General features: G+C 40.8%; 2 protein-coding genes across 2 annotated transcripts; both read right to left on the bottom strand.

Moving 5' to 3' along the window:
- Positions 1-17,506: 17,506 nt before the first annotated feature.
- Positions 17,507-152,278, bottom strand: grin2aa (glutamate receptor, ionotropic, N-methyl D-aspartate 2A, a). Its single transcript, XM_078270447.1, has 14 exons — positions 151,782-152,278; positions 70,957-71,123; positions 65,651-66,038; positions 54,994-55,152; positions 47,550-47,752; positions 44,351-44,522; positions 41,885-42,038; positions 40,726-40,851; positions 40,379-40,608; positions 32,186-32,346; positions 26,780-26,869; positions 25,002-25,099; positions 21,281-21,519; positions 17,507-19,474 (listed from the first exon to the last, which is right to left on the bottom strand). The coding sequence occupies exons 1-14, from the start codon at positions 152,262-152,264 to the stop codon at positions 17,507-17,509; spliced, it is 4,638 nt and encodes a 1,545-aa protein (XP_078126573.1). The 5' UTR covers positions 152,265-152,278.
- Positions 152,279-174,550: 22,272 nt separating this feature from the next.
- Positions 174,551-237,655, bottom strand: cacna1ha (calcium channel, voltage-dependent, T type, alpha 1H subunit a). Its single transcript, XM_078268870.1, has 36 exons — positions 237,525-237,655; positions 236,521-236,654; positions 234,388-234,485; positions 229,315-229,480; positions 224,768-225,080; positions 221,230-221,322; positions 219,434-219,672; positions 217,841-218,364; positions 214,752-214,918; positions 214,272-214,466; positions 207,797-207,948; positions 206,206-206,391; positions 205,998-206,115; positions 204,439-204,594; positions 203,429-203,516; positions 203,028-203,311; positions 201,391-201,750; positions 199,571-199,674; positions 199,242-199,365; positions 198,607-198,675; positions 198,298-198,482; positions 197,967-198,093; positions 197,327-197,452; positions 196,778-196,867; positions 195,636-195,828; positions 191,968-192,119; positions 191,083-191,192; positions 189,995-190,128; positions 189,527-189,597; positions 187,930-188,008; positions 185,105-185,226; positions 184,080-184,238; positions 183,449-183,592; positions 183,051-183,219; positions 180,218-180,375; positions 174,551-180,096 (listed from the first exon to the last, which is right to left on the bottom strand). The coding sequence occupies exons 1-36, from the start codon at positions 237,615-237,617 to the stop codon at positions 179,500-179,502; spliced, it is 6,279 nt and encodes a 2,092-aa protein (XP_078124996.1). The 5' UTR covers positions 237,618-237,655; the 3' UTR covers positions 174,551-179,499.
- Between the last annotated feature and the right edge of the window lie 22,225 nt (positions 237,656-259,880).

The following is a 259,880-nucleotide window of genomic DNA, read 5'->3' as shown; positions in this document are numbered from 1 at the left end:
TGTGTTAGTGATGAGCCTGATGCACAATTACCCTTTAGCGCTATAGCATGCTCGTTTATCACCATTTGCGGGGGCAATGTGATGGGAACACTAAGGTTGTAAGCATAGTTATGAGGCAATTCACATGATGCCACCTTTTTTTTGTTGTAGCTTCCTGCTGATTCAATAACATACAAAGCTGAAAGATGTGTTTGACTACCAAATGACCAGTAACACCTTGTGAATGCTCAATACAGATCCTGACGTCATGTCCTGGCCAGCCTCTGTTCCAGTAGCTTCTGTAACTCAATTCAATCTCTGATTCAACGTTTCTGTCATCGGCCTTTCTGAAAAAATGAAGCGCGTTCCTGGTATTTACTGCCCATAGTTTTAATATGGAGTGAATCACATGCCATAATGTTGAGTAAGCTTATGCTCCAAGACTAGATTTTTTGTTATTGGCGTTATTAAAAATGTCAAAGGGATTTTGAATGAGGTTTTCTAACTTCTGGAACAGAACCCATACGTTTCACTTCAGCCCTCTATTGGACTTCTGTTTTGAGCTTAAACACTGTAACAAGTTGCATTTAAATGGAAGCTTTCAATAATAAATTGAAAACTCAACCCACATATCCGTCAGTTCTGCTCATGGCTGGTAACCTGCAGCAAATGTTTCTTTTAGTTGCCCTAAATCAAGCCATTAAGTGGGAAATGGTCAGAGTGTAGAGAGCTGCCAGACTGTGTCGGTGACAGCAGCCATTCACCCTGCTGAAATGTCACTGAACAAGGCACTGCTTCCCTTTCTGCTCAGAAAACTAAAGCGGTGTGTAATAGTGAGCGAGCCGGAAAGGAATTCCATCATTGGTATTGTGTCTATACAAGAAGACATTACAAAATGAAATTAAATATAAGAAATGGTAATATTGACAGAAAATCAAGGATGGCGGCATAGAAAGACAGAACAAAAAACCATGTATTTTACTCCTGTCTTATCCCTGTGCACTCAGCTCAGCTTGACTCAAAGACCACAGCAATTAATTACCTGCAGGCACATTACAGACACCTGCAATGATTTATGGGGCCCTTTATGAAGATTCACAACACTGATAGGTCAAGTTCGGGATACGAAAGAAGTGTCAAGCTAAATCGTGCTCCAACACAAAAGACAGATGAGTTGAAAGAACAAAATCCCCCCCCAAACCCCAGAAAACTTTCAATTAGTTTAATGTGCATTAGGCACAGCTGTAGTTTGCCTCTCTCAAAATCTGTCTTGAAAGTGTACACACACACACACACACACACACACACACACACACAGATGCTAGCCTACATTGGGCTGTTGTTGCGTGTTTTGTTGCTTGTGCCCAAGGGCTCTTTTTCTCCCTCTGTCCTCTTCATCCCCAGCAGAGAGAATGAAAAATAAACTCATCTTCATTATTTTCATGTTGAGCAGAACTTCACTTTATCCATTATGCCTGCGTGAGAGATTTTGTCTGCCAGAAAATGTATGTAGAAAAATGCACCCAAAAAAAAAGCACACACTCACTTTGGTTTTTAAATTGTAGTGATTTAGAGGCTCTCTCCAGAAAGTGGAGCGGGTAGAACTGCTTCAGCATGTTGCTCAAGGACACATAAAGCAGGACACATGGCTGTTGGTGAAAACAGTGGCTGCTGTGGGGAACAAGCCTGTTCCTGTCAGCCAGGACTCGCTTCCCCAGGCTAATATCACCCTGCCAGAAGGATGATATTCAGGGGAGTTTTTAATGGACTACATGGGGAAAAACAAGATGTGTGTGGTCCATATCCCAATTCATACCAGGGAAAAATCTTTCGCAATGCAACTTTTTGAGTTAGATATGCACTTTGTTAAACAAACAGTTGGATTCCCAGCCATCGGCTATCTGTTCTAGGCTTATGTAAGTGATAGACTTATATAACCGGAGAATCCTGAATTCAATGTTTTGTAGCTCTGGATTCCATTTTATTCCTAATAAGGAGGAATACCCTAATAAAGAAGGAAAGACGCACGCACACACGCACGCACGCACACACACACACACACACACACACACACACACACACACACACACACACACACACACACATTCCTCATAAAAACACAAATCACAAGCTGAGCTTTTTGTTTTATTTCTCCATCAAGATTTCCCTTGTGGTGAATTAGAGTCTCAGCATTATTTGAGACCAGGCAAAGCAGCCAGCCCCCCCTTACACACTCACACAACCACCAACAAAATGTTTTGTGCCATGGGGACCAAATACCTAATTAACTTTATTACTGACATTACAGCTGGAGACAGTGAGGAAGACAGATTATATAACACGTGTGCACACACACACACACACACACACACACACACACATACACATATACACATACAAGCGAACACACGCACATACAGTCTGAAGTTATCATGGAGCTAGACAGCAATGCAACAGCATTTTACATTTTACGGCTCACCTGCTCCATACACACACACACACACACACACACACACACACACACACACACAAATATAAAACATATTGCAGGTGTGTCCACACAAAAGAACACAGAGATTAGTTAATTCATATTTACTGACAGTTAAAGTAACCCCACCACACACACAGACAGACACACACACACACACACACACACACACACACACACACACACACACACACACACACACCTTCCTAAAAAGAGATATTAGCAACTTATTGACTTTGGTTTTTAATCAAACAAATTGTAAATAATTGTATACAGCTATATAAATGAGATCCAAACTCTATTAGTTCATGACTGCCATTAGCCCTGACATCAGACCCAAAATGCAAAACAAATAAACAAACATGCCCCTGAACCTAACATCTTAATATTAAGGTCTGGACCCTATGGGGCAACATGAGACTTGTAACACTGCTAAATTGATATTTATTTGACATAGTTTGTAATCAATCCTTTTTCACCACAAACAGAAGAAGCCCCATTTGTTTGGGTAAAAGTATTAGCCTTGGTTTGTGTTTTTTTGTGTCAGCATATCCTGGTCATTGGCAGAAATGCATCTTTAGAGTTGTAGAGTTTTGTTTCTTCTTCCCTCTAATTGATATTGACCCTTTGAATTGTCTCCTTCAGAGCCTATGTTTTACTTCTTGCCATCCCACCCTCCCTTCCCATCTGTCTTACCATACCCCTCCTCTCCAGTTGTTGCATAGTAAGTTTGACCAAGTTTCTAAATGACATTATCGATGCCCTGTTTACACCTTTCGTTTTACTTGCTCCCTCCCATCTTCCCCCTGCCCCTCCTTTCTGCCTTCCCACCTCCATTAGCAGACATCAACAAGCTGTCATCAATCCTCAGTGAGTGGCATCACAAAACAATTAACCTTAACAACGCAAAACATTTCATCCCTGCATCCGTTTCTCTTCTCCATCTGTCTTTCATCTCCTGTTATCATCACTCTTCACTGAGTCATAGATCAGAATCCATTACCACAGACACAGAGTGCCAGCAAAGTATAATAAAGTGAAATGATTACTCTTTTATGGGTTTGGCCTCTCACTGAGTTGTTCGGGGATGGGTATTCTTAAACTTTATATAGTCATGCATACAACGCATAACACTTCTGCAAGCCTTTCACAACCTTAAAATAAAGTTGAGCTGGAATTAATAGTGATAAGTTACACAAACTGCTATCACTGTGGCTATAAAAAAGCTGCAGTAGAGTGGCTGTGAGCCCAGGTCAATATTAACAAGGCCTACAAGCCAAGACCCCTACCAGCTTATTAAATTCCCGCAAAATTAAAATGACCAGTCAAGAAATGCCTCTGACACTTAAGAAGAGAGCTTTTTTAAGTTGTCTTTTCAATTATATTTTATAAAATCAGTTTGAATGTTGCCTGTAGGCTGCCATATGTTGTAGTAGTTAACAAGTGTGTGTAGCTTTAAGCTACAGAAATTATTAGCAGTAGATGGAAATGCCAACCCTACAACCAGTGTGTTAAAGCTAAAGTTAAAAAACGTTTCTATAGCTTTTAGAGGGAGATTCCTTCAGAATAAAGTGTGTGGCATGTGGAATATTATTTCAATGTCATTTTTTTTTTTTTTTTTAAGATTATTTTTTGGGCATTTTTAGGCCTTTAGGACAGCTGAAGAAATGAAAGAGGGACAGAGGGAGGACGACATGCAGCAAAGGGCCGCAGGTTGACCTCCTTTATATATGGGGACCCGCTCTACCAACTGAGCTATTCATGCGCCCTCAATGTAATTTTAAAAGGGGACATACCATGCTCATTTTCAGGTTCATACTTTTATTTTATTTTATTTTATTTTGGGTTTCTACTAGAACATGTTTACATGCTTTAATGTTCAAAAAGACATTGTTTAATATACCTTCACATCATTGATGTCAAGCCCCGCCTTCCCGCGGGCTGCAGCGAGACGTACTTGTGCACAGAAGCCGTGTGAGAAGGGAAAAGGGGAGAGAGGCACGGGGGAGAGTTCACCTCTGGGTTTCCCAAATGGAACGGTCAGGGCAAGGGGGGGAATGGGGGACCATGAGCCTCCTTGAGCTTATCACTTTTATGCATGAGAAAGGCCGTTTCACATTGTACGCGGCATGCGCTGCGCTCGCCGCAAGGTTACAAGTACATGCGACATTGTGGATACACAGTAATGATTTGGTGGAGACGATGTTTCTGTCTTTGAAACAAAAGAAAGCCTTGGCACTTGCCCTGGCTGTGAGGAGAAGATGAAGGAAGGCAGCAGGAAGAAGGGTGTGGGTGCACGAGACCCTCAGGTCCAGAGAGCAGTTGGGGGAATTCCGGCTGGTGAAGGAGCTCCGTATTCACTGTGACCGGTTCCAGGGGTACTTTCGGCTCAACAGGGAGCAATTTCACAGTTTGCTGACAAGAGTCGGGCCTACGATTTCCCGGATGCGAACAACATTCCGAAAGCCCATTTCTACAACGGAGCGTCTGGCGACGTGTGGCTCCAGACAAGACAGTATGGAAAAGTACTTCCGAGTCTGCCCCTGCACCACTTTTTTGTCTCCTCTCCTTTATGTACCTGTCCCTTAGGTTCTTCCACCTTTTCTTACACTCTTCCTCTAAATAGATGAAGACGTGTGGATTATTTTCATTTCTAAATAAAATGTTGCATTTCAACACTATGTGTCATTGCATGTTTATATACTTAGGTAAGAGGTCTACAGTCATTGCAGTTGGGTATAATAAAGCTAAGATATGAGCCTACATTCATACATGCATCATTCATTCTCTGGAAAACACTTTGTTTAATGCATATGTGCAAATAATTCCTCCAAAACTGGAGCTTACACATTTGGAAATGGGTAGTTATTCTGTGTAAAGGCCATATACCAACCAAGTCTAAATTGTAATTTCCCCATTGGGGATCAATAAAGAGTATAAATTATAATTTTTTTTTATAAAAAATACAAATATATCCTACAAATACCTGTATGGAGCTGTATGATCAACTTGGTATTTGGTTTTCGCAGCTCACAACAGTAGGCTACAGTTCTTCTCAGTTGCTTTGGCGCATTTCTTAGATCAGAGATGACAATAATGTGTAACTTTGTCACATAGGGAATAGTGCTCCCTTTCATGTGCATTGTTCATTAGACTATACTTACAGAGTGAACTGTTAAATATGGACAGCAACACAAAGCAGTTTCACTATCTTGGTATAAACAATGGCACAAGGACTTGTCAGTTTGATTCATTGATAAATACTTGCTTTGGACACAAACAAAAGATTTCCAGCAAGATACACGATTTTTCAGGTCAGTCACTATGCGGTGCAGTTTACACCAATTGTTTTAAAAAAATGCACTCACTGTTGTGCAAACGCAATTATGATTTGACAAATGCACCAAAGTAACTGAGAAAAAATGTAACATAGGATAGTATTTCAGTGCAGACATATATGTTGATTTCACATAGCTAAAACAAACCTGAATGATTTAAATTAAGAGGCTACAATAATCTACACAGCTGGCATGCCTATTATGGTGAAATATGCTTCCACAGCATAGTTTTGTGTCCGAGGTCTCTGTACGACCTCGAACTTGTGTCGTAGCCTATACAGCTCTGGGAGATCGCTGACGGCCAAAATCAACCTCTCGTCCATGTTCCGTTTGTGGATCCACGTGTATTCTGTGTTTTTGTTGTTGTTTTTTTCAGACACTTGAATGCACGTCACTGCGCTTTGCTCAGCGCAGCGGCAGACCAGTTATTGCGCGCGCAAGCCATTGACAATAATGGATTTCATAGCGCAGCGCTGCCGTTTGCACGTACAATGTGAAACGGCCCTAAGGATCTATTGGAGATCTACCCCAACTTTTGGACTGCTCTCAGGATTGTACTTACTCTGCCAGTCACTGTGGCTCAAGCAGAGAGGAGCTTTTCAAAACTAAAGTTGATCAAGTCATACCTGAGGTCAACCATGTCCAAGGAACGGATCACTGGCGTTGCCGTCATCAATATCAATCACTCAATAGGGGAGCAGATTTCATACGATGACATCATTGATGATTTAGCATCAAGGAAGGCCAGAAAGGTCTTTTTCAAAAAGAAAAGGTTTTTAGTTTTAGTTTGTGTTTTCTGTTTAGTGCAGTAGTGTAATAATTAGATTCTCTTTAGTGTGTTTTCACATTTGTGTGATGAAGGATTTGTGCTATTTAGAATATTTATTCTATATTTTATTTGTATATTATTTTTAATATTTTATATTATTGTTGCTCTCTGCTCTTGTTACATTTTTTATATATCTGATTGTATATATTCTTGGCACATTTATATATATATATTTATATTATTATAACAACATAAGTGAAAGAGAAAATTACATTTCTCAATTGCACAAATCCTTCATTAGAACATTTGAAAAACACAGTTATTTAACTATTGCAATGAAAACAGGAAACACTTTTTAAGATGCACAATCTCCACCTCCAACATTGCTCGAAGGGGGTCTCGCCCAGGGTGTAATTCAATGTAGAACCGCCACTGACTGTAACGGCACTGTAGCTGCACTTTTTACCTATATATATATATTTGTGACATCATAACCGTACAAAAGTCCTTACGAATCGTTTAAAGGCACAGTTTCTGAATTCTGGCTGTGTGTATTTCTCTGTGGATTGAGCATTTCAATACTTGTAAATAGTACATAGCACCCTAACCTGCTTTATAATCAGAAAATACATGGAATTCTCACTTTTTGCAATATGGGACCTTTAAATTGACAAATGAAGCATACTTTATGCAGTGCCAAAGTTTTATAGTTGAAGTTATACTATGGTATGCAGCGATTGTCGGTTGGTGTTTGTAAACCGACACAGCATTCAAAGTTACAGTCCCTAACATTCAGATCAGATTAGCAGGAGGAGATGCCTTCTGAAAAACATTTTAACCTTGCTGCATACAGACCAAACGGCAACTAAAGATTGCAACAGTGCTTTAGGAACTGCAGGAGCTTAGTCAATTTATAACAGCAGTACTTATTATCTACTGGTACTGTATACTGGTTTGGGATTATTTTGCTCCAATTTCTCATTAAAATCATTCATGGTCAATAGTCGCTCCCAGCTGAGAAAACAGAACTGCAATTACTTTTCAGTTACTGATTTAATTGTCTTCATTTCCTTCTTGGTTTGAGCCTCTGGGAACCATTGATCTTAATGTGTAATGTAGATGGTATTATTGGTATTATTGTGTGTGACAACAGTAAATCATTGGAATGCTCAACCCACACACAAAACAGTGTGCGGGTTTAGGTTGCTCTAAAAGTCACAGTTGACAGTTACTATATAAACATTAATAAGCATTTAACAGTAATTAAAGGGTTAAAACATAAGATTGTATCAGTTTATCAGATAAAGCGGTATGTACAATACTAAGTATACTAATAAGAGTGATTTAGGTTTATCTGTGTTGTGTTTTGTTTCTATTGTTATATCTCAATTCAATAATCACTGTTTCATATGTAGTGTGCATTCTGAGAATTGTGATAATTCATTCTGTTCATACTGGCTGTAAAGAGATGGGGGACAAAATCCTTCTAAAGTTTATCGGAAGCTTCGTCAGTCTGATTTAGTCAAATCAAGTGGGTATCTGTCAAAGTTAAAGTGTTTTTAGTGTAAAAATCTCTCTGTTGGCCCAGACCGACCGAGTAGAGGCACAGCGACATAAAGCGTGACTTCATACTAAACAGACTGCAACTTCAGAAGATATCCACTTGATTGACTTGACTTGAATTTTATCTTCAACTTTGAAATGTCTTTTTGCAAAGGACGGCTGTGGATTTTGACCCCCATCACTTCCATTGAAATCCCATTAGGAACAGGCCCTTTCATGGCCAGTACTGATAGGAGAAATTACACCAACAACACATTTGATATGGACATGTAAGTGCTGTATTAGAGTTACAAAAAAAACTAAACATTAACCTATAAGATGCACATGTAATTACAACTAAAATCCCCCTCACAACAATTCGAGTCTTGCTACTTTAAAAAAGATGCATTTCCGTTAATTTAGCTTGCATGTTTTAGAATCTAACGCCCATCTTGAACAAATCTTGTGCTTTTATAGCAAACGTGGAGAACTAACCAGTAATATCCCATTTTTAAAAGAATTGTGATGACATTCACCCTTCAAAGGCGCTTCTTAACGCGGTGGACTTTTGTGTGAGCAGACCTTTGATATGGATGTATAGTGAATTAAACCACAGTACTTTGATCCTTTTTCCTCTTAATAATCAGACCCATTTCTTCCTCCCTGGGCTCCTTGAGTAGTAAGTTGAGTAGTTGAGAATAATTATGACTTTAGTTGGCAGGGGTGAGAACACCTTTTGATAGAAAAATGTATGGGCAACCACACACACACACACACACAAGCAGGGAGGGCTGGGGTGGGTGTGTGTGTGTGTGGGGGGGGGGCGAGAGGTGGTGGAGGTTTTCTGATGACTAAAGGGAAGAATGGAAAATGACAAAATAAACAAGTGCTCTTTTTTCCCTCTTCTTTCTTTCATTTGCCCCTCCGTAGAAGAAGAATGATCTGCCACAGTCTTTTTGTCGAGCTGGCTGACACAACCGCTCTCGCAAACATGCTCTCTCTCTCTCACACACACACACACAGAATCATCTGTACCACTCTGTTTGAACCACACTGTTGGTGACTCTCCTCTGTGCCTCTGGCTATCTCTCAGGCGGTCTCTCACACAAAGACACACCTTCCAACCATCAGCGAACACCACATATAGCGAGGTTTCCACACTCACATGCTAGCTCCGTATTTGAACTGGAACATCAGCAAGAAATGATGATGAGTAAGCCCTAGCTGTCCCTCTTCTCTGTCTCACAAGGACATTAAGGCTGAAATGAAGGCTAGGACTGAGGTGAGATTGATTAGGTAGAATTGATTAGATGGGATAAAGACCAAGCTTTAAGATCTCTGAAATGTGGCCATTCTGGCTCTTCACCAATCAGATAATGTAACACAAAATGCATTCTGAAACCCGCCTCTGAGCATGGTGTTGAATTCTCTCTAAGGCCAAGAATTGTGTGTTGAGAATCTTTGTATGTCTACTTGTTTTATTGTTAAATAAATGTCTCTTGATACATTTTCATCTCAGTACATTTTAACACAATGTGAATAGCAGAATGCTCTTTATTCGACAAGAGCATTGTGTGTCATGTTGTTTCGTCATTGTAGTTTGCTGGGAGCTCTTCTGCCCTGAGTTTACTTGAGTGCATTTGTGATATCTCAACCAAAAAAAAATAACCTTATGTCTTGCGGAGTGGACCTTTACAAAAATCAATACATTTTATGAAACAATAGCACTGAAGAAATAAAGTCTCCTCACACTTCACCAGTGCAGTCAATTCATATTTCACGTTTACTTTTCCTAGTGGTCTACAGACTGAGCTAAGAGGCTTTCTCTTTTAGGTCTGATATTCTGCAGCGTTTTGGTCATGAGTGTGCTGATCTTCAAGAGACAGTAATAAAATATAGACAGTAAATGCATATTAGTCTGGAACCTCTCAGTTCATTTTCGATTTCAAAAGGGACACAGACCAAAACGCCTCTGGAAGCAATTGGATAGACCTACATCAGAGCAACGAAACATGTGACATAGTGCTGTGCGACACATGCAAGTCGGGGCAGTGCTTGGTCCGTTTTCAAGAAGGAAAAAGATGGCAGCCTGCTCACAAACTTTCTCCAGTCGCAGCTAAACAGTACACTAAATTGTGTTCAGTATATATTGTGTTCAGCTGTGCTGTATTTGATCAGCACAGCCTAGTTTGACAGTTTGATCTGAGTTTTGTGAGCCTGGTGCGTTGCACTGGACGGACCTACAGGACGGTGGCGCTCCTCTGTCAGTCTTTGTCTCAAACCCGCCCCATATGAGATAAACAGTTGCGATTGGTCCACTCAGGGCCTAGTCAGCTTGAAATCTGTCTGAAGGGAGGGAGACCAGACGCATTTGCCACAGCAAATGAAACATTAGCTTGCAGATTTGTCTGGATCCCAGGCTAGGCTTTTTGCTCATTTCACAAAGTTTGAACTGTTTAAAAAGGTTAAATCACATGGGAGAACTTTAACACCAGAAAGTGAACTAGTTCTTTTTTCCCCCATTGTCTTCATTTGTGTCACAAGCCAAGCTGCCACAGACTAAAGTCACAGAGCTAAACCTTATGCACAAATACTTATTCCGGTTAGTGTTAAAGCTAGAATGTTTTACATGGTTAGATGACGTGTTGTCTTTATTGTGTGTATGTTAATGTATGACGTTTTGTTTTCCGAAGTGTCCAACAAGATAGCTTTACACATATTCAAGGAAGCGATGAAACGGCAACAACAGTGCTCAGTGGCATGACTGTCCTATCATCACACTTGTTGTACAGTATTAGGACAGGCAGGATGTTGCAGTCCAGCAAATGCATTTTTCCCCCCAAGTTAATCCATATAGTAAAGATAATTTACTGTAAATGTTTACTGACACTGGTAGCAGCAGAATAGTTCAGTCTTGGTAAACACATTAAGAAGTCTTATTGGTTCCACACATTTTGCCAAAGTACCAGTGGTGTTCAAAAATGGCACTTCAGCAACTAACCTTAAACTATTAATGGAAAACTCACAGAGAAGGAGAGAAGTTTTTCTTCGTATTTATTTTAGAGAAAGTTGAAGAGCAATGGGCAAACGAGAAAGAACAGTAATAAGGACAACAGAGTGGCAATAAGGATGATTACGGAGGAAGAGAAAGGTGTTTGTTAGAAAGCATGGATATATAGAAGGAGGGATAGAGGTGTAAGGCATGAGGAAAGGGTAGAAGGAATGCGGCAGATGGCAAATGTAGCTGTAGCCAAAATGGCCTCTTGATGCCCTGTTACACACACACACACACACACACACACACGCAACTTACTACTACAAACACAGGAGAAAGAAACTTTGTCCATTTTGCATTTTCCACAGAAACATTGAAATGCACTATAAGTTCATGTTTCCACTGTTATTGATCAATACATATGAGAAATAACTGCAGGAGATGAACATCATGTAGGTTTATGATTAGATTTTGTACTGATTCAGCAGAGCCAAACAAGCTACCTGAATACAAAACCCATTACGTTTATCTATGGTAAAATCATCAGCTCTGCTCAAAATCTGATATCTCAGCTGTGGTTAATAAAACTGAGGAGTTAAAGACGCTTTGCTTTGGTTTAGATCTTGTAAAGGAAGTATACTTCTGATGATGCTAAATGAATAGGAGTGATTGAATGACCAAACACTCAAATTCATTTTTAAACCTAGGGCTGGTGGATTAACATTACTGACTAAAAAAGTACCATCCATGAAGATGAAGTGTCTGTTAACGTGTCAGTACCATGAAAATGTACAGTATTTTAATTGGATTATTCCGTAGCACACTAATTACATCCAATGCCATTTTTCAGTGCCAATGCAGGAAGTAGTATGCCCTGTGGAGGTCCAGGTGGCGGGTGGGCATGTAACATGGCCAACTGAGTCCTGTCACAGATCATTAGCTTTAAAAAAAAAAAATAAAAAAAAATAAAATACAGAATCTTACCATAATCTTTAATCAATCTTATCTAACCTTGCCATAACCCAATCATAGTTCCCATCCAAAAAACAAACACAAATAAACAACATTGGCATTGAGCATTCAAAAATGTTGTCAAAGAATTCTGGGTTTTGCAGAATTGATTTATATCTGGTCATAGGGTTGCAGTAAATGGACATTTTAATGTATATTAATCTGTATAGTGGGAATTTAATACATTTAAAATTTCTTCTCCGGCTTTGTAGTAATTGTGGGAATTGATATCTCACCTGAAAGGAAGATAAGGCACAACGGACCTTTTTCACAGCAGACATTTTGACCTGTCATAGTAGGAAAAGCACTGCTGAAATTGATAACTTAAACGATGGCTCAATTCCATCAAGTGTCCCAGTAAGCTATTTCAGTGAGTCAACATGCACAACACCAGGGCCTCTCCTAAGTGGAATGCAGCCATCATTGATGGTTTTGAATACACCTGTGCTTTCTCTACTATGACATGTCAACATATCTGAAAAAGGTCTATCCTAGGTTCAAGGATGCCATATTTAAAATGCATTTACAAGTAATCAGAATAGACTGTTTATAGGTGAAAACACTTAGATCTGCGAAAAGAGGACTTAATGACGCTTAGGCAGTAGAAGGCCTTCTGATCTTCATGGTTAAAAAACTCCTACTGACTGTACTCAGGGTGAAAGCAGAGGTGGAAAGAGTACAACCCCAAGTAAAATCACCGGTATAAAAATCTACTCAAGTAAAAGTTAAAAGTTCATTTAAAATGTAAGTAAAAGTTACCTAATTGCGTTTTAGCAGCGAGAGGAGATATAGTTTTATTATATTTATACTTATTTAAATATCTTATTTATACTTATTTAATTAAATCACAGTCTTTTGCAATTTGTTAAGGGCCCAGAGCCAAAACAGTAAAAAACAAACAAACTTAAAACCATTTTGATTTGAGTTCGTTGCCAGATATTTTGCCAAAACAAAGTTAGAGAACTTATATATTTCTTTTGTTTAACTTAGTAACTGATTTGGTTTCAAATGTAGCAAATTACAGTGCTTCAAATAAAATGTACTTGAGTAAAAGTAAAATTACAGATTTTAAAAACTACTCTTGATGGTACACAAAAAAAAACCCCCGACTCAATTACAGTAACGCGAGAAATTGTAATTTGTTACTTCCCACCTCTGGGTAAAAGCAATATCTTTATCAATATCCTTATCTCAGCTGTAAAAAGGAAAGAGTCATAGGAAAATCAGCCAGCATTTTTTCTTTACATTACCTGTCATCAGCATCAGCTGACAAAAGTGATTACCGTCTTATAAGTGAGGCAGACACGGAGCCTGGTGTGTATACTGTGAATTTTGACAGGACAGCAAACGTTGTGAATGGTGAAGTTTTATTCTAATCGCTCTACAGAGAGAAGGAGAGAGAAAGAGATAGAGAGAGAGAGAGAGAGAGAGAGAGAGAGAGAGAGAGAGAGAGAGAGAGAGAGAAACAGTGCCACTGTACAGAAGAGCTCCTGTGAAATTCACACAAAAAATATTGTTTTTACTCTTTATCATTTATAATTCTCCATGATGATGTATTCCAGTATGAATTTACAAGCGATGTATACAGGTGTCATTTCTAAATATATTCAAAATAGTTCCTTAAAAGTCTTTGAGGAAATATTAGTTTTAAAAAAAAGAAGCTCTATTCTTACAGCAAACCATAAAGAAAAAGGTATTGTATCTTTGGAGGGATAGCAGACTCAAAGTAGAGGGTTGCTTTTTTTCTTTTATCTTCTTTACAGTTGAAGTCCTGACTACACATGAAGGAGAGGGAAGAGAGACGCAGAGCTGGTGATACAGTAATTCTCACCTGCCATTGGAGGAAGAGCAAGGATGTCCTGCCATACCAAACCAAGCCCTGACCCCTGACCCACCACCCCATTGAGCAAAAACGTGGCCTGATAAAGATCAGTTATCCAATGAGGAAGTTGCACTAGGGTCAGGTCCTCGTCTTCTCCCCCAAAACAGCAGCAGCATCTTCATTGTGTTAAACATAGATCATTTTTTTCTCTCAAATATGTATATACTCACACCTGGTTACAACGCATTAGTGATCATAACATCATAACAAAAAAAGAAACAAAAAAAAAAAAGAAACATAAAACATTAAAATTGTTACATCTGGGGTTGCATGCCATCACCTCATTATTTATCATTAAATGTAATTAAAATACATTTTTGTCATTAAAAAGAGCAGGGTTGTCATCACAAGGGTGTGTCTGAGAGTGTGTGTGTGTGTGTGTGTGTGTGTGTGTGTGTGTGTGTGTGTTTGAACATAAAACAGCATCCGTTTACATGACAGTTCTGTAAAAGTAGAACAAATCGAACAAATCATCATGAGTTCATAAAACTCGAGGGTGCCGTTTGACATTTTTTACATGTGCATATTGTTCACTGGTCAGCTCACGCAAGCAGCATGTGGAGATAAATATGATCATAATAATAAATATGCAGATAAGATGCAAAGAAAAACAAATGTTGCTCGTCAGTCAACATTGGGTAAGCTGATTGAGAAGGAAAGGAGAGGTTCACTGCAGTATTCCAAGAATACAAAAGGGCGATATGACCGCGGCTATTAAACATGGAGCTTCAATTGAAACACAGTGGCAAATGCAGTTGACTGCCATTAAAAACCAGAGATTCCTGCTTGACTATTCCATATAAGGGTAGCTTTTCAGGATTTGGACGTTCAAGTAACATCCCCCATTCTGTTGAGGGTGCTCAGGAGTGAAGCTGCACACAACACACCCCTCACTGAGCAAAAACCATCTAAGCCCCCTATTGCCATCCCTTCTTCACTTCCTCTTCTTCTCACTTTACTTGGGTTGGATGAGCCGGGCAAAGAGCCGAACTGGAAGACCTAGGACTGGTAAACATGAAAAAGAGAAAATTTGATTCTGCTTTGCGGCCGTTACAAATCTGTTGTTTTTCTTTTTCTTCTTTTTTTTTTTGTTTTTTTAATAATTTCTTTTTCTACAAAAAAATCTGCGTCGCATCCTGTTCTGTTACTACGGTTGAAGCTCCCCCCAAAATGCACAGAATCATCCTGAGGTATTTTATTTGATACAATTTGGCTTTGTGAATCCAATCAATCAAGCAAATCAATCAGTTAAGATGGTTACATGGTTTTCTTTTGACTGTACAATTTGTACAGCATAATGCTATAAAAAAAAGCATTTTTTTTTGTGGGCACACGTGTACATGGAAGAATGTGCATGTGCAAGTCTTTACTGCTAAGTGTTATCAAAAAGAACAAACGAACAAACAAACAAACAAATGCATAAACAATCAGTTTAGGAACCAAATGTTCTGGTTAAGACTTCAAGCTTACCCAAGTTCTGCCATGCAGAGACACAACTTACTCCACATGAAGATGGATACATGATTGATGAGCACATAACAGTGGAGCCCTCTCGGCTCCATCCCTCTCCATCTTGCCCAGTCCACCCACCCAAACAACGCTATGAAGGTAAACAAGGGATCTATCTCAAGTAATCTTCAGATCCTCAAGAGCTTGGTTGACTCTGGATCAACGGTAATTGATTATCAATAATTGTTAACCCAATCCCGTTGACTGTAGTGGTTAGATACCGTATAGCTCTGCTATCCAACCAAAAGTAACCAACCAAACAAACCCAACCAAAGTTCAATTTTACAAAAGCCAAAAGAAATAAAGTGAAGTAGTTCTATAGTCATTCAACACTCTAGTGATGTGTCATGTTGTTTAAGGAAGGGAAGAAGGAAGTAGGAAAGAAGGAAGGAATCGTCAATGTATTTTTTTTTTTTTTATAGGTAATACCCTGTTTCTCTGGAAGGTCAAAAGACAAAAACACATCGGCGCCCACTCCCTCCCCAACTCAGACAAGGTTTTATAGGACACAGTTGTCATTTCATCCTTTTGTCCCTTGTTTATATCCTCTTTGCTCTCTTCCCTTCCACCATTGTCTTGCTCTTTTGCAGCAGGAGCCACAGCATGACACTGATTTACTAAGCACAAAGGTCAGGATAAAGGTTTTGATTGTAGTATCCATCCACCATCCCTGGCAAGACAGTCCCTTTTCAAAAACATGTAAAATATGTGTCTAAGAGTGTATTTGTGTGTATTTTGTCATCTCCGACACAGAAAGAAATCAACACATGCAAAATAAACTACTACTCTTGATGGTATTTTTCAGAAAGCTATGCTTTTTCAAAAGCAAATGTGGGAGAGAGGTTTTAAAACTAATGGCTATTGTGCTACCAAATAAGCAAACACTAAAATCCTACATAGGGGGATCCGGATGCCAGAATCCCTAATAAATCTTATAGTTTAATAGAATAAAAAAGCAATACTTTGCAATTATTTTTCTATGTGCAGAGCCATAAATGAAATGCCCACCAATTGCCTCAGGTTTCCCTGCTTGTGTGTCGTTTTCTATCAGACATTTTGTCAGTTTGTCTTTTTTACCTGTCAGTCTGTAAACATTATTCATTGATAGCACCTACATTACTCTCAGCTTCTCATCACTATCATGTCCCTTAGCATGGGCTTAACACATTAAACCAAACTCTGACCAAGCACACCTATACCTTACTGCCACAAGCAACTGGAGGCTGCCATTTAGCCGCTCATCTCCTTTCTCCCTCTCTCTCCTCTTGCACTGCCAGGTGCCTCAGTGGCCATATTTGTCAGAGTAACAAGCAGCAGACCGTTGGACGAGCTCACTGTGATGCCCCTGCCCTCCTGGGACGCCTCCATGTCTGGCCATGACATCAAACGTGCCCATCTGGTCTCTCTGTCAGGCCTCTTCTCCTCAACTAGCAAGCTGCAAGCTTGACAGTGGAGGTGAAAAGGAAAAAGGGGGTAAGGAGGAGGGGTTAACCCCTCTCTCTCTCTCCCTCTAATTCCCCTCTCATATACTTTCTCCCATCCTCCTCACCACTTTCTCACACATTTTAATCACAAATCAAATGCCTCTTTCCAAACAACCTCTGTAGGAGTCCTCCTTTACTGTAAATTAGGCCTTCTCTGTCCCAATTATGGGACTATGCCATTTCCTAAACCTTTTTAAAACCTATGGGGTTAATGATTCCCCTCCCCTTTACACCAGGATACCTTATGGCAGCGTGCCAGCCATGCATCCAACTTATTGGTACATGGCAGAGAATGGACAAAAATGATGATATCATCTGCAAAGAGAGTAGTAGTAGTAGTAGTACCGTCGTACCCAAGTGGGCACGAGTTCTTTTGGATTACAATGTCGAAGAGAAGAAGAAAAACGTAGTGTGGCTATGGCATCCCTTGGTGGATAACATAGTTGATAAATTATAATACAAACCCAGAGAGCAGTAAGGAGGAGAGAACACATCATTTCTTATGTCAACTAAACATCTGACTCCAGACTGGGGATTTTTTTATACACTCGTCTATTGCTAAACTGGGCTGAGTTTAGGACGCCACGTGGGGCCGGGTATGCACTAGTCTTATTGGCTGAGTAAGGCATCACATGCTCTTTATTGTACATGTCATTGGCTATTCGCCCATCCCGTGAGCAGTATGAAGTGGTGGATTTAACGGAAGAGCGGAGATTGTTCGCATCGTTGCGTGTTTTGATGGGGGGCGCTCCGACGGCCGCTGCAGGTGAGGCCACCGCCAGCTGATTGTAAATATCAGAGGAGCTACGCCCATGGACCAGTCTGCTGCTGGTGTCATCCCTCAGCGAGTGGCTGAGGAAAGGGTTTTCCGAGCCATGGGCCGGGTACAGGGACTTGCTCCTCTTGCTCTCCTCCAGGTTGTGGTTAAACAGCATTGATTTGGACCCGGTGCCAAACAGTCTGCCGGAGTAGGGACGCATGCCGAAGAGGTTCGCATAGTGCGAGTCAGATGTGGAGTCCAAGAAGCGATCCTTCTCCTTGAGGCTGACGCTGCGTGCCGGTCTGCCCAGGTCTACATCCTTGGGTTTTTCAAGCATGATGTTGTCAAAGGAGTGCTGACGACTCAGCCTCAAGCGGTTTCTCTTTTGAACATGTGGCCCATCTGTCTGTGGCCAATACAGACCAAACATTTCATCTGGTTGCTGCTGCTGTTGGTGGTGCCTGGTGGGACTGACCAAGGGGTCTGCAAGGAGCTGGTCCTCACTAATGTCATACAGGTTGGCTGTGTGGAGGCATGCTTCACACCGATTATAGGGTGAGCGTGTGGCAGAAGCTGCAGCAGGTACAGCAGGAGTGTATGGCGCTCCCGGTGGGTAGCTAGCACTCACTTTTGACAAGCAGGAACGACAGTGTGTCTGTTTATAGCGGTCGATGGATTCATGTGGGGACAGGACAATGTTTTTCTCTTTCATGCTGTAGTGTTTAGAGTAAGTTGGGTCTGGTAGAAGATCTGAATCGGTGTGATGCAAAGGTGAGGAGTTCAGATGAATGATGGGCTGCTCACACTTCCTATAGTTGTCACTGTGGTCGGAGTAGATCTCGGGATAATCCAAATCGTCTGCAGCGAGGCCGCGACTCTCACGATAGTGAATGGGGTCTGAGTGCAGGCTCAGCTCTCGTTCTGAGTCAATAGTGTAAATTTTCTCTCCTCCTCCTCCTCCTCTCCCAGTTTGGTTGGTTCCACCGGTGACCTGCTTAGTCTTTAAGTAGGACAGCTCTACCTCACTGCAGTCCCTTGGGTATTTAGACGTCATCGGTCTTTTTTTTAAGTTGTCCTTGGGCTTCAGGTGCTTGTTGTTTTCTGGGTCCTTGTAGGAGGCTGCTCTACTGGAACAGTCGGAGATGTCAGAGTGGGCTGCGTCCTCAGGGAGGTAGCGCTGTGTCTTCATTGACATTCGTGAGTCTGGCATCAACATGTCAGGCATCGGAGGGGGCCCAGGAGGCCCTGAACGAAGCGTGTCCACTGACTTCTTCCACAGGGTCCGGGGCAGCTTGGCATTGGTCTGGACTGAGTCAGCACTCACTGCCACCTCTACTGTGTTGGGATTGGCATCATTTAGGGTCAGAGGATGCTGGCCACCCTGGAAGATGTAGTTGTTAAGGTGGTCTTTGTGGCGGTTTGCAAGATAAGACTGCAGGTCACCAGTGTCCCCATAGATCATATCTTTGGGAGCATAGCTTCGGTTGTCAGCATAGATAAAGTTCCCCTTCTCTGCCATCATATCCATGATCATGGGACCAGCTGAGTGCATGAACTCACGTTTGGGTGAGTTCATGCGGGAGCCACTCAGGTTAGACATGTTGGTCATCTGTTTTGCTGATTTAATGAGCTTAAGCATTTTGTCCTGGGGGCTAAAGTCCAGATCTGACTTTTTCTTCATGTCAATGTGGACTCCATGGATGCAACTCCAGATTCCCTGCATGGAGACATATGGATGATAAAGTGGAATGGAGGACAAAAAATATCACAGGACAAAAAATGAGAGAGGAGTAGAGATCAAATGGAAGAGAGGGAGAATCAAAAATAAAGAAAGATTGAGAGAGAAATGGAGAAAGACAAAAAAAAAAAAAAATTATTAGTTATCTACTCTGTCCAAACATATTTGTGGTCTGTATGTTTCATTGAATTTAGTAAATTGGTGGCGATTTAGCAAATGACAGTACATTGAACCAACGCAGTATTTTAGCACCATTAACACAAACTTGAAATAGTATTAAAGTAGGCTTTCTTTCATTTTCTCTGAAACAGAATCGAAGAAACAGAAAATCAAACTGCGCTCCTCAGTAAAGATAGAAATTTGTTTTGGTAAAGATATAAATCTTCTAAACAATATAAGGGCATGATCATAATTTGGGACATTCTGAAGTAGAAAGGATTCAGACTTAATCATAAACACACCAAGACAACAAAACACACACAGAATGTTGCTCAAAAATAATCCAACCAGGCTAAATGCAGCCCCACCAGTGTATATTTTCTAAAGGGGACATATAGGCAAAATATGATGCAATGCAATGAGAGTCTTTCTGCAGCTCCATCAATTCAACAGTACAATTGTTTGCAAATATATACCAGTCTTACAGTTAGTAGAATCCATCTAATAACCTGAATCAACAATGACTAGAAAATATGACAAACTGGTTACAATATCTCTCAAAGGTCTATGCCCCAAGCCTCCCTTACAGTCACTCCAGAGGTGACAGAGAAAACATTAAACTGTAAACAGTAGAAATTACCATCACTACAACTGACTAACAGTGATGTAATAGAGCTCTCATTTTATGGTTCAAAGAACAAAGACAATTTTTTTCCTAACTGAGACCATTACCTGCCTCACGTATACATCCTTAAAATGCATTAATCACTTTAACAAATTCAAAGTGGTTTTTTGGTTCAGCACACATTCGTTGAGCTAATCAACACAAAAAAGGCCATTAAGGATGTCTCTTGCCCTAAATCACTCTTAAGAATAGCTTTGAAACAACGTCTTTTTCAAGAACCTCACTTTATCTTTTCTAAAAGTTTTGGTCTCCTCACTACCCCCCCTCTGTTAACTTTGAGTCACACTCTGCCTCAAAAATAGTGCAGAGACACTGCAGTGCTTTTAGGGATGCACGTCTATGTCGTCTGTTCTCACACACAACAAGGGAGAATGCTAACCTTTCAACAGACTGAGGGAGAATAGATTGATTTAGCATGGGTTGCCGTGATTTCACCCAAAAACATACTGCAATAAGGATCTATTTTTGTCGATATTCAGGGCTGCCTCGTGATCCCCCGCTCCCGTCTCCCCCCCCTTCTCCTTTGTGCAGCACTTGCTCCTCCACCCTTGTTTCACTTGGTTTCTTAGTTTAGCAGTAGCTCTCTTTCTCTGCATGTGTGTGTGCATGTGCTCTGCTCTCCTATTCCTCTGAGAGAAAATAGAACTAAAATAAAGCTGTCTGACCCCAATAATGCAGCATTAACCCCCTGTATAGTTGCAGTGGTTTGTTTCGCCTTATAGCCTTGAACTGTTAAGCCAGTTAGACCACCCCAGGCCCAGATATTCACACAGCCACATACTCACATATACACAACCTCAATGTACCCAAAAATATATCTTGATTTAATTAAAATTTTAAATCTGTGTAAAGCTGTAGCAGGTTTTCAGGTTGTTCTCCCAAACCCAAACAAAGGTCTGCACACGCAAACATACACCTCCTATGAATAAACTGGTCCTTACCCGACTGATGGAGAAGAGAAGACCTGGTGTGCCGGTGCAAACCCCAGTGAAGCAATATCTAAGCCTCCAATAGAAGAGATGCTCAGACACAAAGGTGATGAGGGAGAGACCCATGGCCGTGGCCAGCATGTAGAAGACCCCAGCCATGTTGTCCACATCAAGCTGACTGGACATCACCTCATTCTTCTCGTTGTGGCAAATTCCTGTCAGCCACTGGGCTTCTAGTTCCTCCATTTCACCTGAAAAGCAAAAGAGCAGAGAGAGGCTCAAATCCTTACCGAACGGCTCATTGGGGTTTGAAAACGCCTCAACGGATGAATTTTAAAGCTTTAGTGCGTAGCGTTTTTATATCAATGAACCTCCGTTTTATTCAAGCCATTCCTAAATGAGTTGATACAAAGCTAATTAGAACTATCAGCTCCACACAACTCTTTCTGTATTTGTCAGTATGGCTATGTTCAGAAAATTATGTCTTCCGGCAACTTTCACGTGCAGAAAATCGAGCGAAGATAATTACCTCTTCTGAAGAGTCCATGTTTTTTGAATCCTCCGTGTCCCCCTTGGCTACTAGTAACTGCGTGGAGAAGGGGTGGGGGGTGGTGCACGATCACGGAAGGTTTGTATCATGTGGATGTGCCGACAGTTTTGTTGTCATTACTAGGAATTCCTCATGGGGGAGACAGAAACTACGCACTATAGCTTTAGGGGTAGACATATGTTTATACCCTGAACTACATTATATAAGACGTGGATTTACATTTAGAATTACTACTGAAGTCACCGTGCATGTATATAAAATCATCCTATAAAAGCTGCTGTTGAATCTTATCTACGTACATTTTAGAAATGTTATTTATTATTACATGATATTATTTACTATAAATTGATGGTAATTGGTGATATCATCTTAATGAGATTCTTAATTTGTATTATTTTAAAAGCAGATGTGAAGTATCATACGGTATAAATTGTATTTCAGTAGTTTTTGAACCCCAAATCGAATGGCTTTTGACATTTTTCATGTATTTGCATTAAAAGGATTAAAGTATTACTAGAGATACTTGATTGTGGCAAACAATATCTGCGTTTGAGTGAATTTAGTTTAGAAATATCTGTGTCAACCTATAAAGGTTGAATGCTAATATATTTCTTTAACTGTTTGGTTTTTCAGGGGTTGTTGTTCAAAATAAATTTCTTTGGGCCTCACCAGCCCCTCCATGCTGCCTGATAGGGCAACAATATTGTTTCTTTAGTGTTAATGAAAGAAAGGTAGAAAGCAACAAAGACCTTATCTTTTCTCATCCCTCACTCTGTGATTCCTTCCCTCAGCCCACCCTCCCTCTCCGGCTTCCTCTGTGACATTTGGCGTGTGGCTAATCCAATCTGTGTCATTCAGGGCTGGATAACTAAGGCTGCTAGTGGAGAAAGACAAATATCATGGTGGTGTTCAGCTCGATGTCTTCAGGGTGCAGACTCTCTAAAACATCATTAAACCTTTCAGACAATTGAGAAGAATTTGTCTCCTGTTAGATTCACAAATACACAAATAGATGTAGCCACAGTATATCTTTTTTTAATATGACATTATGACATGCTTGGAATTGGCAGCAAAAGAGAAATGAGATATTTAGGTATCAACTGGTCACTTCTTTTCAGGGCTCTTTTCTTTTTTTTTTTAAATCGTGTGCATTCAAAGGGAAAAGCTTTGGGGAGCTGCAACTGTCTGCACTGTTGCTCTGACTCTGGAGGCAAAGTATTGTTGAAATTCAAATTTTGTTCTTTTTTCAGCAGTCAGACGGCTCAAGCAATAGTCTGGTGACCAGTCAGTTGGAACACAGGAACAAACGTATCTACAAGTTTCATCCACACTTCCACGGCTTTTAAAAATGTTTAAGCTTAAAGCATAGGACTGGGGGGGAAAAAACACATTTATTATAAGACGTGTGAGAGCAGTAACACAACTTTTTTCTTTTCTGTGTTCTCCATTACATTGTTACGAACCACAAACACAAAATCCATTCCAGTTCAGAACATTCGCCTAATGTGAGTTTCTTCAGAGTGCTTATCTGCACACTGAAATAACCTCATAAATGGTCAAGCTAAGCACAAATAGTTCCAGACCCTGACTGGATGATATTTAGATCTGACAGATTACAATATTGCTACACTGTCAAAATGTATAAATTTTGACTATTGCTGCTGTTCCAAGACAGGTACATTTGATCAGGATGGCGCTGTCTGAAACTGGGATTGAACAACTAGTGAGAGCACAAATTAGTTACATTTCCATACTATTGCCAAACAGGTACTGCATAAAACAACAGTATTCCCATTACAGTATATCATGCCAAAATGTAAAAAATGTTTAACCCTCAAAGAAAAGGTGTGACCTGCAGTTTGGTTAGCCATATCTGCGCCAGACCATGTTGTTGTTGTTGTTGTCTCTGTCTGTCTGTCTTTCACCTTCTTCCACTCTTCCCTGAACACATCTTCTCTATGTCCGTGAAAAGCCATATGCTCTCCACCCACATTGTGTCTATCTGATCAAGTAGCATCTGCTAAGACACAGAGTCTCTGTCATCTATCAAGGACCTGCCCTCTTCTCACTCCCCAAATTTCTCTCTCTATCTACCTGACACACAGTCTTTCCTCATCTTCCTCTCGTACCGTGCTCCCTGCCTCGTCCCCTCTTTGACCTCTCACTGTCCATCACACACACACACACACACACACACACACACACACACACACACACACACACAGTCTAGTCTTTCTGTCTCTCACATCTCCATCACCATCAATCTGTGTCCTTTCTCTCACTCTTCTTCTATCACACACTTTCTTTGCAGTTTTTGTATCTCTTTTCCCCATTTGCTATATCTCTATTTTCTTCTCACCTTTCCTTTTTCCCTTATGACTTTTATCTTGTTTTCCTTACAACGCTGAAGCTATTAGTATGGAGCATAGAGAATGCAGATTTTAAAAAACATTAGTAAGTTGTATATCGAATGACTCTAAAAAAAAAGAAAGTGTAAAAAGATTGGATGGGATTATTAGGAAAGGAAGCTAAGCAAAACAAAAACACTGAACCAGATGTTTTTCAAAAAATTATCCAGCCATGAAATATGATGAAGTGTGGCCTGTATGCTCTGCAGCCCTGATAAGATTTGGTTGGAGGATTATTGTGACACCAATGTTCATTTAATCAACTTCAGTGCACTTAATGTGAGTGGCTGTGAACACTTGCATCAGCAAAATGCTTCCGATGTAAAATGTAAATGAACCTGTCACTAAAAGCTTGAGCTGTCTCGCTTTCTCTCTGTTATGCAGTTGGAAATTGTTTATGTAAGAACTTCTGAAGCTACTGTAATAAAGGAATGTGGTGATTCTGATAGAGTAATGCTTACACACACACACACACACACACACACACACACACAAGCAGATCTGGTGCTGCAGAGAGGAATATATTAGAATAACTAACACACTGTGCCCTCTGTTTAGAGCAGCCTTTTGTGTCCAGAATAACATCAAAGGACTATTTATACTTCATTGCTTTCCCTTTGTGCTGTCAGCAGACAAGGCAGTAGAGATGAGCATGTGTGTGTACGTGCGCATGAATTACAATGGTGGCAAGGAACAATGTAACCTTTTGCCTTCGTGGATAGCGTCATGCACTTTAAATTTTTGTATGAGAACGCCGTGCGAGTGTGCTTCTCACCGTCTCCGATGATGGCCAGGATAGCCAGATCCACCTGTCGTTTCCAATAGGAGCCTTTCTGTAGAGCAATGCCGTAACCGGTGGTAGCGAAGATGTACCTGAACACAAGCATATCCAAACGCACACACACGCATACACAAACACACAAAAAACATACTTTAACCTTTAAACAAACATCATTACCTTTATTCCTCTAAAGCGGGGGTCTTCAACGTTTTTTTAGCCAAGGACCCCTTAACTGAAAGAGAGATGGAGCAGGGACCCCCTACTACATATTTTGTATAAAATGAAGTTGCATATTAAACTGGTCCTACAATAACATGTAGGGCAGCCTAAAGCCATTATACATACCGTTTTAGTGCATAGAATACTAAGCTATTAAAATAATATTTGTTGGCATGATTTTATGAATAATGTTTTAATATTAAGCATGCATGTGGCACAGTGAATCCTTGGCATTAACTGTATCTGTGGATGAGCTTAGTGACTACCTTACCTGTAGGCCAGTAAGCCTATGATCAATGTTTTTTTTTTTTTTTTTTTTTTAACAAATAGGCTGATTTATATTTGCTATTATGTTGAAATCATGTTAAGACATTTTAAATTTAGAAAAAAACAAACCCCCCCTTGTTGAATATCTCAGCTCTATATGGTGTCACTGGGATTAAACCTGGAATTTAGGTCACAGATATGCAATCAAAATGACTAAAATGAAATGTTTTGGTTGGGCCCAAAGAAAAGCAGTCTTAGCGTCTGCCTTCAGGTCTATCTTATAACAATACTGCCCCATATGTACATCGAAACGTGGTTGGCCGCTTTAATCATCCCTCCGCTCCATACTGGCCTTGAAGAGGTCCCTTCTTAAAGCAATTTTAGTGTTCAGCTGATTTAAAATTGGATCTCTTTGCTGCCAGTGTAGAGAAGAGGAAGCATGGACAATGACCAATAATACATACAATGTACATACGGGCAGGTGAGTGTTGTTTTAAAACTTAAAACGTATATGTACCTGCCCATTAAATAATCGACATACTATAATTAAAATCATTATAAACATCATATATATTATGAAAGTGTTATGTATGTATGCTGCCTATTCTTTCTCAAAATTTTATAAAAATGAAATGTTGTGGTCATTAAATATGCTAATATGAATTCAATATTTAACATGTTCAATGAATTTGAATTGCAGTCAACCTGCACTCTGGCAATACCCTCCGTAAAATGCAGATTTGTTGTTTTTTCTTTAGTTATTTTGTACAGATTAACGTCAATGTCAATTTTATTTGTATGGCACCTTACACTACACGTAAACCCAAAGTGGATTAAACAAGCGAGATACAACGGATGAATTAGTGCCCTTTAGATGAGCTGGTAAACACATTTTGTTACCTTTGGACAGAGGCAGGCTAGCTGTTTCCCCCTTTTTTCAGTCTTTGTGCTAAGCTAAGTTAGCCGGCTGCTGGTGGTAGCTTCATACTTACTGTATTAAAACGAGGGTGGTCAATCTTCTCATCTAACTCTCAGCAAGAAAGCGATTAACCATATTTCCCAAAATGTCGAACTTTTACTTTATATGTGTGAAGGCACAGAACTTAAAAAAATAAGCAATTTCAGAATCACTGTGGCTTTTATTTACATGTATCTGTGCATTGCAACCACAAACAAACCCTTTCCACAACTTTCCACAATGGTTTGGACCAAAGAATGGCAGGATCAGACCATGAAGTGAAGACAATCCACACTTAAAGTGTCTTTAGAATTAAAGCTGTGGTTACCCGCTGCCAATGGTCACCAGCTTACATCCCTCATCTCTGCCGGCCATGTAGTTCAACACTGCAGCATCATAGATGAAGGCATCCAGTTTCCTGCAAAAGAGGAGAAAAAAGAACAGAGGAAAGAGACAGAAGAAAACAGACAGAGGGAGGGGATGAAGATGCATGAGGGGTTTGAATTGTTTTTTTGTTTTTTTAAAGAGAGTGAGTAAGAAGTGCACAGAAGGGGACCGCAAGCAGAAGAGGGGCTTATTTTTCAGAATGTGTTGTTTGCTGATCAATTCTAAAGTGTTAAATCATCTCCAATAGGACTGCTATCCAAGCGTAACCAAACACATAGAGGGCACAGTTGGGAGTGGCTGCGGTTCAATACAGCATGCTTCACTGATGATAGGACCTGGGAGGCAAATGGACGACCTAAACAAACTTTAGACAGACACAAACATTTACACTCTCTCTCTCTCTCTCTCTCTCTCTCTATATATATATATATATATATATATATATTTTAGGGCTGTCAGCATTAACGCGTTAATCGCGATGCAATTAAGGGTCGAGCATAACGCGTTCATTTTTTTTAATCGTATTAATCGCATGCCGCCATTTATTAATTTATTTCCACTTCACTCGGCTTTGCGTCGTGCCTGTCCTACTATTTTGCCGTACTTCCTCGTAACACATCCTGCTGCTGCAGGAATAGCAACGCAGATTTCGGTGCCTCATTCTGGTGCCACTGATATGCCTGCACTTCTCTCTGATGCTCTGAAACAGACGTTACAGGCAACAGAAACATCGCTGCACGTGACGCTAGTTAACACTATACTCAACAGCGGCTAACGTTAGCCTACCGCTAGCTAGTAGCTGGATTAAACACGGTTACAATGCTGACAGCTAACGCTAAACGGTGTAAAGTTTGTCTGTATTTCACTGTAGATGATTCCAATACCGGGATGTAACAATCTGCAGCTGCTGTTGTCGGAAAAACACAGATCAGTTCAATGAAACTAGTAATTTACAGCCTCGTGGTGCATTCAAAGTTGTTGTTAAATGCCCTTTTCCCATCTGGTCGTTGTTTTTGTCATTCAACAGCTATTTACTAGTGAAATAAGTTATTGTTATAGTGATTACATTATTATTAAATCATTTCATTTTGATGATATGGCCTTAGCAATAAACAAGCCGTTCTTTAATGTCGCCAACTGTTTAGTACCCTTCTTTTTTTTTACTTTCTTAAAAAGTATCGGTTCAGGCACCGGTACCGTTTTAAAAGTACCGCTTTAGCACCGGTATCCAAACCAACCAATACCCAACCCTAATATTGACTCTAGATTCAAATGTGTGACTAGATTAAATATATAATAAACAAATACAAATCTTAAAATCAAGTTCATAAAGTCATTTTCTTTGCATTCATTTGATTCCCAATCAATATACACTGGTAAGAATTGCTTTCTGTTGTTAATATGTACTTAAAAACAGTTCTGAACTGCTAAATAATAGAATTTTAATCGTGATAAAACATGCGATTAATTGTGATTAATTATAGAAATTCAACGATTAATCGCGATTAAGAAAATGTAATCGTTTGACAGCCCTAATATATATATATATATATATATATATATATATATATATATATATATATATCTGTCCACACAGACAAATACACATAAATAAGCAGGTTGCGTGAAATGTATAAACAAAGAGATGCCAGACTCAGACTGACATTTTCAATGTAACTGATGCCATTACTAACCGCTGCTCTCTCACTCTCTCTGTGCCGGTTCACACCCACACACACCCACACACACACACCCACACACCCACACACACACCCACACACACACACACACACCCACACACACACACACACACACACACACACACACACACACACACACACACACACACACACACAGAGCCCTGCTAATAGTGCAGTGACTGGCTGGCATTTCCTGAATGTCAGATCCAGCCCTCTAACGGAGGCTCACAGCCGATAGTTCAGCTGTGTAATTAGCTTAACCCAGCACTGGCTCCTCATGCAGGCTGTGTGTTCAAACATGTAGGAAACTGTGTGTGTATGTGTACACTTCAGAATGGCTGCACACTGGTAAGCATGGATGTGTGAGTGCATGTTTTTAGACGCCAGCCAGACATATTGTGGCTCTAATGGCTTGGAGAGGGATTCAACCATCACAATATGTCACACCTTCATTTGGGAGGAATAAAATGTAGCAGCAGAGATTTTCTTGCCACTTTCTATCTATACCTTTAAACATAATTTTGAAATTACCATTTAGTGTGATTCTGAATCGTATTTTACACAACTACAGGGAAACTCTGCAGCGCAGTACTGTACATAGGCTTGTCAGTTGAGCTCCTGTACAAATAGCATCTGGACCCCAAAGAAAACATTTTAACAGAACTACATTCGAAAGCCTAATTAAAAATGACTGCACAAATTGTCAAATGTTTTCTTGGTATACCTGTTTACACACATAAACTTTTTGATGGAATCACAATTTCAAACCCTAAACACCCCAAGTTTCAAAACATGCAAGGCTGTCTTCAGATTGACAACAGCACTACATCATAAAAGCTCAAGGGGCCGCAATCGTGTGGCTACCAGAGAGAAAATGAAATACAAACAGTTCAGGTTGAAGGCTCAAGAGAAGCCAAGAATCTTCACGTTGAATCTCTGGAAACACTGGAAAGTTACCACAATAGTAATAACTCCTTTGCTCCTCTGTATCTGTATTTGCATGTTAGAGTCAAGATCATCCTACATCATGATATTCTACCTGCCGTGTGCTTTTGCATGTATGTGACTTGTCAATGGAGTGTGAAGCTTTTTTTGCCAAACAACCCTGCACTTTTGCCAGTGCCCTTTGAATGAAGCTACATGTCTCTATCAGCTTTCGTGTGAGAGCTGATAGAGACAAACAAATATAAATGCAGTAAGAACAAATCAATAGTCATTCATTTAGTATATTTGTATTTGTAAAATTAGCTGGTACTGTGAGTAATTAAAAAAAAAAAAAAAAATGTAATCAAATCAATTCAACTCCCTGGTGCATAGTTTTGGTTCTTGTGGCTGAAACAGATTTTGCGTGTAAAGCCTGTCAGCATTATGTGTGATCAGAGCTAATCCAGCCATCGAGCCTTAAACAGCTGAGCGCTGCAGTGTTGCTCATCTGCTAATACCACAGAATAGAATTATCAATGAGGGTATTACTGGCTGCACACACCTGCAGCTAGCTCTGTCTACATCTGATACAGATGAGCGTGTCTTTATTTTTTATTAAGCATTGTGCTTGTGCTTGTTTTCATGTCGTATTAGTTTACCAAAGTATGCATATTTGTGTGTGTGTATTTCTGAAGTAGAAATTTATATTAACTTAATTAATTCTGCAAGGGAAATTACATTTTTTTTCACTCAGAGCATACATGGCACACAGGCATGAAATACACACATGCACACATGCTCAGGACCTATACATGCACAAAAGGAGAGATGTCAGAGGGAGGGGGCTGCGGCTGACAATGGACAGGCTCCCCGGGCAGTTGTTGGTTTGGTGTCTTGCTCAAGGAGGTGAACTGGCACCTCTCCGGCTACCAGGCCACAGTCTGACTTTTGGCACGTACAGGGACTGGAACCGGTTCCCAACCCAACTCCCCTACAGACTGAGCTACTGCCGCCCCTAGTGCGTGTGTGTGTGTGTGTGTGTGTGTGTGTGTGCGTGTGCGCGTGTGCTTACCTCTGTGCTGTATGTTAATACAACAACACAGGCGAGGGTATTATAAATGCGGCAGTGGTTTAACCTGTCTTTACGTGTTTTCATCCAGTTTACTTATGACTTATGAATGAGCTGAAAGACATATCTGCATGGAAATCATGGATCAAGAACAACATCCTCATATATATAATCCTCTCTCTCCTTGTGAGGCAGCCCATCCTTCGAGCTGAGAACTCTAATTGGACACTACCCGATAGCCATTAACCAATCAGAAATAACTTCTTGTCATATCACCTCATCAACCTTTTGTCCTTTACCGGGTCCTTTCCACCATTTCTTTCTCTTTCTCCCTGCCATCTCTCCATTCCTTAATGTCCCTTTCCCCCATCCTTTCCATTCCCCTTCCTCGGTCTCACTTCCCATTCCCCTCTTTATTCTTACCCTCAATTTCCCCTTTTTTCCATTTCCCTCCATTTTTCATTCCATTACTGCTTTCTTCTTCTCTAGTCACTTGGCCCTTTCCCCCCTGCCCTCGACACTTCCTTCATTTCCTCCAATCAAGCATTTTGCCCTTGGCCTCCTACCCCACCCCCTATCCTCTTATTCCCATGTGATGGTGTGATGAGAGTCACCCCTCTGCCTTTGCTCCTCCCTTTCCTTTTCACAGCTTTTACCTTCACTTTTCTATCCATCCAAAGCCAAATGTCTCCACTCTTATAATCCATCCTTGGTTAGCTTTGTCAGCCCCACTCCCTCTTTTATTTATACACACACAATATGGACATATATTGACGACAAAAGATCTAAGAGCACAAAACAAATTGTTTGCGCTACTCAGTCTGCAAGTCAACATTTGAGAGAGCACAGGCACAGATTTGTAAGAGTAGAATTAGATTTGAGAGTGCAATCCCAATCATGCACAGTCTCATTTCTTTCCAACTGTTTTAGCAACTTCTGAGCTGCAACAGGACACACACTGAAAATAAGGGCCGATTGGAAACTACTTAAAGGGACAACATGTGATTTACATATTTTATGTTTGAAAGTTAGATCATTTGCCAACAAATTGAAGTGATTTTAGCTCAAATGTAGTACACAATTCCTCTCTAGTTATTCACACGTTCAAATGATCTGTTTCTGTGTCTGTTCACGTTTCTGTGCTCCGTGGTGCACAAATCTAATTCTGCTCTTAAAAATCTGTCCCTGTGCGCTCTCAAAGCTTGACTTGCAGACTGAGTAGCGCTTGAATTTGTTTTGTGCTCTCTCAAATTTTTTTGTCATCAATATACTTCCATAGCACACCCCCACCAGTCCCATTGTAGAGACCAGTACTAAAAATAGCTCCCGCTGTTCCCAATGAGGAAGCCCATTCATCCCCAGTCTCAGAGGAGCTGTCACAGACAGACACAAACACACACACACACACGCACACACACACACACACAAATGTGAAAGCAAGCACACTCACAGACATGCAATTAAACACACATCGATGTTTAGGACACACACACACACACACACACACACACACACACACACACACACACACACAGAGTGTTGTTTTTTTAGGTTGACAAGTGAATATTTTCACAGAAAGTGAAAATAGTATTTGATCGCGGATTAGTAAAGGAATGCGCTTACTCACAATCATGCATACACAGTGTTCCCTTACCCCGTTTTGAGGCTGACAAGTGCGTCCACGACTCCGGTTTGATGATATTTTACCATGTACTGGTGCATAGCGGGGTAGTTCTTCCTGATGTTCCTCTCTGTGGATCCGTTTGGAACCGTCCCGAAACGGAATGGAGGCGAGTATGCGTACGGGTTCTGAAACTGTGGTGGAGGAAAGATGGAGAGGAAATAAGGAGAGAGGAACAAGTAAAAGATAAACATAGAGAGAATCAGTGTGTGAATACGGTGTAAGTGTGTGTGTCTAACTGTGTATATGTGGGGGTGGGTGCAAGCAGTATATGTATAGGTCATACCAATTGATACCTATAGAAAATATATCAGTCACAGTGAAGCGATGGACTTTCCTGTGATTGTCTAAACTCTTGATTAGTTGCATTAACTTGATTTGAAAAGGACCCCATTTTGGTTAAAAAGGGCTTAGTCTGAGAAGTAGAAATTCCACGTATAGTATGAATGTCCACCCTGTGACCCACACCAATGTTGCTGCTGTAAATAAACAGTACTATGCAAACTGTTGCCAACTATAAACTAGTTTTAAAATGTGCAGAGGTTTACTTACAAGCTATGAAGTGGCCACAAATTGGATTTGAATCAAACACACTGTGTCACAATGGTGCTGATGCATACCGTATATTGTGTACAATATTGATATATATATATAAAGTGATATAAACACAGATTTGAAAGGCAGCAGCTACACTGACGTTGCTGACTGACGTCAGCACAGAGTTAAAGAAAATCACCATTCAACAGTTCTAATGTCGAAATAAGTGTGGTGATATTTGTGCCCCATATGTGTGTGAACAGATGCTGCATAACTGTGCACAACAACACTTGCTTATTAGCATCTTTACATTTATGACCACCTAAACTACAGTGCCTGTAGTTTGTCTCTGTCTGATGAGTCCTGTAAACACAACTGATGCCGTTGAACTTTCTAATATATTTATATATCTAATATATTTGATCAAACTTCACAGACGGAGCTAGGTTATGCAGTTTCTCTATATTGCCCCAGTTAAATACTGGGAATCCAAATACGTCATTCTTGAGATTACAGTGTAAAAAAATCAGTAACTAAAATATGTTTGTCTTATTCATTTCAGTTGACAATGTACAACATAAATGTTGCCTTTACTAGATCTTCAGTTGAGAGGCCACTTTTTTCCTCTCTCTCTTTTCTTCTACAGAATTTATTTTCCTTTTTTTTTTAAACCCTAGTCCGTGTACAGGTCAAGGGTTTTGTAGTAGTGTGCTTGTCGCTCCTGTAACAACCTACCCTCAAGCAGTGCAGTAACAAGCTGCCCTCAGTGGCAGAAACAGACAAACCCTATCAATTAAAAGTGGGTATTATGAGCTTTACTCCACACAGTTTGAGTTTGTTTGTGTGTCGTAGTACTGAGCAGTGGTTTTATAACATATTATTAAAAGAGTTCTGTAAAGTAATATTCTATGGCATTCCTACATGTCTGTTTTGCTTTAATTTTACATACAGTATTCACCCAACACATAGTGACTCAACCTATAGGCGGAGCATGACATATTTTATTTGCATATTATAAGCACTGGTGTTCTATTCAACATCTAAACATGTATGTCCAATTGTTGAATTGTTCATGTGAACTAGTTACATCATACATGTATCTGCATTATATATATATATATATATATATATGTAAATATTTACGCATACTGTATCTGTCTGCACACATGTTCATCTCTATTGTATAATCAGGTCAGGGTGAGGGCGTGTTCATAAGTCTGCTGTGCATGAACTAGTGGTGACGTCACGCAGTGTGTGTGTGTGTGTTTGTGTGTGTGTGTATGTGTCAGCATCATAAGCAATAGCCCTGAGGAAACGCTCTCTCCTCACGCAGTCCTCTCTCTCTTTCCTCATCCTTCTCCCCTTTGCGGCTTTTTTAAGGTGGAGCAGAAGCTTTCCTGTCAGAAGAGGGCACATATGACACGGGGGACTGGGGAAATTCATATTGGGACAGAGCTCTTCTCTTGCTGGATAATATAAGATAATATAAAATCTTTTGTTCACAGCAGACATTTTGACTTGTCATAGCAGGAAAAGCAAAGGTGAAATTGATAACGTTAACGATGGCTTAGTTCCATTAAGTGTCCCTGTCAGCTATTCCAGTGAGCCAGCATGCACAATACCAGGGCCTCAGTGGAATGCAGCCATCATCATTATCTCTATTAAACACACCTGATTTCCCTACTATAACATATCAAAACGTATGCTGTAATAAAAAAAAAGGGCTTTTGAGAATTGCACCAGCTGCTGCTAATGAAAGCTTGATGAGAAAATGAAAGAGCAGGGGATCTGTGTTTCAGACAGTGGAGATAAGAGTACGCAATGCCCTGCTACAGGGCCATGACTGACAGCAATGCCCTCTAGATAGTGAGATTTTGTTAACAGGTGATTGAAATCAGCTCCTAACCTTTGCTACCTCGAGATCCTGTTTTTTACGTGATTTTGTTGTACTTTTAGGTTCAATTTTTAAGAGCATAGAGGGGATGTTTTGATGTATTAAATACAAAGATCCATTATAGTATATACTTTTAATACATTTTTTATATATTTAAAAAGGGATTTCTCTCACAATCTCATGTGGTGGTCAAGTGACCCTACATGGGATCCTAATGCTATTCTGTATATTACCTCAGCTCGCCCAGACTGTGTATTCATCTGTCCTCTGTCCCATATGTCTTTTATTGCTCCTCTTCGTTCTTCGTTCTGCTCCTCTGCTGTTACCCTCTCTTTTTTATTAGGGAAGTTCTGCTGTTATATAGCAAAGGACTGCCTTTTTTTGTATGTGTGTCTATATTATGTGTGCAAGTGTGTGTAAGTGTGTGTGTGTGTGTGTGTATTGTGGTCTCTCGACTCTAGATTTCAATGCTCCTGTTTGCCTGTCCATCTCCGTCACATGCCACTGTGTTTTTCTACATGTGCGCTGTATCTCTCTTTTTACCACAACTTTCTGTTGCTTAAGTTTGATTTTTCTTCTCAAACTTTGAAGCTGCTCTGCGAATCTCAAAGCAGTTTAAGAGCGGGTCTTTCAAAATCAGTCCTGATATTGGTCCATGTGGTGGGCAACAATGGGTTTTTTCAACACGTTTGTATGTGTTCAGAGAGGCGTCTCTGCTCTCAAGGGCAGCTGTATCCAAAAGCGATTGTCATTGATTCCATGTCATTTTGGCGCATCGATCACACTACAGATAGAAGATGCATTTACCACTTTAGGCTCACCTCTATGTCACACTACAGGGAAAGTGTATAACTTAAAGAAACTGTACTGTAAATAGATGGCTAAACTAGTATAACAACATGATACTGGTGCCTAAACGAGCAGTTAAAAGCATTTCATTAGTGGTTAAAAAGTGGTCTAAATGTTTTTTTCAGATTCATATTCATATATTATATTATACCTATATATTATATCATATACAATCATATATATCATATTCATATATTATACTAAATATTATTTTCAGGAATCTTTGCACACGTTCGGAATAAAATTTTAGAAAACGTAATGATGTTATATCTAAACCAGCCCTCAAAAGTTCATAAAATATCAGTAAATATCCATATCATTAGATATAAGAGATTGTTTTTCTTTTAGATCTCTTCTAAACTGATGCATGTGGCCAGTTCCAAAACCTGGTTACTGCTGCCCCAACCCAGCACTTGCTGAAATTTGAATTTTTAAATTGTGTGGGCTAAAAACCTGCTCTACTATCAGCTGTTGAGAAACGAGAACAGGATGTCCTCTTTAGCAAGACGGGACAAATAGGCCAGTGCTGTAAAGACAAATCGCTGGTGGTTATAGAGCCTAAAATGCTACAGACCTGTTAACTGACTGCCCTCCACTTGCACATAAGATGACCTGCTTGGGAGACATGTTGCCAACAGCTCACTATACATTATTTACTCCCTCTTCATAAAAGATTTACAAAAAAAAACAGCTCTTCCTGCCATCACAAGCTTAAAAAATATTGCAGCTTCGTCAATGTTATTAGCACACTAACACAAAGATGCCATACATTTTTTAAATGAATGATGGTGCTGTATGGTCACAAGGTATTTTTTGTCATTTATTTTTTCTTCCAGCTGGCCTGGACCCCCCCTATGTATGAGTGCTGTGGTCCATGTTGTCTGTATATATGTCTGAAATTGTGTTCATTGTCATTTTCCTGTCGTTTGTTGCTAAACATGCCATGTGAGTTTGTGTGTGAACCTCTTATTTTAGATAACAGTGGGTGAATGTGCTCTGTGTCTTCTGACATTTTTAGACTCAAGAATCACAGCTAAAACCACTGCGACATATAGTATTTTTGTTTGCAAGTGCTGACAAATTACGATAAAAGGACCTTTGACATATTTACTGGCATTTTGTTTCATTGTACATCTCCACATGTGGCAAACAAAGTTGTTGTATTTCCCCTTGCAAGTCCTAGTTTGCACAGGCAAGTACCAACAACGGGCCTACATTAAGCAAACTCTCTATGTCACAGAATAAACGTTAGCATTAAGTGATATGAAAAGGTTGCTCAGCCTGATTCAAGACCTCTGAATCGCCACCCACATCACAGATTTTCTCGGCAATTCCAACATTGTGTGGTGATGGGGTGTCTGTGGCTTAGTTTCTACATCTGGTTAGTCATTAATCGCAAAGGTTGGAGGTTCCACAAGCTCTCCCAAAGTGTCCTTAAGCAAGATGCTTAACCCCACTTGTATGCGCTGGGAAAAATGAAAGCTTTGCTTTGGACAAAAGTGTCCATGGAATGTAAGCAGAAATATTCAAATACACCATTTTACTTAAGGAGAAAATAATACATTTATATTGCATGAGAAAAACTGCATGGTTTTGCCGCAAACTACATGTGATTAGCATAAAATGGGCATGTCTGTAAAAGGGTAGTCTCACTTTGTCTCAATTTACCCTGTAGAGATCTGAGGAGCAGTTAACCATAGTCCTCTTGAATCCACAGGAGTTTAGAATTCCAACACAAAGAAAATGGACAGAAATTTCCTGCGGCACTGGAGCAATCCCAGAAGTGGAACGTCAAGGATAAAGACTAGTAAAAGAAAGACTCGTGGGTACCCATAAAACCCAAATTTTTTTATAGATATCGTGGGGTGAGAGGTCAAGGGACCCCTTCGAAAATGGCCATGCCAGTGTTTCCCTCACCAAAATAGCGTAACTTTGAGAGTGTTATTTGCCCTTTCTGGCAAGCTAGACATGTCATGGTTGACAACATGGATGCCTTAGGTTATCTACTTTCATACAGTATAATAGCAATATCTCCACTCTAGCTGTAGAACCCAGCCCACCACAGCCTCTTAGGCCTCCTGCACACTGGCTGCGTGGCGTGAGCGTGGCGTTTCTGTTGCGTGTCCGTTGCGTGGTGGCTGCGTGGCGTTTTCTATCTGTACGGATCCATTTTTGCGACACAACTGAAACATGGTGTTGCCACGTCATACATCCATGGTTGATGCTCCACGCCCCTGACCAGCAACTAATTGGACAAACGTGTCACATGGGTCTGGTTGCTCGAGAATTTCAAGCCACTGTCATGGCTCAGAAGGAATACAATTTCATATATTACGAAAATAGTTCATCGAAACGTGTTTCTGAAAACATTTTAAGTGAGAAATAGGCCATACAGTTGCTGAATCTGTCTTCATTTCAGATCGACAAAGGTTAGTTTGAAAGATTGTCGTCTACGTCTACTGGATAGTCGCGTCGCGTTCAACGGATTCATTTGCATAAAGATTGGCATCGGCCAGCTTTTTGACGAGCAGCATTTTTTCAAATGCAGCGCCGCCTTCCCGGAATGCTTTGCGTGCACGTTGAAGTCGCATGACGTCACCCATAGGAATAGAGTGGAGCGCGGCGCGAAAGAAGCGTCGCACGGACAAATGGAAGACCACTGTATGTCTTTGCACACCAGAAACGTGTCTGACGCGGCGCTGCTGCTGCTAGCCTTGTCTGTACACATGTATGTTTCCCATTGATAAAATGAAATGTTAAACATAAATATATACTTATTTGATTACAGCAAAGACAACGTCGGCAGTATAGACGGCAAAATAGGCTACAGAATATTTCGTTCTGTATTGACAGGTGCAATATCCAATCAATATCAATGAAAATTGATAATTATTTATTATAATTTTTTTTTATTACATTTATATCTGCATTTATGTCAAAACCTAGAGACTTTCAAACATCAAAATGTCATTTATTAAATGTATTTGTGTCAAAATGACATAAACGTCTTTTCGTACACGCATTTTCGACGCGGCTCGAGCCGCGTCTGAGACGTGCGTGTCACACAGGCAGTGTGCAAGCTCTAACCTGTTAACATGGAAGCCGAAATAAAAACGGACACGCCACGCAGCTGACACGCTCACGCCACGCAGCCAGTCTGCAGGAGGCCTTAAACACAGTAATGTCGGCCGGTAGCGTTGCGGGTCTCATAGGGCAGTTTTAAGTATAATTCACTGACAGGCATCCCGATGGGGGGCTTCCTCCATCATTTTGCTGGTCACACATAGCATTGTCCAGCCTCGCTCAGCATATCTTTCTGAATAGCCATTTGCCCTTTTTGTCTGCTTCCTTTCTTCCCTAACCCTCTCTGTCTTCCCGAATCCCCTTGACTTCCTCCCCCCTCGCGCCATTCCTTTCTCCCTTCCTCAGCCGTCAACTTGGCCCATATCTGTCCGCCTGTTGTCTTGTACCATCTTGTGTGTATTGGCCTCTCGCTATTCCTCAGTCACCCTCCTGCCAGTTTCTGTACCCCTTCTTCCATCCCTCCCCCCCTCTCTCCTTCTGTTTGTTGTCAAAGCCCTCTACATCAGTCTCAAATGCTCTCTCCTTGGAAGCATCTCCCCCATACCTCTCTCTCCTCAGGAACTCTCTACCCTTTTGTCTTGCTTTTCTGTTCGATATCTCTACATTTAGTCTGACCTTTTCCTTTCATTTTTCAGCCTGTCACCCTCCTCCTGCATGGCCACCTTTTCTACTTTCTTATATACTTATATTTCAGTGTGTATTATTATTATTTGAACCACACAGTGACAACAGTGGTATGACAACCAATGCCTATATTCAAGGAAGAGATTTGGATTTTAAATCTAAACCTTTATCTACAAAAGTCCATGCTGAAGAAGTAGAAGAACACTCTTTCTATACATGGTATGAAATTAGGCTAATTTTAGTATAGGAGAACCACATTTTGGAAGAATTTAACACCAGAAATGTGAACATGTGAACATTTCTCCTTGTCCGATACATACAACAGAGGGTATTGTACAGATTGTAAAGCCCTCTGAGGCAAATATGGTGATTTGTGACATTGGGCTATATAAATAAAGTTGACTTGGCTTGACTTGGATACAAATGTGTAAGTAATTCCTTTTTGTTTATGGACTTTAATGGATTTTCTGCACTTCCTATACAATGCCAGATGTTACCAGCAAATATTGTAATTACATGTAGAGGGCACTTGAACTGCTATATGAAATGTCATGCATACACTGCAGCATTTGTTACATGACACATTTACTCTTCTTACTACTGTTGCAGCAAATACATCTCTGTACCGCTTGGTTTCTAAACACTAAAAAGCGTGTCCAATTTTACTGACAAGTTTGCAACTTCTGAAAAAGTATGCACAACAAGTAGTATTTATTACTGTTACTGTTGTAGTGTTTAGGGAGTGCAGAAAGGTTGGAATAAATTTGTAACAAAATTGTGTATTAAGCAATATGACTTTGTTATCTTATTATCATTTTTTACCCTCTGGATTTTGAAAAAAGCGGGACTACAAAAAAAGCATGCCAACATATAACATACCCAATGTAAGTGTGGGTGGGCTATAACTTACAAAACTAACTTCATTACTGACAAACAACCCCCCATTAAAGCAACACTAGGTAACTTTTCCCGCTTTGGTCCCCCTACAGGTTGGAAGCGGAATTGTCCATTACATTACATTGTCCAGTTCATTCGAACTGCAGATCCACTACCCGATCTGGCAAACTTGCATAACGTAATGTAATGGACAATTCCGCTTCCAACCTGTAGGGGGACCAAAGCGGGAAAAGTTACCTAGTGTTGCTTTAACAAACTACTTCCCATTTTTTGTCCATTACCTTGTTGTCGGAAAGCCCGGTGACTTGATCAACAAACTCCTCCTGGATCATGAAGGCAGCCAGGTTGGCAGTGTAGGAGGCCAGGAAGATGACAGCGAAGAAGGCCCACACAGACACTATGAACTTACTGGTAGTTCCTTTAGGGTTCTGCACTGGCACAGAATTGTTGAAGACCAGACCCCACAGCAGCCACACAGCCTTGCCCATGGTGAAGGAAGGGCCATGAGGGTCTGAATGAAGGGGAAAGATTAGGAAAAAGAGAGAAAAATGGTTTAGAGGAAGATGAGAACATACCAATTTTATAGATAAGAATACTGCCTTGTGTGTGTGATAATGTGCATGCGCACCTCTTCCCTGCGCCAGGTTTCTGTTAAAGCCAAGAGGACTGATGTATTCAAACATGAAGACAGCCATTGCAGTCACCAGTAGGAGCATCACAAACATCATCACCCACACTGATGCACTGAATGGCTCTGAGAGAAAGGAAGAAAGGAATAAGAGGACAGGGATTAACTAATAGCACATGTTAGAATACATTTATACATGAGAGTAGAGGAAAGAACTGCACGGACAACAAGCTGACTACTGCATGTTCACAGAGCTCCAGCATACCCTCACACACACACACACACACACACTTGCATATACACAGGCACACCTCCTATTTGACAGTGTGGAGGCGCACAGTATAGGAAGGCCTGGTGTCAGCACTCCTGTCCTCCCTCTGAGCTCACAACACTACTGCAGAGATTAAACTCTAATGTATGGGAGAGCACTGCTGGCACTATATGTGTGTGTGTGTGTGTGTGTGTGTGTGTGTGTGTGTGTGTGTGTGTGTGTGTGTGTGTGTGCGCGTGCGCGTGTTTGGCAAGCAGCCATTATAGGGTATTCCTGCTAAGCCCTTATAATTGCCACTTTCACAGCAGTAACTGCATGCTGCATACATGTCAGTGTGCGTGCCTGAGTGCGTGCGTGCGTGCGTGCGTGCGTGCGTGCGTGTTTCTCTCTGCTTTTATGAAATTGTGCTGGCTAGTTTTTGTCTGTGCTTGTGTCTGTCTTTGAGTGTGTGGCTTCATGTATGTATGTAAGTGTGTGTGTGTGTGTGTGTGTGTGTGTGTGTGTGTGTGTGTGTGTGTACGTGCGTGTGTGCATTAAGCACTAAGCACTATACATAAAATGAACGTGACTGAGCAGCCATAACAGGGATATCCATGGTCACTCAAGTTAAAATCCTGCAGTTAAGTCCCTCTCAGGTAAGTGAGAGTCATTGTAGCAGGAAGCAGGAGCCGAGCCAAATCCCTCCGATGAAAGAGCAAGTATTGACAGCGGTGTAACCGAGTTGAATTGTGTTGTCAGCTCTGTATCTCAACACACACACACACACACACCAAAACAAAACACATACCATTCTACACTCACACAAACCGAAAAAGCAAACAAGACAGATATTCCTCTCCCTCTCTCCTGAGTCCAACAACACAGCAACAGTTATTCTCTGACAGTCACCTAGAAAGGCTGACGGGGAGACCGTTCCGTTGCTACGGGAGACCATGACGCTGATCCCGGTTTCCACGAACGGGACGGAGAAATCGATGACCTCAGAACGCTCCTCATTGATCGTCAGAGATCCGACGGCCATGACGGCTTTCTTATAGACCACCTTTGGAGGGCGGAGGAGAGGGAGGGCCGCAGAGTTAAAGGGAGGGAGGGAGGAAGGAAGGAAGGGAGGGAGGGAGGTATGGATGGATGGATGGATGGATGGATGGATGGATGAGGATAGGGAGTGATTAGTGATGAAGAAAGAAAGACGAGTGAGGAAAGGGAGAGAGGAAGAGATAGATGTTGAGGAGGAGAAAGATATGGACGTTAAAAAAGAGAGAAGGTAAGATTTAAATTTTGAGGAAAGGAAGATAGGTAGATGAGAGGGAGGTCAAAAAAGAGGAAGGTGAAAACAGAAGATGTAAAAAGAGCGGGTGAAATGGGAGAAAGTAGGAGAAAGGGGTATGAATAAATCATAAGTAAAAGGGAAAATAGTCAGAAGAGGGGCACAGGAAAAGAAGAAGAAGAATGTTTAATCATTGTGGAATTCATTGGTTTTCCACATGTGAAAGGCAGTCGAATGAAATAAGCAATCAATACAATCAACACAACAGCCTCCTGAATCACACTGCATGTTCAGATCCCAGTTCAGTCTTGATACTGACTGGCACTGATCCTTAGAGGTGAGCATTACATCCTAAAAACTGTGATAATAATGGAGAAAAACTAAACTAAATATAAACTCCTGTTATTGTCTTGAGTAGTCTACTAATTACATGCAATCTCTGCAAATTAACAATATCTTTCATGATAATACTTTAAAGGTCCCATGGCATGAAAAATTCACTTCATGTGGTTTTTTTAACATTAATATGAGTTCCCCCAGTCTGCCTATGGTCCCCCAGTGGCTAGAAATGGCGATAGGTGTAAACCGAGCCCTGGGTATCCTGATCTGCCTTTGAGAAAATGAAAGCTCAGATGGGCTGATCTGGAATCTGCTCGTTATGAGGTCATAAGGAGGAAGGTTACCTCCCCTTTCTCTGCTTTTCCTGCCCAGAGAATTTGGCCCTACAGACACAGAAATGGCACATCCTAAGTAAAGCTCATTGTGGGACTGGCTCTAGTGGCTGTAATTCTGCACCAAGGCTGAATTTCGGGAAAGAGACTTCAGATACAGTATTAGGGGACCACTAAAGTCTATATAAAAGAGACTTCAGATACAGTATTAGGGGACCACTAAGGTCTATATAAAAGAGACTTCAGATACAGTATTAGGGGACCACTAAGGTCTATATAAAAGAGACTTCAGATACAGTATTAGGGGACCACTAAGGCCTATATAAAAAGAGACTTCAGATACAGTATTAGGGGACCACTAAGGTCTATATAAAAGAGACTTCAGATACAGTATTAGGGGACCACTAAGGCCTATATAAAAGAGACTTCAGATACAGTATTAGGGGGACCACTAAGGTCTATATAAAAGAGACTTCAGATACAGTATTAGGGGACCACTAAGGTCTATATAAAAGAGACTTCAGATACAGTATTAGGGGACCACTAAGGCCTATATAAAAGCATCCAAAAAGCAGCATGTCATAGGACCTTTAAAAACTTTAAACTAAAATAGGTCCGAACAGCTGCCAAATCAACACAAGAGGGTGGACTTTATTGACTGCGCACAAATAAAGTTTTTAATCCCAGGCTGATGAATGCCAGATGAACTTCAACTAATGAATAAAATAATATAGACAGCAATAAAGTCTTAAAATGAACTCTGGGACTTTACCTTCAAGTTGAAGCTGGTAATTGAAGATATGCAGAATACTTGTCTGCAGGAGTAGCTAAGATTTGTTTTTTTGCCAGTTGGTGCCAAAGCCTTATAGCTGAACTCCTTTCCCCACACTGTTAAAGTTTTGCAAAGTCAACAACTAAAGCTCTTTTTTGGAACATAAGGAAAGGAATATCCCGCCATACAGACATCTGTAATTTCTTCTCAGACTTGGCTTGGATTTCAGATGTACTACAATCTAAAAGTGAAGAATGATCGTCAATACTCTTATAATGACACGCTCCTGCACTTTCTTATGGTGCCACACACAGATAACTGTGCACCGCTACTTCCTGTATATTTAAGTCATAAAAATAAACAGAGCTTAAAACTGGATACATATTATTCCCATGTGAATTACATCTGATTTTCATGATGAGCTCCATAATATAATATTATGTATATATTCTGATGTCTGCTTGCACACACATTTGGGGGCCATCTGATATTGACCTTTATTGAGCGAACAATGTTTCACAATTAGCTGAATAACAATCTCTCTCTCGCTCTCTCTCTCTCTCTCTCTCTCTCTCTCTCTCTCTCTCTGTCTCTCTCTCTCTGTCTCTCTCTCTCGTACATATACACATGAAGGTTTCTCTTACCTCTCCCACCATCCCATTCCAGACATTGTTGATCTTCTTGCCATGCTTGCCATTGGTTACCAGGTACAGGTCATAGGTGAACTTTACATACTTGGCAATCTTTTTCAGAATATCGATGCAGAAGCCCTTGCAGCACTTCTTGATGTATGTCCCACCAGCCTCTGTTGTGTTGCTGAAGAAACACAAACAAAATGCACATATCGTCAGCTGATGATTTCGCACAGCAGCTGCTTCGACCAATTATCAACTGCGGTTTAGTGTCTGTGACAGAAAACCAGAGAAATGGCACAGCATAGAAGATTTCGTGGCTGTGTTAATCCAGGTCAATGTTTTTCTTCCTGCGTCATTTCCACCTTTATAAACCATGTATGACTGAAGAACAAGCCACGGTTTGCTTCTCTTTCCATTCTACTTGGTAAACTTATATGAATGCACCAATAACTAAATATCCGCCTGGGACTTTTTCACCTTCAAGTTCAGGTCATTTTGACATCAGAAGACTTGAAAAGTATGGTCCCTCCCTCCTTCTACCTCTCAGTCTCTCTAGAGAAGGAGGTGTATGACGGCACTGCATCTGAAAGCCTTGTACCATCTGTGTCTATGAATTTGAGAGCAGGGAAGTTCAGACAATGTTCACACGCACACACACACACACACACACACACACACACACACACACACACACACACACACACAGTGTACATCAACTTTCAGCCACCTGGGACTCTCATTTAACTTTTAGATGTGTGCTAATTAGGAGAAGATAACCTCGTCCTTTAGTTTAACAGTGACATGTACACAAACTTGATGGAAAGAGAGAAAAAACAAATCCGGTCGTGACTCTGCAGTTCCCTTCAGAGCTGAAACTAAGTCACTTTGGAGGAATTCTGTAGTGTGTCGAAAAAACATAAGCCAATTCTTGCCCCAAGTGCAAACCCCTGCGTTACCCTCCCTAGTCGCCATCGATCTGTCAAACAAATGTCACCCCGAGTAGAGTGGCATCCTTTCCTGTCCTCAAACCGGAAAGGAATTCACTTTTTGTGGTCTAATAGTTTCACACAAGAGAGAGCATGTTAATTTGAAAAAGCCAGGCGCTGATCTGTCGGCAGTTGTGAATGACTTTTTGTGAACTGTTGCGAAACCACCCATGGTGATTTTCTACAGATATAACAAGATATTATCTATAGCAACTGTTTCTGTTATAGCCGAAAAAAAGCAGGAAATGGGATCTGTGTTAATAAAATCAGAAACAAGAACAACTGAGTCCAGTTTCTGGCAGGTTCAGCTGGTGGGGGCAGTGACAGAGCATATAGGCCAGAAACTGTAATAGCCGCATTCATGAACACAGTGTACCCATTTAGGCAGGCCATGATACAGTTCCGGCAGTGAGAGCATGTGATGTTATGGAGGCTGCTTGTGAAGTTGCCAGGCCAACTTGATATAGAAATGCTACAGGGCCCGAGGGGCCTCCAGAGAGGGTGGTTTGGGTATCTGTGTGACTGTGTTGTGTTGAGTGTGAGTGTGGCTTGTTCTTAGGCCTAGCCTGGATGAGTGAATTTGTGGTTCTGCATGCATGGATAGTCCTCCATCCCCCAATCCAACCCCCGTCACGACTCCTCTCACTCTGCCTCTTTACTTCCCTCCATCTATCCCTCTTTCTCCAAATGGACACTACGGATGCTTGAGAGGGAATTGCGCTGTGGGAGAGAGGAACGCGCCCAGACGCATTGGCCTGTGAGTGAGTGGACATGTGGCAAAAGAAAGTGTATATGAACTTGTGTGTTTGTATGTGTGTGTGTATATGTGTTCCTCCTTGGAGATACTTTATCCTCCGCCCTACTTCACAGTCATTCTGGATGAAAATCTCTGTTAGCCTCTTCCCTAGGACCCTATTACAGCTTAATCATCTCTGTTTGTCTGTGTATGTGTGTGTGTGTGTGTGTGTGTGTGCGTGCGTGTGTGTGTGTGTGTGTGTGTGTGTGTGTGTGTGTGTGTGTGCGTGTGCGTGTGCGTGTGCGTGCGTGTGTGTGTGCGTGTGTGCGTGTGTGTGTGTTGGTGCGGCCATATGCATATGCTTGTGTAGGAGTTATAGTCAGTAACTTTGTATGCCTGCATGTATGCAGTGGTAAGGCCGACACAAAAAATGGAGTATACATGCCAATATCACTGTGTGTCCGTAAGCGTGTGTGATTGTGTGCGTGTTACAGTGGAGAGAAATAATATTAAATTATCTACAAACCAATTACATGCTTTGATTTAGCAGCACTCAAGCTACTAAGTGACACACACACACTAAGCCACGCTCACTGTGTGTATGTATATACTTTAGAAACATAGTATAGCAAGGGGCTAGCACTATTTGGGCGTTAGACAGAAAATTGGTAAGGAAGGAAGTAAATTCCTGAGTTCAGCAGTCGCCTCCATTTTCCGGGGGAGGAAAGAAGCTGCTGCATAGATTGCACATCACACCTCTTCCCATGCTCATGAGAGAAGCGAGAGAGAGAGAAAGCAACACAGAGCAGCACAGCGACTGTGCTGAAGGAAACAGAGAATGGATGATGTCATTTTGACCACCTTCTGATTACCCAATACAATGATATAAAATGGAACTTAATTTTCTGTAATGCTTACTGTAGTCCCATTCTTACCTGTCAATCAGTGAATTAGTAGACACGTCAGTGTCATTGTGTTGGACATTAAATGAATACTTTCCCTCCAAAACAATCATTTCTATGTCAATTACAGAAACTGTGGGATCTAGAATTCTTATAGAAATCTTTTTTTTTTCTTTTTTTCTCGAATGTCCCCACGGTGAACCAAGAATACAAAAAACTGATAAAGAACTGATAAATAGGTTATCATTTCAAAAGTGATGAAACATCGCTGTGACTTTTACTGTTGAGCCACATTTTCCAAGTTGTTGCTGTTTTTCACTCTTAAAAGCAACACATGCTCCAGTCCATTGACCTGAGAATCCTCCAGTGGTCAAACCATTGGACATTGAAATGCATGCTCTTGGGGGAATTACTGGAATTGTTGGGTCTTTGTAAATTATAGAGTGTGGTCTAGACTTCTATCTATAAAGTGTCTTGAGATAACTCTTGTCATGATTTGATACTATAAATAAAACTGAATTGAATTGAAATATCAGGCGATTTGCAATGAGAGCCACAGACAGATAGCTAGATGTCAGACTTACTCTTTGATATGCTTCCTGCAGGGCACGGAGTTCCTCATGCAGGTACCAGTGAGCCTTTCTACGTCCTCCACGATAACAAAAGGTTTCTCCTCTAACGTGACGATGGACAGGTGGTTGTCATCGAGCTCGGCATCACCGAAGGAGTTGAAGCGCGGCCACACTGGGTACTTAAGTGTCAGGCTGCGGTTGTCCAGTTTCCCCATCTGAAAGCAAGGAGAAGAGGATAACACAGACAAGGTGATACATGAGTTAAGCTCAACAAGATTGTTAAATCACAAAAAAACTAGAATAGTTCAACTAATATTTTAGGCATTTACAGAGAGTGTGGATCTCATCCAATACATTATAATTATAGAGCAGGTTGGGAAACCCCCCCCCCCCGCCACCCCCAACACACTTAAAAAGACAGTGTCTGTAACTACTCAGCAAGTCTGTAGCCCTCAGATCTAATGGTTACAAGCAAACAGGAAGTGGAAGTGGTGGGAAAATGATGTCCACCGGTCAGTGATCATAACATGGCAGGTAAAATGCAATGTGTTACCTTTCTTTACCTGGTAGTTTCCTAACTGCTGTAATCTGTTGCCCAATAACTCAAAGCAGACAGGGAGTGGAGAGGATTACAAATGTACAGTAGACACACGTTAACATTTCCTTGTAATGTTACATATGTTGCTTTTTTGGCACAAAAACATTAAAATCAGTACACATGTTCACAGACCATAATTAATGTGATTACCGCTATTGACAGTGGGTACAACATAACAGACTGAAAAGAACATGGTGTGTGTGTAGGGAGGCATGACAATATACAATACATACATACATACAATACAGTATGGCTATGATTGCAAACACATATGAGAAAGAGAAAAGGAGTGATACTCTATGACTCTATTAATAATTCAGAAGGTTTTCAGAGCTATGATGTCACAGATTCCCCTATGGATGCACTTAACACACCTACACTTGTTTGTGTGTGTGTGCATACAATATATACTGTAGGAATATTTGTGTCAGTCAGGGGAGGCAGAGAGAAAGAGAAAGAGACAGCAGCAGGCAGCAGGCTTTGCTCGGCTCTCAATTATTAATGTTACAGGAGCCAGAATATGGCCAAACTTCGCTCTCACTCTTTCCCTCCATTTCAAAAGTCTTTCTTCCGTCTTCTCTGTCTCCCATTGGCTCATCCAGCAACACCGCTGTAATGTGGAGTGGAAGATCTGACTTTACAGCCAAAGTTTTTTTGTGTATCGCACACTCATCAACACACACAGGCGTACGTGTGTGGATTAGTACCGATTTAGTAACAAATGGAGGCTAAGATACTGAAAATGTATCTCACACACACACACACACACACACACACACACACACACACACACACACACACACACACACGCTGTTGCTTAGCTTACATGCCTGGCTAAGTCATTAACAGGCAAGCAGAGAGGAGGAAGTGGAATTAGCATTTTAATTGTTTTGCTTTGAGTGGTTTTCTATCTTCTGACAGGGATTAGAGTCTTTTTTTCCGCTCTTAGTCAGCACCGCTGTCAACAGCTCACTCTGCTGTCAGCTACATCTCTAGAAGTGTGTCTGTTTGTGTCTGTAGGCGTAGGTGTTTGTGCAGGGCAGGGCGGTATGCTGAGGTGGCGTGCGTGCAGTTTCTTGTGTGGCACCTTCACTCTCCAGGTAACAGCTGCATTTGTCTATCTGTCTTACCCCAGCTGCTTTGCATTTCACAAGTGAGTGAGTGCGTGCCTGTGTGTGTGTGTGTGTGTGTGTGTGTGTGTGTGTGTGTGTGTGTGTGTGTGTGTGTGTGTGTGTATTAAAGGGGAGGCGAGGTATAGTAGGAAATGGGATTGGTAATGTAAAAGTGAGGGGGGATTTATGCATAATCAGTGAGATAGGACTTGTGTCACACAAATTAAAGGATTCTGGAAAAAAACAAACAAAGATGAGTCAGAGAGGAAATTCAATACAAGTGTGGATTCAAAACGATTGTACAAGCAGTTTGAAGTTATTTCCTGGTCTTAGTAAGAATCCAAAGCAGCAGTTATCTGCTGTGTGTGCTATGTTGATATACATACTCTACGGGTGTTTAAACTATGTAACATTATGCCGAATGTTTAGAAGTTAATGTTAGAAGTTGAAAAAAACAGAAGAACAGAACCTTATCTTCCTTTTTATAAATGTCATGATTTAATATGACGCAAAGTTTACATTCTGTACTGCTTGCTGATCCTTGGTTTTACAAGTTTTTTTTTACACCTTTAAGAATCATCTCTCAAATCAGTGTATACAATTAACCTGAAAACAGACATCCTACTTAAGTGACCCATTCAATCTTCAATATAACATTTTGTGGATTGGCCTTGATTTGGTTGGATGAATCAATAAACTTGAAGGAGAGATAAATGTTCCGTTCAGAAGATGGTTGAAAAAACCAGAGGAAAAGAGAAGGATGAGAAAGGGGGAGGAGGGGAAGAATGAGCTGACTTCAGCAGCTCTTCTGATATCATGTCCTCCTGCTCTCCTCTTCCCTCTTCTTCTCTGTCTCTCTAATTAAAGAAAGAGGGGTTATAAATTAATGCCTAGAGAGGAGAGAGGATTCTCTCTATCGACCGGCCAGGCAGCAGAATGCTGAATCTCCTTGTATGAAATACCATATATTGCGCGCGCACACACACACACACACACACACACACACACACACACACACACACACACACACATAACACGTAGAAGGGTGTGTGTGTTTGCGTGTAATGTGACAGCGAGGCCAGTGGTAGGTCATGCTGATAGGGCCTGTGGGATTACCGCATTATACCATCATATGTTGGCAATCCTATCGGACCATCACCCTGCAACAAATTCAGAGCCACTTGGTGACTAGATGACACTCACACCCCAGAAGAACTGTGTTTCTCACAATCTTTTATTTTTTATGTTCTCTCTCTTTTTTGCCTCTTCATCTTATTTATCTTTATTTTTGAAAGGCCTTGCTCTTTGTACCTGCATGCTTTGCTCTCTATTTCATCTATGTCACCCTGTCTTCTCTTTTTTTCTCTCTTTCTCTCATTTCTCTCACTGTGACCTATACACACACACACACACACACACACACACACACACACACACTCATACACACTCAAGGGCTACAATCAACCAGAACCCGGCCGAACAAGTGTGAGAGCGAATGATAAAAGAATATAGAAAAACAAGGGTCAGTGCTCTTACAACTGAGCACCTTCTCTGTCTCACAGTCTCACTGGAAGAGTTATCGCTATGGCAAGTTGCATTATGGGAGAATGAGTTCCTAATAGCGTGGAGAAAACCATTGAGTCATAAAACAGTATCTGTCACTCCTGTCAGACAAAATTATGTCGGGAAAATGGATTCTTCTCTCTCTCTCTCTCCTACGCTTCCTCTGTTTATATGTGTGTGTGTGTGTGTGTGTGTGTGTGTGTGTGTGTGTGCATGCGTGTGTGTGTGTGTGTGTTCTTGTTTAACTATATTCGTGGGGTCCAAAAACCGGGAGTCCAGTATACTTGTGGGGTCTGGACAGCTTTGTGGGGCCAAAATGCTGGACCCCACAACTTTAAAGGGCTGTTTGAGGGTTAAGACTTGGTTTTAGGATTAGGGTTAGAATTAGGTTATGGTTAGAGTGAGGGTAAGGGTTAAGGTTAGGCATTTAGTTTTGATGGTTAAGGTTAGGGTAAGGGCCTAGGGAATGCATTATGTCAATGACGGGTCCCCACAAAAATATTAAAAATGTGTGTGTGTGTGTGTGTGTGTGTGTGTGTGTGTGTGTGTGTGTGCATGCGTGTGTGTGTGTGTGTGTGTTCTTGTTTAACTATATTCGTGGGGTCCAAAAACCGGGAGTCCAGTATACTTGTGGGGTCTGGACAGCTTTGTGGGGCCAAAATGCTGGACCCCACAACTTTAAAGGGCTGTTTGAGGGTTAAGACTTGGTTTTAGGATTAGGGTTAGAATTAGGTTATGGTTAGAGTGAGGGTAAGGGTTAAGGTTAGGCATTTAGTTTTGATGGTTAAGGTTAGGGTAAGGGCCTAGGGAATGCATTATGTCAATGACGGGTCCCCACAAAAATATTAAAAATGTGTGTGTGTGTGTGTGTGTGTGTGTGTGTGTTTACCTCAAAGTAAAGCAAGCTCCTTTAAACTTTTCAATATTTGACCAAAATTGAATTAATGTATGGCTTCCCTTGGATGCATCATTACATATATTAGAGTTTTGTGATATAGAGATACACTAAAAAAAAAAAGCATAGCATGCAACATCTTTGTTTCTTCACATTAATGCATGGTGGATGCTTAAATATGAAACTCCCAGCAGGACCGCATCTGTCTGAACTGTCATTCCTTCTTGCTACATCTGTTCAGTTGTTACTCCACATTTTCTCTAGATAAAAGCCTAATTTTGCATAAATCCCCCATAACGCCACACTGAATCCAGCTTTCTAATCCAGTCAAACATACCCACATGGTTTGCTGCAGTCTGCGCTTCTTTTGAATTCAACAGTAATTCACTGGCGATTACGTAATCCTCAAAAGAAAGAAAACATTCCAAACAACATGCACATCCAACCAAAACAGGTGCAGCTCTTTTAAAAGCAGATCTTCCTAAAAACTCAAAAATATATCATCTATCCAACTTTGTGTGTTGCATTCATGTGTGTGTGTGTGTGTGTGTGTGTGTGTGTGTGCAGAGAACAGCAGGTGTGGATGCTTTGAAAACCTGAGTGCTAACACACCTGTGGTGGGTGAGAAGGACAGGAAACGTATACACATGCCGGTGGCTCAGTTTCACCTCTCTCTTCCTCTCTCTATCTCTTTGTGTCTTCTTTCTCGTGCTCATTTGCTCTCGCTATCTTGGCCCATCTGTCTCCATCGCTCGCTCGTCTTGGTATCTCTCCATATTTCTCTCCTCTCACTGTCTCTTCCTCCTGAGCCTCAAGGGGACTTATAGCTTTATATTTTTAGTGCATATCCATATTTTAGTGCAGTTACAGATTTGTTATCTCTTGATCATCATGGAGGTCTCTCTCTCTCTTTCCGTGTGTGTGTGTGTGTGTGTGTGTGTGTGTGCCGCTCATTTCTGGCGCATGGGTGGGACGGTTGCACCAGAGGGAGGGAGAGAGGGAGGGAGGGAGAGAGAGAGAGAGAGAGAGAGAGAGAGAGAGCTTAGCTCCCAATTATGTTTCCACTTTTGGTCTGCGTGTCTCTCTTGCTTTCAGTCTCTTTCTCTGCACCACAGTCAAGTGGTACTGATCAATTTCACAGACTCTCTGTTTACAACAACACACTCTACCTCCCCTCAGCACACCAACAAAGGATATTTTGTGTGTGTATGTGTATGTCAGTATGAAATATGGAAAAACTTGTCTGAAAGATTGGGTAGAGACTGTGCGAATTGCGGCAAACTAAACCGAATACTGTAACACGCACACACACGGATGTGACCTGAATAAAAACCAGATTGGTCGAAGCACAAGTCTCTCGAAAAGTCTTTCTGTCAATAACCCCTGTGGAGGGGTAAACATACACACACATACACACACATGCAAGAGCAGTGACCTCTTGCCACCTCAATAACGGAGGTCTCAGGTTTTGATTAACTGTGGCTTGAGGTGCTATCAGAGACCACAACAGCAATCACAGCTAAAGAGAGACAGAGTGCACAGATTATCTGGCCTGGGAAAGAAGGGAAGGGAGGTAGGGAAAAAAGAAGGGAAATATGGAAGCAGAAATGAGAAGTAAAAAGGAAGGGGAAGAAGGCTGAAGGTCGGGAAGAGAGGGAAAGAGGAAGAAGAGAGATGCGAGGAAAGATACAGGATGTTATGAGAGGAGGAGGCAGTAGGAAAGAGACAGAAAGTGGTGGCGATGACAGAGAGGGACAGGAATGAAAAGACAAAAAATAAGTAACCATCTATCTCCCTTTCTTACATATCTAAATCCTTCCTTTAGTCACTCCTCTCTCTCTTTTTCCATCCTTCTCTAAAACTTTTTTCTCTCAGCCTCACCAACTCTGAATTTAAGCCTGTATGAGGCAGCCAGATGTAGGTATAAAGACACATGGCTGTCATTTAAAGTCCATTTCAACGGCGAGAATACTCAGCCATTTTCTTTATAGAAGCTTCCTCACATTAACTAGCTAATGCATTCCATGTGCTTGTTGATAAATGAGCTCATTGATCAACTAAGTGTTGCACGATGAGGCAGAGGTAGCATTTTCAACACTGGTGTTCAACGCTTACTGCTGGTTTTGTTTTTGCAGTTCACTGCCGACTACCTAGATCTTATGTAGGTTTGTAATGCATGAACTAGCTATTGGTTAAGCAAATAATGTGTGGTAATCAAGAAAGACAAATGGACACATATTTGTGATAGAGCTTAAACAAATTCATTGAGTAGGTCGATATTATTGGCCAAAATGGGTTGTCACAGATGTAATGGTATTGGCGCTTATATTGCAAGATATATAAGAATACATTTTAGGATAATATATATATATATATATATATATATATATATATATATATATATATATATATATATATATATGCCGTAGCCAGGATTTTTGAAATATTGAGTCCAAATTCCCTGATAATTCTTTTGAAATGTTTTATTTGAGATGAGATGAGATAAGCCTGGATTGATCCCGAGAGATGCAGCAGCACGAGGAGAGAAATAAGTACACATAAATAGAGAAAGCAAAAAATTAAGTAGAAATATATAAAATAAAAATAAGAATAGAAATAAAAAAAGAAACCATACAAAAGAAATTCAAGTCATAATTACAAGGAAAAAAGTGACAGTGGTGTGATTAGTAGCAGCAGCAAAATCAGCAAGGTAGTATATAACAGCATAGACCAGAATAATATATAATATGATTAAGTAATGATACTTAGTGTTGGTCTGTATTAATATGGAAATAGAATATAGTATAAAATGTAATAAAACAATATAAAATATCAACATATTATAGTACTGTATAATATAAAATACAATATAGTATAGTATGAGTATACCATATATATACCATATAGTATATATTATAAACAATACATATAGTATAATACATAACAAAATACATAGATCAGCCCAACTGTGAGACAATGGAGAGGGAGAGTTACTGAACTATTCAATTGTACTATTTAGCTATCTAAGACTAAACTAAATCCCTTTTCATTTCAATTGTTAGTTTTTTTTAACCCTAAAAACTGCCAAAATTGAAAAAATTTTTATCTAAAAATAAAAGAATAAGGTTTAAAAATAACAACAATATCTGTGTTGTTGTAGAATAAACCCCACCTACGTGTCCTCAGGGAGAACTATACGGCCCAGAAGAACTCACAGGAATATGTGCACATTGTTGCACGCACATACACACACAAACAAACCCAGATACACACAGATGCAGGTCCTACCTTCTCCCACTCTCTTTCCTTGTTGAGAACAATGACCACCAGCTTTGGGTATTCCTGGTAGCCGTCTTCTGTGAATGACAAGTCTCTGCCATCCCATGTCACATTCATCATGTACCTGAGAGCGAGAGGAGTAGAGGAGGAGGACGAGGAGGAGGAGGAGTGGGGCAGAGGGTAAAGAAGTAAGAGAGATGAGGACAAAGAAGGGGGGTGGAGGAAGAAAATCAGAGAATGAAAAAAGGAAACAGAATTGAGGCGAGGAGAAACAGAGGAAAAGAAAAATTAAACTGCATTAGCATGAGAAAAAGTCCATTTACAATCTGCTAGTATTACTGTCCTAAAATATTCACACAGGCTTTTTGTATTGAAAGTCAAAGTGTAATGCTGAGGGATACATTTAAAAAAAAAAAAAAAAACTTTTCAAATGCTACAAAAATGTCTGTGTGTGCCTGGTAGAACCTGTAAAGCAGTGACAATTCCTTGAAATGTGAGAACAGAATTACAGTAGTGTCTGTATGGTAGTATGTGTATTTTAGAAATTAGAAAGGATAAGTTGCTTATTGCTCCAGACAGAAAAGAATCACAGAAAGAGAAAAAAGAAAGTGACAATGGATAGTACATAAAGCCATAGTCTATCCATAAGAACACCACCCACATGTGCACACACACACACACACACACACACACACACACACACACACACACACTGTAATGGGTGACCCAAATGGCAGGTCACATTAGCTAAGATGGAGGGCAGTGGGAAGATATTCCTGGGTCCACATAGCCTCCACATTAATCATGGCTGTCCTTCCCCACTCTGTCTCCCTCGCTCCTTCTGTCAGCGGTCATGTACAACAGGGGAAAGACAGCTCCTCTTTTCTTTCTCTTCCACTCCATTCTGGGGCCCAGACGACAGGGAAAACTTTAAATGGAACATGGACCCACGTGATGGGTCTTTGAAAAGCCACAGTGGAGTGCTGCAGGTGAGGTGTTTCATGCTGTGTGGAGCACTGTGCAGGCACGCGCTGCAGTGTATGAAGGTGGTGCTATTGTATATACTGACGGGGCACAATTTATGCTTTTAAATTTGACATATTGACTGCTAATGTATAACAAAGACATTTATTTGAGTGACAATATCGCATAAATCCTTTTTACTCGGTTAAATTAAAATAAATTATACATATATATATATATATACACACACATCAAATACAACACCTACATGTCACTTGAAATTGCTGCTGGGAACACACACACACACACACACACACACAAACACACACAGCACTAAACCCAATTATGTGCGACTACAGCAGTGGTGCTGGAATCAATTCCTGCGCCCAGGCTGCTCTTTCAGACAACAGCCGATTCTGCGCTTTGCAACCATCTATTTGGAAGACACGCACGCACGCACGCACACGCACACACACACACACACACACACACACACACACACACACACACACACACACACACGCAACGTGTTTACTCTTCTTTCCATCTGTTTATTGTACATTTTGTTTTCCTTTGTTGCTCATTTGGATTATTGTCACTCTCTGTCATGCTCTTCTTTTTTCTTTACACAAACCAGCAAATAAAAGTACTTCTCAGCATTATTACAGAGGATCTGATGTAACTGTGATGTAACAACATCAAAACTTGTGCTGGATGTTAGAAAGAAACGCCTATGTGAGTAGCACATCATGTATGGTGAATCAGTAAACACAATGGTAGAGTGTTTGAATCTGCGGCTCGGAGCAATATCTTAGTTAAAAAACATTGTTTATGATTTAGGTTCATAAAAGCAGAGAGGCTTTTCCTGAGAGCTGTGTATAGTGCAGCTTTGAAAAAAGAAGAAGAAAAAAAATAGAAAAATTGAGATTCAATTCAATTGAACCCTCAGATTTTCCAAACAGGCTTAATGAAAAATAGGCACCACTGAGAAAATATCCTATATCACATCATATAATTATTATTATTATTATTATTATTATTATTATTATTATTATGACTATTGTAAAAATATGTGTCATGTGAAAATTAAAGTGGAGCAACAATAAAAACAACAGGATGCAAAAAAAGGATGGGCAGATTGTGTGGATATGCATGTGTGTGGCTGCAAGCAGGTTTGGGCCGACGTCCATCAAACAGGTGGACCTGATAGGGCGTTGCTAGGATACGGACACAGAGGCTGGAGGCTATACGCTGTAAGATGACCCTAAACAAAGCTGAATGAACATCCCTGCATGCTCAGACACATACAGAAACACAGACAATTACTTTGCCTACCTCAGCAATTCTCCACCTAATGTTTCCTCTCCCCTGTAGTACTGAGATCATAGTAAAGCGATCCAATTTCTCTCACTTTCCAGCCTCTAGTATATCAGTAATCGCTCTATTCATTAGGGGGACGAGGAGACGGTGCAGAGGTGGAGAGACAGCGGAGAAGGAGCACACGCACAAAAAATAGTGAGAGTATAAAAATAAGAGAGATTGAGGGAGAAAGATGGAAAGGAGGAGAGGAGGAGAAATGTGATGGGAGAGGAAGAGGACTAAGCCTCGACAGAGTTAGGATAAAAATATCTTTGGTGTTATTTTTTTCCTCCCTTCCTCCTATTTTGGAGTAAAAGGGGTTGGGATGGGAAGGGGGGGGCACTGCAACCAGCACTACATTTACACTGCAGCAGGCAAATAAGAGCACACACATACACTGCATTACAGCAGCCATGGCCAAACTCAAACACTCAGTTTTTGCTGTTTTCTTAGTCCTGCACTCAGTGAGCAATGGAGATAGAGAGTCAAGATACTAATGTTAATACTAAGAAACAACAACATCTTTTCTGGTTTTTGAAGAGGCTTTCCTGGGGGGAAAAAAGAGTCTCCACAAAGATGTTAAGATGTACTGTATAATGCAGTGTGTGTGTGTGTGTGTGTGTGTGTGTGTGTGTGTGTGTGTGTGTGTGTGTGTGTGTGTATGTGTGTGTGTGTGTGTGTGTGTGTGTGTGTGTTAAAGATAGAGACATGTATCCCTTGTAAAGTCAAGGACCAGTCAAAGCAATGATGTATACTGTCAGCACTCACGATCTATGAACTGCAACAGATGAACACAGACTGTGCTTCGAGGGGAAAGTCTCCAAAAAAAGATGGGAGCTGCTATCAATGCTGATTTAGGTCTTTTAAGATGACTCAAGGGTCAGTAGTCGCTTGAAAATACACGCATGCCTCAGGTGGCACGTGTTAAGTGCGGCATGAATGATGACTGTACAAGGTGAAGTAGAGGCTAGCTTAGCAGAGTCTCTGCCCCTCCTGTTGTCCCAGGTGTCGGTGCGTGTACATTCTGTTTGTGCAGTTATTTTTCTGTGTGAGCTCGGGCAGCACAAGATTAATGCTAACAATTACATTTTCTCTTTTCTGAGCTTGCAGTCTCACCGTGAAATGCAACACATGTCCAGAAAGCTACTTCAGCAGGATTTCTGTTATTGCACAAAATAGGATTTATGCGTGAATTGGCTTGGGGATGCTTTATACTGTAGCTGAGTTTGAATATCATGGGGATTGCTCCAAAATGCAAATCAAGTTTTAGTTTAGGAATCCCTGCACAGCTCAGGAAACACTGCAGCACCTTTCTTAGATACCCTTACCTCTGATGAAAAATTAATAAACTTCTTGTGCAATGGGATTTGTTCACGCTGCGACTGACTAAACTCCATTCATATCATCTGCTCTGCAGTCCCACATCTCCCTGTCTCTTCACTCTCTGAGCAGTCAAACCAAAAGCAATGTGATGGTTCATTTATCTCTGATATTTAACCCACTAGCTGTCAATCATATGCTACTCCTCCTGGGTAATAGAGGAAAAGCGTTAAGGGGGACGTTAAGCAGTGTGCAGCTGCCGTTGTTGGAAAAACAACACAGTCGGTGCGTTCACTTGAAACTGGTAGGCTTGCGGTGCATTCAAAGTTATTGTAAAATACCCTTTTCCCATCTGGTGGTTGTTTTTGACATTCAACAGCAATTTACTAGTGAAATACGTTGTTAGAAGTTATAGTTATTACTATATTATTAAATCATTTAATTTAGACCATATGGCTTTAGCAATAAACAAGCCGTTCTTAAATGTTGACTGTTGTTTAGTACCCTTCTTTTTTTTCTTCATTTTTTAACTTTCTTAAAAAGTATCAGTTCAGGCACCATTTTGGCACTGGCACTGTTTTAAAAGTATCGCTTTAGCACCGGTATCAGAAAAAAAAAAAAACGATACCCAACCCTAGTTAAGACTAAGTGCATGGCAGTCACAGCTACACACAGGGGACAAATTAAAGGAAAAACCAACAAGACTTAGTAAGGTGTTGGGCCACCAGAATAGCTCAATGCACCTTGGCATTGGATCTATAAGTCTCTGGAACTCTACTGAAGGGTTAGAACTTCATTCTTTCAAACAAGGTATTCCCTAATTTGGTGTTTTGATGATGATTGTGGAGAGCACTGTCGGCCAAAAATCTCCCAAAGGTGTTTCATTGGGTTGAGATCTTCTGACGGTGTGGGCCATAGCGCATCATTTACATACTCATCAAACCATTCAGTGACCCCTGGTGCCCTATGTCATCCTGGAAGAGAGCACTTGCATCAGGATAGACATTTTTCATTATAGGATAAAGGTGATCACTCAGAACAACTTTGTATTGATTTGCAACCCTAACCCTTGCTGTAGGTGTCAAGCATTCAGGCCTGTACCGTTCTCTTGGTGTACGACACACGTGCACTCGCCCACCTTTTGTCAAGAATACGGTGAAGGATGACTCATCTAACCATATTAATGGCTTTTTTTCCACATCTCTGTAGACCAGTGCATATTGTTCATGCACTGCAACCCTGCTATAATATCCATGTCTATGTAATTGTTGATGAACTCTTGACAGACTTCTTGATCATTACATGTGCGCTGCCTGTCGACCATCACTATTTAAATGTCTTTCCCCTTGGATCTAAATGCAGATGTCACTATAGTCAGTGTTCCTTTTGAAACACTAGTCATTTGAGCAGTCTTTGTGACTGAAGCTCCTGCCATTCCTGCTCCAGCAATTAACCCTCTTTCAAAGTCACTTAAGATAATTTCCTCTTGCCATCTTGATCCAAAATAAGAACCTACTGGGCCAGCTCAGTTTTTTTTATACATGCCACAAAGCAAGCGTGGGTGTTAATACAGTAATTGTACCATGCAGTGAACCTGTGTGGAAGCATCTGCATTTGTTATGTTTCTCTCCACTGATTTTTTTAGGTGTTTCGCTTCAATTTGTCACCCGTCCGTAGCTTTAGCTAAAGCTAATTTACTGACTTTTGGGTGTCACTGGAACAGTCTTGTATAAAATGCACACCCAACACTGCCTAAAGGGACACTTCAGGCTAAGCAGTGGAAAATTGGACTGCAATAAGCTCATTGTTTTAGATTAAAAAAAGGAGGTGTCTGCTTTTGCTTTGCAATCACCTTTTTGTGTCAACAATATTAAAATGAGAGCTTTTGCATACTCACACACAGACGCACATCTCCTGCTTATCTATAATGATATATTAGATTGAAAAATGATTCAGTTCCTTTCTCTTACCTCCAACGCAATACTTAAGCTGACAAGAGAGATGTGAGGGGTAAAATGACAGATATTCTTACCCACACCAACGTCCACAATGTCAAATATTAGCAACTCTGCCGATCCAACTCAATCCTTTAGAACTGTCCTTTAGAACTTTCTGTCCTTACTCTCACTTTCTGTCTTTATTTGGGACGATAACATTGTGTCTCCATGATTTCAGCTTTTGAGCAGCTAAGGAAAACTTAGTTTCTTTTTCAATAATGATGTGGTTTTGCTTGCTCATTTATTACGTGACATACAGTAACATACACACTACACACAGCAATTAAATTCATGTGAACACTCTTCCATAGGTGACAGAGTATAAGAATTTGCCCCATCTACTCAAATACTGTATACTACTCTTCACAGATCACAAGTCACGGGAGAACTGCAAACAGATATGTATGGCAATTCAATAAAACTTTAAAATAAAAACACATATCTACACAGACATAGTTAGCCAGCAATTATAATGTAATATTCATGAGTGTGGAGTGACTGGGTGACTGGCATGTTGAATCATTGTTTCAATCCTGTAAAAAAAAGGTTATTCACAGGTTATTTCTCTGACTCTCAGTGAAAATGACAAATGCCGTAAGCAGTTTTGTACAATATATACACACAACTTGAGTACGTAAAGCAAATTGCATGATTGCATCTTATTAACGAATATTAAATTTGTCAGCACGACATCTTTTAAATTCTCGATTGCTGTGTGTTGCACGTAAGTACAAATCTCTGCATAACTCACATGACAACTGCCCCAGGACTCTGTATGCATGTAATGTCTAATCTCTATGTGCGTACATGTATTTCCTAAGCTCTGACCCTCATATACAAGGGCTAGAGACTGAAATTACCTGTCAGAACTCTACTACCACTTTGCCTTTTCCACACACACACACACACACACACACACACACACACACACACACACACACACACACACACACACACACACACATACACGTACGCACGCTTGCACGCACGCACACACAATCAATCAACAACAGAGCATTTCAAATTTGGCAGTACACATACACTCTCTCTCGCACACACGCACGCGCACACACACACACACACACACACACACACACACAGATAAATAAGTGCTAAAGTATTTTAGAGCACACTGTTCACCACAGCAAGGTGAGCGGTGCACTGTAAATCTGCCATGACAGAACATTCTCTTTAGGGGGGGATATTTCTCTTGTTTCTAACACGCACGAGCACAGACACACACACACACACACACACACACACACACACACACACGGCATATTTCAAATGGAGCACAGGTTGTCACTTGGTTTGATTGCTGCACTGGCCAGCGCTCTTAGTTGGTCATTTGTCTCCTGTTTTGATTTAATTTTATTTTTTAGATTACTCTGCAAAACATATTCATCTCGGATGTGTCACGGTGGATTTATCATTATAGCTGTCACAGGCGAAGTGAGTCAGGTAAAACTTCACTAAAAAGCTCACACTGTACTTAGTCGCCAGAACTACAGACTGTTCTGTGATTTCAGCGCCATCTATTAATTTTATTCTCTTCAATACATTTTTTGTTCTATTGCGACTGCCTTTGTCCTCACTCAAGGACAAAGGCAGCATCCACTGTAAATCAAACTGTTGTCACAAATCACAGTTTAGTTTAAGAGGCGTTCAAGCACAAAAAACATGACCTGAATGCCAGCCTTGAATGCTAATGAGATACACTGAAGAGCTAATGAGAAGGACTAAATACTGTGACCCGCTGTAAATAATGCAATATGTCACAATGGGGCTGTACATTTCTGCATACAGCCCATCTGCCCGCCTCTGTGTGTGTGTATGCACATTGGACATGTCCTCCTATATCCCCTGACAGCTGTTGATGGTCTAACAACCCACACTGGCCCGTCGCCCCGACCTAGCCTTGACCAATCATGTTTCTTGTGTCCTGGCCCTAAAGGCCTATTGGGCTCTCTCACCTACAACAGAGCCATCTGTGGCCACTCATCACCTGGGTAACAACCTGAGGCAGCAGAGCATGCTGGGAACAAAGTCAGCCGTTTCATAGATATGTTGTAATTCTCTTTAGTGCATCTGTGTTTCCTGACAAAAGGGGAACTATATCAGCGCGGAATTGGTATTTAAAGTCCTTTTGAGGATTTACAGCTAAAGCTATACTTTATAGTCTAATACCTACTATCTCACAATAAATGGCCTATTGCTAAATGCTCTTATTTATTTTTATTTTTTTTTGATTAAAGCTGTAATCAGTCATACTTTACTGTCTCTTTACACTAAATGACCATCATTTATAAGCGGGGGAGCTGATCAATGCCAGCAACGCCTCTGTTACCTCAGTGATAACTCAAATTTCAATCTCTTTAAACAGGCAGAGTTGCAGAGTTAGCCCTGTATTTACAGTGAGTGGTCTAATCTCCCAGCCCCCCTTTAACTACCCATGGTGCACAATCCACTTGGCTTGGTCTCCGCAGATCCCAAATGAGAATTGATCCAAAGTATAGTGAATATTGATGCACATTTGGCAGGATATTAGTTGGACAAATAAGCAACCTATGATGTAACTTTAGTCACGCAAGCCAAATAAGTTCCTGGTTGATTTATGACCAATTACATGAAATTGTTTCAGGCCGGAAAAAGATTATATAATGACAGTCTCTGTACGCCGACCTCAGAGGAAAATGCTACAGTTCGATCTCGATTTCCTAAACTCATAGTTGTTTATCAGAGGGAATGTACCTTCCTCATCTCTTATTGTATAATTTTTCTTTCTCTGTTTTTCATCCTTTTATGAGAAACTGCCATCTAACTCCGAAGTGAATATCGTACAAACTTTTTTGTTTGTATCGTACAAACTGAGATGATGATGGGTAAAAAAACCAATGACTAGTCATCAGAACAGCATATCATAAAATATTTCTATCAAAACTGATTCACATAGGACACACTGTTGTTCTTTAATGTTACTCAGATTCTCCACTGGGCATGTCTGTGCTGCGTTCCCGTTGCGTTCCGGTTCTGAGAGTCTTGCCTGCCCGACTTGCAGATTTTATTGTGTCTTGTTACGGCCACAACAAACAACATAACTTAAATGTGACCATCAACAATGTTAACTATTAGTGATTTAACCAAAACTATGGGAGTCTGGAAGTCTGGCCAAAAAGAACAAAAGAAGGGAAAAAGCCTGAGCCAAGCCATCAAGGGCCGTCGGACCCAGAACTCCCCCCCCCCCCAAATTAAAGAGTAGTGACTAACTAACAAACAAAACCGTGAAAACTAGACTACCAGACCTTCATCTTCAAAAGAAATAAACACAGAAGAAAACAACTGAAGACAAGGGGGATCACAGCTGCTTCAGTCTCACAGCCTTCCTTATATACAGGGGCGGGGCCAGACTGAGAATCAGGAACACCTGAGATGAACAAAGAGGAAGAAGAGAGCAGGGCGGGGAGCGCGTAACAGTCTACTTTGTACTTTACAGAACAAGTACGTGTTTATTAAGCTAGTATCTACCTTCCACTCCAAGCACTCCTACAGTTAAACTCCATGCCTTCTCTTTTCTGGCGTTGTCTTTCTAAAAAAGATCTGTGATGTCTTATTATGTTTTTCAACCTCCAAGATGAATCTCTCATCGTCCGTAGTGTTGTATAGGAGACATACCGTACCATATTGTCTTTTGGTAAATTGACTGGATACTCTGGCTATTTTACTTCATGCCCGACTGTCCGAACGGCCCACAACTTGCATGAAAATAGACCTGGCGCGTATCTTTAGCGGAGCGGAGCAGAGAGCCGCTTATGGGACGCGCCGTGGCGCGGCTGGTGGAATACCAAGCATTGACTTGAATGGCAGCGATTGCTCGTGGGGGCCGCCCACAGACGCGCCCGGTGGAAAATAGGGGTTAGTTATTAGCTGTATTTCAAGCCTTCATCTGAGACAAAAGCGAACTCATGAATTGTGACACTTACACACTGGATCAATTCTCAATAGAATATTGATGCACAGTTTTTGCCAAAATGATGACTATTAAATATCAAACACATCCTTATGCTTTTGAGTGTAGCTCAATTTGTTCTTCTTCTCAATCATTTCATCATTTAAGCATCTTGTTGTTGTACGGTAGAGACAGACAGCATTCCTAATTCTTTTGTTTTTGTAAATGCATTTTGGAATACAATTTTGTCATTTAGACGTACGATTTCTGATTTCACACTTCATTATTTAAAAAAACAAAAGAAACAACATCGGGATGTAAACACAGGTTGTGTGTGTCTCCCCCCCCCCCTCTGCCAGATGGAAAGCCAGACTAAGCTGGCAAGACCTGCAACATCTCCCACTGGCTGCTGGGAAGCGAGCACATGATGAGAAGGAGAGCAGAAGAGAGTGAATGAGAGATGGAGGAATAAATGAGAAGGGTAACAGAAGGACTCATCAAGGAGCACTTCAATTTTGGAGAGCACTCATTTGTAGCTGCTTCCCGCTGTTACCCCAGTCTCAGTTTCCTCCCTTCCCTCTTTCTTCACTGCCTAAATAACAAACTCCCTCCTCAACTCCCATTCACCTCTTTCATTCCCCTCTCATTCCAACTCCTACACGTCCTCTTAGCACTAACTCTCAATCCTAATCCAGTAATTGCATCTTTCTTCAATCTCAATCCTTAACGCAGAGTTGGTGGAAACTTGTGTGGAAGTGTCTAATTACCAGGGGTGAAGACAAACAGACTGTAGCAGGAAGCCACACATTCAAACAAACATACACACACACAGACTCACACAGATCCCCCCCCAACACACACACACGTATATGTGCATTAACACAGCCACTCTCTTTATGTTATAAAAATACACAAAGCCTAATAAAAACCTTTATAATTCTGATGTTTATATTTATCTTCCCTCTTAAAGGACACACAGCTCATTGTATTTCTAATTGTAGGCCAAAACAAACACATCCACACACTCCGTCTTTACTTACTTGTGTAATGCACTGGGTGGCAGCTTGGTCGTCTTCTCCATCTGGCCGTAACATGATGTCTTCGCTTCAGGGATGTCGCCATACTCCTCCAACATGGCTGCCGCTGCTGACGTTATGATCCCCAGACCATCCCGAACCCGCGCCTCCAGCGGGTAGTCCCAGTCGTCGTATGACACTGAAATCATTCCCGGCGGAAACTCTTCGGGTGTTATTTCCGGATTCCCAGTGGTGAGCGACGGCACAATCCAGATGTATCCAAATCCGGTGAGGCCCAGGGAGCGAGCCTCCTCCAGGACGTACACCGCCTCATCCTTGGAGCAGTAGAGCAGGACCACTGGGGACTGGACCTTCTTGAGCATGATCTGAGACCGGCTGTCTTCCTCCACCGCATCCAGAATAATGATATTCTGTAGGTCCCAGCCCACAAAACTAAAGCAAGGATAACGAGGACAGGAGTGAAATGTTAATATTTAACTAATAGACTATTGACTTTGCTCAGGTGCTGGCAAGGGCAGTTATAATTATCCATTGTAATTAATATCATTGCTGAGTGCAATGTGAATGCTAATAGGTGTAAAGTGCTTATTGTCAGGGGGGAAACATTAAGATTAAATGGAGAATGCAAATTCTAAAGCTGGTCCTGTATAATGATGCTCAGCAGGTTCCAGCCCACACAACTAAAGGACAAGGAGAACAAACACTGGCCTCTTAATGTGGAAGGGCCTGTGGTCAATGTGCTAATTGGGGACAACAGTTATCAGAAAATAATGCTGTTATCAACATGGAATGCAGCTGACATCACAACTCTTGGACAAAAAAATAGGTTAATTAATATTTTATTCCTCCTGCACAAGCATGTGGCTGAATATAGATGTTTTGAGTGTTTAAACTGTAATGCTCAAAGCAACCGTGAAGGAAAACAGATCTGTATAATTCCAAAGCAAATTATTATCTAGTTCTGCCAGAGTTAGAAGTAGCAAGCACTTATTAAAATGATAATGCATTTCTGGAGTATTTCATAATCATCTAGTCATATCCAATCATAAACTGGAAGCATGCTGTGGTATCAGGAGAACAGGCCCTTGGTGGCAGAGCTGGCAGAGTGAGGGACAAAGATGGATGCAGACCACACACACACACACACACACACACACACATTGGAGACTGAGGGCCAGATGTACAGTTTACGCTTTTGCGCCCACTTCAGGCGTATTTGTTTCGCAACGTGCGCGTAAAAGCATGGCGAGGTATGTACAAACAGGCCGCACTGAGGTAAAAGCGCAGACTACCTGTCGCGGGAACTGAAAATGGCAATGTCATGCATATGCATTCATGGGTGTGTGAAGGGGAAAGTGGGAGTTTCCCATAAAGAGATGGGAGGAGAAGCGTAAAGTGCGCCTAATTATGTATTCCGCGGTATGTACAAACACCGCCCGTGAAAGCGCGCCTCTATTTTGCGGTGAAAATTGTCCGCTTCTTAAAAGCAAGACGAAGACACAGGCCAAGGAGACTGAAAAGGATCACACTTTTTCAGTTGAGTGAACACAAACTCATTAAGCGTTACAGATTAAGCAGCCATGCAATATCACAGTTTCTGGAAGAAATCAAAGATGACATTGAATCTCCGACTCAGCGTTCACATTCCATTCCAGCAGTTGTTAAACTCGCTACATTACAAATATTGGCATCAGGATCATTTCAAACAGTCATGGCATCAGCAGTGGAAATATCGCAGTCTGCACTCAGCTGTATCATAGCACTAGTACTTTACGCTTTGCTACAGCGCACTAGTCAATACATACATTTCCCCACCACTAATGCCGAAATAACACGCATCAAGCAGGATTTCATTGCCATCAACCATTCAATTGCACTTTTAAATGCGCGCAATTTACGGTATAGTTTATAGATTACCCGATGAACTGCAGGTTTGGTAAATACGACGTAAGCTGATGTATCACAGCGTGCACTTTCTGCGGGTTGGCCATGGCGCTGATAACGCTACTTTTGCAAATGTACATACATCTGGCCCTGAGTGTTACAAAGTGTGACACACAATAGGAAAAAGAGGGGAGCAGTTAACCACCGTGCAAGCATCCAACAATAGACAGGTAGTATAACATGAGAGTGATCTAGGACTTGTTGTCTGGAGGCATAATGGTCCACAAGTCCCAGATGACTAGTAACTAGACAATGATACACAGAGACCCATTCACGGGTAATAACAAGGATGGGAGTATGTAATACTGCAATATTAAACAAAAATACATTACCTTTTTTCACACCCAGTTAAAAATGTTTTTCTTTTAAACAAACCGACACTCATCCTCTTCATTAAATAAATCATTATATAGTTGTGGATACTGATTTACAATTACTTTTTTTTACCCCTCTGCACGCTTTACTTGCAGATCAATCATCTCGGTTGAAACATGTGAGTGTGTACAGTGTGTGTTTGAGATTATCCAGATCATATAGGTAAAATGTGTCCAATGTCTGAACAACCATTTCTGTCCAAAAACCCAGCTCTGTTCCTTTAAATCTGCAGAATATACTGACAGGCACACCACCTACCTGCCTGCATTCATCTCCACCAGACAGCCTATGTAAGTAGTCATCCGCAAAATATATTTCCTCACTCTCATGTCATATATCTGGGCCTGTACTTGTGGGCTACTGCACATACTAATATGTTTCCATGCTCAGGTCAGCTTTGACTCACTGACTTCACTGGTCCAATTTACTGTTGTGAATGATGGAAGTTCATTAGTATTAAAACTGTCTGCCCATGACTAAGTCACTGAGAACGAACTGAATGCTGAGATGGGAAATCGACAATGCGTAATTGCAGGTAATTGGGCTTAAAGTGCTCATATTATGCTTTTTGGCTTTTTCCCTTTCCTTTATTGTGTTATATATCTTTGTATGCATGTTACAGGTTTTCAAAGTGAAAAAGACTAAAGTCCACCCCAAAGGCACTTACCATCTCCAACAGAAAACACTGTTCAAACGGCTCCAAACAGCTCTATTGTAGTCTAGCTTTTACTTCCGTGACGATCGTGCGTCACTTTGTAACACACATTATAATCTCTCGCCTAGCTGCTAGCGTGGCACGCCCTCATGCTCTGCTTCTGACTGGCTAGTAGTCCTTACCTAGATACTGAGCATGTGCGACTCCCAACAAAGATGGAACCGAAGTGTGATGTCTCACTCTGTAGCTAAAACAGAGAGCTCAACACACAGGGTGAAAAGAGGAGCTGCGGCAATGTGCAGTACAACAGAAATATGGTGTTTTTTTGTTTTTTTTTATTAAACCATGTAAACCTATTCTGGTATAACTTCTAAATACAACCATGAACCTGAAAATAAGTATAATATGAGCTCTTTAACATTTCTTGTTTTATAAAGTATGGCTATTATTTCAACATTGACGGAGGTCGTACGAATATTGACACTGGGATGTTAAGTTACTTTTCATTATGACAAAACTGTAATACTGTGGAGCTGTCTTCACTAAAGTATGATAAATACATATATATGAAGTGGATATTGATTGAAGCATAAACACGGCTTAGAGTTGCTGGAAGAGAAAATGTGTACAGGATCTGATTCCTATTTGGGTAGATTACATCAATTGTGAGATATTTTTAGTAGCTCACACTTCCCAGTTTCCTGATAGCAACACTTGTTTGAGGGACACATTCATAATGTTATTCAATCAGCCAGCTAGCCATCTGTTGCCACTCTACTTGTAATTAAAACAATTCTAACCAGTGTTACCAAATATGGACACAGGCAGAGAGTTTTTTGACATAAAGAGTAACTGCTAATGAAAAAGACCCTCCTCAGCTGGGCTTTAATATATCATGGGTTCAGGCACCAGCCCTTGCCAACATCTCAACACTGCTGAACATGGATCATTAATTTGACTTCTTCTTTGCCAAAAATGATGGTTTACTGTTCTCTTTAGCAGTTATTTCTCTTTCTCTCTGCAGAGAGCTACACCATCAGTCATAGTGACCTAAAGGTGCGGCAAACAGCCAAACTGCATGTGTAGTAAACCTACCTGTCATCTACATTCATTTTAAGAATGCTGATGGAATCCTTTTAGTGCTGCCTGTCTTTGAAGTAAATACTGTATGAGTGGAGGAGATGAAAAATACAAGGCTAAAACATTGTGGGCACTAACTCTTCTAGAAAGTATACTTTCCCAATCTCTGGGGAAATTTGCAGTGATAATGGAGAAGACTAAACACAAAATGGAGAAATAGGCTTGGAGAAATGTCATGCAGCATGGGGAATGACATGCAGCAAAGGGCCACAGGTCAGAGTCTAACCCGCGGCCGCTGCATCGAGGAGTAAACCTCTTTATATGGGCGCACGCTCTACCAGGTGAGCGACCCAGGCGCCCCCCAATCTGATTTTTAAAATATCGAATATCTGCAGATACCGAGTACCAATCTGATACTTGTATTTGCTCAGATAATAGAGCTGCAGACTGTTTATTTGTTTACAAAAATAACTAAGTAAACAAAGAAACTAAAAGATGTCTTAAGCTTAATACATTTAACTTATTGCAGCAAATTAGTCTTTTCTCCCAACACCAAAACAGTTCTCTTTAGGATCCCAGCAAACCCCCAACCAAAAAAAAAAACGAAAAACGATGTTGGGTGATGGCACTTCTTGTTGACGTTCGAAGTATTTTCCAACAAAACAAGGCTAGCTTTCCCCTCCCTCCTCCTCATCCCGTTGATCAAGCATTTGTGTTTTTTAATCATTACTTTATTAGCCTTATTCGGTGAGGAGAAAGCTATGCCTCTCCATCTTCTCCCGTAGCTCTCAGTATATGTCCTGCACTGACTTGATTGTGAGGTAAACTGTGCTACGTTGTGTCTCCCCCATCTGCAGCACTGTTGTCGGCCAGTGCCTCAGCATGCAGACCGTGGCGAAGGACAGTATTAATTAGGTGATTGAGACAAGTAAGTCTCATGAGGTTCCAGGGCTTTGATTATGTTGCTGCCTTGATCTGTTACCCTCACTATTCGGCTGAGGGAACTAGGGTAGAGGGGTTTTTTTTTACGTTTCTTCATTCGAATCCATCTGCGATCCGTTCCATTCTGAATAAACAAACAGCACAGTTTACATGCTTCGTCCTTGTTGCATTATTCATTAAGATCATTCTAAACAGATTTCTGTAGTTCAAACAACTCAGAATTGTAGTGTACAGCATTTCGCTGCTGAATCTTCTTTTTAGCTACCATATCCAATTTAATAGTAATCAGATGCAACCGAAGATGAAAGTAAAACTGTAGAGAACAGTGCAAAGCATGTGTCTAGTTGATTCTACCTGTTGTCCACGGTAAGTTTTAGGATGTTGATGAACTCCTGGTAGCCGGGGAACTTGGATGTGACAATGGAGAAGATGTGCCAGTCATACTCCTCCATGATGTTCAGCATCAGCAGAGCCTCCTGCTGGATGGAGGCACCGAACTGGAAGAACGTCGACTTCACATCCTGAGAAAAGAGAATCGGGGAGAAGGATGGAGGGAATAAGAAAAGAGGGAGATAAAGGAGGGGAAGAAGAGATTTAGTTGGATTTTTGTTTCACTTCCCTTAATAGTAAACTAGCAAATTCAGACTGCATCTCAGAACTATCAATCAACAACATAGCATTTCAAATTTGGCAGTACATACACTCCCTCTCTCTTACCCACAGACACACACACACGCGCACGCACACGCACACACACACACACACACACACACACACACACACACACACACACACACACCTGCACACACACACACACACACACACACACACACACACACACATCGAGAGTAGTAAGCTTCTTGTGGAGAAAAGATATGGATGAAGGGCTCAGAACAATTCAATTAAGCCCAAATTGAATTGGTGCAGTACAGTCGGGCTGCAGAACTCTGTGGGCCTGGTTCTGGGGAACGAGGGTTACATTCACTCTTGAGTCACTTCCACTCCATTAAACATGACTCAGAATCATTTGCCACTTAATTCAGCCAAACTGAGACATGGGCTTGGACAGAGCAGACAAGCCCTATTACAGGTGGACAAATTAACTCTGTTCATTTATTTTGTAGGTTTTCGTTTTTAATGAGTCATTATGGTGCGGGCTATTAAATTATGTGAAATGAGTCAAAGTAAATAGGGAGGAATAGTGAGGAAGAAAAAGAAGAGTGTGGCATTACGGAATGTATGGACTGACGAAGCGTTACTTCGTCCTTGGTTGTTTGTTGATCTGTATGATCTGTTGTGTGTAGATTTCTGTTGAAATGTCAGGGAGTTAACACATGACTTATCTCGACACCACTTGTCTTTGGCACTCTAAGACAGACAGACTTGCAGGTTGGTGTGTGTGCACGTCATTATGCGTGTGTGTGTGTGTGTGTGTGTGTGTGTGTGTGTGTGTGAGGCTGCAACCTGACAGCTATAAAAAAGAAGAAGAATGAGGGCTAAGAGACCCAGAACAACAGGTTGGAGCGAGAGATATGACACAAAAAAAGAGAAGGAGATTATTCCCGGTGTTACATTGTAAGATTACACCTGCTCTTACATTGAACAAATGGAACACATGCACTTATACACACTGACACACATAAAAGAGTGCACTACATGTGCATGCTGCCTGCAGCCTGCATTTACAGGACTTCATCCACAGTGTGACTAAAAAGAAAAAGAAAAGTGTTGGTGTGTGTGATGAAGCAGCAACTGTAATGCTAGGAGCTATAGTACTGTGTAGTGTAATGTCGCCTAGCATTAGCCTCAATCCTATATGCTGCAAACACATTTTGAAGAGGCCTATTGTCTATAGAGAGGCCTAATGACTACGATGTTTGGAAGAAGAACAAATGAAAAAGACAAGTGATCAGTTACTACATGAGATAGTGTCGTTATCGTTGATGTGACTGTGGCTTCATTGTGGAACATATTTATTTAAAGCACGTATTTCCTTGTGCATTGTATTTTGAGTGATGGTTATGTGCATCTCCAGAGTCACACCAAGTTCAAATATTTCATTTTGACTGTACACTTCTCCAAAGCAGATTCGCAGAGCAAAGCTTGCACTGCTGAGCTGAGCTAAAGTCTACTTCAGTTGACAAATGTCAACCAAACATGTTACGTGCTATGTAATGTAATGTTGTGTATTGGCACACTGCCAATACATTACATTGTTTCAGAGAGAAAACTGAATCATTAAGTGCTTAAACATAATGAGTCTATAAACATTAAGTAAATGGTTGGCTGCATCGGATCCAGGTGAAACTAGAACTCATTGTTTTGTGTTTTGTTTTAAATAAAAGACCTAAAACACCATCATAGTTTTGCAAAGACCATTATCGAGGGAAGGAAAGGCGTGTTATGGGGAAAAATCTCAATCATTATCTCCATTTCCACAAAAAGGTGGAGTTTTTACTCACTTAATACAATTTAAACCGCCAACAAAGAACTGATGTGAGTACATGTAACTTTTCAATTAAAGTATTACTATTAAATTATAACCTTTCAATATTTTATTTTATTTTACTCATACCATTTTTTTTTTTACATACGAGCAACCTACTGGTCTGCTGGTCTATTACTGTACATCTCTTTTCCTGTAGACAGTCACACTTCTAAGACACAGAGTAGGTATACATGTATCGCAACTGAGTGAAGAGGGCATTGGGGGGATGCAAACAGACACAAGTAGGAAGCAGGGAATGCATGTAGTGGATATGTACCCATATCAGTGCATTGTATGTAATTTCATCGCTATATGCATGACCTAGCTTTTATTTTCTATTGTGTTGATAGCCCCTGAATAATGTGGGTATTCACTGTTTGCATTATTTGTGCGGTGGTGAGTGTGTGTCTCTTTCCCTGTATATCAAGACTCTGGAGTGCTCTTTAATGGTATTGTATCTGTATGTGAGGCCGGCTCACTCGATACTCAGACTCAAGTGCTCTTCAGAGGCTTTGAATGTGTGTGTGTGTGTGTGTGTGTGTGTGTGTGTGTGTGTGTGTGTGTGCGTGTGTGCGTGCGTGCGTGTGCTCTAATAGGGCAGAAACTGAAGCAATGCTTGAGCATGGTGGGACAGGAGGGAGGTCATGCTACAAGATGTGTCACTCCCTGTCTTCATCACAGCAGCGGCCAATACTCCCACACTTAGCTACAATATACAACGACACAGGGCCAGTCATGGAATGCATATAGTAGAATAAGGTGGCAGATTAATATGTGACTTTGGATGGAATTTGATGTTTGGTATGCTTTTTTGTGTCATAGTTATTAAAGTACTGACATCTACAACAGCCACCTGTTGACGAAACACCTTGCTGACAAAGTGCCATCGAAGTTTCCTTTGAGTTCATTAATGAAAGGTTTTTCTTAAAATAAAAAATAAAAGGTCTGTTTAGCCGCCGTGCTAAACACTGCTCATGCTCATCGAATTTAATTTAGCTAAAGCTAACATTGGTTATGAATAATCTCTAAAGAATTCTGTTTCATGTTTTTTTATTTTGGCAATGGTTTGTATGCGTGTGTGTGTGTGTGTGTGTGTGTGTGTGTGTGTGTGTGTGTGTGTGTGTGTGTGTGGGCCTGTCTGAAAGGATTCAATCTCCAGGAACTCCGGGAGAGGAAGCCAAATTCTCCCACAAAAGGGAAATCTTCCTTATGACAAAATAATTGCTCTTTTCTGGTCTCAAATGAGACTGGGCACGTGCCTGCGCTTATTTGTGCAGGCCAAATCATGTGTCTTTATTTTAACAGGATCTCATCACATTGAACCCAACAGAACGCAATGGGACTGAAGAGGGCTGAATATTCTCATTTTATTCGATGCATGATCAGAAGCGCAGCTTGCAATGTGCAAATGGTGAGCCCGGCTTCACTATTCTAACTCAGAAATTAGGCACTTTATGTTGGCCTAACCTATAATTCTGAGACCAGAGGCCCCCTCTATTGAACACTTGAGTGAAGCAGACTCAGGACACTGAGAACAAAGAACTGAATAAATCCTCACATCTTTGTCTTTATTCTCACTCTCCTGCTGAGAGAGCGAAGACAACCACAACTTCAATCCTGTTTCTGTCATCTGATAGCTCTCTGTTTAAATGTCTCTTTCCAGGAGAAACAAAAATGCAAGAAATGGAATCACTACATTTCATACAACTATGCATTGTGATACATCTTCCAATCGTGTGTGTGCTTTTGTATTTCATATTTTTATATTGTATGTTTTGTTATTGCTCATTACGTGTACGGGTATTTTATCTTCAAGGTTTTTGCAATGCAGTTGAGTGAGAGAAAGAGATAGAGGGAGACAATATGACACACAAGAACAGATATGGTGAACAAAATAAGAAATGAAACCTAAAGGAAAGCAACAACAAAAAACACACCAAAAGGAAGCAAATTTGCTTTAGAGTGGCAGGCAGAAATAGTTTCATGAAGACAAGGACATTTTGATGCAGGGCAGAAAGAGAGAAAAGAGAGATGGGTTGAGGACTGGAGAAGAGACTGATGGAGTGACTAAGCAGCGTATGATGGTCTCTAATTGGGACAGCTCAAAATCCGTAACATCAGAAAACAGTCAATCGTATCCTCTCATTTCACCCTTGTCAAGTGTGACATGTCTTTTGTTTCCATTCACACCCTCAGCAAGCAGCGCCCACACAAACAAACACACACACACACACACACACACACACACACACACACACACACACACACACGCACAGTACGTTCGTACATAAACACACAGTCTGTCATTCAAAGTTCTTTCCCTCTTGCACCGTCTATCACGTTCACAGTCTCCCGCTCTCAAACTTCCCACTCTGTTGCATACACACAAACAGACACACACACGTCCACAATGACGCACACATAGACACGCACAAACAAGCACTGGCCCCGGGGGGCAGGACAGTGTGTCTAAGTTGAGATAGAGGGGAGTTATAAATAGTAGTCCTAATATCCTCTGCTGCTGATAGCATCATGCACTGTCTGGTCGGATGACACGCACACATGTACAGAAAACAACAAGTCAAACACACACAGATGAGTGTGTAGTGAATTGTGAGTTGAGGCTGTGATGTACACACTCACCAAGACAAAGGCCTGATAGTACACATGCACGCCAAAACCTGCATATATTTATATTTTAAGGGATGTCATATACAGTATATCCCTGTATCACTTAGATCTGCCATAGATACCCTGATATCTGTTGGGTTTAAAGCTCTGCGGTGTTCACTGGCGCAGAAACAAGGTTGGTGTTACTAAATTTAAACAGACAGGCATAAAAATAGCTGCAGCAAAAGAAAGGAGCTTGAAATGTCTGTGGAAACAAACTGAAATGCCAAGCAGGCAGCACTCACCATATAAACCACACTGACAGAGAGAGTCACTTTGGAGCCAAAACTACAAACAAATAACTCTCAGAAACTGAATGATAAAATAACAGATCCCTGCGCACAAAAACAACCAGACATAAGAACAGCTTCTTTCCCACTGCCATCACTCTACTGATCTGCAGATGAGTGGGGTCATCCCCACTTCGGCCACTCACCCACTTCTCTACACATTACATACTTATCATTCCAACATGCATCTTGTACACTACTTTGCACTATTACTTTTTGCACTTTACATCCCACTCTATGTGTCTTGATATTATGTCTTATTTGTATATTTGTATTTTTTTTATTTATGTTGATATGTGCCTATATGTACATTGTTGTCTCTATTGTACAGTATGTGTCTATATTACTATTTGTCTACTGAATGTTCACTACTACTATGTCTATTTGTTGAATGTATGGAGAGTTTACACCTACCACAGTCAAATTCCTTGTGTATGTAAGTATACTTGGCCAATAAAACTGATTCTGAACTGATTGCTGTACACAGTGGTGGAATGTAACTTTACTGAAGTACTGTACTTAAGTACACATTTAAGGTATTTGTACTTTACTTACTTTTCATGCCACTTTCTACTTCTACTCCACTACATCTCAGTGAGAAATATTCTACTTTTTACTCCACTACATTAATCTGACACCTTTAGTTACTAGTTACTTTATTAAGATTGTTGCACACCCAACACATGTAGATTATAAAATCTGATATTTTATTATAAATTAAACTAGCCAACAATATAACGGCCTACAAGTCCAGCTGAAACGATTAGACCTTTAAACACACAACTGTTTGGATCCTTTACACTTTCTAAATTGTGAGGAAGTACTTTTACTTTTAATACTTTAAGTACATTTTCCTGATTATACTTACATACTTTTACTTGTAACAGAGTATTTTAACAGTGTGGTATTAGTACTTTTACTTAAGCAAACAATGTAAATAATTCTTCCACCACTGACAGTACACAGTAATTGCACTGCTTTTACCAGAGTGAGGTTTCCCAATATTATGTTCGGACAGGAAACATAAAAAAAGTACAAAAAAAATATGGCAAACATTATATAAACTTCCACTTCCTGCCACTTGTGGTCTCCAAAGGTGCCAGGTGTATCATATGATACTTATAGTGCAAAAATATGACAGGCAGCGGTTCAATATGAAAATGCTAAACGTCAACACACTAGATTATTTGTACAGTATCATACATATATAGAATCTGGCTTTGCATCTTGGCCAGGCTCTGAAGTTTAGAACTATCCAATTATTTACTTTTAATTTTGCAGTTTTGCCAAAAAACAGGTGTCTCTGTGTATGTGGAGCTGGATTGGCGCTAATACTACATCAGACATACTGGTGCCAAAAACATCCAATGACCGGGAAAATGTATAAACAAATTCCAAATGTACAAGAAATGACAATATATGTTCTGGCACCACTTACTTCTTCCTCCCACTGAGTATTTTCAAGGAAAAAAGATGAAATACAGGCAAGCCAATTAGGAAAGTAGAAACTTTGCTAAAACAAGTGCTGCTTGGTGGGTTGGATGTATCCCAAATTAAAGAAATGAGGATTCAGGCCATATTCATATGTTTCTCAAGGTATATTCTGTATGTTTGCCAAAAAAAACAAGACATTATTAAACTGACACTTTTCAGCAGGAGGAAGCGATATAATCACTTGTACCAAGACCACATGCTATTTCCAACAAGTAATAATCCTTTTTTAATATCCTCTGTCAAATACAGACATAGGAGATGTAGATAACCTGAGAAGAGACAGTTTTAATCAGTTTTCTTTCCCAAATAAATACAACTCATGATTAGAAAGATGTCATAGGACTTGAAATTGACAGTGGACTAAACATGTTCATGTGTGGAACAGCAAGGCTCTGCTGAAGGGTGTGCTGACTTCTAACAGTAATGGCAATCAAGAGAAAAACATGCTCTGGTTTGTTGGCATTTCTTTAAACCAATGTACGTTCAAAGGTTGTTTTAGTCGTGCAACAGAAAACTCAGATTGTTAACCATAGTCCTCATGAATCATAAACACAAAGAAAGCCCTAGGTAAAGGACATCAGGCCTAAATGAGGGACATCCGGCGGAATTTCCCACGGCACCAGAGCAATCCCGGAAGTGGAACTTTGTGTATATAGAAACCAATCAAACCACAGGAACATACACAAACAGACACGCTATGCATGTCATGTTCACCCAGCTTCCCACTGTTCATGTGAAAACCTAATAACGTCACTAACACACCTAATATATCACTTCCACTTTAACGGAAGCATTACATGCTGAGAAAACCTTCTGAAATCATTGGTTTATGATCCCCTTTAAAACCAATTTCATAATTCAAACCTGAGGCTAAAACAATATAATGTAAGCCAATGACATCACATGGAAATAGACTTTACCTCAGATATGCTAAATGCAGCCAAAAAGCCTTTGTAGAGACAAACAGCAAGAAAAGTGCAGGCCAGAAATGCTCGCCATGTTTACAATAACAATTTAACGAACCTGTACAAGAAGCAAGTCTCCTTGTGATTTTCTTTTCATCTCATTATTACCAGAAAGCAATATCAGTGTGCTAACAACATTGCTCTGGTAGTGTCTTTTTACTTACACATTATGCGAATTTACTGCATCCCTTTGTAAATGGCTCTGACTGACTCTTATGACACTGTGGAAGTGTATTCGGTCGATTCCAGTATTTTTAAAGCAATAAGCAGATTGCACTGTGAATATGAGTGTGTATTCTTGAAGTGGGTTGTGGATGTGTTAATAAACTGCTTTGTGTGAAACGAGGGGAGCAGATATCCTTTGTTTGTGTTTGATAATAATTACAGGGAACCAGTAGCCTTCAACTGCAATAGGAGACACACACAAACACACACACACACACACACACACACACACACACACCCACAAGCACACACAAGCACACACATATTATTAAACATGGCTGTATTTGACGTCATAAAAGAATATATTCAGCATGAATGCAGTCCATTTTAGTAGATAACACACACAATGGGAGAAAGAGACCTATTCAAAGTTGACCACTAAGGAGCTGTGTCTGTCTGTGTGCGTGTGTGTGTGTGTGTGTGTGTGTGTGTGTGTGTGTGTGTGTGTGTGTGTCTGTGTGTGTGTCTGTGTGTGTGATACTTGTGTGTGTCTGTGTATATGTGTGTTACTGCTGTGGTATAGGACTTTTTAACAAGCAGTCGAGCCCCCACGGGGAAACACTGACAAAATAACATCATCCCTCTCGCTCGGTCTCTATCTTTGTCTCTCTCTGTTTGCCCTCTTCTCCCACTCACTCTATTCTCTAATAAGTCCAATATCTTCCTCTCTCTATCTCCCTTTCTTTCCGTTAACTCTCTGTCCAGGGGCTCTGTCTTTTCTCGCCTCCCTCTATACATCTTGCCCTCTCCCACCCACTTCCTATCTCTTCTAATAAGGCCAGTATTCTGCTACACTCCTCCAGGACCTAACCTTACAACTAAACCGGAATAGCTGTTATCAGTGCTGGGAGTATACATGTAACTTCACAATTTATCCAAAAGCCATACTGATAAAAAAGAAACGACCAAATATGACTAATTAATATCGAGAGATATGGGCTGTCAGATTTTGTTTGGATGTAACAAAGAGGCTCCCAGCCTGAGGGCCAATACCCCCACAAGAGGTCACAAGATAAATCTGAGGGGTCGGGAGATAATTAATATTAAAGGAAAGCAGAGACAAATATATATTTCTGCTACACCAATTATATTGCCTAGTTTTGCTTTTTTCTTGAGGATTGCTATATTGATAATGTTATTATTATAAAAAAAAAACAAGAATAAAACACTCTTAACTGGTCACAACATGTACATTTCCAAGTGGTAACAAGTGCTTACACATACAGTAGGAGTGATTAAAAAGGTGAGGAATACTACTCTAGTTTCCCTTTAAACAGACTCCATTCTTGGTAATCTGATTACTGTACTCTTTTTCTCCACAGCCCCACTTGTTATTTATCTGTGCATTACTGCCTTCACTAAACTTTGACATAATTGTTGCATTTCACACCTGTCACATGCACACAACTTTTTGGTATCATCATTACAGCATCCACAGTCATAATAGAGTCATCATTATGGAAATTGTCTTCACTGTCAATATTGCAATCATCAACAGCCATAACCATCACAAATATACTCTGCATGTCCTACCAATCATGCTTTCCTAATTGCATCCTTTTCCTTCCTTCCTGCAGTCCTTCCTCCATTTTTTCCTTCTTATTTCATTCCGCCTGTCCCCATTGTTTCTTTTTCTAACCTCCTTCCTTCTTTTGTAGCTTTCAATTATCTGTTCCTACTTCCTTTCTCTTGCCTTTCTCGCCATTTCTCCCACCTCACATTTCAGCATGGCTTTTCAATGAACACAAAAGGATACAAAAGGACTGAATTAGCAGTCGCTGCACAGCCCAATCTTCAACGCGGTAGTGCTTTATTGAATACATAAGTAATATTTCGAAAAGAGACCTCTTTGTCAGGATTACTTGTTGAAACATGTTTTCTTTTTTTTCTTTAAGTATTGCATGTAGTAATCCTGAATGGAGGCACTCAGTGTGCAGACGCCTTAAAGGGTTATAAAGACTGAAGCGTTTAAGATTCAGTGCAAGGCAACGGGATGTAGAGAGATGAAATCGGGAACCTAATCTGAGGAGCTGTTTATTAGAAAGGATCATGTAACCTGACACACAAACATGCATGAAGTCACAAATACTCCACACGCACAAATACATGCTTGTGGTCACGCTGTAACACATGCACTCTATACTTAAAGTGAAAGGGATTCAGTGTGTGTGTGTGTGTGTGTGTGTGTGTGTGTGTGTGTGTGTGTGTGTGTGTGTGTGTGTGTGTGTGTGTGTGTGCCAGAGGGCTGTCTATCATGCCGAGTTCATTCCAAAGACACAATAAACATAATATAAACCAACACACCTACTGCCCAGGAAAAACAAGAAAATCAAAGGCCTTAAAGGCCAGATTTACACAGGAACAAAAGCACCTAGACCTACATTTATGGAGTCGTAAAGCAGCCCAGAAAAAAAAAGGCTGAGGTAGCGTGAGGGCGCATGAGTCCTGGTGTGAAATAATTTCCATCTTAATGTCATGTTTACAGGAACAACATCATAATGGTTTGCTGAAGCTCCTGCACCGAACAATGAGAGACTGAGTTTGATCATTCAGCTGCCATACACATGGGCAAAAAAGAGAATGGAGCAATGTCAATAAGAACAATGAAAATAAATTAAATAAGGGAAAATATTACTTCAGTTCAGTGCAAATTAGCTTCTCCAGGTCAACACCACCGCACATATTTTTGCATGTGTTTAGCAGATTGCCTGGACCATATGTTCCAAAGTTCAACTTGAGATTTTGTTCACCGAGTTCACTGGAGGCTAAATCATTTATCTGTGTTTTAAGCCCCCAACCTCTCCTTCCAGGCAGCGCTGCCTGGAAGGCACTAGGATCGCAACGGTCGCAGCGCTGCCTTGAAGTCGATTAGGCAATGGTTATGGTTAGGGTTAGGGTTAGGTTTGGGTTAAAACGCACCACTCGGGATGGGCGCTGCGAGAGGCACGGGCACAAGGGGACCACTGGTGTGAATAAAACGCTTTCTTTCTTACTTTCTAATTCGGATAAAACTTGCGCGATAGCTACGCTCATCTCATCCGTTGAAGCCGCCATGTTGTGTAGACTGAACAGTCGCTTCTCGATGCGTCACACCTAAATCCGCCTCAAAACCAACGCTGATTGGTCGGTTTTTTGGCGAACGTCTCCACATTTTCTCTATCTCAAGATGCCAGACTGATCTGCGAGTGGAAAACTGGAGCTTGCGATATCAGGACGGTCTCACGAGGCTAACCGGCAATTTCCACTGGATGCGTAACGGCTGCGGATCTGCTCCAGAACGTCGGCGGAGTCATTAGGTTTCCATTAAAGTCATCATGTGTATTTCCACTGACTGCGGAATGGCTGCGTTCCGACTGCGTCCCAGCTCCAGCGGTCCGCAGCCCTCTGGAGAACATACGCAGAGCTTCCATTTTTGCCGGACGCCGGAGAGCTCCGTAGCAATTCAGCACACGGCAGATAGTGTGGGACAGAAAGTCGAGCACAGAAACAAAATAAAAATCTTGTTAATTTTCAAAATAAAATACACCGTGCTCATGGCGGATCATATTTCCTTGCACTGCACCTTGAAAACACAGAACAGAGTTGTTTCCCCTCTACTCCTCTGGATGGAAACAAACTGTTGTTTGTTTTGTGGTTCTATTCTACATGAATTCGCGAGATATCGTGGGTCCTCGTGACTACAGCTGTCAGTCATGACAGCCAGGAGACGAATATCTTAGCTTAGCTTAGCATAAAGACTGGGAAGAGAGGGGAAACTAGCCTGGCTCTGTCCAAAGGTACCAAAGTCTGCCTACCAGCACCGCTAAAGTTTAGTAATAAACACGGTATAGCTCAACTGTTTAATCTGTACAATAAGTAAAGTTATATATTCTTTATAAAAGGTCCATATGTTCTAATGGCTTCATTTATAGCAATAAATCATTTAGGGATACTTTATAACATTACATTACATGTCATTTAGCTGACGCTTTTATCCAAAGTGACTTCCAATTAAGTGCTTTCAACCTTGAAGGTACAAACTCCAGACAACAAGTAGTAAGTGCAAGTACATTAGCTTTAAATAAGCAATACTACAAAGAGCCATATGAAAGTGCAGCTTCAAAAAAAAAAAAAAAATATATATATGTATATATATACACTTTTTTTTATGTTTGTCTGAGGTGTAGTCGGAAGAGATGTGTTTTTAGCCTTTATAAATAAATCACTAGGAATATACTGGGTTGCTAGGGTGTAAAATAATCAGTCTGGCTCTTGTTCTTATCAATGGCTGGCTTATAATTGTAGAATAATTAACAAATGCTTTATTGACTACTGTGGCAAGGTAACTAGTATTTTCCTTCATTTAATTTGCTAAATACTGTATGTAGCCAGAAGTTAAGACATATTACAGTAAAGAGGACATGCCATCTCCCATCACATTACCTCCTGCTTCCACTCTGACATACAACTAAGTGGGGGCAAATCAATACTGCATAATGTGCTGATAGTTTCCTCCACAGAGATGCATCAGTCAGCTGTTGTGGTCATCACTAAATACACTGGCAGTGTCAGTGATTCATCACCACAGCCACCGACAGGCAGACACTGAGATCGAGAGACCTACTTTGAGGAGGACGAAACGGAGCGGGGTGAGCAGGGAGGGATGGATGGAACGAGTGGCAGGAAGATAGATGAGGAAAAAGCGAGGAGCGGTGCCAGTGAGCAAGTCGGGGAAAGAGACAAGAAGGGAGGAAGATAAAGAGGGGAAGGACTGAAAAAAAGCAGAAGGGGGAGAGAGATACATTATGGACATGGAATGGACAGGAATACATTTAACAAGTTGGGCAATGTGCTTATTTGCTTCCTTTCAGCATGAGATGAGAGGATCATCAGAGAGTAAAGGTTTTGGTGTGTGTGTGTGTGTGTGTGTGTGTGTTGGAACTATTTCTAGATCAACAGTTTTTGCATCCATCCTATACTTCTATACAGCATCTGAATTGTAAGTCGCTTTGGATAAATGCGTCAACTAAATGACATGTAATGTAATGTAATGTAATGTAATAAAAGATACAATGTGTTCATTTCACTTCAGACAGAGCCAGGCTAGCTGTCTACTGTCTTTATGCTAAGCTACTGTGGGATAACCATGTGCTGCCTCCAGCCCCATATTTTCACACACAGACATGACATTGATATTGACTTTTAATCGAAATCTCAGAAAAACAGAAAAAATAAGCATACTGAATACTTACTCATACTGATACAACTGAATTACTTTAAACGAGAGAGAAGGAGATTTACAAAAATGGGGGATCTCTCTCCCTGCTGCACTCACTGCAGCACTCTGCTCTATTCAAATCTGCTCACATCCACATTCATCATTAATATTACAACAACAAGGAAGAGAGAGAGATGGATTGAAATAGAACAGTTCTCTCACACAGTGTGCAGATACATGCGCTCATGCACAACCGACTCTCCTGTACATTAACAAAGTGTATAATATAAGTGCTATGCCCCAAACCCCACCATCATCTCTAAGCTTTCCCATTTCCATTTGATTGGCTGCCAGCGAGGCCTGCAGAGTAATTGGCTGCATTTCATTGGCCAAGCAGACGGACAGCACCCCTGGGAGGAGTCCATCAGGCGATATCTGTTAACAACACGCACAGACACACAGAGTTTTACACACAAGCTCACACAGGGCTGGAGGGGAACTCCCTAATGCCTAATGTACCTCTTTGCTATCACAGATGGGTCACTTACATTTCTGGGCAAAAGAGCGATGAAGAGAGAGAAAGAGGGAGATAAAAGAAAAGTGGAGTGGAAAAGATTGAAGGAGAGGGAACGGCAGGAAAGGGGCGGAGGATTGGATAAAACAAGGGAAGGGAGAGATCAGACAAGAGAGGTGGAGAGGAAGCAGGAAAGAAAGTGGGGCAACAGGACAAAAAGCAGTACTAGGCTACTAAAGTATATTTCAGCTTATATACTGTATGTGTGACTTTATTGCAATATAAGGAAACAACCATGCTGACTACTGAACATTATCTTACAAACTTCAGTCAGATTTTGTGAATACAAATACATCTTGATCATCGTCAATGGCAAACGTTGGGTCGTTGTGACACCACATGTACTTCAGGCTGCCCTTCTCAGCTCTTCTAATGCTGATTCAGCATGGGTGAGAGTGAGCTGTGTGATCCTATTGAATCATTCATTTAAAAAAAAATTGGATTCGGTAAATCCTTATTTTTCACCTACGATTTTTCTTTTTTATTCCACAAGCAAAAGAGAAAAACTTTACAGTGCCAGCCAGTCGCCGTATTTCAAACATATTCTCAATCTGAATTACATTACAACAGAAGGATAAGACTCAGTCATTTGTTCAGTTTATCTTTTTTTACTTCTTACTTCATTAGAATTAAAACAATTAGTCGATTAATTGATGAATTGAGCAAAATACCAAATTAGCCACTGTAATGAGAAGATTTGCCATCTTTATTTGTCTTATGTGACAGCAAAATGAATACGTTTCTGGTTTTGAAGCTGCAGTTGGTAACTTTTATAACAATAAGGTTTTGTATTTGCTGAAACTTTCCCTGATAGTAGTATATGAGACAGATAATCTGTGAAAGAAATCACATCCTCACGCCTCCTCCTTAAGGCATTTGGAAGTTTTGCTTGACTGCGCCCGAAGAAAAACAGCCAATCAGAGCCAAGGAGTCTCTAACGCAGTGTCAATGACGGTGCGTGAACTCTGATCAAAGTGTCAAACTAGGCAGCACTGATCAAATATGAAACAATATTCTGTTACTGCATTGCCTATTTCTCTCTTCAAATGTTCTCAAAGACATACAGTCATGTGAAAAAATGAGGACACCCATGCTAAAGTTGACTAAAAAGAGGAATAAAAAAATCATCTTTTGGAAATTGATCTTAATGCCTTAATTAAAAAAAATCAGGAAAGATCCAACCTTTAAGGACACTAATTTTGTTTATGAATGAATAATGTATCGTAAATAAATAAATGTTCTTCGTTAAAATACAGGGGGCTAAGTAAGTACACCCCTATGTTAAATTCCCATAGAGTCAGGCAGATTATTATTTTTAAAGGCCAGTTATTTCATGGATCCAGGATATTATGCATCCTGATAAAGTTCCCTTGGCCTTTGGAATTAAAATAGCCCCACATCATCACATACCCTTCACCATACCTAGAGATTGGCATGAGGTACTTTCCATAAAATCATCTCTCAATGCAAACCAGCTATTAGGCTAACTGAAATAAAACCATGTCAATCTGTAGTGTTGATGTTTCCGTACATTCCAGAGACAAATGTATGCTCACTGGACATAGACATCTTAGTATAGAAATGAAATATAGTTTGTTTGGGCAATTCAAACCATGTTTAACCACCAATTTGTCTAGTGGAGCTGCTCCGAGCGTGCAGTATGGTATGAATATGAAGAAGAGAAATGTCAAAAAAGCACATAGTACATTTTTTGTGGATAAATGGAGAAATAGAAAGAACACAACAAATACAACTACACACTTAATAGTCAGGAACATACTGAAAGTGCAAATGGTCATGTAGTGTGACGTAAAACAAAAATGAGTCATCCATGACGCAGGTTAGAGGCTGACAAACATCTTGGAGGATCGGGGTCGTCCTCGCGCGGCCTTGCTGAGGTCTCTCGTATTAGGACGAAGGACAATAATACTAGCTGACTCGAGTCGTTAGTGGAGAGGAGCATCTGTGGATCACTGCTCACACAACAGAGGGGGAGAGACTCAACTGGGTCACAAACATGTTTGTACAGCACGGATTGAGCCACATGGCTTTTAAAAGGCAGCACTTCTATTTTTTGGAATGAAGCTGAATTTCAAGGATCTGGTGTTTCTCCCTGAAATGTATTCTTGACAGTGTGGAAAAGTCTTTATACAGCACTTGACCATTAACAGGTGCTTCTAAGATTCAAAGTAAGGAAATTGTGATTGGGTGAATGAGGAGAGGAGAGGAGAGGAGAGGAGAGGAGAGGAAAGGAGAGGAGAGGAGAGGAGAGGAGAGGAGAGGAGAGGAGAGGAGAGGAGAGGAGTTGCTGACCCACATTGTAGCTCCCAAAGTTTCAAATCCTCTTTAAAGATAGACACACACTCACACACAAATCAAACATACAGTATATGCATACACACTCACAGACACATGTACAGACAAACACACCCAAAATTGCAGGCCTGTGACCCCCAGACATCATGAACAATGAAGTGCTGCTTTTATTTACCACTGCATTAGCTCTTTACATCACCTAATAATGGCAGCACTGAACCACACTAACACACATTTGCACACATAAGCACACAGACATCTGGTAGGGCTTGATACGGTTTGTTAGTTTTCTCATTTGAGTTGATCTATTTTAGTCCTACAAAACCCTCTTTCTCATTCCTCTTCTCTCTGATCCTCCTTCCATTGTCTTTCTCTTTTATCTTTGCTTTTCTTTTTCTTCATCTTCTCTGCTTTTTTGTTGTTGCCTGTTCTCTCCCTTGCCTCATACCTCTCTGTTGGTATTTCTCTTCTCTAATCATCTCTCACTTCACTCCTTCCACTCTCTCCATCGCGCTCTCTCCCATTTCTTTGTTGATGTTGATGATAAGATCAGCATGTGATTGGCTGGACCAGATTAGAGATAAGACATCTCTAAGACATCATCTGTATAGGGAGCTTGTATCTTCTCATCACACCTCTGTGGACTGCAGTACTATTACTGAACATGCATGCACATGCATACATCTACATTCACATGCACTTTGCGTCTGGGGAGTACTATACAAGGAGTACAGTGGTGGGAAAAACAGTTGCCCTAATTTGCAAATCAAAGACATTGTGACTCACATATTTACAGCTAAATCAGCCAAAGGGGAAAATATTTCTCCCTCATTCCTTCTCCCCTTTTAAATTCACTTTCATTTCCCACTTTCATGCCTGTCTTGTGCTGCTCTTTCGTATAATGTTGTTCATAAAAATGAATTATTGTTGGCCCTCGCTAACCTTTAACATCCATTACATACATCCTATCACTAAATTCGTATATGTATCTTTTTGTGTGAATACCTCACATGAAAACCTAAAATGAAGTGCACTTTAATCTTGAATATTTTTTTTTAACCTTTATTTATTGTCGATTGAGAACAATTTCTCATTTGCAACGACTTGACACATTCCCACAGTTATACATTCATACCTGGAAGCTGCCCAGTACAACCACAGTCTGATCTGCTGGCCACTGAACAGCTCCACTGGTTGGGGGGCCTAAGGGCCTCAGTGGTGGTAATGAGGGAGAGACAAGCACTACTCTTTCACAATCCCCACCCAGCTTTTATGCTGCCGGTCTGGGGATTAAACAGGCAACCTTTCGGTCCCAAGCTCGCATCCTTAACCCCTAGGACACCACTGCATTTATTTCTCACATTTTAAATGAAGTGAATGAACATATTCACTGGTAACATTAAACAAATTACCCTTTCGTGGGCTCTTTGGGCATTTTTGTGCTGCTTACAATCTGAGGGCCTTATTTTTTATTTATTTCTTAAAAAGATGTGATGTTAAATCTCATTTTTATTTTTTTACTCTTTATTAATCGCCTGGCGAAAACTAATTTTCACTATAAATGTAACGCTATAGAGAAATACTTAAAGTGTGTCAGAGAAAAACAGAGGTAAAAGGCAGGTGAAATGGGGGGAAAAAAACTAACTTCTTCCATTTTCCTTCTGGTGCATTGTCATTATAGGGCACAAACAGTGACGCACAGACACACACACACACACACACACACACACACACACACATTCATTATATTGTGCACATTCGAGCCAATTATAAAACTAAAGGCTAATTCTTCATTTTTAGCATTACTGCACACAGATCCCTGTGTTTGCGTGGATGTGCGTGCATGTGTGCACAGCTTAATCCTCCCGCAATGTCTGGAGGCTGAGCACACTACACATGCAATCATGTCCCAGCATGCAATGAGAAAGGAGGCTCACATACTAGAGAAGTCTGCACAAAAGACTATACTAATGCACTTTTCACAGGATATGGTTACCACTGTGAAAAGACTAGTGGATCTTATTTCTTATGTTGTTCTTTTGTGTTTTCTTGATCTCACCCTCAGCTTAAAGCAGCTATATTTCTCGTTGTTCTAATCAAATTACTGTCAACAAGCACTCCATGTGTGCTCACAGATGACAACCTGTTAGCAGCACAAGTAACAGGATTATGATTGAGCTTGTCATCTGTTTTTACAAGGAGGTCATTCATTACCCTAAGTCTGGCTGCAGAATACGTAATGATGTCACACCTGTCTTTGGCTATGTTGCTGTCCACTAAATTATATAGTTTAAGCGGACGGTGTTTCCTTGTCAGTCTCACACACACAAATCGACACCTGCACACTTTCGGCTGCATACACGTGTGTGAAACTGCGGTTCAGAATGTGAGTGTCTCCGTAGTCTCAGCCAGGTATCCTAAAAATAGAGATGTTGAAGGGATATTAGGTTGGCAGGATAACAGATGGTTTTGAGCAGTACAAATGTTGGTATTTCATTCTGCAGCGACAGACAGTTTAAGAAACCTCTAAAGTGCCCCAGAGGGAGAGCAGTTAACCTCAGTATACAGCTAATCTAGCTGCTCAGATGGACACACATACTGCAAGTGAGGAATGTATTCTGGTAGCACTTCACACATTGATGCACACATGGGTTAGGCAGGAAACACTGGGAAGTAGTAGAAACCGCAATGAGATGTGCAGACCGGCCGTGTGCTGAATATTGAGTCTCAGCACATGGCCTTCACTGAGGTTTGTGCAAAGCTTTTTGTTGTAAGGAAGTTGCTGTAGCATGCAGCTGAATGGTCTGTTGTTTACAATGTGTCTGATTAGATATGTCATTGTGAGTATAAACCACTTTGTGGACGCCACTAAGCCAGGCGCTGACAGCAGTGCGCACCAACTGTGACCTCCCTGTTCCCTTTTGAAAACACTAGACCCTCTCCTCGATTTTCCAAACAGTGGTCCATTTTCGAACACACGGCACTTTCCTTCGCCAATTTCAAACAATTAGCTCTCCACCTCTCTTGGACTGACTATCCTGCATTAATCTCCACCAGCGCCACGGAGGAGGGTCTGGCTAGTCCACACAGCATTCCAGGATGGGAGAAAAATGTGCTCTGGTTTATTGGCATTTCTTTAAACCAATCACAATCATCACGGGCAGGACCTAAGCATCGGGCAGAACAACGGTGCCGCTGCAAAAGGGCCTCGGTAAGGAACATGTTTGGGTGGAACGTGTACGTTCAAAAGTTGAGATCTGAGGAGCAGTTAACCATAGTCCTTATAAATCCACCGGAGTTTCAAATTCCATCACAAAGAAAGCAGAAGGTACCGGACATCCAGTGGCAAAGGAGCAATCCCGGAAGTTGAACGTTGTAGATATAGACTAATCCTGCATTAACAATGCAGTGACATTTAACCTCAGATCCTCTCCACAAAAAAAACGTGGAAAGTCCCCTCCAATGTAAATTAAACTGGAAGGCGCACCAGAAAATAAGGCATAACAGGGAGATGGGAGAGAGCAACAACTAACCATTCTAAAGTTACAACAAGCTACTGAAGTGGCTAACCTGACATCAGTTATCACTGGCGTGGTAAAAACCTGGTTACACAATCAATAATTAATTCCTGACTGTTTGTGTTCATGTGTGTCTGTCCCCAGTAACGTTTTTTAGCACTGGCGAAGAGGGCAGCCGCCCGGGGCGGCATTTTTTTTCAAAAATCCTCTGCGGCGCGAAGCAGTTATCTTTTATCTATCATGTCACTGTGTGGGGAATTGGCAAATTGGCGGAAGGGGAAAGGGGAGGGGGGCTGAAACAGACTCTTTGTTCAGAACTAAAAGTAGGCTAGATAGTAGAAGTTCACGAAAGCAATCCAACTTGGTAAGAAAAAGACAATGCTGCTCTGCCAAATGTCTTCAAAGGAATGAAACGTTGATAATAAAGAACAGTGATTTAATAGTGATAAAGGGATGGTGCACTCCCAGGCCGGTGGGCAGTTGTATCAGCTCTAACGGCTCCTATAGTGGTCTTTGCTCCAGTCTGGCACCGGACACCCTGCGATGCCATCCAGCTCTGCGGCTTGGCGCACTATTTAGGATTCACAAGGAGGAGCGACGCGGTCGCATGCACAGGATGCGCGCACAGGCAGACGGGGCACAGGTGGATGATGTTTGTGTGTGTGTGTGTGTGTGTGTGTGTGTGTGTGTGTGTGTGTGTGTGCGTGTGTGTGTGTGTGCGTGCATTCATTTGCTACAAATTGTTTTAAAGTGCCCATATTATGAAAAAAAAACACTTTTTCTTGGATTTGGGGTGTTCTTTTGTGTTTCTGGTGCTTCCACACGCATACAAACTTTGAAAAAAATCCATCCATGCTGTTTTGAGTGAGATACGGTTTCTGAATGTGTCCTGCCTTCAGTCTCCGGGTGAGCTGTTCAAAATCGGCACGGCTTGTGACGTCACAAGCCGAAACGAGTTGGCTATCCGCAACCGTTAGCTCGTAGCGTTAGCATGCTAACGCTAATGCTAACGATAGCATGCTACCTCGTTCTCAATAGCAAAGTACTGCTACAACACACACAAGTTCACCATAATCTACAAAAGAACTACTTACATGTGCACCCTCATTTAGAAGTCTCCCAGCTGATCCTGCCTTGTAACTGACCGAAGTTGGAGAAACAGCCTTTCTTTTACTGTCTATGGAGCTAGCTAGCTGACATGATCTACAGCTGAGCTACCGCGCATGTGTGAGTGCAATCAAAGATAGTACAGGAGAAGAAGAAGAAAAGAGGTCTCACTCTGTAGCTAAAACAGAGACCAGCTGAAAAGAGGATCTGCAGCAGTGAGAGAGAGCTGTGCAGTACAACAAAAATATGGTGTTTTTTGAAAATTAAACCATGTAAACCTATTCTGGTACAACCTTAAAATACAATTATGAACCTGAAAATGAGCATAATATGGGCGCTTTAAGACTGACTTGAACAATTTTAAATTGATTCTTTAACCGCCAGGTTGCCAAAAGATTGATGTTTTCAGTAGAAATAAATGGGCTTAGGAATGTTGGAAAGAGAGACAGCTTTGGTCTTTTAATGTTATTTGTTGTCAACAAATGACAACAAATGTTATAATAAAATGTAACTGTTTGTGCAGAAATCTTGTGTGTGTGTTTTTTTTTCTTCTTTTTTTGAGGGGGGCTCGAAGGGGGTCTCGCCCAGGGTGTAATTCAATGTAGAACCACCACTGTCTGTCCCTCTCTATGTCCCTTTTCTCTTTCCCCCTCTCTTATTCCATTGCTACATTGCCCCTTCCCCTCTTTCTCGCTCTCCCTCTGCAGTACAGTCTTTATCCTATTACAGCCTCCTTGCTTCCGTGAAGCAGTTTCAGATATGGACACAATGAAAACTGGCAGGATACATTACTAAGCACCGCTCTCCTCCCACCCTCTCTGGTTCTCCCTCCCTACCTTTCCCCCTTTTCTTCACTCTTGCTTTCAACAATGAATACATTTTTTCATCATACTATTTTTTTTTCCTCACTCCTTTGGGTTTGTCTCTCTTTGTCTTGCTCCAATTTTCCTTACTTGGTTAGTTTTCACTTCCTTTTTGTTCTGCAGCATGCACCTGTCTGCCAGTGATTGATTAATCCTAACTATGCATCAGTCTCTTCACCTACGTAGCTGTCTGCTGATCTCATCCACCCTGTACTGCTGTTATGTTGCCAAAGCTAACGGTTAAAAAATAATCTCAACTGTGTCTTTTCATCCTTCTGCTTTCCTCATAGAGATCCAGAGAAACATTTACTTACTCTTATTTTTGCAAAATGAATTAAAGTTGGCTGGGAAAAGCTTAAAGGGAAGTGTGTTTAAGGCATTTTTAATTACTGAAAGTACAAAAGATCGCGGTGAGCTGGAAGCTAAGACTCCAGGCTTCAGAACATTCCATAAGACATTTGTGAATGAGGTCAAACTTCTGTAAACCCATACTTTTAACTTTATCACAAAAAGTATATACTATATATACATATCTCATGTCATGCACCTCTAAAATAAAGTCAGTCATGGTTTTATCAGCAGAAATATGGGTGAATTTTGCTGATGATACCCTCTTCCATAGTTTAGATAGACATGTAGAATATAGAGATGCAGATTACTGTACACTGCCTCTGTGTTTGTATCTTCAGTATATTCAGACCTGGTCATACTCTCTCTATCCCTCTGTCAGGTGCTCTAGGTAGCTTGGCAGGAAACCAGAGGAGTCCCTGCTGATGGGAAGGGCTCTGAATAATACAGAGGTTTTATTTGACGAGCCCTGCATGGGGACCTGATGGCCAACTGGAATGCTCCCAGGGAGATAGAGCTGATCGCTTTATCTGTCCGTTCTGTATCCTATTAGAGATCACCTTCCATAAAACCCTCCATTCAAAGGATGAGAGCAGCTTTAGCTAAGCTGCACTCTCCCTCACGCCCTCTCCTACACCTTTGCTAACCGTTTCTCTCTCCTCCTCCCTCCCTCCCTCCCATCTTTCTACTCCCTTCTCTCCATACCCCTCAATCATTAATACACATTTTCACTATTTTCTCTTGTTTTCTGGCACATGTCCTCTCACCTTAACAAGGAAATAGGTTGTCAGTCATTGCCTTCCATTGCCTTTTCTGATCTAGTGCCCTGTTACATATGACATATGATATGATATGTTTTCAAAAGAAAGCATTCAAAAAGATTTAGGCATACTTTAAGGTACTACGTGAAGAAATGTACATGTATTAATCACTTTTTATTGCCAATGTGTGAACAGATTATAATGTAACTTGGAACAACTTCAAACTGAGACCTTCCCCGACTTTCTTGCAGCCTGTGGACTGATTTCTATGTAAAATCTCAGGGCAGCTTTTCCAGGAAAGTCTAAAGGATGTGATGTTTATGTCCCCCCCCCCCCCACAGTGGCAACAGTGTGCAAATGGAGTCTGCTAACATCAACAAATGACCGGCACCCACCACAACACAGAGCCCAACACAAAGTCCATGTACGCACAAAAAAGAAAAATATTGGCCTATTGGATAGGTAAGCTTACATTACTACAAAGAATGTGAAAAATATTGTGATATTGTGGTTTTATCTGTTTTGGCCGATGCCCAAAATGCTCGCTCACGTCTACGGAGTTCGAAAATGCGCAACAGGACGCTGACTGCAGTTCACTTAACGGCCACAGGTGTCAATAACATGGAATTTCTGAAAATTCCTTTAAGATTTGAGAAAGATCACATTCAGCAGCCTTGACCTTCTCCCCTAGAGCTTTTGCCGCGTTTAACAACATTACGATACTCCTGCCTTTGCTTCTGGGAGACATCTGACATAATTCGCATGGCCACAAAAGGTCTCTTCTGTCACTCTCTATCTCTCTCTCTCTCTCTCTCTCTCTCTCTCTCTCTCTCTCTCTCTGCTCCACACTCACTCACTCTCAGCAACTGCTGCTGGCTGGAGAGCTGCTGAGGCAGCACTGGGTCCAATTTCTGAAGCACCACACATACCAAAACAAATAGCTGATACCCAAAACACAGTGGCAGAGAGAGAGAAAGAGAAAATGAGAGGGGAGAGCGTGACAGAAGAGTTGCCGGTGCCCAGGGCTGCCTGCCAAGAATCGATAAGGGATAGAACGATGACTGTGGAACAACCCCACTGGTAAAACCAGCTGCTAACCACACACACCTACACACAGAGCAAACCACCCTTAAGAGAGTCCAGACTTGTTGAGGCAGTCATGAAAATACTAGTCTCGCTTTGCCAGACCTTCCTCCACCAGCACTGCGGAGGAGGGTCTGGCTAGTCCACACAGAATTCCGGGATGGGAAAAAAATGTGAATTTATGAAAACTCATACTTTACAAGAGTGATATTTTTGTTTTGCCGTTTCACTGATGAAGCATCATACTACTGTACCAAGAGCCTAGTAGCTGTCTTGTTCATTCATTCATTCAACTTTGTGTATTTGTGTTTAAAGCAGGGGAAGTGAGGAAGAGGAGCTGTTGGTCTGTATTTATCTGTGTGTGTGTGTGTGTGTGTGTGTGTGTGTGTGTGTGTGTGTGTGTGTGTGTGTGTGTGTGTGTGTGTGTGAGAGAGAGAGAGTGTAGCAGCCAGATTGACACCATTATGTCTACTCTCCCTCCCTCCACACCATAAGCCAATTCACACTCATCACTCTGCTATTAAGCAGCTTTGCATCAGTACGGCTATGACTGTAACTGTGGGAATTTTCGTTTCAGTGTGTGTGTGTGTGTGTGTGTGTGTGTGTGTGTGTGTGTGTGTGTGTGTGTGTGTGTGTGTGTGTGTGTGTGTGTGTGTACTGCCAATTGCTATTTATTTACTACATGGGGTGTTTGGATCAGATGCAGAATGAAAAATGGTCAATTGTGTCAAGGCTTATTGTGTGGAGAGCTGCTTTTATTATACAATTACAGCATCATCTTTTTTAAAAAGATCACGACAAACCTGTTACAACTTTCTCACAGCAATCAATCTCAAATTAAGTAACAAATTATTGGCGTTTCAACAATCACCCATTTGTAAATGAAAGTCATATGAACCTCTGTAAAGCGTCTTAAGTTAACTCCACTTGTCTATGTCACAACATCTCTTTTCCTTTCCCTTCTCCCATAACCTTAACAATTTCTCCCTCCTCTCCTCTTGCTCTCCCGTTGCCTCCGCATTTTCCTCTCGTTCACTCCTGCAACCTTCCTTTTTTTCCTCTCTTCCCTTCCTCCACTCTTCTCTTCCCTCTATTGCTCTTTTTTTGGTCCTTTTAATCACCATTTCTCACCATACCAGAGTCCTCCCCAACCTTCTTCACTGCAGTTAAGTCTGTGTGTGTGTGTGTGTGTGTGTGTGTGTGTGTGTGTGTTGTCAGGTTCACTAGAGGCTCAGTGGCAATCGATAAGTATTTGGGCAACAGCTCAATATAATTATGGAGGGATACTGTGAATCACTGCGGCTGGACATTGTGTGTGCGTGTGTGTGTGTGTGTGTGTGTGTGTGTGTGTGTGTGTGTGTGTGTGTGGTTGCTACTTGCCAATGGTCACTCTTCTCTGGCCCTTTATCCCCCGCAGCCACCAGCCCTCCAAACTTCTCTCTCTCTCCATTGCAGTGTTGGAAGATAATATATTACTGTGGATAATTAGCAGTGATGCTTGTAGCCTCAATTCCCTGTCTGCAGCCTAAACCGTTTTGTTTCACATCACTAGTGTGACCATGCGACTATATCCTCATACAGGAAGTGTTTTTATTTTAATTTCAAACATGCTGCATGAGTGTCCATCTATTTCTCCTCCTATTTTTTTAAGATGTAAACATGCAAAACATGAGGGGAATTAACTACAAATGAAAAAGGCAAATTATTCACTGATCATGTAAGCTGATTCTAATAAAATGCTTAATTCTCCGAGTTGGAATCATCCTTAAAATGAACCTGCCCCTGCACTGTAAAGACTATTGTATTGAAATGAAAGTATTACTTCTGGGTTGTCATAATTATGGCAACAGGTGCAAACATTTTATTCATAGTGAAAGGGAGAAAACAAGGTAGTATTTAATGCAGTAGTAATCACTGCATTAAACTCACCACCCTGCACAAATCCGACACACACAGCAGCAGCTGCAACAGCAGGGCAGCGTGCGTGTAAGAAAGTGGGATTTTGATGACAGTTACATCTGTATTTGACAAACAAGCCCCTCAGGCGCAGAGCAGCAGGGATATGATCGCTATACATCACAGACACGATGACGTTTTCTGACGACGTGGGAGGTTTTCAGAAGGAACATTAAAGTCAAATGGCTGGCTTATGGCTGACGGGTAAGTAGGAGTGTTCATTAAGGTAGACTTGGAAAGTGTGCTGTGTGTGAATTTACATGTGTATTACTCTTTAGGTACAGTGTGTAAGCGGTTGACTGAGAATGTGAGCAAGGGGGACAAATAGAGATACAGTAGCCTTCGTACACAGACACACACATGCACGCAGTTAACATGCCAGAAACATAATTACATAGAGAGAATCATGATTGGTTCCCACAGTACTGAGGCAGCCCGCAGCTATGAGTCTCAGGAAACAGTATATACACACACACACACACACACACACACACACACACACACACACACACATATGAAAGCTGCTTCAGCATCCTTCTTACAGTCGAGTGTGTGTATGTGTGTATGTGTGTGTGTGTGTGTGTGTGTGTGTGTGTGTGTGTGTGTGTGTGTGTGTGTGTGTGTGTGTGTGTACTGTGTCCTGAGACTCAGAGCTGCAGGCTTATCTGAAGAGCAGGTACATATTTGGATTCAGACACTTCCCCGGCTTTATTTGCACCCAGAGCACGACATTCAAAAACTTTACTGGAAAGTCAAGTGGCGTGATAGATAATAAAATGACTGACTCCTGTTCACTGCTAAATAAGGTTGGGTGAACTTCCCTGACACCGGTACGAAGCTGCTATTGGAGCTTATTTTAAGATTTAGTTGACAACCAAGATATTGCTTTAAAGAATATATAACAATCCCAAGCAATAACAGTCAAGTTTAACTACTTTAAACTGTGAGGTAAAAAGGCTGTGAAAAAAAATAGGGATAAGAACCGATTGGTAACCTGATGACTGGGAGGAAATGAAGAGGGTATGGTGGCTAGTGGGAGTACATTTTCCTCGAAAAGACACTAAACCATTAAAACAAAGTTAAAAATCAGATTATCAAGAAAGGAATTAAAAATCTAAAAAATCCCTGAGTGGCTCGGGCATTTCAGGAGTCACTTCCAACATTGAGAGAGAAGGAAAGCATTTTAGTTTAATCTGTTGCTTCTACCTTCATTTGTTCTTTTATATGTCTGGCATGTGCGCTTTTTTGCATAAAGTGATTTCATAAATAGCTAGGATTTTTTGACTGGTAAAATAGTAGGGTGTCTGTATTCTGGTTACTACTACAACATGAGTTCACTTAGTTTTTTTGGGCAACAGGCACAGTTTTCATCTGCGTGAACCTTAGATACTAAATATAAACCAGGATTATGGTTTGGATGATATTCCTCTCTCCACAGTGAAGAATGTTTAAAGTGACACTTCTCTTCCTTCCAAAATCTTTCCCTCCTTCTCTCTCTGTCTCTCTCCCACTCTAAATCCTGTCTTATCTCATCCTGTCCTTCCCTCCAGCTTCTTCTCATCATTCCACTTAAACTCTTTCACTAATGAGTTCCTCCTCCTCCTCCTCCTTCCCTCTCCCCCTCACCCTCTTCGCCTTTTGTTTCAGTTCTCTGTTCCTCTGAAGACAATGTAAGCATCATGGAGGTGGAAAAGGGACACTCGCAGACTAGAGCAGACATGTACGTTACTAATTTTGTCTGTGTTGTCGACATTCATTTCTCACTCGTTTTTGCCATCTCATGACTGAATGTTTGACTTTCTGGGGGAGGTCAGCAGAGGCTCTTTCCCTTCGAAAAAAATCGGCCTGGAATAACAGATAATTAGCTGGGATTTTTCATGGCTTGATGTGACAGTCAGCAGCTAAAAATGAACTCTGTCTTACATGCAGTCTGATACACACTTGAACACACATGTAGGAACACAGAATTAGAGCTATAGCAATGCAAAAGAAAAGAAATATGTCAAACACTGCCTCTCATTGCAAGAGATTACACACGGACAAAGCAGAGACGCCACAAGAATTGCCATCAATCAATATAAATGCAAAAAATATTACTAGCAAAACTGATACTAGGCTAAAGATTAGACTAAAATACAGACAAAAGAAGATGCAAAATTGACAGTTAAGTATTTCAAATAATTGGACCAGTCACCAGCAATGTTGACCGAAACTATGAGCCAGTTATTAGCCAGACAGCAACACACACGCACAAATATGTACACACTGAAACACACGATTGGTGCATGCAGGCCTGTTAGTTAGATGTTAGTTATCAGAGAAAGACAATTTGATTGATTTTATTGATGACTAAGGGACTGATAGGGAGCTCAGCTGGTGTGGATCCATTTGTTTTGTGTTTGAGGGAAAATGATGATGATGATATATTGAGTGTGTCATAGTTAATATGTGTGGGAGTGTAAAGTGGTCTGGGCTGCAGACCACTTTACTTTTATTACGAAATAGTGAGTGTTTTCAAGCTTCTTTACATACTGTATTGACTGACTATTAAAAAAATGCAATAATAGTATTCTAATGGGACCAATTACCCTGAGATTTAAGACAAGTTTAGGCTCCCACGGTGATCTAAAGTAGGTGCTGCTGTCATGGAATTTGTGGTACAAACATATTTGTAAAATATCTGGGTTTTTACAGCTTTCACAACTTAAATTGATGCTCCTGCTTTGGAATAAAAACATGACAGTCAGGGTGGTGTGGAAAGCAAAGGAAAGATTGCTGGAGTGCTGCATCTGATCATCCGAAAATGCAAGTTGCAATTATTTAAAAAAAAGAAACCTTTCTGACCAAAAAGTCTAGAATAGAAAGCTTGTGGTTTCTAACTTGAGTTCCAGAGTTTGATTTTAAAGTCCAATATCTCACATGTGCTCTTTCTGTCACCTTTACCGTCTTGTATATTTGATCCTCTGGCAAACTGCACATCTACATGACGTCATGAAAGTCTACAAATGCATGTCATAGATTTGAGTACAAATGTTGTGATTAGATAGTAGAAAACTGTAGAAAGATATGAAGTGAAGTGATAAAAGTAGATGAGTTTTACATCCATGTGAACAGAGCTGGGCCAGAAAGGAGCAGGTTAGTGTTGGAGTCATATTGAATGCAATGGAGCACATCACTTCCTTCCATTCCTCTCCTCTTACTTTTTCTACATTGTTCTCTCCATTTCTCTTTCCATCACTCGGCCACTACAGCTGATGACCCTGGAGTAGTCTGTGTGTTTCTGTTTGTGTGTATGTGTGTGTGTGTCAAGGGTAATGGCTATACAATAAACTCCCTCTCTGACACTTGGCCAACAGAGAGCATGCTCATAGCACTGCCACGCAAAGTACATGTACAGTAATAGGAACCGGTATAAACTTTATTGCACTGCTATGCCTTCCCTTTCCCACTCAAGTCTTCTTTAAAGCATTGTACGGTATACTACGGAGAAATATAAATATATCTATTAGCTGTCACAAGATTGCGTTAATCCAGGATATATGCAGGATTGGGGAATTGAGTAATACAGGTCGGCTATGGAGTGATTTAGGCTCAAGCTTGTTGTTTTGAGATTGCCCATAAGCCAGAAATTCTGTAGCAAAAAAATCCATATTCTTTGTGACAAAATAACAGGAATGTAGTCTTATTTAGAAATTGGTTTAGTCTTATTTCACATAATAAATAACAGGGTTTCTTTTGTCTAATTTAACGTGAAAAACATGGTTTGTTTTGTGTTATTTAATGTGCAAGATAACATGAATTTAGTCTTATTTAATATGACAAAATAACATGCATGAGCAGTTTGGGAAATATGCTGTATAACGTTCAGAAATCGGTTAAAATGTCAATATACAGTATCACTCTTTGCCTTACTGCATCTTTTCTAATTTTGCCACCTTCTTCACCCTATTGCACAGGGTGTCTAGCAAATGCCACAGTGACTGGATGCATGTTGGACATGTTATGTTTTGCCTGAACCGGCTCACAGACTTGGCTCCATGATAAGCAAACTTACTACTGAGCATTTCACATTTTAAGAATTGGAGAGTTTTCTACTGACAGTGGAGCCATATTAACCCATCTGAGAATTACTGTATTATCTTATAGACCTAGTATTGTTTGCTTTTTACTTTTAATCAATATTCAATTTCAATTCAATTTTATAAATGGTTACCCATCGTCACACTGGCCCTAACAGTCACAATAGACTGATGATCATGTCAGCCTTCTTTGTGCATCTCTGTCCCCTTTTCCCTGTTTGAAGGAGGCAAAGACTCAACTGGAGCTGATCGGCTGGATGGCCAAATGTTATTTCATGCTTGTTACTCACACACAGACACACACACACACACACACAGAGTCATCCTTTCGTTATTTGCAACAGCCTAATTGGGCTTGGGCAGAGGGACGCCTGGGGCAGGAGAAGGAGAGAAGGGAGAGGGTGAGGAGGTGAGGAGAAAGAAGAGGCTGTCATTATGAACACTGTGGACAGAAGAGATAAAGGTTAGTGTTATTGAATCCTGATGCCCTGCTACATCCTTGCCTGCCTGATGAAAGAGACAGAGATGGTAGTGATACGGAGATCAAGAGGGAATAATGAAAGAAAGATGGATGGCAAGTGACGAAAGAAAAGCGGAACAAGAGAGAGAGAAAAAACAGCTCTAACCCTAACCTTAACCATAACCCTAACCCTAACCATAACCTTAACCATAACCATTGCCTAATCCTAGTGCCTTCCAAGCAGCGCTGCCTGGAAGGAGACGTTGGGGGCTTAAAACACCGATAAACGAGAAAACACTTAGCAAGAGGAGGAGAGATGATGCCAGACAATGTGTGTGTAGTATATTTGTGCATATGTAAGTGTGTTCCATGGGTTAAATGTGTGTGTCAGTGTCTCATGACCAAGGTCAGGTTGCCTGTAGGCAGTTCATCCCAGTTCGTCCTACTGAACACAGCTGCACAGGAATTTGGCTTTCTCTCCCTCCCTCACTGCCTTCACTGCTCTTCTTCTTCCCCCCTATCTCCCACAACAGATTTAAATCTCATTTTGTTTCGTTGAAGTCCCTTTCTTTATCTTTGTCCCTCCTCACTCCCTCCCTCTTCTCTTTCAGTGTTGTCTCTTTTTCACTGCAGAAAAAAACAGTAATCTCTGAACAGCAACAAATCTATGTTTGTGACTGCTTCCAAGATCCATTTCTCTCTCCCCTCTTATCTCACCAAGCCCTTTCTACTTCAGGTTTCTCCCTCTCCATCTTCATTCCCTTACCTTCATAACCAGGTCAAAGGCAGAGAGACTCTTTACTCCTTCCTCACAAATACTTTAAAGTTGCAAAACTTCATGCTGCATTCACTGGGAGCATATAGTGGGAGGACATCGCAACAACCTGGAACTTTCACTTCAAAGATATTTTCCATCTACTGTAAGAACTTAGTCTGAACCTTATATTTACAAGGTAGCATCAAACCAAACTTTAGTTTTAGATAACACCGTTGAAAAAAAAAGGACGTGCCTGGAAGGCACTAGGATTAGGCAATTAGGTTAGGGTTAGGGTTAGGTGCCTTGAAGTCAATGGTAGCTGCGCTGCCTTGAAGTCGACGTTTGGGGCTTAAAACACCATCGAGGAAATACAAGCACACATTCAAACAATCAATTTCCTTGTGGTCATAGCTAAATATTACTGTCTCAATGAGAAATAATGAAATTATAACTATGCAATACTTTTTATAAACAGGAACTTTGCATGTATTGTGAAAGATTTTCTTACAATTTGGAGTGCCACACCTTCAGTCATGTGGCAGTACAAATAGGGCTTTTTTTTAATGCAGACAATATTGATTCTATTCCATTCATGTGTCTCTGTAAGTCATAACAGAGAATCAGCAACATCATGGCCCTAGAACAGGCACATCTACATGACATATAGGTAATTGGTGTGCTTAGTTACACCTGTTCTTTTCCTGCTCTGACATGTCAGAACATCAAAAAAAAATCTGGTTATGAGATAATACATGTAATTACAGTGCATCTTATTTTGGCAATAAGGGGCTGTGTTAACACGTCAAAGTACTCGCACTTTGTCGCATTCATCCTCAAAATTCCATATTCTTGCAGTTTATTGCAATTTGCAGTTTATTTATTATATACTTGCAAGTTATTGAGTGAGTGTTGTGTAGGTTAAGCGGAGTGGAAGGCATAAAATGCACTGGGACAGCTAATCTCTTTGATGACATTAAGTGGCAATAATGCCATGGTGTGGTAGCAGTAAATGGAGGAACATTTTGGATTGTTTGCGCAAAACACAGAGGAGGGAGACATTGTTTTTTATTTAATATCGTAACCCCTTGCAAAAAGACAGAGGTATCGCAGTATCAATACATATATTTTCAAGGCACCCATCATTAGTGCTCAAGTTTCAGACTTGCGTGTGTGTACAAACAAAGACACACAAACACTGGCCCACAGACACACATACACACACACAATCCTCTGCTGAGTGTGAAAGACAAAAGAGGCAGGCTTCATTGTTTGAATAATTACTTTACATGCCACACTCACTCTGGAAGCAACCACAACACACACAGGAAAACACAACACACTCTTGAACCAACTAAACACACACCCGTAGAGCGGATTACACATCTCTCCAGGAACTATACCAAACTCCGTCATGCTGCTTTTGCCACCAGGAAACAACCTGATGGAGGAGCAAGAATCTCTGTGTGTGTGTGTGTGTGTGTGTGTGTGTGTGTGTGTGTGTGTGTGTGTGTGTGTGTGTGTGTGTGTGTAGGATTTTTATTCCCATGCTTTTAACTTATGATGTTCCTACATTCACCCCATGTTCAAGTACAGCTTTGACACACATGCAGCGTGCACACACACACACACACACTCACAGGTGTATCTAACACACTTATCTAGGAGACTACGATCCCCAGTTATGCAGCCTTGCAGCGGGAAGGCGACTCCGTCTCTATTGGTAGATTGTTGCCACACAATTTCCTTTTTTTTTGTGATAAGTATCTTGTGCACACATATCCTGTTTGGCTATTTTGTCAGGCAGACTAAAAAAAGCAAAATGTGTCTATGTGAGCAGGTAGGTCTCATAGGTGTGCAGTGTTTAAAAATCTGAATTCAATTGCCTGGACATCAACAATGTCTTCTCTCTTCAAGATGGGAGGTATTTCCTGTCCAGAGTAAAAGAGTCAGTAAAGGAAACCAGTCAGATGTATCCGAACAACTCAAAGGAATCATTGGAAAATGTTCGTCTGGACCACATGCATCCTTCCAGCTTGATCTCACTGCTGAGGTCTCTTAAGTCTGAATGGATGAAGATGACAAAAAAAGGGAAATCTGCTGCCACGAAGATAGTGAATTTGTGTGTGAGTTTCACAAAGAACAGGAGCAGCATCCGCTTAAGATGCCTCCTTGTGGAGGTGTTAAGGAGACATCCAACTGGTAGAAGACCCCAGAACACATTGGAGGGAATACATACATGCATCCCATCTGGCCTGGAAACACCACAATCTCAACCAAGACTTGTACAACTAGCAGAAAACAAATTAATGGATGGATACTTCCAACAGACTATTATGTGCTATTCTTTATGGTTTTTCTTATCTAACATAGAAGCTCCATACAGAAGAATTGGTCCTTTCTTGCTGTCCAGTATAGGTTGCTTGTCTGATCCCTCTGTCACTGTGGCTTTAGCTATGCACTGCTGACTGGAGAGTGACTGTCGCTGTATCAGCCAGCTGAGGAGCCCTTGAGCAAGACACTGAATCCAAAGTGCTCCAAGGCCACAGCACAACCTCATTAAGAAATGCAAATGCGTTGGAAGATGAGTGTGTCTCAAGTTGAGAGGTTCTTATTTAATCAAAACCAACAGATTTCACTGATTATTTTGTTTATAATATTATGGTTTTGGCTTTGGTCTTCTATAGGCTACATATTTTAGATGTGATTTAGACCTTTTTCATTCACCTATCTGGCATGGAAAGCTCTCTGGTGCAGGGTTGGAAGTGCTGATAAATGAAAATCCATGTGGAAATCCAAATTCTAGTAACCTTGTGTAAAATGCCTACTAAAGTAGTCTCAGATCTTAATCTTGGCTGCATGGGTTATTCAAGGATTGTGTTGTAACAGTCTTATTCATCTCTTGGTTGATCCTTTGATATCCTCACCAGTAACACTGCAGACTCTCTGCAATACTGAAGCTATCAAACTGAATATCTTCTAGTCGATCAGGGCTCATTGTCCTATCTAATAAATTCATTATCACATAGCCATGACTCCATGTGACCAGAGGCAGATGTTCACTGACAATATTTCAGCACAAATCACAGCCATTGTAGGGCAACATCTTCATTAGCACGTTATTTTCTGCATTTACATCATAAGATAGTGTGGTCAGATTTCATTATCAGGGACCCAGCTCTGCTTGGCAGAGGGACAGATGCTGCCAACGCAGTGACAGCTTTGCAGCGCTAGCCTCCGCTTTCTGGCATGGACATATGTGGGTTGCTGGGGGCTGTGGCTGTCGCAGGCTGTAGCTCTTCTCAGTGCTAGCTGATGCGAGTGGATGGGGTCGATGTGATTGGTTGATAAGAACAGAGCCGCTGTGTGTGTGTGTGTGTGTGTGTGTGTGTGTGTGTGTGTGTGTGTGTGTGTGTGTGTGGAGGGGGGGGAGTGTGTGTGTCATTTGTGTGACGGAGAGAGAGTAAGACAGGCACCGCGGTTGGTCGAGGGCCGGTGTGCTTTTTTGCTGCATCGTCAACATCTGTAAACAGACGGTGGCACCCAACATAACCCACACACACACACCCACACCCACACACACACACACATATATACTCCGGCTCACTCACACACACACATTAACACAGACTCAAAGCAGCCATAGAAAATGTTAGAAAAAGAAGGAAGTGGAAAGGCGAATGAAAGTAAAATTAAAGGAGGTGGTGTGACTGTGTGGCTCAAGAGAAAGAACAGAAGAATAAAAGAGGAAGAGAGAGGAAAGAGAGTGGAGGATAAAGAGGAATGGATGGTGAGGGATGCAGAGGAGGAAAGACGGGATCATGGGAAAAGGAAGGGAATAAAAGAGAGAGCAAGGGAAAGAAGGAAAGGAAGGAGGGAGGGAAAAGAGGTTAGCTGGATAAGTGGGGCAGTGCTGCAGCGTGACACATCAGCATTCTAAGCACAGCGGCAGAGAGCAGCGCAACGAACGCAGTTGCACCCACACTCTCTCTCTCTCTCTCTCTCTCTCTCTCACACACAAACACACGAGACACAGACATGCATAAAATACACACACACAAGCTTCAAAGATGTACAGCACTGCCAGGGAGAGCGTGCATCAAACACGTTATCTCATAAAACACACACAGACACAAGCTTCAAGTGTTCCGATAAAAAGTACAAATCGCTGGGTCGCATAATCTGCTGTAACACACACGCAGACAGACAAACACAGCTATAAACATCGACAATACATAGATGACAACTGATACCCATTTTGGAACTGCCTTAGCAGGAGCACTGCAGAGCTACGCATCCTGGGTGTTTCCTGAAATCTAGCATCATCTCAGAATACCCCGTTGGGGATGTTGATGTGACTACAGCAGCCTCTTGTTGCTCTGGGAAGCTTATTCCACTCTACAAAATATGCTGTTCAGAATCCATTATGTGCATGCTTGATTGAAATTGATTGGCTGGCTAACTGAATCCGAGTTCGATTGACTGGAATCAAAATGCTCATGCAGAGCATTTTGTTATTTGAATAAAGAATAAGAATTTACATCCGCACAGTGGTGGTAACCCTCAAAAGAGTTAAGATTAAGATTAAACCAATGGGAAGAAAACTGGTGTGAACTACAGAGATGGTCAATTATAGCAAAAAGCACAGACAAGTCCATCATTCTTGGCTAAAGTTACAACTCAAATGGGATTTTTTGTTGTTGTGACTCTTATATATACAATATTAAATAATATTCAGACAGGAATCAATAGAGGTACTTTGACTAGATTGTGGTTAGTGTATGATTTTTTTTTTAAAAACGTACTTTTGCTGAGTCCAAGTGCAGGCTTCTTTACAAAGGCCACAGATATCCTCACCAAACCGCCAAACAAGCACACAACTGAATTCCCCCATGTGAGAAAATCTTAACAACGTCCATGAAGGGCCAGAGGTATAATGGTTCAACAAGCAACAATGAAACTTTTATTTAAGGTGAGTGGATCCAGGTCAGTGCATATAGTAACCACATCTAAGAACCAGACAGGTGTGGTAAAGGTCAATACACATTCACTTCAGAGCTCCATTTACTGACAAAGACTGAAACCCGCTAAGAATGAGCCAAGTTTCAAAGACATGGATTAAGTTAAATGATGTGGGGAATCAAAGAGGAGGGTTGCCTATGATTTGACTCCAAATACTGAAGGATCAGTGAGAGCTTGTGTCTGTGCTGCACTTTAGTACTTAAGGAAAAACGTCTGGCAGACTGCAGAGTCGGCCTGTAATTCACTTACAATCACTTAAGGGAGAGAATCTAAAACTCAAATATAGACTACAAACTTTTGGCATCAGAGAGGGTTTTCATGTATATATTACTAAATAATTGGGAACAAATTTTCTATCATTAGCAAATGAGTTTCATTTTTCATTTCCATTACAATATGATTTAACTGAAGTTAATTTCATCCCTGCCTTGGTACACAAGGTCTGAAACTGCAGTACTACAAAAGAAGTATACTCCAGAGGTTGTAAGGGGTGTTCTTTCTTTTTGGCAAAAGCTCACATTAGAGTAATAAAATCAGTAAAAATGATCAAGGAAAAGGTTTGTGAGGTGTGAAAGGTGTTTTAATCTGAAAAAAAGGTGTCTTGGTATTTGTTGGCTAGTTGGCTGCCCTGCTTTTCATAAAGATATGACTTATAACCTAATCTATTTCCCTGAGCTGCTAAAGTTATTAGTAGCATACCCATTTGTTTCTGTGCACCAGTTACCCTATTAAATATCATGTCATATTTCTTACACATAGATGTGCGTGTGCCTGTGTACGTGTGTGTGTGTGTGTGTGTGTGTTCTATTTGCACTGTCTGTAGTGCCCTGCCTTTATGATTCAGCGTAGATCTAAGGCATAATAAATTAACACTAACATTAAAGCAGGGTGCAGCTGAGAGGCCTGAAGTTTAAATATGATAATAAACTACTTTTAAACTCATACATCAGCAGTGTGCTGCATGTACCACAGTGGAGTAGACTGTGCTGTATATGTGAGTAATAGAGAGCCTCTAGTGGCCAACAGAGATAACTACACCCTCATCATAGACCCTTATACAAACACAGTAAGTTTGATCAGATGTTTTTTCAATGTTTGATGGCTCTACACTAGTCAACACAGTTATATCCTTTAATGTAAAACTCCCTTTAATCATCAGCCCCTCTTCATCCTGCAAATATGTGCACACACTCGTGAAAGCAGTATATATATATATGTGTACTGTACCACCTGCAGAACAGCTGCACTGTACCTGACGCTATGACCTCTGACCTCTCTATGGAGGGACAATAACCTACACATATACGTCATGCAATAACAATTCAACCTCTGCATTTTTTATCATGAACCTGTAAACAGGGTTTTTACCACATAACATAAGGGGGTAAAATCATAATAAGGGTGAGGAAAATGGAGCAAACTTTGAGGAGAAAACAATATATGTGTGCAATCTGAAGCATATAAGACATATCTCAATAGTGTCAATTGAGCGCTTAGGTGCTTAGTAATGTGTTCCCCTATAAACCAAATAAAAGGGGAGAAACTCTTCCCTTAAAAATAGATTCATTCATATTCACATTATTCATACTGGTAACTGCTCCAGATCGAGTCATGTTAGTGTTCAGAGCGGTTGTTGGACAAATAAATGAATCTATGACTATGGCCTAGAAATGAGAAGCTTGTAAGGACAGCATTAGTAACATTGAGTACTCTCTGTTCTGGCCATGGTCACTGAGGAGAAACTTACAAGAGCTCGGGCATTGGTCCACGTACGAGGCTGGAATCCTCCAACTCTCTGTCTCCATTTCTAACTGGCACCGCATCTTACCAATTTCTCCAGAACCTCATTACCAAATTTCAGGGAAAGGTTTTTGTGAGCATGCATGATTTCATCCCACAAATGGCACACTCCACGTACAGTTTCACACAGTCACACGGGGCAGCTGCCCAACCAGTCTCTCAGCAGAAACTCAACAGTCACTGCAGAGGTAATGGGACAGTGACAGACGCTAACGTTCCCTGTGCCGATTTTCCCAGTCAGTCGATGGTGTCCAACTGGCGACCTTCCCGGCACAAGGCCATTTTGCCCACTTTGGTGCCACTGCCACCCATGGAAAGAGGGTTTTTTCAATAATGATAAGCTTGGAGGAGATGTAGAGGCTTCATTCTAGTAGCTCTAGAGAGGACTGTATAAAGGAGAAGGCTGAGAGAGTCTAAATCTACTTCATCCTGCAGTATTAAAGGTACACTCTGTGTGTGTGTGTGTGTGTGTGTGTGTGTGTGTGTGTGTGTGTGTGTGTGTGTGTGTGTGTGTGTGTGTGTGTGTGTGTGTAGAGAGAGAAAATGACCTAGTTAGTTGTGTTCTCAGTCTCTTTAGAACTGTAACACCCACAGCACTTCTGCCTCAATTTAGACTTTATTAACAATAACACACACTTTCTCTCTCCCTCATCTGAAAATACAGGAGATATATGGAAAGTATTAACCCTGAGACTATCTCTGTATGTATGCAAATGCATTACATACATACGTAGCATACACATGGAACAGTCTTCTGGTAAAACACCTGAGACTTAAAAGGAGCAACACAGCAATAAGACAGACTTGTCAAACCGACTTCCAGGGAACATGAGTCCAGATCAAAGAAGAAAGCTTCATCCGTTTGTTGACACATGCCAGCACCATCTTAGTTACAAGAATACATGAAATTGACTTGGCCTTTATGTAACAAAACCATAACATGGCATCTACTGGATGTACTGTATACTGTATGTCTGTTTGCCTGTGTTGTGCAAGTGTGTGTTTCTGACAGCCGGGAAACACATTTTCACTCCCAACTCGTCACAAACAGACGTTTTTAACAATCTGGGTAAATCCCCCATTGGTGTAATTTTTTAACGTGCAGGGTAGGGTTAGGTTTAGGCAACAAAACTACCTGGTTAGGTTTAGGGAAAGATTGTAGTTTGAGTTAAAATAAGTTTGGTACAGAACCTACGCAAGGTTAGTTAAGTATGTAACATTAGTAAGTTTAGTAAAGAAAATCTGTCTCCTGTGGCCGGGTTGGTTCAGTGGGTAGAGCAGGTGCACATATACTGAGAGGTGTATGCCTCGGCGCAGAGGTCCTGGGTTCGAGTCTGACCTGTGACGATTACCTGCATGTCTTCCCCCTCTCTCTCTCCCCTTTCTCACCTAGCAGTCCTATCAAATAAAAGATGGAAAAGCCCAAAAAATAATCTGTCTTCAAATGTTGACTGAGTTTCACTTACGTTAATTCTGGCTGCACTATAGCATCACTCACCTGAGGAGATTAGGTTAGTGGCAAAGGAAAGTTAGGAAAAGTATCAGGAGTAACATCGCAGAAACTTTGATATTTAATATACTTTTTTTTTTTGTCTGTTGCAGAATTAGTACACGATGTGAGGCTCTCACCGTACCTTCTAACAGGAGATGATTTGAAATGTTGCACGAGCTTGATCACTCGACTTGAAAACTAAGTCAGCAGTATCACCTCGATGACAGGCGAGCATGTTCGATGACTGCGACCCAGAATATTTCTAATAGTCTCATCTGTTTGGATTAGAGAGCTTGACACATTTCCGCATGTTGTTTTTAAACCTGAGAGATAAATGAAAGATGTTCTGGCATGATCTCAGTATTTTCTTTTTACTCTATCATGTTTTTACGTTTTCATTATTTTGTGTCTTTTCTCGTGTGAGTTTTAGAATTTTTCTGGAGTCCATATAGTATAACTGGATATCTGCATTGTGCCGAAGCTTTAAACCCCATTCTTAAAGGTTATTTTTTGCAGGACTATTTGACCCCATTCTGCCAGACACTTGATACATTATTTCAGTGTGTGTTTCAATACAAACAACATGAACGGATGTCTGCATATTGGCATGATTCAAAGCAGACCATTTTCTCTTCAAGAAAGAAAAAAATAACCTTGCATAGACAAAAAAAAAAACATCATCAGAATTATTTATGGTTCACCCCCCTGCCATGTTGTACAACGAGAGCATAGCTAATGAAGACATACGCTGAGACCAACATCTTCCTCCTACTTAGTGATTCTACACTCAATCCCAACTGCACCTTCCTCAGTTATCTCTCACTTTGTTTTTGTCCTGCTATCATCCCCCATCCTCTGGCCCCCAAGAGTGGTAGGCAGATGGCGGGTCAGGTAAGATAGGGTGAGGAGAGGGAAGGGGGTGTGAGGATAGGGAAACAGGTGAGGAAAGGGGGGCACAAATGTCAATGGAGACTCATTAATGGAGAAGGGTAATGGAGGGGAGAGGAGAGCTAGAAAGGGGTTGAGCCGGGAGAAGATGATCAAATGATAGGGGAAAGATGATGGCAAGGAGCTGGAAGTAGAAGCAGCAGGAAAGGGGGAGGGGATGTCAGTGCAAGAGAGGAGCTACGCATGGAGCTATGAATTAAGAACTGGGGCGTGTAGATCAACTGTTTGATATGTTTCATTATGGGAATTGCATACATATGCTCTGTGTGAGGCACATAATCGCAGAGCAGACATTGTAGTGGTTACATATAACTGAATATGGACATACACCTCTCCCTCTTTTTCTATCTAACTATCTGCACACACACATGGGCACACAACACTGTCAAGACATGGGCTGGACCTACTCATGCATGTGCACATGACTGTCAGCCTACTTACGCATTCATTGGCATGTTAACGTCATGCCTTCCCGTGCAAATGCTCAAACACACATGTCAGTACCGCACACACACTCTCAACACTTATATCAACCCAAATGATTTTCAGACACGATTTAACATGACAATTTATGGCCTGAGTGCATCTGCATGCACGTGTGCAGTTTCCACTGTGTATTTTTATGTTTATTTCTTCTGTATGGGTAATCTTTAATAAGATCACGTTTCACTTTTTACGATTTTTCGTGTTTTGATGAGGTTTTCGGTATCGATGGAAATGTTACCTAATATCATTGTTACTTCTTCCGTTTGAATACAATGTCACTGCTTTGCTTGCCAGCCAACAACCACTCTTTCCTCCATTGTGCTCTTTAAACTATGAGCTGCGACACTTAAAATGGAATTGAAAGTAAAAATAGAATTCAGAGAAGCTACAATTATGAGGAAACATCACATACTAATTATTAAGACATGGTGAAGCACAGGTCCTTTCCAACTGTCACATACTGTATTATTCACCTAATAAGATGGCATTCACTCCCGGCTGATTACACTAAGGTTGAGACAAGCTCTAAGAATATCAGAAACTCACTAAACTGACACAAATGAACAGCAGAAGAACATGCTATTTAACATAAATGATCAGATTTCTTTTTTTCTATTGTTGAACAAATCAAACAGCACTCCTATGTTTCTGATGGCTAATTAAATCTATTTTTTGAAATGCATTACATTTTATATAATTTGATTAATGGATTTTGAACTGTGGTCTTAAGAATAAATGGATGTGTGCCTAAAGAGGAATGTACACTCAAAGCTGAACACATGAACGAAGAGATCCTGAACTTTTATTGTTTACTTTTGTGATGTTTCAGCCTAAAACCAAACGTCTCATCTCAGCGATAATTATTTATGATGTACATGGGATAATTGGTTCACAGGATCAGCTGGGGACTGCCGGCCTGGCTGGTTTGTCAATACAGAACACCTATCGTTTACACTCCCATTGATTTCTACACCATTGGGAATAGCGCAGCGAGGTTGCTCAGAGATGTGGCTGACTACAGCAAGACTTGAACATCTGTCATCATCTAATCTGTAACTCAACTCTTCCCGCCTGAAGTGCCGGAATCTCCCATCAGTGAAATCATCACCGCATGGAGCCACATGTGCAGACAAATGTATTAGTATATATAGAAAATGACTCACACAGGGAGATGATGTGAGGTAAGAGACAAAAAGGGATACAGACAGCCCCCTGTGTAACCACCCTACTCAGCACATAAATTGTACCAAATCCTCAAAGCCTCATTTCACCCAAATATCAACATTACACCATCTATAATACACTCAACCATCACACAGTGAGTAAAGCTCTGACCCCTAGAGGCAGCTTCTGTGTGTGTCTCTGTTTGCTGCTATTAAAAAACAGTGGCTATAAACAAGCTGTTATGTGATGGGTCCTCTTGTAAAGTCACAGCAGTCCCTCAAAGTCTCAAACTTCAATTCCAGTAAAAACATTAAAAATCTCCTCCTTGCAGTTACACACCTGCAACTCCAGTAGAGTAAAAAAACAACACTATAATCTTTTTTAAAACCAAATCAATTCAAAAAACACAAAGATGAAGAACCCAGGTTGCAAGCGGTTCCTGCTTTACAGTGCAGTATCATTACTGTGTGTCTACAGTAATACATTAAGTAATGCCGTGGCCAGCCAGGAGTTAAAAGCTCATTTGGTGAAAGAGACAAAAAGTCGTGGAGCCAACGCAGAAATCGATGGAGCTAATGTGATTTAATAAGAAGCTCTCTTTACTCCTGCGATGCCGGTGAACCTTGATAGATATCTTATGCTGCTGCCTCTGCAATTTCATTTGGAACACATTCAGAGTCTTGCAGAGGCTTTAACAGCAGTTATAGCGGGAGGGTGTGAGGGAGAGTGAGATTAGAGAGACACACAGGAATGACAGAGAGAGCGAGGAAGAGAGAGTGACAGGCAGCTCTACTGCTAGGTAAAATGAAAGGTGGGCAGACAGACTCAAGAACAAAGGAAAACTGTGAACATGGTGGCTGTGTTAGTTAATAATACAATATATGGATGTCATTGGGATCAATCAATGTTCAAACTGTTTCAAAAGTTTGGCGCTCTACTTCATTTAGGAAGACACAAACGTGAATGTGTGCTAGGGTAACGATAACGTAATGAAACATTCCTTGTGACAGCTCAGTCTAATAAACCACCTTTGTACTATGGAAGCAGTGATTTGTTTTGCCATTTCATAGCTGCGAATTTAAACAGGAAGGATCCTTTAAGAAAGTAGTCAGTATGCAGAATCTGTAAAACCCAAAGACTAATCATGACATATTGCCTCCCTAGTGTCTACTGTAACAGTCAAATAAGCTCTACAATCTACAGCAGGTAGTCACAAAAGGTTGTACTTGTTAACTCATTCATTAATAAGTGATTAGAGACTCCATGAGGACAAAATTCCAGGAAGTCACTGCAATTGGCCAAGGAGCATGCTGGCATAGGCCTATATTCCCCCCGGAAAACCACAAATTGATGTTTTTACATTTAAACAAACCAGATAAAGCATGTTATTTAGTGAGCTTTAGGGGTGTTTTTTATGCCAAGCTAAGCTATCTCTATCTATGCTTGGTGTATGTTCGTATCATACAGACATGAGAGTAATATCAATCTTCTTATCTAATCCTCTGCAAGAAAGCGAATAAAGCACATTAATATAACAACCAAAATCGGGATATCAATGGAACCAAAGTACTATATATATATTTAAATAATCTATAAAATCTATATACCGGGACTTGGATTTTATACATGCTATGACATATACAAACACACAGAAGCCCACAGCAAACACACAGATTTCCACACAGGGAAGCGAGCGACTCCGTGGGGTAATTGATGAATGGGGTGATGAACGGATTGATGTACTGAGAGACTGTTAAACTGTCATGCGTTTCACACAGGATAATGAAATCTCCCCATTGTCCTATTATGCGAAGGCAAATGGTAAGCAGTGCAGTTCCATCCATGTGTGTGTGTCTGTACATATATTAAAGCGTGTGTGTCTTCTCTCTGGGTGTGTGGGGGCGTCTGCATGCCTGCCTGTGTTTGTGTGTGTGTGTGTGTGTGTGTGTGTGTGTGTGTGTGTGTGTGTGTTGTTGTCTGACAGCGAGACTGTGTGGGCATGTGTAACGCATGTGCCAATGAACGGAAATGTGCTATGTATGTGTGTGTGTGTGCATGCGTGCGTGTATGTTCAGATAGCAACGTCTGCAGTGAATAGAATAACAGTAGAGATATTGCAATAATGGCAGAGTCAGCAGAAAAAACACAGGGCTTTTGTCTGCCAAGAGCCATTGTGTGTGTGTGTGTGTGTGTGTGTGTGTGTGTGTGTGTATGTGTGTGTGTGTGTGTGTAGAGTCGGATGCATAGGCCTCATGTAAAGGTACAGGGGCAGACCACTTCTTTGACCTTCCATAACTAAAACAGTGTTTCTATAACCTCAATATTCCTCGTTTTCAATGTTTTTATAGCTTCCATGTTAAAGTTGTGTTCAGGCAAGTACTGGTTACTACAATATTTAGGCTTAATGTGGAGAAAAACAACTGGGAAACCTCAGATATATGTGCATATCTTTTTTGGATTTTTTATCTTGGATTGAATTTTTGTGCTGCTCTGTAGTTCTCTCACTTGCAAAAATATGTGTAAGTAATACACTAAATGTGCAAAACAAGTTGTAAGATGCATTTGATTTGCCATTTGGGTTATAGTTCCTTAATTCCTACATCTAATTCCTATAATCAGTACAAGACACCAGCTCAATAGACATATCGTTACACAAAATGATACCAACAATACAACAAGCAACATTAGCGTTCCTTCTTAGCCGTTTCTGTGATAAATTGTGTGTGTGTGTGTGTGTGTGTGTGTGTGTGTGTGTGTGTGTGTGTGTGTGTGTGTGTGTGTGTGTGTGTGTGTGTGTGTGTGAGGGAACCTGCAGAAGCACTGCAGCAGCTCTTCAAGCAGGTAGGCCAATATGGAAATTCTGCAACAGCTGTATGTGTGTGGAAGTCCAAAGATGAAAAAGGAGAAATTAGGGCAGCGAGAGAGAGGAAGGATATATGAAAAGAAAAGTAGAAAAAGTAGAAGCTAAAGTGAGACATAAACATACTGACAAGAACAGGGCTGATAATACAAGTGGAGGAGAGGAAACGGATACAGAGACAGTGGGAGAGAGATAGTAAGAGACAAATGAAGCTGAAAATATGTATCAAGCTGTTCCAACATCAGACAGAAGGGACATTAACAATTAAAACCAAGAGATGCATAACACGTACTGTGTAATCTTATTTGGTAATCAATTAGATATTATCATTAACTGAACTTTTTTTTCTCATTATTATTGCTGGTTTGTTGTGCGGCCATACTTTTGTATTTCATGCCAATGAAGCATGTTTGCTTTGCAATAAAAAGCCGACAGCAAAACTGACAGAGACCAACAGACAGGCAGAGGTGTGTCTCCAGCTGTGGTTTTAATGGTGTGTGTGTGTGTGTGTGTGTGTGTGTGTGTGTGTGTGTGTGTGTGTGTGTGTGTGTGTGTGTGTGTGAGCGGAGCAGATGGAGTCGTTAGCTCCCTGGGACATCAGCCCAGTCTCTCTCTCAACCATACATCATCACTGACACGCCCAAACTCACCTCAGCATTACCTCGCCTAACCTTAACCTCACCAAAACATGTAACTATGAGTTACTTAACGTATTGTAATGTCAATGTTAATGCCTGCTCTAGGTGCTGATGTGGCCATATTTACATAGCCATTATTTTATGTAGCCATCATCACTGATGACCGATTTGGGCCCATGAAATTTAGTAGAAGTATAAAGAAGCATAAAGTGGAAAAACTATAGAAGCAAGTACCTCACAATTGTACTTCAGCACACTTTTGTTTAGGCTAGCCTAAACTAAAGTGGTCGTCAGTGGATGTGTCTCACAGCCAAAGACAGCCTCAAAATCGCGTAATGGGGCCTTTACAGAAAGAAAAGGAGAATTGTTTCACAATTGTTAACTTCAATTGTCCATATAAAGGTACAAGTTATCCTATGAATACAAACTGTCTAATTTTCCTTCTAACGCATATCTTATTTTGTGTTTTCCTTAGTTTGGAGTGCTACAGCAATTTACCAAGGAACGGGACAGTAGCTCTTGGGACTTCTATACATCATTGGCGCCTATATAGCCTAAACAGTTTAATATTTAGCAATTTTCTTTCCACAGACTAAAACATCAGCTTAGGCAGCAACAAACACCATCCTAACAACCCTTTAAACTCTTCCTCTTCTTTAACTTTATATCAATGTTTCCTTCCACAGATATGCTAATGCTCCTGTGGGAATCAACTAATAAACAGGTCAGTGACCCAAAGTCTGAAAATCATATCCCCCCAAACTACTATTACTCACTAGCATTCCCCCACTACACTCATCGGATGACCAACCTCCAGTGAGTTACCAAAAGTTGCATCATAGCCTGGGTGGCATTAGTGACATGGGCCTGCGGTAGAGGTAGTCACCAAATGCCACCACATTACAGTAGCACCGCTTACTTCCTTGTCGAGTACACTGTATGACAAAAAGAAAAAAAGATAAATCAAATGAGCATATTGGCGATGCCATTCAGAGCAGTTTAATGGCTCCAAAGCCACTGACTGAGGGCCCGTTTTAGCTATAGAGCAAAACAGCCAGGGGGCAGGGAGAAAAGAGGAAGGCAGGGAGGGAGAGTAAAAGAATATAAAATGACAGAAATGCAGCCAGAGAAATAAAAGAGGGAGGGACGGAAGGGGAGGGGAGGGGAGCAAGTATGCGAGGGAGAGAGGTGAGTAAAGCTCTTTTGTTTCCCTCAGAAACCCATGAGGGAGGTATTTGACAAAGAGAGAGGGAGACGGAGAGAGAGACTGCACTTTACACTGCACTGCGCCATGCTCCTTCCTCACATTAGGAGTCTTTCTCCAACCTCTTTCAAGTCTCTTTTTCACATGAGAATACACACCCAGATGCTCGCACTCACACACTCCGTAGATAGTCATAGAGATGGATAGCCCCGTAACCATCTCTACAGTGGGACTGGCAGAATCAATTATGGATAGATTTCAAAGGGAAGAGTGCATATGTTTATGAATTATAGACTCGCAGCCACACACTGCACACATCACACCGGAGCAAAGCACAGCACATGTTAGAAAAGGCCAGCGCAGCATTGCACTAAATAGATCAACAACGCGACGCAGTGTGGCACAGCATGCATAGTCGCTGTGTACGGTTGTGTTATCGCTATGATTTTCTATGCAAGAAACATTTGGAAAATCAAGCCACACTAGTGCAGGTTGTATGTTACCTAGGAGTGGGGGGGGCGCTTCTGCAAGGACTTCTGCAACGACTGCTACTGGTTAAAACATTTCCCTGAGGCTCAAACTATCAGTATGCTGATAAATGGTGCAACATGGTAAAAGGGAAAACTGCCTGAACAGATACGCTCTTTCCATTATCTCCTTTCTACAAATTTGTTTTCTTCTACATCTATTTTATAAGTGCAGCATGCTGCAGAGCTTCTCTAGCGTAAAACTACAATCTTTTTTCACAGCAAAAGATGGCATTTTTCTGCTGATTGGCTGGCAGGCAAACTCTCTCACGCAGACAAAATGGGTGCAGCCAACTCCTGCTCAACATTAAAAGCTGAATAAATAAAGAGGAGGACTCATCTCCTCCTCTCCTTCGATTTGGCTGCAGTTGTACTGTAATGTAGCACACCATCTAATCCCAACTCAGCCTCCGCCAAGTAAACCAGGCACTGGCACAGCTGCACGGAGTAAAATATGTTATGATAGTCAATTATACAACAGGTAGTTCCAGCCACGCAATCCTATTGGTCAGAGATAGGGATAGATCGATTATCGGCCCTGGCCAATTATCGGGCCGTTTTTTCACAGTATGCAGATTATCTGTATTGGCGATTTTATTTGCCTGATAACCAATAAAGTTAATTAATTAAAAAGTGCACTACTTTGGCTCGGCTACAGCTCTGTGTCTGTCGCTTTGCTTCAGTTTCACTCACCACTGAGTCTGACTTAATGTCCCGCCCACAACACTATCTTTTATTGTGTGTTCAAAGTTTCTAATTTATTAAATAATTGCTCAAAGGATTTAAACAAAGTTTTGTGTTGGAGTTTGTAACATTCCAAAATCTTTATTTTGACTTTAAGATTTTCATTTTCACTGTAAATGCATATCGGTTCCAAATATCGGTTTCACTAACTACTAATAATCGGTATCGGCCTTGAAAAACCAGTATCGGTCGATCCCTAGTCAGAGAGACATTCAAAGTGCACTGACAATTCCCTTAATAGCGGTATTTCTTTTCACTGGTTGCCATGACAACTATCCTGGTAAATGTAGCTAGTTCGTGACCTTTTTTTTGTTTTCTCTTGATTGCCATTTTTATGTATGCTAATTATTTTGAGGCTTCGGTATGATTTTGCTAAAGCCACAAGGATGTTTTGCAGATGTTTCTTTCTTTATGCGCATAGCATCATCATGGACGTCCCCTTGGGTATAACCACTGTGGCATGCTTTTTTTTATCATTTCAACACAGCACAGCATGGCCTGGTTTGGCACTTCTCATTGCAGTAAACCCATATTCTACCTCTCAAAACAGCTCTGTGCATCTGTAGGCTGTAAATGTCCCAGTTTTATCCAGTTCAGCTCAGGCTGCTCCCATTTTGCAATGACGACTGAACATATCTAACTCATCGGGATGAAGGCTTGTGTGTCACAGAGTGAGCAGCGGAGAGGTATACAATGCATTGAATATGTTCAGACACTCCATGTCATTCTGAAAAACAAAACACACAGCTGAAAAAAGTGTGTGCTACATGACCAATTTATAAATAAATTTAAATACATCTTTTAAATATGGGCCAACTGTGTTGGAAAGATACACACAGAGGAGTAGGAGAGGAGGAGAAAAATGGAGTGTAACAAGGAAGAAAGCGAGACTGAAAGAGGGGATCTGGTGGTTGACAGTACATTTAATTGATTGCAGTGAGTGCGGACATGTCAACGCTGTAAACGTGATAAATAGAGAAGGGAGACATGAGGAAGAAGAGAAGGGGTGGAGTGGTGGGGGATGAGGTTTGACCTTTGCTTGAAAAATCACTACAAACTTAGTTTCACATTTTGATCCAATATTTTGATATCCTGAAATTTAAAAAGAGCCTGCAGGCCATTTAAGACCATATGGCTCATTCCTAGGTCAATGTAGCGAAGGACTACTGTCAACCCATCAAGTAACATCACTGGCATACAGTACTTGTAGTACTACGGAAGACAAACACTTTCTGTTCGACAACTTTGGTTAGGGTGTATTCAAATAAAACTGTTCCTTTAGTAAAAGCACAGCAGAAAGCCTGCAATCAAGCCAAGGCCTTATTTTACTACTACTACTGCCTGTATGTTATGGAGGGTCACATTCAGTGTATTGCACTTGTTAGAGCTGTTCTAGTCTCGCTTTTCCATACCATCCTCCAAGGCGCTGAGGAGGAGGGTCTGGCTAGTCCACACAGCATTCCGGGATGGGAGAAAAACATGCTCTGGTTTATTGGCATTTCTTTAAACCAATCACAGTCATCATGGGCGGCGCTAAGCTCCGCATGGAGCCGCTGCAAAACAGCCTCTGGAAGGAACTTGATTTGAAGGAATGTGTGCACTGTACTGGAAGATTTCAATTTGTCCGGGAGAAGAAACTAAATTAATGAATCTTTGTAAAGTCGAAATAAAGAAATCTCAGAGCAGGAATCCAAGTTGGTTTTGTTCTTTTTAATGCTTGCAAGCAGGTGGCTGGTTTCACAGACACAGAGTACAGAGTGCAGTGAAAGAAGCCCCCAACAGGCACAGGCAATGGGTATCATTTATACTGAAAGAAAGAACGCCTTAACCTTCACAGTCAGACAAGAGACAGAAGTTATGCTGGGTATCACCCTTTTCCCATGAACCATCAAGGGTGCCCTTGTGCAATACATTACATCACATGGTTTCAAGACAAAACCTTTCACTCAGTTACTTTCCTTCATATGGCTTCAAGGGAACAATCCACACAGTAATTTTCCATAACAGTACTTTAAAAGTTGTTTTAGTCATGCGAGAGAAAACTCAGATTGGACAGATAGTCTAGCTAGCTGTCTGGATTTACCCTGCAGAGATCTGAGGAGCAGTTAACCATAGTCCTCAGAAGTCCACCGGAGTTTAAAATTCCAACACAAAGAAAGCGAAAGGAAACGGACATCGGCGAAAAGACACGCATTCGGCGGAATTTCCTGCAGCACCAGAGCAATCCCGGAAGTGCGACGTCGTGGATACAGACTAGAGCTGTTCTTTCCGACTGCTTACTGTGAAGCATTGACACTGGACACCGAATCCCAAAATTTGATTCAGCACACATTTAAAATGTATGGGGATTGTCGATCAGACTGATTACATTCAGAGTGAAAAGAGTGGCCCACGTAATCACCGTATTTCATAACCAAATGACAAAAAAATTGTTAGTCTAGTTTATTTGTTCACTTGAAAGTGGAAGCATTGAGTGTTAAAGCTCTTACTGTGGCAACAATGTTAAATAAATAGCTTACAGTGAATTACCATAGTGTTGTACTGTAATAAAGTCACCAGCTGGTCATGTATCATAAGCTGGTAGTCTGGCAATTTCTTTTCCTCCATATGCACAGAGAACAGTATATCTCTCTGATATGATTTATTCAGTGTTATATCAAAGGAGAAATTATTAAATGTATATGCGGTTTTCAACAGATAACTTCATTATTACACAAAGTACATTATGTGTCACACACACACACATACACAAAAGAACACAGAGATGGCAAATGCGTGTTAACACCGACATGCAATGCAAGAAAGCACACACACACAAGCAACGAAAAGACAAAAGTCTCTTGGATATAGTTGCATTAACACGTTTGGTGTTGAAAAGACTAGATTTTTTTCATGCTCACAGCAACACTATCTCTCCTACAGCTCTGTATTTTCCTCAGTATCTCTCTCTTCTTCTCTTTACTTCTCTCTGTCTCTGTGTCTGTTAATATCTTTCTTTGAACTGCATGTGCACATGTGTGCAGGTTCCCTAAGATGTCTGTATATACAGGATAACATCAAGCAGGGGGGAAAAAAACATGTAAAATCATGAGAAAGTGCACTGCATAAATGATGTGCAAAGTACACGGACTGTGTTGCAAGCTATTTTTGACAGGTCAAGTTGCCCTGTAGATTTTAATTTAGAAATGAATAAACCTCCTATCTAATGTGATCTAATCTAAGCCCCTATTGCACTTTTCCCTACTTAATTTCTTCCTCTCACTATGAACTGACATCATGTCTCCCCTTTCTCTTCCCCCATACTGTTAAACAGGTTAAGGAACAGAAAATCAGTGTGCTTCATTTAATCATCATTCCTAACCTTCATTTTACTGCCCCCTTTATCTCAGTCTTCAATATATCTTATATAATCCTTCTCTTCCTTCATTTCTCCATCCCTGCTGTCTGTTTTGGGCTTAGCAAGCCACCCTAACAGCCCTGTACAGTTCTATATATCTATTGTTCTAACCATTACTTTTCCACCCATGTGCTGCGTTTCTCTTTTCTTTCTGCTGCTCTCATTTCATTCTGTCTGACACTTTTATTTTTTACATTTAATCCCCCTGCATCTCTGTCTCTATCACTCTGACAGGGAAGTTAGCGTCATCCATTGTCTTGCCCGCCATCCATTTCATTCTCCTTCTCATTTTTCCTTGCTTTTTAGTCGGTGTACCCCCCCACCCCTTCTTCTCTCCTTTTAATCGTTCCCTTGTCCCTATCTCACTCCTGCTGGTCTAAATTGATGAAAGTGTCCACATTGTTATTCCCTGGACTCAACAACATTCACTCCCCAACACACACACACACACACACACACACACACACACACACACACAACACATACACACACACCTCCTAAAGTTGCCTTCACACCCCTGCTGACATCATGGCCAGCAGTGTTTCTCTCAGTGAATATATTAGCAGCTCTACCATCACACACACACACACACACACACACACACACATACGCACACATGCACGCACGTCGCACACATAAACAATACACATAGACCACACAACCAGATGTTCAAACACACAAAAACAAACACTCCAGTACAGACGACAACAACTGGCAGTAGCTCAGGGAGTGGCAGTAGCTCAGTCAGTAGGGAGTTGGGTTAGGAACTGGTTCAAGTCCCCATACGGACCAAAGTATGGTGGTGGACTGATAGCTGGAGAGGTGCCAGTTCAGCTCCTGGGCACTGTCATGGTGCTCTTGAGCAAGGCACCGAACCCCTAACTGCTCGGGGCACCTTTCCATGGGCAGCCCCCTCACTCTGACATCTCTCCATTAGTGCATGTATAGGTCCTGAGCATGTGTGTGTAATTCAGGCCTGTGTGTAATGTGTATAATTTCCCCTTGCGGGATTAATAAAGTATACCTTATTATTATTATTATTATTATTATTATTATTATTATTATTATTGTGTCTGAATGCAGTCCCTCTGTTTTGTCATTGTGTTAACTTGCAACTATATAAAAGAAGTATTAAATAGGTTCATACTTCACACTCACCCAGACTGGTTTAAATAAATGCAAAGCTAAACTTTGACAAGACATGTAGTCTATATGGTTTAACCACCAAGGCAAAGCAGACCTAAATTATGAGAATATATATTGTTGTGCCTGTTGCCTGTCCTCATTGCCTGAAAAGATTCCCATAGCTTCATGGCCTTTCGAGCTCAGAGCTGAGTCAGGTCCTGAGTCTTTGGCGATCATTGTTCCATCCTGTGATGATTAGCCATTAGGCACTAAGGCTCTTGCGCTGTGTGACATGCCATTGAGGACCCTGCTTCCCCTGCTCTAATTTTAGCAGAGGAAAAAGAAGAGAAGAAGAAAGAGGGATTAACAAGGAGAGGAAGCACTTTTCCCTCCTTCTCTCTCTCTCTCAGGTCCCAAACATAAAGCATGTTATCCTCCACTGTGCCCTTCCTTAATATCTTACACATCAAAACGTTCATGCCCGCTCAGTGTGTGTGTGTGTGTGTGTGTGTGTGTGTGTGTGTGTGTGTGTGTGTGTGTGTGTGTGTGTGTGTGTACAGAGCCCATGCTGGTTTCTTTCACTTTCTCTTTTTCTTCCTCTCCCTCCCTCTGTCTCTACGGGTTTAGAGGACTTAGGGAGCTTTCAGAGAGCTGTTGATTTAGCATTATGTGTGTTAATGCAGGAGGCCAGGAGGGGAGGATTGCTGTTAAATCCACCACATGCCAATAAATAGGATGACACCTGGACCTCTAGCTGGGACCCTCTGATGAATACATTTAGCAGCCCTCATCGCTAAATCGATCTAAATGAACCTGCAGTGCATTCTGCATGTGATCTTGTGTGTGTGTGTGTGTGTGTGTGTGTGTGTGTGTGTGTGTGTGTGTGTGTGTGTGTGTGTGTGTGTGTGTACTAATGTGTGTACTAATGTGTGTACTAATGTGTGTAGTGGAGGGCAGTGAAGTGTGGGCAAGGACTGGCTGTAAATGTGGGCTGGGTATTTTTGTATTGGGAATAGTGAGTTATTCAGGTGTGTGAGTACGTGTCCATGCATATGTTTGCGTCCTTTCTGTACAGGCCACTTTTTCCATACATCGATTGACAGGTTAGAAGGGTTCAATAGAGGTATGGCAGATGTGATAGCATCTTTAAGGCAATTAGCCTTGGGCACAAGGGGACATACAGTATGCATACACACACACACACACACACATTGATATCTGCATATGTTTAAAAAAAATACAGGATAATTACTCCTCCAAATTTGCAACATTTGCATTATGGAAATATCTCAAAATGTGACATGTTAGCCAATATGGTATAGGTCAAGTAATGACAACATCAGCCCAGAATTAATTTAAAGGAGTATTCCAGCTTTTTAGTATTGCAGTATAATGCTGGGGACTCAAAATGTCAAATCATAGGTGAAATGGTCAAATTCGATGCAGAGATATCCTAACTTTTCTTCCCTAGTAATGGGTCAAGCTCCAAAGATTCTGGATCCCACACCTCCCATAATGCAACTTAATAGCATATTTTGTTAGACCCCTCTGTCTGGTAAATTACCATGTCTTTCAAACTTCACAGCCCTAGTTTGTAATGCAGGTTTTCTGTTATAAATGTGTAGTTTACAAGCTCAAGATGAAATAATCCTAATGAAATCACCAGCGTTATTTTTTTAAACTTGAAAAGCTAGCTCCAGAGCCACAGAAGACATTGTACAACTGATTCCACAGGCTGAGAAGCACTCACCATGACAAGTCAACTGATCTTGATGTGTAAAATCAGCAGAGGGCTTCTTTACAAATTGCCCTTTAAGTCATTATCCAAAGCATTTTTGTTATCTTGAAGAACAAAACATGGCCAAAAATGCCGTAGCATTCACATACAAACTCAGGTGGAGACAGAGCTCGGAGACTAGATGCATTCAGGTTTACCTGCCTTGACCAAATGAAAAACACTAAAGCCAACAAGGTTACTTAACACAATCTGGTGACTCTGTGTCACCTCCAACTGTGCAATATTTCATTTCTATCCATCCGCACCTTACTCATCTGTATATCTGTGTTTATATACTGTGTGTTTATAGAAGGAGGTTTATTACTGTGTAAATATGTTTGATTTAATACTATTATTATCATTATTATAACTAATTCTATAATTATAATATCTATTATTATACTAATTATATTCTTTTTCTATTTCTTATACTTAATGTATATTTTTTTCACCCATATCTACTTAATGTGTATTTGTGATATTCTGTTGTGTGTACATTGTTTTTCTTTAGAGCTGCTGTAGCAAAGGAATTTCCCCAGTGTAGGATGAATAAAGTCTATCTTATCTTATCTTATCTTATCGACGTCCAAGTAAATAACCAGAACTAGAGAAGGAAATAATGATTTAGAAATCTGTTTTAATAACAGAATTCAACTGGTGATGTCAGACTTCAGAGGTGTATGCAAGATGAGGCAACAGGGAGAAATTAGCATCAAAAACTAACAAATGAAATCAGTGGTCAGACAGGGTAGTCATTGGCTGAAACCTCCTATTGGCAGTAACCACTGCAGCCAGGGTGGTGGAAGTGAGCACCATGGACAGCTCCATTGCCTCCCCTGCCCAAAGGATCAGGACCACGGAGAGCTCCGCAGCATTCAGTCAGGTTTAAATAATGTCCTTCAGTTATTTACACACAGGATAAAAAGGCTTGTTGAATAATGGCTTGACTTTACTAAACCTTTGTTATTAGAGTGGCTAATTTACTATATATATTTTACCTTAGTAGCCACATTCACAACGCTTTCACAACAATTTTATCCTTTTCTTGGCTCCAAGAAGAAATATTATGTTTTCAATATGATAAATGATTGACACATCAACATGGGTGAGAACAGGAGAAGGAGCTTTGAAACTGAGTCAGGATTTCAACCAGCACATGTGACCAAAGCTCTTGGATTCACCTCAGCAGCTCTTAATGCTTGTGAACTCCTGCAAAACTGTCTGGCAGATGTTAAAGCGTTGACCTGTGAACTGAATGTGAAAGGGGAGCTTTGGAGAGAACACGTTTGAAAATGTCATCTGTCACCTCAACTCCCCTGGGGTTTTCTGACAGAGTGGTGAGTTGCTGGCCTGAAAATGCAGCGGCCCAGCACCTAAAAAGGGCAGCTCCGTTTCTTTGCTGTGTTTTGCAATGACGAAGATTACAGTTGTGTGAATCATCCTATTCAGTGCATTTAGCTCACTTTTCAACTCAGCACAATGAGCCTAAATACAGCCCTAAAAATAGAAACCACCTCCAAAATGGCACCAAAACTGTCTGAGTTTCACAATCGCTGTGGGAGTGAGGGGAAAAGAAAAAGAGACAATCGCATGAATTAGATGGAAGGAATGGTGTGAACTGAGTACCTGGCTCCAGAAAAAGGAGATTTAAGATAAACCACGTGTGATGAACCATGCATGTGTCTATCTGTAAGTCTCCACAAGATCCCTTTATCTCCCTCCCTTGTATTTTTCGGATTTTCTTGAGCTCAGTTCAGCTTTCCTATCCCTCATCTGTGTCAGCCAGTGACAGTGTGAGCTCTATGCTCTGACTTCATGCTGTGCTGTTTGCATGAATTACGCATCTGTGTACAGACGCAAACACACACTGTGTTGAAGCACTGGCGAAACAAACCCTTTGATTTGCTAATGTGATGGTGGAAAAAATAATAATAATGCAGTCATTATTAATGCCTGTTTTTATGATGGCAAAAAAAGGAAAACGTTGAAAACTGTGTGTAATGACAAACCACATCAGCTCTTCTGTCTGATTTATGGTAAATCCTCACTCATTCTCTACGCAGCACTGTGTGCCTCCATATGTATGATGATGATGATAATGATGATGATGATGATGATGATAATGACGGTGATGATGATGTAACACAACCTACATTTGCTTTCTCCCTGTGTGTCTACATTGGTGTATATGTGTGTGTTTTACAGCCTCCAAGAGATACTATTCAATGTGTCATCATGATGACTCAAACTGATGTACTGTACTTGTGTACAGTGTGTGTGTGTGTGTGTGTGTGTGTGTGTGTGTGTGTGTGTGTGTGTGTGTGTGTGTGTGTGTGTGTGTGTGTCCTGAGGTGAGTCCACAGGCTGGCACTGACCTGCTCTATTAGCTGACTAAATTATCGCAAAACAGGACCTGCTTACTCAAGTTCTTTACAATAAACGACACATTACTTACATGTTCTCTCTCACACACAGTTATTTGCTTTTTTCTCTTTCACTTTGCATTCACAATCGTTCGTTATTATTACCTTTTTTATATATTACTAAGAATAAACACCAATATCTGAAGCTTTTTGTTTTACAGGGGCCAGGAGTTAATTCCAATGTGAGGCTCGTGGTTTCTGGTTGATGTGTAAGATTAATAGATTAGACAGACAGACAGACAGACAGACAGACAGACAGATAGATAGATAGATAGATAGATAGATAGATCTTTGTCATAATTTTTAGATAGATAAGTAATCAAATTAAGTGAGTGTTTATTTGCTGTTTTTCACACATTTTGTACTTCAATTTGTTATTTCCTGTCTGTGACTATGACTGCATAGTAGGGCAAACAGGGTACATCCTCGACAGCCGGTGCGGATGTGATGCTGTTTTCTGCTGCAGCACCTCTTATTCAGGCTGCAGTAGACATTTTTTTCAGTAAAATGACTCTCAGTTACTCTCCTTTTTTCCCCGCAAACTACTCTAACTAGATTCATCTCTGTCCCTCTCTCTCCATGAGTGACAAATTGGGCCGCCCAGTAACCAGGGGAAACGCTGCGTGACGTCATACACACCCTCACACAGGCTTAGTCAGAGAAAGCAACAACCTAAATCCTCACACACATACACACACACACACACACACATATTGGAGAAATGTGAGAGAGATTAGGAACCCCAAGTATTCAAAAGAAGGTTTTTTTTCTTTCAGTCACCCATTCACACACTCACTGACACACACTTTGGGCGCCTTCAAGTAATTGTATTTAGAACGACGAGTCAGCAGAGTAGTCTAAGCTGGCATGCAGGGTTATGTGGAGGCTGACGCACATACGCACTCACAGGCCAGCACTGCAGCTTCTTTTGCCATCTTACTCACTTTCTCTGACTAACTCTCTAACTGTAGCCCTCTCACACTAAGCACAGACAGAGAGAGGTGCGGTCGTGTCTCTCTCTCTCTCTCTCTCTCTCTCTCTCTCTCTCTCTCTCACACATTGAGGAAAGAACAAAGAGCTGTCTAATTGTAAGGCGGCACCATAGTTCCTTTTAATGGCGAGATGATGGTGGTGGAGGGAGGATGACCCGGTTCTAATCAAAGAGCAGAAAGTGGAGTCTTTTTTTCTTCGTAGCAGTGCTCTGTATCATGTGAATGGATTTGCCTGTTTACAGATGACATGGTTGGCACTTTTTTCTCTCCCTCTTGCCGTTTCTTCCTCACTACCTTTATTTCCTGTCCCATTTATCCCAAGATGTATTATTCAAGCACACACAAGCACAAAAACGGTATCACCTGTTTATGGGTGGTATTGTACTAGCTGGGTGCAGATTGTGCTTGTATTACAGTGTGACTCCCTGAAAGCACGATCTCAGTCTGCCTGCGCTGAATGTGCAGCAGAAATGGGCCATCCTTAACAACAAAAGGTAGCCACATGGCACAAGGCAAACAATCTGACCAGTTAAAACTCTGCAAGTAAACTTGGTTAAAGTGCCCATATTATGAAAAAAATCACTTTTTTGGGGATTTGGTTATTTTGTGTCTCTGGTGCTTCCACACACACATACAAACTTGAAAAAAACAAAAAAACATCCATGCTGTTTTGAGTGAGATACAGTTTCTGAATGTGTCCTGCCTTCAGTCTCCGGGTGAGCTGGTCAAAATCTACAGGGCCGCCTACGTCATTGGCCGAAACATTTGGTGTGTGCTAACCACTTTAGCTAATACCACATCAGCTAGCTGTTTCTCCAACTTCGGTCAGCACAAGGCAGGATTAGCCGGGAGACTTCTTCTAAACGAGGGCGCACTTCCAACTTTGCGTGGAATACCTGCAGACGAGGGACATGTTAGTAGTTCTATACAATTTATTTTGTAGATTAGGGTGAACCCGTGTGTGTTGTAGCAGTGTTTTGCCATTGAGAATGAGGTGGCTAACCGCTAGCAGCGCTAGCTTCTAGCTAGTAGTCCTTACCTAGCTACTGCGCATGTGTGACTCCCAACAAAGATGGGATAGAAGTAAGATGTCTCACTCTGTAGCTAAAACAGAGAGCTCAACACACAGGGTGAAAAGAGGAGCTGCAGTAATGCAGTACAACAAATATATGGTGTTTTTTGAAAATTAAACCATGTAAACCTATTCTGGTACAACCTCAAAATACAATTATGAACCTGAAAATGAGCATAATATGAGCGATTTAAGCTACATGTAGAGCTGCAACAGCGTGAACGCTTTGCACAGAGGTATTGATGATTGATGTTGCTGTATTATTACATACAAACAAAGCATGGCTAACTAAACTTAATTAAGTAGAATACATTTGATTCAACTGCTCTGCTTTTTGCGATGCTTTCAGACATACAGTGACAAAAGGACAAGCAGCAACAGGATGTCTCTTACTTTGAATGAAAATCTGCTTAACAAGAAGCAAATTGCATCACTTTTTAGTGTCCCTAGAAACAGTATTTGTTGTGTTGTGAGCTTCAAGATTAATTTAAGATTATTCAATAAATGCCCTTCTATTACTAAATAAAGAACCATTATTTAGCCTGAACCACAGTGTAATAAAGAACACAGTTGGCAAAGCAGGTATTTCAAGGGAAATTACAACCAATGGCTCCAACCACGTAGATAACTTTCTTTTTCTTTTCTTTTTTTTTATCTTCCCACAGCCCCTCTCTGGGTCGCTCTTTGAACAGCACAGTGCAAAGAGATATGCCACTGGAGCTGGTTAAAGGCCTGGACTAATCACCACTTGATGTGGGTTCAAATCCCAAACCAATTTCTTTACAATTGAGACAGACTGTTGATTTATTAAGATGAATGCCCACCACAAATGGACACACAAGTGCGCGCACACAGACACACACCAGCTCACGAGTACTATGAGTCAGAGAAGAGATGAGAGGTGGGAGAAATAACGAGAAGAGGGTAAGAGGGTTAATGACTGTCTCCAACATAAGGCCATCAAGATTGCTCTTGTTTGTGCATGCACAAACGCAATCACATACACACACACGCACACACAAACAGGTCAGCCTGATAAAAGAGCACATGATAAATTGTTGAACCAACTGACTCTACACATATTGGCGTCTTGCTCTGTCTTTTTATGCCATACTGCCTGTCGTAGAGAGAGAGAGAGAGAGAGAGGAAGCAGCAGAAGGAGAAAAGAAAGTAGACTGTGGTGAGATGGGAAAGAAGAGATGTGTGAGAGAATGAGATAGAAATAGAAAAAGTCATAATGTTAAAACCAGGAGGGCAGCTCTTTGTCTTTTCTAATGGAGGCATTACCTAAGGGTTTGTGACCCCAAACGGTCAGGGTCATACATCATGGTATGATTAGCACTGCCAAAAGCTGAAGGACAGGCTGTGTAATCTGTCTTTTATTACCATAGTTTTTTACTCGCTCATGTTACCCGCCTCTCTCTCTCTCTCTCTCTCTTTTCTCTCACCTCCTCTCTTTCAACCAATCTCACTCATTATTTTATATCACAATGTTTGTTTTGGTATTACGCGAAAACTACATTTTGTTTAGTCAACTGGAGCTCTTATTGTTATTCTGCCTGAATAAGCTATTTTCTCTCAATCTGTCCATCTTTTCTCCTCTTATTTTACCCCACCACAATTACTCCTCTTACTCCTCCTAAATCTCCTCTTCTACCACTCACTGCTCCTCTTCCCTCTCTCCACCTCCCCTTGCTCCACACCTCCATCTCCTCACTTTACCTCCACCTAATTTAAAGTGAAAGTGACCTTTTGTGCAAAGTGTTGTCAAGCATTCAAGAGTATTTACACACACACACACACACACACACACACACACACAGGACATGAAATGCAATTACATCTGTCCTTGGGAACATTTCAATCACTCCATGTCAGCTTCAGGCAAATAACCTATTCAGCATCACACATATACTACAGAAGATGTGCAAGTGCAACAACAATTTAATCTGAACATTATAATGTACACACAGGTGTAAAACATAGAATTTACTAATTCTACTTCTACTACACATAAATGCAGAACTTTCACTAAAAGTATCACACAAACATTACAGAAACAGACATATATTTGCAAAACAAACGTGTTTCGCAGCTAACTAACAATGCCTTTGATGTGAATTAAGAACAAAGTATCTAATGGCGAGCCAGCAGTAAATGCCACACACACACACACACACACACACACACACACACACACACACGACACACACACACCGCAAACAGAGTTCTGTGCATATTTCTTACTGTCAGCACTCTGACAGTAATTGAAGAAAATAAAAACCCCAGAGAAGATGATCAATCACATGGTGTACAAGACTGGAGAGATGTTTCAATATTAGAATGATAAAGTGTTGCTCAAATTACTGTGTGTGTGTGTGTGTGTGTGTGTGTGTGTGTGTGTGTGTGTGTGTGTGTGTGTGTGTGTGTGTGTGTGTGTGTGTGTCGCACAGGAGATTTTGAGTGTCTGAGAACGAACTGAGTTGAATTTGCAAATTGGAAGGGTGTGATTGCGCTTATCTTTCAGCTGCATCATCTCGAGCCGCCTCGGCGCTCGGTCAGAGATACAGCGAGGAACAATGACGGGCCTAATTCTATTGTGCCTATATGCCGTCAATACCAGAGAGAGAGGAAGAGAGAGGAGGAACGGGGCGACAGAAGTTGCCGAGGGGACAGAGGGAGCAGGAGACGCAGTGAAAAAGAGTGAAGGAATGAAAGGAACCCTGTGATGAAAAACAGAGGAGTGCTAGGGGGAGCCTTCCAGTACTGAGTGACTTCAATGGCCTTTCCTCTCTCCCCCAGCCCATTGCTGCCTCTCAATTAAATTCTAATCAATGGAAAAGCCTCATTATCCCCGCTGCCTGCAATGCTGTGGAATTGATCTCTGTCCCCGTGGTACGGCGATACAATGCAGAACTTAAAAAGCTTTGGTCAGAAGAACCGGTGTTAGCAGGATACAGGATATCAAACGCAGACTGATGAGATGGCATGTACAGTACAAGCCAGTCAAGGTCTTTGCAGAGAAAGAAAAGTAATTGCAAATGAAATGTCACTGCTGACACATAACACTCTTTTTGAAGTTTTGAAGCTTCAACAGGTGAGATATTCTTTGTACAATGTAAAAATACACCAGTTTCCTGTAACAGCCAATCTATGGAGATCTATGGATTTGCACGGTGTCATCATGTATTTGTCCATGGAAGACATTTCCCATGTTGGCCATGAGGCTGTCAGATCCTTCCTTTATTATAAAGAAATATAAAATTGTCCTATATGTCTTTGAAATATTACATCTCAATATTCTTATCAAATATCTGTCAAATTGCTGTCAAAAAAGTATTTGGGGTTTAAAGTTTGTTTAAAAACATGCCACAAGTTATGGATCCCTGAAAGGGTCAAAATATAGGCGTTATCAGACAAATCAAAAATATAACGTAATACATATTAAGTAAATAATAAAGATTAAGCTTGCGAAAGATCAATAGAAGAGTATAATGCGTTAAGTTTTAAATGAAAGTGCTTTATACAGTATGTGTTGGAACAACAGTGAAGAAGTGGTTGGGCGCCCGGATAGCTCAGTTTGTAGAGCGGGCGCCCATGTATGGGGGTTTGCTTCTCGACGCAGCGGGCCCGGGTTTTCATGTTGTTCCCCCCTCTCTCTCCCCTTTCATGTCGTCAGCTGTCCTGTCAGAAATAAAGGCCGAAAAAGCCCAAAAAATAATCTTAAAAAAAAAAAAGAAGTGGTTCATTGTTGCAGGCACATGCAGGCTGCCAACTGTAGCGTGGCTTTTCAATTAAAAATCTGGAGGTTTTAAAAAACCACTCATGTATGCATGCACACACACAATGTGCAATAGGTGTAAGGGAGAGTTAGAGGCGAAAGATATGGGTACTTTCAGACAGAGACAAGGACAGAGGTGTCCAGGGGGGGAGGCCTGTTTAGAAAGCACCTGCCGTCGAGCCCTAAGGAGCAGACAGATGATTCGCCACAGGGACAGGAACACCTGACAGCTCTCACACACACACACACACACACACACACACACACACACACACACACTGCATCTGAAAGAATAAGTGACTGCAAGCTGAGTAGGAACCTTGAAAACAATTTACCCCCTTCAACACACACGTATGCGCACACACACACACACACACACACACACACACACACACACACACACACACACACACACACACCAAAACCTTTACTCTCTGTGTGTCTTTTTAAAGACACCTGTAGAGGAAGTGACTGTAAAAACGCTTTAGCGGGCAGAAATGGGGAAAGAAAGCACAAAACAGGGAGAAGAATGAGGACAGAGATGTCATGCCATCATAAATGTACTGCCCCTTTTTTGAATTTGTTCAGTTGTGAAGGGGCTTGTTGAGGAGAATAAAGTAGGAGAGAAGAGACAAAGGAAGATAGTGAGAAGGGACTGTGAGCCAGTTTATCACCACACCCACTGAAATTATTTTGCCATCACAGAACTGTCTGAGTAATAGGGTTGGGTACCAAAACGCGGTGCCAATAGGACACCGGTTCTGACGTAAACGGTAGTAACGAGACCGAATAAGAACGAAAATGTCGGTTCTTCATTTCGGTGCCTGACTTTTTTTTTGTGTTTCAGAAGAATCGCTGCACAGGACGCTTCGTTACCGTTAGCTAGTAGCTGGATTAAACACAATGGTTAAAATGCTGACAGTTTACGTTAAGCGGTGTAAAGTGTGACTGTATTTTCCTGTAGAGGATTCCAACAGCGGGACGTAACAGTCTGACTGCAGCTGCCGTTGTCAGAAAAACAACACACAGACGGTGCGTTCACTTGAAACTCGCCAGCCTTGTGGTGCATTTTAAGTTATTGTAAAAGACCCTTTTCCCATCTGGTGCTTGTTTTTGTTGTTTACCAGCAATTTACTGGTGAAATAAGTCATTGTTATAAGTTATTGTTATTACGTTATTAATCAATCATTTCATTTTGACCATACGGCCTTAGCAATAAACAAGCCGTTCTTTAATGTTGCCGTTTTGTGCTCCTTTTTTATATTTTCTATTATATACATTATAAATATATTATATATATTTCGGTTCAGGCACCGGCACCATTTTAAAAGTATCGATTTAGCACCGGTATCAGTAACCCTGCCTTCTGTGTGTGTTTGCATGTTTACCTTGTGCACAGGAGAGAAAAGACATATTTCAAACAAGTAAATATGACGTGTATACCTTCAGAATTCCCTCTTTTCTTGTTTGTCATGTCCATCGGTCAGTGTCACACTGGGCTCACACTGTCAGTATGGAGATATTCATGCTAATCAATCATGTTTGGACAAACTGCAGCTATCACAATTTTCAGACATTGTGACAGGTAGGGGGTAGGGTTCTATAGGGTTCTCTCTATGTTTAGGGTTCCAAAGTGTAGTTTGTTTTGAGTGCTGAACTCAGAAAAAAAGTTACCACAACTCTTTAAAATGCACTCTGAAGACACCTAACATCACCAGTATCGTGGATGAAAAAATTATTACTCTAACTCTTAAATCATTAAATTCTCATTTGCAACATGTCCTTGTTCATGAGATAAAGTGGAAACAGAGAAAACAATTTCTGCTGTTGTGATCGCGCTGGAGAGCTTACTCTGATGATTTGTCAGTTAGTGACAGGTACAAATTTGCTAATTAAATGTAGAGAAAGTTTCCAGCTGGAATGGATATGTATTTGTATTTTCAAAAGCCATGCATGGAATTATTTTGTGAATAAATGACCAATTTCTTCAGTGGGATACCTGGGTTGTCTACACGTTGGGCTCCTGTCTCATTTGTCTTCATTTCCTACATAAAGCACAGACTTTTAATGGCTCCAGAAAAAATGTCAGTGGCAGTCAAGAGCGGAAACAAGACAATACAGCACTATACTCTTCTCTTAAACAAAGATAGAACCTAATAAAGTATTTAAGAATATTTGGAAATTTGTTTTTTTACTTCACTAACTCACATATGGACAATCAAAACTGCTGTTACTTGTTGTTAAGGCCGTTCAGACTGTAATACCGTGTCACTTGTTTATCAGTTTAAAATGCAATAGTAAAGTGATCAGTGTTCTCTCTTATCTACTTTAGTTACCTTAGTTCTCTACACCAGTAAAGGTGTATTGATTATTGGAGGCAAATCTTGCGGCTGGAGAAATGTACTGAGTGAGGGTAGCCAAGCACACACAGGTAAATGAAGTATAGTAGTAGTAGTATAGTAATAAAGTAGCTGATTTTACTGTTGGCTATAGGATACTACTAAACACACACACACACACACACACACACACACACACTTGACATTATTGACATAATGCATTCCCTAGCCCCTTACCCTAACCTTAACCATCACAACTAAATGCCTAACCTTAACCCTTACCCTCACCTAACCATAACCTAATTCTAACCCTAATCCTAAAACCAAGTCTTAACCCTTAAACAGCCCTTTAAAGTTGTGGGGTCCAGCATTTTGGCCCCACAAAGCTGTCCCGACCCCACAAGTATGCTGGACTCCCGGTTTTTGGACCCCACGAATATAGTTAAACAAGAACACACACACACACACACACACACACACACACACACACACACACACACACATTAAGTAGAATGCAAAATAAATAGCTTCAGCTGGCCTTGGTCTGCAGTGACAGCACTGCAAAGCCATCATTTATGTACTGTGTGTGTGTGTGTGTGTGTGTGTGTGTGTGTGTGTGTGTGTGTGTGTGGACTGTAATAAATATACAGCTAGTATACTGCAGTGAGACTGTAGTTAAATGATGGAGCTTTTAGTCTTCATCAATAGCTAACTGTGCTTAACATTGTGTGTGTGTGTGTGTGTGTGTGTGTGTGTGTGTGTGTGTGTTTTATGGATGATGGTTGCACGTGCTGTGTGGCCTCAATATGAATACCTGTGCTTAGCTTAGTATATGTAAGCATATGTTAGGATATATCACACACACCGTATGCCAGCAGTTAAGTAGTATATACGATGTAGATCTACATTAAATAATGTGTGTGTATGTGTGTGTGTTAAGAGGTAGATTGTGTAGATTGTGTTCAGTAAAATAATTTCACGTTGACATAGTTAAGGAGTTTGTGTTCTTTGTGTGTGTGCGTGCGTGTGCGTGTGTGTGCGTGCGTGCGTGTGCATGCGTGCGTGTGCATGTGTGTGTGTGTCTTAGTGGGTCTGCACTAACAATGAACTAACATCTCAAACACACACATCCGGACATACAGTACAAAAAAGCTTGATAATGTTGCGCGATCACACACTCTCAAGCCAACTCACAAATGCTGCGCATGCAAACACGCAAAAAACTCAGCTCATCATGACTCCTCATTAACCATTCTGAATGAGCTATTGGAAAGCCCTTGATAACAAACCTCAGTCTCTATTCATTCAGGAGTTTCAGTATTCAAGCTCCGAAAGCCAAGGTCGGCCAGGCAGAGCGTGGGTTTACTGCAGAGAAGAGAATAAAGGCTCACTTCTCTCAAGGACTGCTTACCTAAGCTATGACAAAGTGGTGGTTAACCTGGAGACGGTGTTGGGAGGAAGTTGGTTATGGGCAGAAATATGTGTCCTACAAACTGAATTTGAATCATTAAGATTTGAATTTGAATTCTTAACTTCAATAAATTGCATTGGAAAACTGAATTTAAAATCACATAATTTGAAATTGAAAGTTTGGAACTGAATTCAAATAAACTTGTTATATTACGAAACTGAATTCAGTTGCTCTGAAACTGTATTTGTTGATCCTAACTCAAAATCCATCTCCACTTTCACATTCAGTTCCAACAATTCAAACGCCGTATCAAACTACTTTCTTCATGGTCAGTATACAATGACAAAAACTGTGTAGTGCACAGTGGTCAAGGATGAATGTTCTAACATAGGGCCTAATTGTCCCCTGTGGGGACATAGGGATGTGGGAATATAGGGCTGTGGGACCATTGGGCTGTGGGAAACATAGGGCTGTGGGACCACTGGGCTGTGGGAACATAGGGCTGTGGGACCATTGGGCTGTGGGAACATAGGGCTGTGGGAACATAGGGCTGTGGGAACATAGGGCTGTGGGAACATTGGGCTGTGGGAACATAGGGCTGACCCCCTGTGGCCATCTCATTACTACGAGTCGCTCATCAGGATAGGGAAATCAACTCACCAGTCTCCTACTCACCAGTCTCCTGCTGACTTTGCTAACCTCCTGCTAACCTTCTGCCGACTCTGCTAGCTAGCCAGCTTGGCGGGTTCAATTTTCAAATGTAAACATCAGAGTAAACACAGAGGACGTGGACCAGCAAGCCATCTCTGCATCCATCTTTACATCATACGGGGCACCAAGGCAAGCGTGGAGGAATTAAACCCACTGCGACTGCTGGGCATCCTGCTAGCCAGTGTGCAGGCATTGTACGATTACATGTGACAAATAAGAATTGATTGATTGACTGATTGATTGAAGAAAAGGTATGCATTTCATTAATACTTGGGTAAATCACACAAACCTTTTTAAAGGTTACACTGCTGCTAGCTGCAAACCCTACCTGTACCTTTAAATAATACAGAAGTGAAGGTAAGCTAAAATACCTCTCTCTTGCCACAAATACTACGGGGCCCCTCTCTCTCTATCTACATCCCTGTCTTTGTTTCGCTCCCTCTCTTTCTCTCCCAGGTGTTTCAGCAGGTAAAAACCCCATTTCCCTGTTCCCCTTTGGGAAGTGCTGACCTAACTGTCGGTGCTCCCCGGAGCCCCAGCTAACTCTGCAGACCCATTTGTCAATGTTGACCCTGAAACCCTCAGCCACCCCCCACCCTGCTATTTTTAAATCCTCCCCATATGTCTCTCTGTACACCTGTCCTCCCAAATAGACTATAAAAGCACCAAAGGCTGGAAAACATGGACAGAAAGAGGGAGGATAAGGGATAAAGACAGAGAGGGAGAGGAGGGAGAGGAAGAGATAGACAAAGAAGAGCGATGTTGAAGCTGCAAGGAAGTGGAACACCGAACTAGAACATACAGAAACTGGTGCTGAAATAATGTACTGTATAGGTACATTCCCAAATTTTTGAAGGGTCCACAAGCCCACATATGGCCACTGCATACATTATGTTATCAGAAAATCTTAAAACTGCATTAATCAATATTTGTAAATGAACATGTAATATGAAAGGTGTCGCTAGTAGTGAAGAATCCACTGAAAATGATCTCCTGTCTCTGCAGTTCCCCTCAGCTCTAAATAGCATTTTAGTTTCCTTCCGCTCATTATTTGCGGTTTACAGCCCAAAACGTTAATGTTTTGGTTTAATCTCACCACTCTCATCAATATTCAGATGTATTCTGCGCTAATGTAACGACGACTAGCGAAGCATTTAGCTGCTAAAAAAGTCCTCATATTTCCCTAAGGAGTTGGTGGAGATAGGCAACCGCTTGACAACTCCTTAGCCATGACAAAGTGATTATGTGTGAAAGTTGTATTTACAGCTTGTTCCCCTGCCAACAGTAGCCAAAATATAAATGAATACTGCTTTAAATCGTCTTCAGTGAGTGCATACATCTGCTAGTAACTGTTAGTTTGACACTTAGATTCTCCACAGTAACTCCTGCAGAAGGTTTGAAATGCTATTGAAAAAAGATTGAACAGAAACCACAAAGCTGTAGCCCTTTTACCTTGAGTACCGGGAGGACGGATTTGAGGGTCACACAGTGTTGGCATACAGTAATTACAGTATACCGGGGGACGACGCGGAGTGTGTGTGTGTGTGTGTGTGTGCGTATGTGTGTGCGTGTGTGTGTGTGTGTGTGTGTGTGTGTGTGTGTGTGTGTGGGGGGGGGGTGTTGGGGGTTGGAGGTTGGGTTAATAGGATGTGCACTGACTTTTCTCAGCCAAAATCTTATCGCCTATAACCACACACTATCAACTTAATTAAAGAATTTGTCTTTAAAAGCCCCTCAGCCTCTCTCCGGTTTTCTCCGTGCTTCTTATTCTATCTTTAACTCCCTCATTTGAGCTCATTCCATCTTCCTTTCTTTCTCTCTGGTGCTTTTTTTCAAGAAGAAAGCTGTTGAGTCACCCTTGTCCCCATTCTCTTCCTTCTATCTTTCGAAGTCAGCTGAATTCCCAAACACTACAATCTAAAAACCGAAGGGCTTGCTGCATTACGTCAGTTACGTGATGTGACATGACACTTTAAGGGCTACATATTAAGGGCTGTGGGAGTTAAAAGAACAGAGAGGGCTGAGACAAGTTGCAAATGACCTGAAAACTAAAAATAGTTCCATCCAAAAAGTCGTTCACTGCAGCATTTAAAAACCAGGAAGACAAAAATGTAGAGGGACACGTTCGCAGCCACTGAAGCCTACATTATAAGCTACCGCATAACAGTGTCTTGCTGAATACTTCCAAATCATGTAGCTGTCACACTGACTTATTGCAAACTACAGTATGTCCGCCACATTTTCATGTAGGCTACATACAGTACATGCTTCATACCTTAACTTAACACATGAAAAGAATGTAAATCTCTCAAACATTAGGTGCGACCACACATAACAAAGCAAAAGGATAGATACAAGCATGAGCTGAGGCTATTCAATATTCTGTTACTTTCAGTTCTAGAGGGTTAAATAAAAGTTTGTGAAGCATGTGTAGCTTCTAGTAGACAATCAGACATTAGGACACTCCAGTTTCTTGTCAGGCTCGACAAGACCTTTTAAGTTGTCTTTCGTGATAATGGATGAGATGCAGCATCCTTTTATTTTTATTTTTTTCAAAGCTGAAGTTTTAAGAGCAAAGTGCTGGCTGTACATTACGTAGACGGGGGAAAGTGAGATAGAGAGAGACAAATAAACTGAGTGAGCCAATAAAACATGCCATTTTCCTGAGAGCCCCCCCACAGTGCTCACAGCTTGTTCACTCCTTGTCACACAGGGACATTCTTACAAGTCATCCCTTTTTTTTCCACCCATCCATCCATCCTTGCACCCATCTAGCAAGCTACTTCAGAACAATTAAGGTTGACTTCATGCTCCGCGGGGCTTTCCATCATAATGGAGAGACGAGTGAAACAAGGAAGAGGCTCGTCGGAGGGATATTTAATTCATGTCACTCTCTCGCTGCCTGCATCTCTCCGTTCCCTGTCTTTTAGCACAGCTCACTAACCCCAACATGGTGCAGTGCTTGGCTAGGCTACACTACGCTAACACTGAGGGATAGACTATGGTCCATTTTAATGGAATTGTGCTGCTATGCCAGAGAAGCTCTACAGAGGATGCACTGAGCAGACAAGAGAAGCAAGCCAGCCCTATTCTAATGTGATTGTGCTCCTTCACTGCAGACACTGCGGAGTAATGTGGCAACAGCATTTATGCATGACTGTGTGTGTGCTGCATGTATACTTGTGTGTATGTGTGCTCTTCTAAGTCAGAAATAGACCGAGTTGATGGAAAAGAAATGGAGGAAAAAAGAGGGAAAAAGTGGTGCCATTAAGGAAGAGAGAGCTGAATCAAACACTCTGTTCCTGAAACCTAAAGAAAGGCAACGAGCATAGCTTTGTTAAGTGCTGTGTGTGTGTGCATGTAAGTGTGAATGGGTGGGCACGCAGAAGGAGAGTGGGGTGCAGCGGTTGCCAACTCCTTTCGACATGGCTTTGATAGATATGAGGAGAAATCTCTTACTACGATCTTCAAACACTTAACAGAGCCGCGACGGAAAAAAGAAAGCTAGAAGGGAGGACAGATAGACTTTCAAGATTAGATGAGAAATGCAGATGAGAGGAGAGTCTGATAGAGAAAGAAGGACTGCAGGAATGCAGGGATTTCTGGTTTGATGGAATAAAACACAGAAACACTGCAAAGATTCGGGAGTAAAAGGTTTAAACGACAGCCTCTGCTCTGTAAAAAAAAAAAAAATAATAATATCTGTGCAATTGTAGCCCCTAATTCAAAAGCTGAGATGCCTTTTTCACTTTTTTCAAACTTTTTTTCAATGACCTATTTAAAAAGTCAGCAAAATGTTTCCTGCCCCATCTATTATCCGTCTCTCCCCCGTCCTCCGACCCTCTTTTTTCAAAATGAAGTTTGAGGAGGGGGAGGCCCATTATTCAGCAGCTCAACTAATTACATCAAACTTAAAGCAAGTGACTGTTGTCTGACCTCCCAGCACGGTGTATTTTTATTCAAATCCCAAAGCAGCCTAAAGGCAAGACGTCATAGTATTTGTCTGCAGAAACAAGCCTAGAGAATGGAATGCACCGATAATCACAGAACAAAGACACTACACTGCACCAGAGAAAGGGATATGCACTGAAATGTGAGATGAAGATAACTGTGTGTGTGTGTGTGTGTGTGTGTGTGTGTGTGTGTGTGTGTGTGTGTGTGTGTGTGTGTGTGTGTGTGTGTGTGTTGAACCACTAAGCATAATCAAGCCTCTCTGTCCTCTGAAGCTCTTAATACTGACTTGTCATTAGTCCCTTTTAACAAAGTTAGCATCACTTTACTTTTCGCTGTCTTTGTGTAACAGTTGATTGGCGGCTGCAAAACATAGCTACAGGCAGCCATTTTAAGATGTTCTCGCTGCCATCCATTCTAGTTTTGTTGCCCCTCACTGGAGCTGATCATGCAATTTTCTTGTTGAATGTTTTTACAATATAATTTGTATATAAGCTATTTAATCAACTAATGAACTTCAACAATTATTTTGTGTCACAGCTGTGAATATGTTCACATTTAATGAAAAAGGCAAAGTATTGTACGCCTTAAATGTACACATCTATTCCTGATGCGGTATGTTGCCATGTAGGCCTACTCTTTTCTTTTCTTTGCCCCTGGTTTCTTTATTGCCTTCTGTCATTGTAACACACCACCCACAGGACTTGTTGGGGATCAGCCAGTATATGGAGTCATATATATCAAGGTGGCTGCAGTTGCAGGTCTTTGAGGGTTCTTACCTTATAATACCTACCAGAAAATCTATTTCAGCTAGGGCTGGGCAATATATCGATATTATATCTTTATCGTGATATGAGACTAGATATCGTCTTAGATTTTGGATATCGTAATATCGTGATATGACAGAAGTGTTGTCTTTTACTGGTTTTAAAGGCTGCATTACAGTAAAGTGATGTACTTTTCTGAACTTACCAGACTGTTCTAGCTGTTCTATTATTTTCTCCACTTAGACATTATGTCCACATTACTGATGATTATTTATCTAAAATCTAAGTGTGAAGATATTTTGTTAAAGCACCAATTGTCAACCCTAGAATATTGCCGCAATATCAATATCGAGGTATTTGGTCAAGAATATCCTGATATCAGATTTTCTCCCTATTACCCAGCCCTAATTTCAGCTATACTGTACATAGGGCTGGGTACCAAATGTAATACTTTTCAGGCACCGCCCAAATTACCTCTAAAGTATTGAGTATCAAAAAATCATTCAATACCCAATTTCAATACCTAAGCAGTAAATCTCATCAGCGTCAGTGAGCACCAAACAGCACGCAGCATGCTTCTACCAAGATCTAATCACGTCTGTGATTGGCTGTCTAACGTTACACGTCATAGAGACACGCAGGAAAAACTCCACGTTACACAGAGACGGCTCATAGAATTTAAATCTCTACTGAAGTCACTTATACTGTTGGATAACAAAAAAAGTATTACAAATTGTAGAAGCTGTAGAGTTTTTTTTCCCCTGAAACCTCTGACTAATTGTAAATGTATGTCTTCTTGTACACTTTTTTTTGTCTATGTTCTGTTTTTTTATTTCTTTATTTTCATAAGTTTGTACACTTGATGCTCACGTGCTATTATTGTTTACCTGATTCTCTGTATACTGCATTTTGTCAATAATAAAAAAAAAAAACGTTACACAGAGACTGCTTACGTAGTGGGAGCTGAAACATAGAAACACAAAGATTTGAGCTGTAATGTGTAATGTTGTAATTTATCAAGTGATTAATTACGTTATTGGTATCGGTAACGGTATTGAAAATGTTTGAAGGAGAAGCCTAGACATAGCTATACATCCTGAACAAGCTGTCAATTTACACTCCCCTTCTGATGCGTTTAGTGTTACAAATACATATTCATGTCAACATAAATAAGCCATCAGGTCAACATCCCTAAGGGCAATGTTAGTTGATATGTATCTGTGTGTATCTCAGGAGCATGAGTGACTGTAAGTGGTTATAATACAGTCTGAAAAACCAAACCTCTCCCTCACATCTCAGTCTCTCTCCCTCCACTAAAACTATGATTGACAAGTCCTGCGGAAAGATGCTTCCAGTTAATAAGAAGCTGTCGCTCATAAAGTAGCAGTTTGCAGTATGTACCAAGAATTAAGACCCACTGAGGTTCTGCAGCTTAAAGACAGAGTCTAGTCTAATTTAATAAAACAATTTCAACATTAAGAAAATGAGGAAATGGTTCTTTTTGAAGGCTGGAGCCACAGGGAGATTTTGTTTAAATATTATACTCATATTGATGCAATGGCCTCGTGACACAACAATGAGGAATGAAAAGACTTTCACATGCATGTGTTAACTGTACATTAGTCAGGCTTAAGCGGAGTAGACAAAATTTGCTCCTCCAAAGCTGTGATAGCTGCGTTATTCTCCGTCTGCAGTCTCTCGTTCGACAAGCTTATGTTATATTTGTTGTAGGGTATTTCTGTCGGCTTATGGTGGCTGACAAGAGTCGAGTCAAGCAGATCAGAAATTCAATTTACTGCCGAGACACTTGGGTTAATCAATAAGAAACACAAAAAGATGGATAGACAAACCCACCTAAGAAAATGCACACAGACACACACACACACACACACACATTATTCTGTCATTTAAACACAAAAAACCCAAATGCACACAAGACAAACAGACAAGAGGATTAGTCTGATATTAGCCAGGCAGTTGTTTGTTTATCCTTGTAACGACACCGCAGAGTGACAATACGCTCTATGTGGCACACACCAAAACACGTGTAGTGATAATGGCGAAACAAATAGTTTGAAAAAGATTTTTATGTTTATTTAATGTAGCAGTGTGACATGCAGACTTAAGCATCTCTCAGAGCATGAGCGGCTTCTGCAAAAATAGTGTGATTTCTTCAGTGGAAAAAAGATAACGGCAAAAAAGGAACCCAAGCAGCAGCAGAAGGGCAAAATGGAGAAGATGAAGTATGTAAGGAGATTAAAGACTAAAGTAAATGCCCACACTGCAAGTGCAACATCAAAATCAATTTATATTCCCGTTTAGCTACCACATAAAGAAGTGTTAGTCCTTCCATCACAAGCTTTTTTCAATTAATTTAAGAGAGGAAAAGATGCTTTGGATAGTATGGGTCATAACTTTTAATTTCAACAGGGCCAGGGGTACCCATTCGCGCAATTTTATTACAGAAAAGATTTTTTTTGCAGCTCCTGACCCGACTCATCTACCTGGCTACAGCTGTCACTGTTAAAATGCACTCTTCTTTTGCAAGCATCTGTGTGCTTGTGTAATATGGAACTTTGTATGTGTGCGTATGCACACTGCTCTATGAGCGTGCATGTTGCTGTAATCTATGTATACACGGCTGCTGGTTCCTGAGGCTGAAGCCGAGGCTCTCTTGAGAGACTTAGGGAAGGAGCGACATAAGGGAGAAAAAGAAGGAAGAGAGAGAGAGAGAGAGAGAGCTGAGGAAAATACAGAGAGAGGAGGATAAAAGGAAAAAAAGGAAAAGAGAAGAGGAAGGGGGAAGAGAGACGAGGGGAATATGGGTAGAGCAAGAGACAAAGTGAGAGAGGAGCTCACAGGCCAAGTAAAGCTCAAACTATGCAGCTCAAATAGAAACCTTCTATACTTTGAAACAGATGCCATTAGGGAAAGCCAGAAAGAAGAGGGAGGTGAAGAAGAAAAAAAGAGGGAAATATACTCAGAAAAAGCTAACAGCTCCATTTCCTCTAATCCCAGATATTCATTCTAATCGATTCCCTTTGAGAAGTAAGAGGCCATTTCTCATCTGCAAGATGGCTGCATCTAGCTATTGGATTTATGTGTATAGACACTGCGGAGTAATGTGGCACTGCGGAGTAATTGTGTATAAATCCAATTGACTCAAACATACAGTGGCTGCACACACACATGCACACATACGTGTTTTCATATTTACAGTAACACACAGACTCACACAAATGCTAAACAAACCAGGAATACTAAATAAAGACAGCTAACAAGTAAAGTGTTGCCATGGGACTCTCACTGAGGACAGTCTTACCGAGGTAATAGGATATCTGACAACACCCCAACGATGTCATTATCGCACACACAGACACACAGAGCCAATTACAGAGACACAAAATCAAATTGCCTTTGTTGGAAAGATATTGATAAAGTACATGCACATAGACACAAATGCATACCATTTTATATATTGGTACAAAGGCACACAAGCACAATATTTCCTGCACAGAAGTGTGTAACAGTGCGGCAGTGGTTAAGCAGGCTGAAGATGCTCTAGTTAAACGACAGTGTGATTTAAGCCAAACAAAAACAAACATCACGACACGATAATTGGACAAACTCATGAGTAATATTATAAAATGTTATTTCTATACACTCTCTTAGTCTCTCCCTCTCTTCTTCCTTCCCTTCTGTTCTGATTTGCTATTTGACACAAGCAGGAAGCAACAAACATGAGAGTCCTTCTACGTGTGTGTGTGTGTGTGTGTGTGTGTGTGTGTGTGTGTGTGTGTGTGTGTGTGTGTGTGTGTGTGTGTGTGTGTGTGTGTGTGTGTGTGTGTGTGTGTGTGTGTGTCTGTGTATAATTTTACTGCCTGAGGGGAGACAACAACAGGGATGGATGAATAATGTCCTTTGATCACAATAACACCGCACACAGACACAAACGCTTGCATCGACTACATTAAAGCTGGTAGTTACATCAAGTGTGTATAAAAAAAATGTTTTCAGCCGCTATGACAGCTGCCATGAAACACATACATACATTTAGGCACAAATACAAGGTGTACTAGAGCACTAGAGCTGATCAATATGCATGATTAGAACATCTTGTTCATCCTGGTATCTATCAACAAATTTCACCATTATGGATCAATAAATTACACAAATACACTTGCAGCAAGTTGGCATGTGTGGATACTGAATGTGTGCTTGTGCGTCATTGTTTAATTAGGAAAATAGAAACATTGAGTAACAGTGGCGGCTACAGGGTTTTACTTTTTATCATCATGGAGTCCAGTCAGTCCCAAATGAAAGCTGTATGTTGACTTACTGTACAGAAATAATAACTCTTAACCCTCCTATTCCGGGCAGAATAGGAGGATTATCTGAAGAAACAAAGGCTTCCACACTAGGCATTTGAACATAAAAATTAGTGATGAACACCTTTTCATTGGTTTTCAATTGTTTTAGTCAAACCTTAAGCATCTGTTGTGTTACTGGTAAAAAATGGCCACCACAGGACCTCCACAGGACCTCTGTGCCTCTGTGCCAATTGCACTCTGTGTGGCAATTGTGGCCATTAAAGCCATGACATAGTTGCGTCCCCTAGCAAAGCTATATGTGTAATTTGCTAGGGGCCAGGGAATGCATTATGCCAATGAGGGTCCTCACAAGTATAGACAAACACACGTTTGCATGTATGTACATGTGGTGTGGAAGGTGATTACTGTGCAGGAACAAAGGAAAGACTGATATGGCAACATGCAGAACACACACACACACACACACACACACACACACACACACACACACACACATTCATATCTGCTACACTGCTAAGGAACTTAAAACAATCTCAAAATATTCTTCAACTGAACACTTTTAGTTTTATTCAGAAGCAAAGTTTTGTTTTTCTTCAAGAAGCTAAACAAAGAGGGACATCTCCCATTGCTGCTGTTAACACATCTGGTGCATTCAGAAAAAAATGAAGAGAAAAAGAAAACAGCTGCAGCAGCAGAAGACATCAGACAAATCGAACTAGAAGTTTAAATATGTAGTTCCGAGTTAGGGCAGACACTAACGAAGACTTAGGAAATGCAGAGACTGTTCGTGCCCAACATGATCCAGTTGCCATTATTGACCTCTAAGCCAGTCGATAACCATTTAGCGAGAGAATTTCATGAAGCCAATCAACAAGACAGGCCATACTTTCACCCGCACAATTACGGGGGATAAAGTAATGAGAAAGGGCAAGCTTTAAAAAGTTGATGCAAGAAAGAACAAGAGTGACAGAATTACAAGAGACAAAAGAATGAAAGTGTGAAGGTAAGGAATGTCAGCGATGAGCAAAATAATACAAATTGAGATTGTTTTCTTTTTCTACCCACCCAGTTTTAAAAAGGAGCTGCCAGGGTTGTACCTTTGCGTTGAAATGCTGAGAATGCAGCAATGGAGGACATTTTTTTCCTTAATCAATAATGTATTCTTTTCAATACAGGCAAGTGATGCATTACTCAACAAAGGCTGAAAGAGGTATGGAAGGGACTAACGCAGGGAGATTTATCTAATTAACAAGCAAAAATGAAAGACAGAGATGAGGATAGAGAGATGGGTGGGACAACACAAGAAGAAAAAGGAAAGAAAGAAAAGACAGAGGAGATGAGGCGTAAATAATCTTTAATAGGGACACTCTCAGATAGTATTCTCTACAGGTTTACATGGGAGCCCAAGAGATTTAGCCTCCAAGTGACAGGGCAAAGGAAGCACACACACACAGAATATATCCAGTGCGCTAGCTGAGGCATTAAAGCATATACAGTATACGCATGAAAATGTCATGCACATCTATGCACACACAAGTATGAAGGCATAATCGCGAATAGACAAACACACTGAGGGTCTTACAAGGCGTAATCATTAAAGGCGAGTTTCTCCTCATATTTCACATGAGGATTAGCGAAAATCTGCATGGAACTAGGCGGCAGAAAGACTCCACTACTTACACTTCTGAGGGTAGCCGTATAAACCTTAACCTACAGAGGGTGAGGAGTTATATAAACTTTAAAAGGAGGGTAAAATATGTAAACCTTAAGGAGAGGATACAGCAGAGGACCCACTAGGAGAACCTTAATCCTCGTTTGGGAAGGAAGCACACTGCAGCACTCACTAAACAGATTTGACTTTATTTTTGTGTGCATCATCCTGCTGATTCTGAATTTAAGTGATGCCAGGATGACAATAAATTGTTCAGTTTAACATGTGAGACAGGAGAGATACATTTAAGGCCAATTGGTGTATTTACCTCAGATTAATTTACAAAAGAAAGAAAAAAGAAAGAAAGAAAGATTTTTTTTTTTAGCTAAATAGGAATAAAAAATATAGCTTTATCGTGGCAACTTGTGCTGAAAGATTAGTTTTTGATAATAGATTAAATCATTTATCAGACAAATATGCCAAAGGTTCGCTAAAACGTGGAATTTGGGCTTTTTCACTTTGTAAACCTATAACATGCACAAAAAGATATACAGTATAACTCAATAAAGGAAAGGGAAAAAGCCAAAAAGCATAATATGAGCACTTTAATCTTGGTCTTAATGAAATTATGATCAGCATTTTGTTTTTACTATTGTATGACATGTTATAGTATGAAGGTTTAAATGAAAACATAATTGAGGGATTGATTGATTTATAATTACAATAATCAGTTGCAGGCCTAATAACTAAGAAGTATTGTGGGAGAGCCGTGATTATTTCCCAACACATCAAAACTCCTCGTGCAAATTTCAATTTATGGTTTAATGTTTTAACGTTTCAATTGTTTTGACCTCTACGCCACGTCTTTGGCCTCAACCAAACCAGCTTGGATTTTTTCTTTTAGAACATCTGGTGTGAACCAACCATGATTATCCTGTAATGTGTCCTCAGATACACACACTACATTAACTGTTCTCAGGTGAAAACATTCCCATCCAAAAAAATGTTCAGAAGAAACGTAGAAGTATCAACAATGACGACGAACTTCACGAATTGTGACGTGAATTTGAAACTAACGCAGATAGACAAATAGATAAGTTGGGAGAAAAGATGGAAAATGTGAGAAAGAAAACAAAGTGAAGACAAAGTGGTGGGTCAAGCACTTGCAAGTGGATTATTTTCTCCTCTTCTGCTCCTGCAGAGGAAACACTCCTGCTGTCAGGGAGCTGAATTGCTGCTGTTTCAATGACACTCACTGACAGGGAACATGTGTGTTGCTGAAGTAGGTGGTGTGTGGCAGGTGCCAATCAGGACATTCTGTAATTCCCCTCCACTCAGCCTTGCCTCTGGTCAGACTGAGAGATTATCCCTCCTTCATTTCCCCTCTCCACCTCTATTTCAACACTCACCTCCCTCCTCTTCTGCCCTATCCTCCAACACTTATCTCCTTCTCTCCCCTTAAAAGAAGCCACATGTAGCATTACAGGATCAATAAACCATTACCGCAGTAACTTTAAGACATTTGTATATTTGCTGTAAACAAACAAGGTAGTCGCTGAGTGGCTCTACAGCAGGCATGTCCAATGTCTGGCCCGGGGCCCAATCACAGCACGCGGCCAGTTTTCATACGGCCCGCAGCCTCGATTTGTTAAAGACGAGCAAGAGGCATGTGTTGTAAGCTTAAATGTTAACAAACTTTGCATTACGCATAAAAGGTCATGTTTAAAATGAAGATGAGGTTAAGATTTTTTATCAACTTCAAGTTTAAGGTATTCCAAACAGTATGTTCGGTTATCTGACTACAGATGTAAAAATAAGGCAGAATTGGGTTTTTTTTTGTTTTTTTTAGATTGGTTGACGCCTGAGTGGTGTTGATTTGGTTACGTTGCCATTAAAAAAAAATTTATAATTGTGACAATGAAAATAAAAATTGTTATAGATCAGTGCATTTGTATGTAACTTTAATTGTTAAAAAAAAAAAAACATGTCAGAAGGGACCGTTGGCCTCCAGGCATCTTCATATTGTCAAATCTGGCACTCTTTAAAAAAAAAGTTTGGACACCCTTGCTCTACAGTCTCAACCGACCTCTGCACTGCATGTTTTATTTCGGGCCGCAGGGTCGGATTTGGTGGCAAATCTGCTGGAGTGCCTAAGAGAGAGATTTCTCTATTGCACGAAGTAGGAAGAAGGATGCTATTCTTTCAGTGCGACTGGAGCAAAAGATTTGTTTGATTTGTTGTCACTGGCAGATCTTAAAGAAAGGTTTACAGATACAGAGAACAGAACAATTCATCTCATCTCCTTTTTAGGGCAGTGCGAAAAAGTGGCACTATGTTGTGAAAAAATAAGCTAGGATTTATCAAAAGTGAGGTAGTAATTTTGAAAAATGCTAGCACTGACGATACCACCGGATAAGACCCCAGTTTCATTTGTTTACAATAATTACACAAAAATATCTGCCAATAATTTGACAATGGACAAAATGCCATATGTAGCATCTTTAAGTCTGGCTAACACACTGTCTGGTAAGCCGTCTTTGATCTTCTGGGCTAATAACACAGATAAGAATATCCTCATTGTGAATCTGATGAATCCCAAGTGCTAAGCACTGCCTCGTGTAACCACAGTAGCATGTGATGTTCATTTATTTCTATTCACAGTTCAAAGTGATTGGCAGGCGAGAGGCATTGCCTATTCAAACGTAAGAACCAAATCTGTTCTCCTGCACTTTGTCTGAAGGAATCCTGCACCATGAATGGAGACTTCCAAGATTACAGCTCATTGTACCACGCAGTTGCCGTTAGCCAAACTTTCAAACACCCACTCCTTCCATATTTCCTCACCCTTTCCTCTTCAGTCATCATTTTGTCTTCCCTTCCTTCTGTTCTCTAGCTGCTTTTGATGTATTCTCTTATTCTACCGTTTCCTCCAACACCTCTCTGCAAGTACTTACCTCATTCTCCTACCCCCTTTACGTCCTCCAGGCCATCTCTTTTCACCAATGCTAGCCTGGTTCCTATCTCTGTTTCCTACTCTTGACACCAGCTACACTGATATTTGAAAGTTGCGGCTAATTGGCAAGGCTTTCCCCCGGTCTGTTAGCATGATATTATTAAGATATTATTACTATTTTACATGCTCTCGACAGCCCCAACAGCCAAATACGTAAAAGGTGACAGGTGAGCTTGTGCTTGATTTTCTCGGTTCAGCAAAGACTCAAAACCAGAACTTTTGGCAAATCACTCCAAACCAAATCATTCAATCGTTGGTTAATGTAAACATTTTAATTTATCCAATCACCCATTCAGTCTGATCCATACTACACCAGGTGTTGCACAACTTCATCCATTCATCAACAACAACCATGAAGTCAAACACTCATCCAGCAATCATCCGTCCACCCATGATCCTCCATACCTTATCAGCCATGATCATGGACGAGCCTCCATGGATGCCCAGGATGGGTATGAGCGTCTGCGAGGAAATAAAATCCAAAATCTGGGCGATGGCCTCCTGGTCGGTGCCATCCCCAAACACCACACCGTGGATCTTTGTCCCGGACATCAGGTCGCACATGTGGGTGATGATGCTTTTTGGGTCGGTCTCGTTGACCAGCAGTGTGACCACGTTGACGTCGATGGGGTCCTCCTTGCTCCACAGTGCCCGGATGTCCCGCTCTGAGATGTAGCGTGTGCGTCCCAGGATCACCGCAATGTTCAGGACCGGCACTTTTTCCGAGGCACCGCCAGTTCGCTGCTTTTGAGCCGCCACAGGGTCCGCAATCAGGGTCACCGCCACCAGGAGAGCCAAGGACAGCAGCACACTATTACTACCACTGCTACTGCTGCAACTGCTGCTCCTTCTACTCCTCCTCTTACTCCTTTTGCTGCTGAGGGACATACTGCCAAACCACTTCATCCCCTGCATGGGAAATGGATGAGGGAAAACAGAAGAGATGAAGACAGATCAAAAAGAGGGAAGGAGGTGGCAGAGAGAATCATGGAAAGATGATGATAGAGAGACAGGGGAGATACATTATTAATGCACAGGTCTTCGAGCCCATACATTTAAGTTGCAGCTTTCTTTTTTATTCCAATTCTTCTCAGTAATTATTAAACACATAAACATGTGGGGAGGGAGATGGCCTTGAGAGGAAGTTGCGGAGGGGTGAGAGAAAGAGAAGATGACTAACAAGTATATACTTTATGGTCACGACGCTAGGATCAGATGATTCAGGAGCAAGCTGTGCTGTTCGGAAGAGGCAGACAGTTATATAGTTTACAAGTGTAATATCTCAACCTTCAGAGATTGACAAGCAAGTAATAAAGGGGGCGCTATGAGTGACAGTGACATGTATCCTCCTCAAACTGTATTGAACATTCATATATATTTGGTGCTATTACACTTCCAATGTTGTGCAGGACAATAATATCATGTCCATGTAAGAGAGTGACATAGCGGTGGGTAATTTGGTTTTCATATTATAAAGTTGAAGTCTATATTATATACAATATGGGGAAGAGGGTTCTTGCAATACAGTATAACTCAAAGTACTATTTGTGTTCTTTAAGCCATGCTCGTGGCATGGCGGGATAGCAGTGTTGATCTTTTAGTCTGTTGGTCGGTCCACCACTTTGAAATGAGTATTTAGTTCAAAGCACCGCTGTGCAGCCAAAGATTCCTTATAACTAAAGATAGCACATTATAAGCTGCACCAATGGTATGAAACAGTACACACTTCCTGTATCCTAAATGGGCATGGCCTTGTTTGGGAGAGTAGCGAACGTTGTGTGGATGGATGAAAGGTTATACTTACATATTTTATTATTACTCTCTTTTGCTAATATGAGATATTTACACAGCTAAACAACATATTTAACATTACGAAAATTATATATTTGTTAAGATTGAAGTTTGCAAACATTAGTAAATGTTAGCTTATTGTGTTGCCAGAACTCGCGAGTTTGTTGCCGAGACCACAACAGGTCTCGAACAAAGTTCATTTTCTCCTGATTTGGCTGTCTGAAAAATGCCATTTTAGTGTCAAAGAACTCCACTCTTACTATGTCATCTTACAGTGCAGCGGTTGAGCAGCTGCTCTGAGCATCAAATATTGACAGGGATGGGTGATCCAGCTTACCAATGGATGATAATGGTCTACTGAGACAACTAGGCGGTAGAGTAGGGCCATACCACCACATATTTATGGTAGTGATAGCAACTGATAATGCCCATTTAATTGGCTGATCACATTTAAAGTGGATGAATAGAAAGGACATCACAGTGCAAGCACAGCACTACTGGAGCTGAGTGGTAATAATTGACATATACATATCAAGAAACTCTGATGTGAATAGTGAAAATAGCAAAAGAAAAAAAACATACTGTGTTTATTAAAGTGACTTACACCTGCCCCATGATGCTGATGCTGGTTTAAGCATTTCTTCGTGTATATATCTATTAGACTCTTATATAGAAGATTCAACGTACAAACCCCCAAAAAAACTGACTGATAGCTTAGGATGCCACTCCAGGCCTCGGACAGGGGGGCAGAGGGTTTGATGGGGGTTTCCTCAGTTGAAATAAATGTTTGTGTATGTGTGTTTGAGAATGTTCATGTGTTACTCTGCACCAACCAGAGCAGAGCAGCGCAGTGACATCATCATCACACACAAATTACAATCTATACCACAACTCTTCTCCCCACAGAGATAACAATTACTGCTGGACCACCTTGGATATCCAATGCTCAGAGAGCATAAAATACTAAGCGTGTGTGTGTGTGTGTTTATCATCATCTGTAAGACATATGAGCAGGTGTGCTGAACAGTAGAGCGTGAGCAAAATCAGAAGGGCATGAAACATATGGTCACATAATGTGTCCATGCACTGCTGACGATTTATGGATTCACTGACAGGACCGCGTGTTTTTCTGCATCCGAACAGAGCCTGTTGGTGCATGATTGATTCACAGGACCCGTCGTTTAATAAAACCAGCACAGACTTAGGCATTGAGTTCAAAAGATCATAAGAAACTAGTCTCATCTGAATTGTTCCTTCCCATTAACATAAGCAACAAAACAACACTGCATATATGTCTTCTCATAAGCAACCAGTAAAATAGAGGGACTCATGCAGATTCAATAGTTACCAAGGACATGATGTTTTCAATCCTGCTTCTTTGTCTACTAGTCTCTCAGTTAACAGGATACTTCAAAAAAGTGCTCAGTTAGGCCAAGGGCAATAGAACAAGTAATTGCAGATCTGGATTCAGGTGAAGACATTATATATATATATATGCATTTATTTGATAGGACAGCTTAGACATGAAAGGGGAGGGAGAGGGGGATTGACATGCAGTAAAGAGCTGCAGGTCGGAATCAAACCTGCGGCCTCTGCAGCTAGGACTTAGCCTCTGTACATGGTGCACATGCTCTACCAGGTGAGCTACCCAGGCACCCCGTAGTTTATATTTAAAAAAACGAACCAAGTACTTATCTAAGCATTTCATTCCAAATTGTTTTCTGTGCCACCCACACAAACCAACTGCTGTTTAATGGGGCTTCTGAGTTTCTTTTGAGAACTTTTTTTAAAGCATCCTTATCAGAATACCTTTTTCATTAGGTTATAAAGTAAAGTTTCCCATTACTGTCCAACCCTGCTTGCCCCAAAAACCGCAGCTGCAATATCTATTTGTAAAGTATGATGATGGCTTTAGATTATTTTCTGTGGGCTCGGATTTGTCATACCTTGTGATTCTGTAATGAAATTGAGACTCCAGCGGAAGGCCCTGTTTTGAGCTGAATAATGCATGTTGGCTCACTGTGTCATCCTCTGTTTTTTTTAAAACAAGCCAGAGGACTTCTTGTCCCTCCCTACCCAACTGAGCATGAACACTGTTAGAGCAGACCTGAGGATGAATCATCCAAATCTAGGTCCATTCACTTTAGAGAGCGCACCAATGGCTTCATAGATTCTCAGTGTCTCCGTCAAAAAGCCATCATCTTCCGTCAGACAACAGCTGTAGGACTATATGAAGGCTTGCCCGGACAGTTTGTGAAATCACTTAAAGCTATAGTGCGTAGTTTCTGTCTCCCCAATGAGGAATTCTATAGCCTGACAAGCCAGACCCACATCAAGATGTTGGGTCGGGGAACTCACCATTGGCAGGGCTCAATCCGAGGGGCGGGATAAACGGTTGTTTTTCAAATTCCCCCTGCTTACAATAGGATAGCGCTACAACCAACCAGAGCAACGCTAGTTGATAGATTAAACTTTTGCCGTATCCGCTCGGCAAAACTGCGAACACATCTTCCTTTTTTAAGAATGACTTCAGTGCCGTTCTTTGTTCTTTTCTCAAAGAAAAGCTTAACTCCAAGTCTTCCAGAGTTGTGGCCAAATCCGATTCGAAAGACCGCTGTTCGCCAGCAGCAGCAGCGACTTGTTTTCAAGTAGCAGGGAATTCACGCGGAACCGTCACAACTTTGCCGTCATTATGTTAAGCCCGCCCACGAACTCTATACACAATGTGATTGGCCTGACTAGAGTTTGGTTTTTCCAGTTCCACACCATTTTCTGAACACTGACACTGAGAAATGCAGAGAGAGTTGTGTGGGACTGACACACACCCACATATTTCACTATAGGTAGCTACAGTAATGGTACATGGCAAAACCAGAAATATAAAAAAGGTCAAACTGGTACCAATTTGGCGTATTATATTATTTATAGTAACATGCGAGTTCATTGTTGAAAAGATTATCTTTCAGTTCCAATGGGTGGTATGGAAATCTTTCCTTGTCCCAACTGTGCAGCATCATTGGGGGATTTAAGGCCAAGAAGGATAGCGGGACAATGGTTAGAAGAGGAGAAAAACAGGCAGAGAAAGTAAAGGCAATGTAGATAAAAAAAAATATAGTGAGAAAGAGAAAATAGGAAGAAAGAGAGAGAGAGAGAGAGAGAGAGAGCATCCCCAGCCAAATTGGATTGGGGCAGTTTGTCGTCACACAAAGGCTGGCGTTTCTTGGCACCACAACAGTAAATGATGTTTGGCAGGCACATCCATATTACTGGCTATCATGTATACACACACACACACACACACACACACAATCTAAAAAAATAATCGCTTTCTCAGTGATCAGTGAATAAGAAAGTGAAATACGATAAAGGTGGGGTTTTTTTCTTCTCTATCCCTTGTGTTCCTTTTCAGAAAGCACTGAAATGTCTCTTACCATAATGCCCACATGGCTTCATTGCCACAAAGCCCACGTTTCTGGTCCACACACAACTAGGTTTCACACGCATCAATAATTCAGCCGCATTATCTTTACATGATGAATAATATGATTGCATTTAGTGCTGCGGTCACATTGGTTCTTCCTTCCATTTTCCTAAATGGCATTAAAATTAGATTAGCATACTGTACACACTCTATGGATATGATTTATTTACATAATCGGAGCTGGAATGGTTGATACCGAGGATGATAAATGTATGTTTTAAGATGCCACGGCCCAGAGGACATGTGTATGTGTACATACTTTCTGCTTTGTAGAAGACTACACTTAATATTGTATTTCTTTTCCCCATTCCACATTGGCTCCTCGATTATTCTACATGTATTCATCGCCTATTCATCTATTCACTGATCTGTCATACCGCTTTCATCCTTTTATAGTTCCTCCACCTTCAATCACATTTTCCCTCACTGCATTGACTTAAGCAAGACATTGTAACTGAATGTTACAATGTCACTACTTTTCTGTGAATATACTGAAGGGTTAAACAATATTACATCATCAAAAGAGTAAATAGAGGCAGACCTGTGCAAGCAGGTCACAGTTATCCACTGGCCATGCACAAACTACAAATAATTTTGATCTCATGAAAGAAGAATATTATCTAACAATGTATGCTGTATTTTGTCCTTTTCTTCTGATACGAGCCACATTGTTTGTTTAGGCTATCCCTGCGGAGGACGGTCAGCATTCTGGGATGGGAGAAAAACAAACTCTGGTTTATTGGCATTTCTTTAAACCAATCACAATCGTCATGGGCGGCGCTAAGAGCCGGGCAGAGCCACGGTGCTGTTGCATTATAGCCTCTGGAAGGAACTTGTTTTGGTAGAACGTGTGTACGTTCAAAATTAGTTTTAAGGCGCTGACACACCAATCCGATTATCGGCCATCGGACAGTCTGGCAAGGTCGGTGACTCGAGTCTGTTTGGTGTGTTCCGTGCCGTCTTCAAACGGAGAAGCCGTCGGCTTTAATTTGGGCCAATTTGACTTGTTGAATCGGCCAGTCGGACTCAATGACCAATCTGATTGGTGGAGTGCTAGCCCTTGGCTAGCGAATCAGTGCACTTATGTTAAAACACTTACCGGAAATGTAATCATGATAAGTCGGAATGATCAGTCCGACTGCCTTTTCGGCCGACGGTCAGCCGTCTGGTTGGTGTGTCAGAGCCTTAAATCGTGCAACAGAAAACTCAGATTGGACAGATAGTCCAGCTAGCTGTCTGGATTTACCCTGCAGAGAAAAAATTCCATCACAAAGAAAGCGGAAGGTAACGGACATCCGGCCGAAAAGAGTGAAATCCGGCAGAATTTCCGGCGGCAACGGAACAATCCCAGAAGTGGAACGTCGTGGATATAGACTATATACGTATTAAATAGTGCATTACTTTACCTAGGTAACGAAGTATGAAGGGTGAATGAGAACAGCCTGCAAACGTTTGTGGACTTGGCTCCTTAGTTTTAGTGAAGGTAAATCTTAATGCTCCGGAGTACAATTATATTAGACAACAGTGTGCAATGCCCCTGTGCATTGTCATGTTGCCCACCATTAAGAAATTATTTTTATTTATGTTTAGTGTGGTAGGCCTTTTGGGGGCCAACCCCATTCCAGAACAGTGGAGGCTGCTGTAGCAGCACATTATTTCCCATGCTGTTTGAAACACTTAAAAAAGTCACATCCATCATCTGCCTATATTAATAATATACTAACTAACTGTCCTTGGGTTTCGTGAAAGGTGCTATATAAATACAAGTTATTATTATTATTTTTTTTATTATAATTATTCAGTAGAGGAACAATTTTGTCAACCACTTTGATAGTTATGTAATGCGTTCACTTAGTTTTGGATATGATTGCTTATTTGACTATTGCTCATTATAAGCCTTGTTTACTGACTTTTGACTTTAACCAGCTGTGTCTAGGGAACCCAGGATGTTGAGGTTCTTCCTTCTCCCTCTGGTTTCGGTTAATCAGTCTCTTCCTGCCCCTACTCCACTGTCTCGTTGCTGTACTTGCATGTCTGCAAAGTTACACAAAGACTAATAAACTAAAATAACTTGATTCTAAAACAATTCAACTTTGTATCTTCATTTATTTTTCTGTCCCCTTTCTGCTATCATTCTCCTTCTCTTATTCCTATTTATCTTAGCAAATTTCATTCCCCAGGTTCTATATCCTTCCATCACTTTCTTTTTCAAGATTTTAACTCTCAAATGAGATTCTGCCATTTGAAGAAAACGGACACCAAGGAACAGAAATTGAATGCAAATGTGCTGTTGAAGTTAGGAACTGTCTACAGGCCTTTGCATACAAAGTGACAACAATGTTCAGCAGGATTATTAATGTTATTTTTAAGGAATAGAAGACAGTTTTGAGTTGTCTGTTTTTTTTAAGTGGTTACAAATTATTTTAAACTGAGAAATACTTTTATTAAATAATATATCTTATTTTCTTTTTTTTTATTACTCACTTTACACTTTGGCAGGCCATTCTCAGCACCTGTATCACACTGATCTTTTCAGGGAACATCCTCCGCTTCACAATTTTTTTTATTTTTTTTTTATTTCTACCACTAGCAACTTATTTTGGTTTGTTCCAAATAAACACAGAACTTGATATTTCGCCTGAGCACTGATAGACGAGGAACAGAAATTAAGGGACGTCGACAGAAAATCGGCATCTTAAAGTCCCAGGTATGACATCACAGTGCCACAGTGCCTGACTGACAGTTGAGCTATGGGATATGTAGTTTTGAAGCAAAGAGGATGTAGCTCCAATTATTTTTCCATACTTAAAGCAAAAGAAAGGTGTATGTATTTCCAAAGTCTGCCAAAATAAACCAAGTGAAGTCATCAATTTGGCTTGGGCTGAGAGACTTTTAACAGAAAGATGTTACAAACTACAATTGTGGCATTTGAAAAATATCAGGCAAGGAGCTTCTAACAGAAAACGCTATCAAGACTCATTATGGGAAGTAAAGGACCCAGTGTTTTTGGAGCTTGAACAATACTAGGAACTAAAAGTCAATATATCTTAACCTCTGCGGCTTCTATTCAATCCTGACTTCCCCAAACTTTTCTGGAGTGTTCCTTGAAGTGACCCATCTCCTCTGACATTCTCCTTTGTGAGCTCATTCCTCTATCCATTTTTCTCCCAGCCATTCCCTCATTCAATCTCTCTCCCGGGCCCCAGCCATCTGCTCTGTGTGCCCTGACGTGTGCATGAGCACCCATGAGAAGCCCAGTGGAAGTAATCGTCTGCTACCACTCAGGCTTCAACATGTTGCCCACTGCACATACCTCTTTAGCTCCCTATTGTGTGTGTGTGTGTGTGTGTGTGTGTGTGTGTGTGTGTGTGTGTGTGTGTGTGTGTGTGAAAGAGAGAGAGAGAGAGAGAGAGAGAGAGAGAGAGAAAGAAAGAGAGAAAGAAAGAGAGATCGACAAAGTAAGAAATGAGAACACTAGAGGTCTCTTATATAATGGGTGTGTCAGTCTCTTTCATGCGCTCTCTCTCTCTCTCTCTACACCTGATGCCCAATACACACACATATGCCTCCCTGCTCGAATGGAATATTGCACTCTATGCTACAGTATGTCTCATTGCTCGTTTATTTTCAGTTATGTTGGTGCTAATTGCATCAGTCAGTTTCTGCTTCATTAGCATGCAGGAGGCCAACGTTTGAACATTGTCTCTCTTTCAGAATTTCAATTTGCTTGACTGGCATGACATGTAAGTATGTGTATGTTTCCCAAAGTATTTAAAGTAAAATAGTGAATAAAGAAAAAAGTAACGATTATGATAATGAACAAATTAGATATCGTCATCCAGGGTTGTTAGATGTAGGTTGACACGTTATTTGTTCACTGTGCGGCAGCAGGCAACAAAGTGAGCTTCTAAAGTACTGCAGTGTTGCCCAACAGGAAAGGAGTATTGTCTCTGAAAGCCAGAGTCAGAGGTGATGTCAGACTTTATTCAACCATGAACAATGCTGATGATTTTAAACCAAGCCGGAGCTGCCTGTTCGGTTCTTGATGGTGACTTGATTTTAACCCTTTACATTTATTTTTTAGAGGAAGTATCCTCTGACTGACTAACTTCAAAACTGAGTTTATAATGTCTACATCAATAAGCAAATAAAGGTGAATTCAAAATCAATCACATCTCTCTCTCTCTCTCTCTCTCTCTCTCTCTCTCTCACACACACAATCTCACTCTTTCAATTTGATCTCCTCATTGTTTCTTTCTACACCCTTTTCCCTGTGCTACTGTTGTATAATGGGCACATATCAGAATCAGAACCAGCTTTGATAACCAGGTAAGTTTGGGCACATACAAGGAATTTGACTCTTTGCTCTCACAGTACATACACAGAGCTAAAACTAGGACAGCAAAGCTGAAAAAGGGCAATTTACATCTCCTCTCCCACCCCTCTGAAAGAATGCAACAATACTTCTTAAATGCACACAAGCACACACACAAACACTAATGCTGAATAGTAAAAGCAGGAAAACCATAAGGGAGAATGGATAAAGTTGGATACAGATGGATACAGTTGCAGTAGGGCTCCCAGTCTACATGTGGGGAGGTATTGGGTTAATTCATTATTTCGTTTTGCTATCATAGAAATATGGATTGTCCTGCCATGGGCTGCAGAGAGAGAGAGAGAGAGAGAGAGAGAGAGAGAGAGAGAGAGAGAGAGAGATTTTCTGAAACTGCGCTTCAACAACGTGACTGGATCCACAGAAGAGGAGAGGGGGACAGGGGTAGGAGAGATGTACATTCATTTGGATCTCCCCGTTAGGTTCAATGGGACCAACACAATACAAGTGCGACCCCTACTGGTATAACGTTGGCCTGCTTCCTTCACTCTTGCAAGACGCTCCTCACATAGTGAAAGATGTTTTTATTTGATCTTAAAGACCAAAGCCCGTGATCACTTTCTGTCACGTTTCGGGAGGGCACATAGGCCTATGCAAGACTTTGCCCTATAATGTCATTATAACTTAGAAAACATGCGGTGCGTTGTTAGCGATCTCCCTAATCTAACGCGGACTGTTCGTCCTGGTATGGGATGGAGAAGAGCTGGAAGTTGTGGCAACCAGCGGCGCGACCAAAAACCCCGCAATGTGTTAACCAACCTCTGGATAAAATCACCAGAAAGCACAGCCATTCTTCGGTTTTTGTGTGACGTGTGCTCTCTGCGTTAAACTCCACTTATTTTGATAAAACCGGGTTCGCAGCGTTTGCTGGCTACACTGTATGGGGGTGTTGGGTGCATGTGCCCAAGTACCAAAGGCATGAACGTTTTTTTGAATATCACAGTCAGTTTATGGGTTTCCAGGAATTCATGGTAAACGGATACATGTGTTCAGCTTATTTTGACCGGCTGAGATATGATGTATAAAGATGCGCTTTGAAGCAGCCTGCGCTCCGATCACTGCGCCAGCGTTATGAATTATGAGGAAATTATAACACTTGACGTACGAGCTGAAAGAAGATAATTAGATTTTCTCAGGTGGCATCTCATACTGCGTGCCTCGCATCCTTTAAATCCCAGTTGGTCGTGTTTTAGGGAAAGCTGTGCTCTCCGTGGTGTGGGTGCCGCACTTTGGATAAGGGACGCCTGTGGGTATAAGCCGCACGGTGCCCGCTGATCAAGGAAAGGGGGGGGAGAGAGAGAGACAGAGACGGTGCATGGTCATCACAAGCCGAATTCAGCGTGAAATAACAGACACGACCAAGTACTTACAGCATCTCCCTTCCACAGAGCTCCAAAACAGTGATGTGAGATGACATTGCAACAGTCCCCTCTCTGCTCTGAGAAACCATGCAGCCTGCGATGGGGATCACACTCACAAACACTGCACAAGAAAGAAAGAAAAAAAATCACGGAATCTCTGGCAATTAATTATTTCCACCGTGTCCAAAAAAAATCGGAATCAAATCCCCTTGTTTTAGTACTTCGCGGGCAAGCAGCTGCGAATAAAATCACTGTTGTTGTAATCCAATCTTCATTGTGTGTGCGCCTATACCGCTGATTCTCCACTGCAATCTCTGCTCGCCCCGCGCATTGTGGGGGCTCAACCTGCCTCCGTGTGATTAGAGCTCCCGGTATCCCGTTATTCCTGTCCCGGGCGAGGAGAGGAAGAGGCAGGTGAGCAGCCGCCGGACGCACACATAGACGCACATGCACATTGACTACTACAGTAGAAGCTCCGGCAGCCTGCAAACCGTGCATGGGACCCGCTCCCAAAGTCTCTCTCTCTCTCTCTCTATTTCTCGTCGTGCACGTGTAGCCTATGTGTGTGTGTGTGTGTGTGTGTGTGTGTGTGTGTGTGTGTGTGTGTGTGTGTGTGTGTGAGAGAGAGGGAGCGTGTACGCGTGTGCCTAATGTGCACGCGTGCGTGTGATTTCGCGTTTTGTCTATGTGTATGCCTGCGTGCTTCTGCAGAGGCAGCTGGATAGATAGACGGACGTCGGTCTGTCTCTCTCTCTTTCTCTCTCTCTCTCTCTCTCTCTCTCCTCTGCGCTAAATCTCCTTCGGGGAGTAGCTCAGTCAGAGAGAGACTGATACAGGCAGAGTTGGGATGAATCGCAAATGATTCAGACAGCAGTTTTTGCCCTCCTCTCTCAGACATCTCATTTTGGTCAATGAAGGCCTACCCCTCTCTTTGCCAACAACTGTCTCCCTCCGTTCACGCCTTTTGCGATTACTTACACAGTCAATCCATCCGGAAAACTTCGGAGCACATACAGCATGTGGATATCAAAAGTAGGCCATAACCAGTGGTGCAAAAAAGAAAAGAAAAGATACACTATTAATAAATGGCTGATGAAAGTCAACTGCTCCGAACTTCGTCAGCCTGATGAGTTTAAATGTAGCCTAGCCCCACACACACACACACACACACACACACACAGAAACAACTTCTGCATGTGAATGCATGAAGACCAATATACATAGAACCAGTTCAACAGTGTTGTGTTGAGCTAGGCCTAATAAAAAAAATAAATAAACAGGGATTGTTGGAAACAAATGGATTTCATGTTTCACTATGCCGTGAAATCTTCATTGTTAAAATGTAAAATGTAAGAGGACATGTGTGCTACCTGCGACTCTGTGCCAAAGTTTTCTGCGTTGTTGCCTGTAGAAGTTTTTGATCATTAGTCACTTGTAAGCAAAGTAGCCTACTGTTGAGCAGGTTGCGTAACGGGTTAACGTGTACTGCTTCCGACCTGGAAACGGAGGATACAAAGTTTTGATTTCTGCTCCATGAACACTCACTACAATCCGCCATAATGCTACCATCATCGCCAAATCACAGAACTCGGAATAAAACTGCTTTATGGTTTACTCCAGCGTTTTAGTAGGCAAAGGTTGAGAAATCCTGAGCCTTAGTCCCTATAAAAATACTGGATCGTTTGCAACCAATAGGCATTTTTAGTTGGACCCTGTAGATGTAGGCTACTGTGGGCAACAGTAAGTTACATGGCAAAATTTCCACCTCCATAGAGTAAACTGACCTTATAAATTGGAGTTCCTCTTTAAAGTACAGTAAGTGGGAATGCATGGACATTGACAGCATTAATATACATAAGTTACTTCAAAAGATGAGCTTAGGGCCCCACCTATAGCCTATACTGCATGTAAGAATAGGGGTTTCATGAAATGTCAGGCCAAATGTCAGATGCCGCAAATTATGACACAGATCTGTCTGCATTTAGCATCTTGGCAGGCTCAGCAGAAGTGGATTTCTATCTCTCCATGTCTTGGAAGCCGTCATGTAAATTTCAACATCTATCCCCGCACAATCTCTCTCCTTGCTCTCACTCTCACTCCCTCTCTCTCTCGCTCTCTCTCTCTCTCTCTCTCTGAAGAGAGGAGCACAGAGGAGAGAGAACACCAGAGAAAGCCAGAGAGAGGAGATGAGAGACAGAGGGAGGGGGGTGTGACATGCAGTAATACTGGCTTCACAAATGGGTATATAGTCACAATTCACACCTGACTGAGCAAACGCCTATCAAACAATTGGAGAAAAGAAGGCAGCGTGTGGGTGCATGTGAGTGTGTGTGCATGTGTTTGGGTACTGGTCACTGGTTATTTTTCAGTGTGTGTGTGTGTGTGTGTGTGTGTTTGTGTATGTACTATAAATCTATGCTATTAGTGTACAAAAAAAGAACTGAAGTAATCCTACAGCGACAGGCCAACAAAGTCCACAGCAAACCTGTAAGTAGCAAGGATGTGAAACAAATGTCACAGAATGCCATTGTGACATTAGAAATGCCATAAGGCTTAGCCAGTTTACTATGAACTAATTATTGGGTATCACAAACACATTATAGTATGCCAACGGGAATGTTACTGTGATACCAATGAAGTGTCATACTGTTGTGTTGACTTGACATATAAAAATGGGGGATTAGAAATACTGCAGTGAGCTAAAATCAAGAACAACAAAGCATTGCATCATATATTCACATAACAGATATATTCCCTCTCATAGGAATATAATAATATTCTCTTGGCTTGACATTTTCTACTGTACAGCGTCTTTTTGTAGCCTATTGTGCAACCTTCCCACAGTGCATTGCAGTCCGCCTGCTCAGAAATTCTTTCAGTATTGATTTGACACATATCTGGAGATGCAATAGCCTACATTTGACCAGTGACCTGTTTATAATTTTGACTTATTAGTCAGTAAGCTGGAGGGTATACAGAATGTAGACTCTGTTGGTCCCTTTAAGGGTCACAGTCAGGCTGAAATGAATAAGGAAACCCGCTGGATAGATCACCAGTCTACCATGACCACGGGAGCACACCCAAACGTTAAACTTTGCAAAGTTCTTATTTGTATTTGTAGTTAATTGAATTGAGTGAACCCCAGTCAGTGGCGTCCGACCGGGGGTCCAAAAAACGGTGCTATGCCCCCGGCCACAGCGCTGCCATTTTACTTGGTTTGTTTTACTGTGTTCTATGTTTTTCTATTTACATTTTTATTGCCATCAAAATAAGTTTCAAAGGCAATCTTTTCTTTGCTGTTTAAACAAATCAAGTGAGATATATCTTCTTTAAACCTACATTGTGTAATTTTTTTGAGTTGATTCTTAGCAAAAAACAAAGGGTTTTTTCACAAATATGTACTCATTCATGTGTAATTACTTCCACCAATTAATCAAAGTATTCTCGTAAGCGTAAAATCTGACATTCAGAATCATTCAGAATACATAAGAGTGACTTGCTCGAATGACGGCAGACATGTAGCGCCTCCATCTTTAAAATAAATTAGCCAAAGAGGGACACACCTCCGCATTTCGCCCTCTTACACCTATTGGCACCGTGACGAATGCGAGGGGGAGATTACTCGCCAGGGAAGCGAAAAAGAAAATTAAAACGACAACGCGACAGGCAAAGCAACAAGACCAAAGTTAATATTGGAGTTGCTAGAACAGCTGCGTGTAAACGATGGAGATACTAAGAGCTCATTTCGGGTTCGGCCACCGTAGGAGGAAGGGCTAGAAAGTAATATATTTAGTTGGTTGTCATATACAATTTCCCCGCTAGATGGGAGAAATCCTTACACAATGTAGCTTTTAAGATAATGTTAATGGCCTTTCTGTTGCGAGGTAACAGGTAGAGTGACAGGTACAGTAGTAAGCAAATTGGCAAAGTCATGAGTCAGATGTTCATCTATAAATACCCAAGCAAGCTTAACAGTATTACAGAGAATAAAGGTTGTTTAATTGTCAGAAATAGAATATTTAAACCACAGATGGTTTGATACAATCAGTGTACCACATTTTTGCATCTATTTTAAAGTTGTTAATCCAGTTCAGGGTTGCATAGACAGCAGGTCAAGAAGAACAACCCATAAAACCCTTGTAACTGCATGTCTGTTGTTTGTACCTGATGTGAAGGGGCTTTCTTGCGCTGACTGCGTCACACTTTGCTGTAAACTGCTCCTGTGCAAATCAGCAATCGTGGTCCACTGAAGCCAGAATGACAATGTCAGACACACACTTTCCAGACAGTTCGGCTGTATCTTCTTGAATATCACAGACAACAATAGGGGCTTGGCACATCCTTACGTGAAAGCATTCGACTAAATGCTAATAAGGCTAATTCAGCTCTAATAATAGGATTACAGATGTAACATTGTCACAAGCTTTGCCGAAATCCACAAAACCAACATACAGGGATTGGCAAAACCCCATGAAACCCTAATTATCTGCAAAAGGATAAACTATTTATCTTAATTATTAACTATTTCAGGAGCCTCGCTCAAGTTTTATTTGTAAGGGGAATTATACACACATCATTTTATCAGACGTAATCCTTATTACAGATGTCCTAAACATCTGTATTGTGTAATGGATTAGTCCATCTGAAGCGGTCAGGTTAGGGAGGTCAACCAAAACAGAATACAAGAGATGGGACCGCTCAAAGGTATACTGTAAAGGAGGTGAACAGCTTCTCTTGGGTGTGCACATTTCAAACTAACCTTTGTTTTGTGTACCATGCTCTGAGTATGAATAAAGTCTGACAATACTATATGAGGTTTTGTATCGTTCCTCTTTTGTCAAAGTGGAATTGGAAAAATTATCAAGACACATTCCTTTGGTTCCTCAAAGGCCAGCTGTGCGGAGGTGCGAAAAGAGCCAAGGTTTGAATATCGCTCTCTAGCTTTTTCATTCAATATACAACTATTTCTGTATTTCTATACTTTGCATGTGACCAACAGAGTGCAACACTATGAAGGACTTCCAGGAGAGACTGTCTGAACATTTTGCTGACAGCTATGAACACTTTTGCCTTTTGCCCTGGTTGGACAACATGTTGTCGTACAAACCAGTTCTTTTCTAGTATAACCCAGCCTTTAGGGTGGAATTTGCAGTACTGGATGTTGCTGAATGGTCAAATACAAGCCCCGTCCTTTGCCTAAAGCACATATAAATTTCCAGAGCTGTCTGCATTTCAGTGTGTTTTCTTTGGGCTGTACGCAGAGTTATTGGGGTTGACCTGCAAATCCCCAGGGCCTCAGTACAACAGTTGGCCCTCGTGTCCTCATGCAAGGTTCCTTTATGAACCATCAAGAAAAATCTGTTCTATTCCTAGTGTTGATCATCAAAAATCAACAATTCAGAAGGTTTGTGTAAAAGAAAAAGTTCTGACTCCAACTATGAATGGACAAAGCTAGACATGGGCGTGACTGAAGGTGTCTGCATGTGATCGTGTGTGTGTGTGTGTGTGTGTGTGTGTGTGTGTGTGTGTGTGTGATAGCTTGGGGATACCAGTGGTGGCAGACATGGCCTGCCGTGTGTGTGTGTGTGTGTGTGTGTGTGTGTGTGTGTGTGTGTGTGTGTGTGTGTGTGTGTGTGTGTGTGTGAAATGCTGCGGGAGAGAGATGAGGGGTGTTACCAGGTCACCAAACAGCTGTCTGGGAGACTGAATGGCCGCAAGGGGTGCAACACACACGCACGCACACACACACACACACACACACACACAGAGGGAGGGAGAGAGGGTAACTCAACCACATACATGAAACAGACAGACAGGGAAACAGACGCTACAGTATCTAGCGTGGCCAAAGAGACACACAGAGACACACAGAGACACACACACACACACACACACACACACACTCACACACACACACACACAGATCAATTATTTTCCCTTTATTTTCCTGATCTTTTTATTAAGGGTATAATTGAGTGCTTCCTTTGGTTTTGCAGATCCAGTAATCTGATAACAGAAATCAATTCCTTATTTCTCTCTCTCTCTCACACACACACACACACACACACACACACGGCACATCAGCAGACACTTTTATGTTGAAAGGTCAAGAGGGGAGGAAAGAGAGAGGAGAGTGACAGAAATTACATATAGTTCATAGGAAGGCAGATACATGAAGTTGGCGAGTGGGGGAGTTAGGAAAAACACATGTGTGAATGTGTGTTTGCATTGTTGGTGACGGTGTTAAAAGAGAGAAGGACGGCAAAAAACTAACTTTTACATGTAGTGAAGAATACATCAAGATGCTAAAGCTTTTCTTGTTCCAATAACATCTTCTGTTTCACTGACACGCAGCTCATTTGGAATCTCATTGCAATGCAATCATTGGAGTGAAACAGCCGTTCTTATTCTTATTTTGTGTTGAATTCATTAGTACAACATGTCAGGTATTCAGCATCCACCCACACTTTTCTTTGCACATTTCCAGACTAAGCACCTATAAGCCTCATTAGCTACCAATGGAATAATATAATAAGATCAGAAATGATGCCACTTCCCTAAAGCAGCATGACTTCATCCTTGATTGTTACTGCATCCCAAAATACCACCAATCTTGACCTTTTGCCTGCATCGCAGCATAGTTTATTCGGTGAACTCTGAACATAGAGTCTCTCCATGCCACCAAGCCCTAGGTTGTTGTTTTTTTCAAAATGGTTTTACTTGCTGCAAAAGGTGCGGTTTCCATGGTTTAAACATTATGTGACAAAACCTGCCATGTGCCATGTACCATCAGAAAACGTCTAATTTTGTTCCACCATACCTAGTTGTATATGGTCGTCACAAGGATCATCCACTCACCTCTCCACCTCGGCCCCATAGCCACAGTGGTGGTAAACCAGGGACTTTGTCTTCCACCAATAGAGGCCACTTACGCAGCTGGTCTCGCAGGTGTCATCTCTTGCATCTCTCCCCTGCATTGGCGCTGTTCCGTAACCAAGCAGCTATACTAGAAGAGAGGAGAGAAGCAATGGAGTTATAGGAAATTCCCCATCAAGGTGAGGATGTTAAATGTTCCTCAGTATCAAAAATGAAACATAGCATGTCATCTACAGTACCTTCCATGCAACATAATGTTGGGAAATGTCCTATTTTTTAAATGTTGGGTGCCTCTGATTGGCCAAGAAAATAAGCTGTCCCTTTCTCCTTAACCCACAATATAATTTAGTTATTTTTCATTGATCCTCATTTCCTTCCCCCCTTTAAGGGGATGTCAGAGGTTAGCATCAGCTACACAGCACCATCCCTGGGGCTTCTAGCAATTCAATGCCTTGCTCAAGGACACTTCAGCAGTGCAGCTGCTCACTGTAACAGGGATTCACACCCAGGCTTTTTTTCACTGCCCTGCTGCTATTCTGGATGCCAAGTTTCTTTTGCGGCTTTATAACTGCTGCCCAACTGACAAAGCTGTCATATCACCACCTGACAAAAGCTGCTTCAAGCAGCTTCTTAGCAGGTGCTGAAGGAGAAAACTTTTTGAAGAGTGGTATGACCAATCCTGTGGGGTGTTTTGCTGAACAGCCAAATGTGGATATCCAATTAAAAGCTGATGGCGGATGTTTCATGGCACCATAAAGATGGAAAACCTGGCTTGCTGACAGCAGACTGTTACCAGGTGACTGACTTGTTTGAAGAGCAGATAAGTGCAGCGGCATATGGAGATGGGTCTATCTGCAAGGCTGTCCTTTTAAACAGCCAAAAAGAGGGATGCTATTTAATGATCGAAGCCAAAGTCAGTCTTTGAATGAAGCTTTGAGCGGCTATTTTCAATCACGGGGACGCAGAGCTGCATTCAAACCCTGAATACTTGTTATCACGTCAAAAGGCAGTGCTGTCTGAAATTAAGAAAAAAATCAGATTTTACTACAAATGGGTGGTACATTAAAATTACATTTGCAACAGTAAATCCATTAACTTGACAAAGGCTTAAATAAATACTGGCATTTTAAAAGAAAACCTATTAGCAGGCAGTGTGGCGGGAGGCTTTTTATTTTTTCTGAGAATCTGTCATCTTGACCTTTACTTCTCACAGGAACATGTTACAACTGACAATGCTTCACTAACAAACACACATGCATGTACACTCTGACATGCACACAAAGCAATTCAGCACAGCCACATTTCCCTACTGTGCATAGCATGTTCAGCAGCACCATCCAGTGGTGCATTGAATGGATACAGCTAATGTAGGAGTGGATTCAAAGTTGTGAGGCAAGATGGTGCAGCATAACCATGTGAGCTGATGGGATGAACATCCTCTCTGGCCAACCAATTCTGTTTTATTTGGATGTATTATCTCATTGGTCTTATGAAAAAATACCAAACTGATTTGGATGGTTTGGTGAAAGATCATGTAATCCGATAATACTAGAATCTACAGGGAGAAAAAGAGAAGAAACCTGATTTTAGCAAACTATTCTATTATTAAAGACAGACAAAAAAACCTGTGAAAATGTAGATTCAGTTGACACTTCGTACTTTGATGATGAGAATCTTCATTGGTGTAAAATGATGTAGTGTACATTCTTCATGGGGCTTTCACCAACTCTCAGACTCCTTATTTAACAATCAGACATTGCCACCTAGTGGTTGAAATACTTCCCTACATGGGCAAGGCAATTTATTTGTGTAGCACCTTTTAACAACAAGACATAAGACAAAAAGGCATTAAGCAAAGCTATAAAAGAAACACAAGTCAATAAAAAATACAATTTAAAAGACACATAAGAGTAAAGCAAACTAAATGGAAGATAAAAAATAGCTAAAATAGACAAATGAATGGAGTGCAACGATGTCGTATGTACGACAGCAAACTACACATTTTATATCATATTCAATTTCTCCAGATCCATACAGTCTAGAGCAGGGGTCTTCAACGTTAAGCCAAGGACCCCTTAACTGAAAGAGAGACGGAGCAGGGACCCCCTTCTACATTGTGTAAAATGAAGTTGCATATTAAACTGGGCCTACATTAAGGTGTAGGGTGGCCTAAAGCCTTTATACATACCTTTTTTTGCATAGAATACTAAGCTTTTAAAATAGCCTAATAATTGTTGGCATGATTTTATAAATCATGTTTTAATGTTAAACATACATGTAGCACAGTGAATCCTTAGGATGAACTGTGTATGTGGATGGCCTTAGTGACTACCTTACCTATAGGCCAGTTAGCAATGGGGATTTATGTTTGCTAATAATATGTTGGATTCATGTTAAGACTTTAATTTTTGAAAAAAACTTTCAAAAATTAACAATAATTTGGAGGCCCCCCTGACTCTGAGAACCCCCTAGGGGCCCCGGACCCCCTGTTGAAGATCCCTGGTCTAGAGACTTACTTTTCATTGATGAGAAGTTTGTTTATCATGAAAGATAACACCTTGGCCTTTCCAAAGAAGTATTCCGTGCGATTGTTGGCCTTCCAGAAGCTTTGTAATCCAGCCTGGAACTGCATTGTCTTTGCAGTCTTTTCACAATAATTCCAAAACAATAAATACCCAGCTGAATGGTTATTTATTCAACTTTTAGTTTAAAAAAAGTATTGATTTACTGTAAGCACTGGCCATCTTGTTTCCCAGACTGCAGTGGGGTGAGTGTGTCGACCAATCAGAGGCTGTCTTCCTGACTATCTTTTTTCTTCTTCTTCTTCTTGGTGTTTTACATCAGCCGACATCCGTAATCTTACAGATGCTGCCACCTACCTGACTGTGTCACTTCATTGCTACATGTACTAAAAGTGGAACAAACGAGCCAAAATGATAATATAACAGCATAAGTGTAAAATATATATATGTGTATGCATTGCTCATTTACTAGTATTGTTGTAACTTGATAAAAGCATAATGGACTTCAGACAAAATCTAAATTGTTTTGTATTTGTGTTAGTTACAGTGTTTAGTCTCACTTCCCGTGAAAGCCAAGACTTGGGAGGGCAATTTTTAGAAGTCAAAAGTCTTGTTCAGTATTACATTACATTACATCACATGTCATTTAGCTGACGCTTTTATCCAAAGTGACCGTCAATTAAATGCTTTCAACCCTGAAGGTGCAAACTCCAGACAACAAGTAGTAAGTGCAAGTACAACTACAAAGAGCCATATGAAAGTGCAGCTTCAAGATATATATATATAATATGTTTTTATGTTTTTTATGTATTGTTCTGTGTGATTTCAATACATTTCTGTGAGATTAAATTTCTGTTTTGATTGTTCTTTTGTATTTATAGTAATTTAAGAATTTAAACATTCATGTGACATCCCTGCAGCATACATATCATGCTAGCCCAGGTTGTCAAACAAAAAAAAAAGTCTAAATGTCTATAACTTGATTGTGCATTACAGAATTGGGCAGTCAACATTTAACATTTAAAAAAGAATGGCTTAGGTCCCAAAGGGATATGAAGTACAGTGCAGATACAGTGCAGTGCAAAATTTGAGTTCATAGCCCCACGTTTAACTTAAGTTTTAAGCTCTGATTAAAAGAACTGCAGATCTTACATTTTCTGGAGTTTGTTCCAGATATGTGGTGCATAAAAACTGAATGTTGTTTCTCCATGTTTAGTTTTGACTCTGGGGACTGTGAGCAGACCTGTCCCAGACCACATGAAAGGTCTGGAAGGTTCCTAACAGATTGGCTCAGCAGATATGAAATGTCATTGGGCCCTGAACAAGTCAGTACTTTATAAACCAACATTAGTATTTTAAAATCAATTATTTGACCCAGTAAGTCAGTGTAGCCTTCTGAGAACTGGAGTAATGTGATTTACTTTCCTGGTCTTGAGGACTCTATCAGCATTGTCCTGCGTCTAGAGAGGCTTGTAAAGACAGCGTTAGCGTAGTCGAGCCTACTAAGTTCTAAATCCTGCTGAGACATCTGTCCTTTAATTCTTGGTATATACTTAAGGTAGTAGTATTACATTACATTACATTTAATTTAGCTGACACTTTATCCAAATGAGTGGAGCAATTCAGGGTTAAGTGTCTTACCCAAGGACACTTTGACATGGGGCAGCAGGGCCAGGGATCAAACCACCGACCTTCCAAATGGTAGACGGACACTCTTCCCACCTGAGACCCAGATTTGTGGTCTTATAGTTAGTCTATATCCACGACCTTCCACTTCCGGGAAATTCCGCCGGAGGTCTTTCATCTCGGCCGCATGTCTTTGTGTTGGCATTTTAAACTCTGTCGATTTCTGAGGACTATGGTTACCTGCTCCTCAGATCTCTGCAGGGTAAATCCAGACAGCTAGCTAGACTATCTGTCCAATCTCAGTTTTCTGTTGCACGATTAAAACAACCTTTAAAAGTAGCCTACATGGTTCCACCCAAACAAGTTCCTTTCCGAGGCTATTTTGCAGAGGTGTCATTGCTCTGTGCGGCGCGTAGCACCGCCCATGACGATTGTGATTGGTTTAAAGAAATGCCAATAAACCAAAGCATGTTTTTCTCCCATCCCAGAAGCAAAATTACGAATCCCACTATGGCCACGCCAAGACCTGGCTTACTGATTAGTCAGGGGATAGGACCTGTACACATCAGGTTACGTTGCCTTGCATAAGCATGGACTCCTGGCCAATTGTAGCTATTGAAGGGCGGGTCTTGGCGTGGCCATAGTGGGAAAAAAAATATTGCATCCCGGAGTGCTGTATGGTCTAGCCAGACTCTCCTCTGCAGTGCTGTGGAGGAAGGTCTGGCTATGCGAGACTATGTGGTTAGTGACTGGAGGGATTCCCCCCCCCCCCCTAGTTCTAAAACTTTTTCCCTTAGGGGTCCCGGACCCACTGTCGAAGATCCCTGATTTAAAGCCTTAAAACAGAGCCAAGAGGAGGTGCAAGAGTCTAGTTTTCTCTCAGACCCTTTGAATTACAATATGCTGAATCATTATTATGGATTTTTTGCCCGACAATACCAAAAATGAATTGCCTACTATACACTAATACTAATATATCTGCAAAAAGCTAAAATTGGCAGATATACGTCCCTGGACGATTTATTTTTAGTTATTAATTGGTCAGGTTCTAGTACACACAGTAGTTATTAATTATTAATGGGAAAATGAACACCATCATCATAAGAAATCAAAACAGACATGTATCAGGAATTAAAAAATCTTGTATTTTTTAATTGACAGGGAAACATCCTTCAGGACAACGGTTGGTCATCACACAATAATCAGCAATGATACAATGTAGGGAGTCTGACTGTGTGTCGAGCCTTTAAACACCTCCCCTGTCACCTCCCTTCTCCATCTGTCACAGGGAATAATGGGGGGGGTGCTTGTTATTGCAGACACCTTTTTGCTCTCCTCTGACAGATAGAACATACCTCCTCCCCTCCTTGTAAGGCTTGGGGGGGTTTGGGGGTCGGGGTGCCTGGGGCGATCACTGAAGGGTTATAAAAAAGAAAGAAAGAAAACACAAGGCTTCTGATTCATCAAAGTCAAGTTCTATCACAGTTTGAACTTTGTGGAGTCTGGTATCGTGGCGTCACACGCGTCATGAGCGTGATCAGCTTCACTGCGAGGCTGGCCCAGCTCAGTGCCAACCCAGAAAACACAATTTATTACTATCCTAATCTGTCCATTACAGACCATCAGGGGTTAGGCTACTCCTACATAAAATATACATCAGTTAATTAGTTTCACCATCACCAGAGTTCTAGCATGTTTAGAGTATCAGGAGGAAAAGTGAAAAAAGGTTCACCTCAACATTAAATAACGTTGGTTCTCAACAAAATAGAACCAACTAAGTTTCCATGTCTCTCTATAAAACTGTATAAAGAGGGGCTCTGTCCTCATACAGTAAATAACCACCCACTATTGCATTGGACAATAAAGAATAGGGTCATTTAATCAGTATTTTATCAGATACTAATTAATCAGAGCCCAGTGCAATTAGGTAGTCAATCTACAAATGGAAACATCTGAAAATGCAAATATCAAAATCTCTAAAACATCCAGATGATTCAAAAGATTTTTTTTTCTTAAATCAGAACATGCAATAGTCAAAACTGTTTCCTCAAAAACAGGATTTAAATACTGAGATCCAAAGATCTGTAAATCGTAAGAACAATTATGCAGTCACTCTACCAAAGTGTATTGATTAATATGGCAATATGCTGTAGATTGTGGTCGTCTGCACTAAGTCAAATAAGAGTGAGACAGAAAGAGGCTGTCTCCAGAATACTTAAAACCTCCCATTGCAGACAATATGTGCAGAAAAAGGACATAAAACAGGACAAAGCAGGTGCACAATAACAGTGTGTTCGAGCACATACTGTATTCAAATGATTTTAAAACGGGACAACCAACTGCGCCATGTACAGGAGGGAGGACATCTCAGAATCTGGAAGAGTGCTAAAAGATGAACAAGCTGCATTCATCAATAGCTACATTTTCAAATTGTGATTTCATTGTCCAAGAGCTTTTCATTCTGAAATATTTTCTTGCAACATGCCAATCTTAATCCAATTCATTTCTGAACTCACATCAGCAGCACTGTACTGTTAAATGTGGCTCTATCCAAGGATGACAACCAATCACGGGGGTGCGCTGTAGAACACAAAGGTCAAAAGTGGCAAACTGAAGCTTATCTCACAAATTTTCCAATCTACATGCACACTGCTTGGGAGATTTAAAGATTGTTGACTGAGAATAATCTGATGATAATCTAGACCTTCTTCTTTTCTTCAATGACCCTGAAGGGTTTCTGCAGGTATCAGCAAACTCTTACAGACTTTTCATGCTAGTTTAAGTTTGATGTATATAAGGCAAATTTTGTATCTGAAAAAAAATTACATGAAAATGATCTGTCCTCCTTTTTTAAATGTAATGCCCATAAAAATATACAGTATGACCCAATAAAATTCAAGTATTTACTTGTTGCCGCACTGGTTTAACAGAAATCTGACCTCCAGAGACCCTTTGTCACTCAGTACTCACACTTTGAATTTGATTGGAAATAGCTATGAGGACGGATACAATCTTAGTAAATGAATACTGGGCCTGTGGTGATTATGGTGCAGCATGAATGCACTTGTTTTACTCAGATTACTGAGAAACTGTGCATGTTACATGCTGATCAGAAAAAAATATAGACGCCGTCCCAGCCAGCTGCCTTTTAAAATGGAATCAGTAGTACCTAAGTAGCTAACAAGCATGCTTCTTGTGTACCTGTGCCAAACCAGACTATGCACAAAATAGAATAAATACATATTGTGCTGTGTCAGAATAAAGGTATGTCATGGTAAGAAACATTCAGTCACTGAAAGGAAAAATGCTTGTCATTATTTGTCATTCGCACCTTGGGAGTTACATGAGTCCATCAGTGGATATGTTGATTTAAACATAACTGATATGTAGGTAACAAATCTAATGTGGTGGGTTAGTAGGGGAAATAAAATTGAGGGGTGACAAATGGGTTATTACACTATCAGCGGGTGGGCCGGAGCTTTTAGAGAAATCTACAGTACCTAACACTGCATCCAGCCACACCCATCCATGCCACCGCAGCCACAGGCAGGGGGCGGGTACCTATAGGAGCATGAACACTAGAGATAGAAATCCTCTCGATCATCATATAAAAATGGGTTTATATCATATATAGTAGTTCTACAGTATGTACGAACACAAGAGTGTGGTTGTTTTATGTGTGGATGTTACTATATTTTCCACAAGTATATATTATTATTGCACTCTGGCTACACATATTTAGTAAGTTAGTTAGTTTGGTTGTCTTTAGATGTACAGAAACACTAAGTGGTGTCAGAACTGATCCAGCTGTAGAAGGGGGGCTCAGAGATGGCATTTTTTTTCCCACACAAGGATAATACTGGATTTCGTTCATATTGTATATGTTCCCATAGTCAGCAGCCCACAGAGATATTTAGCTGCATGTAAGTTATTTTTTTAGAATTTATCTGGACAAAAAAAAACACAGTAGTTTTATATTTTAACTCACTATAGGAATTCTTTTTTTGGAATAATAGCCACATTGAAATTGAATTTGTGAAGGACAGCACACAAGTTTAGCCACTAGTCTCAACACATGAACTGTACTCTGTGCAGGGACATCAAAATAGATTAACATCTTAAAATGAATTTGGCCTGCATCACTGAGCCCGCTTCTTAAGACTGTTATTTAGACGCCAAATACATACAATAGAAGTCTGAGACAAAGCTACAGAAACACATCACACCCCTGTTCTCTTTTTCAAAATAGAAAAATAAAATCCCACTCCTGAACCTCAGCTAGCCTGTTGAGAGGAGGGTTGAGCTCCCTCACTGCTCTCTCTGGTTCGAAAAGAAACATACATTCACAAGAGGACAACAGAGGAAAAACAAGCAACTTGAAATTTAAATTTGTGTGCAAAAAACATTTCAGATCTCTATAAAAATATGTGCATATGGATAGAGCTATTTTTAATCTCACCAAATACAGTATTTTCCTTTATTTACACTGCACAGATACACAAATAAACATACACTACAGCTCTGCCCTGCTTCCCCTCTCTGTCGTTGCAGACGGAAGAATAACATGGCAAACTTCCATGACAACAGATTTGACAATACTCGCACACAGGAAAACACAGACACGCTCACTCATTCTCTCTCTCACACACACACACACACACACACACACTTCTGCTCTGATCAATGTGATCGAGGAGCAGAGGAGGGGCAAGCAGAACTTCTGTAGAAAACCTGAAGTTGCATATCCCACAATTCCCCCCACGCTCGCATTTCACAAACCACTTCCTGTAAAGGTCAGAGGTTGTCAGCCAGACGCTGCTTCCTGATTGGCTCGCGTGGGTGGGGACAGTGTGTCAAAAAAAAAACTTTGGCTACGGAGTTGGGTGGCTTTAGTCCTGGCGTGTTATTAGTATTAGTCCCGAACACACCATGTACAGTGGGTACTGTTTGACTGGTACAGCCTCAGTGGATCTGCTGTCCTTTAAACTGGGTTTAGGAAAAATAGATCCACTGGCTATTATTCTACGACGGGACTGTACCAGCGTCTCTCTGGAAAGAATAATTCATGTCTTTTCAGTATTCATCTACACAAAACAAAACAAAATAATCCCTCACCCAGTAAACTTCTCTCATTTTCTCCCCAGCACCAATCTCTGTGGTCAGCCGAGGCCCCTCTACTCCATCTTCAGACATTTAGGACCAATTCATTCACTTCCCGAAGGCAATGCCCGATGTTCATTGGGCAGTCCTCCGATTCTTTGCACTGAATCCTGCACCGCTTCCCAGTCTGTTGTCGAAGGGGGAAGAGCAGGTGGCTGTATCGGTGTCTGATAGACCAGCCGACAGGCCGCTCATGTATCTGGACTGTGGTTCTTCAAAGGTGAACTGGGGGAGGGGGATGTAGTCCCCTGTGAGAGAGGAGTGCCTCGCAGCAGGGGAGAGGGAGTGCGCTTGTGAGAAAGGCATCGGGACAAGAGGTGCATGTGGCTGGATAAAGATGTTTGGGCTGATCGGGATGTGTGGGAGTGTAGGTGTGGATACATGCGGTGGAGTGTAAGTCGGAGTAGATGCCCGCGAGCGAATCAGTGTGTGTGTTGGCGAGTGTGCTTGCAGCGGCACGGGGATAGGTGTGAGCGGTGTGTGCCTCGGGGATTGCATCTGTGTGCGCATCTGTGAATCTGCAGAGACGTCTTGTGTGTTTGACTGGGCGTGCGGGGTCAAGTCGTAGGACGGTGTCCTGCGTCTCAGCATCATGCTGCAGTCAGCCAGTTTTGGGGGTGAGGCAATTTGTGGGAGTTCCCTCTCTGAGGGCGGGTGGATGGATATACAAGGAGGACTCATCTTCTTCTTTCTGTGGCCGCCCCCGACTGACTGCACCCTCACAGGAAATGCCTGACCACCTTTTTCCGACCTGTGGGCCTCACGTGCAAAGTGTTGGTCGTCACTGGTGAGGACAGCCTGTGGGAGGCAGACCTCGATAGAGTGGCGCCGCTGGTCATCAAGGTAACCAGCAGACAATGATGACGGCCTGTCCAGGACGGCCTGGTTGTCAACGCTTAAAGCCTTCCTAGAGTCACAGTCCATCAATGCCGCCCCCAAGCAGACTGAGCTTGCTCCTCGAGGAGGAAGGTGGTAGCGGGGGAGGAGGAGGGGAGGTGGTGGAGTAGGAGTTGAGAGAATACGGGGTGGTGTAAGGGGAGAGGGAGTGGCTGCGGCCGACCTTCCCCCTGCTCTCCTGCCCTCCTCCCTCCTCATGCCTCCACCTGTGGCTGGCTGAGCTGGTGATGTGATACACTTCCTCGTCTGCCGGGTCGCAGAGGGAGACAGCAGAGGGCGGTCTAGGTCTCTGTAGGCTGAGAGGGCGCAGGGGGAGGCGGGGGGAGCGAGGTGGTGGGAGAAGAAGTGAGGGGGAAGATGGTGGAGGAGGTATTGGAGAGGGGGAGGACAGTAGAGGATGCAGAGGAGAGGGAGGAGGGAGCGGGAAGGCTGAAGGGGAGCAGGGTGGGAGATAGAGGGATGAGGGGGAGGAGGGAGGAGGAGGAGGCAGGGGAGATGGGGAGGAGGTATGAGGAGAGAGGGGAGAAGGGGAGAGGGGAGGCAGATAGACAGGGTTGGGCCTCTCCTGTTGCTCACAACCCTGGGACTCCACAGAATCCACTTTAACGGCAACCTACAACATAAAAAACACACCACGGCATCGTTTGCATCAATATAATTTGAATGGACGTTAACACTGTAATATGTAAACGTGTTTGTCAAAGTATGTAGGCAGCTGAAATGGGGTCTCTCACCTGTCTGCGCAGGGCCCGTGGGGAGGGGCTGGGCGTGGGCGGGGCGATGCGGGGCATGGTGAGGGTGGGAGGTGACCGAGGGTGAACATGGGAAACGTCTGGTACTTGCAGCAGTGCGGGGCTCTCACATGGCTGGGAGTGGACTGACGTCACTGAACCTGAAGGTACAAATGTAAAGTGTTTGATTCATACACATGATACAACCACATGTACACACTTTCATGCATTGTTGCAGAAAACACATGCATATTTGGGCATATACAAACGCATACACGCATTCTATTTCCTATTACTCTGGGACAGCTTAAAATTAATATTATGACAGCTCGATGACTATAAAAGTATAATATCACTAACACTTTATTTTGATAGAATATTTGGATTAGAGCCATAGACTATAAAGATGGACGGCGTGTCTCCACTTCCTCCTACTGTACAAAAGTGAAGCCAAAATATCCACAGTTCAGATGCTGCCATCTAGTCATTTTGGAGCCAGACGTCAAAATCTACGCAGTAATGATTGGGAAGTGGCGCCATGGTACCGAAGTGATATTCACACACCGCCCGACCAATCCCAAGTTAATCACAGCTGTCAATAATGACATTTCACCCCATTTTTATAGCTTTAACTAATTAAAACCAAACCCAAAAACCAATAACAAAATGGAATACTTGAACATACATTAGCATGATAAGAACTACCTTAAAGGACAGAAACCATCTTTAGCTAAAATGTATTTGACGTGCACTGTTATTTTTTTGTTTGGCCCATGTCCCATCGCTAACGTGGGTCATGGGCCAATAACAGTACATGTCAAATACATTTTTGCCAAAGATGGTTTAAGGTAGTGCATCATGCTAATGTATGTTCAAGTGTACAATTTTCTGATTTATGACCTATACTTCAGCATCGAGATGTTTTGGCTTCACATTTGGGGAGCTGTCAAGCTGTCCATCTTGATACAGTCTATGATTTGAGCAATGAGAAGAAGAATTACATTTTTTTGTTTTGATCACTTTGCAATTGCTTCAAATCTGCTGTCAAAATAAAGTGTTTTCTGATTGAAAATTCATCAGCGCATACAGTAGGCTGCTCAGTGAAGTAGCAGATTGTCTGATTGTTAGGGATAGAGTCTTATAAGTCTGATGTGATGTTCGGCATTAGATCCTGGTTACATTAACAGCTCCATGTGACTAGTAGTTATGGTAGTCTCTAAATACAAGTGTGATTGCAAAGAGATCATAAATTCAATCTGTGATCAACAACTGCTGTGAGACAGTGTAACCAGGGTCTTAGGCATTCTGAACACACAGGTCCAGTACACCTGTGAGTTCAGATGTAATCACAGTAAAACAGGTTAGAAATATTACAGCAATGTCAGAGATAGATCTTCACTTGGTTCTTTCAGGCCAAGCTGTAAATCCACTTCATTACAAATCTACCAGATAATAATAGATCATCTTAAAAAGCAAACAACAGATAAAGCACCACAGCTGTGATTGTATACAGTTTTGTGACTTTGCAGCTTGGCCATCAAGTTAACCGTCATTCTCGTCGAGTATTCAGCCATTCCACAGCTGAGCAGATGAGCCTGTGTGAAGGTTGCAGGGATTCACATTGTATCAGCTCATCCACTACAGTCAGTACCTTGGGACAGAGCTGGGCCTGTCCACAGCCTGGCCACAACATGCCATTAGAATCGGACTGTAGATAAAACAGTGCCTGTCAGTGCTTAAAGTAGTGTCCTCAGCAAGGTTATACTACTGTGTAAGTATCCACTCCTCATCACTGTTGCAGCCAAGTGATTTTAGGTGAAAACTACATCTAAACAGATTAAATCGGCAACATGATTATTTGCCAATGTGTTAAAGGACACAAGAAATATTCCACTCTCATACTTTCTTGTCGACAAACTACCCTACTGTAGCTTTTCAGGTTTCTTTCCAAATTCTAAGCCACAAGTATCTGTTGTACTGGATAGACAAATTTGACAACCTTGTCATATTTAACAAGGGTGAACAATATATAGGTTGTTAGCATTCAACAACTACAGCTCTCATGATGCTTGACCCTAAATATTAGTCATTGTCAAACTATGCATGGTATACCTAACAGTGCTTTGAACCCTTGATTAAAATAATTAGCATCCTAATTAGCAGCCTAAAGAGGATTTTGTGGACTTGCATGGGACTGATTAGTTGGTGTTTGCTGCGGTGGACCGACAACTTGCAAAACCATTTTCATATCTGTCAATCTGTGCATCATGTCTTGGTTATTGTGTGTTACTGACAGCTGTTTTCCATATCCCCTGGGAAATCTGTTTTGGCAGTGCTCAAAAATTGCTCAAAACATTCTGGAGTGGGGCTTTAAAAGCGATGGAAACCTCTACACATTTGTCTCACATGACTTGAGGACTCTATACAAACCATATACTTGAAACTTCAGTCCTCAATTCAAATTAAATCATAGCATTAGTCAGTTGTGGCTGTAGTTTCTTTCATTTGCGTGTCATGTCAAACAACACACCACTATTTTACAAAACATACATCTTCTGGAAACACTTATAGAAAAAAAGAGAGCAAAAAGAGAGCAAGGAAAAAGAAGAAATATTACCACATTATAAAGTACTTATATTTGTAAGCACTGATTTCAGTTTGGTGCTCGGAACATGCATGCATCATGGAACAATCTTAGTCCAGGTTTATTGAATGTAATTAGCATCTGTGTCTGTTAGAACAATACCAGTGGCTGTCTAATACAAAGAAAAGATAGAGCACCAAAACTCCATGCTGATTTCATGTCTAATCTTTAAATCCTGAATGGATAAGTTACCTGAATGCTGGTGCTGGGGACTAAGCTCTACCTCCTCCAAAGGGTTGGGGGCGCTGGCGGGCCGCACAGGTCGGAACATGTAACTGTCGTTAGGCAGAGAGTGCATCCTGGAAACAGACATCTTCCTTGACGACAGCAGATCCTGGTCACCGCACTGCACCTCTTCCTCCTACGGGGGGAGACAGAGACCACAGAGTCTAGCACTGACTGTGTCTTTGCGCAGTAATACTGCCTATTGCAACACATTCTGCTTTACAGTGAATGAAATGAATGGTAGGTCATATCCAGAAACATGCATTACACGCAGCCAATGCTTCCATTACACCCATAATTAAACTTGCTGTTTCAGGGTTAGTCAAGTTTCCCTGTTTGACTAATGAGTAAAGTAAAGTCCTTACCACCTGTCCAGGTGAATGTGGACATGGCCCAACATAGGTTCCTCCCACTGAGCTGTTGTCGGAGGTTACGCTTAATTTGCGTTGGTTCTCCATAGCCATTTCCAAGGCAATCTCTGCATCCATCTCTGCGTCCTCTTTAGCCTCCTGCAAAAGTAGATGGTGTTTTACTTGATCACTACATTTTACTACATTTCTGATATTCGGACGACTACAGATGTAGCGCTTTTTAGGTCTAAACTCAAAACCTATCTGTTTAGAATGGCTTTTAATACGTAGTAGTGGTGTGACAATTTCCCTCTCCTATTTCTATGTAACCTTTTCTGATTTTACTGTTTCTATGTTTCATTCTTTTTATTGTATGATATGTTATATGATGTGTGTTTTAGTCTTGGTTTCTGATGTGAAGCACTTTGGATACCTGCTGGTTGCTGTAAAGTGCTATATAAATACATGTTGATTGATTGATTGATTGATTGATTGATTTTAAATGTTGATATCCATCAACATGAATGTCATCAAATGTACTTGTCTCTTGGCTATTTACATACAGTCTCTGTTCACACATACAGTATACTAGCCGGGTCTATATATGGCTGAATTTCTTGATCTTAGCCTTTTCTAGTTACTGTACCTTGTTGCTTTCCTCGAGATGTTTCATCAAAACGGCCACCACCACGTTGACCAGCACAAACTGGGCCATTAGCACAAAGGTGACAAAGTAAATTGGAGAGACCAAAGGCAGGTAGGAGAGACAGTGGCGGTCCTCTGGATGACACTCCCTTAGCGTGTCCTTAAAAGACAGAGAAAGATTCAGAAAGAAAGAGGGAAAGTGAAAAGTGAAAGAGTTGAATATACACAATTGAACAACTGTCCGTCCAATACACCAGAGGCTGTATCACAAAGCTTTGAAATCTTAACGGTTGATTATATATGGAGCCTCATTTAGAACTTCAGAAAATTATAAATATTGAAGACTTTATAAGGAGAAACAAGGACATTGGTAAAGAATGTACGTCCGCAGATTGGTGTTGAAATTCTAGCTGCTGTTGCTTTCTTTACCCACATACAGTATCCACATCTGCAGGTGGAAACCTGAACATCTCTCCCTTTTGGGGAATCTGCAGCTTGCTAAATGAAAGTGAGTGATGGCAAAGCAGTTCCATGAGGTGCTTGCATCTAAAAATTAAATATGAATATAGAAATCTGGAAAATGTGTAATTTCAACTTGATAGATCTCAATTTGCGATTGTATTGTATCAATTTCCACTTTACATTACGGTTTGACACCTATTCTGAAAAACATTCTATCCCTCAAATATATACATTTATAGAAATTAGGTTAATTAACAACATTAGGTTATAAAAAATTAACAAATGAATGCTTATGATTTAGATTTTTGATATTTCACACAAATGGCTATACAAAAAAAAGCTCTCTCAATATGATTTTTGTTGATATCGGTGGACCTATATGAAAGATATTTTTTGAGATATTTAACTTATGATGTGAAAGTGTTGACTTTGCTCGGCTCTAAGCCACTTCATTATACATAATTGGTTTTGGAGGTCATTGCTCTCTCTGTGGTTATGGGATAATCTAGTCATTATTTGTGTGTGTGTGTGTGTGTGTGTGTGTGTGTGTGTGTGTGTTCATACTTTCATAATCCCATTCCAGTTGTCTCCAGTGGACACTCGAAACAGTGTGAGGAAGGCCATCCCAAAGTTCTCAAACGTTGCATGACGACTCAGACCCTCACATGGGTTGTTGTCATTGCACACTAATCAACACACAAACATCGACAGACATTAATTACGCCACACTTTTGCCATGGTGGTTAAGCAAAAATAACTGGAAAAAAAGTGTGCATAAATGATCACATAAGTGCCAGTGTCCCAATCAGAAAGTCCCAATGCTTCAGTCAGCCGTGTACACTGACTGAACACACAAACAGCTGCCAAGCAGTGTGTCCCTGTGGACATGACAAACGAGAAGGAGAACAGTCTCCGTCAGTCTCAGGGTCAATTTGCCAGAAAGGCCCTCAGGAGCCTGTTTACAGAATCAAAACAGCCACTGGAAGATATCTTCGATCGCCAGGTCACATTAGCAGGAGGTTGGAGAGACACAAAACAGTCCTTAGAGTATTGTGTACCTTGTGTCTTATTCTAAGGATCAACCACCATGAGAAAAGTGAGAGGTTTGTAGCTCAGAGGAACTGAATACGACAACTTTTCATTGTAATAAATGGAATAAAACTTTACTTTACTTTACTTATGAGGCTTTTTTCATGCAACACTGAAATACACAAAGAGACAAAACAATAATACTATCATAGATTTGATCACATTTAAAAAGGCCACAGAGTAAAAAGTGGGACAGATTCTTGATGAACTAGATGACACAAAATAAAACCATTATCAATAAGTATTTGAATGTAAAGCTGAAAATGTAGCTCTGGGTTATCAACCGTCCCTCCAGTAGGCAGTAATAACTTATTCTTGTTGTGTTTGTATAGCTATGTGTACTGATGTGCTGTGTATATTAATGTTTTTGTTTAATCCTGTTTCCTTCTGTTAAAGCACATTGTAAGCTGTTGTTTTTAAAGGTGCTATACAAATAAAAGTTATTATTCTCCCTAAGTCTGAGTCACGGCCCAGTGGCAAGAGGACATTCTGTTTCAAGAGATCAGTTATTTGATTTCGATTATGTTTCAAATCTATTCAATACCATCTATGCTCAAAATACCTGCTATTGGCACCAAAGCTTCAATCCAAAGCTGTGAGCATTAACATTCAAACCCTCATTCCATCCCCTTTCATATTTCCCTTGCCTATGACCTTCTATTATCTGTCCAGCCTTCGGCAGACACAACAGTCACAGAGTTTACACTCCCTCAGTGCCGACATACAGTGTCACCCATGTCTTAGGACTCCCAAAGGAATTATAGATCTTACAATGTCTTTGCTCCTGTCTGAGGGCAGAAAGATTTCATGAGCCATTTATGCCAGTTATTGGTGGCCACTTAATTCACAACACTGTGTGGAGCAGAAGCAGGATAAAATGTTACCATAATACTGATGTGTGTATGCATACTAAACCTTGGGTGGAGGGCTTTACTACTTTATATCTTCTTGCTTTGTATTCACTGTCAAAAGTGTTATTGAGAAACGTTGGAAAATATTACTAAAATGACCACCTTTCAGTTGTATGCCTCTGCCCATGTCTGTCCAGACTCAGAAAATATATGTAGTGAAGACTTTAAAGGGTATTGGGTACAGGGTATAGAAGATCTATACAATCCACACAGTTTCAAGGTGGGCGCCCAAGATTATTCTCTCCAATTCAGTATGAATGGCATTAAGCTGAATTATGAGTTTTGGCTTTGAATAAAGGCCAGAAAAGATGTTTTTGGAGAACACTATGATGTCACATTGAAGTTGACCATTGGCCTTTTGGATATAAAATATCGTCACTTCATCATACTAAATTTGCGTGAAATGTTGGCATAATTAGCATAGGACTTGTTGAGTTATGGCCCAAAATGTACCAAATTCTAATCAGTTAATTCTTGACTCTATGTGGACGTTTGTGCAAAATTGGAAGAGATTCCCTTAAGGTGTTCCTGAGATATCGCATTCACGAGAATAGGACGGACAGAAGGACGGACTTACTGCATTAAAGAAGAAAAGAGATGTGTTTTCAATGTTTTTTTTATTGTGAGTGTGAATTCCCAGAATCCTCTGAGGAGCCAGAGAAGAAAGGCTCAATATGTGATGAGCTGGAAAAAACACAACATGATGTTGTAGGTACGATGTAAAGTAATAGTTTCCCGATCCTGACCAAGCTTGAATATTCTCCACCAAACTGCTGTACAATCCTGTACAGTACCAACATATAATTCACTCCCTCAGCTTTGTAAGCCCTTTAACAGGATTTAAAGTGAGGCACAGACAGAAGAAGGCGTTCGGCACATCCAAAAGCTTTTGTCAGCAGCTTGACAAAAGTGAAAATCATAGCAAAAAATGGAGAGGGGTTTTTACTTTACAAAAAACAGACTTCCTTTTCGTTTTGCCAGTGTCGAGCGGAAGCAAAATACAATTTCACAGAGAGCAACCTCTCATCACCAAGGTGTCCTCCCCAATGCCTTTTCTGCTATTCCTCTTCCCTTACACACTGTTGCGCTCTCAGAGAAAATTAATTGGATGGAGCTGACCTATTGAGGAAGCAAAATGTAAATAAACGTGATCATGCTAATGTGAACTTCTCTTGTTAGTAACGGGTCTTTCATGTGAGAGTGGGGGGGAGAGAAAGCGAGACGGAGAGACAGATGGGGGTAGAGAGTGAGGATTCAACAGAGACAGTTCAGGCGGGGAAATTTGCTCTAAGTCGTGACTGTGGTAGTAATGAGTGAATTCAAAAATCTTTTCTGCTGAAGCTTGGAGACTGTGGTGTATGTGTGTTATTTGCCAGTGGTGTGACTGACCCAGTCTGCCAAAGAGCTCCACTCCCAGTGCAGCGTAGATGAAGAAGAGCAGCATGAAGAGGAGACCGAGATTTCCCACCTGGAAGCAATACGCATGTTAGATCCCCCTCTACACACCAAACACTAGTGTAATACTGCTTGTTCAAGGCTGCAGATAATATAAGACATTAGGATTTATTTCATTGTATTTATTCCATTTGACAGTAATCTAACCATGCATTATGAATGGAAATAACTGTTGCAGAAAATGTCTTGCACCAAAGTCCACTTCTTGCTGTTTGAGATATACTATAAATACCAGGCTGACACACGTTAGGTTGCACACTGACATTTCACTGACTCATTGACATTGCTCCTATTCAAACTTGTGATGGTACATTTCTCACAGTGAGGGCTGTGGGGCAATTATTTGCTGGCTGGCATGTGTATTCAAAGCCTTTGTGCTTCACAACAGTAAGGTAGAAAAAACAGGGCATGGACCCTTTTCCTTTTATTTATTTACTTTTTTACTGAAAACCTGCATTTATATGCTACCTGAATTCAGTTATATTTTCCACACAGGATGACAACATTGATAAAGTGCCCGTACGAGTACAACATCGTAAACATACTCTAAAAATCTTAAAATTAACAGACAGACGTGTTCTGTGTTTTTGCCAGTAAGAAATCATGGAAAGCTTTTTCTGTCAAAACTCTGAGCTAAGTTATTGACAGCAGCCTCCTATTCAGTACACTAAGAAATCTGGTGGTGAACTTGGAGTGCTATAAAAAACAAGTCATCATTGGGCAGACTCTGTGAACTTTACGCACTTCATATGACTATATCTGCATCATAGCTTCACAAAGTTTCCAGCTTGTTGTCTTTTATCCACTAGCTTAACAATCTGTTCTTGTGCACTCTGTGCCCTGATGGTTATATCTGTACACTTGACATTAAGAAAATAGCCAAACAATGGAGTCCTTCACTGCATACGCATCATAATCTGTGGTGCAGCTGCTCTTTGCCTCTAAGAACTGTGCCAAGCAGCAGAAGAGAAAGACCTGAGATACTCCCACAACATCTGGGGACATCCTTAAAAAAGAGTGTTGACAGAAAAAGCACACCGAGTTACATCAGGGAGGAAGTTGGCTGTACAGTCAGACTCCAAAAAATGACAGCACAGCTCAACGATCAAGGTCTAATGCATGCAAAAATGCTGTATGAAGTGACCATCTCTTTGAATCATTCATTTAACTGGTTTCTTTGAACCCCTCATGTAGTCAGCTGCACCATCTACTTTTATTGTGACTTAATTGGAGCCAATAAGACACTGCTGAATGGTACTTCATTCCGAGTTTTTATCACGGCACGAAAAGCTATGTGATCCATGTGATGTGTTTGGCATTTATTATCATGCATATTTAATAATAAAACTAATGGAGTGCACGGTTCAGCTGTAGTGAGGTAGGAGAGGGAATGCACATTTTAGGGTCAGAATAGAAATGTTCTAATGTGGACAGATATGACGTGAGTTAAATATTCATCTGCAAGCATAAATCTTTCAGAGAGCTCTCTATTCCAAACAACACCTTCATATTTACCCTATTCTCATATTACCTGTGGCAGCGCTTGCATGACCGTATCCAGCAGAGATCGCATCCCTGTGGCCATCTTCAGAAGTTTTAGCACTGCAGAGAGACATAGCATACTTAAATAGCTAGTTGTTGCTGCTAGTTGTTGCTGCTTAAAATGTCATGGCATGATACTAGTACAGCAGGAAGGCACTCAGAATTGCATTTATTTGTAGAAGCCAGGAGGCATCTGTGACATATATAACTTTTAATGCTGAATTTACAAGAACATACAATAAAAGATTTGTTGATAAAAGGGCTTCACAACATCAATAATGTTTATGATGAGTGTCTGTCTGTAGGGATGACTTACAAACTGACAATCACTTACTGTATGTTTTGTAATTGTATAGGTATTGTATTGTAAATAGGTAGAGAGGTTAGACTGGTGTGTGTGTGTGTGTGTGTGTGTGTGTGTGTGTGTGTGTGTGTGTGTGTGTGTGTGTGTTTCTACCTCGTGCTATTCTGAGTACTCTCATGATTCTGATGATGGTAGGATTTATGGGCAGTGCTGCGTTCATCTTCAGCTCCTCCAGGGTGATGCCCATGATGGACAGCGCCACTATAGCTATATCCAGCTGATTCCACCTAAACATACACATATAAGCATCCTTCAACATTTTAGGCTCGTAGAAGAAAGAAAAAGGCCTCTGACAGACTTCCCTGCTGGGTAACTCTGGGTAAGTTTCCCCTATCATTTGTTGATGATCTAGTATGTATGTATGTTTTTATTCAGCACAATAAGTGCTACTGTGAGTTAGCTGAAATGTTGGAACAGGAGTAAAAGAAGGGGAAGAAATAATGCTGCTGCTGTTGATGGTGATTAGTTAGTTTAGATGAATGGGTAGCCCCACCTACTAATCTCTATGGTCGGGGGAACACTGAGTGTATGCCTGATAAGTCTCCACAGACAAATTAATACACTCACCACCCAATCCCTTCATACTAAGAACAAGGGGCCACCTAAGTATAAAATACCAATGTACTACATGGAGCAGGAGTTATTATTTCACACCACAGGACCAGGACTCCACTGCCCTCTTTGCGGAGCATCTACCACCGCAGGACCCCACCCATCCCCAGCACGCACTGTTCACACTTCTACCCTCAGGCCGGAGGTACAGAAGTGTTAAATGCGGGACTACCAGACTAAAGAACTCTTTCTTTCCTACTGCCATCAGACTCCTAAACAGCAGATAGGAGTTTATACACATGGGCTACCTCATAACTGTACTCGACTGTTTACATTTCTCCAGTTGCACATTCATGACTAGGCACTATTTACATTTGCACTGTTTATTATTATTATTATTGTTGCTTTATTTTTCACATGCTGCCAATTAATACTGTAGATTTTACATTGTTTGGCATTCTGTGGACAGCAAAGGAAGAATGTCATTGTACAGGGAAACCTGTTTCCTTACTGTGCATATGACAATAAAACTTGAAACATGTTGTAATTTGGAAATAATGACACATATTTCATACATATTTCATTTTACAGCATTGGGTGTTGTGCATAATCACATCCCACTGTGTTACCTGTCTTTGAAGAACCTTTGTATGCCGAATGCCGCGAGTTTGAGCAGGGCCTCGACGACGAAGATGCAGGTAAATACGTAGTTACAGTACTTCAGAACCTCCTCTAAATACTGAACACAAAAAAACATACATGTACACAGGCAGGACATTATTTCAAAACATCTCTCTCAGACTAGATGCTTATTCATTTTCTGTGGCAATACTTAATAATTCTTTATAATGTTCTGAAAGCAGTTTTTACTTTTAGTGGAAATAATACAAATATATGCTTGGAAGTTTTATTGCTGCTTGACAGCAACTAAAATTCAAGTTCCGAGTTCATTTGCAGAACAAAGTAAATTCCAATGAGACTGAAGAGGAACAACAGCTTCTCGGAAGCCCTAAAATGCATCAGTGCTGGAAGATTGTGGCATCTCTCCAAAAATACATCAACAACTTTTGTTTAAGAAAATGAACACCCTGGCTTTTTTTTTTATTAAGAAAAGAATATCAGTGCTGGCGGTGAACCTCAGTTTTATCTGATCAACAAAGTATGGTTATTTTTGGAATCAGAGTCACTTGTCAATATACTTGCACTGGCCGTCTGCACAGAAAACCCAAAACACTGCAGATTTATAGCACAATGTTACTTAACTAAAGCTAGCCAACACTTCAGTCATCATTAAGAGGACGGCTTGACATGCACAGAACATTTATTTTACAGTGGGCAAAGTAAAAATGCCCTCTCGCGGTGTTAAAATTAAGTTAAGGGAATAGCTGCACAGGGACATCTAGGTATTGTGGTTCTAGCCAGAAAATCAATTTCATTTAATTTTAATTCAATTAGTTGGTACCTATCCATCCAGGTAACTATAATATTTGTGTGTCTATGTGCCGAAACATTACCTGCGGCTGATTGTAGTGCTCGATGCTCATGGTGAAGACGTTGATGCAGATGATGAAGGTGATAAACAGGTCCAGGTAGTGGCTGGTACACAGTGTGTGGATGGACAGACGCATGGGAGAATAGTCCGCATAGTAAGGCCTCTGCTTGGCCTCTGGAGCACACAAACACACACATACAAACAAATATATGCAAAGACGACACAAGCAGAGACACATATCAAAACACAGACAGACAGAAAGAGTGAAACTGTGAGTAACCATGCTATGAAATTCAAATATTACAATGTGACCAGTGGTGTGCACAGGAAGGTGCAGGGGCCAAGGAAGGGGAACCGCCACTGCTCTTTTTGCTCAGGATGCAAAAGTTCCCTTTTAATACTTTTTTTTTTTTTTTTTTAACCAAGATAGCTCTTTCCTTAATAATATTCAATTTTTCTCTCTCACACCACATCAGAGGAGCCCTTGAGCAGCCTGGGTGTCTGACTGGCATCTCAAGTACTTCCATTCTGTGTCCTCACTGTTACCCTTCTCACTGTGGTTTCCATTATCGCCCTCGCCCTCACACAGTCTGTGCACACCACTGCCTGTATGGTATGTTGAAATAAGAGAGGACATGAGAGTCACAGCTAGGCTATATCGTTAATTTCATAATTTGCAAACAGGATTGAAATGGATCAAATGTTAAAACAGACTGCAGTTCATGAGCTCAAATCGTTCTCGACTCGTTCTTGGATACATACAGTATTAAAACTTCTCCTCACCTGTTGCAAGGCATTTAAGTGATTCTCCCTTCTACCAGTCTTTAGTAAACAAATCCCTGACCTACCCTGTATTGGACTAAAGGAAGTAACAAACAGGAGTATAGAGTGATGCAAAAATGAGTTCTAAAACCCAGAAATAAGTTAGCATTTTTGCACTTCCGGTTCATTTGTCTCAAAGTCAATGGGTTTTTTGAATGGGTTTTTGGCTAGATGCCTGAAATAAAGTCCGTGGTTTACAAAAGCGTAAGAGATTTTCATTTTTTGTTCTTCGCATAAACTGTTAATCTATGGTTCTACGACATAAAATACGTCAGTAAACAACAAACTCGTGGCTTTTACACGTCTTCAAAAAAGCAGGTTGCTAACAAGTGGCTAAATGAGACAGAGGTTGTCAGGAACATTAAACGTTAGCGAATGTAAGTAGACCAGAATCTAGGCTGCACGGCTGTACATGTCCTGACCTGTATTGATTCTCACCCTTATCTACACTTTTTTCGCTATCTTTGAAGATCAGGTCACGCTAAGCTAAGAGGAAAGACTTTTGTAAAAGAGGTAAGCACACAAAATCTAATTATAAGTTGAAAGCTTAGTGGTGACGTGTTGTACTTCGTTTATAGCCTAACGTTAGCTTTTTACTTCTGGCAGTTGCATTTGAGCTTCAAAACATCATAAAATGTTTGGTCATTTGTGAAGATTATCTCACTGTACAAAACGTGAACGTTAAATTGTGTTTGCCACGCAGCTTATTGTCTGCAAAAATCCAAAAGCCAATGAAAAAATCCCGTAGGCTTTTTGTCAAGTGAACTAGAGCGATGCTAACTTTCGGGTTGGCCTATGAAAATACGTCATCCTTGCAGCACTCTATCCCTGAAGACATTCAGAGAGCTCCTTTAAAGAGCATTATTGCGAGATGAATTGCCTCTTTAATAATGATATTCTTGTCAGGGCAGAGAGGTCTCGCTGTGTATTCTGACCTAAATGAAAAGTCTCCATTAAAACCCAAACTACAGACCATACTTTCTAATGGGTGTGTTGCTCCTTCTTAGAAGGGAGCTGCATTACAGCCTTTGAATAATAAATAGACTAAGTGTTACTGTAATCCTAAAGAAAGCTCAGAGGTGGACAAAACAGAAATATGTGACGTTTATTATGCTTAGCACCCAAAATCGTTATAAAAGATACAGTATGTAACTATGTTTTGACTGTGCACTCGCATGTCCATTTATGACGATTGATGATTGTATTTGTGGTACGTGCATGTTTATATCACCTTCCCAAGTACACCATACCCTGTCCCTACTGCATGCTTACGTGCCTTTGATGTACAAGGTAATGTCTATGGTTGAGAGAAGGCTGCGCAGGGTACGTTCAACAACACAATCGGTAAGTACTCTTTGAATAAAGACCAATCTGTTTATTGTGTTAAAATCAGTCTCTCCATATTGTTTCACTGTTCGAGTTCCTAACTCTTTTTGAAAGCTTGTAGAACATGACCGTGATGTTGAACATACACTGGAGCCACTCTTCTCCTTAATGAAATCACTACAGTCATTTTTAAGCACTCAGGAAAATCTCAATAGTCTAAAACTTCTTTTGTTAAATCTTTTTTTTTTCTTCTTCTTTTGTTTGATGAGTACACTGATCGCATGGCCAAACACTGGAGTTAGGAGTTTTTCCTCTGGGACAGCTGATTAGATTACATTTGTCTGGAACCTTTAGCAGTTTTAGACCAGTGAGACAATACAAGATGAAAAGAGCGGCGCTCTGCTCACACCATATACTGCCTCCTAGTGGAATTCAGTGATTGATGTGTTGGGTATAATTTTGTGTTGTAACCAAATTGTTGTGTTCTTTGATGTTTCAGCCAATAAAAACCATGTGCTTCTACCCAATTTCTTTTTCTCTTTTCTTCAGCTCAACATACTGTATTACCACAATAAAAGAACAAGTCCTCACAACATACTGCTTTGTAGTGTGAGCATTTGAACATTTTTTTTGCAATAGGTGGTGTGTTTCTGATGTTTCTGCCAGCATTTGCTTGTATTTTCTACAAGCTGTAACTAACAATCCTCTGTATCTAACAAACTTAACATCTTCCAACAGCTCTATTGCCCAAGGTATTAGCAAGTATAGCAGCCAAAACGTCTGCTATGTTTCTGAGTCTGCCAGTCAAAACAGGTTGACCGGAAATGTCCTGCTTCCTCTACCCGTGTCGAGAGAGACGCCGCAAGGTCGGGGATGTACATGCACCCGGAGGAAGGGGCGTTGGCGTTTCACTGATCAAAATTTTGCTAGCAAAATTTCCTGAGACACATGGAGGAACCTCGATCGGCTTCACATGCAAAAGGCGCTGCAACGGTTTTCTTCAACAGTCTATAAAAAAATGTTGACTTATTACAGGTATTAATCAGTCTCATTATGCATTAAGAATGGTATTAAAGCAGGTTTTGGTGCTAGAGGATTTAATTTAAGCATTTTAGAAATTAAATAAGGGACTAGTAAATCCTGAAGTATTACTATTGTAATTTGTTGACACTACAGTTGTGGCAGTTTGATTGTTTGAGGAGTGAGCATGCAAATGTTTAGATAGATTAATATAATTGTACAGTTGAGAGGTCGGTTAGGTTGGCCCGGTGTCCAAAGTTCTGCATGCAGTGTTAGGGGAGGGCTGCAGTCATGCAGTTAACATGCATCAGATTGGCATAGCCTACACCTTCTGTCAGTGATCAATCACTGTTTGCGTGTGCTAGCCAGTCTTTCAAACTCTCCCTCTTTTTTTTATATTCAAGTCTGAATAAATTCCCTTGTTTTCTCTCTCTGTCATTCTCGTTCTCTTTTTTTTCAGGCTCAGAAAGCAGGCAGTGCTCAGAAAAATAGACTACCGACCAGCCCCTCCATTCTCCTTACTCCTGCGCTTTTTCTCTATCATTTTGAGCCTCTTCTCTTCCCGTAAGCGGGCCTCCTCCTCTTCCTGGTCCTGCCGGCACTTGTGGAAGTTCTCCACCACGACACCGACAAACATGTTGAGGACGAAGAAGCTGACGATGAGCAGGAATGAGATGAAGTAGAGCAGCATCCAGGGGTTGTGGTTCCTTATAGGCTGAGAGGAGAAGCGGAGAGCAGAGCAAAGAGGATTGAGCTTTTTTTTTCCAATAGTTCGTGTGTATCACTTAGTAGAGACACAGAAAAGCACAGGACTAGTTTTGCTTCTTGTGCTTGAGCGGGCCAGCAACAGAAATCCCAAATCCACAAAGCCAGAGCACATACATACATACAGCAAGTAGAACAATGTAAATTATTTGAAAATCCTTGGGTAAACTTTCCAGTATTCTAGGTTAATTTCACTGTCAGTGTAGCAGTTTGAAGATGTATCCTAATGATATCACAAATAAAGGCTTTGATCCTTTGGTTTCTAGTCACCTGATTTCTTATGTTGTTGCAAGTATGAGTATTAATATGACTCCACTATTTCAGCACATTACACCACAGGCAGTCTTAGATCTGAGGACAGCCTCATCAAATGAAGCTTTGAAGTGCCTGCTATAAACTCGCCTGAGCCTGGCTTTTGCTTAGAAACTGTTATAACAACACCACCGCCGTTTACATTTGCTTAATGTTTCAAATTAATCCCACGATTTTTTAACCTCATACTCAAAGTGTATTTAGGCTGTCTTCAGGGCAGGTATTTGCACATCTTGCTGTCAAAGCTTCCAATGGAGATTATAGTGCCGCTGTTCTCTAACACGCATTACAGTTCAATTATATCACACCTATTTACAGTGCAGTTTTATTACTACTGATGATGTTGAATCAGATGGTGATATTTAATTTGATGATATTTTATATGCAACTGCACAGTGTGCACTTCACCGAGAGTACGCTTACAATAAAATAAGCAGCATGAATCACAGATATTTAAGAATGTATTAAGAATTATTTTGTAAAGTGACATATAATGTGTTGTATAATGTCCGAGGAGAGAGGAGTGTCAGTGTGGTTCCTCGATGAGGAGTGACATTTATTTTTTCGGTACATTCCTCCCACTTTACCTGTTGGTCCACTCCCACTGCATCCAGCCCGTCATACATGATGTTGACCCAGCCATCCTTACAGGACAGCACAAACAAAGACATCAGAGCCTGGAAAGGAAACACAGAGAAATAAGTTAAAACACAGGGATTTTTTTTCTGGTTGTCAGCATGTGCTTTTTCCTCCCAATGATAATTAGTGGCTGTCAGCAGAAGATTATTTATGTGAAATAAATCAATTAAAATATTCACATTCTTAAGGTGAGTTATTTAAACCTCCATCTGCAAGTGATAGAATGTAAGACAACCCAACTCTGTCAAATTTAATTTAAAATGTATCAGAGTACTCTGAGAAAAGGAAAACCTAAGCCACTAATGTATTTACCACAGTCACTGTGTCCTGTTGCACTGCAGTTTGCAATAATAAATGCTATATTTTATTAGTAGTTTTTAGCTAGTTAATTGGTTTTTGTAGATTACATTGGCCTGAACACTAAACATTTTCTTCTTCCCAACCTCCCTCTCTTTCCCTCCCTCTCCCTTAATCACCCTCACTCCATTCATCCGTACCTGAACCAGGTTGTCAAAGTTGTACTTCCTTCGTATCCAGCGGTAGTTGGCCTGCAGACAGTCTGACTTGTTGGTGATGTTTTTCGTGTCCGGACCTTCACAGTGGTAGAACTTCCCTTTGAACAGCTAGCGAGTGAGATAGAGAGACAGAGGTCTGCAGGGCTATTTGGCTGCCATTTACACATTATCTCAATTGCACTGGAGTTTACGGCTTCTTAAACATCCAACTATTAATTCCAGCAATAAAAGGATGTTTTATAGAGTATATTCTTATCAGAAGATTTCTCTGAGTGCTTGGCTAAAAGCTGGCCTGGGGGGTCATGTTGTCCCTTTTCACACTTAACCTAATTGTTGTTCTTTCAAAAACTCACACTCTTAAGGGAAAAAATGGCCCATTGGATATTCAAAGACACTTCCAATCCCCCCCTCAAGCCACAATCACATTTGCAGCTGCTCAACGAGACTGACATTTACGATACAAGGGGTAAAAGGTTTCATCCTCGAGCTTAGAAAAAGCAAATGACAAAGCAGTATCATAAGTGCAGCCTGTGCATTGGACCTCTCCCTAGCTTTGGGAAATTGTGACTTGTTTAAGGCAAGCACCAGTTTGTGTGTGTTACTGTGTGTGAATGCATACTACCTGCACGCCCAAGATGCCAAAGACAATGAAGAAGGCGCAGCAGATAAGGACAATGTTCCCGATGGGTCTGAGAGAGGTGATGAGCGTTTCCACAACCAGCTTCAATCCCGGGGCTCGGCTGATCACCCTGGAACACAAGAAGAGAGACATAAAGATGTCCGTTAGTACCAGCCCATATAGTCCAGAACCTACAGACATAAATCCAAGTGATAGAAATATTAAATAGGGTGGGATGTTTCCTGTATGCGTGGGGCTTACATACAGACATTTCCACACAAACCAACACCTTCATACGCACACACAAGCACACACACACAAATACACTGGGTACCTCAGCGGGCGAAGTGTTCGTAGGAGACGTAGGACTCTGAGGATGCCCAGGATCCTGTTTCCGCTAGTGTAGGCCAGAGAGACCAGAATGTCGACCAGAGACACAAACACCAAAAAACCATCCAGAACGTTCCAGCTGGACTGGAGGTAAGTCTGCTTCCCAAAGCAGAAACCGAGAGCTACAACCTGGAGGAACCATTATGGAATTATTATCTCTTGAGATTTCAATTAGAAAGTCGTTGATGCAGAATTGTCAAAATGTTAAAACATTTACTTAGCACATACCACAAATAACGGAAAGAAATCTTACCTTAATGGCCATCTCTGCCAGGAAAATCACAGTGAAAACGTAGTTGGACACACTCAGAAACACTCGCTCCTAAAAAAGAGAGCGACATTAATATGAAGACATAACGAGAATAAAGACAAAGTTGAGGTCTCAACATTTTGTTTTCACAACAGCTGTTTTTTATTTAGCCTGTTTCTTTAAGAGAGTAATGTATTGTGGGTAGTTTTTAGCCTTGATGTTGCGTGTGTCTACTGTTTGTCTCCTGTAGTTAATCAGCCCCAAAAGCATCCAGTCAGGTTAATGCACAGGAAGTTTCTATTGGATCATGTTGCACATTTCAGCACGTTGTACAGTAACCAGCGGAAATCAGTGAAGAGTTTCTATACATATCTCTGCAAAATATATATATATATATATATATATATATATATATATATATATATATATATATATATATATATATATATATATATATATCTCTGTTTGCTGTATCATATTTACCTGTACATAACTCTCACAGACAGTGTAAAAAGTTGCATGAATGAAAAGCTGCTCGTGTGAGAGTGTGTGCATCTGGGTGTGTCCGTCTGTGTGTGTGTGTGTGTGTGTGTGTGTGTGTGTGTGTGCGTGCGTGCGTGCGTGCGTGCGTGTCCTACCTTGCTATGAAGCTGTATCTCAGGTCTTTCCAGAGCAATGGTGATGCAGTTGAGGAAGATGAAAACCAGAACTACATGGTCGAACAATTTGTGAGAGATCACACTTTGGCACCACCCACGTAATCTAAACACACAGACACATGCACAGATTCATCTACACAAAGTCTATGGTCGGTTAAAGCTATTGACCAAATAATTAGCAGTGATAAAGCAGTAAAAGATAAAGTAGAAGCATACAGATTGATGATTTGTGTGTGTGTGTGTGTGTGTGTGTGTGTGTGTGTGTGTGTGTTTGTGTGTGTGTGAGTGAGTGTGTGAGAGAGACTCACATGCTCTCTGGAGAGAACAAATACAGCGTCCAGTCTTCATGCTCTATGCACCAGCGCGGCTTCATGTTAAGGAGCTCTTTTTTGATCCAGTGCCAGAAAGAACTCTGCAGAGGTAAGAGGTCAGACATCAACATTATCACCAGTAGCAGCAATTATCACTTTCTTTGCGATTCATCATTACATGACATTATCAATTGTGAAATTATTACTTCTATTACACCATCAATACCAAAGCCACAATCATTATCATCATGTTCATGCTGTCATGGCCAAACGCAGTACTGTAATTCTGAAAATGTACAATACTGTAAAAAATCTTTTTCAGTTTTCAGGCAATTGTACTTAACTCCCATATATATCGATAATGTAGAATGGTGAGATAGTCTATGGGAGTGGTAGCAGCATTGCTAAAGGGGAAATGCACCTTTAATCCTCTCCACAGATGGATGGCTGCCTGAGCTAAACTAGAAGTTGTAATGCAATTTCAGTATTCAAATTTCCAGTATTCTCTTTTCATGCACCTCCAGCCTCAACAGTGAAAACAGTTGTTCCAAATGAGAAAAATGTTAGTATTTTGTATGTACTCCTTAATTTCTTGAATATTATTTAAATGCATGTTGCATAACTTAAAGATCAGAGAGTTTGTTTGACAGCATCAATAGCTACACTAAAGGAATTAGTTACTTGCCCAATAAACAATTGCACCATAAAAAGCATTCAAAACTGCATAGTTTAATTTGAGTTTCCACAAAGTTGCTGATGTTAGCGCTTCCACATTTAAATTTATGGGTGCACAATAAACAAGTGTTTTCTTGCATAAGTAGATATGTAGATAACTGGACCATAACTCCAAATTTAGTCTAGTCCACAAGCACAATAGAAACTCATTAAAGTTTCTAATAAAACAAATAGAATAAAGCTTGGGTGCACTGCATCTGTACTTTAGGATTCTAATTAAAACAGCCCAAAGTCAAGCCTCTCAGCTTATTTGGCAGACTGCTGCTCGTGTGAGAGTGTGTGCATCTGGGTGTGTGTGTGTGTGTGTGTGTGTGTGTGTGTGTGTGTGTGTGTGTAAACTGGATGAAAAGAACCTGCTGCTCCTTGGAGCTGAAATCCATAATCCCTGACATAGACACACGGAGAGCTCCACATGCATACACACGTCTCAGCTGGCACGTCATGTGCGCACAGTGACACACATGCAGACACACATGCATACACTGGTAGAGGATCTGTTTTCAGCATCCCATTTTCAGTGTGCCCAGGGAGAGGCCTTTTGTTTTGGTGGATTTCATGGCTTTATAAACTCAATTTGGAGCCAACAAAACCATCAACAATGTCGCAACAGAGGTCATCCAAAACCATTGGGGAGTACACCCTTCACACACACACACACACACACACACACACACACACACACACACACTGTGATTTTATACCCACTGAGAAAACAATTACTGGCCAAGCAAATCAATTACAGCATGACAATTAGCATTCCTCCAGGGCTTGCAGTGTTAACACAAAAACACACATAGTATATCAAAGTAAGAGAGAGACAAAGGTCAAAGAAGACAAAGAAGAACTGAGTGGGGAAAGACAGAAATAAAATATGTAAACAGAATCGGAGAGGGCAGATTAAGATTGCTGAGCAAACTTGTCACAAGGCCTATAACAATTTAAAAATGATTGCTCAGGCCTGTGTATGTAATTGTGAAACAATCCAACAGGACAATATCGTGCTGCTGACCTTTAAAATCTGCTCAAAGACCTCGCTGTAGATCTAAATGTTATTTTGAAAGCCATGACTCATGATAACTTACGTCATCATCCATGTCATCTTCAGGCGAGGAGTCATCCTTGGGTTCAGAGTTCACATTGGGGTCATAGGTCACGGTCCTCCCGTTACAGTCACTGTACTCTGCTATTATGGAAGGGCAAAGAGTGGACGCCGGCAGCAGCTCCAAGGATTCTGGCCGTAGTCTATTGTTTCCCCCGGCCTCCCCCTTGTCCTGCCCACCATCTTCCTCCTCTCCTCCCTCCCCAGACAACAGGCTCTCCCTCTCTCCGCTGGTGTCTCGCCTTTTGAGGCTCGGCGCTCTTCCCAGGCTGTTCCAGCTGGAGCGACGGCTTCCCCATGAGCGAGGAGGAAGAGGGGAGCGCCGGCCGGGACTTGAGAGGCTCTGGAGAGACAGGAAATAGGGGTAAGCATAGTGTGTGGCTATGAAAGTGTGTCTGTATGAGCAAGAGTTACAGGAGTTTCAAAAGTGCTACCTGGCTATTAGGGGGAAATGACCGGCTTGCAGGTCACAACAAAAAAGGAGATACACGCCAAACTTAGCAATAACAAATTGAAGTGTAGTAAAGAAAATTATGTAAAGATATTTCAAGTGCAGCTTCAATTTGAATTTGTGTGAGGATTCTCAGTCTCTTCTGCAGTCAAATGTGTTGTCAGTCTCTTAGAATCCAAGACAAAGAGTTTCTCTCTTGAGTTTTTTTAGTAGACAAGGTATAGGCAAGAATTTCTGTGATGGACTGCTACATTTTTCTTAATTTTGTCTCTTACCGTTTAGTTTGAGCAAATGTTATGCCCATGTGCTAAGCGTTACTGAGTATGTTTATTAGGATTTTTCTATCCCCATGAGCTAACAACGAGTGATTATTGGCTCCCTATATTTCCAGATTTAATTTAAGGGTCCATGATATCCTTGCGGACTAAATAACTGTCTACCTGTGTTACAGTGCCCTGCTATGGGCAGTTATACAGACCGGAGGTATGGAAAATGCAGTTTGGTGAACCTGTAACCTTTGGAGCTAATGGCGGCATATGTGGTACCTGCACAGTCCGCCTTCTCTGTGCAGCGATGTCAAGATTTAAAATAATGTCAGATAATATAATATCAATGAATACAATGTAATACATTCCTCGTATAAAAAGAGGACTGTGTGACGTGTGCTCCTTCTCAGTCCTCTGAGGCAAATTTAGGTCATTAAGCCGTCCCCCATGGTAGTGGATGTGATTGAATCCTGGGTTACTCGTAGATTGAAACATTTAGAGCTTGTGTTTAACTCCAGTGTTACCTCATGGGACCTGAGTCATTGGTCCTTAAGGCCCTTTATGGTCATCCATGTAGGACCACTGGGTCTGATTGAATTAACTTTGTCTCATATGTCTGTCTGCTCCTTGCCTTGGCTTCTGCCAAGTAAGTGGGTTATATCCAGGCTTTGTATTTGCATCGTTCTTGTTGCTATTTCTTTGAACCTTTTTTCAGTCAGACTATGCAGGAGCGTGGTATCTAATATATAATGTGCCTTGATCCTCTCCTCTAAGGAATAAAAGTTCATTTTGATATGTTGCGCTTATCATACTGTAAATATTATAACATTCCCCTAACATATGCATTGTTTATGGCACCTCCATTTATAAATGACTGAATGCTGAGTGTTTGATATAACTCACCAGAGAATGCTGGTCATAGGCTAATGGGTCCATGGAGGTGGCGCTCCCACGGCGAGACTCTGCATTACCACTTCCTGCCTCGGAAAACCCCAGTCCAACATCGCCATACTGAGGCACCTCCTCTCTGAACATGAGCTTCTCTCCAAGGACCGACTCAGGTCCCAGAGAGCCTTTAGGAGTGGGCATGGGTGTGGCTGCCGTGCGCATGATTATTGGAGGAGCCATCGAGCCGCGAGGGTCAACATGACCGTTGGCTGTCATCATCAGAGAGTACATTTTTAGCTCTGTGGAGAAATAAAGTCATTATAATCACCATCATTTATTCATACAGTTAGTAATCAGTCAGTCGTGAAACAAGAAAAAATAGCCCAATTTGAGCCTTTTCCGTCATTTAAACCTACCAGTGTCTCTGAGCTGTTCTACCTTCTCGTCCTCCTCAAAGTTGTCAGATTTCTTCTCATCATCTGAATCCGACCGATTAGCATCACCCTACAACACACACACACACACACACACACACACACACACACACACACACACACACACACACACACACATCCATGCAAATAAGCACATAGCAGAATGTTTACTGTGCCCCTTGGGTGCAACATGAGAACAGTGTTGGATGAGGTTAGAATAAATCATCTGAAATGATCAGCGAGTGTGTTAGGGTTAGGGTTAACCCACAGTGTGGTAATTGAGAGTCCGGACCTGCGGCCCTCAGATAGCTCCATCGGGAGTTAATTAACAGCAAGAGAAGGCCCTCATACAGTATTCACACAGTTGTGGATGAGAGATGCTTGTTAAGAATCATACATTCATCTTTACTCTGTTCCCCTGACGTTAGCGCCATAATTGTAAGAAGTCTTTTGTATATTCTTTGCATTCAGAACTTAAAATTTGCACATTGGAAAATAAGTGTTTCATTAAATGAACACTTGTGTTGTCTTCCCGTCAACGATGAACGTGTTTTGTCCTTGGTGCTTTTCGGACGTTTTTTTAATCATGGTCAATTGACCTAATTTAAATGACTTTTTACCAAATTCCTTTGTTTGATAAAAGCAGATATTATGAATTATTTTGACTAATAGTTAAGACCAGATAATGTTGAGTGAATCATTTTAAATCATTAATTTTATACTCTTTATTTCACAGACTGGTTTAAACCATTTACATTTTTTTTTCAAATGCTATAAAATTGAATAAAACAACCAAAATTCAATTTAAGTAATGATTATTTTACCTGCAGAGATCGTTGTATGGAACGCATACAACATGCATCCAAGTTATTTTGGGGGAAATTTGGTTGTAAGAAACCCATATTACTGATATAAAAAACTTTAAAAAACGGGTCAAATTTGGACAACACAAGGGTTAAATGACACATAATTAAATATTGTAATATTCTCACCTCAGCCTGGAAGCCCTCAACCAAGATGGCCACAAGTAAATTGAAGAGCACATAGTTGCCGAATGTCATGAGAGCAACAAAGTAGAGAGCCGCCCATGGAGAGGTGGAGGCCATGCCGTTATATAACACCACATTCCAGTCCTCCTGGGTAAGAATCTATAGAATGAATGAAGTCAGATTTAGAGATTTTTTAAATACAAATGAGAAAAATCGTAACCAAAAACAAAAGACATGGAAAAGAAAGATAGAAAGGGAGCATATTAGCCTATACAGCCCTCGTGGGTTTTATATGCTTTATAAAATCCAGTACTGAGCTACTTTTATTACCATCATGCCACAATGCTTCAACGTCATGCAGATGGGATTGCCACAGAGTGTACGTGGGTGTTTGCTCGCGCCCGTGTTTAAATCAATGTGAGTGATGAAAGCATTTAAAAGTAGGGCACTGTTCATGATGCAGCATGAAAGCTCGCTCCATCTCTGCCCACTCCTTAAACGCTGTGGCAGGAAGGCAATTCACTGCACTGTCTGTGCAAATGTGTGCATGTACATATGCACGTGTGTGTGTGTGTGTGTGTGTGTGTGTGTGTGTGTGCGTACTGTAGCTACTTTCCAAGAAAACTATAGTAAGTATATAGGGAATGCCTTCATATGACAGCCAGTTGGATAAAATGCTTTTTCAGCATTGTACTCTCTCTCTCGTACACACACACACACACACACACACACACACACACACACACACACACACACACACACACACAGACCAAAGTAAGACAGTCCACTGCATTTTGTGTTCCACCTTTCCGCTGACGCATACAGTATTTAAAAGAGGACAACATCTATCTGGAGCAATTGAACAATATCTTCACACAGGGAGAGCAAGAAATAGAAATGATAGTGAAAGAGGGTGTGCATAAGCAGAATCTTTTCATTTCACAGCATTTGACTAATGAGCAGAGCTTGGCAATTGAATTTGGCAGGCAGGCAGGCAGGCACGCACACACACACACACACACACACACACACACACACACACATGGCTTAGTTTGACATTTTGATTTGGGATGGCCAAGGAGTACACATGACCTGTGTTGGGATAAAAATATACACACACAAACACACTGCCCAGTTTATCTCTTACAACTACACTGTACGAAGGATGTGGTGCTACAGCTGACATTTTTATCTGCTGTCATACATTTCCACTTATATCAGTGGGTTCATTCTGAGCCAGTAAGGAGCACGTTGGAGCTCTCTTTTTGAAGGGAAGCCAGTTACATATCTGTCTAGTTGCAGAGACATTTTACAGACGATGCCTACATGAATGGCAGCCTAATTTAGCTGTAACGGCCCATTTTATGTGTAATAGTAATAATTATGAATACACAAAGCAGTTGAACTGCAGACCAGAAGTGAATCAAGCAATTTTTAATAATACTACATGCGAATAGCTGAGTAAATATTTTTGGCAAATCAAATATAACTTAGAAAAAAATCTGTGGATTAGAGCCAGCAAACACTAAAGAACAGAAGCAAAGTGTAAATTGAAAACTAACCTGGAATACAGTGACAATAGCCCAGAGTAGAGAGTCAAAGTTCTTTCGGTCGGGGATGGTGTCTCCGTTCTCCGTCTCAAGACTGAATTTACAGCCAAACAGATGCATACCCAGAATACTGTAGAAGATAAGAAAATGTGGTGATCATTTTGTGTGTATAACAGATCTGGAAGATGGGTTTGTGTGCGTGTGTTGCATGTGTGCATACCTAAAAGTGAAGATGAAAAGCATCAGCAGCATGCAGAACGTGGCGACGTTGTCCATGGTCTTCATTAGCACTACCAGTTGTCTCCTCAGGGCAGGAAGGAAGCGAACCAACTTCAGAACCCGCAGCAGACGAAACGTTCGCAGGACTGACAACCCACCGTCTGCTTGACCAATTATCTCCCACACACTGAGAACCACAAACCAAATTTGTATTAAAAACACAATTGGAAAACTTTAAAGTTGGAGATCCTATTTGGTCACTACTGTCTAAATTAACCATGTATGTAAGCATAAATCTAGGAAATTTACAATGTTACAATATGCTAATTATAAAAGGTAATTCCCTTTCATTACCGGAAGCAACCCAACCCAACGGACTACATGGAACGTAAATATAATAAAAACAAGGTTACTGTATTCCCTTGAAGTAACAGAAAGAAAAGTCGTAATATCATTACCGATACATTTAGTAAAACTGGGTATTTTTAGCAGAATTGTTAAAAATAAATTTAAAAATGAAGAACAACATACTACTGTAGTGTAGGGTTATGAGTTGTGCCTATACTTATGAAGGTGATAAAATAATAATACAGAGGCTCCATAGTCTGAACCACAACAACAAACTCTTTATTGACTCCCACAATTTCATCAGCAGCATATTACAGCTTCAGCCCTTCCGTTCTTACCTTTCACAATAAAAGCCCTTCGCTAAAAGGCAACTCAGGATCACAACACATCACAAGTCTCACACAACACCACTCCAGTCTTGAGTCATTGTATCACAAGTCTCACACAACACCACTCCAGTCTTGAGTCATTGTAGGTCTAAAGGCCACTGTCTGAATTTAAAAAAATCGTGATTCATATTTTCCCCCGAATCGTGCAGGCCTAATGCAAAGTATTTTTTTCTTTAAAAATACACTGATAAGAGGACACATTTTTGATGCTAAGAATCTTGGTTTCCCCATTTACTTTTCTAAGTTAACATTGTTGTGTTGTCTTACAGAATACACAGGTGTGGATTTAGTTTAAATAAGAGGTATCTTATTGATCTTTCTTTTCTCTTGTCTATATTTGCATATTTGTTATTGAGGTAATCCAAAAGTAACGGAAAGTAAACAAGTTATTTTAATATTGTGATACTAGGATTAGGTTATTGACTACATTTTTTAACAGGTAATTAGTAATGGTATCAGAATACATTAAAGTAACCCTTCCAACCCTGCTAACAACATATATCAAAAGGTCCCCTGATCCAATATGAGCTCTATCAAACTAAATGTTAGACACGCAGCAAACCTCGACTCCCGACAGGATCAAGAATCCGCTGTAGCAGTAAACAAAGCTGCTCCTGTGTGATCCATCATGAGTGTGTCAATCTTAGCTATTGTAAAGATGGATGCTGCAGCAGTAAACCTGACACTCGAAACCCAATGACTGACAAGCTGGAGAATGGGGGTTGGCTCTAAATCTGAGTTGTCTAGTTCGTGAAAGCTACACTGATTGGTTTTAGTGCCTTTGCATTTTGTTTTTGCATTGAATTTTGATGATGGCATATATTATATATTATTCTGATTAAGATAAATGATTACCTGATGATCACAATGATGCTGTCGAATATGTTGTATGGGTTCCTGATGTATCCTAACAAGCCAAAAGCCAGCAGCATGAAGCCCATCTCCAGGACGAACATGCTGGTGAAAACGATGTTACTGATCTCTAACACATCAGTCAATTCCTCCGGCTGCAGGGAGAGAAGAGGGAGACAAAGCAAGAGGAAAGAAAAGTGGGATGGGGACAAGAGAGATGGGGAAAGAAAGAAAGCAAGAAAGAAAAAGAAAAAAAAAAAGTAAGAAAGAGAAAGCAAGCAAGAAAGAGTTAGGTAATATCTTCACTCTATGATCCCTGGGCTGTAAAACCTGTTTTGGTCTTAGTGCCCTGAGCTGAGACATTATAAATCAAGTTCAGTGCTGCAGTCAAACCCAATCAATCCAATGGGACCAACAGCACCAATCCATCACTGCCGTACTCCACTTACCTCACAGTACAGTCAGTGATCCAGCAAGTCAAGATATAACTGAGGCCCTCTCATAAACCATATAGTCACGTCTTTTATGGAAAACAGCAATGTTGTGCTCTGGTAAATGCATCATGGGGCCACATGCTCAACTTTTCTTTGTGGAAACGTTTACCTGTGCCGCATCAGTGTCCTAAATGAGCCTGTTTGGATTAAAAGTTGTGACTTGGGCTGTATTTCTTTTAAATATCCTTCCTTCCTATACTGAGTATTTCTATTTTAGACATCTCACCGTGGCACATCTAAGTTCCTATAATGTGTTTCTCATCTGGCCAAATAAATCAAAGCCTTAAAAGGTCCAGTGTGTAACGTGTTTAGTTGTTCATTATCAAAATCTGTGTTGCCCGTTCACAAACTTGTCCTTTTTCATGAATATTTACCACCATCATCAATTCCAAGTATTCCTTTTGGCTTGAAATTTTACATTTGCATTCACATGAACTGGGGTAGACGCTCCATATTCATGCACCATCTTGAAATACGTTAGCCGGTAAGGGACATACAGGACATACTGCTCCGCCTTTTCGCGTTTTTGCCGTCACATGATAAACTCACAGGTGCTGCTAATGCTGATAATGGGTATCGTAGCTCCCCGGCCCCGGCAAGTTTGAAGAACATGGAGAACCACACTTATTCAAAATCCAAATTTCAGGAACAGGAGTCTTCTTCCTCGCCCAGAAAATGAAAAAATATATTGAAGAAAGCAAGCTTTTTGAAGCGTGTAGGCTACCGTAGCTGTAATACGTACTTTGAACTGGGTGGTGCGAGAGAGTTGATTGCGATATATGATCTCAATGCTAGATGGGAGAAATTCCCACACAGTGGACCTTTAAATGGTAACAAATTAAGTTTGGTTTAACAGAAATTCACAACTAAAGTTACAATAAGTTACCATTGTGATGAACTCGTGTGATAAACACTTTAACATTCCTGAGCTTGTTTTAGGATTTAATGCTGACAAGCTTTGTGCAGTCCTGACATTCACAAACAATTACTAATTATAATCCCCAGACAATTAAATCACTCTAAACCATACCTTCTTATGCTCTATAGTGTGCCTCACAGTTTCTGAAGCCCTTAGTTTGTGATCCATATATTTTATTTTCATGTCACGCACGGCAGTCTCATTAAAACTAATTGTGATTCTTTTTATGCAGGGAACAACAAGCCCATTTTGAGTCCCGACCCAGGGTGTATAAAATCAGGCAGACCATATTCTGGACTAATAAACACAGTTACAAGATTAATATATAAAATCCCAGAAGTCCTGCTAATATGGCAGATAGGGCTTAACCTTCAGCCTGGGCTATTCTGCACTATCAGTGCCCTGCAGAGACATCCAGTGTTGGCTTTGTGTTTATTGTTGTTGGAAATTATAAAACACATTATTCATACGAATACGTTTAATAAAGCTGGAATCAAGGAGCTAAATGACGATTTCCCTTTCACAAACATACAAGTCAATTATGTGAAAATTCTGATCATTCACTTACTATATTCTAAAATAAAGATACATTAAATTAAATTAAGATTAGAATAAGATTATCCATATTTATTTTTTAAAGGTAGAATATGTAGTGAGTACTGCGAGGCGCAAAGCAGCGGTTGGAAATGAGAATGCTGTTATTGGCTGGGGGTTACACACCCACGTGGGCCCCAAGGCTATTTACTGACGCCCACAAACGTCCCGCACTCACCAAAATAAAAAAAGAAGAGAGAAAATGCAAGCAGAGGTCGGGGTCTCTGCAGATACAGACACCACCACACACTTCTAGTTGGTCATTAGTGTTGATTGAGAGGGATTACTTTTGTATTATTCTATATTATATATATTCTCATTGTTTTTTGAGGAAAGCACTGCACAGTATACCTTTAGTATGATATGTATGATGATTCCTTCAGGTAGCATAATCAAAACCTTATAATACATACACATACACATATATACATATATATATATACATATATATACATATATACACATACATATATATATACATATATATACATATATACACATACATATATACATATATATACACACATATATATACATACATATATACATATATATACACACATATATATATACATATATATATACACATACATATACACATATATATACATATATACACATATATATACATACATACATATACACATATATACATATATATACACATACATATATACATATACACATATATATACACATACATACATAGATATACACATATATATACACAAATATATATATATATATACACACACACACACACACATATATACATATATATATATATATATTAGGGCTGTCAATCGATTAAAATATTTAATCTAATTAATTACATACTCTGTGATTAATTAATCAAAATGAATCGCATACATAATTAACGGTGCCTGAACCAATACTTTTTAAGAAAGTAAAAAAAGAAAAAAAAAGGGTACTAAACAACAGTTGGTGACATTAAAGAACGGCTTGTTTATTCCTAAGGCCATATGGTCAAAATTAAATGATTTAATAATAATGTATAACAATAACAATAACTTATTTCACTAGCAAATTGCTGTTGAACGACAAAAACAACAACCAGATAGGAAAAGGACATTTACAAAAACTTCAAATGCACCACGAGTCTGTAGTTTACCAGTTTCATTGGGCTCAGAGCTGAGACTGGTTGTTTTTTTTGTTTTTTTTGGCCGTTGACAGGAGCGTTGAACAAGAAATTGCAACAGAATTGTGATGAAAACTGTAAGATCCAACTTTGTCAGTGACCACAATGATTATAATGAATCTTTCTCCAGATGTGTATTGTCATCACTAAGTGACGGAATCATCAAACCACCTCATCTTCTTCCAGGCAGCCCTCCTAATACAGTTAAGTGTGTGCTTCTGTATCATGGCTGGAGCAAAGAGACGACGTACATATTGCTTAACAGATCTGTGTTGTTTCTCCGAAAAAAAATAAAAAATTAAAACCACTGTTTCTGCTGAAGTACAACTGAAGATCATGCTCACAGACAGAGGGCGCCATACTACACAGCGCATCTCCCCTGACCTCCAACTTAAATACTCAGACACACACACACACACACACACACACACACACACACACACACACAAACCTCCTGTGAAGAACTAAACTTCAAACATTTTACCCTACTACATTTGTCTGACAGCTAGTTACTTTTCAAAATAACATTTTTCACAGACATCATAATACACTGACAAGGGCGATTCTGCATAATGAGTACTTACTATATGCTATAAGTACACTTTATTACCTCCGCCAAGGAGGTTGTTTTGGGGTCGGTCTGTCTGTCTGTCTGCCTGCCTGCCTGTCTGTCTGTCTGCCTGACTGTCTGCCTGTCTGCCTGCAGAATTACGGAAAAACTACTGGCCCAATTTTGATTAAAACTTAGTGGAAGGGTGTAGCCTGGGCCAGGGAAGGTTGGGTGCAGTACAGGGTTGTGTAATTTAAAGCACACAACATTTCTTTTTATATCGTTACTATTTTGGGTTGAGGAGCTATTGACTTGAAAACCAAAGCAGAAAAGCCTGTGCAAAAAAAATAAAATAAATAAAAGGGAACCAAGTAATGTCAATAGTGTCCTGCATGGTGAGGAAAACAATGGCATATTTATTTTTTCAACAGAGCTATGCAAACAATAAAGAGACTAGCTGTTTGCTGTCCTGGCTGTTTGACTTTCACTGACCAGCCAGCACATACAAACTTTATTAGCAATTCAAACAAAGCTTTAAAAGAGCTTTGTCAAGCAGTCAAAATACTAGATTCCTATACAGTGCATTATTATTTAACAGTGAAAAAGTGGCATTTTCATTACCTTTGTGGCCATCACACCAGAGCAATGAAAGAGCATACCGCTGCCTCGCAGGACAATAATTTGCATACACTACACAGCAGTTTTTATGCCTAAAAGTAAAAATGTATCTTTACTTGCTAACAGTGTGTTGAGAGCGGAGAGTACATTATGGCCAACCTTGTAGATTAAAACAATAAAAAATAAAATACAGCAATAGCTGAAGGGCTCAACACTGAGAGCTGAAGGCTTGTTCAATAATCATACATCGATGTCTTCTCTGGTTTTGTGCTTTGAAGTTATTTACTCAGGACACTGAATTCTGGTTCCTGTTCTCACTGATGGCAACATTATGGACAGCCATGTGGAAGGAAGAGAACGTTCAGGAGCCGGTCAAATTTAAGGGTTAGAGAAGCAGGTTCTATTCAAGTCCTCCTGCGGCCAGCGAGAAAAATGTGGGTGGGGAAAATGAAAAGAAACACTCTTCTCCCTCCATTAATAAATCTAATCAAAGTGCCCTTGAGTTGTCAGCGTTACACCATAATGCACTTTGGTTTATAGTAGTAGTTCTAGATTGTCATGATCCTTTGTAACTGAGTGGTTTCGATAAATAATTAGAAGCGCTTAACCATATTACAGTATGTTGCATGTTATCTAATATCATCCAAAATGAGCATTCTGAACTATTTGCTTTAGACATTGCTCTTCACTACCATCATTATGTTTGACAGACCAGTGATCAATGAATGAAATACTGTGTCAGTGCCGGCAGAAGACATTTAGAGTATTTGCATACAACTCAGCATATGACCTTGCTCTTAAGAATAGGAGGAACAAAAGCACAACAGAGATATGCACCCGAATTTGTCTGATTTGAGATGCCAGACAATGTCTTTGAAATCCATTTTTACAACAAACACACACACACACACACACACACACACACACACACACACACACCTATACACTAATAGTTAATAAAGTCTGGCTAGGTGACATAAGGGGGATGAAGAGTACTGAGGGGAGGAGGAACTCTTACATAACACTTCAGTCTGTGTGTGTGTGTGTGTGTGTGTGTGTGTGTGTGTGTGTGTGTGTGTGTGTGTGTGTGTGTGTGTGTGTGTGTGTGTGTGTGTGTGTGTGTTATTGGCCCAATAAGGCCATGACTCTCCCAGTCGCTTCTTATGTTTATACCACAAAGATAGAAACACACACACATCCCCTGGAGAGGGAATTAAGAGGAGAGGGAGAAAAGGAGAGACAGAGAGCGGAAAGGATGAAATAGACCGTGTGCATGCACCACAATCTTCTCTTTGGGTTTTTATCCATTTGCTATACTTCTGGGAAACTTAAAGACTGTGTGTGTATGTGTGCATATGTAATAGATGGTGTAAAAACTCTTTAGGTGAATGTGTCGGAGTGTGTGACAGTGGAGTGAGGGAAGGGGGAGCTGTATTACTAAGCCAATACTTCCCAGATGTTGGCCACACAGGGTAAGCTAGAAACATAATCCTGGAGTGTGTGAAAAAGAGAGAGAGTGGGTACTGCTCCTCCACTCCTCCCCTCTCTTCCTTCATTCCCTCACCCCTGTCCACCCCCCCTATACTCTCATTTCCTCTCGTTATACTCACAGACACACAAATGCTGTGTCTGACAGCCAAGTTCTCATCAAACTACTTGTTTCTCTATGAAGGTCAGTAGTTTTGAACTACTGAGTACGTTTACATGCACACCAATATTCCACTATTATTCCGAATATGACAATATATACCTGATAAGAAGGAGAAACACAGCTACTTTTAAACACTATCAAAGACTTGGATATCAACATGTTTTAGGATATGCGCACGCATCGCTACGCCGACCTTTTCAAGAAGCTGGTTGAAGGAATGAAAGAGGGGCGCTGTGTTCGCAAGGTCCAACAAGTCCGCCACCACTGGTAAACTTTAAAAAAATCTTATTTTGCACGGCTACATGAAAACGGGAATAGTAGTGGAATATTCACTTTCATTAGCCATGTAAACAGCTTAGTCGGAATATCGTCTTTTTCGGATTAAGGGCAAAAACCGGAATATTATGTGCATGTAATGATATGCATGTAAAAAATAGTCAATGATGTGAACTGTCCACGGCTTTCATTATCCCTCAATCACATGAATTCTTACCTGCTCGTGGTACTCTATCCCCATGCTGAGAGTATTGACGAGGATAGCGATCATGATCCCTCGGTTGAAGTATTTACTTTCCACAATCCTCTTCAGTTTTTCCCTGAAGCCTACCCAGGCCCGAACCACTCCATTTTTGTACTCCACGACCCCTGGCCGTCTGCTCCGACCTCGCCCGCCTCTCAGATCTCCCCCCTAGAGCGAAGATAGGGGAGTCATTTAAAAATGAATTGCTAAATGTGAAAATGCTCACTGAAGGGTTTTGGATACAGTAACTCTTTTATTTAGTAATTATTGTAATTTTATTTTTTCAAATGCAATTCTTAAAAAAATTATATATTGCATGCTGATTTTTTTTAACACTTTCACACCCATTGGGAACGTTTATTTGGCCATCATCACCACCGTCATTAATGCCAAATAACCACTTTCACAACCTTCATCCTCACTGTTCATTAGTGCACCCCCGCACAGCCTGACCTGGGGGAAGTTGTGCAGTCCGTCAGCCTCTCCCCTGCCTCCCTCCAGGTCTCCCAGTTCCAGCTCTAGGGTCTCCAAGCTGCGGGCACACATAGGGCAGCTTAGCAGCTCCAAGAGCAGAGGGCTGGGCACCACGCCTGCCAGCTGGTACAGCAGCCTCTGGCGACCTGTGAGGGGGGGGGAAATGGGTGGAAACGGTCAGACACTGCAAAGGGGATTTTTCTTGGCTGTCCTTGTGTGCTGCTTTAGCTTTACAGAGAAAGAGCTAAGCCTGAAGTCAACAATCTCCTCCGACAAGCTGCAATAAGAAAGTAGCCTGAGAGGTGAAACACAGGGAAAACATTTTTTGCAAAGCATTCCCTGCTGCTCATTAAGCTCATTGCTGTGACTGCTGGGTAACTGAAGGTGACTCAGATGAGTGTATCAACATTGTTATCAACTTCTCCCTTCTCTCATTTCAATATTAAGAGAAACTTAACAAAATTACACCCTTAGGTGTGTGTATTTAGTTTAGATTTGAATCAATTAAAGAGCCCCTATTATGCTTTTTTATTTCCCCCATCTTTTCGCGTGTTACATAGTTTTTTGTGTATGCAATAGATGTATTATGTAAGTACAAAAAAACACATTTCACTCCAAATTGTTCACTGCCTGAAAAACGGCTCGCCCACATTCCTGTTTGAAATTTCCTCAATTAGTGATGTCATTGAGAATTGAGAAATATATATGCTGCCCATAGGTGTTGCCTGAGCAAGCACAGCCCACCAGTGGATTGTTTGAATTAAGTTTACCAATCACAACAGAGTTGGCCAATCAGAGACTGGGCTTTTCAGGAAGGCGGGCCAAGAGCTCAGACAGAGCATTTCAGACAGAGGCGCTGCAGCAATGGGCAGTATGAGAAACATAATATGTTTTTTGAACATCCAAGCATGTAAACCTATTCTAGGAGACCCAAAGAGTACAAATATGACGCTGAAAAAGAGTATAATAGGGTCTCTTTAACAAATTTCTCCCTTTGTTAAAAAGGCTAAAACACTTGTGTTTTGTATCCAAGAGAGACAGAACTGTATGCTTTTAAAAAAGAGAACAATAGGACAAGAGAGAGACAAAGACAGTAAGACATTATGGTTTAATGATAAAACTATAAGAATATAATATACATGCCATTTTGCATGCAGTGATGAAGGGATGTCCTATTTTAGTCCAGAGCAAAAACAAGCTGGTTTCCAGCGAGTCCTGCAAGCTCGCCCACAGTACTGTACGAGACCCTGGCTGACTCCCCTCGCCCTCTGTTCTCCGACTACATCCTGTTAAAACCAGTTTGAAGGAACTGCAACGCAGCAAAACATGACTTCTGGGAACATCAGCTCTTCAAAAGTGGCTTCAACAGCAGCACACTATGTTGTTTACAACACTATCTAATACCTCAAGCTATAAAAAAAAAAAAAGGCTTGTGAGAGTTGTCATCATGTTTCATTGTATTTAACAATCTCTTGAGTACCGCTGATACAAATGAATTGCCATGTCTATTTAGCGACGTGTTTTGACTCCAACTCTTGACATATTGTTTGTATTCTCACAAATTCTTTTAACAAATTCCTTCAAGGGACTAAATATTTGTCTGGCAAAAAGCTTGTTTAAATTCACCCCCAACCTCACATTACCTTATATTACATTAGGTTAGATTACGTTAAAACTATAATTACATTTGAGAGCCCCAGGCTTAAAAAATAATATTCCTGACAACAGTAAAAAGGAACTATTCACCCCAAAAAACTCTAATCCCATTAAAATACAAGGTTTAGCAAAGATTGAGACATGTGACGATGCTGAAAGCAGTCACTGGAAAATATTGACTTATTTAGATTTTAGCTTTCAGTCAACTGCAAACCATTAAATCCCACATTAGTAGTGATACTTTCACTCTCCAATGGAATCCTATTGACTGTGTGCAGATCAGAGGTATATTAAACATTTAACACTTTGAACACACTCGTGGTGTGTGTTTTTTTTAATCATGTGTCACACAGTAACTCTTCGCTACAGTAAGAAACTAATTCATGTGCGCTTAATTATGTTTTGAGTGTCGGCAGCCAGCAGTGTGCAAATGTGAGCTTGTTAGCAGTCTCACTTCATTAGGACAGAACAGACAATATATCATACTTCTGCCGCTTTTTCAGTTTCCTGTGCAACCAACACAGTTTGATGCTGTCTCCACTCTGTGCTCTGTCCTGTTCTCTCTCCGCCTCATGCCGCTCCCCAGCTAACCCTCCATTTTCTTTCCCTCTCCCTCCCCTCTTTTATCTCAATTGATCCAATTTATTTTCCTCTGTCTTCCCCTCCTTTCCTTTCCTTCTAAATCTGAATATGTCACACTGTATGCCTCTACTTCTTTCAACTTCCAAATTTTTCAAATAACATTGTATACCTGTGTTTTTGTCTGTGTTGATACGCACTGCTTACGTTCCCCCGTTCTCCACATACCATGTTGATTCCCTCAATCCTCCCCTTTATCCACCTCTCTACACTGATGACTGTAGCACTTGAGACATGGATTACCTGTCAGGACGATCTAAGTGCTGCTTGAGACACATGCACACACACACACACACACACACACACACACACACACACACACACACACAGTAGATGTAGCCAGAGGACACCTCAGGTCAAACCTGGGTATTTGCCTCAACTACAGATTGAGAAGGGGAATTGAAGGACAATAAATGACTCATCAAAAATACTAGTTCAAGAAGAACAAAAAACAGGAAAAATAAAAGAAATATGAAAGTATTGTTCCATTATGAAAAATAACAGGCTTATAAAGCTTTACAAAGGGGGTATGTTTGATGGCATATTTGTCTGATTGGTGTGACGTTGTGATGTGACTCAGGTTGTTACACTCATTCAAAATGGTTGCTGCTACCAGAAGCTTACTCAGGCTCCACTCCCTAACCTAGTTGCAATTTTCTATCTAGGAAATAGATGATGCAAACCATTAAACTCATGGAACAGATTCTACATCCATGTTTTTTTTACAGTCTAGAGTGTGTACAGTATTGTATTTTTTGTGTGTGCCCTCTTACTGTGCTGTCCCATGAGCTGGTAGAGCTTGTTCAGTGTCTCTGTGTGTTCAGATGCTGGGTGGTTTGGTGGGTGCTGCTCTGGACTGTGCCCACGCTGCTGGGAGTGGGGGGGTGGCGTCTTACTGCTGTAACTGCAGACAAATGACGGCAGAATCGTTGGGTAGTTCATCCCGCCATTCAGACGCCCGAGCAAAGCCCCCATGCCCTGGGTAACAGTGGACGGGCCGCCGCTGCCGCCATTTCCATTTGTACTTTCTCTCCGGACAGGAAGGGACTTCATCTCCAGCTCCTCCCCTCCTTCACCGTCAGTGTGTTCGGCGGGCGTTACGCTGATGGTGTGCTGGCCCCCGTTGCTGAGGCGACAGTGCTGGTGCTGATGGTGCTGCAGAAGGTTATGGATCGGTCTCAACCACAATGCGCTACCCGGGCCTAAGCCTCCGCAGCCTCTGCTGGAGCCGTGGCCGTGTCCGTTACCCCCGGCGTTACTGCCTCCGCCATTAGGATTCACCTTTTTACGCCTTTTACTGATCAAAGGACAACAGGAGACATTGATAATAAAAAAATAACTGAACATGGATGGAGAAAGTATTATTACCAGGTTTATAGAAAAGCTGTGTGTGTGTGTGTGTGTGTGTGTGTGTGTGTGTGTGTGTGTGTGTGTGTGTGTGTGTGTGTGCGTGCGTATCACTTTCAACAATTTCGGGTACTATGCATAATGTAATACTGTGAGCTACAAATACAACTGCCAAATACACAACACAACTGTTAAAAGCTCATAACAAAAAAAGACATTTTAGTTTCCCCAAATGACTCATACAATGCTGCAAATAGACACAGGAGGACCAGCAAGGCGTGATTCATTTAACCTGTGGAAAGTGTGATCATAATTGTATCCTCGTAATATCACACGAAAATCTACAGTACAAGCATGCGTGAAATGAGTCCAACACTGGTCCCAAACTTTGAGCACCGACCGGTTTGGGTGTTTTTTTCTGTTTAATTACTGCTCCTTTTATGCAGAGTTTCTGCAGGTTTCACCAAGTCAAATTTAGGGCTTTTTATGACCATTATGAATGAAATTTAAGACCTTTATCTCAACATCAAGTAAGCCCTAAATTCAGTTTTTTTCAAGCCAAGTATCGCTAAACTTGCACTTCCCCATAGCAGAAGAATAAAATCTGTTTTTTTATGTCTGTGGTGCAATCCCCTAGCCTGGAAATCCAGACCCAAATCCTCTGAGCAAATTCAAATTGTGTTCTCGCGAGAACTCTGGATTTCCAGGATAGCAATCCCCAAGAGACTCGTGCCAATAACACGAAAGCTGATTGGCTGCAATATAAGTTGCGTGTTGCTCTCATTTGTTGTCGTAATACAGCAACATTATATTTACACTAGCGAAAGAAAGAACTACAACACAATGGAATAAAAAAAATTAGCATTAGAGGTAGCGTTGCATGGCCGTAGGAAAATTAAGACCTGTTTTAAATTATTCAAGACCTAGAACACAATACTTCAGCGGATTTAAGACTTTTTAAGACCGCGTGGAAACCCTGTTATGACACATTACTCGCACAAAAGCAGCCCATAACTGACCTGTGCCATCCAGAGTATATCCTCTGCAGTCTGCGCGTGAACTTGCGATAAAGGTGGCTAATGTAGCGTAGCATCTCCTCGTAGCATGAGCCTGGTTCGCTGTAGCTGGCGAGCGTGGAGTCGTTGGACATGTAGCGAGCACGCTGCTCCCTCATCAGAGCGTTCTCCCTTTGCTTTGTCTCGGAGAACTGGGTGGCGATGACCACGAGGCACAAGTTGATCATGAAGAAAGAGCCCACCTGGTCGGGGGGGGTAAAGAATAGAGTGATACAACTCTGTCAAAAAATGACATAGGAGCAGTTGTGTAAACTGTCATCCCACAAACACACTCTATTAAAGGTGCCCTGCCACACAAAACCGTTTTTACTTGTATTTTTTGAAATATGTTAGGTCCATATGTGTTATGTGTGTGTTATGTCGTGAATGTGAAAATGAACTGCTACCTCCTCTGTCAGCTCTAGCCCCTGAAAAGAAATAAGTGGAGAAATCAGGCCAATTACAAAAGCTGGTCAGTCTGACGTGGTGTTGCCTGAGCTCATTACTATTCATGAGCTCGCCCAGTTGCACTGGGTAAAGGATGCTGATAGCCAGGCTCTCATTGGCTAGCTGTTAGCCAATCAGAGTCAAGCAGCTTAGCTCGTTGAATATTAATGAGAACTTGCACAAATCGAGTCTTCCTGCAGGCTTTCTATACCACGCTAGAATGGCTTGAAACAAAGTAACCAAGGCATTTTTTCCACAAAAAATGTTACAGAGTCCATGGTAGAACTTCAGACATTACCGCAAAGTAATGAAATACGTGTGGCAGGGCACCTTTAAGTGCTGTTACATACAGTATGAGTGAAACCTTTCCCCTAGCTGTTAAACTACTGCGTCAATATTTTATTTCAGGAATAACTCACTGCATCACATCAACCCTCCTCAAGGTGTTATTAAAAGTGTAATAAAACACAGTGTCAACAAGAAGCCAGATAAGATCCAGAAATTTGGCCAGTTCTGAGATGATAAAACTGACTTTGTTTTTATCATTGCTTAGAAAGCTTGAAATTTAAATCATGCTCTGATGAGACAGCCTTGACAGGAAGTTAGACATCTCTGTCTATTTAACAGGCCATGACTGGATGTTACCGAAAGAGCGCTAGGAAATTAAAGGAGCACTTTTTTCATCTTTTTTGATTTCTTTTCCATTTATCTTTCTGTCTCAACCACTTTCTATATGAATCACTTTGTTTTTCTTCCAGCCCTTCCTCCCCTCCCTTCTTCTCTCTCCCAAACACTTTGTCCTCCTTTCTCCCCCTCTGAATGCATATTAAGCACTTTTACATTTAACGACAGGCAGGTAGGGAGCTCATACAGCATTGTGAAATATAGCTTAAGCTGGGATCTTTGAAAACAGCGTGATAAGAGTGAAATTATACAGAATTCTGTGATGTTATACAGAGGGGAGTTGGGCTCTAAGTAGAGTCTAGTGGCTTGCTTTAGAAAGGTTATTCTGGGTATTTCAAAGCAGGACTGGAATGCAAGTACACAAAAATATCTTTCAGGAGCAACATGTTACATATGCATCTTTGTTGAGCTGCATAAAGAGGAGCAGGATTAAAGAAAAGTATATTTCAGTGCTGAGTTCAATAGTAGATGCATACATAACTTCATATTCTGAACCCACTTGTAATTCATGTGCAAAACCAGAATGTACAGATGCCTGATACTCTACCAACAAAGCTTATTTTAGAAAACTATAGCAAGTCAGGATTACAACGAAAAACAACAACAAATAAATACTAGGGGGTACTTACGATAATGAGCAGTATAAAATATATAAAATTGTAGAAGGAGTGAGCATCCATGACATAGTACATGATATCTACCCATCCTTCCAGAGTGATGACCTGGTGGTGGGGACAAAAAGACAGAGAGACAGACATTGTATTATAGTGAACGGGAAAGTTAACATTCTTTAGTGGCTCTGCCCATCGCTTTTTGCTTTTTGTTTGAAAACATATGACAAACACACACGCACAGACATTCAAAGTACACAGCAGTCAGATGCAGCACATTTTCAATTCAGTTTTTAAAGGCTATTCCTCTGAAGAAAGCCTGTGGTGTCTCACCAACTTCTTATGTGTGTGTGTGTGTGTGTGTGTGTGTGTGTGCGTGCGTGTGTGTGTGTGTGTGTGTGTGTGTGTGTGTGTGTGTGTGTGTGTGTCTGTGTGTGTGTGTGTGTGTGTGTGCGTGTGTATGTTTGTACCAAGGGACTGACGCAGCTCTTTCATGTAGCCACTACGCTAATGAGCAGTCAAAATGCTGAGACGTGTGTAAGAATAATACACAAAGCTATCATAAACATACACCACAAATGCATATTATGTACACACACACACAAAATGACTGCTCATCTTGCACCAGATTGACAAAAGAGTCTGAGCAAAAATAACCTGTAAAATGTAATCATTGTGCAAACAGACAGATTACACAAGCACTCCAACCTAACTTACATATATTTAGTCAATGAAACTAATAGTCAACATATCAACTGAAAAACAAGAAAACCAAACAACCATAGCCGGTTTAGCCAAGCCATGTACTGTAATTTGACCCTTACACATACAATGTATCAAGAATTGGAATTTTGGTGGCAATAAGGCCAATTCTCAAAGGACCATCATCTCTTGAGCAGCACATACTACAAATCTTCATCTTGTGTCAAGCCATGTTGTAAAAATCAACGATATGATTTGCAGGAAAGAGAAGATTCTCAGCTGACGTTGGTTTAATTTAAGAGAGGAGACAAACGCGATAACCTGAACAAATCACTCACTGACCCCCAGGCCATCCCTATCCCCTGCTCCTTGGAGATCAGATGTAGCTAGCAAAACACTGAGTCCTGTAACAAACTAATGACATACAGGCGGATCAGAGAGCACGTTCATTGGTGAATGACTTAAAAAACCACACTGTTCTTGAGCCCTAATGGACAGTCTGGCAGAATGTGTGTGCGTGTGTGTGTGTGTGTGTGTGTGTGTGTGTGTGTGTGTGTGTGTGTGTGTGTGTGTCTATGGTTGATAGTCATTAACCTGTAGGTTGATAGTAAGCATTGGCCTGATAGCCCTGAGATGCTCCCCTAGTGATCCTTTATCTCTCCATCCAACCCTCCTCCACCTCTTCATATGTCATATTTTCTTTCTCCCTTTTCCCACTCTTATTTTTATTATTCCTTCACTGTCACTTCTGCTCCTTTCTCATCTGCTCTCATCTCAGCGTTGACAGAGGTCACTCCATTTAAACCGTGGGTTGGAACTAGGTTTAATTGGCAATCTCCCATAAAATCAAGTGTTATCACACTATAAGGACCCAATCCAGCCACAGGCGCGGTTGTGGTGGTGTTCTCAACTTGACTTGTTAACAGCTAGTTGTTAGCTGCAGGAGTCCCAGGGTAACCCTGAATTAACTCAATTTGGAACCACTGGCTGAAATGTTTTCAAAACCCTGCACTGAAATGTTTAATTTATGTTTTTTGTTTTTTTTTTATATTTACAGATACTAAGGGAATACATGGCTGTAGACTGGGATAACAAGCCAAGCAACTCATTTTACGTTCAAGAGAGCCTTCTCTTTATTTAAGCTAACTTTCTATGTTTCTCCCTCTGTGTCTGTATCTCAAACTCTTTAATTTAATTATCAAATCTTTTACTGTTTCTGTTATTGTTTCCATTCACTTATCAACAAATATATTGTATTATGTATTTATAATTTAAATGGTTCTTTTATAAACAAAGAATAACATCTAGGCTACTACAAATACTTTTTGCAGATGTTTCTTAAATTGTAGAGGAATTTCCAACTTAATGTTGCATGCATTATAATTTACATGCAATATAGAAATTTTACAAATTTTAGACACACAGACTATAAGACCCGGATTGTCATGTTACACCACTACATCTGAGTGTGCAGGTAGCAGCATCTCCTGGCCAAACCCACAGCTAATGTGTACAACTTTTTTTCCAATCATTATTTGCATCTACTACTTTAACATATACTACAGATCATAAAATACACATCAAACACCTGGCTAAAAAACTAATCTCACCTGAGGCTCAAAGTAATGCTTGCTCAACCATTACAAAAGAAAATCAACAACATCTGATCTTTAAAGTCTCTAACTACAGGCTAAGAACAGACACACACAAATGTTTGTTTCACTATCTTTGTGGGGACCCGTCATTGACATAATGCATTCCCTAGCCCCTTACCCTAACCTTAACCATCACAACTAAATGCCTAACCTTAACCCTTACCCTCATTCTAACCATAACCTAATTCTAACCCTAAAACCAAGTCTTAACCCTCAAACAGCCCTTTAACCTTGTGGGGTCCAGCATTTTGGGCCCCCACAAGGCTGTGCACACACACACACACACACACAAAAACAGGCAGTGAACAATTGGAGTGAAATGTGTTTTTTTGTACTTACATAATACATCTATTGCATACACAAAAAACTATGTAACACACTAAAAGATGGGGGAAATAAAAAAGCATAATAGGGGCTCTTTAATTGATTCAAATGTAAACTAAATACACACATCTAAGGGTGTAATTTTGTTAAGTTTCTCTTAATATTGTGTTCTGACTGTCAAGCCACCATTATTGAAATGAGAGAAAGGAGAAGTTGATAACAATGTTGATGTGTGCGTGCGTGCGTGTGTGCGTGCGTGGGAGCCTGCATGCTTGTGTGTCTTTGAGAAAGTCATGCAGTGCAAGTCAAAGTCTATTAGACACAGAGGCAGGTCTATCAGTGGGTGCTGCACAGATCTATTAGAAGGGAATTCATATCACAGACAGTACTAGCACAAAGACTGTGGGAAGGAAAAGTCAGCGGTGAAATTCGCAGCATTGCGTATTTGTGCGAGTTGAAATATTTCAACTTGAGTGACAAATTTGCGTGACGCTGTGCCGCAAAAGCCGATCAGTGTTTAGATTCTCCTGATGTCCTAACGTGGAGGAATAATATTGTAGCTGTCTGTGAGCACCCAGAGCTCTATAGTACCTCATTATTTGTACTATACACTTCATATTGAAGTGATGTGCATATGTACTGAACTCCAGGACCCCATGAAATCAGTGTTGGGTGTGGTTACAGGTGCGACAAAGCACATTTTTGTTGTGTGTTTGTGTGAAATAGGCTTGAAACTTTCAACCAGAGAGGAAACCAAAACGGTGTTGTCACTCTTCAAAATAAATTATCCAACAAAATTTCGTAAACAATAATAAACACCCTTATATCCACGTGTTTGCTTCTACATCCAAATCTGCACATTTACCCCTCCTTACCTGGAATATGGCTATCCAGGCGTAGCCGATATTGTCAAAGTTGACCGCTCCCTTGTGAGGGTTGTAGTTCCCACGCTGACACACATTATAGTACTGGTTCCAATTAACACAGCCGTTAACACTGGCCCCACCCATTCCAATCAGAGCTGAACTTAGGTGGGGAGCGGGCAAGGTGCACTCAACCCCGCCCTCCGTGTAGGGCGGCACACTGCTGCAGCGCAGCATCCCGTTCTCACGGGGAGCCGAGCAGATAAATGGGCTGTCTTCACCTTCCTCGGACATGTAGTACTCACTTATGGACAAGTTGTACATTCTGGATGGAAAGACAAAAACAAATGGCCATGTTGTTACAATACCTTAATTAAGGATACATATAGCATTACGATAATGTATTATCATATTTGTGTTTGGTTTTTGTTGCAAGTTCTATAGTAGGTTAAATTAGCAATACACTGTAGATATACTGAGAACTGATTTATGTCTACTGTCAGGAACTAATCAGTTTTCTATTGCAGGAAAATAGAATATCCTGAATATTTGATTTGTGATTAGAAGCAGGACATTGATTTATTCCAATCAAATAATCTAATACTAGTCTAATACTGATTTGTCATCAATCAGGAATGGTTAAGTTCAAAGTTGAAATATGTTGGTAATGGTATTAAGGTTCAAAAGTGAAATATACAAATCCTCCCCAGGACCTTGACTGCGAAAGATTATAATCCTTTTTGCTTTCTCCGAAAATTACAAAATATTGCTTGCACTTCTTGCATCGAGACAAATTTTCTTTATTGTTCCTATTGTGCCTTTCGAGGTATAATTGCAGTGCAGTCAAGGTGCAATTGTTCACTTCTTATACTGCACTGTAACTTTTATTTTCGTATATTATCTGTTTTTATATGATGTTACTGAAGTTATATTGTTGAAAATTGGAACTGTATGACAATCTATGTAAGCATATAATGAGAATTAAAAAGTAAGTCCAGTGAGACCGTGTATATAGCAACGGCTTATACACTGTCCCACACTAGCGTCATAAAATCTTGTGTTATTTTTTTTATATGTTCTATTGTCTTTAACTGCTCTTTAATTTCACCAGTAAACAGGATCAGATTATCCATGGTGCTATTTAAGGTGAGCTCCTGCATATAAACCTGAAGTAGATGTTAGCAAACAGTGTAATTGTCGAGAGTGGATATATCATTGAGCTTATTAAATATGCACACATCCAATCACAGATGTTAACTTTGAATTTGCCACAAAACACCTTTAGCGGACAGTGACCAACTACTACTCCCACACTATTTTCATACTGAGTCTATATTAAGACTGTTTCTTTTCTTCCACAGCATCTCAATCAGTGATTTACACTCCTATCATAAATGGTCCAAAAGCAGTCTTATTTATAGTATTTGTTATAAACTGTCCCTACCCAGTTGAATCTCTTCATCAGTTTTAATTTATAGATGGGAGTCCAGTGTTACTCCACTACATCCTTGTCCGATTTACTCCACCTCTGTTTGTGCATTCACATGTAGGTTTTGCCAAATCAAAGCCATCCCAAAGTGGGGAGCAGAAGTGGACTACCAGGCTCTCCTTCAATGAGTGACACTGATGTTTATTGCTTGAGCCAAAAATGGGAGGAAAAGTAAATCTTTCTTGCTGCTTCGTCAAATATAATTTCGTTCAAATTCTCTCTTGATGAATTTGTAGGAATTCCAATAATAAAAACAAAAGGAAAACCATTACTTTGTCCCTTAATTCATTTCAGTCTGCATCCTTCAATTTACAAAGAGAAAATACCACCTTTTTAATAAACCGGCAAACATTTTTGAAGTTATTTCATATATTTAAAAGTGAAAGAGCACGTACAAACTCAGGAGCTGCAGCGAGCAAGGCATCTATCAGTATCCATGGTGACAGTTGTTTCCTCCTCATGGTAAAAAGTGGTCTGCAGCCCACAGTTTACCTGCTTATTTTTACCTTCCCCTTCAAAATGGAGAGCCCTCCACAACAGTGAGTGTGCCTTTGTGCAGAGTGACATCCACTTTTGAAGTACTCGTGTGGAGTAACCAGTTTGAGAAAGGATCTTACCAGACTGTCTATTCATCGACTCCAATTATGTTCCAGCCATTCCTGTCCTTTCCCCCTGTAACCCGTTCGCTTGTTGCTGTAGCCTATTATTTATGTTTTCCTGAAACCCCTCCATTGTGTTATGATTACTGGATACATAACATTACGATTTAATGTTGTAGTATGATTGTGAATTTCCCCCTGGGGATCAGATCATATCTTAACCTTGTAACAACCTATTATGTAATAACAATGCATTATGTAATAAATGTCAAAATGTTATAGTCACTTCATTATGTAATAACACCCGCATTATGTAATAATCTGCCGCATTCTGTAATAAAAACCTGAACCCAATATGTAATACATTTCTCCGCATTTTGAAATAATATGGCTGTTCTTACTAAATGCAGGGGATGCACTCTTTTTATCGCGAAAAATGTAATATGGTGCATTATGTAATAACCAACCAAAATGGATGTCTTCATTCATTAAAAATGAACACTGTCATGTTCATTTTATGAATTCTAGCGTGAATCATGGTGATTCAAAATTTGTTTTAAAAATATACTATTTGTTCAGTAGATTAGTATTATCTTTCATCACTAAATTTATTACATATTGCGTTCAGGGTTATTACATAATGAAGTATACATTTATTACATTTTGAAGTTTCATTACATAATACATTACATAATGTGTTGTTACAAACCTATAATGATACATCATAATTTATTTGTCGAATATATCTCCTATTATTAAACCTAATCTTTACAATAACTAGTAACTTAAGTTAAGAAAAATGTAGGGAAGTAAACATTACAATATGTCTTACTGACATGATGATGGAGCAGAAGTATAAAGTAGCATGAAATCGAAATACTAGGTACAAGTACCTCAAAATTGTACTCAAGTACAGTATTTGAGTAAATGTACTTCACCACTGATGGTCGAGACTCATATTGTAATGGAGGTCAGACATTTGTTTAGTGAGAGAAAACACAGCAGCCTTGGCCATGAAATATTAAGCCGCTGTTCTCTCTTTGTTCTGTCTTTCTCTCTACACACAGGAAGGATTCAGCAACATTAACTCTGGTACAATTTGTACCATTACATCAAAACAGAATTAGTTCAAGGATGTCTAAGTGACATTTGTGGCTTGCTGCGGTTGTGGACACTGAAGCAGTTTTTCGTCTTCTATTTTGCGTAATTTCAATCCCCAGAGCTAAATTGGTGACTCTGATCTTTCTTTCTGTCTGTGAATGTGCATGAATGACTGTTTCTCTTGTTTGGGAGATAGTGCTTGTTTGTCTGTTGCTCTTCTCTTATAAGATGTATCTTATGTATTACAAGATAAGATGAATCTGGAAGCTCAGGTTTATCAAATAGTTTCATAATGTGCACAGTGTAGAAGGAAATGGGTCACTTCTATTTCGCCAATCTGGTTAAACCCAGATAGATGTTGAATTCCAGGAGTTTGAAATATTTCTTTTTAACAATTTCCTTTTTACAGTATGCTGATTTTACGTCCAAGGCAGTTGTTAGGTCTTGGCCTGGTTTTCTTTACTGTACATTTTTATATATTTATTTTGTTTTGAAATATTATCATTTTCAAGCCCACATCTGAGTTTTTTGTAATATATTCAGGCTTTACTTTAAACATTCTTAAAACGTGAAAACCACATCATCTGCAAAGAGGAGTTTTATTTCTTTATGTAGGAGTTTTAGAACTAGTGCTTTGGACTGTTTTAAATAATAGGCAAGGTCATTGCACATATATTAAATAACATGGGGCTAAGACTACAGCCTTATCTCACTCCACATCTACATTTCTCTTTATGGTCTTTCTCTCCTTGCTCTCTCTGCATGTGAGTGTGTGTGGCCATACAGTGGTTTATATCCTTGTAGCCATACAGTGGTTTACATCCTTTTGGCGCTATGCAGTTTGTGTACTCTAACAAGTTACAATGTCTGTTCTTTTGGCTAGAGGCAACATCTGACTGATACACCATATGACAACTCAAAACAAACTCTTAACAAGAGGAAGCAAAAGAGGGAAGCAGAGGGAGGAAAAGGAATAAGGTAGTAAACAGAAGGAAAGAGGGAAAAGGGCAGAATGAAAGAAAGAAACATCATGTTTGAGTTAAGTGATCTGAGCATGTTTGAAGATTCCATGTGTGCATGCTGGAGGCAGTGCTGGTCACCATATGGGTGTGGAGAACAGCATTTGCAAAGCTGGGCAGATGGACTTTTTTTTCTGTTTGGGAGAAATTAAAAATTGATTGCAACTTCTGAGGGAGGTTTTATTTTTATGGGATTCATATGTGTATACTCAAGGAAAATAACTGAACTCCAGTCCTATTCTCATCAAAGTGCAACAAAAGAAATGTTTTCCTAGGAGCCATTTGTGCTACTTCCAGTCCAGAAGGAAATGAGGAAATGCAAATACTGTTTCACAAGGCCAAATTCCTTACTTTATGATCCTATGGTTCTCTCCCAGGAAGCAGCGGTTGCGCAGTAGCCCCGCCCACAGCTGGACTCCCACAATACCGAAGATGAAAAAGACAAAGAAGCAGAGGAGAAGGACATTTCCCAGCATGGGCAGGGTGTCCAACAGCAGTGTCACCAAGATCCTCATACCTACATAGTGGGACAAAAAAAGGAAAAGATACCATCAGAAATTTTCACTATGTGTAACTATTAGGGGTGCACGATTCAGAAAATGTCACGATTCGATATCGATTTTTAGGCTCAAGATTCAATTCAAAATCGATCTTCGATTCAAAAACGATTCTTGATTAAAAAAAACGATTCACAGTATGTAAATGTAGTTACTTTTCCCATGTGATTGCAGTAGACATACAATTTAAAAATTGAATTGATTTTGAATCGATTGAGCTTGAATCGCGATACGAATGTGAATCGATTATTTTGCACACCCCTAGTAACTATGTGTTCACATACATGATAGATAGTTGAGTTTTAAATCAGCTACTAGCCCTCTGGTTACTGCACACCCTGACAACCTCTATTGATTCATCCCCACAGCCAATATAATTACAAGTGATGAAAATACTGAAAGTGACAGTTTGACAGTATTTCATCCTCTGGGGTTTGAACTCTACTCTTCCTTGTGGCTAGTATTATCTAACCACACGCGTTCAGCATCCATCTCTACTTGTCATATGTGTTTAGCGTCAGGAGAGTCAGGGATCTAGTCCCTGAGGTCCCTCACAAAGTGTGCTGTCCCCTTTCACATATGACTCAGCCTTGTCACAATGACCACACTTATAGTACGGCAACTCCGTAGTGTCACTGCTAATTTTGACCGTGGCAATGATATTCAAACTGAAATCTTTTTGAGTCTCCAAAATCTCATCTCCAGACTGTTTGTGCTGTGCCACTACAGGAGAAGTTTCCCTGAATCTATTATCATTTAGTGACAGGTGGAAAGACAAAAGAATGCTCTGGTTGGTTTGGGAGTTTTACAGTTATCAGGATGGGCCTTAACTGCACTAAATTCACCAAAGGTTCTTATTGCATGTTGTGACAGCAGCTAAATATTATCTAAGCTATTATCTATACTATTATCCTTAATAAATGCACTTCCACTAAGTCAGAGGGAAATCAAACTCAGACACTAATGGATAAGATTATCATTCATTATTTATGCATGTTTGAAGGCAGCAAGGAGCAAAATGTGCATATTATTCCATCCCCTCTTGTTTAGAAAGTGTCCTGACGGTGGATTTTTGATGTGTTACTTTGTGAAGTACTAACTGTCCCCGCTAAGAGGGAATGACTCATCAGCGTAAGGGCGCATCGTCTTATTTGTGTTTATCCATATGAGTGAGTCTGTGTACAATCATTAGCCACAAAGTTACCGTCCAGAACATATTTTATACATAGTGGCAAAGCATGCAATCTCCTAAAATGAATTTTTGCTTTGGTCTTCACAATGTATGTGGGATTAAGGCCTTAAAGATTTACTGATCACAGACCAGCTACAGATCTTAGAGTTGCATGTGAGATAATGTGTTTTTGTGAGATATGTGACAGCCAGGCAGGTGAGGGTCAATCCATCACACCAGAGCTCTAATGAAATGTGGTCACGGCTTTGGGGTGGAATAAAAAACAAAAAAAATCAATGAAATGCCGAGTTTAAATCATTGTCCCATCCCCAGTCTGTCTCATATTATCCTGTGTTCTGACTGAGATCTACTACTTTTAACATATGTGCCTGTCAACAGGCTTTCCTCTTTTTCCGTTTCCCCAAGTCTCATAAAATAAAGGTTTGGCAAAATGAAAAACCCTTACACACTCTGATACATATATAGCTCATCATAAAAACTGAAAATGAAAAAAAGAAAGAATATGTCTGTGTGTATGTTTAAGGTAGACAGCAATACTCAGAGACACTAGAGTATCGCTGTCTACTTGTGTGAATACAGCACATAGAAATGTACACATGCACACACTGAGTAACCAGTACACAAGATGCCTTATATAGAGGCATCTGTGCAGTGAAGTCTGTTCAAACACAAACATCTCAGCATTAAATATGAATAGTTTCTCCATACACACTATTTTAGGTAGAGAGTTGTTATTTAGCAGTACACTGAATTTCATTGCTTAGAACGACACAGACAGGGTTAGAAAATGCAAAGAGATTTAAAACGAGTGACATTATGTTCACTCCCAGAGTTACAATGCACTCTGGTAAGTTTAATTAAACTAATGCAATCTAATGACGCACAGGAGGCAGAGTCGATGAGAGCATTTGAGAGAGAAGGGAAAACCTATCCAGAAGGTCATGTTACAGGGATAAGTTAAGTTTCCTAAGAATTAGAATTGAATTTCTAAAAGAAACTACATTCATATTGCTATCTTTTCCAAGTGAAGTGGTAACTAAATTGATATAATTAAAATTCTGTGCTAACGGAAACAACATTCTTCAATAAATAACTTAAAGATGCAGTAGGTAAGACTTATAAAACTAACTGACCCTATGTTCCAGTAGAACTATATGTAGTTGGGGGGCGATGGGTGACTGCGTGTCAATCACTGCTCATGCACACGCATTCATTCTCCCTTGTGGGGGGAGGGGCTTAGGAGAATGTTTGGGCTTTAGCAGAAAGGAGGGGAGGGACTGAGAAGTTGTCGATGTTCAAAGTCCTGGATCTTCACAATTCTACCTACAGCACCTTTAAATATGAACAACAATTATTTAACATTTATAACCCAAATAGATCCAGTACTTTAACTGTTTGCTGGCTTACCCACATGTCCCAGCACTGACTGCCTTTAACAAAAAAACATTTCCCATAAGCCCTAGAATTTTGCAGGCTAAAATGGTCAAGGCTAGCTCAGACAGAACAGAGACGGATGAATGCTGTAGAATCTTGGCTCAAACTCATTTAAAATGATGCTCCCTTTGCTGCCGCTCTTGTATTTTTTTTTTTAAATGGGAGCTGTAGTTTTTTCTGTGGTTTATAAAGTAATTGCTGTCGGGCCCGGAGAGTGTTGCTCACTGTTTCTAGGCTAAGGCACAAAAACAAATTTAACATCTGTCTGACAATGGATACTTCCCATCCACTTAGGCAGAAAGACAAACAAAGACAGAGTGATCGCAGAATGGTTAGAGACAAACAGAGGCGGTAAGTAGGGAAAGAAAAACTTTAGCCTGGCTGTTAGCCTGGCTGGCTCGCAGCCACAAACACTCCATCTCTGATCACATATCAGATGAAAAAGAAAACAAAAGATGAGATGGAACCAAAAGGAGAGAGAACAAATGAAGGAAGTAAGCTGGTGTTAAACATCCTCAGGTCTTTGTGTGTACCTGTGACGGTATGAGTCTGAGGGCTTCATTTGTGTCTGTTTGTATTTACACTAACCTTGAGTTTCCAGCCCCAAGTAATACCTCTCATTGTAATTCTCTCCCTCTTTTTTCTCTCCATCTACCGCCCTGTGTCAGACCCTTCAGTGAGAAACTGAAAACTTGTTACAATAATCTAAGTTTCACTTCACCTTGTCCATGGCTGTAAAGGTTGTTTCTCGGGGCTGCTGTTAGCTTATTAATAAGGCAAAGGTTAATGTTAAATTGTCAGTCCTCACAGAGGTAGAACAATACTCTGTGTGTGTGAGTGTGTGTGTATGTGTGTGTGTGTGTGTGTGTGTGTGTGTGTGTGTGTGTGTGTGTGTGTGTGTGTGTGTGTGTGTGTGTGAGACTGTTTGTGATGATAGCTTGAGAGAAACAGACAACCTGCCATGCTCTATGATTGTTTTTGGGTAATCTGCAGTGCCCAAAGCACCCACACACAAACTCAAACACACACACCTGTACAAACATATAACGTCATTATTTATGTGAAAGAATCTCGGGTCATTCTTTCGCATGCTAACAACTGGCTTATTCTGGGGAAGCGGGCTCATTATTAACGCAGACACAGACACACACACAAAGACACACACATACACAATACTCTCATGGGTTATCCAATGTTGTATTCAATTTTTATAAATTGTGTTTTATTAACCATAAAATCAGTTAAAGTAACAATACTAAACTAGTTGACAGACTGAAACCGCTGTGTACAACACGAAAATAAGAAAGAAAAACTGTGTAAACACCTGTTTAGGAAAAGTGTATTTAACAAAATGGCTACCGATACTGGCAGCCTGAACCTGAAAAAAAAATATGGCTGCCTGCCTAATGTATGCTGGTTAATAATCTTGTACATTGTTATGACACCATTGTCTAGTGATCCGCTTTAGCTGTAGATTCATGGCCCCTTCTGTCACAGAGCTTTTAGGAAAATGACAAACTATGTGCAAGTTCTCACTCAGCACTGGCACAGTACAAGCTCTGGAAGTGAGATTAAAGCAAACATCCAAGTCCTGGATCATTGGTCAACTCACCGTTAAGTAGTGAGAATATATATATATATATATTCCATGTGGTTTTGCTTCAGTAGCGCTTAGCGCAAACTAATTGAATGATAACAGGTGGCTAACATTACACAGCACAGTGAGCGTAGGTTAAATCCTCATACCTCAGGGCATTTTGTGTAGGATAGTCGAAAAATAGAAATGTAATATGATGTAAAATTCACACAAGTTAAACTACCTGTGGTGTGTGTATATTACAATAAGATATTGTTGTCAGTATTGGGGAAGGAAGAATTTTGCAGCAGATAATTATGCAAAGTTGATCATGACAAATAATATTTAAAAAAAAATGTTTTATCTCAAAAGCATTTAGCGTTTAGTATTTATGCTACATAGTATAGACAAAGTATGAAAATGCTTTTATCTTCCTTTTGAAACCTTGTAATGAACGTTTTTCTGTCCTACCAGCTAAATGTATTCAGGTCGTTAGAAAAGAAACAGCCAGGGCTTTTGGCTAGCTAGTTAAGTGGATCACTGTGGTGATGCTGTTAGCATTGAACAAAAGAGCAAATGTGCTCATCGCTAATCGAGGAAGATAAACCATCAGTTGCAGACCTGATGAAAAAAGCATCCCTGCAAAGGTTCAAACATGGACTTACTTGGTACTCTGTTGATGGCCCGCAGTGGCCTGAGCACTCGGACGGTACGAATGGCTGACAGACTGGCGTTATGGCCATCCAGAGAATACTCCAGCACCCTGAAGACATTCAAAGAAAAGCAGGAGTTTTTACTTTATGTTCTGTACTCACATACATGAAGATATATCTACACCAGGCAAAAAACAAGAAAACTTAAAACACCAAAAATATAAGAATGCCACACATAATTACTGTGCATATGGTATTTAATTACATAGAATCAAATGCACTTTTGCCTCTGTATAGTCTATACTGCAGCACCCAAAAATCATAAATGCGACATGTAGGCAGAGAGAGAGACAGTTATGGTCTCAACTGTGTTCTGGTACTTGCCCTGTGATTGTGCTGGCTGCGTGAGGAGTATGTGTGGTCATACTGGCTCAGCCCTCGGAGCGTGGGAGTATCTAAAGGAATGTCTGCTGCCAATTGGGTCCTGCCCTCGCCTCAACCTATATAGTGGCCCCGGGGTGTGCAGCTGACCCGAACAACAGCATACAGTACTCCTCCAGACTCCAAATTATTAGTCTTGGTTACTGATAGGTGCTTGTTAAGGCTGCTCAGATTGGTAAATATTGTACTGAATATCTTTTATCTTAACTGGCTGACTGTTTTCACCCTGATGGCATGGTGCCATTAGAAACGCAATTTACAATATATGGGGCGACTGCAGCATTCTAGTGTGGTGCACCTAATGTGGATATATGTCATACATCCACATCATTGCACTCTTATTCCGCTAGATGGGATGAAACAGAGAAATAAGACACAGCACAACTACTGTATGTAAGGGAAACTTCTAGTTTGCCAATGACAGGATATTGTGAGGACAACCAGGGGTCCGTTTCAGGAAGGAGGTTTAACAAACTCTGAGTCTAACCCTGATGTCTGAGTTGATTTACCCTGAGATGGGAAACTCTGAGATTTCGGTTCCAGAACAGCTGATATGAATTGGTTCAATCAACTCCGAGTATGTTCATGCGCGTGCACCACCACAATAAAAAGGCAGCATGAATGGAGCCATGATACTACGATTCACCATGGTAACAACCACAAACAAACGGGTCGGCGGAAATACTCATGCGCACAAACAGCGAGTTTGAACATTAACTCGTTTTTTAACATTATTTCGTTAAAAAAGCAAGACAGCGGCTGCTGTAAAAGAGAGAGAATTGGTGTGGGAGAAAATTGCTGCTCGAGTCAATGCGTAAGCATTAACAGTGTATTAATTTCATATTTAATCACATTTAACTTATAGGCTAATATTATTGGTGAGAACTGGAATTGTATTACACCTATAATTTCATTTAGGTGCAGTCCTGCGGGCGAAAAAGTAAGCTATACTAATCCCATTCTGAGGCTGCAGCACCATGATCATTAACAGAACTAGAATGTATAATCATTTATTTCTTTTTAATGGCTCTCACTGGTTTGTGTACAGTCACACTTTTCTGACGGCTCTGCATACTGTGGCTTTACTAATACAGTATGATCCGCTACACTGTTATAAAGAAAACTGCCGTTTGCATAACGTTTTATAATCTGCCTAACCTAAACCAATACGTTTTTTTATTCATGCAGATAACAAACTGCATTAAAATGCGCCTGATACAGACTGAATGAATGAATGAGGAAATGAGTGAGGAGAAACCTGGTGTTTCTCTCAGTCTCTTCTTGAAGAAAACCTGCTCCCGACCAGGTTAGGTTGACAGACTCAGTTACCATGGTAACTGACTCTGAGGTAAAGTTACCTCTCTTTCTGAAACAGAAAACCCAGAGTTTCCCTCATCTCAGGGTTAACAAACTCAGAGTTTTCACTAAACCTGCTTTCTGAAACGGGCCCCAGATATACAAACACACCTACAGGCATTCACACTTGCACCTGATTCATGTGTGAGCTGTGGGTAGCCATATTTACTCCTCTGTCACAAAAACGGCATGCTTCTTTCTCTGTGAAATCACATTTGTCTGATTGTTTACTTTGTGTTCTGCAAAATGTTATTTCATTCAAAGCAGACTGCTGTTGCCTAGCTGCAGATGACAGAGAAAAATCGGGCAATTTGTGGCGATAAGCAAAATACATTGCGGGATACTAACCCTGCCATGACGATGACGAAGTCAAGCTGGTTCCACTTGTCACCCAGGTAACAGTTGGAGCCAAAGATTCCCAGGGCCACCATCTTGATGACCATTTCCACAGCAAAGAAAGCAAAGATACAGTCGTCCAATACCTGAAGAAACACGGTGAGAAAAACAAACACAAATAGAATTACAACAATAATAACAAGAGGAAATTAAATTCTTGCCAACAGAAAAAGGTCAGGTCCTTTTTAAATTTCCTCATCAATTTGAAGTCACATTTCCAAAGAAGCTGTGGAAGTGGAGGTTGTCTGAAAATAAATTATTGTCTCCATTAGTTAGATTCATCCCAGCAGGGAATAGCTCTGGCTTAGCATGGTTATGGCTGCGTCTCAATTCATTTACACACACATCTACTACAGTAAAAAAGAATGTCTGCATTTGAGTATAATGAGCCCATCTCAGTGTGCCAGGAATCAACATTGCACTACAGTATGAGCATGTTGAACCAAATGAGAAAAAGAAAAAGTATGAAAGAATTTTTCATTACTATTTGTTTCCCTTTTTTTGTTATTGCACTTCCTGTCACTTAACAGCAACTTAAAGCAAAAAAAAAAAACAATCCCTGGTGAAAATGAATCAGGCTTATTTGCAATACAATAGTCTTATACGTCCTTTACATTTGCCCCCATGAGTGATGTTACCTTTGGATTTTCCACATTACTAACTAATGCTGACTTTTAAAGCTGGTTAAGTAAATACCAAAACAGGGCACATGACTTTACAGTGAGAAGGGTTTATGTAAAAGAACCTCAAACATGTCACCAAGGTAGCAACACCTTGTCCCACGCCATTATTGCCGTATGGAACGTTTAGTGTCCACATTGCACAGCCTTCTATAAAATCTGCCGTTATAGGTAGCACTGAGGTAAATGTGCTGTCATCAAGAGAAAGCACACAGAAACTGTAAGATAACGTGCTCATGAGCCCAGTTGGGCGAAGGGCGAAGGTGTTCCACTGACCTGTAGGATACGGCACCACTCTGACTGACAGGTGACGTCTTCACAGGGCTGGAACATCCCCAGAGTCACGCAGTTGAGCAGGATCACCAGCATGGATATGTGCTCGAACCACGTGCAGGAAGAGGGTTAAGGCCAAAACACATAGGATGTGACTTGTTCTATACATAGCACTGTTCATTCCAGGGGAGATGCAATGGACTTCACAGAAAAGCATCTTAAACAATCTTACTTAAACAATCAGATGCAGTTGAAAGTGCACACAAAATGTTCTCAGTCTGCTTTTAAATGATGTTAATGATGCATCATCATGGCTGAGGATGGCTTTTTCTGTAACACCGCCTCCAATGCTCAGCACAGGTGCATTCAGGGCAGGCAGGTGCAAGCCACACACACACACACACACACACACACACACACACACACACACACACACACACACACAAGCAACATGGTCCAAACAGGCCTGTTGACCTGTTGCAGAGTGAGACAAGCAATGATGCTGAGAGCTATAGTCCTTAAAAAAACAATGACAAAATGAGATATACAGTATAAGAGTTACAGTATAAACATACATACTGTAGGAAGTGCTAAAATCCCAGAAAAAAAATCAACCATGATCCAGCATAAGAGCATGTGAGTAAACAAACACCCCGCCAACACACTGGAGCCGGATGCCAATAAGAAGTTTTGGGTGAGTCTAATGCACATAATGGGTCTAATAATGACCCAGTGGGACTGGCTGTTAATCTGTTTACAGGCTTTTTCACAATTTCACAAATAAACACTTTAATGGCTCCATGTCTACTGTACATCCTGTTGTATCATATTGATCAATGACAGGAAGTAAATTCCTGAGAAAAGATGTCTATCACATATAGGGATTGGGGAATTCTATGAGCCTACAAATGTGTGGCAATCCATTGCAAGATCTGAAAAGTATGAGAGTAAGTATGCATGCAAACTTTGGTGTGTCTCACGGTTTGCTTTGTGAAAACCTCCGAGTGCTACTTTCTTGCCAGAAGGACAAAGCCCAATTTCAAGGGGTATAAAAATGTCCTGACCTCACTAAAACAGCACTTGTGAGTAATCTTTTGTTGATTTCCTTTTGCTTGTGTTATCCTTTCTTTATCTTTTTTGGACTCTCAATGAGATTATTTATGTAGGACAGAGTAGTATGTTACACAGGGCACAGGCAACAATGGGTTTTCTTTCTATTATTTCAATTTATTTTCTGTCCACATTATAAGAGCTTTGAGTAATATCCATCTATAAGGAATGGAGTCTAAACAGTTTGGCCATATTGGTGTCTCACAGCATAGACATTTTATGGAGAGAGCTTTGATCTGTCTGGGTTTGTTTAGAAATTTCTTTTGACGTGCTTTGAGTGCCGCAACATCGATGGCAACTAAAATTGCACCCTTGTTTCTATCGACTAAATGAAAGATGACAAATCTGAAAAACTTTTTAGCTCCAAAATCCTAACTTTCTTCTTATCCGATTTTGTTTTCTTCTCATCAAAACCAACCAAAACAAATCTGGTACAGATGCCCTGTACAGCCAGACAAACACATAGAATGGATCAGTGTAGTTACACTCATACTGTCAATAAATTCATAAATCCATTATAGCCGCACTTACAACATGTTGCAGCATAATGCAATACCATAAATCAAACCAGTCTATAAAAGTTAACTAATAAAATATATGGACAGAATATCACTGTGCATCTCCAGCTACAATACAATCAGCAGATGTCCCTTTATCATAATGATAATAAATAACACACACCAAGTAATCAAGGAGTACGAAGAGAGCACGAGTGAGAGGCAGAGAGATCGGAGAAGGGAAAAATGATGGGAACAATAGCAGGATATAGCTTTAAATCATGTCTCCTCAACTAAAAAAAAGGCACTAATGCTGCTGTTTTTCTACTTAAGTTTGGCGTATTTCCCAGAAAAACACACAGTGCAGTAGTGAAGCATTCCCAGGGTGAAGTACAGTACTGTCCTAATTAGAAAGGGAGTTGAAGCAGAAAACAAATGGTGACCACTGTCTTCTACATTATTCACACACACACACACACACACACACACACACACACACACACACACACACGCATACTGTATAGTATACATTGTAGGCAAATTAATGCACAAAGACAATCCAGTCTAACTGCTGTGGTCAGGGGCTAAGACAGAAGTTTGTATCAGCGAAAAACTTTTTTTTCTTCCAGTGGCTGTTAAGAGTAAGAGGTAATTGTGGTCTCCTACAGTCACGGCAATACCCTTTAATGTATGCTACACTCCAGGTTTTCCAGTCTCATGTACTGAATACTTAGCTTAGATGTCACAAGGCGATGAAAGTGCACAGCACACAATCTTAATATGGAACTTTTGAGACTAAACATATCTATACCATGGAAACCACAAGAAATCCATGAGACTTCATGATTATGTCACTGAAAATTTAAAATGCAATCTAACAGGTTACATAAACAATGTCTTATTTAAGTTTACAATTTGACACATACATGTATTTCATACATACTGTACAAAGGAGAGGAAAACAATCCTCTTTGTCAGTAAATTTAGCATGAATTCATCTTAAGAAAAAATTTGTACAAATAAATAATCAAGACTAAATACATATAACAAAATACTGTATAAGGGAAGAAAGTTTTGGACACACCACTTTCAGGGTAATTGGGGTTTATGTGCAATTCTAAGGGGGGATATCGAACAAAGACTGTGTCAAAGACTGTGTCAAGTCATCTGAATACATACATAAGGCTTTCTACGCCCTGTGGGTTTAAGAACAGATGTTGATACAACCATCGGGATATGGATGGAGTGGGTTTGAGCGTATATCAACTGTAGAGACTGAAATCAATTGTGTATGTCCTTGTTCATTTTAAAATAATCTCTGGACAGGGAATAATAACAGCAAAGAGCCCTTTAAATAGCAATTGGTTAAATATTTGAATCAGTCTGAAGTGGCAATCCACAAGCAATTTCCTAAGCATGCATTTTACATTTTATAAAACATTTTAAAATAGCCTATTCTCTTTGCTCTGCTCCCTCCAACAAACCATTTGTATGATGGCCCATTTGCAAGTCTGACAGAGGATTTCCTGAGCCCTGGCTGACACCACTCACCTATGTCACACCGCTTAATTAACCAAACCTGACAAGTGTGCAATGTGCTCTGCCAAAATGCCATGTCTTTATTCTCCCTGCTGACAAACGCTTCCCTCTGCCCAGTGGCAGGGCAGTTGAAGGTATGGATATCCTTAAATATGAGACATGTAGATCAATTAAAACCTAACTGTACTGTTATTTTATAGGCGAACCATGTCTAACCAGAGCTGCAATGCCCATTTGAGTATAAAACTCTCATAGTCCCACATACTCACACTATACTTACAGTATATGCATATCTCCAGTTTCTAATATTGTGATAGTGAGGGATGCCGGGTCTGCTATATTTCTGTAAAAAAAAAACAAAAAAAAAAACTGTCTCTGCCAATGTGCAAAGCTCCCACTGCTATGATATGCAGCAGCTGAATATTCAAGTTAACAGAAGCAGTGCTACTGTGGGAGGCAGAAAGAATGCAGCTTACCCTCTAGAGACACATTAAAAAAAGAATGAGAGGGAGAAATAAACAAGGGGGCATCTGAGTAGTTAACGCTGTAGATGGTACAGTATGAAAAACAGGGGATTTGTGGCAGGCATATATGAGTGGTAAGTTAAAGGCAGTCCAGTTCAGTGGCCAGGTTCAGTCACAAAGGGAGCGTTGCATTTTATTCAGTAATTCTGCGGAGACAACAGCTCTGAGGTTTTTTGATTACAACTGTTGCTAGTGTTGTCCAGTATACATGTATTTAACCAGTCTACAAATGAGGTTGACGTGTATGTAGTCATTACAGCATGTAAAACATGTGTTGTTGTGCCCTGGGGGGGGGTGGCAATAAAACAATGTCGATATCCTTGAGTTGAGTTGCAATTGTGTTGTTCTAAGTATTAATATAAAGAGGAAAACAAACACATATTCAATCACATTGAAAATGCCATGGGCCAGTCTGTCACTATACAAACACACACATGCACTAAGTCAAGCGACGTAAGGGCGATCCCTCCTTCAGAGATGAAAGATTCAGTAATCTGTGGCAGAATTCAAATCAGAGCTTTGAATATTCAGAGAATCTATCTCTTTCTCCCTCGTGTTGCTCTGTGCCCCCCCCCCCCTTGTGCTCCGCTTTCTCTAATTCCTCTTTAATCTCCACAGTCAACACCTCCTGAGCCCCCTTCTGTCTTCAGCTCTCACACACACACACACACACACACACACACACACACACACACACACACGAATGTGTGCACAGAAACACACAAGCATTAATGTGTAAGTCCTCAAAGTCTACCAGGCTCTCGCTGCAAAGCGAACTCAGAACACACACACCGATTTTCAGTAAACGGGAAACAACAAAGATCCTGGTGTTTTTCAAATTTAGTTTGGCTTCTGCCTTTCAAACACAAGCTCAAATTCAGAAGAATAGTTATGTTTTTCCTATGTTGCTATGAGCTAGATCAAATATACTCAACATTTGTTGGATCTCCTCCTGTGGCAGTGAAAAATCCAGGCCTGGCACACAATGCTCCCTGGTCTAAGCTCTAGTCTATATCGACGACGTTTCATTTATGGGATTGTTCCAGTGCGGCCGGAGGTTCTACCCGATGTCCCTCATTTTCGGCCGGATGTCCCACACCTTCCGCTTTCTTTGTGTTGACATTCTAAACTCCGGTCGATTCGGGAAACATCCTCCTCCATCCTTTATTTGTCACAGATTTTAGTGAATGGCAAAAGATGAGCAACTCATTTACCATTTCTTCTTGCAAGAAAAAAAAAGCATCCTTCAACCAGACCAGAGTGCCAAAACAACGTTGTATTGACTTATTTTATGGTTCTATCAATATCTCATCCTCCATTATAATGTTCTATCAGTGGGCACACAATCTGTGTAGAGGATGATGGAACGCTTGCAAAAAGACATATATGGAGCATTAATTACATTCATTCGTGACTGTATATTGGGCACTGAATGACTCAGTGTTTATCTTCAGCATCTGCTGTGCAAATATGTAACAATACAAGCCTTCCGAGGTAAACAAGACACAAATATCACAATGCAATATTAAGCATTTGTAAGAGCCTGTTAAATTTGTACCACACTCTGTCATAGCAAAGTCTCACACCTACAGGGACTGTGATAACACGTTCACCAAGTACACACACACACACACACACACACACACACACACACACACACGCACACACGAGTACATTCAGGGTGAAGCACGGTTTGCAGGTTGTGTTTTCCCTTTTTTTCCAACTGGATGTGAAAATCAGTTTACCATTGTGCATGCACACGCACACACACGCATATGTAGACACAAGCGGCTGCTGATGCAAGACAACAACAATTCAACATGACCTCTTAGGCATACATGGACACCCACAAGCATGATTCCACTGGAGAGGTCTCACAGCACACACCAAAGTCAAGCCCACTCCACACACTGTATACACAGTGTCAAGCCCACTCCAGTTGAGCTGTCAGGTCGGTGGCGGTGCACAGTGAGAGAGCGCAGGTGGGGAAGAAGGGCGCAGTAAACAACAAAAGAGCACTGAAGCACTATAGGCAAAGAATTGTCCTGTTGTCTCAGCAGTCATTGCACAAAATGACAAAAAACTCACATTGGTTTCATTACATTTAGAGCACATTATCAGCTGTTGTGTTTCTTTACCTGTTTCCATCTCTTTCTTCCCCTGTTACAACTTCCTCCCTCCTTTGTATTCATCTCCCCTACCCTGTTTCTCGCTCCTTCCTTCCTCACAGGGTTCTCTATCTGTCCATATGTGTTACAGAGGAGCTACGGTGTTAAGTCTCAGCACACAAGCATAACTTATCCCTATCTGATCCATGGCTTAGCGCTCTTTGTTTTGTGATAAAACTACAAATTTAGCCTGTCCCATCTGGTTAGCAGCTCTTAAACTATCTTTTACTTCAGCATGAGGAAACGTTTATTGTCTGACTACGTTTTTACGCAACAATACAAGTTTGATTTGAAGAGTAAGCGCTCAGAGAAACCGTTGGCATGGCCTTCATTTCATTATTTTGTACGACAATAAGCCAGGCAGCGAGTAAAATTTCTCTGGGGGAAATCAAGCTTAAACATGTTCTGTGCAGATGTCATTGGTCACAGTTAGTAGTCACAATTAACAGATCCATGTGGCTCCTGCATGAAGCCTATTGGTTGTCACTCTCCTGTGTCAGGTGAAATTCCTCAGTCAAGTGGATGAATTTCAACCTGTCTGTTTAGCTTTATTTGCCTCAATCCACTGAATTTGAAGCTAAAGGAGAGGTAATAATGTGAATGTGAGAGGTTCAGGTCAGTGACCAGTCACGCAGCACTTAACTCTGCCATGGAGACAGGTGGCTTGGGGGAAGCATATCTATGCATCCATACACACAGAGTTTGAGTTTGTGAATGAAACAGACTTGTATGCAAGACTGTACTGCATTCTTAAAAGTGGTTTGGGGGTTAATGGAGCTCTGTTGATAAACAGGACGAAAAGAGAGCAGAGAAGAAGAAGAAGGGGTGAGGTGACAACTGCATCCACATCTTTATTGTAGTAAATGTAACATATATATATATATATATATATATATACAGTATATATATACAGTATTTGGATGCGAACGGCTGTTCAGTGAGTTTACAGTATGACAAGATGTGTGTATATTGCGTTCCAAATACAAGCTTCAACTGTTTACTTTCTGTAGGAGTTTTAGGTACAAACGTTATATTTGAATATGACAAATGAATTCCTTGTGTGCTCTCCACATAGACAGTTTACTTGCACACATGCTAAACAATAATTCATCAATGCAACTGTGCCTGACTCCTTTATGTCTATGCAGAATGTTAACAGAGATTCATTTCATCACTGTAATGGGTATAGGGTTGCAAAATTTGTTTGAAAAGTTTGAAAACTTACATTTTCTTGGGAATTTATGGGAATTAACAGGAAATAACAGGAATAAAATGGAAATATAAGGGTCAGCGTTATCTGCGCAGGCTGTATTTATCAAATCATAAGTATGCAAATAGAGACAAACCTTTTACCATATCATAAGTATATATCATTTATTAATTTGCCAAATAAAACCATTCATTTGTCAAATACATACAGTGTGAAATGTGCCATGTGGTGAGTTAGCTAGCTAGCAAGTTTACTAAAAGGAAAGGTACTTTAAAAATGTGAGGCGACAATGTGGCCTGTGTGCAAATATAGGGTTTAAAGAACAACTTTATAATTTATAAAAGAAATGTTTTACAATAAAGAATAAATAGAAATAGATTCATTTAAACTCAATTAAGCTACATCCCACATGGTAAGAGCAAAATATATATATATATATATATTTTCCAGTAATATACTCAAAACTTAAGTAAAAGCTGTAGCATGTAGGCTCAGACAGTGCAGGAATATTAACCTCAACCCCACTAAAAACAAGGTTAACTCTTCCTTTTTTCCTCCCTCTATCCCCCTCCTCAACATCCTTTTTTCATCCCTCCCTCCTTCCTCAGTTCCTTGACCCTCACCTTCACCCCTTTTCACTCTCTTTTCCCTGCACTGCCACCTTCATTTCTTTGCATTACCCCCCCTATCTATCGTCTTAGCCTTTCACCTCCCTCTCTTTAGCTTAGTATCCACCTCCAGGTACATATTCTTCCATCCTCTTTTGCAATCCATTTCTCTGAACCCCCCCCCTCCTTGGTTTTCATGCTCCAGTCCATCCCTCTTTCATTACAAGAGAGCAAACTCAATCCCATCAGATGTAATAACCTAATCACACTCACTACTCATCAGCAGGGTAGCACTGTGTGTCTGTGTGTGTGTGTGTGTGTGTGTGTGTGTGTGTGTGTGTGTGTGTGTGTGTGTGTGTGTGTGCGTGCGTGTATACATTTGTGCTGCCTGTTATGATACGCATACCCATTTAAGTTGCAGTGTCCTTGTCCTGTCTATATCTGCTTTGTATGTTATTATGATGTGCCAGCTGGCATTATAAAACCTGCCTGACAACTGAAATACTGTCCGGGAGGGGGGGTGTACAGAGAGAGTTTCTTGCCCTGCTTGTTAGGTTTGGGTTAATATAACACTTGGTTAAGTTTAGGGAATGATCGTGGTTTTTGTAAAATATAAACAAATCTACAAAATAACCCTGTCTCCTGCTACAAATCAGCATTGACCTTTCTAATATTCATTCGATCCACACTCTTTCCCTAACCTTAACGAGAGCTTTTAGCTGCCTAAACCATGCAAACATGAATCATGCTTTATTTATTTATTTTTTGTTATAGGGAAGATACACTTGTCTACGCGGATAAGTTCAGTAATAGCATTTTGTGCTTGCAGTGAACAGTGTGCAAATGCGTTCAATATGAATGTTTTCTCAATATGTTAATCAAAAATATTTAGGCATTATTTGTTCTGAAAAACATAATTGCTAAAGCACATCAGGCAATTGGAAATTGCTATTGCAAACCCGAACCACCTGGATAAATGACTTATTACACTATCAATCTATATAATCACATTTTGGAGAATGCACCATACTACTTGTAAAGTAGTATTCAAGTCAATTTTATTACACCCTATATAGCCTTAGACCCTCCTTAGATAATATGAGACATAAATAATGACAATATAAGGTACATTGATAGAACGTAAACATACATGGAGTGGATCACTTCATATTTTGATACGTCAAAAGACTACATTATCATTTTCCCAGTCTTACATAACTTTGTAGATATGTTGCTAATATTTTGGTTTAGTGTCTTTATTATTTAATTTTAGAAGAATCTTCAAACAATTTGTAATATCTTCATTGCACATATAACATATCCGTATTTGCCAGTAAATAAAATGTCTGTATTTGTAGCATCATGTATCACTATCACTAGGCACTGTTCAAACACATTTGACTGATTTGTTGGTGGGCAAATCTCAGAGGTACTCATTTGTGCTTCAACCAAGTAGCAGCCATCAAGAGCACTGCTGGGTTTAGAGCTTCTCCAACTGCTGGCATCGCCCTACAGACCACCCGAGGCCGCATGTCCTCCTTCCTTCATCACTCTATTCACTGTTAATGAGCTCTGTTCCCCCTCTGCTGTCCTTTTTTACCCTCTGCCGCTCAGCTCAAAACTTTGTTGTGAATCTCTGCTCCGAGCAAAATGTAAAATCTGCTCTTCTTCCCCGTCAAGTTTGTCTTCTGCTCCCTTTTTTCTCTCTCTCATCTCTCTCCTAACTCATCCGTTTTCTCCATCTCTGTTTCTCCTCCTCTTCGCCTGCTAGTGATCTGTCTCACTCTGTCGATGTGGCAGTGAAGTCCTTCCAATCCAGAATCCAAGCCGTGTTTGATTGGGATGATTGTTCATTTATTTCACCATCTGCCACAGAAAACTGATGCGCGCGCACACACTCTCTCTACCATTACCTCAAACTCAAAAACAACTCCCCCCTGCTGTGATCACTACTTTAAGGATTTTGCCAACAGAATGACTAGTTGCCGCATGTGTCACGGAGCGTGTGTGTGTGTGTGTGTGTGTGTGTGTGTGTGTGTGTGTGTGTGCGTGTGTGCGTGTGTGCGTTAACTCCAGATCGACTCATCTCACTGAGGTCCCTGAAGATGGCACGATTCAGAAACAGAAACTCATAAATCAGCCTGTCCCTAAACTCGCTCCTCCTCATTCCCTCTTTCATCTCTTCATCCCTGCTCCAACACCTTGGAGAGAAGGCTAAGGCAGCAGTGACGCAGTTACACCAGGATTCCCTCTGTCTTTCCTTTATAGTCTCTCTGCTGCATGCTCTTTCATCTCCCACTTAATTCCACTGCCTTTTTAATCTTCTATGTTGATGCCACATTTTGCCATGGTAAAATGTTTTTCTGAGCGACTTTACATCAACTACCAGTATCGATCATATTAAATGCTATTCTATTCCTCTCTGAGGTCTATTTCAACTATTTCTGCAGCGCTGCAACGTGCAGATGATGTACTGGACTGAAACATTCCTGACATACAACACACCTGAACACAAGGCATCCCAAGGTGAGATTCTCTTTCCTACGGCATCTGTCCCGTCATGTGCAGCAGGGAGGAGGGAGAGAGACCTAAATAGAGCAGCTGCATCTGGTGGAGCCTGGCCTTAAATCCACACACACACATACACACACACACACACACACACACACACATACACACACTTACTTCAGGGGGGAGGTTACCTTACATGCCTGACATGGTTCAACCGTTCAGCACGACCTTGAGGTATTGGCTCCTCTACCTGTATTAGCGCAGTACCACAAAGACACTCACACACAAACATTAGCGCAGTACCACAAAGACACTCACACACAAACATTAGCGCAGTACCACAAAGACACTCACACACAAACATAAGCGCAGTACCACAAAGACACTCACACACAAACAGAGCCGTACCACACAGACACTCACACACAAACATAAGCGCAGTACCACACAGACACTCACACACAAACATTAGAGCCGTACCGCACAGACACTCACACACAAACATAAGCGCAGTACCACAAAGACACTCACACACAAACATAAGCGCAGTACCACAAAGACACTCACACACAAACATTAGCGCAGTACCACAAAGACACTCACACAAAAACATAAGCGCAGTACCACAAAGACACTCACACACAAACAGAGCCGTACCACACAGACACTCACACACAAACATAAGCGCAGTACCACACAGACACTCACACACAAACATTAGAGCCGTACCACACAGACACTCACACACAAACATTAGAGCCGTACCGCACAGACATTCACACACAAACATTAGAGCCGTACCGCACAGACACTCACACACAAACATTAACGCCGTACCGCACAGACATTCACACACAAACATTAGCGCCGTACCACACAGACACTCACACACAAACATTAACGCCATACCGCACAGACATTCACACACAAACATTAACGCCATACCGCACAGACATTCACAAACATTGGCAAGTTTATATCACCTCTCGCTTAAAGGTTACGCTGGTGATATTCTATATTTTTCTTATCGTAAACAAAAGACCAATACTAACTACATTTTATTAAGTAAATCTGTCTGTGTAGCCAAGGGCTGACTGATCTGTGCCATAGAGCTCCACTTTTGCCCCAAAACTATTAAAAAGACATTAATGAGTGGCTGCAATTGCAATAAACATGGGCACTGTAGTTCGTAGAAAATTACTTAAAGCGATACACTACTGTATGAAATAATCAGAGTTAAGTTTACATCGTCAGTAGGAACTAATGGGTTTGGTGTGCCACAGACAGGATAGGGAAGTCAGAGTATTGAGACAAAGTCTTTTGATGGAACTATTGACAGCAAGAAAACTGTTGCACAAACGATGTGTGTAAATGGATTGGCCTGTGTACATTATATTGTTGATGTATCTTAATTCTGACAACATGCGTACCGTGGAAGACTATCAGACATAAACATCCTGATTACAGCGATTAGGAGGGCCACTTTTATCATGCATGGTATTCTCTATCGGTCTCTCTGACACAGTTTCCACAGGATTCTGGTTGCTTAGTAACCGACCGCAGTCCGAGGATTCCAGAGAAGTGTCCACAGAGAGAAAGAGAGGAGAGTTGAGGACAGGAAGGTAGAGGGTTTTAGTCTTTTGTCTGCATTTTGGCGACAGTGTTTACATTTTTCTTTAATTGTTTCCTCTTTATTTTCACAGTCTTCCCTCCCTTCCCACCGTCTCTCTCCTCCTCCTCTCCCTCAACTAGTCTCACGCTCCATATTGTCAAGGGAGAGGGGGATTTAAAAAGATCACCTCCCTCTCGTTTCCCATCTCTTTACCCTTATTTTCTCTCCGCTTGCCGCCTCTGCATGCCAAATACACATCACCAGTACATGTCATATAATTCAAGTGTAATCCATTACATATGAGTTATCTCCTCACATACATACAAACACTGTAAGCCCCTCTCCAAATGTATTCATCTACTAATCCTGTTAAACTGTTATGTTAAAACTCTTGAGGATCATTTATCCTCCTAACAAATTGCACAACGGCCGGCCAATTCTTAATGTAAAAAACGAGCTCGAGTTAGTGTTTCAGCGCTCTGGTCAAGTGTTTGTTTCAGAGGTTCATGTCTCCTCAGAGGACCGGAGTGCTGACCCCACAGTATCAATTTTAGAGCTTCAGTGTGTTTTATAGATCGGTCGTGCTGACTGCTTCACTGCTTGCCGGTTTGCACGGGCAAATGTGTAGTAGAGACAGAGCCAGTGGCTGGAAGGGAAGGAGAGGACTATACAAAGAGTTTGACTGTATTAGCAGATGTAATTTAGGATTAGATATTGAACTCTAAAGGCCCAGACACACAGACCAGACGGCCGACCATCGGCTGAAAAGGCAGTTGGACTGATCAGTCTCCCCGAGTTGGTAAAAAAGTGCCTCGGAATACACCAAAGCAACGAGACGTAATACGTCTCCATAACAGCAGGCGCTAATCTGTATTGTCGCCCAAGAATGAAAACCGGCAGCTGATTGGACGAACGCGTCACGTGGGTCTGGTTTCTCCGGAAATTCAAAGACAGACCATAATGGCGGCTTGTTCAGAATACGATCTCATATTGTACTAAAATAGTTCACCGAAACGTGTTTCTGAAAACATTTTAAGCGAGAAATAGGCCGTGCAGTTGCTGAAACTGTCTTCATTTGAGATCGACAAAGGTCAGTTTAACAGATTTTGGTCAGATTTTGAGAGACTCTAGCCAGGCTCGTCCCGCTCGGCATTTCCGGGTTAGCACTCCACCAATCAGATGGGTCATTTGAGGCCGACTGCATGTCAAATCGGCCAAAATGAAGGCCGGAAAACAATAAACCGACAAGAGACAAAGACAGAACAGAGACTAAATACACAAGGTAATGAGGGAACGAGAGGCAGGTGACACAAGGCTGGGAAACAGGTGAAACACATTAGGGCTGGGAAAACAATCAAAAAAGGCGGAAAAACACAGGACAGGAAGTAATCTAGAGAAGACAAGGGAGACAAGACAGACTATCAAAATAAAAACAGGAAACAGAGCAAAACAGAAAAACAAGATTACCACAATAAAACAGAACATGGAACAAAATACCAAAACCCTGACACTATTACTTGGGGAAGTATGATTTTTTTTAAAAATAAACAACACTTGAGGGATAAATGCAAGAAAGAGACTGAATTAAATTAATTGTGTGACGGACAGAAAAGAGAAATATCAAATCGTGAATGAAGAAATATGTGTAAAGCAGAATATTTGAAATATGTGGTCTTTTCTAGGAAATGTATACAGGGGCAGCACAATGTTTATTTTTGAATTAACTGCAAACAAATGGAACAGTGAACTACTGAACTCATACAGTACCTACATAAAGGAATCAATGGCAGCGAATGCAAAGTTGTAAGTGCATGGTGGCAGGGTTTTCTATAGTTCTGCAGGACATTCTGCATTCAGTGAAAACTCTACAACACCGACACGTCAAACTGGCTTTAAGAGACTGACATGACAGTAATGCCAGAAGTGCTTCTTGACTTGTATTATGAAGCTCGATGTCTCAAAGATTACAGTGCTATACATCACTGTATTACACAAGTCTCCCATGATGCATCTGTCTGGATGACTCCTTTACAATTCAGTCTTTGCTATTTAATTTAATTTCTTTAGTTTATTTCTCAAGATAGAGCAATGGGATGACATGCAGGTAACAAACAAATGCAGTTCCCATAACAGAAAGGTCAAAGCCTATTGGTTGTATTTCTATCTTCCACCAGATGGCCATATGCCCTGCCCTGCCTGGCAGCATATGGACATCTGGACCCAAACCAAGGCATGAGCTGCGCACAAACACATGCCCACACACACATACACATATGCTTACACATGTATATGCAAAATAAAATGCATGTAAAGCCAAACATTTTAACATTCATACCTAAAAGTCTTAAAATGCACAACATATATGGACCCATTAGTAAAGACAAACAAACATTCCAGGTATCGAAGCCACACAAAACACACACCTCTACAACATCCAAATTAGTCTGACATTCTGCGTGAAAAATCTGTATGTTGTCAAGAATGTGTGTACACCTCTATGCGTGCACGTCTTGTCTTTATCTATGCAAGCCCTCCATATGAGCCTGCGTGCGTCTACCAGTGTGTGTGGGTGGCCATGCATATGAGTGTGTAGCCATGTGTGAGTGGTGAGTCTTGGCAGCTTTCTCTATGAGCTCACCTGATTCACTAGCAGCCTACAGCCTCTAATGGCCGGGCACATTACCTTCACGGCTAACTATTATATAAGCCCCCCTTCCAGCTTTTTTTCTATCTCCCTTCTGTGCTGTGTTACTGCTGGAGATAATCACTGTGGGACATTATACAGCAAATTAGTATTAGCTACATGTTTGGCTATCAGCCAATGCTTTTATGTAAAATTACTTTTAAAAAAAAAGGTCCAGTGTGTTGCTCAAGCTAATGCCGAGCCTTACTTTGTCTCCAGCCATTTCTCTTTTGTTTTTCACACAATAATCATGTATCACAAAATCTGCTCATTTGTTTGACTGCAAAGCCGCGAATATACTTAAACCCTAGTGGTTTAATGGAAATTCAAAGCAATAAAAGCATTAGTATTTAAGCATACGGACAATGACTGATGTACAGTTTCTTTTCAGTGAAAGCGCTACAGCCTTCAAGATAGAAGGAAGAAAGAAAGAAGGTTTGATAATATTTAGTATCTATTTTCAGCTAATTAAGTGAAAAGAAGTTTACAGAAATCTGATAGAAAATCAAGGGAAATATTGTACGGTCCAATAGAGCTGGAAATAATAAGTCAATTAATCAAGTTTCGATCAACAGAAAAATAATGGCAACTATTTAGATAATCGATTAATCTTTTAGTCATTTTTCAAGCAGAAATAGTGAAACAATTCCAATATTCTCTGATTCAAGCGGATGTCGCGCCTTTCTTTGGCACATATCGTTTCATAGAGTAAACGATTATCTTTTATTTGAAAAACATTATCTGCAGATTAATTGATAATGAAAATGATCGGTAGTTGAAGTCCTACAGTCCAAAGCGGCCACAGCACTACAGTTTAGTCAGACAACCCACGTTTAAAATGTTTATTATAAAAGCAGAACATTGTGTTTGGCGGCCAGACGCCGACCTAATCACTCCCCGCAAATTGGGTTTACATGAGATAAGGGGAGTGAAGAATATATTTTGTAGAATATTAGTAAAATGCCTTAAGCCATGTTGACCTTGTTTCTGTGTTTCACAAGACCTGTGAGTTATAAAACATGTGCAGGGTGTGCTGGAGCAGAATGCACCCAGAAATAACTAACACTGTAATGGAGAAGTAGTTTTATCTCCAGACAAGAGAAACAGAGAAAACAAGGTGTAGTCATGTGTTTTGCGCGATCTGCGGTGGGAAACAGGACTGCCGCTCCCTGCACTGACACAACGTATCAAGGAGAAGGATCCTGCAAGAAGAATAAAGAGAGAGGGAATTCTTAGGTTCGGAGTCAGACTCCGGAAAGACTGTTGATGACTTGAATTGTATTAAAGGAATTCTGATCCTTGTGCATAAGTTGTGTTTTACTTGCAATATCATTTACTAAAAGTTTGTTATAGACTAACTGAGCGAATCCTGTGTATTGATTTCTGGTCTCCCATTCAACGAACACAACTTAAAGGTGCAGTCTGTGAGGTGACCGACTCTGGCCACTGGGACCAGGCCAGAACCGTTCCAAAACCTTCAGGAGTGATGATAAAGTAGCTGCCCCACTGGCCAGAGCCTGCAGGTGGATGCTGGCCAAATTGAGGGGGTGTGTTTGGTAAATGATACAGAGAGTGAAGCATGTCACGTGTGTGTACAGCAGTGCAGCTCGAGTTCACTGCCTGAACTAGCTCGCAGGCGTCGCACCATTAACGGCAAGAGACTCACTTTTCCTTTCAGCCAGTGTGGGAATCAACCATGCAAACTTCTGGACAGAATTCCACCAGGACAGGCGCCTGGATAGCTCACCTTGTAGAGGGCACCCCCATGTATAGAGGTGTACTCCTCGGCGCAGCAGCCGCGGGTTCGACTCCAACCTGCAGCCCCTTTGCTTCATGTCATTCTCTCTCTCTCTCTCTCTCTCTCTCCCCCCTTCATGGACACACTAGTATATAATGCTAGTAATAAAGTATTCAGCTGTCTGTTAATAAAGTTTTCAGTTGTCTGAAAGTGAGTGCTTCATTACTGCGTACTGCCACTTTCTAATGAATGTAGATATGCATGATTATGATAACGCCAAGTACTTCTCAAACAAGGAGGCAAAAAGGCAAGATGTGTGAGGTATAATATGTGGTCGACTCCAGTCAAAAAGCTGCTGCATAAAACGACCTGTTCAGACCCTGACAAGTAGTGTTTTATGAATTTCTTCACATGAATTATTAGTGTTTTGTATTATGAATTAGTCATTTGTGTGGCCTTTTGGGGAGAAGGAGTCCGCACGGCAGACAGAAACAGATTGGACAAGCTGATCAAGAAGGCCGGCTCGGTGATCGGGGCTGAACTACAGATGGCCCATAACGGTGTTATGTTTGTCTTGAAGCTGCTGTGGCACTGTAATTTCCTATAAAGGATTAATAAAGGATCTATCTATCTACTTGTATCCTCAAAGTATTACTTATTGTTGGCCATGTATGCACCCAAATGCTGCTGGTTTCAAGTTTAAGCATCTTCTTTATTCCAGTTAAAGCGCTGGTTGTAATGCCTCTCGAAAAGCAAGTTACCAGTTCTCAATGACTAAAAACAGAGAGAGTGTATATTTTGCACAGTAGTTTAGCAGATATAATGTAGGGCTTCTGCAACACATGCAATTTAAACTCACTAATGCATAAAAAAAAAGGTAAATCACTGAAATAAAGCAACCCCCATGCTGCACAAACATTAACAAATTGATCGATTTTCTATAAGCTGATGGTGTAAAAACACAAATCCAATCTGAGCAGACATTTGGCTGAAATCGATAAACAATGCAAACTTAGTCAAAGAAAGTAAATACAAAATAACTAGAAGCTATTAAAAAGTGCCAGAATCTGAGTGCATTATGGAGTTCTGGCAATCGCTTCATAGACGTTAGGACGAAGACGCTGAGTAGGACAATAAACAAAGAACAGGACTCTGCTCTGGCCATTAAAAGCACAATGCCGGTCACAAACCTATTATTTATCTATTTAGTATAGATAGTCATTCTCATTTTGTTCTGGGTGCTCAGTTTGACGCGACTGTGTGCCAGTGAAACAATATGCAACCCCTGACCGCGTCTGTGTGTGTGTGTGTGTGTGTGTGTGTGTGTGTGTGTGTGTGTGTGTGTGTGTGTGCGTGCGTGCGTGCGTGTGTGTGTGTGCGTGCGTGTGTGTGTGTTTACGCCCCATATGTGTGCACCTTCACCTTAACCTCACCTTTAACAACTGGAGATACTTCTCAGGCTTAATGAGGTCTGTTTCATCATAAGCACATTGAAAGGCTTATTTCAGCAGATGAAAAACGTTCAGCCATTAAAAGATAACATTTGTCTTTCCTCCATAAAACCTTTCTGTCATGCTCCTTGTTTTTTTCATTTGGGAGCAGAGAGGATTGCTCCTGCAGTTGAGTTGGATGACCCAAAGTGGGAGAAAGACAGAGAATAAAAGGTGACTTAATAGAAAGACTAACAGTAAAACAGGAGAGACTGAGAGAGATAATAATGTAAAAGGAACTGTGGAACCCAAGACTGTGTGTAACGCTGGATTTCCACAGGCAGCAGAGTGGAGCTCATTCCCTATGAGAACAGCGGTACGAGTGAATTCCGCTGACGGCGGCGAAAGTTCACCGTTCTCCCCGCTCTCCCAAAGTTGACTCTGAGTCAACTTTTGCAGAGCGGTAGCCAATGAGAGAGTCGCGAACGTGCCTCCAATATATTCTGCCGTGTATACACACCTGCTATACGTGCAAATTAAAAGACTGTGATTTCCCTATAGCCTAATTTATGATACGTCTTTGTGTGACTACAGGGACGCTAACAGCTAGCTTGGCAGAGGGTTGTCGAGGCAGTTGCTATAACTGGTGAGTTTATTTAGGAGTTTTAGTAGTAGTAGTAGTAGCATTGTAGTAACGTTAGCATTGTAGCAACTGGCGTGTTGCTAGCAGTCTTGAATAAAGTACTTGAAAGCAATACTTATCTTACCAGAAAATGACTTTGGTAGAAGTTAAAGTCTCCTTTTCGAATATTACTTGAGTAAAAGTTATCTGATCTTAAAGTATCTGATATTTACTGTACATAAGTATTAAAAGTAATTATCTGATATTAAATGTACTTAAGTATTAGAAGTAAAAGTAAAAAAAAACTTTGATTATGAACTTTATGGCCAAAGGTGTGTAATGTTATCTTCATCACCACTGTCGTCGGGTGGTCATCATCGGTTACCACGGCGGCGGAGCCCGCACCAGGTGCTTCCATGACACTATCAGTTATTAAGCTTCCTCCTCTTCTTCTTTAGTTTTGGCCTATGGTTGTTTTTTTTTGCCGCTTGGCAATAAACAGGCATTAGGTCACCAACTGGAATGGAGTGTGCAGTATCTTGGCAATTTAGGAGCAATGAAATTTCTTCTGATTTTATTTTGTAGTAACGAGTAACTAAGATGCTCAGGGGAAATGTAGTGGAGTAAAAGTAGACATTTTATTTAGGAAATGTAGTGGAGTAAAAGTAAAAGTTTCCGGAAATATAAATAACGAAGTAAAGTACAGTTAAGTGAAAATTCTACTTAAGTACAGTAGTGAAGTATTTGTACTTTGTTACATTACAACACTGGTTGCTAGTAATATAACGTTAATCAAACTTAACGGCAAAGTGTGTGCCTAGTAGGGATGGGCATTTGATTACATTTTATTAGTCGATCGTCGGGAAAATTAGCGATCGACAATCGATTAATCATTAATAATTTTATATTAAAATTCATTTTTTATTTAACTTTTTATAAATTAAAAATGCAATGAAAATACAAAAATGCAGCGTGTTTTTCGCTCGATGAGATCTTTATTACAAGAAGAACAACTTGTGGCAGTTAAACTGGACGTTCGGTTAGGCTAAACTTGAAGACATATGCGCTGCGGTGCTCTAAAGCAGCGGAACCTGCAGCTGCGAGCCGGCGTTCTTAAACAGAGACCCTCGTTTGTTCCAAAATAATTAAAAAAAAATCATGTTAAACAATAACTTAACCAAAAACTGGGAGGCTGCGACTCCAGTGTTTGCGCTCCCCTCGTCCTCGAAAACGTTTAATTGCTGCCACACAGTGAAATTCATTTCATTGCTTCAAGACTCACACTACGCAACGCAACCTGCATTAGTTTAATCAATAACAAATTAACGTGATCGACGGAATTCTTAATGATCAATTATCGATTGTCGATTAATCATTCCCATCCCTAGTGCCTAGAGTCGAAAACTTACCAAACTGTTGTGTTAGGCCAGATTTAAACTGATAGAAAACGGATATCAACACCAACAACTAATTGTCTGCAAAACTGGTACACCGTCAGCATCATGTTGTGGTGACACAACTTCGCTTGGAAGTTGCAGTTGCAGTTGAAAAACGCTGCCTGTGGAAACCCAGCGTAAGGCTTTCAACATTTCCAACGCTAACACTTGAATGCCTCGTCTCACACACTCGCACACTCACACACACTGACCATGATTTGGTGCGCTCTACAAAATGTTGTGCTTATTGCCTCAGAGCTGTAAAATAACTCCTCTTCACTGCACTCATCCCTAGCATGGCCAACCATACCCAAACATAAACAAACAAACACACACCTACACACACACACACTATAGACTGCCAAAATCTGACATCTGACAGATTGGTGAATGTGTTGTTACCGCGCTTTCTTTCATTTGAAGCCTAAATCTGCAGCACTTAGATGCAACTTCCTACCTAAGAGTCTGTTCCAAATCACCTCTATTACTGAGTGCCAGACAGAGAGCAAGAGGAAGAGCGGCAGACTGCGATGGAGAGAGAGAGAGAGAGAGAGCGAGATACACACAAAATGGAGATCAGAAACGGCGAAGGGCAAAAAATCGAGAGAAAGAGTAATTTAATTTGAGTCCATATTTTCAGGTCGCATTACCATAGGAACCACATTTCCTTGTAGCACAGCCTCACACACACTCGTTTTTTCTGCGTCTGAGTCCAAGGTTTTGCTCCCCCAATCCAGGGGGTGTTAGATTACAGAAACAAACGTTGAACACATTCAGAGGGTGATGGAGGAGGAAACTGGAGCACACAGCTTCTCCTGTAATTGTAATTTATTAGGTGCAATTAATGCAATTAAAAATGAAAGTGTGCTTCAGTTTCCCCCTGGGCTCCACTACTCGCTGATTTACAATGACCTGTCCTCTGAGAACACTGGTCTACAAGCTAAAGTGCAACATGTAGCGCTGTATGATTCCTGTGCCTTCATTTATTCACTGTACAAAACACAAACTTTATTCTTATTTGTCACATACAACTGCAGTACGATGTAGTGAAATTCTCTCTGCAATAATCTCTGCATTTAACCCATCCTAAGGATTAGGAGCAGTGGACACATACACATACAGCGCCCGGGGAGCAACTTGGGGTTCAATGTGGCCAGAGGAGGCCGGGATCGAACCGCCAAGCTTGTGGTTGAGGTCTGACCCTCTCTACACTCTGAGAAACCAAAATGTTGTTGTTGTAATGTTGTTATTTAAGCTTATACCAATACTTTCTTTTTTTCTTGAGCAGGAAGAAAGATGTGTCGAAATGAAAACATAATCTTTGTAGGAAGCACAAATAAAAAACATAAAAAAATGTTTTGCTGATTGTTACTTTAGTTGGATGTTTGACCACCACTGTGCAGAATGATGTATGTGCACATGACAGGGGGGCTGTTATCACTATTTTCTCTATCTGTTGTTTCTCTACTTTATATTTTTACATTTCATTGTTTTTATACAGCACCTTGTTGCTTCTTTGTACAGCACGTTGGTCAGCTTAAGCTGTGTTCAAATGTGCTCTAGAAATAAACTTCACTTTAGTTACTTTACCATTTATTCGCCTTCATCAAATTCAAATCTTATCTTTTTAGCAAAAGAAGGAGCAGCACTGCAAATGAGAGCAGCGTTGCTCCACGTGCAATGGTGCCTAAGTCACTGCAAGAACAAAATGCAAACTTTTCCACTTAAAAATAGCCTACCAGTAGATTATTAGGGTTTCTACTTTTCATACTGTCAGAGTATATTTTATTCTAATATATAATATTCTGATTTAATACCCATTTCTAACACAAATTAGCACTCTGAGTAGATATTTAATATATTCATATATTCCCTGGACTTTGGAGACAAAGTAGCTCAAGACGGAAAAGAAAAGTTGGGAATATTCTGATATATATTTCATTTATTATTGATAGTGAACCTGTGTGTGCACTGCCTGTGCCCTCCTCTCTAACCTGTCTGGGGTAACCTCTAACGTTCAACCCAGTTTAACAGAGAAGGAGATGCAGAACCATGCATGGCTGACTACACAGTCGGCCGGAGGTCCTCAACCTTTTTACAGCACGGCCACAGGAGATGTGGGCAGGATATGTCACTGGGTTTTAGTATTAGCTGAGAGAGTGTGAGACACTGGTGACTGGCTTTGGTGGGATTTGATCCCCAAAAAGGGGAGCTTTATACGCACATCCAAACTCTCCTTGCAGCATGAAAACAACCGTAAATGTAATAAAAGAAGGAAAAGAACATCTTAATCTGCCTCTGAATCTGCTACTCTAAAATAGAAATGTATAACACACACTGACCCCTACTACTTCAGCTTTAGAAAGAGTTTACTCTGAGCTGTGACTCAACATTTTCCAGGGTCAGGGAAATAAATCATTACATATCTCGCCATCTCTTGTTGCTCACTGGCCCACAGTGATTCAGTAAACAATAGTAAAACTGTATTTACTGTAGCCGTGGCAACAATGGATGCACATGTTCTCACAGGAAGTATATGGGTTAATATTAACTTAGTGTAAATAAGCTACACAGGCAACATTTAGAGAAAGTGCTCATGTACTCATTCAGTGAGTTACCTCGTGCACTGTTTGAGTTCATATTCAGAGTGAGCAGATCAAATGCATTTCAC

The sequence above is a fragment of the Sander vitreus genome, chromosome 15, assembly GCF_031162955.1.
Source record: "Sander vitreus isolate 19-12246 chromosome 15, sanVit1, whole genome shotgun sequence".
Taxonomy (NCBI): domain Eukaryota; kingdom Metazoa; phylum Chordata; class Actinopteri; order Perciformes; family Percidae; genus Sander; species Sander vitreus.
The sequence above is the reverse complement of the archived record's forward strand: the minus strand, read 5'-3'. Positions and strand labels throughout refer to the sequence as shown.

Coding starts and splice junctions, on each gene's coding strand:
- cacna1ha (XM_078268870.1), bottom strand. CDS start 237,617: ATGCTGGTGATCCTGCTCAACTGCGTGACTCTGGGGATGTTCCAGCCC. Junction 203,517..204,438: donor TTGAGGGCTTCCAGGCTGAG/GTGAGAATATTA, acceptor TGTGTGTTGTAG/GGTGATGCTAATCGGTCGGA. Junction 190,129..191,082: donor CAAAGGTTCTTCAAAGACAG/GTAACACAGTGG, acceptor GTGTATGTTTAG/GTGGAATCAGCTGGATATAG.
- grin2aa (XM_078270447.1), bottom strand. CDS start 152,264: ATGTCCCTCAGCAGCAAAAGGAGTAAGAGGAGGAGTAGAAGGAGCAGC. Junction 66,039..70,956: donor AAACTTACCGTGGACAACAG/GTAGAATCAACT, acceptor TCCTTGCTTTAG/TTTTGTGGGCTGGGACCTAC. Junction 42,039..44,350: donor GGAATGGGATGGTGGGAGAG/GTAAGAGAAACC, acceptor CGCCCTCCAAAG/GTGGTCTATAAGAAAGCCGT.